Source organism: Cornus florida, unplaced genomic scaffold, assembly GCF_030987335.1.
Source record: "Cornus florida cultivar Cherokee Brave unplaced genomic scaffold, ASM3098733v1 CherokeeBrave_3.0.0_Hap2_Chr06, whole genome shotgun sequence".
Taxonomy (NCBI): domain Eukaryota; kingdom Viridiplantae; phylum Streptophyta; class Magnoliopsida; order Cornales; family Cornaceae; genus Cornus; species Cornus florida.
The window spans coordinates 101,760,404-102,031,665 of NW_026775576.1; the positions used below are offsets into that span (position 1 = coordinate 101,760,404).

General features: G+C 34.3%; 23 protein-coding genes and 1 pseudogene across 39 annotated transcripts; 12 read left to right on the forward strand and 12 right to left on the reverse strand.

Annotated features, from left to right (window-relative positions):
- Positions 1 to 393: 393 nt before the first annotated feature.
- Positions 394 to 4,760, reverse strand: LOC132313410 (probable LRR receptor-like serine/threonine-protein kinase IRK). The gene is made up of 2 exons (XM_059812160.1): positions 2,607 to 4,760; positions 394 to 2,113 (listed from the first exon to the last, which is right to left on the reverse strand). The coding sequence occupies exons 1-2, from the start codon at positions 4,058 to 4,060 to the stop codon at positions 661 to 663; spliced, it is 2,907 nt and encodes a 968-aa protein (XP_059668143.1). The 5' UTR covers positions 4,061 to 4,760; the 3' UTR covers positions 394 to 660.
- Positions 4,761 to 10,070: 5,310 nt separating this feature from the next.
- LOC132313412 (protein FATTY ACID EXPORT 3, chloroplastic) lies at positions 10,071 to 16,945 on the forward strand. Its single transcript, XM_059812162.1, has 7 exons — positions 10,071 to 10,530; positions 11,780 to 12,170; positions 12,340 to 12,507; positions 15,177 to 15,223; positions 15,361 to 15,398; positions 16,359 to 16,455; positions 16,608 to 16,945. Exons 1-6 carry the CDS (start codon positions 10,273 to 10,275, stop codon positions 16,438 to 16,440), a joined length of 984 nt encoding a protein of 327 aa, XP_059668145.1. The 5' UTR covers positions 10,071 to 10,272; the 3' UTR covers positions 16,441 to 16,455; positions 16,608 to 16,945.
- A 744-nt stretch (positions 16,946 to 17,689) lies between these two features.
- Positions 17,690 to 26,495, reverse strand: LOC132313411 (vacuolar-sorting receptor 1-like). The gene is made up of 12 exons (XM_059812161.1): positions 25,797 to 26,495; positions 24,044 to 24,736; positions 22,740 to 22,828; positions 22,551 to 22,620; positions 22,382 to 22,465; positions 21,452 to 21,528; positions 21,266 to 21,347; positions 20,435 to 20,517; positions 20,228 to 20,294; positions 19,672 to 19,800; positions 19,259 to 19,365; positions 17,690 to 17,974 (listed from the first exon to the last, which is right to left on the reverse strand). The coding sequence occupies exons 1-12, from the start codon at positions 26,092 to 26,094 to the stop codon at positions 17,876 to 17,878; spliced, it is 1,878 nt and encodes a 625-aa protein (XP_059668144.1). The 5' UTR covers positions 26,095 to 26,495; the 3' UTR covers positions 17,690 to 17,875.
- Positions 26,496 to 40,446: 13,951 nt separating this feature from the next.
- Positions 40,447 to 44,865, forward strand: LOC132313413 (transcription elongation factor TFIIS-like). Its single transcript, XM_059812163.1, has 3 exons — positions 40,447 to 40,784; positions 40,975 to 41,153; positions 43,373 to 44,865. Exons 2-3 carry the CDS (start codon positions 40,989 to 40,991, stop codon positions 44,342 to 44,344), a joined length of 1,137 nt encoding a protein of 378 aa, XP_059668146.1. The 5' UTR covers positions 40,447 to 40,784; positions 40,975 to 40,988; the 3' UTR covers positions 44,345 to 44,865.
- A 973-nt stretch (positions 44,866 to 45,838) lies between these two features.
- Positions 45,839 to 51,806, forward strand: LOC132313416 (serine/threonine-protein kinase AtPK2/AtPK19-like). The gene is made up of 7 exons (XM_059812165.1): positions 45,839 to 45,984; positions 48,267 to 49,201; positions 49,449 to 49,531; positions 49,626 to 49,746; positions 49,835 to 50,008; positions 50,655 to 50,765; positions 51,106 to 51,806. Exons 2-7 carry the CDS (start codon positions 48,521 to 48,523, stop codon positions 51,391 to 51,393), a joined length of 1,458 nt encoding a protein of 485 aa, XP_059668148.1. The 5' UTR covers positions 45,839 to 45,984; positions 48,267 to 48,520; the 3' UTR covers positions 51,394 to 51,806.
- Positions 51,807 to 52,094: 288 nt separating this feature from the next.
- On the forward strand, positions 52,095 to 56,001 carry LOC132313415 (serine/threonine-protein kinase STN8, chloroplastic). 2 transcript variants are annotated; one of them, XR_009483425.1, is made up of 6 exons: positions 52,095 to 52,718; positions 53,284 to 53,457; positions 53,982 to 54,386; positions 54,763 to 55,126; positions 55,458 to 55,587; positions 55,774 to 56,001. XR_009483425.1 is itself a non-coding variant. In XM_059812164.1 (5 exons), exons 1-4 carry the CDS (start codon positions 52,167 to 52,169, stop codon positions 55,108 to 55,110), a joined length of 1,479 nt encoding a protein of 492 aa, XP_059668147.1. In that variant the 5' UTR covers positions 52,095 to 52,166; the 3' UTR covers positions 55,111 to 55,126; positions 55,458 to 56,001. The 2 variants fall into 2 exon arrangements, 1 of the variants encoding a protein (XP_059668147.1); XM_059812164.1 differs by having other exon boundaries at positions 55,458 to 56,001.
- Positions 56,002 to 61,114: 5,113 nt separating this feature from the next.
- On the reverse strand, positions 61,115 to 64,809 carry LOC132313417 (mannan endo-1,4-beta-mannosidase 6). Of its 4 annotated transcripts, XM_059812168.1 has the most exons (7): positions 64,698 to 64,809; positions 63,714 to 63,785; positions 63,337 to 63,616; positions 62,705 to 62,899; positions 62,460 to 62,582; positions 62,005 to 62,216; positions 61,115 to 61,732 (listed from the first exon to the last, which is right to left on the reverse strand). In XM_059812168.1, the coding sequence occupies exons 1-7, from the start codon at positions 64,727 to 64,729 to the stop codon at positions 61,300 to 61,302; spliced, it is 1,347 nt and encodes a 448-aa protein (XP_059668151.1). In that variant the 5' UTR covers positions 64,730 to 64,809; the 3' UTR covers positions 61,115 to 61,299. The 4 variants fall into 4 exon arrangements, with proteins under 4 accessions (XP_059668151.1, XP_059668153.1, XP_059668152.1 ...); XM_059812170.1 differs by lacking the exon at positions 63,714 to 63,785 and having other exon boundaries at positions 64,698 to 64,808; XM_059812169.1 differs by lacking the exon at positions 63,714 to 63,785 and having other exon boundaries at positions 64,646 to 64,796.
- Positions 64,810 to 67,491: 2,682 nt separating this feature from the next.
- LOC132313418 (receptor-like protein kinase FERONIA) lies at positions 67,492 to 71,323 on the forward strand. Its single transcript, XM_059812171.1, has 2 exons — positions 67,492 to 67,994; positions 68,371 to 71,323. The coding sequence occupies exon 2, from the start codon at positions 68,418 to 68,420 to the stop codon at positions 71,094 to 71,096; it is 2,679 nt and encodes an 892-aa protein (XP_059668154.1). The 5' UTR covers positions 67,492 to 67,994; positions 68,371 to 68,417; the 3' UTR covers positions 71,097 to 71,323.
- A 4,576-nt stretch (positions 71,324 to 75,899) lies between these two features.
- Positions 75,900 to 76,010, forward strand: LOC132315131 (U2 spliceosomal RNA; annotated as a pseudogene).
- A 6,731-nt stretch (positions 76,011 to 82,741) lies between these two features.
- Positions 82,742 to 98,899, reverse strand: LOC132313419 (thioredoxin H-type-like). The gene is made up of 5 exons (XM_059812172.1): positions 98,710 to 98,899; positions 98,126 to 98,189; positions 84,674 to 84,796; positions 83,893 to 84,015; positions 82,742 to 83,641 (listed from the first exon to the last, which is right to left on the reverse strand). Exons 2-5 carry the CDS (start codon positions 98,144 to 98,146, stop codon positions 83,489 to 83,491), a joined length of 420 nt encoding a protein of 139 aa, XP_059668155.1. The 5' UTR covers positions 98,147 to 98,189; positions 98,710 to 98,899; the 3' UTR covers positions 82,742 to 83,488.
- A 2,106-nt stretch (positions 98,900 to 101,005) lies between these two features.
- Positions 101,006 to 105,530, reverse strand: LOC132313420 (ubiquitin-conjugating enzyme E2-17 kDa-like). Its single transcript, XM_059812173.1, has 5 exons — positions 105,335 to 105,530; positions 104,954 to 105,078; positions 103,934 to 104,061; positions 102,648 to 102,752; positions 101,006 to 101,426 (listed from the first exon to the last, which is right to left on the reverse strand). The coding sequence occupies exons 2-5, from the start codon at positions 105,021 to 105,023 to the stop codon at positions 101,283 to 101,285; spliced, it is 447 nt and encodes a 148-aa protein (XP_059668156.1). The 5' UTR covers positions 105,024 to 105,078; positions 105,335 to 105,530; the 3' UTR covers positions 101,006 to 101,282.
- A 3,001-nt stretch (positions 105,531 to 108,531) lies between these two features.
- On the forward strand, positions 108,532 to 121,531 carry LOC132313421 (uncharacterized). Its single transcript, XM_059812174.1, has 13 exons — positions 108,532 to 108,694; positions 109,187 to 109,482; positions 113,310 to 113,354; positions 113,472 to 113,534; positions 113,685 to 113,747; positions 113,859 to 113,921; positions 114,071 to 114,133; positions 114,546 to 114,608; positions 114,769 to 114,831; positions 115,701 to 115,760; positions 116,788 to 116,928; positions 120,146 to 120,241; positions 120,660 to 121,531. Exons 2-13 carry the CDS (start codon positions 109,249 to 109,251, stop codon positions 121,245 to 121,247), a joined length of 1,542 nt encoding a protein of 513 aa, XP_059668157.1. The 5' UTR covers positions 108,532 to 108,694; positions 109,187 to 109,248; the 3' UTR covers positions 121,248 to 121,531.
- Positions 121,532 to 121,975: 444 nt separating this feature from the next.
- On the reverse strand, positions 121,976 to 128,942 carry LOC132313422 (uncharacterized). Its single transcript, XM_059812175.1, has 5 exons — positions 128,480 to 128,942; positions 127,984 to 128,089; positions 125,316 to 125,439; positions 123,331 to 124,248; positions 121,976 to 122,507 (listed from the first exon to the last, which is right to left on the reverse strand). The coding sequence occupies exons 1-5, from the start codon at positions 128,652 to 128,654 to the stop codon at positions 122,106 to 122,108; spliced, it is 1,725 nt and encodes a 574-aa protein (XP_059668158.1). The 5' UTR covers positions 128,655 to 128,942; the 3' UTR covers positions 121,976 to 122,105.
- A 7,247-nt stretch (positions 128,943 to 136,189) lies between these two features.
- Positions 136,190 to 138,237, forward strand: LOC132313423 (acid phosphatase 1). 3 transcript variants are annotated; one of them, XM_059812179.1, is made up of 4 exons: positions 136,190 to 136,445; positions 136,742 to 137,123; positions 137,533 to 137,745; positions 137,844 to 138,237. In XM_059812179.1, exons 2-4 carry the CDS (start codon positions 136,744 to 136,746, stop codon positions 138,019 to 138,021), a joined length of 771 nt encoding a protein of 256 aa, XP_059668162.1. In that variant the 5' UTR covers positions 136,190 to 136,445; positions 136,742 to 136,743; the 3' UTR covers positions 138,022 to 138,237. The 3 variants fall into 3 exon arrangements, with proteins under 3 accessions (XP_059668162.1, XP_059668160.1, XP_059668161.1); XM_059812177.1 differs by having other exon boundaries at positions 136,723 to 137,123; positions 137,844 to 138,235; XM_059812178.1 differs by lacking the exon at positions 136,190 to 136,445 and adding an exon at positions 136,463 to 136,538 and having other exon boundaries at positions 136,723 to 137,123.
- A 1,213-nt stretch (positions 138,238 to 139,450) lies between these two features.
- On the forward strand, positions 139,451 to 145,708 carry LOC132313425 (V-type proton ATPase subunit E1-like). The gene is made up of 6 exons (XM_059812181.1): positions 139,451 to 139,748; positions 140,540 to 140,640; positions 142,199 to 142,355; positions 143,120 to 143,313; positions 143,906 to 144,005; positions 145,571 to 145,708. The coding sequence occupies exons 1-6, from the start codon at positions 139,647 to 139,649 to the stop codon at positions 145,604 to 145,606; spliced, it is 690 nt and encodes a 229-aa protein (XP_059668164.1). The 5' UTR covers positions 139,451 to 139,646; the 3' UTR covers positions 145,607 to 145,708.
- A 306-nt stretch (positions 145,709 to 146,014) lies between these two features.
- LOC132313424 (BTB/POZ domain-containing protein At3g08570) lies at positions 146,015 to 150,547 on the reverse strand. The gene is made up of 4 exons (XM_059812180.1): positions 150,389 to 150,547; positions 149,224 to 149,290; positions 147,322 to 148,470; positions 146,015 to 146,927 (listed from the first exon to the last, which is right to left on the reverse strand). The coding sequence occupies exons 1-4, from the start codon at positions 150,511 to 150,513 to the stop codon at positions 146,403 to 146,405; spliced, it is 1,866 nt and encodes a 621-aa protein (XP_059668163.1). The 5' UTR covers positions 150,514 to 150,547; the 3' UTR covers positions 146,015 to 146,402.
- A 3,829-nt stretch (positions 150,548 to 154,376) lies between these two features.
- LOC132313426 (putative zinc transporter At3g08650) lies at positions 154,377 to 167,642 on the forward strand. Of its 4 annotated transcripts, none has more exons than XM_059812185.1 (7): positions 154,377 to 154,863; positions 155,270 to 155,371; positions 155,464 to 156,052; positions 158,063 to 158,347; positions 158,760 to 158,888; positions 160,574 to 160,671; positions 166,503 to 167,642. In XM_059812185.1, the coding sequence occupies exons 3-7, from the start codon at positions 155,570 to 155,572 to the stop codon at positions 167,314 to 167,316; spliced, it is 1,809 nt and encodes a 602-aa protein (XP_059668168.1). In that variant the 5' UTR covers positions 154,377 to 154,863; positions 155,270 to 155,371; positions 155,464 to 155,569; the 3' UTR covers positions 167,317 to 167,642. The 4 variants fall into 4 exon arrangements, with proteins under 4 accessions (XP_059668168.1, XP_059668165.1, XP_059668167.1 ...); XM_059812182.1 differs by having other exon boundaries at positions 154,377 to 154,632; positions 154,776 to 154,863; positions 155,270 to 156,052; XM_059812184.1 differs by having other exon boundaries at positions 154,377 to 154,632; positions 154,782 to 154,863; positions 155,270 to 156,052.
- Positions 167,643 to 171,908: 4,266 nt separating this feature from the next.
- Positions 171,909 to 179,180, reverse strand: LOC132313428 (KH domain-containing protein At2g38610-like). Of its 2 annotated transcripts, XM_059812187.1 has the most exons (8): positions 178,707 to 179,180; positions 178,486 to 178,577; positions 176,787 to 176,938; positions 173,753 to 173,869; positions 173,529 to 173,645; positions 173,211 to 173,354; positions 173,028 to 173,075; positions 172,324 to 172,461 (listed from the first exon to the last, which is right to left on the reverse strand). In XM_059812187.1, exons 1-7 carry the CDS (start codon positions 178,784 to 178,786, stop codon positions 173,052 to 173,054), a joined length of 726 nt encoding a protein of 241 aa, XP_059668170.1. In that variant the 5' UTR covers positions 178,787 to 179,180; the 3' UTR covers positions 172,324 to 172,461; positions 173,028 to 173,051. The 2 variants fall into 2 exon arrangements, with proteins under 2 accessions (XP_059668169.1, XP_059668170.1); XM_059812186.1 differs by lacking the exon at positions 173,028 to 173,075 and having other exon boundaries at positions 171,909 to 172,461; positions 178,707 to 179,175.
- Positions 179,181 to 182,560: 3,380 nt separating this feature from the next.
- Positions 182,561 to 188,499, forward strand: LOC132313429 (NADH dehydrogenase [ubiquinone] 1 alpha subcomplex subunit 1-like). 4 transcript variants are annotated; one of them, XM_059812191.1, is made up of 3 exons: positions 182,561 to 182,812; positions 182,994 to 183,098; positions 187,974 to 188,499. In XM_059812191.1, exons 1-2 carry the CDS (start codon positions 182,705 to 182,707, stop codon positions 183,069 to 183,071), a joined length of 186 nt encoding a protein of 61 aa, XP_059668174.1. In that variant the 5' UTR covers positions 182,561 to 182,704; the 3' UTR covers positions 183,072 to 183,098; positions 187,974 to 188,499. The 4 variants fall into 4 exon arrangements, with proteins under 4 accessions (XP_059668174.1, XP_059668173.1, XP_059668175.1 ...); XM_059812190.1 differs by having other exon boundaries at positions 188,001 to 188,499; XM_059812192.1 differs by having other exon boundaries at positions 187,870 to 188,006.
- A 798-nt stretch (positions 188,500 to 189,297) lies between these two features.
- LOC132313430 (uncharacterized) lies at positions 189,298 to 192,016 on the reverse strand. 2 transcript variants are annotated; one of them, XM_059812194.1, is made up of 3 exons: positions 191,520 to 192,016; positions 191,195 to 191,425; positions 189,298 to 190,652 (listed from the first exon to the last, which is right to left on the reverse strand). In XM_059812194.1, the coding sequence occupies exon 3, from the start codon at positions 190,583 to 190,585 to the stop codon at positions 189,620 to 189,622; it is 966 nt and encodes a 321-aa protein (XP_059668177.1). In that variant the 5' UTR covers positions 190,586 to 190,652; positions 191,195 to 191,425; positions 191,520 to 192,016; the 3' UTR covers positions 189,298 to 189,619. The 2 variants fall into 2 exon arrangements, with proteins under 2 accessions (XP_059668177.1, XP_059668176.1); XM_059812193.1 differs by having other exon boundaries at positions 191,195 to 192,016.
- A 6,353-nt stretch (positions 192,017 to 198,369) lies between these two features.
- Positions 198,370 to 207,781, forward strand: LOC132313431 (uncharacterized). 3 transcript variants are annotated; one of them, XM_059812196.1, is made up of 9 exons: positions 198,370 to 198,838; positions 198,974 to 199,679; positions 200,268 to 200,344; positions 200,483 to 200,651; positions 201,293 to 201,381; positions 201,663 to 201,827; positions 201,990 to 202,067; positions 202,978 to 203,081; positions 207,382 to 207,781. In XM_059812196.1, the coding sequence occupies exons 2-9, from the start codon at positions 199,016 to 199,018 to the stop codon at positions 207,485 to 207,487; spliced, it is 1,452 nt and encodes a 483-aa protein (XP_059668179.1). In that variant the 5' UTR covers positions 198,370 to 198,838; positions 198,974 to 199,015; the 3' UTR covers positions 207,488 to 207,781. The 3 variants fall into 3 exon arrangements, with proteins under 3 accessions (XP_059668179.1, XP_059668178.1, XP_059668180.1); XM_059812195.1 differs by having other exon boundaries at positions 198,984 to 199,679; XM_059812197.1 differs by having other exon boundaries at positions 198,987 to 199,679.
- Positions 207,782 to 208,896: 1,115 nt separating this feature from the next.
- LOC132313435 (uncharacterized) lies at positions 208,897 to 215,424 on the reverse strand. The gene is made up of 6 exons (XM_059812199.1): positions 214,297 to 215,424; positions 211,557 to 211,727; positions 211,204 to 211,329; positions 210,233 to 210,433; positions 209,783 to 209,947; positions 208,897 to 209,509 (listed from the first exon to the last, which is right to left on the reverse strand). The coding sequence occupies exons 1-6, from the start codon at positions 214,519 to 214,521 to the stop codon at positions 209,141 to 209,143; spliced, it is 1,257 nt and encodes a 418-aa protein (XP_059668182.1). The 5' UTR covers positions 214,522 to 215,424; the 3' UTR covers positions 208,897 to 209,140.
- Positions 215,425 to 215,529: 105 nt separating this feature from the next.
- LOC132313432 (protein PIN-LIKES 6-like) lies at positions 215,530 to 223,545 on the reverse strand. Its single transcript, XM_059812198.1, has 12 exons — positions 223,480 to 223,545; positions 222,490 to 222,994; positions 221,944 to 222,023; positions 221,736 to 221,860; positions 220,750 to 220,871; positions 220,251 to 220,436; positions 220,094 to 220,135; positions 219,038 to 219,112; positions 218,262 to 218,362; positions 217,063 to 217,115; positions 216,441 to 216,629; positions 215,530 to 216,033 (listed from the first exon to the last, which is right to left on the reverse strand). Exons 2-12 carry the CDS (start codon positions 222,706 to 222,708, stop codon positions 215,912 to 215,914), a joined length of 1,314 nt encoding a protein of 437 aa, XP_059668181.1. The 5' UTR covers positions 222,709 to 222,994; positions 223,480 to 223,545; the 3' UTR covers positions 215,530 to 215,911.
- Positions 223,546 to 254,473: 30,928 nt separating this feature from the next.
- Positions 254,474 to 256,163, reverse strand: LOC132315082 (uncharacterized). Its single transcript, XM_059813838.1, has 3 exons — positions 256,074 to 256,163; positions 255,393 to 255,854; positions 254,474 to 255,159 (listed from the first exon to the last, which is right to left on the reverse strand). The coding sequence occupies exons 2-3, from the start codon at positions 255,803 to 255,805 to the stop codon at positions 255,003 to 255,005; spliced, it is 570 nt and encodes a 189-aa protein (XP_059669821.1). The 5' UTR covers positions 255,806 to 255,854; positions 256,074 to 256,163; the 3' UTR covers positions 254,474 to 255,002.
- Positions 256,164 to 271,262: the final 15,099 nt, after the last annotated feature.

Sequence of the window (271,262 nt, forward strand, 5' to 3'; positions counted from 1 at the left end):
ACCACTCTGTAACAGTATTACTACCAATGATGCCCATGGCACGCGTTTGCCCATGTTTGTCATGCTAAAAAACAGAAAAAGGGTGGTACAAATTGGAATGGATAACAAGAATTAAGCAAGGTATGGAGAGTTTTTCAGATTACCATTTGCAGAAACACGGGTAGGTGGATGAGGACGATATCATTTTAATGTTGCGTAGCTGTGAGAACTGATTATGACAATTACGGACTGATGGAATTTAACAAACAATAGGTACAGTGGGGGATATTCGGGATTTGAATTAAATCACCACATGAGTTTCCCAACAGCATAGAAACAAGCAGAGAACCTAACAAAAGAACTGAACAAGCACAACAAAATAAAGCGAAAGACAAATTTTCAGCCACTGTGATCTGTAGAAAAACATCAGTATAACAATATCCACAAGGGTCCCAGATCAGAACCGGTGAAAAGGAATCCAGTAATATAACTGCCACAAAGATTTCAAAAAATTACAACACAGAAATTCCGAACAACAAACAAGAAAGGTCGGGAAAAAAAAAAAAAGTAAAAAAAAAAAACTTCAATGATATATTCTCTTTTGTATTTAAGCAGAAACTGGATTCATATTCACCGGGAAACCATTATGTATTGCTTGTCTTCAATCTCTACAGGTCGAGTTCACTCTAACTCGTCCTCTTGGACTTCTGGAGGGCACCGAATCAGCTCTAAAATTTTGACCACCTCTGCCATGTCTGGCCGGTTTGATGGCACTTGGGATGCACATATCAAACCAAGCTTTACTATTGGTATTGTCTCCTCTGCTGGAAAATTACCATGGAGCTTCCTGTCAACACATTCCTCCACCTTGCCCTCTTCTAATGCTCCCCTCACCATGTCACACAGTACCACCACGTCATCCTCCATATATTCCACTGGTTTTCTCCCTGTCACCACCTCTAAGGTCAGGACCCCAAATCCATAAACATCACATTTCTCGGTTATCTTCACTGTTTTACATGCAAATTCAGGAGCCATATACCCAAGTGCACTCTGAATCTTGCTGCTTAAAATACAACGGTCTAACATTGGCAACAGCCTCGCCAGGCCAAAGTCCCCCACCTTGGCCTCACCAGAATCATCCATCAGAACATTAGCTGATTTTAGATTGTAGTGAATTATGTCCAGCTGGTGCAAATGGGCCAATCCTTTTGCTGTTCCAAGAATTATGTTGAATCTCCGTTGCCAAGAGAGGCAGTTTTTAGATGTTCCCTCATGAAGATGCTTATATAGACTCTCACTGCAAATGTATTCATTAATGAGAAGCTGTAAGGATGGTGTCCAGTAATACCCTTCTAGTGCCACCAGATTACGGTGCCTGATCTTTCCAAGTCTTTTAACTTCCTTCTCAAATTCTTCTTGGGACTTGATCAAACTCGAGATGCTTAGCTTCTTGATGGCAACCGAACGCCCATCTCGAAGAACTGTTCTGTAAACAGCTCCAAACCCACCACGTCCAAGTTCACAATCTTTATTGAGCAGTGCATGATCCCCGGCAACAAAGTCAGCGTCACCAGAGAACATGACAAGCTTGCCACAGCTGGATTCATTTGTAGGGGAATGGCTGAAATCATCCTTGCCCGAAAATGTGAGGGCGGCAGCAGAACGTGACATAGAAGAGCGGACGTGCAGATTGAGGAGAGTGACAATTAATACACCGATGGCAATGAAAACAGCTGCACCGATAGCAATGAGGGCAGAAATACTAAGTATGATTTTCTTGTGATGGAGACTAGAAGAGAAAGAACTACCACCGGAGTTGGATGAAGAATTAGGGTTAAGGACAATGGGTTTGGGATGGACAGCAGGGCAAGAGAGGTTGACAACAGAGCCGCATAAAGATGGATTACCAGAGACAGATGAGGGAGGGATGGTGTTGAAGAAGCCACCAACAGGTAGTTCACCTTGGAGGTGGTTGTGGGAGATATTAAAGGAGAGGAGGCGGGACAGATTGGTCAGCTCCTTGGGCAAGTTTCCAGAAAGTTGGTTAAAAGATAAATCCACTATCTTGAGGTCAGTTAAGTTTGCAACGGCTGCAGGAACTGGACCTGTGATGTTGTTCTGAGACAGGATCCTATACAGTTCAAACGAAAAGTATGAACAGAGAAACTGTCAGAATGATGTATTGCTATGTCTCCTAGCTTGCAATTTGCAACAACAAAATGATAAATAACAATGACTCCTCCTATAATTTTGGACTGGAACACACATGCACACTAAATTCAAAAGCATAAAAGATTGTGTATTTGATCCAAAAAATGTAGCAGAAACCTGAATTGTGTTATCAAATAGAACAGCGCCTGGAAAAGAACAAAGATGCAGCAAATCAACTCCGACTACAAAACTTCAAGCTTATATAGGTGTATGAATGGAGAAACCAACTATTGTTGATTGATAATGGCTTCTATTAACGGATACGAAATGTGGTTAAACTCAAAAAGATAAAAATTCATTTTTAAAAAAAAGCTTCAAACAAACTGTCTCATTGTCAAAAACAATTCTCAGTACCACACACTTCACACCCACATACACACACAAAAGGCACAATCAAGATGGAGAGAACTTACAGGGAGGTTAAAGATGAGCACTTCTCGATTTGAGTTGGAATTTTCCCAGTTAGGAAGTTCTTCTCCAGCCTTAGTTCCTGCAACGAAACTGCTCCTCCAATTTCAGAAGGAATGGTTCCATTTATCCAATTGTGACTCAAATCAAGAACATGTGTGGTTTTTAATTCACCTACACTTGGGGGGATAGATCCAACTAAAGAGTTCCAGGACATATTCAAGAACTGCAAGCTACTGAAATTCCCAATGACGGAAGGAATTTCACCAGATAATGCATTAGAGGATAAGTCCAAGACCTGTAGGCTTTGGTAAGAGGCTGCCATTGATGTCAGAGAAGGAAATTCTATGATTCCACTAAACTTGTTCCCAGAAAGAGAAACATTCTGCCAACCCATCTTCAAAATCCATGAAGGAAGATTTCCTGTCAACAAATTTTTGCTAACATCCACAGCCAAGAGATTAATGCAACCTATCAACGATTCAGGCAAGTTTCCGGTAAACCTGTTAGTAGATAACTTTAACTCCTTCAATAATAGAAGATCTCCTATTGAGTTTGGAATTCGGCCATAAAATTCGTTTCCAGAGAGATCCAAAACCCTGAGGCTTCTCATATCTCCAATCCAATCCGGAACAACACCTGTGAACAAATTCCCTCCTAAACTTAAAGAAGTGCACAAACTAAGTTTTTGCATTGACCTTGGAAGGACCCCAGAAAGGGAATTATGGCTCAAGTCAAGCGATTTCAATAGTAAACAATCACCAATGTCCTCTGGTAGCTGCCCACTGAAGTTGTTCTTCTGGAAATTAACCACCCTTAGATCATATAAACCTGAAATTCCTTCTGAGATGTTACCCTCCAGCAAATTATCCGAGAAATCAAGCAATCGAAGCCCACTCAAAGACCAAATTCCAGAGGGTAATTGGCCGGAGAGCCAATTAGAGGAGAAGTTGACTCTCTCAAGTGTTGAGCACATGCTCAAGGAATCTGGGATTTGGCCAGTGAGGTAGTTATTGGCAAGTGAAATTTCCCGTAACAACCTGCATTGTCGAAAAAGTTCATCAGGGATTGAGCCAGATAAATTGTTGTTGCTCAAGTCAACAACTCTCAAGCTCTCCATTTGGGCAAGAATGGGGTTAATATTGCCAGTGAAGTTGTTGTTGGAAAGAGAGAGTATCCGAAGGAACTCTAATCGGAGGAGGCTTCGGCCAATATGACCGGAAAGATTGAAGCGATGGAGAATGAGGTGGGAGACCCTATTAGTCCTGGGATCACATTTGATGCCGACCCAGTTGCAGGGATTGTCATCGTCCTCATTCCAGGATACGAGTTTTGCTTCTGGGTCTTTAAGGCCAGCTTTGAAGACAATCAAACCCAAAACGTCATCGTTGAAAGCCGGGTCTGAAGACTCTACAAGAATTGGAACTAAGAAAAGAATAGTTAACAGGTTAAGTATCATTTTATCCAATTGAATCTCGCTCTGGCGGTGAAAAACAACAATGTTAAACCGCCATGAAAGGGTATCAAAGAAGCTTTTTGAAACTTACAAAACTAAGCGACCACATAGGAATGGGTATCCCATAAACATATAGATGGCAACCAAAGCTAAAAGGGTCTGAGTAACACCAGACAGTATTCAAAATTGGAACTTGAAAACATTGAATACGAAAGACGCGAGAACCAGAAATGACATTTTGTGCCGAGTTACAAGAAGAACTGTAATAGCTCAAATTAAGAACCTATAACAAAAAGAGAGGTGTGAAATGAAAGAGAAATCAGTAATATTCAGAGGATAAACAGAGCAACGACATATATAAACAGAGGGAGATAATGTTTGAGGTACTACTCTTAGCTGTTTTGCGCGCCTTTGCTTAGCCGGGAATGCTGCCCGAATCTGACAGCAGCACCGGAATCGAGAGAGGGGTCGGAGAGAGAATCGGCTGGAATGGCAAATGGGCGGAGAGAGAGGTCTAGAAATGGAGAAGGCAACCGAACCCTAGTTTGTGTATCTATATCAGCATTAAAGATGGAGATGCGTGGGTGGTAATGGGGATGAGTGGTAAGTGCGAGTCTTTTTCTCCGAGTCTGAAAGAATTAAAAGCTCTCTGCTATCATACTACTACTAGTACTATATTGTATTATATAGTTGTAATTCTCTCTCCATAGTCTATACATAAATTAATATATATATATATACAATATAGTCTATATAGTATAGTATGTAACGGCGGAGAAATAGAGCAGTTGTCTGTTTACGATACTCGGTAAAGTCAAACAGGAATCCGAGGGGGTCCTATGACGTGGCACTTCTCACTCTTTTCAAATCTGAGTTGGCTTCTAAATTCTAATGTAAGACCAAAAATTCTACAGGGAAAAAAAAATAAAAATAAAAAAATAGTAGGGGAATATGATAATATAATAATAATTGAATGATTCATCACAGTAGTACATGTATTTATAAATAAAAAAATTTAATAACATAAAAGAATTCAAAAAACCTAAAGAAATTTGCAATGTCCAAGAAAATTGCTCAAAAATAAATTAGCTTTCTAAAAATTATGTAAAAATAAAAAAGAACCCTAATTACTAAAAAGCAATTCTAATCCGTATAGTTTTTTAACAAAATCCTGAAATATTAAAAATTGAAAAAACCTAATTCCCAAATTTTAAAGAATTCAGTCAAAAGGCGCCCTACATTGGCAGTTTTGCTACCAATATTTGCGAGTTGGACCATTTTTAATAAAATTAAACTATTTTCGAGTTAAAAACAGATTCGTCGAAAATATTTAAAAAAAACTGATCGTTTAACATGTTGACGATCCAAACGGATTCTCTTCAGCACATGTTCTGCGTCAATATTGTATGGAAATTTTGAGTATTGTTATTTTACTGCTAAGAGAACAATTTCCAACATCCAAAGTCCAAAGACTCCAAACTGCTGCACTCTCTTGCACAATATATATATATATATATATATACTAAACTTTTTTAAAATGCAACTTTGTCCAAAATTAAAGAAAAGAAAAATGGTGCTGAGAGCAGATGGTTGTGGGGAAATTAGGATGAAAGTTGAGACAAATGTAAATATAATAGTATGAATATGTCTATTAGGTGGGATTAGGAATTGGATTGCAGGAAAAATGGAAAAAGTAAAAGAAATGAGTTTTTCAAACCTCTTTTTGGAAACTTTACAGTGGCATGTTGTTGTCATAATTTCTCATAATACTATTCTCTCTGTTTTGTAACAATGTCACTCCACAAGGATATTACTACCTAAAGAAAATAATTCACTTGAACACAGTTAAATAGCATAGTTCATGAACAACTCCATGTTTTAGAAGTTTAGTCCTTATTGGCTACCCTTTTTTGTTTTTTCTAAGCTATGTAGCAATTTATGGAATCAGAAGAGATGAAATTGGTTCTTCGGGACTTGGGCTTGGTCCAATTTCAGGTCACGAGGTGAGCTCTTGATCGATCTAAATTCCATCTCATTAACTCAAAAATAAATGTAAGGTAACATTCTTATTCTCTTTTATTTATTTTTTACTTTTTTGTATAAATTCTCAAATCTTAACCTAGAACTTGAGAGTTGAGATCTAAAAACACAAATCAGTTTTTATTTCATTTTTTTATAAATGGACTCTTCTTTTTTTTTTTTACATATATACATTTCTTTAATTTAAATAACAAAAATTACTCTAATACTGGTCATTCTCTTATCTATAAGTTAATGACACTATTGTCAAAGTGGAATGTATAAAATAATAAAGTAAATTTTTTTTTTTTTTTATAAATTTAAATATGATATATAATATAATATATATATACACACGCTTTACAAGATGGCAAGTGTAGGTAAAATGAACTTTAAACTCTCTAACTTTCAAAACTTTTCAAACGATTGAAATTGCCCATAAAAACCAATAAAAAAACCGAATGAATTGAATCTAAACAATTTCAAACTCAAACTCACTTATATGGATTCATTTACATTCCTCTGGCTCATGATTAATACAAAACTTATAAGTGGACACAACACAGAGTTAGTTGATTTTTAATAATAAAATTCATGTTCTCAATTTTATTTTATGTAAGCCATCAAAACTTTATTGTTTAATCTATCTTAATTTCATACTAGTAGTATGTATTAAGTTTTTTTTTTTTTCTTCCATATATATTAAGTTTATTAATATAGAGTAATTTCATGGCAACAGAGTATTGTACAATATTTTTTTTTTTTTTGGCAAACAAAGTATTGTACGTTTTTTTTTTTTTTTTTTTTTCCTGCAAAGGCAAAGTATTGTACTTGAGTGATATACTGGCGTGGAAGTCACCATACCCGAGAGAATAAAGGCAAAACTGACGGGTCAAACTCAACCATGGAGGCACTATTTCACTTCCCCGAGGTGAAATCTTCAAAAGGTCTCCAGTGCACGGTTTACTGTGTTACGGACAGTAAAACGACAAGGCAAGCTATTGTAACGCTCTTCGAGAGCACAGTAAACCACCCATTAGACCAGTAGGAATTTGGCAGCAACAATATTGATGAGATGAGGCCAATGTCACTCAAATGGTAAAATCTGACTCACTATAGCAATATGGTGGTCTTTAATTAGCTAGAATTCTGTTGGTATGGTTGAAACATCGTTCTCAACCTCTGCTATTTGGGGACATTGTCACGACTTTCACAGATGGGGCGACTGCTGTCTCTATCCATCCATAACTGGGGACTACCAAATGCTATCACATACAAACACACACATACATACCTATACATAGCAAAGGACTCGTTACCCTGCCGTATCACTCCTTCCTCTTCAAAGAGGAGGTTTATAGTTTAAACCTCGGTAAAGAAATGATGCGATACGTGAGTAATTGTTTTAACTTTCAAAAAAAATATATATATATACATAAATATATATATTCTGTACAAGTGATATTCACAACAATTTATATTAAAGTAGAGATAACCTTGATTTAAATCACATCATTCAACATTAAACCTAAAATAGTCAGGCACAAGTAGTGTGACTTCCTTGGTTTAATGTAAATATCACATAAAAAGAAAGTTCAAAAGATGATCCTTACAATTTTTTTTGTAATTTGAATCATTGAAGTTGCTTGTGATACAAAATATCTAGCATTGGATTATATAAATTTTGACATGCTTTTTAATTAGCTCCTGTTCCGTCAATTTCAAATTCTTTCTATTAATTACTTGCATAGTATATGGGTGTTTTGTGACCTCACCAAAAACGTAAGACATCCAATCTATTTATACCTATATTACTTTTTATTCTAATTTGATATAAATGTGGGATAAATCTCAAACTAATAACAACTAACATATACGGTTTGATTGAATGCAAAGCCTATGGCCAACTCCAGATAATTAAGTTTGAGACCATTCAACCTAGGCCCATTCGTCTGTTGCTTAAGTTGGGCTTTGTTCTGAACAGTTACAAGTTGAATTCGATTTGTATATCTTCTGGATTTTACATTCATGTCCAAGTTCTATTCCCACAAACCTTGGCCTAAGGTTATGTTTGGTACGGTGAGTTTGGAGAGAAATGATAACATTAGTTATGAAAGAAAGAGAAGGAAAAGACAATTTTAACCTCCTATTATGTTTGGTTGATTAATGAAAGAAAGGAAAGGGAGGGATAATAATCATGTTTGGAAAAAGAAAGGGAAAGAAAGGAAAGAGAATTATTTTAATAAATTGACTATTATACCTTTTTATATTTTAAAAGATATATATATATATATAGTCTCCTCTCCTGGCCACAAGAAAAGAAAAGAAAAAATTAGGGCAAATCATTTCAGCCTCCCCAATCTCGCCTCCATCTCTATTTTATATATATATATATATATATATATATATATATATATATAGTCTCCTATACCTGATGGACCACAAGAAAAGAAAAATAAAAATTAGGGCAAACCATTTCAGCCTCCCCAATCTCGCCTTCATCTATATTCTCGTTCTCAACTCTGAACTTGCCCTCTCTCTCTCTCTGTGCACTACAAGAATCAGAAGTTCAAAACCCGTATCGGTATATCATTTCAGATTGTTCAGAAAATCAAAAACCATATCTTTCAGTTTCCATAGCCGCTGTTCCAGCTCGGGTTCGCCGTTCGTAAGCTTCAGCCGCTGGCCCTCACTCTCACTCCTCCATCAGCCATTGCCTTCACTTTCTTTCCATTTCCTCCCATTTTTGGAAGGATAAGAAAACTACTGTATAACCCTATACATAACCCTCAAAAGCCTTCCCTCTCCTTTCTTTTCCTTCCACCTATTTTACCCAAACACAATTTTTTAAACACCTTCCATCACCTTCCCTTCCCTTTCCTCCCTTTTTCATTGCACCAAACTGGCCCTAAAGGTCCAAGTGGAAAGTAACCAGAACAGCTATTTACAAGATGACCTTCAATTTGTCACAACTCTATGGATTTCTATGGAATTTTTTATATTGGGCTGAGTCCTATTAATTCCAGCTTGGATTAGATAAAGTACATTTCAGTGCTGGGTTTTTTTGTGAAATTGGGCCGTGTTCCATCAGACCACTGATTATAGAGTACATGTCTAACCATTCATCAATATATTACCACTGTGATTACATGCTTCATGATTGCACACACTGTATAATGTGTAACGCATGTACTGCCACTGGATGCTTTCCTTGGCAATTGTTACAAAATGAAATCAGAAGGAGAATGTTGCTTAGATGGCAGCATCCATCCCTTGCTTGCCTATCACCCAGTTGTTGTTCTCTTGAGTTTGGAATCCAACTCCAAGGGATGATTGGTTCACTACTATACATATTTTTACCTCCGTCTCTTATTAGTTGTCTATTTTTGGTTTTATAATTTTTTAAGGGGACATGCAATTAATGCATTGTTCCATTTTAAAATTACCAAATTGTCTTTTTTAATTTAAATATATATAATTACAAAGTTTGAATTTTTTTAAAAAAATAAAGGACAATGATAGAATTATAAAGAAAAGATATTTTGACTTTTTAAAGAAGACAATTAATTTGGGACATATAAAAAGAGAAAAATAGACTACTAATAAGGGATGGAGGGAATATTAATTTTACGAATTAAGCTTATAAACAGCTCAATATTATTACTTTTTAACATGGCCTAATATAAATATATAATTTAATTGAATCAGATCATTATTTATACTAGGTTAACTATGAATTCTTTGCTTATTAGGAGTACTATTAATCTGTTACCGAATCAGGATTCAAAAAAAAAAAAAAAAAAAAAAAAAACTCAATACAATTTGTAGAATTGATTTTTCACGAAGTAACAGATTAAATGAACAAGGTACAATACAAGTGTGTATTGCTGAAGAAGCAAAGATATGGACAAATGAACAATACACCTCGCCGTCCCAGATCGCAATTCACGTGTCCAACATTTCGCAGGTAGCGGATTATGATATATATATATATCTCATACCACGCGCTCTTTAGGAGGCGTCCATTTAGAAACTTGAGAGTGACCCTGTTTCTGCGTTTCCGGACCCCTCTTCTCTTTGCTTCCTCTTTCATAAAGAAGTCCTTCTCGCGCCATCGTTTATTTCGCCCACTTCTCCGCCTTTTCTCTTTCTAAACTCTCTCTCTCTAGAATCTTAACACCATATACTGCAGCACGATGAGTGTTTCGATCGATTCGTTTACTCTCACAAACCCTAACCCTAGCTCCTCGGCTCTGTTCCTGAGGAGAGCTTCAATGGCTCTATGTCCCTCACCGATGTCTCTCCAATGGAAATGTCTACTTCGACCTCACGGAGTCTCAGTTGTGTCTCGCACCGTTTCTCCGACGAAGCTTGGCCTGGGTTTACTTCCTCTGCCTCCTCGAAGCTTGAGGAATCGATCGGTTTTCTCATTTGCATCTTCTCGTGAAGAATCGGTAAGCTAAAAATATTTTCTCATGCTTACAATCGTTTTTTCAATTTTTATTTGCCGTCCTTGTTTTGTTGTTTTTATTTTTTTTTTTATAATTGTAATGCAGTAAGTTATTGAAATTTTGAACAGTACAGTTCAGTGTGTACCATAGTGTTTAATTAATTGACGCTATTGCTTCTTTGATTCACATGGGAATTGCTTAAATACTTTTGGAGAATCTTAGCATTTGTTGTTGTAAAATTTCAGGTTTATTGAAGAAGTATTCTCCCAAACAGATGATTTTTATTATTGTTATATTTTTTGTTTTCCGATTTTCTACTCGCCTGATTGATTAGAAAATATTAATCCGGTAGGGAATGCTAAAGTTGGATCCATTTTTTATTATGTCAGAGCTGCATTTTTTTTTATTTCTTCATACTTTTCTCCAGGCATTTTGCAACATGAAAGCATTGTAAGCTATTGCGCTCACTAAAATATTGTGGTGACTTCTAGCATAAAGAATAGATAACAGTATGTTGGCCTGTTTTTAGCTCGGATTTGTAATTTAGAAATGATTTCCTTCAGTCAGGATTATGTGTTTTTGGAGTATTCTACAATTAGATTGTATATTGGAAGTGTTGATGGGCTGTGGTGGGGCTTTTAGGCTTATATTTTGCTGGGAAGATTTCAAGGCCGGTCCATCAGTTTGAAGAGGCATTCTTTTGGGTTACCTTTTGTTTGACCTTCACTCTCATGTTCAATGACAATCAAATAGTTTCAACTTGTAGCAGTCCATTAAATGGTTGTGAAACTCAACGTTAATATATTACTCATCAGTTTGACATTTTCTTTTTGATAAATTCAAGAGTTGTTGCAATGCATCATCCTCCTTTAAACAATAGTTGCTCTTTATTGCATAATCAAATGATGAACTGTGATTTTTATGATTTGCTTTCTCGCAATCTTGACTTAGCATCACATCGCAAGATTGTGGTAATTGGACTAATGTAATCAGGAGGGATCCATCATTTCTACTTCGTTAGGAAACAGGTTGGCTTTAACTTTTAGTTGGAGGAAATTGGTAGAAGATGCTTGTTAGCTTGTAATGTAGTGGTAAATGATCAAATGGTGTGATTTATCTTATTGTCTTCACACACACACACACGTAAATAATTCGTGGCGGTAGAATATATACAATTTTCTTCTTATTTTGATTCTGTATATGGATATTATTTAACACATTTTATATATTTGACTCTTTCTTTGTTTTTTAGGCTTTTTCAGATAAAGCGGAGGAGGAGGAGAGTGATCTTAAAGTGGGAGCTGAAGAATCAGAGGAAGCTTGGAAACAGACACTTGCTAGTTTCAAAGAGCAAGCATTAAAGATGCAGAGTGTATCACAAGAGGCATATGAGTTGTACTCTAAGAAAGCAATGGTTATTTTAAAAGAAACTTCAGAGCAGTGGAAAGTTCAAGCAGAAAAGGCAAGAAATGATTTGAGTATTGTTGCGAAGGAAATCAGTGAGGAGAGTAAAAAGAATCTCTCTACGGCCGCAGAGATCTCCCCTGAGCCAGTGAAGGATATTGTGGAAACATTTGCTTCCTCAACTGATGATGTGAATGAATTATCTAAAATGCGTGACTTTTACCTTGGGATACCATATGGTATGCATTAAATACGACACATGGATATTTATAGTACGATGTTTTTATCTTTCACTATTCTGTGACACTGTCTCACTGGTCCTATACTTGCCATGCTTAGTGGTATTACTTGACTAGTATTTAGATTAAGCAGTGAACTGTTTGTCATTTTATTGTTTATTTTTTGCAGGTATCCTTCTCTCTTCTGGTGGCTTTCTTTCCTTCATGCTAACTGGAAGCCTTTCTGCCCTTAGGTTTGGTGTTATCCTTGGTGGCGCTCTCTTGGCATTTAGTATCTCAAGTTTGAGATCATGGAGAAGAGGAGAGTCATTCCCTCTAGCCTTGAAGGGGCAGGCAGGTTAGTTTCGAAGTCTAACATGAAATGGTTCAATTCTATTGTATAAAGATATATGATGGCATTTGGCTGGTCATTCAATGGACTAGATTCTAAAGCAATTGCACCATACATTGTGACTTGCTATCATTATGCTTCAGTTTCCATACTCAAGGGCGTAATTATCTTCGTAGTAGCAGTCCTTCTATGTTGTATTAACAATAGAAAAATGATTGAAAGAAAAAAAAAACTCCAAATCTCCATTTGATAGGCCGTCTTTCTTATGCTTACGAATTATATTGGACCCAGAATGGATACTTTGGAAGAATCCTTTGGGCTCTTTAGTATCAATAGGCTATGTTACATGGACTCGGGTACGGGTGTCGAACACGGGTATGTATCCATGCGTCGGACGTGTCAAATCTCCAAATAGAAGGACACGCGGACACGGCTAAATATTCATTTTATTAATTATTTTATTTTATTTTCTAGAGTAAAGTAACAGTTTTATCTAATATAATGTTCAATATAGGCATTTAACTCATTTTAAAGTAATAATATAATGTAATTGAATGATTGTATATGTTTTTTAAATACATGTTCAACCAAAAGTGTCGGACACATATCCCATACCCATGTCCGAGCGATATGTGTCCGACACGGGTACTTCGCTACTTTTGAAGAGTCCATGTAACAGAGTCAATAGGTTGATTGTGTCCTCATGTATCTTCCAAACGGTGCCCGGGCATGGGGAAAGAGAACCTTTCCTGGATCGGGAGAGTACTTGGGTTCTCCGAATAACTTAAAAGTGTATCGTGTCTGAATCTAATCGGGGTTTGGTTATCCACGTCAAGAGAAAAGAATTTTTTTATTTTTATTTTTATTTTTTTTAAATAGGATTTATCATCTTATTTTGAATGTTATCAATGTGTAGTTATAATTGTGGATGAATTGGTAGACTGTTTTATAACTTATATTTGTTATTATGTTCAATTGTTTATTATACAACCAGGTTTTTGTGATAGGTGTCTGTGAAAATGTGTTAAAATGATGACATGGTGTTATTACTTAATGCCAATTTTCTGACAAGTCATGAGCTTTAGTTCTAGATGGGCTTAAGCCTCTTAATAGAATGTCCAGACTCCAGAGCATACCATGCTAATCTCAGGTGCTACTACTTAATGTGAGGTTCATGAGGAATCATGAGACATATTCTCTATGTTTTTAAACTTGCTCGAATCTTAAGACAGTCCCCAAACTAAGTTCTTTTCTTTCTTAAGCTATTTACTTTTTGTTGATTCAAGCTATTAATATCCTGACCTACAGTTGGTCGCATCAGTGTCTATCTAAATGGAAGACAAGGAAGGGCGATGCTCTTAACTTCTGCATCCACCATGTAAAACATGTTGCTGGCATACATATTGCCAAATCTTGCATCGCCTCATTCTGTTGTGCAGGGGAAATACTATTTTCCTAGTTGTAGATAGCTTTCAATTACCAACAATAAAAACACTTTTTTGGTTGTAGGAAGGGGGGAGTGTTAGAAGAGAGAACCTTCTGTTTTGGGTTCACAATGAAGTTCTGTGAGTTCTAAGCCTCGTAACTGTAATACATTGATATTATATCTATCGATGTTATAACAGTAAGATGCTCGTTTAGGTGCCTGTGATGGTTGGTACCATGGTAGGTGGCATTCTGACTAATGACTATATGCAAGTAGATATTGTGGAGATGGTAAAATTTCAATGCAGTTGGGAGTGAGAAGTGAATGATTTGGTAGGTAACATGACAGTTGATATGAAGCTTGAAATTTTGTCAAATTGTTGGTTTACTATGGTCTCTTTCACTGTGAAAATTTCTAATTGGCATCTCAGATGTGTATGTTTACCATATTTCCTCTCCATAAATCTATTCAAGATTCTACATGATTATGCATTAGTAGTCAAGCATGGAGATACATCTCATTGAACTCCATGAATATGGTGGGTGTTGACGTTGTTCGGCAAGCGTGATCATAATTCTTTTGTTCTTTCCTTTCTTTCTTCTTCTTCTTCTAATTTTCTTACCCCCCTTGCTCCAGAGGGTGAGGGTATGGGAGGTTAACATTGGATAAACTTGTATAATGGAAGACTATAATCTCTCTGGTCTGTTGGCAGCATAGTGACATGATTTGCATGTGTTGATTATTGATCAAATGATGTGTGGAGAACATGGAATCAACCTTAAACACCTTTCATCAAGGATAAGAGAGGACCCAAAAGAGGCTTATAAGTGAAATGGATATAAGGATAATATCTCTAAAATTTATGTTCAAAGTAAAATGATAATGGTGCTTAGTTGCAGTAGAACTGCCTGTTGAACAGTACTACTCAGATTTCACCAGTAAACCAGGAGTAAGTCCATTACATGTCTATAACTGTTGTGAACATCTAAATGTATTTTTAACAAAAGAAAGACGCATTTATAAATGTGTTTAGACCACCATTACTTGTTCATTGAAAACCTATCGATGCTTTTATTAAAATGTTCGGACCAACCATTGTGTTTTGATGCCTGAACTAGCAAACTAGCTGGAAATTCAGCTTGCATATTTCAAGTTATATATATTATTTTTAAATTTTGTATATGATTGATTATTTTGCATTTTCAGCTGGATTTATGATTATTTACTGACTGGACTGGTAATCCTGCAGCCATAGCGAGTATATTATTCCTCAGGGAGACACGCATGCTGTTTCAGGTGAGAGTTTATGTGTCAGGCTATCATTACCCCTACTGTTTCCTGTTTCTTCTGTAGTATTTAAGTTGATATACCTTTTGATCATCTGGAATTCTCTGATATGTTCTTCCTTCCCCTCCCTTGCTTTCCTTTTGCAGGAACCAACAATTGGCAGTCTTTTTACAGCCTTTGTAAGGTAACCAATAATCTTCCAGTTCCATTTTGTTATACTAGATAATGAATATTAAGACCCGATAGAGATCCCGCGTGCATTTGTCTGTCTCAGTTTGCACTCCTCACTTTGTGAATCCTCTCATAGTGTTTGGTTAAGTAGCAGGGCCTCCTGTCAACATTTGGTATTTTATTTATTTATTTTCATTTAGTTCCTGGGGCAGTATATGTACTATTAGTTGCTTTGGTAGACAAGGAAAATGGGGCTACTTTTAACTAATAGTATATAATTTCTGCTGACAAATATTTAAAGAATGAATGAGAGAAGAACAGGAAAGGGATATTGTGGAGTAACTTATTGAATTTTTTTAACATCTAGCATTCCTCTCCCTCCAAACCTCATAAACTGTAACTGCTAGGATGAGTTTTCCCTGGGTAACAGGAGCTGATCTACCCATAAAAGTAACAGCCTAGTCTTTAATCACTTCCCATCCCCCAATGGTCCATGAGAGAGCGGTTTTAGTGCCAATGTACTCCAAATTTTAGCTTTGAACTCAAAAAGGTTTTTGAATTCAAAGCTAAATTTTTCTAGTTGAGGTATCTCGGTGGGTATTGTTGTGTGAAGTAATCCATTGATGCCATCAGGTTTATGTTCTATATCATTAATGCATGCTTGAATCAGTTTTATCTTCTATTTTCTATTAAAAAAAAAAAATCAATAAAAAAAAGAAGTGAGTATTCATTCGCTGGGGGAACTATATAGTCAAGACCCCCGGGGTCTCCAATATTTTTCCAAGAGAGCTATATATTTGCTACACTAAGTCATTTTTGTTATCATACCAAGAGAAGTCAATTTGGAAAAGATTTGAACTTCTGATTTGATGCATCTTTTTATGGAATTGCTGCTTAGTTCTTTTAATATTGGCCACTTGTTATTTAAAAGGACAAGGGTTTGGTTTGTCTGACAATTGGCTTTGCCCTGCAGCGGCGTGATGGTGGCATTCTATCTTTATAGGCTTGCATTAAATGATGGCCAGGGAAAGAGAGCAACTGGGACACAAAATTAATGCTTTTCTTTCAAGGTTAGCGTCATATTTAACATATTTACTTCACAAAATCACTCCTTCCATCTTAACCTGAAACCATGGGTTTATATCCCTATCAAGCAATGGCAATCTGTCTCATGCAAGATCATGCAAGAACAGCCACACTAATGTCTTCTTTCACGTCCCAGGCAAAAGATGCGTTGGCTCTGGGAGAATTTCAGGTATGCACTGAGAAGCAAAAATTACTTGACCTAACCGAAGGGGGCGATTCCAGAATCCGGGCTTCAGAATTTTAGTGCATTTGTATGGGCTTCTAGTTCGATATGTTGATAGAGATGTGATGGAATAAGCTGGTACACTCTCCTTCGGTGTGGGAGATTTTAGAATAGTAGTCTGTAATTTCATTTCCCTTTTTACTTCCAACAGAATTGCATTATCACAATGCTGTATTTCCCTTGTTTGATAAGTATTAAAAATTTAAGTGTGACCTCCTTTAAATTTATTTCATATTTTCCTTTTACCTGCATGGAGTAGACCATTTTTTATTTCCATTTAAATATCCCTTCGAACCATTCGGATGTGAAAATATCAAGATTCTGCTCTCTCTCTCTCTCTCTCTCTCTCTATATATATATATATATTCAAGTCGAAAGTATACTTTAAGATGCTGGCTCATGCAATGTCTCTATTCAAATTAACAGGGGTCAATCGTTCATTGTATTATTATTCTTGTGCATGAACGCAAAGAGTAGCTTCTCGTAACAAGAGTGATAAGAGTCTTGGTGCATAAGTCCTTTGGCCCAATGCTGAATAACTAAAAACTCAAATTTATTTGGATAACTAAAAAAAACTCCCCGATCATAAATGAATGGGAGCTTCAATTCGAGATCTCATGCACTAGTTAGTGGCTTCACTAGCTAGGAGTGAGGAAAGAGATCACTGAAAATGTACGTTGTTACAAAGGATTGGGTCAACTAAAATCCTCTCATGCAAAACAATCTTGTCCCCTCCAGTTAGTGATGCACATTAAAAAAATATTGTGATGTTCTACCTTACATCACAACATTTTCTTGTGATGATTAACTTTAACCTTGCATCACAACATTTTCGTAATGTTACATCACTAGGGGGGGCAGGTCTACTGTTTCGCAAGAGAGGATTTTGATCCCCTAGGCTCCTACTCCATAGGTCCATATTTAGTAAGTTACTCGGTGTTTATTCCTGTTTCGGGAACGTACACAACAAACAATGAAAGATGAACTTCATCGTATAGCCAAGAAATGAAATTAAACCAAGCTACTGAAGAAGGAAAAATTTCAATGTTATGGGGTGTTATATGCACTAGTTGGAATTGTCTCACACACACACAGCCTCAACATATAAATGATGTTGGTGATACTCCATATTTTGGAAACTTTTCTTTCCAAGCTCTATTTCACATACCACCACCCCAAATTCAGGCACTTCCATGAGGAACGTGATTTGGGATCTCTCCTTCGTTATCCAAGGGCATATATTGCGCCATGATCGCCCGAATTTCTGAATCCATATATCTCTGCAAAAATTTGAGGTCAGAGAACATATTAGAGCTGTTATACCATTCTAGACCATAACAAAACACTGTTACATGCACTTGGATCACAATCTGAATATTTCTTCAAGTAACAAAATATTTTTTCAGGGACTTTTACCCACTGTTTGGGGCAAAAGGTTCAACTTCAAAAACCCATTCAAACATCCATCAACATTAAGCTTGTTTAATAACTCCACCGAATCTTCAAATTCCATATGTCAAATTCATTTAAGGTATAAATTATAATGTGGCAAATTGGCATGTGAAATTTTGGAATATCTATATATAAAAGAACTTCTTAATTTATTAATATTGTCTTTTAATTAAACAACAAAAAAAAAAAAAAAAATGATCTGCCAAGTTTTTTAAAATGCAAGTTTTAATTATACGGGAGACCCATATATTAAAATAATAGGAACAATTCATTTGGCATATCAAAAAATTGCATGCCAAATTTGACATATTTGATTCTATGCCAAATGACAACCACACATTTGACTATTTGGTTGGTGGAGGAAAACTTGTATGCCAAAACTATATGTTCGATGCGCCACCTACTAGATTAGGGTGAAGATGCTCAAAAGGATCTACTTTTTTCTTTTTAAAATTATTTATAAATTATTTTATTCACTCTCCGTGGCTCCATTTGGGAGAAGCGGCGGAAAATCAAAATAAAAAATGGGAGGAAAAACATTTCCATAAGAGTTAAAGACTGCCATCTCTCTATACACATCTATATATATATATATCTGGTTGACCACAAAGGGAAGGGAAAGGAAATATTTTACCAATAACCCGACACACTGACATTAATACAATGGTAATATTAGAGAAAAATATGAAAATATGAAGGTTCTTTCCTACATCTTTCCTTCCTACAAAATGATAAGTTTCACTCTACCATCGTGTGTCAATCAAATTCAAAACCTTCCATAGTCTCTCAATTACTGAGTTCATTCAAGATGACCAGAGGATCTCTCTAACATCATCTCTGTATTTTCAGCCCCTTCCATCATCATTCTGTTCATACATATGTCCCACAAGTACTAAGTTCATTGGGACAATTAATAACGGATTTCTTCCATTTATTGTTTATTTATTTTGTAATTGTCAGTCCCTCATTCCCTGTTTCACTCGTGGCCCCATATCACTTCCCTTCTATTAAACTTGAACTTGTTGGAAAGTTAATAGATCAAGATCCATTTAAAATTCTGCTTTGGTAGGAACATTGAAAGCCTAAATTACAGCAAAGAAATGAAGACATACCCGGATTCTGTACTTGTACACTGCATATCCCCCAACTCCAGCAGCAGCCAAACCAAGAATTATAACCCAAACAAAGCTCCAGCTGACCTCTGTATTACCATGTTTACCTGCACCCTCCCAATAGTGAAACTTAGCCACATAAACCAAATATAGATAGAAAGGGTAATAAGAAGATATGGAACTGCAGCTACTACATATGGAGGAGCTCTGGAGTCCTAATACCCCCAAAAAATTACACATTCCAACAACTGTCTCATGGCAGTAAGCCCGCCTTAAATGCAACTAAATTTGCAGTTAGCAAATGAGGAAAATCCCATGGGTTGTAAGTTGTGTTTCTTTGTGATGTATTAATAGAATTTTCATTTCTAACCAGAGTCCTCACACTCAAGAAGGAGAGAAATGCTCATACTCACTTATACAAGTATCATGTTCTTGCATGTACAATTGATTGCCACTGCAGCTGCAATTGTAACTGCCCCAGGTATTCTTGCATTTGCACTCTGGGCATTGGCAGACTAATTTATCTTTGCATTCATCAATATCTGGAGCATAGTGAAGAAGAAAAAAAGGGGTGAGATATTCAGTGAATTAGCCATTAGCAGTTCTAATGGGTCCAGGTAATCACTGGATTATTAGTTTCATTGACAGGTCAGAGCCCCATCAACCCACATATATGTATGGCGAAGGGGAAAACAAAATAAGCACAAGTACTTAAACAAGAGAAACTACTGAAGATCTAAAAACCACTAGATCAGTAATACTTTGGAACATTCATAAAACCCCTAGATATGAAAACACAGGTACTATTCTCACAAACAGCCCAAAAAGGCCGCCCCCAAAAAAATATGTATATATTGAGAAGGGCAGAGTGACACTAATATTAAACATAATGGGCATGGGCTCAATAATCTTGTAAAAACCTTGATATTCACAACATAACTTGGAAAACCAGATCAGCGAATGTAGTACCTTCACAACTATTGACTCCATCACCCTTGAATCCCGGTGGACATTTGCAACCTTTTGAATGGTCGTCCTGAAAAGTACAATAACCCCTTATAATTACTGTTTTTTGGTGAATATCCACTTAAACAGTAAACAAGAAAATGTCACAATATGTATCAATATATATAAAAATATTAATAATACAGAGGGGAGGAAGTTAAAATTACTTACAATACAAGCAGAATACGTCCTGCCATCCTGAGTCTTCCTCCAGCAGCCTCCATTATTTATTTCACACCGTAGAGCTCCAGAGGCTGCTTAAGCAAAATATATACATGAACATAATGTATTGAAAGAATTTCATGAACACGTGATGCAGAAGTCTTATAATCTAGATGTTTTATAGCCAGTTCAAAGCATAGGACAATCCCTTGATATGAAATGATATCTTGCTTCTTAAATCAACAGCAATTTATGTCAAAGACACCTTTTAAAATACACCAAACATTTGTGCCAAGCATAGCATGATCATAGATTAGTAACTCCCAAGAAAGTCCAGAAAAGGAAGAAAACTCCTCATTATATGATATATTAGGACCAAGGTTCGCAGTCGCCGTGTAACCGACTCGGGCGAGTATCAATCTTACATAACGGTATTGGTTATTGCAGTCATGAATATTTTTTTTAAACACGCAAATAGTGACCAAAATGCACTGATACCCGATTTTTTACAACATAATTCGATAAAGATTTTTTTAAAAATAAATTTTGGTGAATTTTGATGAATTTTTCAAAAATAATTTAGCATAAGTAATTAACTATTAAGGAATTTTAAGTTGCTCCAAAAGAGAATCAAGAATCTCTCATAAACGTATTTCAAAAGAGAATTTTGAAAATGAGAAGGTTTTGATTTAATGTAGTGACGTCATGTAAAAAAAATGATTTAATTTTGTGGAAGATTGGAATTAAACCCTTTAATTCATTGGGTTTGCCGATAAAAACATCAATGCAAGTATCATGAGCATTATATAAAAACTTAAAACTTTTGATACAAACATTTACCTTCACAATGAGTATAACCATCACCAAGAAACTTTACACCCTGCACAATAGGGCATTCACACACTCTTCCCCGGAAAGTATCCTGCAGCAACCTTACATATATCAGACCAATGGGGAAAAAACATACAGTATCAAATTGAACCAAGAAGACTACTAAAAGAATTGAACATTAAAATGGTTGCGTACCCTGCATGCAGTAATGTTAGCAACCTTATCCTGCCAGCATCCACCATTGTTTTCCAAACACTCATTTGTTTCTATGCCTGCAAAGAAAGAACATGAAAAATAAATAAATAAATTATACAAAAACTTGTACAAAATACATGTCTGTCCTTAAGAATTTATCATCCACAAAGAACGAAAAGCAATGCTATAAAATATGGCTTGATACATCCAGAAAGAACAAAAACCAATACTACATATGCTGCCTACAATCTCAGCTAACATGAAATTCAAAATGTCAAATTGGAGTTTAGATGGTGGTCTAGAATTTGGTCGATAAATGCATATTAAAGTGTGGACATTCCAAGATTTTTTTTTTCTCCCCTGAAGTCAAAAAAAATTCCCATCCTATGTTTCATCCATTTTCATGGAGAATTTAGACTTATATTTAATACTCATATGTGGATGAAACATGCTACAACAGTACAACTACGAGAAGCCTTGCAAAACTTGAAGTGTTTGCACTAACTTCCACTATCTTCTTACAATAATGAAAATAATATTTGATGAAGCCAAAAAGGCAAGGCTTCAGCTCCTCAAATATTTTTTACGGTTAGATGGTTGCATCAACAGAGAAAGAAAAACCAAAACTCCTCAGAAAGGAAATCTGCTAACAGCAAGCCAAAAAATTATAACAGGTATTTAAGGAAATCTCCAAACATCAGAAACCAAGCAAGAAGATTGTAACAATTATTTAATTAATGAGGTTTTAATTGAAATTGAGATAATAACATCCATGGTGGAGTTACTTCCATAATAACACCAAAAGAGTGACTCATCCTAAATTCAGAATTCACCCATTCATTGTATTGTGAATGGCAGCAATTTAAGAAGAAAAAAGAAATTAAATGAGAGTGAACTTAGTAACTAAAGACAAAGTTTAGAAGTGATGACCATCGCTTAAACAAATGGCAGGCTCAGTGGTCTCTTGGAATCCTGAACAGATGGCTTTCAGAACTGCCCCCCTGTCAAGTTTACCTGAAAAAACCCAGAAATACAGTTGCAGATGCCAATTCTTAAAAAAACAGAGCTACCGAAGATCCTAAAATACAGTTTCTTTAACCTCTATATTGCCTGTTGTTTATAACAAGAGTTGGCAATATAGTCACATCTCCACGGGTGCCTTTGCCGATCTGAAACCATAATTGCAAGAAAACACGCAAGATAGCTATCAAAACAATGCACACAAAGAATTGCTGAGAAGACAAGGACACAAGAATAATAATAGGATTCAGTCTCTCAGAAGGCATACTTGTGCTTCTTGTTCAGCCTTCAGAACTGGATTGTCTACATCTGCATCAGTATCACCTATGCATTCGCCTATCTTCTTGAGATCAATCCCTTCAAAATTTCTCAAAATAAAAGAAGACAAAAATTAGTCATTTTACCTGAGATACTAGAAGATGAATTAGCACCCATCTGCTCATACCCCAATAAATCCAAACAGAAAACTCAATAGCAACAGGGAAATTGTTTTCTCATAGTTCCCATATAAAATGTATCAGTGAATTCACATAAAATCTGAAGGCACTTGATTCAGAATCCATATATGTACAGAACTTCTGATTTCAGAGAATAAAAACAGTGGTTAAGTGACAACTATACACAACTCCCAACATTTAGACCCATACATATATAGTGATAAATTCACAAAAGAACATGTCAGAGTGAATATCACCTTTAATGAAAAATATGTTACTAGTACGAACATCAACAAATCAGGCAAGATTATAAAAAAAGTTGGCAGCTACAATAGAAAACAAATTGGAGATATTAGTAAGTAATTTACTTTTTTCTTTTTCTATTTTTGGTTCTTTTATTTGGTTGGTCTATTTTTTACTTTTTTGCTTACTCATGTTTTTTTGATGCGATAGTGTTTGGGGATTATGTAATAATCGATAACTAAAATTGGAGTCTGGGGATTCTGTGAACTAAATTGATGTCAGATGACAGAAGAATGGCACTGTTGCAAAGACTTGTGGATGTGTTGATCATGCAAGCAATTGCAAGAAAACACACAGACTAGATCAGCAAAAGGTAGTGGAGAATATGACATTCAAACATATATATATATTTCATTGTGTAAGTAAATGTACATTACATGCTGTGAAAAATAAGGATTTATTAAGTAAATGGACATATAATTAAAGATCCAGGAAGTTATTAGTCATAACGTGACCAAATTTGACAAAAATGCCATAAGAAATTATTAAAGAATAATGTTAGTTCAAGACATAAGTCTTTAAACAAAATCAACTACTCAGAAACATATATCGTCTTTCCGAAATTACTCCAGACTAATTAAGAATTTACAATTTGGTAGTGAGGAATGACCAGAATCTTCCAGAATTAGGAATGATTGCAAAATATTAAGTAATATGCAGTAAATTGGAGGCAACTACACTGAAGACTGTATGCATGCTACGGTACTTCCATAAAATTCAGCGTGCTCTTTCACCTCTTTTAAGCCACTTAACACAAAGGGAAATTCTTTACAATCAGTGAATATATAAACGACAAACTGACACATTAAGGCAATTTGAATTGAAAACCTACCAAGTGATTGGATAACTTGATCAGCACACTCTTTGTTATACTTTTTCTCTTTCATTGGGCAACGGATTGCAAAGTCGGTCACATAGTCCCACCAAAGCCACGGTCTTCTGCTTTCATTGGCTACTTTAAAAACACAAGCTTGGCGTAAATTTTGAACCACAACATCCTTCCCATCATACCCTATGCCGAAGTCCTGCTCAGGATCTGGAGCACAGTATCTCCCATGATTGATGCACTGAGATTTGCATTGCTTGCTTAAAATAAAAGCCTCTGGGCAATACCAAGTTATATAGTGAGGAGTGAACTGAGTATATCCTTTCCGCTCAAGTATCTGAGCTGCTCCTTTAAAGTTCTTCACAAACTCAATCTGACTCTCACATTTAGGTCCACACTCATCGTTGCTATTTGTCCAGAACTCATATTCAACCCGCTCATCAGGATGTGGAAGAGCCTCCGTCCAATCAAGATTTAAGTTAACCATCTCACCATTAGATAGTGCTTTCTTTATTTTATCCCCAAAAGCTTTGCTAATAAGTGCTGAGGGAATAGATATGTTCTGCAGATAATCAGCTCGGGCATCCTCTTCTTCTGGGGTATCCATAGTGATCAATGGTTCATCTCTATCATCCGCAACAAGAATAGCTGCTGCTCCAGCATTCTGTGCATTCCAAGCCTTCAGGGTAAAGTAACAATCTGACAGAACAGCAAGCTTAAAAATAAGAAGGTATGTTGGAGAAAATCATAGAACAGCAAGCTTAAAAACAAGGTGTGTTGGAGAAGATCATAGAAATGCACGTGGACACCAAAACATTGTTCCATGCAAGTTTTAGTTCACAATCCTCGCACTTGGCCAAGTCACTATATATATATATATATATAATGACCGAACTATATATATATACACGAACACTTTTTGTGTCAAGACAACACAAATTTAAGGGCCAATAATTGCATTAGCTTCTCTTTCGTAAAACAAACGCACAGAGAGAAACACACACACACACACACATATATATATATATGTATGTATCCAATTTTAGCTAAGTTCATCATGATCATCATCCTTGCCTTATATTCCATATGAATGGTGTCCCAATTAAAAAATAAAATGATATTAACTGAAGGAAATAAAGACATTTAAGGTACAGGGGAGCAAGGGCCTTCTAACTTTAACTTTCACAATATTTCTATGTGATTTTATCAACTTTTCTGATGCAGCTAAAAGTCCAATGCAACCTTCTAAAAAGCACATTAATTCCCATGAACTGATTACACTCCTAAGAACTAAAAGGCGTTTTAAAGAAGTTATTAACTAGGGCTTAGCTATGACTTGCCAATTAAACATTGTAACAAACTTCTGGGTTACTACTTTTATGAATTCTAGTATTCATGTCACTGAAATTGTGAAACACAAAACTTTCTATATAATACATTATAAACCATTATAGCAGTATTTCACAACCAACCCACGTAGAATTAGCTATTTTTCATCATTTACCAAACATGAAATCACATAAACAATAGTATAAGCTAAAAAAATCAAAATTCACACCATGTGCTTAGCCCAAGTGGTATCTCCTCCTTCCAAATAAATGAGTGTGTGTGTGTGATTTATTTACCTAAAAATAAAAATAAAAAATTCAAAATTCATAGAAATACACTACCAGTTTTAATGGCTACATAATAGTAAAAGCAAAGAAGTGATGAAAACATAAATCGAAGACATGAAATTCAAATATATATATATATTAACCTCCTCGATCGGCAAGAAGAAAGACTGGTAAGCCTCCGGGCTTGGATTTGAAGGAGATTTCAACATCATCGAAGCTCTTGCAAGCCTTTTGATTGGCTTTTGGGTACTCCACTGTACCAACCAAAGTTCCTCCGTACTGAGGAACTCCAAAATTCCCAATTGCACATTCATAAACATCTTTCAACCAGTCAGGTGAAGTAACCTTCAAGCTGTTCTTCTCCACCACAAATCTACCCACACACGACCCGTATAAAACAAACCAAACACACACCAAAGCTCCAAGCTTAGTACCCATCATCTTTTTTCTCTCAACCCACTGAAAGAAAATGACCCAGCTCAGAAAATCAAATCCAACGTCTTTTTCTCTGGAAACCCAGTAATTCTAAACTAGGATGATCATAAATATATATATATATATATAAAGATCAAATTTTTGCTCCGTATCTTTTCTGGGTTTTTAGCTGAATTTGAACAGGGTTAAAAGGAAAGAGTTTTGGGTGTTTGGAAGAAAAGAATCTACGAGGAAAAGAAAAGATGGTTGAAGAATTGTAAAAGACTATAGACGCGTTTATTACCAAGCATAGACTTTGAACTGATTTGGGTCGTCTTCGATAGAGTTAGTTATATTGAGTAGAAAGCAAGTAGGAAGTACAAATGGGAGATCTAAACCGCCATTGATGAAGGAAACAAAAAAGGAAAAGCATTTTTTGCTTTATCGTGATATAAGTAATAATAATCAACGGCTCAGATTATGTGTGATGAAGTGAGGCTCACTTTATTACATGGATACAATTACAGTGTAGCAATCATGGTGTTAATCACGGAGGTGGGTCCCACTGAGTTATACGCATGTTAGCAGCTTGCATGCTCGCCACGTGTCCTATTGATTGGCTAACGGACATCAATATAAGGTACAGCAACATATCTACCGTGGAGTTGAAGTAGCTTAACACGTAGGTGCATGAACTCCTTTTGGTAATGATCATATATTTTTGTTATAATTTATTTTTACAGTTTTTTTTTTCTTTTTTATTGATAATTAAGATTTATTAGATAGAAAAAAAAAATAGAGATTAGAGTTCTAAAATGGTAAAATCAAAACGTAATTTCTATATTAAAAGTCTATGAATAGTTGAATTAAAAGTATTAAAGAGATTTAAAATATGACTCCACATACATATATAGCTCAAGTAAATTAGTTCCAATTTAGAATTCTTTAATCTTCACTTTTTGAAACACATTTTTTATCTTTCTTTCTTGCTCAAATTATTTTTAACTTTTTTTTTTAAATAAATTTTTTTTGGTCTATATATTATGCCAAAATTAGATTATGTAAGCATGGATTATGAACTAATTTACTCATAGATAATTTTATGTTATATTCACTTTTATATAAAGAACAATATATTAGAATATATTTTATAATAAACTTCTAACTTCATTGCTAAGTCTTGTGCCATATATTCATGCAACTATTCACCGGTTGGACCATTTAAAAAACAATCACATCAAACTTATATTTTTTTTTTTCTCCTTATTTAATCGATCAAGTTGAGAGGTCACTTTTATAGATTAGTCTCTTGTCTCGTTCTTTTTTAAAGTGAACGGTGATTAGCACTATCTCCATCTCATATTAATTATTACAAAATGTGACTCACAAGTTTTATGGATTAAAATTCTGAAGTTAACATTTAATATGAAATAGAAATGATATATAAATATATGAAAGGATTGTGACTAAAAAAAATTAAAAAATAATAAAAGATAATAGTTAGTTAAAATTTTAGAATTGAATATTTAATATGAAACAAAGAGAATAATCAATATACTAATGATATGTGTGTATTATTTGGTGTTGAAATAAAATTTGGGACAAAATTGTGAGGTTGATTTCAAATAAATTTTAAGACACTCTTGTTTTTTGTACTGTATCATATTCTTTCTGTCCCAAAATAAGTGTCATGTTTTTTTTTATTATTTATTTTTTTTTATTTTTTTTATCTGTTCCAAAATAATTTTCACTTTTTTTTTTTAAATAATATATTTCACATCTTTCCATATATGTTATTTAAGTTTTAAATTTTAAATTTAAATATTCAAAACTTAAAAATATAATTTAACAACTTTTTAGAGAGATAATACATATCTTATATGTTCTCTTAAAAATTACTTCCTCCTTTGTGTTAAAATAATTCCGCACTTTAAAAATTGAGACTCACATTATGAGTTACAGTAAAACATGTGTCACAATTCTCAAAGTATTAAACTGTTTTGAGACTTATAGAGAACTATTATCCAAAAATAACACTTAAATGGAAAGGAAAGGAATATTAATTATTAAATTGGAACATTGTAGGATGTGCCTCTGATAATTTAACAATTATAAAGTCATGACATCAAGCGAAAAAGGCAATTGAGTCAGTTTAAATTGTTTAATAGTGTGTTTAACAGTTGCACTTTACAGTGTGTCGGCAGATGGCATTAAAAAAGCTTTCTTACTCATGAAGCACGTGGACCTTGTCACCATCAAATTATGCTTGAAATGCCATGTGGAGCTAATTAATAGGACCGTCATGAATCTAATGGACTATCAATACAATTATATTTATATATATGAGGCACAGGAACCAAACAAAACAACCACTGAAACAAAACTCAGAACCACGATAGGTACTGCACTTATTTAAAACGTGGTGTCAAAATGTGTACGTCTTTTTCATTTCGTGGAAAATCCATATATCACCTCTCCTTTTATGCCATACATACAGTAATGATTCCAATAGTATTACCATCGAATCAAGTGTGCAAGTGGGACTACTGCACACAAACTAGAAGTAAAATGCAATAACATGACACTTTTACCCTTCTTATCAAGTTCCTTTAACGCATAAATCTGAGAATTATTGAGATCCATAAAAAGACTATATGGGTTTTGCTAGACAAACGTGGCCATTGCAAGAACTTCAAATAAAATGTCCCAATGCGAAGTTAGAAAAATCCATATTTAAATTGGATTTGGTGAAGACCATCTTCCCCTTTTCCCCTATTTTTCCTTCCAAACCAAAATCTTAGATCGCTATAATTTTCCATGATTGGTTATGGGCTTTAATCATCAATGAGCATTAAGCATGCTCTGTACTATTTTTAATGGACTTGGTTAACAGGTTCAATAGTGGGCTTAGAAACAATAACGAGGCCTTTAAGTGTATGATATGTTATGCGGGTTAAATGGGTATGGGCCTCATGAGCTTAATGCTCTCATGAGGCCTCTAAGCCCCTTCACAATCTTAATGGGCCAGCCTTCGACATTATTTAGGCCCCCAATTACTTATTAAGCAAGATTTTTAAAAAGAACTCAAATTTCACTCATTTGCTTAATGAAGGGGAGGTCCAATGCTCCATTCAAAAAGCAAAGGCCCATTTACAAAATGCCTTTATCTTTCTCAAAGTGGGGCCATTTTAACTGCTGTTTATCACGCAATACACATTCCTGATGATTATAAGAAATAACATAAATATCTATCTGTGTTGAAAGTTCTAAAAACAATATGATGGCTTTACTTCTTCTCTTTTCTTTTTTCTTCTTTTATATATATATATATATATATATATATATATATATATATATTTTACTCCCTCCACCCTAAAATATCATCTTGTGAGTTTGTCCCAAAATAAATGTTCATCTTGAGTCTATCACAATTCCCAAGGTGGACGCCTATTGTGAGTTTTATCAAGTATTTTTTTGCTACAAGCGTTATCATACACGTCACATTCCTGGATAAAGAGGGGTGAAATAACCTTTATAAGTATAAAAAATAACATAAATATCCATGTTGAAAGTTCTAAAAACAATATGATGACTTTGCTTTTCTTTTTTTCTCTTATATATATATATATATATATATATATATATATATTCCAAAATTTCTCTTTTATATATATATATTATAGCTTTTATGTAGTATTTGATTAAACATCAGCCAAAAATACTATCACACCCCATCAGGTTTGGTTTAATTTGCTCTGACACCCTTTTTTTAAAATTAATAAAATAAAAAACCTAAATTACGCTTCATTATTAAAAGTACATGTTATCCTTAATTTGTTAGACATTTATGCCCCTCACATGTTATTATACCTCATCCACGTGTCAACAATTTATTGGCGGTTGACCTTATATATATATATATATATATATATATATATATATATATATATATATATATATATATATTATTTTACCTTAAATTCTCACTAATTGTTGTGATGACCTTGGTTTTTTAAGCTAGTGTGTCCTGTGATGAATCGAAGTTTGACCCATTAACGGGTCCCGAATGCAGAAGCGAAAATAGAAACCAAATCTCTAGAGATGTTACACATCTCTGAGACGCCAAAGTGACCATCCATGAGGCCACAAAACTCAACGAGAACGAACGCGGAAAAAAAAGTTCAAAAAAATAGACCAAGTGTGCCCCCAAGGGCAAAATGGTCTTTTCACACATAAACGAAAGTCTCGAGAGATGTACATCAACCCTAAGACACAATCACGACTTCCCATAAAAGCCACAAAAATAAAAGGAAAACAAACGGAAGCGACGTTTAAAGTAAAACGGATAAGTTTAGCCCTAAGGGCAAAATGATAATTTTTAAAAATATGTGGGTACTACCGAGCATATCATTGGATAGACAACAAAAAATTAACGAAGTTAGACTCAAAAATCACTTGATTCGGAGTCCGGATGAAGAAGAAAGAGCGAAAACAAAAATAGGCGTCGTCGCGGCTGAGGGAGGCACGTAAGGGCACCGATGCGCGCGCACCCTTTCGCACGCTGTGCTCGCGGCTAACATAGCAGCTGACAGCAACCCATTTTCAGAACAAAGAGCTGTTTCACCCTTAGATGAATTTTTTTTGAAAAAAACACAAAGAAGAAACCCTCCTTAAAATCAAATTTTCTACCTGACCATGTCAAAAGAAAATTTTAATTTTGATGTGAAATTCCCAAAATACCCTTGTGCTCAGTTTTGACAAAAAACTTAAAATGGAGTTTTGCTTCAAGTGTTCATTTTGACAAATATGAAGTTGTGGGCTAAAACGATTGTACACGCAAACGTAAATAGTGTTTTAAAGCGTGCGGGAATGGTCCGTGACTTCAAGTATGTCCGATACAAAATTCGACCTATCAAACCTCAAATTTTGCCTAAAATGACATTTAAAAGTAAAAAACCAAAACACATAAATGAAAACAAAAAGGCTTTTGGCCCTTGGCCATACCTCAAATATATTAAATGAACTCTAATGAGTGTGCTCGTGCACACTTTATACCATCCGATTTGAAAATGATAACTTAAAACTTTATGTTTTCCTATTTTTCAATAATTATTGCCTTTAAAGGAAATTTACAAAACTAAAGTGTCAAGACGAAAACGAAATGGTGTTTGTCCCCACACCTCATACATATAAAATGAGCTTCAGAAAATATACATACGTTCACATTACATGCCTTAAGGCAAAAACGACATATTTAACTTAACTAAGTATTATAACTTTCTAAGTAAAACTTAAACATGCTAACACTTGCATGCAAACAAAAATACATTTAAAAGAACTTCAAATCAACAAAATAACCTAGGGATGTTATACATCCAGAAACCATGTCTTCTTGTTTGAAACAAATCGCATCCAGCGGGGTGAGTAACTTACATTACTTGTAGGAAATGGATATGCGTATAACCTAAGTTTTGCAAGTTAATATAAATTGATCCATGTAGTTCATGCCACCTAACGTCTATGTCAAAGATGAGACTAAATGAGCATCTTAAGCTACTTTAAGGCAATTCTAGCATAAACTATAATATTTATGCAATTAAATAACATAGGAGCATACGATACAACGCAAAAAGATAAAGATTATCAAAGTTATCAACTTGAAATTTAAAATGCGAAAACAACTAAATGATACGACTTAACATAATTGGAACATCTAATACAACGCGACAAGACATAGATTATCAAAATTATCAACTTAAAATCTAAAATGCGAAAACAACTAAGTGATACAACTTAACATAATTGGAATATCTAATACAACGCGACAAGACATAGATTATCAAGGTTATCAACTTAAAATATAAAATGCGCAAACAACAAATTATAACAATTTAGTTCTATTAACTTGAAATGAAAAGTGAAATCAACAAAGATGGATACTCGGACATCACGTCGGGTTAGACCGACAACGTGGTTACTAACCCATGGATAACCTTCCTTATGTGCACACTAGACTGTAGGGGGAACTTGTATCCCCCGTACGAGAATCATGCCCTAGCCGTAGTCATCTTATGACGTCCCAAGTTTTCAAAATTAAGAAATTGTGTAACAACGTATATATTAACATATATATACAAAATAAAAATCTATCTACCATACACAAACCAATTTTGAAAACACACAATACATGCTCTAAGTTCACAACTATTATGGCATACAAAATATCGAATCTTTAGTGTGCGATTCGTTACACGCTGTAACAATATTATTCAATATTGAAAAATAATCTCATGAATATAATACAAGTCCAAAATTATGATTTAAACATACAATCAACATCTAACATATGAATAAATCATTAATGTAATAAAAATGAAAATTAATTAAATAAACTAATTAATTTTCTTAGATTTTAAATCTCATTCAAATATTCTCAATTTAATATAGGGTTAATTCCACCTACACCTCTGACGTTTGTCTATATTTCACTTACAACCCCTCTATGTTTCAAAATTCCACCTACCTCCATTGAACTTTTGGTCTATGTAACAAATTACCCCTATATTTAAAATGACATTTTTAACCTCACTAATCAATACAAAATTACAAAATTACCCTTAATTTATAAACTCAAAAGGACAACTGTGTCCTCATATCACCGAACCAATGACACTCTGTGCAACCGTGCCCTCATATTGACAAACCTCTGCAAATCTCACTATGACGGTCACCACCACCGTACAATCCATCCCAATCTGAAGAAAATTCTAATGGGTATCTCTCAAACACAATACAATCCTCTTCATTAATCGTCATCTGTTTTGACTCCCACCAACACTTCTGAGAAAAATGACATAATCGGCACTACCATCCCCAACCCCGACAGTCGGCAGTTGAAATAAATGGAGAGAAAAAATAAATCTCAACCACAAGCAACCACCGCTGGAGCACTACCATCTGGTTAATCCCCATCCCGTAATCGGCAACACCATCCAGTCCATCTCCATCCCAGTAATCGGCACCACCATCCCCACCAAACCAACAATGGCGCCAATGGCAGATAACATATTCCGACGAAATTGACTGCTATAGTCAACGCTTTTCGCCTTCTTCACCCTATTTTTGTCAGGAATTGGAATGGGAAGAAGCATGAAAATCCGGTTGTGTCTCTGTTGGTCGGAGCGTTCATGGAGCTTGGAGCTTTAGTTTGTGGAGTTGATTACTGTCAACAGCTGAAATGGAATCAGACCCTGTAAGAATATTCCTGTAAGAATATTCTTCTATAACTTACTTTTTTCACTTGTCATAGAGCACAATTTGCCTTGGGAGTTGCAAGACCTCTCTTGCCTACCATATAATGTGATTTCTTCAATTGGCTCCATAAATAACCTAATGGTATCTTTCTATTTTTATTTTATTTTATCATCTTTAGTATTTATAAAATGTTTTAGAACAGTGTAGGCTGGAATCTACTAATATCGACTATGTTGCCCATAATCCTTCATGGATCTTATCAAAAGGTAAGGCACATGGTATGTTAAATCAAAGTAGCCATGCCAATGAAATAAGTAGATAGCAAAAAAGATAAGATCGCACATCTAAATAATTGGGACGCAAAATTGTTGCCAAAGATTTACACCATCTGTTGTTTCTATTTTTTCGGCATTTTATGTAGAACCAGAAAATTTTGTATCCTTGTTATTTTCTTTTGTCTTAAGGGAGAAAGGTCATTTCATTTGGGAACTATATTTGTAAAACTGTGTTTTGTTTCTTTTGTATTCACACCACACAATCTGATTGTCTCACGTAGCATTAGATCACAACTTTTGATGTTACACAACTTCATATTATTGGATCACGTCATACTGGAAACTTCAATTAGCACTTCATTTCCTAGGTAGCCAAGTTAAGTTGTTCAGTCCAATTTTGTAAATCAGATATACATACCTTCATAGTGAACTATCTTTCATATCCGCGTTGGAGAGAATATGAGAGAGAAAACAGAAAGGGCATTTTGGTCTTTGAATTTTATAAACAATCAATGAATAGATATTCATATATAATTGATGGGCAAAACTATAAAATCACAAAGTTTCGTTAGCAAAGTAAATGGTGGTTACACACAGAGGAGGTAAGTGGAATTTTGAAACGTAAAGGGGGTGTAAGTGGAATATAGGCAAACGTCGGGGGTATAGGTGAAATTAACCCTTTAATATATGTAAAAGATTATATCATGGTCATTACATATATCAAATCAAAAGCCTAATTAGATCATTGAAACAACTAAATAGAATTTAATTAAAATAAAATAATTAAATCTCTAGATTTTAAAACAACTTCAAATATTCTCAGTTAATATATGTCAAATAACATAGCATGGTCATTACATATATCAACTTAAAAACATAATTAAATAAGTGGAACTATCAAATAGATTTTAATTAATTCATTTAATGTAACGGCCCAAGTTTTGTAAACCCGGTGCGTTAGTGATAACCAAAAGATGACCCGATAACGGATCCAAAATGCGAAAGCAAAATGTGAAACAACGGTCTCTAGAGATACAATGCGTCTCTAAGACACCAATGTGACCCTCAATGAGGTCATGGAACCCAAAGGAAAACAAATGCGGAAGTGTCGTATCAAAAACGGACAAAAAAGAACCTAGGGGCAAAATGGTCATTTTACAAAAAAATGGATTCAAGTGCTATCGAGCACACCACTGGGAAGACAATGAAAAACTAATGATGATGGACTCAAGAATTTGATTATCCGAATTCCGGACGAAGGAGAAACGACAAAACAAAGAAAAACGAGCAATGAAGCTAAAAGGGTAAACTAGTAATTATCCAAAAATATCTGGGTGCAACCGAGCACACCGTTGGATAAACAATGAAAAATTAATCAATTTAAAAAAAAAAACTCACTTGATTTGGAGTCCGGATGAGGGAGAAAGGTCAAAAACAAAATCGACGTCGTGGCGGCCCGACAAAGGCCGTGACAGCTACAGTGTCATCAACCCACTACTGCTGCAACTGAGAGAAAAAATGGGCATCTAAACGGACTTTTCTGGAAAAATTCAAAGAAGAAACCCCCCCTAAAATCAAGTTTTCTACCCGACACGCGGATGGAAACCAAAAAAATGCATTGTAAAATGTCCAAAATACCCTCAAGAAAATCAGGTCTAGAGGTCAAAAATCATTCCAAGCTACTGCCCAAAGAAAGGAAATGGGGCTTTGGAAGGTTTTTAAATTGGCTAAATTGAAAATGCAATCTTAAAATACACCCACAAGACCCCCAAAAGTTTTGAATCGGTCGTCACGCTTTTCAAAAAAAAGTCGATGAATAGTACCAAGTATATTTGCATTAAAGTAGGCAAAAACCTGGCAGCAATGATTTTTCAGAAAAAATTAGATTTTTGAGGGCCAAGATGGCAGTTTCTGGAAAAATACAAAGAATAAACCCCCTCAAAATTGGGTTTTCTATGTGACTCGCGAGGAAAAATGAAAAAATGCATTTTGAAATACCCGAAATTCTCCTAGAACAGAATAGGGTAAAACTCCCTAAAAATGCTACTTAGAGTCTTTGTTTCATCAAGGATGGTTTTGTTTGTCAAAGTGAGCATGCAAGCATATGTAATGTGATAAAATAAATGTGTTGCAATGGCCTATGGCCTCATGGTATGTCATATGCAAAATAGAACCCTTCAATGCATTAATCTACATATCTTCAATAGGCAACAATGAAGTTCAAAGTTAGCATACATTTCACATAAGTGTCTTTGGCCCTTGGCCTCATTACAACCACATTCTAAGAGTGTCAAAAGGTGCACTTAAGTGCACATTACATAACTTAGACAATAAGTACAAGTTTTATCAAAGTAAGCAAAAGTATGACAAGATATGCTAACATATGCATATTCTATGTCATCGAAATATACTTCAAGAACTCTAGTGAGTCTAAGAATGTTGTGCATCCCACACTAAGGCTTCTTTACCTGCAAAACACCCATTAACTTAGGGGTGAGTAAACAAGTTTACTCGTAGGGAATGTATGGGTTTATCTTTGTACCAAGTTACAATCTAATACCATTTAATTCATGCTATCAAGTGACAATAGAACTTTCAACTTAACACAATGAGATGTAATTTTACAAAGTTAACAACTTGAAATTTAAATGCAAAATCAAACCAAAGTGGATACTTGGACGTCACGCCGGTCCAAACCGACAATGTGGTTACTTTAGGGTTACTAGCCCATGGGTAACCTCCCTATGTGCGCACTAGACTTGTAGAGGGACTTTCTCCCGTACTAGAACCATGCCCTAGCCATAGTCATAACAACGACATCCCCAAGTTTCCAAAATCAACATTTTGTGCACATTACATATATGTATCAACATAACATATAAATATACAATGTAAAGCCATCAACATGCACAAATCAATTTTGGAAACACAATACATGCCCTAAGTTCTCAACTAAAATGGCATGAAGAATATTGAATGATTATTATGCAATTTGCCACTAATTACAACAATATCATTCAACAACAAGAACATAACCTCAAAAGTATGATATAAGTTTAAAATCATAATTTAAACAATTTAATAAACAACTAAATTCCCTAGATTTCACTTCTCATCCAAACATGCTCAATTTAATATATGTTGTAGTACATGTCATGGTTATTATATAAATCACTTCAAAACTTGATTTAAGTCATGGGAGCATATAAATAAAAATTAATTAAATTAATTCATTAATCCCTCTAGATTTTAAAACAACTTTAAATGACCTCAAATTAACATAAGTTATGAATCAAGCCATGGTCATGCTATTTATCAAGTCTAAAGTGATTACATACAAGTCACAATTAATCATTTATTTCTCATTTTAATACAAGACAAACATATAACTTAGATATCACTATAGGAACAAATAAAATCACTTGGAAGATAAATGATAACATCCTCTACCTCAATAGAGAATTGAATCTCTATAATCCAAGCAACCAATCTCAAAATGGAAAATAAGTTTAGGGTTAATGAAGAGGGGAGTGAGAGGAAGCTTTTGTCTTCCAAGGTTTTATGTCTAAGGTGAGTGGAAGGAGGCCAAAATGAAGAAAAAACTATTAACCAAGCTTTTCTCCAATGGTGGCTAGGTTATGGTTCTTGAAGACAAGTGAAAATGAAAATGATAAAGTGTAAAATGGTAAGTGGAAGGGTTAGAAATCCTCCACTCACTATGTGCTATTACACCACCTCTCTCATACACATAATGTAAGACTAAATGGTGAACTTACACTTGTCATGAATCTATGGTTCATTCCTAAACTTAATCTCAAGCCTACACTTGTCACCATCCTATGTAAACTTCCAAGACTTAATATTGAACCTACATTTGTCAACCATCCATGCCAACAAGTGTACCAATCATAGGCCAACAAGTGGGTGAATCTCCACCCTCCACATGTCATCATCCAAGGCATCAAAGTGTTTCTATACAAATGTCAACAAGTGGACCAATGAGAGTGTGACACTTGTCACACTTTCCGAAAATTGCAAACAAGTCCTTTTTGAAAATATCTTCCAAATTAAATTGCAAAATGGTCCCTAAGACGAAAAATAATTACTTTACTTAATTACCCAAAAACCCCTCAAGTTATGGATAATTACAAAAAATCTTGTTTTCATGGCTTTTACAAAGAAAGTAAGCATTTAATATGCATTTCTACAAAAGTAAAAATGTAAATGTCATGGAATTTAAATACCATGAATGCATGCAAAACCGGAATCAAATTCGAGCACAACAAGTAAGGTTATGTAAGGAAAAACGAAAGAAACAGGAAAAAGACGAAATAGGGAAAAGACAAAATAGGAAAAAGATGAAAAAAGAAAATCGCCAAAAATGGAAAAGGAGGAAAAAAGCCGGGTCATTACATTTAATTAAAATCTTTAGGTTTTAAAACTCATCCAAATATTTTCAATTTAATATATGTCAAAGAACATGTCATGGTCTAATTTAATATCTTGTCGCAAGTTAATTCCTCTCTAAGTACAACTATGTGAATTAAATTTCATACAAAGAAAATAATTAAATGAAGATTTCAAAACTCATCCAAATATTCTCAAATTAATATATATTAAAGAACATGTCAAGGCCCAATTTAATATCATATCACAAGTTAATTTCATACTAGATACAACCATGTGAATTGAATGTCATACAAAGAAAATAATTAAATGAAGATTTCAAAAATCATCCAAATATTCTCATATTAATATATGTTAAAGAACATGTCAAGACCTAATTTAATATCATGTTAAAAACATAATCAAATAAGTGGAACTATTAAATAGATTTTAATTAAAATAAAATAATTAAATCTCTAGATTTTAAAACAACTCAAACTGCTTCCAATTTAATATATGCTAAGGAACATATCATGGCCATTACATATATCAAGTCAAAATTTAATTTAAATCAAAATAACATATAAATAAAAATTAATTAAATTAATTAATTAATTTCTCTAGATTTCAAAACAACCCTAAATGACTTTAATACAAGTTATAGATTAAGTTATGGCCTTTAACAATATCATAATTTAACTTAATTTCATACAACATACTACTACCAAAAATTTTATAATCAAGTTAAAGTCATGCATACAAATTATTCTAAGCTACATAAATATTTTAAATTCATAGATTATAAACATAAATCATCCCCTACCTCACAAGAGGATTGTTCCTCTTAAATCCAAGGGAAGCAAATGAATTTATAGATTTCCTTCAAGGATTTTGTAGAGGGAGGTGAGGCAAAGCTTTTCTATTCCAAGCTTTAAGGTCAAATGAGAATAGAAGGAGATCAAAACTAAGGTTTTAAGCCTAGATTAAGTTTTCCTTCAATGGTGGCTAGGTTAGGGTTTGAGAGAAAAGATATAAATTAAAATCAAATCAAATTACCTAAACTAGTTTTAATGTATTCCTCCACTCACTACGTGTTCTTACACTACCTCACACACACACACACTAATACAAAACTAATTTTGGAGCTTACACTTGTTAGTAATCTAAGCATCCATTCTAGGCTTAATCTTAAGCCTATACTTGTCAACCATCCAAGCCAACAAGTGCACCTATCATAGGTCAACAAGTGGATGAATCCTCACCCTCCACATGTTATCATCCAAGGCCCTTACGTGTGAACCAATGAGATGCTTACAAGTGGACCAATTGAAGTGTGACACTATTCACACTTTTTAGAAATTGCAAAAAGGTCATTCTTAAAAATATCTTCCAAATTAAATTGCAAAATGGTCCCTAAGATAGAAATTAATTACAAAATTTAATTACACAAAAACCTCAAAAATCAAGAATGTTTATAATAAATTATGTATTCATACCCTTTACGAAAAAGTAAGCAACTAGTATGCTTTTGTACAAAAGTAAAAATACAAATATCTTGGAAATTAAATATCATGGATGCATGCAAAACCGGAACTAAATCCGAGTACAAAAAGTGAGGTTACACGAAGGAAAACGAAACTTGAAAAAAGACGAAAAAATAAAAATGTCAAAAAAATAAAATGTGAAAATGACGAGGTCTGCACAAGGACGTTGTCAATCCAAAAGAAAGAATTTTGGAAAATATTCCCAAGCACTCCAAACAAGACGAAAACTCGAACTCGAAAAGGAAAAATCAACGAAAAAAAATTATCCGTAAAATTTAAGAAAAAGGAAAGGAAGAAAAATGACGAGGTCATTACAAATTATACTTTTTAAAATTATTTTAAAAGGATTATATATATATATATATATATATATAGAGAGAGAGAGAGAGAGAGAGAGAGAGAGAGAGAGGTGGTGGAGGTTTTGGGTGGGTTTGGTGGTGGTTACTGACATGGTGGCGGCGAAGAGATAGTGTTGGATTTGGTGAGGGGTAATATTGTCATTTCATATTTTATACTATAGGTCCGCAATGAGTCAATGACATAAGAAAATAAAGCCAAGGGTAATTTAGACATTTAGGGTGTTAGAACAAATAAACCAAACCTGGAGTGTGATAGCAATTTTGGTTGAGATTTAACGTGAGAGTAATAAACTCAAATCTCAGAGGTGTAAGAGCATTTAACCCTTTCTTTTTATACAGTTGTGTTTCATACAAAATAATAATAATAATAATAATATTAAAAAAATTTAATAATAATAATAATAATAATAATAATAATAATAATACAGCTTAACAAGAAAATGAGGTATGGATAAAAAATGTTACAACACCTATTTTTTGGCAACATTTTAAAAAAATTAATCCATAATCCCAAAACAGGTACTAGCTCGAACATGCAGTTGAAGTTTCGAGTCCTAAATTTCGTCCCCAAACTTGCAACAATCAACACCACGCAACCACTCAATTGTCATCATCTGCAATTCAGCCGGATCGAGTTCCAGGTGGCCATTGACACGGGTCAAGTCAAACCGCTAAATTAGCTCCATTTATACAACCCAAGTTCACCTAATCCTTAGCCCATAAGGCCCATCGATTCATTAGTTTTAGGTCTCCAGTCTCCCTCCTGCGCCATCTCCGCCGTTGCTTCTAACAGGCCGGTTCTGACTCAGCCGCTCGATCCCTCACAATCGGAGACAAAATCGAAGCTCTCAGGAGACAGAAACAGAGTAACATCGCGAAACCTGCTCCGAATTGGTCAGGTATTTTCATCATTTCATTCATTTTTTGGTAGACTTCTACAAAAATGTCCCTCAGATCTGTTCATTTTCGTTTCATTTCTGTTTCTTTTTGTTTTCCCCTCCGATTGATTATATGCTACTTAGGGTTTCCATTTCGCTCTCTCTCTCTCTCTATATATATGTGATTTGATATTTTGTGTTTGTGGTATAGGGATCGGGAAATAGATGGAGAAAGAATTGGTGGAGTTGTTTGAAGCTGCGAAAAAGGCCGCCGATGGTGCAGCGGTCGATGGAGCTCCGAAAAGTGGGCCCAAAGTCGATCGATGTGTCGACGCACTGAAGCAGCTCAAGAGTTTTCCTGTGAACTATGATGTTCTTGTCTCCACGCAGGTATGGGGTTCAAATTCATTGCTTATTCAATCAAAGTTCTCTCTTTTTCTTGGTCCCTACAAAGTATCTGATGCTCTTTGAGATTATCTGTTATCGGGAATTAAGATTCGAATAAAAATTATTGTCTTTGTTAGAAATTGCTGAAGATGATATTTTTCATTTTTTTTTTTTTTTTTTTTTTTGGGATAAAATAAAATAAAAACAAATAAAATATCCTTTTTTCCGTTAAAAAAAATTTTATGTCGCAAATTGGTTTTTTCTATTATCAAATATAGAAACAAATATTTTCTATTGCAAATTGGAGTACATTTGTTTCTACATTTGATAATAGAAAAAACCAATTTCCAATTGAAACAAAGAATATATACCTTCCCATTTTGATGTAGGTGTCGTGTTTGGTTTTAAATAGAGATATACAAAAGCTATTCGGGGAATTAAATATATGTTTAGAGTGCTACTTTTAGTGTGTTGACTATTGTAAAGTAATGTTTGAAAGGGAGTCAGGTGACTAATTATCTACTTCAGGTATTTCTTATTGTCCTGTTTATGGCATCTCTATCATTCTAGAGAAGTATAATACTCTGTTGCCCAAGGTTTTAGGTAATGGTAGTGGCCTTCATAACAGTATTGTTCAACGGTGTAACCTAACGGGTGTGAGGTACAGCAGAGTAACCCGGATAATGTAAGTTTTGTGCAGTATATTTATTACTGTAGCATTTATCTTTCGAAAGTTTGGAAGTTCTTGTGAAAAGCAAAGAAATAGGGTTTACATAATGGATGGTAAATTTCATCATAGACCAAAATGGCATTGGCATCTTGTGACACCATATATGACGGTTGTTTCATACTGAAACACTTGTTATCTTAAACCTTGCTTTTGTCAATGAAATTGGGACTTCCCATTTGGTCCCATTTGATTCTACATTCCATTCCATGTAGGGGTGGCATTTCATGTTTGCGGGTCGTAATCGTGTCGTGTCGTGTCGATTTAAGGACATTTTACTAAACAGCTCAACCCGAACACGACCCGTTTAATAATCGTGTCAGAAACCCTCAACACTTACCTGAACTGTTTATTAAACGGGTTATACGTGTAACCCGTTAAATGGCTTGTTTAATAAAATCACATATTTTATTATTTAAATTATTAATAATACTCCATCAAACATTAAATAGTAGAAAAATATAAGTTTCAAACCAACCAAATTACTAAATAATCTCTGATCTACAAAACAATAAATTATAAGATACAAGTTTAGATAGTTATTTTGAAACGTAAATAGAAATTTGCTCATGACACATATAGTTAAACGGGTATAAATGGGTTACACAAGTTGAACCTCTCAACCCAAACATGACACGATTAACTAAACGGGTTAATAGTATCGACCCGTTTATGACCCGAACCCGTTTTAGGTCAACCCAAGCCCATTTAACTCGTGTCGTGTTGGCGGGTCGTGCCAAACGTTGCCACCCCTAATTCCACTTCCACGGTGTGCCCACTGATTATTAATATGCATAAGCTGTGTGATCAATGAAGATGAGTTGATTATTCATTTTTTGGGGGTAAAAAGTTGTGTGTTTGTCGTATCAAATATAATTCCAATGATAGTTTTCCGGGTGGCAGGCATGTGTGCAATTATACACTTGTCCTTGACAAAATATAAATGAAAATAGATACCAGAAGGTTCCTGAGTTAAGTTGACTAGTAGGTGGCGAAAGGACCTAAATGTCCACAAAATTATTTCTTTAGCTGATAAAGATGAAGAGCATAATGGTAATTCATAATGCATGCCCCTAATTTTCTCCCTCTTCAACAATATAATTTGCAACATCGAAATTGGGCATAGAATTGTAAGTACTGTATGTCCTTTCATATTGTGTTGTATTTGTATCCCATATCCGTGATATTTCTTTAATATATATATGTTAATAATCCTATAGAGATATGGCAGTGAAGTATGAGTCATTGTTTCTTACTCTTCTTAATATTGCTTGGTGCTCTCTCTCTCTCTCTGTATAAGAATTAAAATGAGAATGTTGTTAGGCTTTTTACTCATTTCAACAAAGCCTTAATCCTTAATGCTTGCAGTTGGCTCATTAACTTGGTAGAATTTTTTCCCCTAGATTATTCTATTTTATTAATTCATTCTTCTCAGTTTCTGTGTTGAAAGCTTATTTTTCCCAATGGAGTTCAAAATTTGATCTGAAAATTCCAGGTTGCAAAACGACTTCGTCATCTAACAAAGCATCCTGTGGAACAGATTCAGACCATGGCTTCTGATGTGGTCGAAATTTGGAAAAAGATAGTCATTGATGAAACACTTAAAAAGAAAAATGGTGGCCTAGATAAGTCCCCGTCAGTAAAGGTAGAGACTGTCAAAGTTGAGGAGATTCATAAGTCCGGGTCGATAAAGGTTGAAAAGATTTCGAAGTCTGGAAGTTTCAAAATTGAGAAAGTTGATAAAGGTGATTTTACAAATTCTGGGAGTGTTTCTAGGACAGAAACTGTTAAGGTTGCAAAGAAAGTGGGAATTATGGATGATGTGAAGGCTGAGAAGGTTTATGTGAAGGATGAAAAGATACCAAAGGTGGAGAAACAAGCTTCTAGCATGAAGAAATCATCTCAAGAACCTAATGCTCCCCCAAAGCTGACTTCATTGATCAAATGTGGTGATGGTATGCGTGACAAAATTCGAGAGCTTCTTATAGAGGCGTTGTCTAAAGTTTCGAGCGAGGCTGATGAGGACTACAAGGATGATTTAAATGCATCTGACCCATTTCGAGTTGCTGTAGCTGTAGAGTCCGCAATGTTCGAGAAAATGGGTCGGTCAAACGGTCCCCAGAAGGTCAAGTACAGATCTATAATGTTCAACATAAAGGATCCAAACAACCCTGATTTGAGGCGAAAATTGCTCCTTGGACAGGTCAAGCCAGAGAGATTAGTCAATATGAGCCCGGAAGAAATGGCCAGTGATGAAAGGCAACGTGAGAATAGGCAAATCAAAGACAAAGCGTTATTTGAATGCGAGCGCGGTGCTGCACCAGAAGCCACAACTGATCAGTTCAAGTGTGGTCGTTGTCAGAAGCGCATGTGTACTTACTATCAACTGCAGACCAGGAGTGCAGATGAACCAATGACAACCTTTGTAACGTGTGTAAACTGCAACAACCATTGGAAGTTTTGCTAGAGGGGATTTTCTGTTGAATATTCAGTCATATGGATTAGGTGCATGGCTATGCCATGAAGTTCCAGCATTCTCGAGCAAGATTCAACATTGATTCTTGTGACATTTGATGTTCTGAAAATATCCATCTATGCAAATTTATTTTCTGTAGGAGCCTTTTATCTGGCATTTGTTGAGGTGTTTAGACTTTAGATGTAGTGTTTATGCCAAAGACTGGCAAACGTGTTTTTTCAATAAGTTAATAGGTTTTCTCTTGATTGTTTTTCTAATTTTAGGTTGTACCAGTTATGTACTAGTTATGAAGAACTTATTTTAGGGAAGTCTATATAATTTATCTTGGACTAGGAGGATGGCTGTTTTAACCCCTGTGCTGCCAGAATGTTTGGGATATTTTTGTTGTGCTACATTATGTGTAGTTGACTATTATTTTTAGCAGCCAGAATGTTAGGGATATCTTTGTGGTGTTGGATTACGTGTATCAAGTATCAACCAATGTTATGAATGGTGATTGTTCATTTTTATTATATTTTATTGTTGTTTTGGTGAGTAGTCATGCATCGTTGTTGTTGTATTATTATTGACAATACTTGCCGGATCATGTTCTCTTACAAAATGGAGAAAGTAATAATAAATAAGAAAAATTATCTTTTTAGAAATTAATTTAGTTGTTTTTATGTTTTCTTTATTTATTATTATTATTTTTTTATTTTATCATTGTGCATTTGTTTTGTAAATGGATCCAATCAGTATCTCAGATCATAGACAGGTTATTTGCTCTGTTTGTTTTGTTTTGTAATTCATTGGTGAGTAGATACGATTTGTCCTATTATTATTATTATTATTATTATTATTATATTTTTTTTCAGTTACAGTAATATAAAAAGATAATAGTTGATGATATTTTATTTCTTTGTTTTAATGATGGAATTGTTATTTTGAAGTGTTATATATTGTGATTTGATGTAAAATGTAAAGTCCAACCAAATCTATTTTCAGTCCAAACTTTTCAAACTCAAAACACATTTATTTTTGAAAAAAAGACCAAGATATGAGGAGAATGAGATTTCTATCTAAAAATTGGATTGGTAATTTATACTTAAATTCGCGTTGCATATAGATTAAGAGATACTCAATATAAAGTCCGTCCAACTAAAATTAAATTTGAGGTAATTTCTTTTTAAACAAATTAATCCCAAAGTCTTAAAAATTGCTTGCCAAATTGGTAAAAAAATCTAATTCAAGTAAGTGTCTAGTTTGATTTACTAGTAATATTCCAATAAATTGAGAGGCACTTGACTAAGAATGTCAATTAGGTAAAGGTACAATAATAAAGAGGCAGTAAATATTCAATTGGGCGCCTAGCAATCCAAAAGTGGAGTCCAAAAAGCATATTCTAAGTTCTAACGAGTTGTCCACGATTGGGAAACTTTTCCATTAGTTGCAAGCTATCCGATGAGCCATTAGGATGTCGCCACGCGTCAAATTTGAGCATCAATTCAAGAATATTTCTCTTTTGTGCGTTGTGATGTTATAGGCGGCGACGCGAGGCATTCCTTGGATTAGTTAATACAGACAGGCAGACGTCCTCCAAAACTAAAAGAACTCTGCTTCGCCTCCTCCTCCGCCTCTGCAAACTCCCAAAGGTAGATTCACTCTCTCCTCACTTTTCATCTCTATATTGTACGATCTCTGTTCTTTATATATGTGTATATATATATGTATATATATATATATGTTTTTTTAAAGGATTGTTGACTCTGTATTCGTGATCTGTTTGGTTAGCGGGAAATCGAAGGAAAAGAAAAGGATCTGGGTTTTTTGTAATTGAAAAAAAGATACAAAATTCGGAGGCATTAATGTTGTTTAACGTGATTTGGTTCTCCTTATTGTTCCTGATGATCCTATTGTGTCGAGAAATCTAAAGTTGTATTTTCCGGTAAAAAAAGAAGGAGAAATCTAACGTTGTATTGAATGTTCTATGGTTTCTTATTATATTCAGTCTGGATTTTCGAAGATTGAGCTTTAATGTTCTGGGGGGTGTGTTTTTTTATTTAATTTAATTAATTTTTTTTTTTATATTTTAAATCTATTAGATTCAGATGTAAGTTTGTTACAATTGAGCATGATATAATGAATATGTGTGAAAAGAACTGCAAGGTTGTCCTTTTAAGGGTTTTGGACCCCTTGGTTTTTTTCTTTTCTGGGGATATAAATCTAAATCTGTTTGCATGCAATAATAGTTGGCAAAGAATGACATATAGAACGTTAAGTTTAAGTTCATGGGATTTATCTACAAACAAATAATATTGATTTTTATTCATTATTAGGGTTTGGTTGGACATTAACATACCTGATTTCTGAAATCTAAGGCCTACTTATAACATGATTTTGGACTTTTTGTTGAAATTCTCTTTCCCACTTTTTTTCTGTTCATACTATATTCTTTCCTTTTGGGATTTTTAGTAAGTTCAGTTCGCTGGATTTGTGAACCTAGTTTTTATCATCATTGCCATTACTTATCAGGGAAAAAAAAAAAAAAAAAAAAAAAAAATTGAACTCCATCATTGCCATCATCCTTGCCTTTCATTCCATATGGATGGGTTAGCCACATGAATTCTCTTTTTTCAATTCTTTCCTGTCATACACCAGGTCTCCTCTAATATTTGTGAAACTAGTTTTTATGTACACTCTAAACTCCACTTCTTGTTTGTTTTATTTTCCCCTTTTTTGGTTGAATGTTGAGTTCCCCTCCAAGTTGTTTAACAATTTCTTTTTATTGTTTGAGGCATTACGACAAGGTATTCATGCAATAGTTTTAATAAAAATTTGGGGTACATTGCAAGAACCCCTGATATAGCGAAAAACTCCCCAAAATAGTAATAATCTGCAAAAGAGTTAAATGAATCATCCATGTCACCAATAGTTGCCTTTTCTTTTCTTCCTTTCTTGGCAATCAAACTCAGGATCATTGTTGTGTTTATGGATTTTCCCAATATATTTATAATGGCCTTGATTTGTTGAACCAGATTTTTTTTGTGTTTCTTTGTCTTTATTGCTTTAGATACACTGCTCCTAAGTTCTGCTTTATGCAGTTATTTTTCAAACTATTTTCTTTTCACTTTGGTTAATCATATTTTTTGCAATTCTTTGACCCAGAGGGTTGTGTGTGTGTTAGGATTTCAAAATGATGAAAAAGAATGGATAGATTGCAAAACTATATTAGTTTGATTATGCATGTATTGGGATTTGGGTGGAATCATAGAAATTTTAATTCTTTTATTCAACAACAGAAAGGTAAACTAACTTACCGTTGAAAAAAAGAAAGATATACTAGCAATCTCACGTTGTCATGGCTTTAATTGCAGCTTTCTGATAGTTTAAGGTCTTTTCTCAGGTCTACAGTAGGGGTTTTCACAATTTATCCTAAGAAGAGAAAAGTAAAACAGTACATGTCTCTAGCCATCACTGATAAATGCTACTTCAGTGACCAGTTCTACTTACCAGTATCATTCCGTTGCATCTCCCAAATGGGCAAATTTGATTTCTGACATGTCTAAGAATTTCATATCCATCTGCATGTAAATGTCTTACAAAGTGTTGCTAATTTTTTATATTCTTATATGTATATATATATTTGTATGAGAATCTTATATGCATGTTCAGGCCAGTATGGGTATCCATCATGAAATTAAGTGTACATAGTAGACTTATAGCTAGTCCTATTATTGTGGAGATGCTTCCTTATTTTTATATACTGTTGAATCTTGTTTTCACTTCTTGGTCATGGAAAGTCTTATTATTGTGGAGAAGCTTACTAATTATTATTATTATTATTTTTTTTATCTTTTTCTGTAATGTAATCTTGTTTGGTTAGTCATTTATTAACCCACTTGTCAAACTATTTTCTATTGACCTTGAATAACAGATTTGACAGCCGTAACTTCATGAATTCAAGAACTACTGTGGTATCCGTGGTTTCCTGTAAATCGGGAAACAAGGACGATTTCTTCTGCTGGATTTTGGTCTGCCTATTGTCAAAGTTCTTCAAAACTCCCACTGCATACGTGAACTTATTTTTGATTGAGGCTCCTTCAGCAGTATACGAGTCCTTTGTAGAGACTCATCCATAGAAGTGACTGAATTTTGACCATCTGCTTCCCTTTAATCAATATTTGCATCATGGTGTCTTCTCAGCTGCCTGCTATGGCCAAAACTCACATGTGCAAATCCTTTCACAACCAGTTACTTTTCCCTATGAGCCCTCCTGATGTTGTTCCCTCAGATCACATTGAGTTAGATTTCTCTGATGTATTTGGTCCTCTACCAGTTCAAGTTTCAACGGAAGATAATAACGTGAATTCTGGAGATTCAGTGTTTGCAGCAGATATGAGTGATCTCATCTATGATGATCCAGTGGTCATTTACAGTCAATCACATTCGTTGGTTGGCCCCTCTGCTTGTGTTAGTCTTTCGTTGAAACTGAACAAGCTCATCATACATGAGACACAGGATTCAATGGAACTTGTAGAGTGTGTTCAGGAAGAGACAATTGAAGAACTTAGCGAATCCTCCACTGATGTTTCTGTTTTTGAGGAACCTGTTGTATCTATTGATGATGATTCCATGAAGGTGCAGAGCATGGGCCTTGAAGATTTTGAGGTCATGAAGGTTGTTGGACAGGGAGCATTCGGGAAAGTGTTTCAGGTGAGGAAGAGGGGCACATCAGAAATATATGCCATGAAGGTCATGCGCAAGGATAAGATTATGGAGAAGAATCATGCTGAATACATGAAAGCAGAGAGGGATATTTTGACAAAGATTGATCATCCCTTTATTATCCAGCTCAGATATTCTTTCCAAGTAATTTTTACCTCAATATGAGTTCAATTCTTAACTTATACGATTTTTATTTCCTTTCATTGTTCTCTATTTTCTATCTTTCAATTGAAGTGCTCGAATAAAATCTTTAGAATTTTTAGATTCTTTGTATCTGTGTGAAGTACAAGTGCTTACAGGTTACAAGATCTAGTGATCTGAATTAAATATGAATATTTTGGAACTTTAGTCAATGCATGTAAATAAAATGTGAGTTCTTTTTTACCTGCAGACCAAATATAGACTTTACCTTGTGCTGGATTTCGTGAATGGGGGACACCTGTTCTTTCAGCTCTACCACCATGGCCTTTTCAGGTATCTTTTATCTTTCAGCTTCGGATTTTTATTTTTATTTTTTCTCTCTGAGTACTGGAGATGTGAGGCCGAGTAATCCCATTGTATGTTTCAGGGAGGATCTAGCACGTGTATATGCCGCAGAGATTGTTTCAGCAGTGTCTCACCTTCATGCAAATGGCATCATGCATAGGGATCTTAAACCGGAAAATATCCTGCTCGATGCAGATGGCCATGTATATTCTCTCTCTCTCTCTCTCTCTCTCTCAAACTATGCCAACTTGCATATATCTTCAACTTATACTTCATCTGATTCGAATTTAGGCCATGTTGACTGATTTTGGCCTGGCGAAGCAATTTGAAGAGAACAAAAGATCAAACTCCTTTTGTGGAACAGTAGAATATATGTCACCCGAAATTGTTCTTGGGAAGGGCCATGATAAGGCTGCAGACTGGTGGAGTGTTGGAATCCTACTGTTTGAGATGCTTAGTGGGAAGGTCAGCATTCGTAAATAGATTTATTCCCGTGTATTATATGCAAGCAGTTGTCTTTTGTATCTATTTTATTTTATTTGGTCCTCCATGTGGTGTTGGTCCTGGGCAATGGGCCTCGTCATTTACATGGTTATGCCCAAATTATTTATTATTTTGCTGGGTCTCTTACAGTATTGCTTTTGATTAAAGTTTTGATAGGTGGATTCATAATTTGAAATCCGTGTTTTGTGGCCTGACTAATAAGTACCTTGTCGAAGTTTGTAGACAAGTTTCTATAAGTTTACAGCAATTAAAATTGTGGTCCAAAATGAATGCACCAATAGAAGGGCGCACATTTATTTTAAATAAAAATAAAAAGAGCTTCTGCTGGTAATCTGGTTTAACAAATTTCATATTGTAGTGGGACTAGCATCCTTTCTTTCTTTTCTTGAGGTGGACAAACCTTGGAATCACCTTAAGAACCAGAGAGTGCTTAGGCATATTGATATCTCTTGAGCAGTTGAGTAAGGGTCAAACTTAGAACCACATAATATTATCTCATATTGGTCTTGTAGCAACATTTTTTCTAAAGATAACCGCAGTTTATTTCGTTTAGGAAAAAGCCATTTGCTGTTCCTAACGATCACTGTTTTGCTTTTTGCTTGTGCAGCCTCCTTTTATTGCTGGTGGGAATAGGGCAAAAATTCAGCAAAAGATAATAAAGGACAAAATTAAGCTGCCAGCATTTTTGACAAGTGAAGCACATTCTCTGTTGAAAGGGGTAACTCTTCATGTCCTTGACTTATGAATTTTTTCTATCCTTTAATCAGTGTGGGTAAATTCTGTGCTATTGGATGCCTGTTATGATTGCACAAACTTTTGCTCCCAACAGTTGAAATGAATGTTACTGGGAGCATTACTAGTGTCTGTGACACTTCAAAATTGGAGTTGAAGGCATCCAGTTTTAATAGATGTCTTACAGGATTGATTGGTGTCTTAAAATCAAAATAATGAACTTCCCATTGCCCAAGATAGGGTATTATTGTCCCCTGCATTTTTGTTTTCATTTCATTTGTTCATCAACCAACCATAAAACTTGTGAACTGTTTCTTACATTTCAGCTTCTACAAAAGGATCCATGCAAGCGCCTCGGCAGTGGGCCAACTGGGAGTGACGAAATTAAGCGACATAAATGGTTTAAGCCAATCAACTGGAAGAAATTGGAGGGCAGGGAAATCCAGCCAAGTTTTCGCCCCGAAGTTGCTGGACAACACTGTATTGCCAATTTTGATAAGCGATGGACTGATATGCCACTGTCAGATTCTCCAGTTTCCAGTCCAACAAGCAAAGAGAACCCCTTCCAGGGCTTTACTTACGTGAAGCCCGCAGCCTATTTTCTGTGGCAATAATAGTGCTTCTACATGCAAAGTTTTATAGAAGTCAATCGCTTTTCCTTCCTCTCAAGATGAGATGGTTTATTTAGCAACCCCTTTCTGGTTGATTTTAGATTTTTAATTATGGAGCGTCAACCATAGAAGCTGATCAACCTGATGAATTTTTATTGTGCAAATGAAACATGTTTTATTTAATGACTTCCAATATTGAGTTGGCACTTTAATTGTGGGTTTCTTTTAAGCAGCTGTGAGCTTATTGATTGAAATGTGGAATTTCTTGGGGATGTCTTGTCCCTATCTTAGTTGCTTCATTTTTCTTTCTTCAACCTCTACCGCCTAAAGTCACTGAAACTCGAACCGGTAATCACGAATGTCACTCTGTTATTTTACTAATGCACCAAGAAATTGCCATGATTTTAAATTAAAAACCAATCTACTGCTCTGGGCAAGTTGTGTGTGTGTGTGTGGTTTTTTATTTAATAACCTTGGCGAGGAAAATAAATCCGAATTCTTTATATTTTATAATTTTAAAAGGATCATATATCTATAATAGTGACCAAGCTTTTATTTAATTTTTTTTTTTTTTTCAGTTTTTTTTTGGGTACTGTAGAACAACTGCAAGTTTACCTGCTCGCTGGATTGCTGTTTTCTCTGTATCCACACATGCCCAACTCAATGGATAAACCTAGGATTGACACGTGGGAAAAGTCCAGCCTTTGCTGACAATTTTTACTTCATGAACACCACCACCACTCCCGCCATGATCTTCTCCTCCTTGAGGAGTAGTCATGGCGTCCCTGCTATCCCCAACTGCCATTTGCTTCTTTTCTTCAAGACCCACATCCCACAGCCCTCTCTGGTCCTTCACAAGCCGTTGCAAAAGACACCCAGTAAAGTGTAGCTCATTTTTTGATAACATTTCAGATAATCTCTTACAGGTGGACCAATCATTCTCTGTATTCCCCATTTTTCGATCTGGGTATGCCCAGTTTCAGAGAATTACCGAGGATTTACCAGAGACGGAGAAGTGGGGGATTTTGGTTTCTGCTGGAATTACTTGGATTTACTTAACTGCAAGACCAGGGGTACTTGTGGGTGCGATTGATACATATCTCCTTGCTCCTCTACAAATGGGGTTCGACAGTCTCACCGGGAAGAGGAGCTTGAAGATGACTGATTTTTTGATTGGGGATAGATTGGGAGAAGGGTCATTTGGGGTTGTTTATTACGGTGTGATTGTTCCGAAGAATGTGACTGTAGAAGAAAGAGTTCAGAAGAGAGGTAGAGGAAAAGCGCTTGCAATGGATGGGAAGTTTAAGGAGAAGGTTATTCTCAAAATGGTAAGTAGAGTAGTAATTATAACCCTACTGTTCTCTCATTCAGGATGTATCTTACACTTCTTACTTTGCTTGATTTCCTTGCTAAAAAGGTCATTTTCATTAGATGTGAATTCTGTTTGGCTTGTCATCACTCCATTTCCCACTTTAAATTTTTATCTTCATATTTGAAACATTATTGAGATTGATTCTAATGACTTTTCCCTTCTATGAACTTGATTTTACACACACACACACACTTTGCTTTCTTTAAAACACCTTGCTTTCATGAACCTATCAAGTAGAGTATTGGTTAGGAACCATTTCTATTTGTCAGCCGATATTGGTTAGCTTGCTCAATTATATATCTGCTTCAGGTTCTAATTAATGATCTGGAGACCAATTGTGTGGAAACAACACTAGTGACATGTTTTCGAATGGTTTACTTCATCGAGCATTTTGATTGATTTACATGTCATTCTTCATTTTCCTTGAAGCACGAGTTACTTTCTTTTTGATCCTTTAGCCTATGTCCCTCCTTTTTTCTGATATGTTATTGCTTAATTATATTTAATTTCCGATTGCTTAGGTAAAAGTTGGAGTCCAAGGTGCTGAAGAATGTGGTGATTTTGAGGAGTGGTTTAATTACAGGCTATCGAGGGCAGCTCCAGAGACATGTGCTGAGTTCCTTGGAAGTTTTACTGCTGACAAAACAAATTCACAATTTACAAAGGGTGGAAAATGCCTTGTCTGGAAATTTGAGGTGCTCAAACTATTTGCATGTTTTTGTTTTCTATGGTCAAAATGCATCAATTATTTCTATGGGGTGGACATAGTTGAAAAACCTAAGTAATTTGTATAAAATTATGGGCTGGGGCCTGTATCACAGTTGAGACTCATTCCGAACTTATCACTTAGTTGGAGTTTGGTTGAACAAATGAGACCTTAAAACCTTATATGATAGTATCATGTAACAAACTTGAAAATGTTGTTTGAGTGATGAATAAAACGCTAATCAACAAATCCATTGCCCAAACTATTTTGATGTGGCTACAAAATTGTATTTCACCATTTTATCCTGTCTAGAACTGTTGTTATATGTAGTGAATAAATCAGCTGTGAACTAAATACTTCATTGTCGCACACATTCCCATGTATTCAACCTTTTGTTGTAGCCATTGTTTAAATTGATGTGTTCTTACTAAATGCATGTCCAACTCTAGTAAAAGTTAGAAAAGGATCTATCTATTGGCTCTGACATTAATTATAGGAAACCACATGTGACAGGGAGATCGAGACCTTGGCAATTACATGAGAGATCGCAACTTCCCTTTGAACTTAGAATCTGTTATGTTTGGTCGTGTCTTACAAGGACTAGACTCTATTGAACGAAATGCATTAATCATCAAGCAAATAATGCGTCAGATTATTACTTCACTCAAGAAAATCCATGACACGGGAATTGTTCACCGTGATGTAAAGCCATCCAACTTAGTGGTGACAAAGAAGGGAAAGATCAAGCTCATTGATTTTGGGGCTGCCACAGACCTTCGGATTGGCAAAAATTTTGTACCGAACCGTGGCCTACTTGACCCTGACTATTGCCCCCCTGAACTATATGTACTCCCGGAGGAAACACCAAAGCCACCCCCAGAGCCAGTTGCTGCCTTTCTTTCTCCAATTTTATGGCAGGTATGGCACATCTCTACCCTTTTCTCTTTGTAGCTGAATCAATCAACTTTTGTGAATGTAATGTTGTAAATGATACATATATATATATAAAGAATATTAAATCTATCAAGTTGGGACTTGGGTGTACCTCATTTAATTTACAAATGGTTGGTTCTAGCTGAAGTCAGATATATGATTGAAAGAATCAACCAAATTTGCTATTTAGTAAAAACAGACTGGATTCAGATCTTTTCCGATACCTTGAGAAGACTATCCAACCTAGCTACTGCCATGCTGGAAATGCTTCAGCATGGAGCTTCTCAAGCTTCCTTTTCTAGGACATAGTAAATATTGTTCTTCAAAGTGCTAAAGTGATTTTTTGTTATTATTCTTGCAGTTAAATAGTCCTGATCTATTTGATATGTATTCTGCTGGGATAGTACTCATGCAAATGGCAATACCAAGCTTAAGGTCTACTGCAGGCTTAAAGAATTTCAATTTAGAAATAAAGGCAATTGGCTATGATCTAAAACAATGGAGGGATAGAACTCGGTCGAGGCCTGACTTCAGCATCCTTGATCTTGATTCGGGTAGAGGGTGGGATTTAGCCACAAAGCTCATTTCAGAGAGAGGTTTCCTTCGAAGGGGGCGTTTATCAGCTGCAGCTGCTCTGAGGCATCCGTACTTCTTGTTGGGTGGTGACCAAGCAGCCGCAGTTCTCTCAAAATTTAGCTTAACCAAGTAGTCAGATGCCCTGTAATGTGAGTAGGACATTTTTTTCACTCCCGGATTTATTTATTTATTTATTTCTTTTTTAATGCTCCTGTTGTTCCATTATGTATGGCAATGGAACAAATATACAATACCTCAATCAGCTTATTTATTATGATTTTTTTTTTTGATTGACCAAAGCAAGGCAATAGCATGAGAAGTGAATCATTTAATGATGTTGAATCTGGGTTAGAGATTTCATTATCCTGTATTGGATTTTCTGGTGCAATTCCTGCTAGCAACTTACTTTTAAGTCTTAACTCATGCTGCCATCCTGATTTTACTTGAGGGAACTAAATAATGTGCTTATATTATTTGCAGTTTGACATGAATCCGTTGGATCATTTGGATGTGGTAACAAAAGAAAAGAAGGTGGAAGGGGCACACAGATACAAATTTCTTGCTTCCCATATATTATATTTCAATTGACATCCTTGCACCAAGTAACCAGGTACTTTGACTACTAAATGTATGCAAGTAATACTATATACATAGTATATATTTGAGTACGGTTACAAGATCTCTTTTTTTGGGGCGGGGGGAGATTATTTTTTAGAGAATTCTCTGGATATATTTTTTCTTTTCTTTTCTATGGATAAATTCTGGATATCTTTTCTTTCCTTGTTTATTTCCAAAGATGAAAGAAAGTGCTGCTTCTACAACTTAGCAATGGAATTGGCTTTTCCAATTTCATCTCAGGATGTCACTGGAAACTTGGAATCAGTAGCATAATCAAATTATCAGAGTTGTCCACATAATGACAATACTGTGTTCTTGGGGCATAATCTTTGTAATAATCTTTGGGCTCTCCAATATCTATATAAAAAAAATTTCCAGCCAGGAATATTCTTTTGGTTCTGCTGCCTATTATCATGTTAAGTGATAGCTGCATCTTGACATTCTTGCCAGCATATTGGTTCCTATTATTATATCGTAGTGTAAAAACTAAATTACAAATTTTACACACTCGAAGAAAATATCAAGGGACTCTTTTATGAAAATTGCTGGTACAAAGTAATTTGCTTTCTAGTTAATACTAGTGATATCAGAACCATTAAGGTAAGGAAAATATAATCATAAAATGCTGTCAATCTCTGCAACAGAAAAGCTGAGTTGTAGTGAGCACTGAAACATCCAATTTTGCAACTGATCACCAGTCAATAATATTTACGAAAACATTTAGACTCAAGAATGAATTGTACTTGTACTATTCTACACCATGAACAAAATATAGTTTTCACAAGCTTTTCCTCTGGTGATTGAGATTCCATGGCAAGTTAACAGAGTTCTAGATTGGGAAAACACTGTTGAGTGGATGAAGGTTTGTTGTGTTGTAAGCCCCCAAGCTTTACCTCTTGGTGGAACCTAATGATCGATAACTGTTACAAAGATGAGACTATAAACTACCTTGTCATCTGAAATGGAAAAGTTTAAAGCAAACGCAGAGAATCTGTTGCAAGTTGTTGTAATTGTCTTGCCAGTTTTGGAGGCTACACTTTGTACAGATTAAATAACATCTTCGATATTCTCAAAACTACAACTGAAAGCAGGATGCCAATACCATGCACTGTCAAGGTGTAACAAAGGTCATTTCTCCAACATTGGAATCGGATGGAAAAGTGATTGGGTATAAATGGGTGGGTATGCAGCACTACTCAATAATTCGAGCTTTTGGGTAAATGGGCAAGCGTCCACCCGTTACAGTTGGTATCAGAGCCAGACCCAATCCTTGATCCGGTGTCACACCAAGCACCCGGCCTGGAAGGCGTCCGGGCTAGCATCCCGGGTAGGCAGGGTGGTCCGAACCGCAACGAGGGCGTTGCGAGTTTGGGTGGGGGAGAATGTAATAAGGGTCATTTGTCCCACATCGGAATTGGATGGGAAAGTAATTGGGTATAAATAGGTGGGTATGCAGCACTACCTAATAGTTCGAGCTTTTGGGTAAATGGACAAGCGCCCACCCGTTACAGCTGACAAATGACCTTTGTTACATTCTCTCCCACTCAAACTCGCAACGCCCTCATTGCGGTTCGGGCCACCTTGCCTACCCGGGATGCTAGCGCGGACGCCTTCCGGGTCGGGTGCTTGGCGTGACACCGGATTAAGGACTGGGTCTGGCTCTGATACCAACTGTAACGGGTGGGCGCTTGCCCATTTACCCAAAAGCTCGAACTATTGGGTAGTGCTGCATACCCACCCATTTATACCCAATCACTTTCCCATCCGATTCTGATGGAGGACAAATGACCTTTGTTACACAAGGCCACTAAGAAAGTCTGACACCACGCTCCTGGTTGCACGGATAGCGAGAGTCGAAGAAACATGAGCCTATTCATCATGCAATTCCAAGTCTGTCTAAATAATAACAGTATCATGGACCAAGTGACAATAATGAATCCATGAAGGTTTTTTCTCCCCCCGCTTTCTCTGAGCCCCCAAAGGAAAAGTGTAAAACAAGAGCTTGTGATGAAGAGTGATGAGAGGATGTGCATGATAACGTAGGAAGGAAAGGACTGGTTTTTCTTTACCTCTGTTCTCAGGGGATATGAGGGATAGTTTTATAACATTTGTGAGAGGGGTTGGTACCCTTTATGACAAAATTGGAGCTATTTCCTAGATAGCTATAGAGTTAACGATCTGCTTGAAATTTTGGAATTTATAGCATGGAAAGCCAAATATTTCCTTTGTAACTAACGGCTTTACAAATAATTTTTATGGAAATAATTTGAGTTTGACAGCATTGTCTTCTTTCACTTGACAGCTTTCAGAATGCTCGCTAAATTAGAAGAGAAGAAAATTTCAGAAAGGAGATTAAAATATATTTCCATAAGTCACTATTGGATTTCCGTGTGCACTAGGAATGGTTGAAAAGGGGGCATTAAAAACATAAACTTTAGATAAGATTTGGAATAAATTTCGCTAATAATTTTTTACGGATCTCTAGATGAGCGCGTCTCTTTCAGCAAGGAGATGAACGTGGTATATTTACTTTCTTAAATCTATTTCCGGGTGAATGAGAAATTAGCTGCGAAGTGTAGTATTTTGATAAGCCTAAATGGGTATGCAAAATGTGGGAAGTGTTTGTCCCACATGGAAAAAATATTGAAACTAATTGAAATTTAAATAAGCCAAATTTGGGCTTGGGCTTGGGCTTGGGCTTGGGCTTAGGCCTAATTGTAAAGTCCAATTATTCTTTTTACTAAATAAAATCTTAGAATGGGGGCTTATTTAAATGGGTGGTTAGTTTTTGAATTTAAATTAAAAGTTGGTTTTTTTTCCAAAGGGTTGCATCTATTTTTCAAAGAGTTGCATCTTTCTCTAAAGGGTTGCAACTCAAAACCAACAGACATAACTATTCATGTGAACCATTGCAACCTATTGGAGTGAATGTGTCTATTGGTGAACAGACACCATATGAACCATTGTAACCAATTGGAGTGGATGTGTCTTTTAGTGAACAGACACCATGTGAACTATTGCAACCAATTGGAGTGGATGTGTCCAGTGTGAAGAGACACATATAAATGGTTGTGTCCAATGATGAAAAGACACACCCAATCTGTAAAGGCACCTTACTTAAAAACTATTTTTTAGTTTTTTTCAAAGGGTTGCACCCGATCCAAAAAGGTACCTTGGTACTTATAAATACCCTCCTTTGAATCATTTGCAAATCATTCATTTTCATTTTCTTCTATCTCTTCTCTAGACTTGAACCCAACCCAAGTGGGTTCAAACCATAGGTTAAGTGGTCCAAGCCACTTAGACCTTAATCCAATTTTATCGAGCCATATTAAGATTAGTCCGAACTATTTGGTTCGGATTGCACCCAATTCAGTATTTATATAGTATAGATGCATTTTTGAGTCAGAGAGAGTATTACACGGAGGAGGTTCGCCGTATTCACAAGTTTGTAGTGCTGCTACTGGTGGATGTAAACCGTTGTATCCTGGGAGATACACGCCACTGAGTTCGTTAGCACCATAGCGGGACGAATCTGTCTTAAGGACATAGTACCCAATATTAGCCTCGGTCCAGGTTCTTTATTTATTATAATTATTTTATTACTTTATTTTGCATATTTAATTAATGATTTTTTAGCATATTGTTAATTGTCTCATGACATATTAGTATAAGATTTGTTATATCTTAAATGTCACATAAAACATATATTTACCAACAGAAATAAGAACTCAAATCACATAGATAGGCTTCCTCCTGCATTTCAGTGAGATGAGAAGTGTTCATTTACTGGAACAAGGAGAGCAGTGAGAAAATTAGAGGTACTACACATTACCTTCAACTTCAACTTTCGCAAGTAGCAACACCACTTGAATAGACAAATCTAAAGACTAGAATTTCAAAATATAAAGGTCAATCGCAATTACTGTGAAAACTATGCGATGAACAGCACTACCGCATCAAAGTAATTCATTGAATAAGAATTAGTAACTTCGATATCTCATTTCTCAATAGCTCTGCTTTCACAATCCACGTCGATATGCATACTTATGCAGATACAGAAACATATTTAATTATGGTAAAAGATGCAAACTTTTTTTACATTGTAACAAAACTTCTCTCTTTTATATTCATGTACAATTTTATAGTTCATCATGGTAGAGGAAATTTTCCGAAGCATGCTTCCTCTTGCAACTGCAACAGCATTTCCAAAAACACAAGGAGTTGAGAGTTTTAAGCCTTGTGGACTGAAGATATATGATGTTTGTAGATGAGTTTGAGGAACCTGGGATTGAGCTCTCCAATATATATTCAAATAAAAAAAATAAAAATAAAAAAAAAACAAAATAAAAACCAACCAGTAATAGGAACCAATATGCTTGCAAGAATGCCAAAGCCAAACACCTAGGATCTGTGCAAGTTTGATGTTAGTGTGCTGACTGTTTTGGAAGCTACACTTTCTACATATTAAACAACATCTTTGAGATTCTGAAAGCTACAATAACTGAAAGCAGGATGCCAATACCTTGGACTCTCAAGGCCACTAAGAAAAACTGCCACAGTTCTACTGGTTGCTGCACAGGTCTACATGCAGCTGGAAATGAGCCACTTGCAATGCTAAATCCAAATCTGAGATTCATGAGCCACACTTTCAGGCAAAGCCAAGTGTGTGTAACTGACAACCAATACAGTATCATGGACCAAGTGACAATAATGATCCCATGAACGTTATTTCTCCCCACCCTTTCTCTGAGCCCCCAAAGGAAAAGTGAAAAACCAGCGAAGATGTGCATGATATGAGTTGTAGGAAATGATTGGATACTTCTTTACCTCTGTTAACAGGGAATATGAGTGATGGTGCTATAGCATTTGTGTGAGAGGTTGGTACTTTTTATGACAAAATTGGAGCTATTTCCAAGCTAGCTATAGATTTTAATGATCTGCTTGAAGTTTTGGAAGTTATAGCATGCAAGGCCATATATTTCCTTTGTAACTAACGACTAAATTTAAAATTACTTATGAGTTTGACAACATTGTCTTCTTTCACTTGACAGCAATTACTTATGAGTTTGACAACTTGTCTTCTTTCACTTGACAGCTTTCAGAATGTTATTGATTATCACTAAATTAATAGATAAGAAAATTTCAGAAACAAGATTAAAATACATGTAGAATAAGATTCCCTATTGGATTTCCATATGCACTAGCCAATATCACTACTACCTAAACCTTTGAGTCTGAATTCAACCTAATTGCCATAGCAGCAAGAATATGTGGTGGCAAAAATGGTTATAAGCAAAGCTACAACAATTTTAAGCATCTGCCAAGAATTGCTCACGGTTGAAAGATGGATTGCATGGCCAATGAAAAAGACCACATTAGTTCTAATATGGTATCTAATTCCCCTGAACACTTCCGAGTACAAATCTAAAATGCATAGACAAATCTGAAGACTAGCATATCAAAATATAATGGTCAATTGCAATTATTGTGATAACTACGCAATCAACAGCACTACCTCATCAAAATAATCCATTGAATAAGCATTAGTAACTTAGGTATTTCATTTCTCAATAGCTTTGCTTATACAATCCACATCAATATGCTTACTTGCGCAGATACATAAACATATTAATTATGGTAACAGATTCAAACCCTTTTTATATTGTAACAAGACTTCTCTTTTTTATATTTATGTACAATTTTAAAGTTCATCATGGTAGAGTAAATTTCCCCAAGGATGCTTCTTCTTGCAACCCCAACGACATTTCCATGAACACAAGGAGTTGAAAATATTAAGCCTTGAGGAGTGACGAGATACGATGTTTGATGTTGAAGGAGACTTAGAAAGGATAATTGCATACCCATCATCCATGTAGTCTGTTCCGTCAGGAAACAGCTGCCACAGAAGGCTTCCACCCCCACTTCCCCCTTTCTTTGTAGAATTCAAGAGTGCCGTATACACTGTGTTAATGAGGGTGTCCCTGAAAGAGGAATTGTAGCCAGGGTCTTTTGAAGATACCCCAAACTCAGCAAACACGACCGGCATGTTAAGGACAATCTCAGCATCTTCAATGTGTGCTTGCATCCATGACTTGATGAATTGGATATGAGCATCAGATATTGATTGAGAAACCCTTCATCAGAAAGAGTTTCATATGCTAATCAGGAGCCGCCACACCCATTTTTCGAAGAAAGATTAAATAAAGATGGATATATAATGTATATCAATATTTGAACTAAAGTATAGTCATGCCCAGAAAGAGGTGTATTTATGCTCTTAGCCTTCCACCCAAAATTTGAACACATACACAAAGGCATCAGAAGTATTAACTACTGATATTGTTTCTAATTACAAAATTACATTTTCATTTTTGTAAGGTAACTCTTCAATGCAGTAATCACTTACCAAGAGTCTGCATAAATGTGAACGGAAGCAAAATCAACCCCAAGAATCTGATGGTTCCTGATAAAGTCAGTTCCAACTTGTTGAGCATATGTATTTGGATTGAATTGAACCCTATTAAGTGTTGAGGGACCATAAAATCCTTCCAATCCAATCTCCACCAAGTGTTTTGGGTCGATGCTCTTCACATAGACTGCCATTTCTTCTATCCATGCCTATAAACATAAATTACATGTGGCAATGATAGACAGAATACATTTCTCAAATACTACAGCATGACAGTACAAGAGCAAGATATGTAGTTTCCATACTGTGTTGAAGCTAAATTTCTGTTACAAATGTAGCTAAGTTCATCCAACCAATCTACCAAAATAAGTATATTTAACCAAGGTCTGGGCTTCATTTTCTATATATCTGGAACTTCATGCAAAAAAAATCTCACTGTGAAGAAAACAAACCTGCAGTTTATCTCCTGTGGGATCTGAGGTACAGCGGGGCTCATTCATTAGTTCCCAAGCAAAAATTGTAGGATCATCCTTGTAAGTAATGTTGGTGAGTGTATTGACTCTATTAAGCACCGTCTACATAGTAAGAATTTTGAGACAAAAGTGGCATTAGATAACATTGGAAATAGAGGCTTTAATGTTCTAGTAATAAGTTTCAAAAACAAAAGATGATTCTTTTACAGAATTAAGGAACTTACATTAACATGGGCTTTGTAATAGCTTCTGAGACTCGGATGAGAGAAAAAGTCATCGTCAGAAGTCAAATTCAGGCCTGCAGCTTTGCCCCATTTAACATATTGTGGTTTGCCACCATAAGCATCCCAGTTGTTAACTAATGACAATATAAGTCTGATCTTGTACTTCTTTGCTTCACTCACAACAAAATCCAAGGCCTATAACACAGAATGGGAAATTGAGATATATGGTGAATGATGATACACATCATTCAAAAAACTTTAAATATATATAAGCAAAGAAGCAAGATGCTAGGCTAGCAAATTCTAAGAACAATAAACATTTTTTACTAGGCAATTGTGTTTTAACTTATGTAACTCCAAGCAAATTACTGCTAAAGTGAATTCATGAATAAGTTTGTACTGTATTTGTTTAATGAGAAAGTGGAATCGGCAACTTTGAAGGCTAAATAAGAAAGTGTGATGAAATTTCAGCCCAACTACCGGATTTTATCTTCTCACTCAAGAGAAGCATCTAAAATAAAAGCTATATTACTAATAAGTCAATCAATTTTATGGCACATTGTTGAAATGAAAGAATAAAGAGATACATATAATTTACAGGTGTAAAAATTGAGACACATCAAAAAGAGCACCTTGAAAACCTCTTCATCATAAATGGATGGTGATTTCTGAAGAGCTCGCCATTGACCATCATTGAAAGCCCAAGTTCGACATACCGTTAAACCCACAGCAGATGCCTCTTGAAACACCTCACTAACCTTTCCTCTTGTTGATTGGTCTGCTGCAAATACCATCAGCCAGTAAGTGTTAAATCCATTCATATAAAAAGGTTGGCCCTTAACCACAAATTGGTTCCCCTTTTTCTGCACCATTGTCCATGTATCATCTTCCAAGTCATCAAACTCATACATCCTGCACATTGGGGGAAAAAATGATATATAAATATAAAAAATATATTATGAGTATTTAAAGCTAGGATGAAAAATAAAAAATAAAAAATTATGGGTACCCATGATTTGAGCTAGAATATGGTAAATGAGTCCCTTCACCCTCCACCATTAACTCTAAATTCTCATCTCCACTGACCTCAAGAACAGAGGAGCTCGAAATTTTAGCAAAAATCACAATAATGGCCACCAAATAAATGATTTTAAATTCAAATTTTTGCTCATGGGTATCCATATTTTGAGTTAGTAGCCACATTCCAATTTGTTTTCTTTCACAACAAATATATATATATATATTAGAATGTCTGAGGTTTCAGTTATGATAGCAACAATACAGTGATATACAAGAGAAGTGTCGAAGAGGAAACCATGTCTCTACCTTTGAAGCAAAGAAAATTTGATTTCTTATCTCTGCACTGTTTCCTCTTTCAGACACAGATTAACAAATGAAAAAAGGAATGGAAAATTGATTGCCATTAAGTTTTCTATTTCTCTTTCCTTTTTATCCCATATAATTAAGCAGACTGTCTAATTGGAGGTCATAGGAAAAGAAACTCCACTAAGCAATTTCTGCAATTCAATAAATTCCTATATTGGAAGCTCATTTTCAGCTCTAGTTCAAATGTCCTAATCACTCCATTTTGGAGCAGTTTTTACTTATAGCCATGTAATTATTAGCAACAAATAATATTATCTATCCGTCTATGCTGGACCTTGACTTTAAAGCATAACATGATATATATATTATATATAAAGATATATATCTATACAGAGAGAGAAATCATGGCAACCATAATTTCTGGAACTGGGATTTAGAAAGAGCAAAACCATGAATAATGGTTTAATACTATTAAACTTTTTTGAGTTTTTATCCATCCCCATATTCCCAAAACGAAAATTGCAAACCTTTATTTCAAATACAATTTGGGTGTGTGTGTGTATATAAAGAAATTCATCGAATGAACAAAAACTAAATAATTATATGGAAAGTGACCGTGGTGTCTTAAGCCGGGAGGAAGTGAGCAAGCTAATCACCAACAACTCACCCAAGCGAATCGAATGTCCCATCCCCTTCCATTTTCTGCTTAGACCAATATTTTTTTAGAGTTGGAGAGAGATGGAAGCGAAAAGGGAAAAGGGAAAAGGGAAAGGGAAAGGGAAAGGGGAAAAATAAAAATAAAGTTTACAGAGGGTAAAAAACAGAAGAAGTATAAACACATATCAACACAAATAAAAATTTGAAGGAAAAAGAAAGAAATTTGAGAGTTTTGTAGGAATACAAATTAAAGTTACATGCTCTCAGAAATAAGAAGAAATGACAGAAAAAGGAGTGCAAAGTTTAATGAATTTTTTAATATCAAATTTGTCCTATTTTTATTCTTTTTAACTCTTTTCATTCATCATCACATTGGCTTGGATGATCTTTAGCACAATTTTTATATTTTATTACCTCTCCTTATCTATATATTACTCTTTTACGTTTGAAATGATACAGTACTAAATTTAGTCAAATAATTTCTTTTTCTTTTTCTTTCTCTAAATATAATTAACATGCTAAGACTATCATTCCTTTTTTTTTTTTTTTTCTTTTTCACTTTTTTTTCCCCTTTTATCTCTTTCTTTTCTCTAGTGCCATACATAAAGTATTTTGCGAGTCAGATCCAACGACAAGCCCACAACATAATTATCATACTGGAAAAGCGAGGGCTTTTGTTGGGCCAGGCCCCGTGGTAAGGGTCCTTATTGAGTTGCAAAGCGTTCGTGTTCGATTCCCACCCCCATCATCCCCCTCCCAGGCCTCCCTTCTAATTTAACTCCCTAACCCATCTAATCATTGTCAGGACAAAATATATATATATATATATTTTCAGACATATAAATTGATTGTGTTTTGTACCTGATGTGGCAGCTATTGAATCAAATTGATAAGATTTTTAGGCTATGTTTGGTACATAAAAAAGAAATGAAAATATAACAATAATTATAAGAGCAAAGAAAAAAAAATTGAGAGTATAATATTATTCACTCATACAGTGGATGATACATTTATCATCAATAATAATAAAGTTTTGGAAGAAAAGAAATGAAACTATACTAATGAATTTTACTATTGCACAATTTTTTATAAATTTTTTTTGCTTTTTTAAAAATAAGAGTAAATTAGTATTAGTATTAATAAAGTTTTATTAAAAATACTAGCATTTCCTTTCATTCCAATTTTAAAAAGATAATGTTTGGCATACGATATGTTTTAGGCATTATATTTTTTGCCATTACCCAAATAACTGTTTTGTTATAGGAGTGTTTTGAGTAAAAATTCAAACCATATTTGGTAACAAAATTTTTTTTTTTTTTTAGAAAATTCAAAAACTTGTTTTACTTCTTCCATTACAATACCAAAACACACAATATCATCAATTTGGTAATATGATTTATGAGTTTTGGCCAAAAAAATTTATATGTTATGAATTATTCCAAAACTATTCCAAATCAATATCAGGCCTCCCAAATATGATGTTGGTCCAAATTTAAATACAATATCATAAAAATAATATCATAATACTTTCCAAACATACCCTTAATGTAATCAACCAAATCATTCTATTCCCTTTATTTTCCTTTCCAAAATGTTATATTAAATTCAAAAAATTCTAACATTCTTTCAATTGCAACAAAAATCAATTCGTGTTTGTATCATTATTCATATATATCTACCGTGATTATTGTTACAGGATGATAAAGTACTTTGTAAATTGTCACATATAACACTAGTACAGTGGTAAAGAATGAGTTGCGAATCAAATATCTAGAGCCTTACTTTCACCAATGTGTTACTCCTTTCATTTCACAGTTATCAAATTGGACTATTAATTGTAGACGTAAGGAGTACTTACATATGTGTGAGAATTTTAACTGAACTTTTTTTAATTTTAAATTTAAATTATTGATTGAGTACTTCTAAACACATAGACGGAGTCAGATATTAAATTCAAGGGGGCACAATGTGAAATTTATTTATTTTATTAAACATGACAACAAATATAGATTCTTTAAATAAATAGGCATAGAAGAAAAAATTATTGCAAAATATTAAGTCAATCAATCAGAAATAAAAAAAAAAGAAATAGTTAGATAAAAATTAAAAAAAGGAAAGAAAAATGAGAGAATCTTAAAAGGAAAAAATAATAGAGTTTTATTCAAAAAATATATATATATATATATATAAAAACTTTTTGGTAAGGGAATTAAATAAATTTAAAGAGTAAAAGAGAAAATAAGTAGAAATTTAAAGAGATAATTTTAGAAAATAAAAATTTTAAGGGAACATTATATGTATTTATATAAATATATAAATTTAATATGTACTTTTTTGTGCTGAAAAGAATGTTACGGTCCTTTAAATAGAATATTTATTTTAAGACAGAAATAATATATTATAATAGACAGGATCCGGGACATGTGCCCCATACACTGTCACCGCCCATCCCCAGACATAAGATTAGTCGTATTAAAAAATTGACTCATTGCTTTATATTTTCTAAGAGGTTATGTGTATCTAGAGCAAGTGCGGAGTGGCGAGGCTGATCTCACCGTCTGGTTGGATTTAAAGTCCTCTCCACAGACGCGTCCAACGGCAGTTGTGTTTTGTTAAATGCCAGCTCCAATGGCACCAAATACTAATGGGTCCCACCTAACGTGACCAGGCCAAGGTGCACCTAGGTGGGTCCATTCACCTAAATAACCCAAACCAGTGAGGACTCCAACCCCAAAGCAACTCACTCAGCACATAACTTTTCAAAAAAAAACCAAACTCGCTCGGCACATCAATGTGTGCATGTAGTATAAATAGATAGAGAGAGAAAGAGAAGGACGCACGCGTTTGCCAAAATTATCCTCCCACTTGGAACGCGCTTTCGTCGTGCGATGATCAGCTGTCAGCACTCATCTAGGTATGGATCACCCACCGCAGAAAATGGCAAGATTAGCAAATCCATTACCAGAACAAGGATATTTCTGTCATTCAAATCGATACTAATTGACTGTTAGCATTAAGTATTTATTAAAGAAGGTTACTATTTATTAATTAAAGTCTCACTCCTTATTACAAAACCATCAAACGACTTCCTAATCTCACTGCTCTCTCTCTCTCTCCTCTCTCTCCCTTCTTGCGGCATGTCGCCGAATTTCAAACCCTAGTCTCTTTCTCTTCTCTCTCTAGCAATCTGTTCGATCTGATATTTTGTGCTGATTCAAAGGTATCATTTTGATTTCGTAGAGTTATCGTCAGTCCAAAAATGGCTTGAAGTTTCTTCAATTGGATCTATCTCTCTGTTGTTTTGAAGGTAATTTTATCTACTGCATTTTCTACTCATAGTTTCAAGTTGATTTTTTTTACTTTATAGTGTTTGATTTCAGTGCTAGTTCGTCTAGTGGATCTGGAAACTTCATTTCCTTTTTGACTCAAACCCTCATCTTTCTTTTATGAAACTGTTGTTTTTTTATGAGAAAGTGGAGTTTTTAGCTGATATATTTTAGATTATACCCTAATTCATCTCTCGTAGGAGCCTCAGATCTTGTGCTTGATTGTTGCTAGAATAGTTGTGATAGACACCTGTTGTTTCAGTCGATATTCTGATTGAATTTCAGTTAAAGTCTTGACGTTCTCTTTACCCATATGCATTTATAGCGTTTTTCTTAAGCGTTTGATTTTGGTTTTAGGTCGCTGAAATTGTTACATTTTTGCTGACATTATTGGCGTATTTTCCATGAGGAACACCGACTCTAAGTATCATCCAGAGTGGATTTCTCTTTTGCTTTTCTTGGCCTTTGTGATTCATGTAATCTCAGCTGCCGATTATGTACCAACCGATAAAATTCTCCTAAACTGTGGGGCATCCCCGGAAACTACTGATGCTGATGGTAGGAAATGGACCTCAGATATCGGCTCAAAGATTGCACCAGCAGGTGGGAATTCGTTGACATCCCCTGCTGCTACTCAAGACCCTTCTGTTCCTGAGGTCCCTTACATGACCGCTCGGATTTTCCGATCTGAGTTCACCTATAGCTTTCCTGTAGCTTCTGGTCGTAAATTTGTACGGCTGTATTTTTATCCCGCTTCTTATGCGGGGCTAAATGCTGCCAATGCTCTTTTCTCTGTCACTGCTGGCTCATATACCCTTCTGAAGAACTTCAGTGTAGCACAAACAACTGAAGCTCTTAACTATGCTTTTATTCTTAAGGAGTATTCTGTCAATGTCCCATCCGAGACATTGAACATAACCTTCAAACCTTCATCCAATATTAACAATTCCTATGCCTTTGTAAACGGAATTGAGGTTGTGTCAATGCCTGATATATATAATACAGAGGATGGATCATCCTTGGTTGTTGGTCAAGGTTCTCCATTCCCCATTGGCAACAGTACTGCTCTTGAAAATGTGTATCGTTTAAATGTGGGTGGAAATAGCATTTCGCCCACTGGTGATACTGGTTTGTTTAGGTCTTGGTATGATGATTCTCCATATATATTTGGGGCAGCATTAGGGGTTACAGTGGCTACCGACGCAAATGTGACTATCAAGTACCCCTCAGGCATGCCTACTTATGTTGCACCAGTTGATGTCTATGCCACTGCTAGAACGATGGGCCCTGATCCGAACATCAATAAAAACTACAATTTGACTTGGATCTTCGCAGTCGACTCAGGTTTCTCTTACCTGGTTAGGCTCCATTTCTGTGAGGTTTTCCAAAATGTATCCCAGCTTAATTTAAGAGTGTTTGACATATTCCTTAATAATCAAACTGCAATTGAGGGGGCAGATGTGGTTGCTTGGGGGGGCAGCAGTGAAGTTCCAGTTTATAAGGATTATATTGTGCTGGTTCCTGGTGGGCCTCCTCAACAGGATCTTTGGCTCGCTCTGCATCCAGACGATGCCTCAAGGCCCTTTTATTATGATGCGATACTGAATGGAGTGGAGATATTCAAAATTAGCGATGCTTCTGGAAATCTCGCGGGTCCAAATCCAATCCCAGCTCCAAAACAGGATGTTATTGACCCATCATTAGCTAAACCGTCCTCCTCTTCAGGTCAATCAAAGAATCAAAAAGCTATTATTGGCGGAGGTGTTGGTGGTGGTGTTGCTGCAATCCTTCTTGTTGGTTTGTGTGTTTGTGCTGTTTTCCGTCACCGTAGGCGGGGGAAAGACTCAAGTGCTAGCGATGGGTGGCTACCTCTTTCTCTATATGGAAATTCACACTCTGCAGGCTCTGCAAAGACAAATACCACAGGAAGCTATGCTTCCTCTCTCCCTTCAAATCTTTGCCGCCATTTTTCATTTGCTGAGATCAAGGCTGCCACCAATAACTTCGATGAGGCTCTCCTACTTGGTGTAGGAGGTTTTGGCAAAGTTTACAAGGGAGAAATTGATGGTGCAACAACTAAGGTGGCAATTAAGCGAGGGAACCCCCTTTCTGAGCAAGGTGTGCATGAATTTCAAACTGAGATCGAGATGCTTTCAAAACTTAGACACCGTCACCTTGTTTCACTGATTGGTTATTGTGAAGAGAACTGTGAGATGATCCTTGTCTACGATTATATGGCCCATGGAACCCTTCGTGAGCATCTATACAAGACCCAAAAGCCACCTCTTCCATGGAAGCAGAGGCTCGAGATATGCATTGGTGCTGCTCGTGGTTTACACTATCTCCACACTGGTGCAAAGCACACTATTATCCATCGTGATGTTAAGACAACCAACATCCTCTTGGATGAAAAATGGGTGGCAAAGGTTTCTGATTTTGGGTTGTCGAAAACAGGTCCTACATTGGATCACACTCATGTTAGCACTGTTGTGAAGGGTAGTTTCGGTTACTTGGATCCAGAGTACTTCAGGCGGCAGCAACTGACAGAAAAATCTGATGTTTACTCATTTGGAGTTGTACTTTTTGAGATCCTATGTGCTCGGCCAGCTTTGAACCCAACACTTCCAAAGGAACAAGTAAGCTTGGCTGAGTGGGCGTTGCATTGCCAGAAGAAGGGCATTCTTGATCAGATTATTGACCCGTATCTGAAGGGGAAGATTGCGCCAGAGTGCCTCAAAAAGGTTGCTGAAACAGCAATGAAATGTGTGTCGGATCAGGGGATTGAGAGGCCGTCAATGGGTGATGTGCTGTGGAACCTTGAGTTTGCTCTGCAGCTTCAAGAGAGTGCAGAGGAGAATGGGAAGGGTCTCGGAGGTGTGGACATCGAAGAGGGCTCATTTGATGTAGCCTGTAAAGGAAAGAAGGATCCAAACACATCCCCAGGTTTTGATGGCATCGTCACGGATTCAAGGAGCAGTGGGATGTCGATGAGCATAGGTGGGCGGAGCTTAGCTAGTGAAGATTCAGATGGGTTGACGCCAAGCGCAGTGTTCTCACAGATCATGAACCCGAAAGGACGTTGAGATCAGTTGATAGCAAAAGCCTGTGGTTGCTGATTTTCATCGCGGTAATGTACCTTCCATTGTTGGTTAAACACAGAAGTTAAAATTTTATGTCCCTGTTGTTATCTTATTCATTTACTTAATATTTAATGTTTTGGGCAAATTCACCTGTAAGTTGTATCTGCAATTAGTCTGAGTGTGAAAATAATTTGTTTTAATTCCTAATCTTAATTTGTTGAAATTCCTAATGTTACCGGGTGATAGATTGGTATGGCTTTCATTATTACAAGCTTTTCTTTATCAGTATAGGAAAAACCAACCGTCCATAGACTAAAATGATTGAGAAGAACAAATAATTATATAGGGACAATAATGCTAGTGTATGGTTTACCACGAAATCCGTCTGACATGTGGCTTGGGCTGACAATGTGGCTTACCTACATCCAATTCTTATTAATTTATTCATTCACATTTAATTTTTTTATTGATTGAGACAGCCGTCTTACTTTAAAGAAAATGTTTTGTTTAATTAACAATAATTGGCAGGAATAATATCTAAATCAGCTGGCAATGGGTGTGGAAAGAGTTTAGTTGCTTTGATTGCGCGGTTGGTTTGGTTTGGTTTGGTTTGACTAGGTTTGAGAGAGAGAGAGAGAGAGAGAGAGAGAAGCTACATTGTAATAACAGTAGGGAAAATATAAAATAGATTTCTAGAGAGAGAGAGAGTTAGACCCATGATACCATCGCAATAGTTGAGAAAAATAGAACAGAGCATTAAGGAGATTCTTTTAGCTTGTTTGGATGATTTTGAGAAGAGAAATGGATAGAGTAGAGAAATCGAGAGATGGCTTTTGAAATAGTCTTTACCAATAATACAAGTTTATATATATATTTATACTATTATTAAATATGCAAAGTGTGCAAAGTGTTTCAATATCTCAGTATTTATTTATTAATTGATATAAATTTCATAAAACTCAAAATTACCTAATAAAATTAAAATTAATTCAAATTAACAAAATATAAAAAAAGTTTAATTCAAATTATAAAGTCTCACATTGGTTTTAAGTAAAAATGATTACATGAAAATCTCTTATAAAATTATAGAACTAAAGAAATAATAATCATACCTTCTTGGCCTTTTGGCTAACCTTTCTTGGTCTTTTGGCTAATATCAAGTGTAGTACTATTTTTTCGGTCTTTGTGCAAAGAGTTTCAGTATTTATTTATTAATTTATATAAATTCTATAAAATTCAAAATTATCTAATAAAATTCAAATTAAGAAAATATAAAAGAGTTTAATTCACAATAAAGAGCCCTCATTAATTATTATATCCCACGATATAAATTCTATATCTATATCTATACTATTATTAAATGTGCAAAGTATTTCAGTATTTATTTATTAATTGATATAAATTCTATAAAACTCAAAATTACCTAATAAAATTAAAACTAATTCAAATTAACAAAATATAAAAAGAGTTTAATTCGAATTATAAAGTCCCACATTAGTTTTAAGTAAAAAGGATCACATGAAAGTCTATTATAAAACTATAGAGTTAAAGAATAATAATCACACATTCTCGGCCTTTTACTTAAGATCATCAAGTGTAGTATTAAATTTTTTTGGATTTGCCTTTTGGCTAACCTTTCTTGGCCTTTTGGCTAAGATCAAGTGTACTACTACTTTCTCGGCCTTTGTGCAAAGAGTTTCGGTATTTATTTATTAATTGATATAAATTCTATAAAACTCAAAATTATTTGATAAAATTCAAATTAACAAAATATAAAAGAGTTTAATTCACAATAAATAGTTCTCATTAATTATTATATCGGGATAATTTCACTTACCTCCCCTGAGGTTAAGCGTAATTACAGGAGGTACCCCTAACGTTTCAAATATTACCGTAACCTCCCTCTGATGTGACTGAGGTCAGTTCCGATAGAAACTCAATGTTAAATGACTAAACTACCCTCTATTATTAAATTAATTTCATTAATTAAAAAAACCTTTAACAAAGTACCCATTCTACCCCTACTTGAAAAAAATGGTGAAAAAAAAAAAAAAAAAAAAAAAAAAAAAACGAACCAGGAACAAAATTTTCATTTTTCCCAAACCTGATCCCATCCATATGAGCCTTCAATCTAAGACCTGAACAACACAATTGTTGAATCCATTAGTCTGCTTACTTATTTATCTGTACTCTGAAACCCCAACACTTCCTCCATTTTCGTCACGACAGACCACCTCTGCACCACCATAGCCACTACCGATACCATCACATCTCACCTCATACATTTCTATCACCATAAAAAGCATATATAGTTTTATACATATATGGTAAGTGTGTGTGTGTGTGTGTGTGTGTGTGTGTGTGTGTGTGTATATATGCAATCTCAACAAAGGGAATCGGATTTAGACGAGCAGAGATTACGGTGGTGCAAGTAACAACATTCCGATGAAGCATTTCATCAAACAACACATGTTCGTCATTCGAGAGTTAGACAAACATAAGATTGAATAACAGAACTAAAAAATCAAGCTTGTCGCAGTCCTCACCAACAAGTTACCCCCGCCACTGGTTCAACGATAGCGTCCACTGATGGTCGGTATCGCTGTTGAGATCATGCATCGCCGCCGCCGTTTCAGTTCTCTTCATCACCGGATCAGAGGTGTCTTGCGTTACCGGGCTCACTCTCTCTTTCTACATCCATTATGCTCACTGACCGTAGATCAGTCCTCCATTGCCGCCGCCGTTTCGTTCCTCGCTGCTTGCTCGCCGTCGAGACCTCACGCCGGTAAGCATCGGTAAGTCGTTTCGTCCTTTTTGTTTGCCATTAAAACCTCGCCGCCGCCGCGTCACTGACGTCCTTGCTCCCCGTCAACTGAGCACATCGTTGCTCATCGCCGGTGGGTTATTCATAGCTCGCTAACTTGGGTGATTATCCCATCAGCGACGGTCCAGACATGGATTCAAGAGATTAAACGACCGTGATTGCAGCACTCGACGAAGACCGTTGATCTGAAATTGGCGATGGAGAGGGGAGTGAATTCCAAGCAGTCTTTCGGCGAGGTAGTGCGGGTGATCAAGCGCACCATACACTAGAGGGACGATGGACCATGGAACCACCATTCAAGGTCGGTCAGAGTTTAGAGAGAGAAAGAGAGGAATCAGAGAGAGTACAACTTTTTTCCCCTTATTATTAGGTTAATTCGTAATTTTCATTTAAAAATGAGGGTATAAATGTCTTTGCAATCTTTGTAAGGGTAAATGTGATATTTCACCTTTAAAAAGGATGATATCAGCAAAAAACGATCCTTGACCGGCGTTGACTGCCACCAGAAGGGGCAAAGTGTTATGCCGGAGTAAACCTTGAGGGAGGTTATTATAATATTTGAAACGTTAGGGGTACCGCCTGTAATTACGCCTAACATCAGGGGAGGTAAGTGAAATTATCCCTTATTATATCCCACGATATAAATTCTATAAAATTCAAACTTACCTAATAAAATTAAAATTAATAAAATAAGTATTTATTTATTAATTGATATAAATTCTATAAAACTCAAAATTACCTAATAAAATTAAAATTAATTCAAATTAACAAAATATAAAAAGAGTTTAATTCAAATTACAAAGTCCCACATTGGTTTTAAGTAAAAATGATTAAATGAAAGCCTCTTATAAAAGTTTCAGTGTTTCAATATTTCAGTATTTATTTATTAATTGATATAAATTCTATAAAACTCAAAATTACCGAATAAAATTAAAATTAATTCAAATTAACAAAATATAAAAAGAGTTTAATTCAAATTACAAAGTCCCACATTGGTTTTAAGTAAAAATGATTACATGAAAGTCTCTTATAAAACTATAATAAAGAAATAATAATCACAATTTTTCGGCCTTTTAGCTAAGATCAAGTGTAGTACTAAATTTTTTTGGGTCGGCCCTTTGGCTAACATTTCTTGGTTTTTTGGTTAAGATCAAGTGTAGTATTACTTTCTCTGCTTTTGTGTAAAGAGTTACAGTATTTATTTATTAATTGATATAAATTCTATAAAACTCAAAATTAATATAAAAGAGTTTAATTCACAATAAAGAGCTCTCATTAATTATTATATCCCACGATAAAAATTCTATCAAACTCAAAATTACCTAATAAAATTAAAATTAATTCAAATTAACAAAATATAAAAAAAGTTTAATTCAAATTACAAAGTCCTGCATTGGTTTTAAGTAAAAAAGATTATATGAAAGTCTCTTATAAAACTATTGAGCTGAGGAAATAATAATCACACCTTCTCAGCCTTTTGGTTAAGATCAAGTGTAGTACTAAATTTTTTTGGGTCGGCCTTTTGGCTAACATTTCTTGGTCTTTTGGCTAAGATCAAGTGTAGTATTACTTTCTCGGCCTTTGTGCAAATAGTTTCAGTATTTATTTATTAATTGATATAAATTCTATAAAACTCAAAATTACTTAATAAAATTCAAATTAATTCAAATTAACAAAATATAAAAGAGTTTAATTCACAAAAAAGAGCTCTCATTAATTATTATATTCCACGATATAAATTCTATAAAACTCAAAATTATCTAATAAAATTAAAATTAATTCAAATTAACAAAATAAGTATTTATTTATTAATTGATATAAATTCTATAAAACTCAAAATTACCTAATAAAATTAAAATTAATTCAAATTAACAAAATATAAAAAGAGTTTAATTCAAATTACAAAGTCCCACATTGGTTTTAAGCAAAAAGGATTACATGAAAGCCTCTTAGAAAACTATAGAGTTAAAGAAATAATAAACACACTTTCTCGGCCTTTTGGCTAAGATCAAGTGTAGTACTAAATTTTTTTTAGGTCAGTCTTTTGGCTAACCTTTCTTGATTTTTGGCTAAAATCAAGTGTAGTACTACTTTCTCGGCTTTTGTGTAAAGAGTTTCAATATTTATTTATTAATTGAAAAAAAATTTATAAAACTCAAAATTAATATAAAAGAGTTTAATTCACAATAAAGAGGTCTCATTAATTATTATATCCCAAGATAAAAATTCTATAAAACTCAAAATTACCTAATAAAATTAAAATTAATTCAAATTAACAAAATATAAAAAGAGTTTAATTCAAATTACAAAGTCCCACATTAGTTTTAAGTAAAAAGGATTACATGAAAACTTCTTATATAACTAGAGAGCTAAAGAAATAATAATTACACATTCCTGACCTTTTGGCTAAGATCAAGTGTAGTACTGAATTTTGTAGTACACTACTACTCACACAAAATATAACAAATTCAAATTATACTATACTTGCAGTAAGGGATTCAAAACCTAAACCAAACCCAAATGGACCAAATAATTCTTTCCACACTTAAGAATAAACATATTTAAATTAAGTACCATATTTGATCTGAACATTTCGGAATAGTTTTAGAGTTACTGTTGAAAATTTAATCTATGATCAATTGTGCTTGACCAAATGGTTCATATATTAAATTATTTGTCAATTTTCATATTTTTTATTTAATAAAATCCTTGATGTAAATGAGTCATGAGTTTATTGCTTTAAGCCACACTAAAAATGAAATCTTAGAAAGCAAAATTAATACATCAAACGACAGAGACCAACCAATATGCAATAATTAACCAAGCAGGAAAAGCAAAATACAACACAACCTCTCCTAATTTAAGACCCCCCAAAGTTCTGAAACTTACCACATGCTTCCACGGTAATAAATTACTAAATTATAATAGCAGTGATTACTTAATAAAATTATAATTCACAAAATATAAAAAAAGTTTAATTCATAATTCAAATTATACTATACTATTCTCATTAATAAAAAAAAATATTCATAAAAAGAGTTTAATTCACAATAAAGAGTTTATTTAGTATATCTCACCATCAATAAAGAGTTTAATTAAAATTTAAATTAAACTAAAATTCAAAACATATAATAATTAATTTTTCTAATATAATATTTATTAATTGATATGTAAAATAAAATAATTTTTTTAAAACTCTACCACAAATTAATTTTTATTATGAGTTTCTTAATAAAATTAAGGGTAAGTGCAACAAACCCCCCTGAACTACCAAAAAACCCCCTAAACTATAATTTTGTTGCAATTTACCCCACCATGTCATTTTCCGGTGCCAAAAAAATAGAAAGACCAATTTACCCTTATCAAAGACTTCGTTGTTTTAACTTTCTATATATATATATATAGATATATACATATATATATAGATCTTCTTCCCAAAAATCCGTGTGTATATATATAGAATCTGAATCAATCCCCTTATGAACAGATTGTTCTTGCAATTATATATATATATCAACATATATCATTCTATATATATACATAATACACACACACACATATATCTAGATCTTCTTCCCAAAAAATCGTGTATATATACATATATCACATTCTTTGTAAAAAAAAAAAATACAACACATCAGTATATGTGTGTATATGTGTATAAAATATATATAGAGAGAGATAGACATGTTTAATTTGAGAGAGATAGACATGCCAAAATTAAACGATATATATATATAGACAGATACAGTGATATTGAAGGAGGGGGGCCACAGATCGATGAGGAAGAAGGACAACGAATGAATTAGGGCAACTTATATATGACAGATCGATGAAGAAAATAGACGTTAGGGCTTGTTTGGACACTAATTGGGTCCAACTATACTGAACCTGCTCGACGATTGTCGCCAACGTGGGATGGACGATGATTCACAGAAGATTGTGAGTGGTGGGATGACAAGAACAGTAACCAAAATTAAAAACCTTAAAAATAGCAGTTGCCATTGATAAACATATGGCGGCCTAGGAGAGAATCACGGATTGGGTGAAGTGCAATTCAGGGTTTTTTTGCTCATTGAGATATAGTTTGGGGGGGGTGGTTGTACTTTATCCTAAAATTAAATCTAATTATAAATAATATATTTAAAGAAAATAATTTCTATAAAATTCTATCACAAATTATCTATTTTATTTTCAATAAAACTCTATCACATAAGACAAAAATATATTTAAAGAGTTTCTATAAAACTCCAACACAAATTACCTATTTATCTATCTATTGTGAGTTTTTTAATAAAAAGAAATCTAATTAGATAAGTATTATTAAAGTAAAAAATTATTTATTAATTGATATAAAAAGAGGTTCAAAAAAATTACTATAAAACTCTAACACAAATTACCTATTTATCTATTTATTATGAGTTTTTTTTAATAAAAGTAAATCTAATTAGAGAATAATTATTAAAATAAAAAATATTTATTATTTGATATAAAAAAAATTTTAAAAGAGTTTATATTAAACTCTAACACAAATGACTTATTTATTTATTTATTTATTATAAGTTTTTTAATAAAAGAAAATATAATTAGGCAAGAATTATTAATATAAAAATATTTTTGAATTGATATAAAAAATAAAATAATTTTCCTAAAACTCTATCACAAATTACCTTTTATTATTATTTTTTTAATGAAAGCTAATCTATTTTGACAAAATTATTAAAATATAAAAATATTTATTAATTCATATAAAAAGTGTTTTAAAAATATTTTTTATAAAACTCTAAATAAAAATATTTTTTATAAAACTCTAAATAAAAATATTTTCTTATAAAACTCTAAAAATAAAAATATTTTTTATAAAACTCTAACACGCATTACCAATTTATCGATTTATTATGAGTTTTTTTAATAAAAAATATAATTAAACAATAATATATTTAAAGGAAATAAAAATTTTCTATAAAATCTATCACAAATTATCTAACTCTAAAATTTACCTAATAAAATTCAAATTAATCTATTTATCTATTTATTATTATGAATTTTTTAATAAAAATAAAATCTAATTAGACAATAATTATTTATATAAAAAATATTTATTAATTGATATATAAAATAAATTAATTTTTCTAAAATTCTACCACAAATTAGCTTTTATTATGATTTTCTTAATAAAATTAAATTAAATTAAACACGGATATATTTAAAGAATAAAACAATTTCTATAAAACTCTATCACAAATTCTCTATTTTTTTTTAAAACTCTACCACAAATTAGCTTTTATTATGAGTTTTTCATAAAATAAAATCTAATTAGACAAATATTATGAATATAAAAAATTATTTATTAATTAATATAAAAAGAGGTTTTCAAAGAGTTTTTATAAAACTCTAACACAAATTACTAATTTATCTATTTATTATGAGTTTTTTAATAAAAAGAAACCTAATTAGACAGAATTATTAAAATAAAAAATATATATTAATTCATATTAAATGAGTTTTTAAAAGAGTTTATATTAAACTCTAACACAAATTATCTATTTATTTATTTATTATAAAATATTTATTAATTGATATAAAGAGAGAAATTCAGAAGGGCAAAAACCTAGAATTACATAAACTCCGTCAAACAGTTTCAATATTTATTTATTTATATATAAAATAAAGAATATAGAAGATCTGCCAAATAGTTTCAATATTTATTTATTTATTTATATAAACAAATTTTATTAAACATGCAAAGAGTTTAAGTATTTCAGTATTTATTTATTTATATAAAAAATATTTATTAAATGATATAAAAAGAGCTTTTTTTTTTTTTTTTAAAAAAAAAAAACTCTCTAAAACTCTAAAATCTACCAAATAAAATTAAAATTAACCTATTTATCTATTTTTTATTATGAATTTTTTAATAAAAGAAAATCAAAAGTTTCAGTATTTATTTATTTATATAAAAAATATTTATTAAATGTGCAAAGAGTTTCAGTATTTATTTATTTATATAAAAAATTATTTATTAAATGATATGAAAAGAGTTTTCATAAAATAAAAAAATAAAAAATAAAAAATAAAAAAACACTCTACAAAACTCTAAAATCTACCTAAGAAAATTCAAATTAATCTATTTATTATTATGATTTTTTTAATAAAAGAAAATCTAACTTTCGAGTAAAATACAAAAGGTCTGCCAAAGTGTTTATTATTAAAAAATTCATAATAATAAAAGAAAATCTAAAGTGTTTCAGTATTTATTTATTTTTATAAAAAAATATTTATTAACTGATATAAAAAAGAGTTTTTATCAATACTATTATTAAATGTGCAAAGAGTTTCAGTATTTAAGTTTCTATTTATATAAAAAAAAATATTTATTAATAGATATGGAAAGAGTTTTTATAAAATAAAAAAAAAAATTCTATCAAACTTTAAAATTTATCTAATAAAATTTAAATTAACCTATTTATCTATTTATTATTATGAGTTTTTTAATAATAGAAAATCTAATTAAACAATAATTATTAATATAAAAAATATTTATTAATTGATATATAAAATAAAATAATTTTTCTAAAACTCTACCACAAATTAACTTTTATTATGAGTTTCTTAATAAAATTAAATCTAATTAGACAATGATATATTTAATGAAAATAAAATAATTTATAAAAAACTTTATCACAAATTACATATTTTATTTCAATAAAACTCTATCACACTAGACAAAGATATAATATTTAAAGAGTTTCTATAAAATTCTAACACAAATTACCTATTTATATATTTATTAAGAGTTTTTAATAAAAGGAAATCTAATTAGACAAGTATTATTAATATAAAAGATTATTTATTAATTGATCTAAAAAGAGGTTTTAAAAGAGTTTCTATTAAACTCTAACACAAATTGCACATTTACCTATTTATTATGAGTTTTTTAATAAAAAGAAATCTAATTAGACAAGAATTATTAATATAAAAATATTTATTAATTGACATAAAAACAGTTTTTAAAAGAGTTTCTATTAAACTTTAACACAAATTACCTATTTATTTATTTATTATAAGTTTTTTAATAAAAGAAAATCTAATTAGACTAGAAAAATTCTACCAAAAATTACATATTTATCTATTTATGTTGAGTTTTTTTAATAAAAGGAAATCTAATTAGGCAACTATTGTTAATATAAAAAATTATTTGTTAATTGATATAAAAAGAAGTTTTAAAAGAATTTTTATAAAACTTTAACACAAATTACCTATTTATTTATTTATTGAAATATAATTAGACAAGAATTATTAATATAAAAAATATTTATTAATTGACATAAAAAGAGTTTTTAAAAGAGTTTCTATAAAATTCAGAGTTTTTAAAAGAGTTTCTATAAAATTATAACACATATTACCTATTTATCTATTTATTATGAGTTTTTTTTAATAAAAGAAAATATAATTAAAAAAAATAAAATAATTTTTATCAAATCTACCACAAATTCACTGTTTTATTTTTTATATATTTCTATCACATTATCTACAAAAATATTCAACACGTGCATTCCTTTTCCAAGTATATATATATTGTGTTGGATGTTAAACGTCGTTGGGTGTCGCGTTAGTAAAGATGGAGTAAGATTAAGTTAGGTTTTGATAGGGGAAAGTGACAGCTTTGGCATTTAGGACCCAGAAGTGCCACTTGGTGGAGGGGATACGTATCATACATCCCAATAAAAATAAGATGGTTTCTCTACCGACTAGCAGTGCATTTGCCGCTGAAGCAATGTAAAGTATATGTTTAATTGGGCGTAATTAAATACTAATAATATAGTGTAGTAATTAACAACTCAAAATTGCACATAATTATTTTCCTAAAACAAACCTGAGGAATGCCGTCTCTCACCTTGATTGGATTGAGATAGTCTCCTCACGACCTCTGGATCCAATAGTTCGTCTACACGAAAACACAATACTAATAAAAAAGCAATCATTGTCCTGTTTTGTGCAATGAAAGTTTTGGTTACGAAGAAAAAAATGAATTACTGAAAAATTGAATGGATTTGATATTTTCATTTTCCTAGGGCTCGTCAATGTCAAAAGGTAGAATGATTTTTTCAAAGTTCAAAGGAGAAGAACACACACACACACGGTAAAACTATTTCAATCGCACGGCTTTCCGTTTTCTGTCGAATCATCTATACTAATGACAAAAAAAGTAAACATCACGTAAATTCACACCAAATTTCGTTTTGGTTGCCATCTATTTTGGATGGTCAAATTCAATTTCATTCACTAATAAAACCGTATCATTGAGTTTGAAAAGGAAATGACCTGGCAACCCACCTCACCTCACCTCATTCACCCTGGACCACTAGCGTGGCCTCCAGTTGGTTGCTATGTGGGTTTGTCCACTCACTCAATGGCACAGCACATCATGTGCTTGTGTTCCTCATGTGCTATGTCGACGTATGAGAAACAAAATCATTATTACTAGTATTTTACATTTTCCCCATATTTTGTGATGTCTTGTCCCATTCACATTTGCAAAAACAAGATCCTTCACAATAATTTCAGTTTTGCAAATTTCTATATTACAAATATTTCAATCAAATTTGTCTTTTTAGTTATGCATGTATAGCGCTAATTTTCTTTAGTGCGTTACCAAATAAAAAGATCAAATGGAAACCTAAATACACTTTTCAGTGTCGGGTCAAAACTGGGGTGAAGACCAAACTTGTAAAAAATTTGATAAACCAAAGCTTATAAAACCCAGTACTAGCTCAGTTCTGTTCACTTGTAGTCCAAGTATTTGTAGACTGCGAACACAGAAAAATCAAAACAAACCAAATACTATTCAATAAAACTATGTCGATTAATCAATCAACTACTGGTTCACCTGATTTGAGCATTACATAGCATTTTTGTTCTCAGACACAAATGCTAGTCAATGAAGATTATGTCAATTAATGGTTCAACTACTGGTTCACGTGCTTTGTGCATTACATAAACAAATTAGAAGTACTCCAAATTTGCAGGAGACTTGGTTTTTCCAAAGAATGCAACCAGAAACAAAGGTAGGAATTTTTCTTGGCAAAGTCACTGAGGCTACACACTGCATAAGATCAGATTTTTGCTACAGCCATGTGATAGCTGAGGACCCTACGAAACAGTGTCATCAAACTCGGTACGTCATCATCTTCCATTCATTTTGCAAGTCATGGAAGGTCCCCAAATTGGATTTATGTTCTTCGATATCCTTTCTTGAATATATAAATCATTAATAAAGATATTTCCAACTGAATATATATATATATATATATAGAGAGAGAGAGAGAGAGAGAGAGAGAGAGTTTTCTGACAGTCCTTAGTCTCCATTTTCTGGAAAATGGAGTGTTCATTAGTACCCAGGTTTTATCTCTTAAAATATTCCAAATCTTCAAGACAATCATGTAATTAAAATTAGTATTCTTTACAAATTTAAGGCAAAGTATATAGACGGAGACTCACAGCACTCGCAACAAAAACAGACAGAATAGTTCCTTGGCCACTCATGGTGACAAAATAAAAAACCAAACTGTTATTTCTGACCTGGGGCAACAGAACCTAGAATGTTGGTTATCTTCTTCTGTAGCTCCAGCTTGTTGGCCCCCACGAGTTTGTCAATTTCCTGACCATCTCTAAGGAAGAAGAAGGTCGGAGTGGCTTTGATATCCCATGATGTACTAAATTCCTGCACCAGAATAACACTAATTGTCAACAAATTCAGCAGATTCTAGAATAAATTTGCCGAAACAGTAAAGAATAAATCAGACAATCACTTTACACTGTCTGTGGGTTTGAATATCAAATTTTGTTATTCTTTTTAGTCTTTTCATTTACAAGCAGCCACATAACAAAAGATGAGGCATTTGGCGGGCTTCAAATGTCAGAAATGCCACTTTGTGTCACTTTACAAGTTCCCGATGTAATTGCATTACTTACAGTTAGTTCATCAACATCGACTGTTAGAAACATTAACGAAGGGTGTTTCTGAGATAGCTCGCAATAGAATGGTGCAACCATTCGACAAGGACCACACCATGATGCGCTGAAATTTGCAATCACCTGTTGAAAAATCAGCTCTAGTTGGACCATAAAAAGGAAACTTCCCAAATAAATCAAATTGAAATTCAATGCAAAATCACCAATATTAAGGAAATTTGTATATCATATAGTATTAGATGTCAAGGCCAATGTTTGTCCACTAATGCTTGTACGTGAGAGAGAAGAAGTGGGCAATGCTTGTAGACATTCATTAATGCTTGCTGTGAGCTGAAAGCAAATATTGTAGTTTCAAAAGGTATTTGGCATAATCTGCTACATTGCAGGTCACTCACCTCATCATATTGGTTATAACATGAAATCATCCAGAATATATATTCTTGGCAGTCCATTAAGAAAATTTTTTATTTTTCTTTTTGCTTGGTAAATGCTAGCAGGTAACTTCTCAAAACTAAGTAACCTGGTCATCGGATGTCAATATTCTTCATTCAATATAGTCCTAAAACACACATCATCGGTTATTACTGAAGGTAAGCAATCCAGTTCAAAGCAACATTGACGGGGATGATTTTTAATGCGGAGTTGTCTGATGTAATCTCTTTTATGGTAACTCTATCAAAAAGGAATAAATCAACTCACATAACAAAAATTGGATTAGGAAACCATAATAGGGCTTCCAATGGCAGTTAATATGGTTCGTTAACCCTCCTACAATACTTACAATCTTGCCATCCCTCCTTGCTTCTGACAGCTTTTCATCCCAACTTTCTTTGGTTGTGATGAGGTGAATATTTCCACCAGCAAACTTGAGATTATGATCAGAATCATCCCCATCATTCAGAGGCTGCAAGTAGGATGCAGATTGTCACGTCTTTGTCATTGATATAGTTGACTAAACTGACATTTTTGTGGAGGAAGATTTTTCAAATTTATTGTATTGCTAGCCAATTAACAAGGAAAATCAAAGAAGCTATAACATAAACATAACTAACACTTCTATTTGGACCTTTATGGAAAATGAGTCCTTTTTCCCGAAACATTTGGAGGCAAAAAACACATTCTTAAACATAGTCATCGCAGAAAGCAAACACGACAAGTGAAAGTAAAATATAGTCATTCCATGAAATCCTATGGTGTTCATATTCTGATAATGTGACACAATGAACTTACCTTTCAAATTCCAAGTAAAAACATAGGCCAATTCTATTTCCTTATGACAATCAAATACCTTGCTATATATTTTTAATTATTAAAGAAAAATAATGAAAGAAAAATTAAGATCTGTACTCTCACATGCAAAAGTTTATTTCATTGCTTAAAACTGAGTATCGACCAAATTACAAATCAACAGGGGTGAATACTGCATGGGAACAAAGATATATGCTATGCTCCAGCTCAATATCAAACAATTATTACAGACAAGTCGAAAATTGTTTTTTCTAAAAAATGGATTATGTTTACCTTTTCATTAAAAAATTGGGATATTTTTATTGTTACAGCTATTTCTTTTTTTTTTCCTGAATGGAATATTTTTATAAAAATATTCAAAATAGTACACTTACATTAGGAGACAAATCTCCAAGGCCTAAAAAAGGAATTAACATTCCAATTTCAGCAAACAACATATCTCAAAAACACTAATAGGATCCATGTATCCGACTCCAAGACGTGGGACAAGGCTATATTGATATGATTCGAGTATTATGCTCAATATAAAAGAGCAGTCCTACTGGTTTTGTATGATCATTTTCCATTAGGCTTGATCACTGTTTTAGTTCTGCATGTAACCATTGGGAAGATAATGATGTGTACAAGAATTTATCTTTTAGAAGATAATATTATGTTACGAAGAATTTAATAATAATAAAATAAGTTCGAAATTTTACAACCACAAATGCTAACTTTGCTAAGAATGGCAATGATAGGTGATTAATAGAACATAGAATAAAAAAGAAGAGAAAATAAAATTAAAAAGAGCACTTATATATAGATATGGCAGAAGGAGCAAATGTTGGGAAAAGGGAAAGCATCTAGTACTTGAGATGTTGAGAAATTCTGAGAATTGCCTCTACTTGATGTTGTAAATCACGAGAGACAGAGACAGAGAGAGAGAGAACTTGTATATATATTTTTCACACACTCAACCTAATAAGCCTATGTAGGCTTCTATAAAGGATACAAGTCAACTTAATAACACAAGGGCCCTACCAACTATATGTAATTACATAATGGACCAATATATATATATATATATATATATATATATATATAACATTCTAACACTCCCCCTCAAGTTGGAGAATATATATCAAATAATCCCACCAATGCTTTGGTAAACATATCAGCTAATTGATCTTCAGACTTCACAAATGGAGTAGAGATGCTCCCACGTAATATTTTTTTTCGAATGAAGTGACAATCAACTTCAATATGTTTGGTCCTCTCATGAAACACAGGATTTGAGGCAATGTGAACTGCTGCTTGATTATCACAGAATAATGGAGTAGGAGCTTCAACTGTCAACCCAAGTTCTTTTAGAAAATGTTGTATTCAGGTCAACTCACTAGTAGTATAGGCCATTGCCCTATACTTAGCTTCAGCACTAGATCGAGCTACCACCGTTTGCTTTTTTACTTCGCCATGTAACAAGATTTCCTCCTACAAATGTGCAGTGGCTTGTAGTAGATCTCCTATCTGAAGGAGAACCAGCCTAGTTGGCATCTGTAAAACCTTCCACCCTGAGATGACCATTTAATTTATATAGTAACCCAAAACCTGGAGCTTGCTTGAGATATCGAATAATCCGAAGAACAGCAATCTAATGTGGCATTCTAGGGGCTCCCATGAACTGACTTACAACACTAACTGCATTTGAAAAATCAGGTCGAGTGATAGTGAGATAAATTAATTTCCCAACAAGGCGACGAAATCTGCCCGAGTCATTAAATAGATCACCCTCATCAGACACAAATTTTGTATTTGAATCCATAGGAGCATTAACCGAGCGACCACTCAACATACTTGTTTCTTCTAATAAGTCTAACATATATTTTCGTTGGGATAAACTTATACCCTTATTGGATCTAGCAATTTCAACACCCAAGAAATACCTAAGTTTACCCAAGTCTTTAGTGTGGAATCGATATTACAGAAACAACTTCAACTTAGCAATGCCTTCAGAATCATCACATGTGATCACAATATCATCTACATACACCACAAGAAATATGAAGCCAGCTTTAGTGCGCTGGTGAAATACCAAATGGTCGGTCTGACATCTGTTAAAACCAAATTTTAATGCCACCTCAGAGAATTTTCCAAACCAAGCCCGTGGAGATTGTTTCAATCCATACAGAGCCTTTTTAAGGCGACAAACAGTGTGAAAATACTCCCCCTAAGCAACAAACCCAGGTGGTTGCTCCATATAAACCTCTTCTGTTAAGTCACCATGCAAAAAGGCATTTTAACGTCTAACTGAAACAGAGGCCAATGTCTATTAGTAGCAAGAGAAATCAAAACACGAATAGAAGAAATCTTAGCAACAGGGGCAAACGTCTCATCATAGTCAATACTATAAGTCTGGGTATAACCTTTGGCAACAAGACGGGCTTTTAAACGCTCAACGGACCCATCTGGAAGATACTTCACAGTGTATACCCAGCGACAACCAACCAGTTTGACACCTGGACGTAATGGAACAAGATTCCACGTGCCATTCTGATGCAAAGCATCCATTTCATCTTGCATTGCTTTCCTCCAGCCCGAATCAGACAAAGCATCCTGCACAGTCTTAGGAACAAATGTAATAGACAACTGAGAGGAAAGACATGAGAAGGATGGCGATAAGGAATTATAAGACATAATGAGCAATGGGATGATTAGTGACACACGAGCGAGTACCTTTACGAAGTGCAATAGGCAAGGAATCAAACACAGTGGACTGTGTTGGATCCAAAGACTCTGAAGACGATGGAGGAAGCACGACAGCAGATGGCTTTAGTCTTCGAGTGTACACTTGTAACGGGGCAGGCAAAGAAGATCTAGGTTGAAGAGAAAGTGAGGAAAGAGGAACCGCAGGAAGAGGCGACTCAGGAGTAATATCAAGAATTGAATCACTATATGAAAAATATGGGATGGACTCACAAAAGGTCACATCCGCGCTAATAAAGTACCGTTGAGAAACAGGACTATAGCAGCGATAACCTTTATGAGAACGCAAGTATCCAAGAAATACACACTTTGTGGCACGTGGGTTAAGTCTATCAAAACCAGGACTAAGATTGTGGACATAACATACACATCCAAAAACTCTAGGAGTAAAAGAAAACAAAGGAGAATCAGGAAATAAAATAGAATGTGGAGATTTGCCATCTAATACAGATGACAGCATATGGTTAATAAGATGACAGGCAGTAAGAATAGCATCACCCCAAAACCATTTAGGCATGCACATATGAAACAAAAGAGCACGGGTTACTTCTAAGAGGTGTCGATTCTTACGTTCTGCAACTCCATTTTGTTGAGGAGTATAAACACATGAATTTTGATGAATACTTCCTTTATCACTATGATATGTATCAAAGGGGGTTGAAGAATATTCCTTAGCATTATCAGAATGTAGAATACGAATTGGGCATCCAAACTGAGTTTTGATTTCTTTTCGAAATTTTTGAAAAATTAAAAATAACTCAGAACGATCTTTCTTCAGAAACAACCAAGTCATGCGAGAATAATCATCCACAAATTTCACAAAATAATGAAATTTATTGATTGAAGAATGCTTTATTGGACCCCATACATCTGAATGAACCAAATAAAAGGACTAGAGACATGATTATTAACCTTAGACTTAAAAGACACACGATGGTGCTTACTAAGTTGACAAACTTCACATGACAAGAATTTCAAATGACTAAGACTAGGAACTTGACGCTGCAAAACTTGAAGTGACGGGTGACCAAGACGACAGTGCCACTGGAATAGAGACAGAGAAGACTGAAGAGCCACAGGATAAGGTGCCAAATCAAACTAATATAAGCCACCAGCTTCATACCCCGTACCAATCTTCTTCTTCATCTTGAGATCCTGAAACTAACAAAAAGTAGGATAAAATGTAACAGAGCACTGAAGAGATTTAGTAAGCTTACTGATAGACATTAAATTAAAGGGAAACTGAGGAACATATAAAACAGACGAGAGAGACAAGGAATCACTAAATTGAGTTATCCCCAAACCTGAAACCTTAGCGGATGAACCATTAGCAAGGGTAACTCTTTGAGAAGGAGGTATAGAATTAAAATCAGATAGAAGAGAAGAACATCCAGTCATATGATCGGATGCTCCAGTGTCTATGATATAATGACTACGAGTGGAAGACAATAGACGTGTGTGCAGTACCTGACTGGGCAAAGGTAGCCATGGAAGATGAATTAGATGCTTGCTTATAAGACAAAAACTGAGTATACTTGTCACTTGGAATAGGGACCGTATCTGATTCAGCTACGTTGTGAGATCCAGAAGAAAAATCATTCGGAGAGGAGGAAACTTGATTTGCATAACTAGATGATTTGCCATGAAGGTCCCAACAAAAATTCACAGTATGATTAGGAAGGCCACAATGAGTACATTTTCGTGATTCCCTGCCACGGCCACGTCCTCCCCGTGAATCACGACCGCCACGTGTGGAGCGTCCCCCATGACCTCCACGGTAAGCAATATTTTCACCCTTTGAAACTATCAATGTTGAATGCTCACCACTCTGCCCAGTATTCAAAGTTGAGGTATCACTTGCAAGTGTAGCGCGTTGAAGTCGAGAAAACACATCAACAAGAGATGGAAGTGTGGGACTGCCCATAATCTGTGAACGAAAAGACTCATATGCTGATGACAAACCAATAAGAAAATGGACAACATTAAAGTCCTCACGTTGTTGTTGCATACTTCGAACATCAGCAGTAATGGGCTGATACATATTCAGCTCCTCACAGACTCCCATAACTTTGGAATAATACTCTTCTATAATGTGATTACCTTGTTCAAGATTGAAGTACTACTTACAGAGCTCATAAACACGAGTGATATTACCTGTCCCAGAATACAGTTGCTGCAATCTGTCCCATATCTCCTTGGCAGTATCCAAATAAAGTAAAGTTGAACTGATTTGGGGTTCAATACTGTTTATCATCACAGATAATCTGAGCATTTTCCTTTTCCCATGCATCAAAAGAAGCATCAGTTTCGTTAAGTTTCTCTTTAGTGAGATGAGTACCAAGGCCTTTACCTTTGAGAAAAATTTTAACAGATTTAGCCCACAGTATGTAATTCTTCCCATTGAGTTTAACTGAAGTCATGGGAGAATGAAGACCGGATGTGGGAGGAAACAAATCTGAACTGGACGCCATGTTGAACCCAGCAAAACAGAGAAGAAAAAGAAGCAGAATTTGTATTCTGGCAGAATTTGTATTCTGGCAGAACCTGGCAAACGGGCCGGATATGGGTGAACGGGCCGAATCTGGGCAAACGGGCCGGATCTAGGTAAACGGGGGCTATCCCAGGTTTAGTAAACCCGGGTTGGAATAGCTATCCCAGGTTTAGTAAACCAAGATTGGAATAACATAACCGTGTAACCAAATACGGGTCTTTTTCTTCACACCTTCACAAACACCGGTGAACAAAGCAGTGGAGACAATGGCGACCCAGTTACAAGCAACGGCCGAATCAATAGGCAGCTATCTCTACAACTTCCGGCCAAAAAAAAAAACACGAATCGACGAGCCTCGCCTCTGTAAATCAAGACGGCAGATCTCGGCGAGCTCGCTGACAACCAAAAAGAAGCTGCCGACAACGACGATGACGAACGATGCAGATCTGACGACGACGAATGACGATGCAAATCTGATTACGGTGAACGAAGAGCTGTCGGCGACGAACGAAGAAAGCAGGGACACCAACACCACAATCGTGATTCCGATCTTAAACAACACAATTACAAACCCTCACACCCATGAATTCATGTAGCTCTGATACCATGTTCTAAATCATGAGAGACAGAGAGACAGAAAGAGAACTTGTATATATATTTTTCACACACTCAACCTAATAAGCCTATGTAAGCTTATATAAAGGATACAAGTCAACTTAATAACACAAGGGCCCTATATATATATATATATATATATATATATATATAACATTCTAACACTTGACAGAGAAGAACATCATGGTGCAACTCTTACTAAAGAGAAAAATTAAAGGTGATGAAGTTGGGTATTATATCGATTCATAACAACAAATAGTCTTTCTAAATCATCAGGAGAAACCGCCTGAAGCAAATTTATCATTGATCCCAAAATTGACAGTGCAACTTGTCTCTAGAAGAGTTTCTCAGTTCAATTGGTCACTGTTTCCTGCAAACTGAGGCATTCACCTTACCTAAGGTCATATTGACGTAGCAGAAGCTGTGAAATTATTCACAAGGAACAAGGGTTACTTTGAATCCACAAAGTAGGGCAACTTTGAATTCACAAAGTTGAATAAAAATTGCAAAACAATTGAAATATTATTAATCAAAGGTTAAATTATGCTCTTGCAGAATTTGTATATTTATAATAGAGAAAACCTACACTCAAAGGAAACTAAAAACATAAGGAAACTAATCCTAGAAATAAGCCTAAAAATAAATTCTCTCCTAATCAATAAAAACTACTAAATATAAAATGTCAAAGCATTCCGACTTCGTTACCTAGAACAAAAATCCCGAAATAATCACTAGGCCTCCTAAGAGAAGAAAACGGATTTTGGAGCCCTAAACGAAGGTTTTCAACCGAAAACCAACATGGCCCACAAGCTAAAGCTAGTGGGTTTTTATCAATGTGTCGTTTCCACCAAAAAAAAACACTCCATTTTGGTCAAAAAGGGACTTGTCAAACTATTCAAAATTTTGTCCTGCATCACATATACATACACATACTAAAAGACAATCAAACTATACTCACACGGATACACATACACAAGAAACGCGCGCGCACTAACTCTAAGACGCACCTCAACTAAACCCACCCACTCGCCCACCTAAACACCTAGAATAAACACTAAGAAACACTTGACTAAACCCATTTCCACCCTTATACTTAATCTTGCACCGTATCTTCTAATAATCATATCCCCTCAAATACTTCATATAGGATATCCACTTCGTTTTTGGAATACCTCTTCTCCCCAATTCATATAACCTATCAGTGTCAGCTAAAACTATATCATATTTATAGTGTTCTGGTATTCAAGCATACAAATTCTCTTTTCTAGAACCTTTTTTCAAATTTGATGTTTTCACAAATTCAGAACATAAGGTAAAAAGGAAACAATAACTAAACAGAAACGATTATTCCACAATACAAAAAAAAAAAAAAAAATAGGAGTTACAATAGACAACCATAACCAGTGTTAGGATTTCACACACACAATTGACAAATAGAATAGATAAAAGCACACACAAGCAAAATGAGATTTATGTGGTTCAGCAAATTGCCTACGTCCAAAGGCAAAGAACGACTATCTTTACTTCAAAACTTGATTACACGAACTCAATTCACTTTTTCTCTCTATGCAATAATACATTTCTCTCTTTACCTCTCTCCCCAAACCCATCTCTATTTATAGAGTTTTCAAAACCCAATTCCTTAGTGGATAAGAATTCCGCAACTTGACTACAAGGAGTTACCATATCAGTCACAACTCTAAAATAGAAGCATCCCAAACGGAAAAGGAAACTAATTTAAATTTCAAACCACAAACCCAACAATCTCCACCTTGGCTCGAAATTCGTCTTCACATGTTCTTTATAGCTCCACCTCGACTGAAGATCTCTCCACCTTGAACCTAACATCTTCTTTCTCCTTGTCGTTCTTCGCTATTCCGCCATACTTATCCATTCCTACCAAATTCCAAGTTCAAATAATTGAACCTGAAATCTACTTTCTCATCACCAAATCGAACTCTTCTTGCTTCTGTAATAAAGGATGGTGCTCTTGTAATTGCCAAGACTTCTTCATTCTCTTACCGCTCTTGATCCTCCAATCTAGTAGATCTCAAAATAGGCTTCCCTTCTGTCTTTGCAATTGCTCCACCTAGCATAGTATTTCCCAACAAAATATATAGATCATTGACCTTCCTTCCCAAAAGCATAACACATGATATTGTGTATGATATGATAGAAGAAGATTCAGCAGCGGACATGTGGAAGAAGTTGGAGAATCTGTATATGGGAAAGAATCTCGCCAACCGGTTATTCTTGAAGCAAGAGTTATATTCATTTAGGAGAAAAGAAGGGGGTAAGCCCACAAGAACATCTTGGTGAATTCAACAAAATTATTTGTGATTTATCTAACGTTGATGTCAAGTTAAGTGATGAGGATAAAACAATTATTTTGTAAATATTGTTACGCTCTGCCCATAAGCATTTATTCAATACTTTGCTTTATGGGAGAGATACCATCTCTATAGAACAAGTTAAAAGTGCTTTGTTCTCTAATGAAAAGTTGAATAATGAAGAGAGTTGTGATGAATCGTACTCATATCCTTTGAGTTGATCTTCCCCCAATCTGTATCTTCCATCTTTTCCAGTTTCTTACCTAAAGCCTCTCATAGCCCTGGCTAAATCAGTAAAACCCGCATCCGAACTTGTTAAAGACTAAAGTTCCTTCTTCCATCAAACTTCTCAACCACGTACTTTCCATCTGTAATACTTGCCGCCATGGCTCTAATACCACTTGTTAGGATTTCACACACACAATTGGCAAATAAAATAGATAAAAACACACACAAGCTGATGGAGAACCGGGCCTGGCCTGAGAGCTTGAAAACCACATGGCCCACACCTACTATTGGAGATGTGGGAAAGAAAGATAAAATTAAGGATTTTTGTTTATTTATTATTATTATGGGATATTTAAGCAATTTAGGGTTTTATTTATGGTAATAGGTTGATTAGGGTTTTTCTTCGATGCCTATTTATATGTTGGTTTAGACATTGGGAAAGTCAGCTTTTTATGATTATTATTGATATTGAATTTGAGATTATCTGTGATTTTTTCTCCCTCTGAATTCTTCTTCTCTTCTGATTTCTTTCCCTCTATTCTTATTCCCTTTCTCTCTCAACCTCTTTATTATTCTACTTGAATTTTGATTTCGAATCACCCCTACCCGCTGCTACATCAATTGGTACCAGAGCAAAGATTCATGGATTTCTCTACTGTTCACAGCAATCAAACCCTAGCACCAATCCCAACATCAACCCTAAACCCAACCAAGTCAAAAAAAATAAAAATAAAAAAAAACAAATTCGGAAATCCTTGTGTGATTGTCGTCATCAACAATAGCTGTCACCGGAAATCAGTCGCAGTAGTATTCTCTCGTCGTCACTGCCGCCATCCTCACGTCATCAAAGCCATGCATAGCTCATAAGTCTAACTTCAGCCAAGAACTTTGTGCACTCTATTGCAACTGTCACCGAGATTTCAGCATTATTCTGGAAAGTCAACTTTGGAATATTTATTCACCAAAATTTCAGCGTGACTGATTTTGGAAAGTCAAATTTGGATTATTGCAATCTGCGCGACTAATTTTGGAAAGTCAACTTTTGGTTATTGCAATCTTTGCAATCCTTATTGTCACCAAAATTTTAGCGCTAATGATTTAGGAAAGTCAACTTTTGGTTATTGAAATCTTTGCAATCCTTATTGTCACCAAAATTTTAGCGCCACTGATTTTGGAAAGTCAACTTTGGATTATCCCATCTGATTTGGAAAGTTCAGATTTGGGTATGGAAAGGATATATTTTGTTTCCTTAAAAACTTGATTTGACCAAACTCAAATTTAAAATAGTCAGATCCAGCCCATTTCAGGAAGTAGCAGATTGACCCAAGCTTAGCCCAGTTTAGAAGATCAGACCAAATTTCAGAAATAGTTCAGCCTGTTCACTAGTAGACTGACAAAAAAAGAAAAAGAGAGCACAGTTCAAGCAGCTATTTTGGAGTAATCTTCAACACTCAGGAGCATTCAATTGGGATCTACATTCTACTTTGGAAAAGGTGCATGTACTTTAACAACAACAAAAAAAATTGTTATTAGTACTTTTATCCATTCGATTAGTTTATAAATTGCAAAAGGTCCTAATTGAACCCATTTGATTGTTGAACCAAATTATTTATTTCTTTTACTATTATTTTCCTTTGAGTGCCTTTCTTGCCAAAGGTTAAAAATAAAAAATAAATAAATCACGTTTCCACCTTATTTTTGCACCTAAACACTTGCAATCAGTGCATGAATTTTGGCATAATCGATTTCATTGCATTCTGATTTTCTTAGTTGTGCATTGTTCTAGTTTATAATTTAGTTTACTTAATTCAATTTGAGTTCTATGTTGGCATTATCCTCAACCATTCTTATATCATACCTTTCCACCACGACCATCAACAACCTTCTTTAAACCATGTCCATTGACCAAGCTGATACATCTTCTTAACGATGTCAGAGGCGAACATCGTTTTGTGTCCCCAACGGCTTTGTTCTAAGCCAAGCAAGGTTAAGATTGTTGAGTCCAAACCAAGCTTCCCATCACACGGAAATAGAATTAACTGGTGTGAAAATGAAAGGGAAACAAAAACAACACTGAAAATAAATTTGGAACAACAACTTTTGAAAATTGGAAATAGGCTTTTTCAACCTCCATCCTCAATCAGTGAGCTCCTTTGGTTGCTTAACAAAACTGATCACTTGTTTTGCAAAGTACAGCAGGACCCATGTGCTTCAATGCAAGCTGCACTCTCTCCAATAATGAAGGCTTTAATTGCTAAAGAATTTTTAAAGCATTCAGATTGTGACGTTAGAGTTGCAGTAGCCTCATGCCTTAGTGAGTTAACAAGTATTACAACACCAGATTTTCCCTATAAAGATGATCAAATGGTAGAAGTATTTCAGGTGATTGTATCATCTTTTGAAAATCTAGCTGATACATCTTGTCCATCTTATGGTAAAAGGGTCAAAATCCTCAACACATTTGCAAGTGTCAAGTCATGTTTGATAATGCTAGATTTCGAATGTGAAGAATTAATTGTCCAGATGCTTCAGTACTTTTTAACAGAAATAAGAGATTATCATCCGGACAATATCCTTAAACATATGGAGCAAATTACGACTCTTGTACTTGAGGAATGTGACTATATCTCTATAGAGCTACTTCGTCCTCTTCTAACTAGTGTTAGGAAAGGAAATCAGACTATTTCACCTCAATCTTATACATTAGGAGAAAAAGTCTTGAAAAACTGCGCTACAATTCTTGAGCCCCGCCTTCCAAAGGCTCTACAATTTTTGGGCCTTTTGTCCACTGATTTGGTGGAAGTAGTCACTTCTATTGGTCAAGATGTGTCTGAAAAAGAGTTTATTGTGTCAAACAAGGATGTCAAGTACAATAGTAATTTCTGGAAGACACTTCGGACATTCTTAGAAACAAATTTGAAGTTTCCTTTTGCATCTTGTCCTTTGAATGATAGAAAAATTGAGGTTGTGAAACAAGGTCTAGGAAAGTAGGTTAGTTTACTTACTAACGTGCACCTAGACTCTTGGAATTTGTTATTGCCGATAATGGAATATGCCTATACAAGTTTAACAAATCAATTTACTGGCAATTATTTTTTCGAAATTGTCTATAATTCATTTCCATGCCAGTCCATTGATCATGTTCCTTCACCTCCATGTATGTATTCACTTGAGTTTGTTGATTCCTTCGTTCAGTTTGTTCATGATTTTTATGCCGATGTGCAACAGGAAATTGTCTTAAGTAAAAAGAATTATGAACTCATTGCATATGCTCATCATAGGAATCATGAATTTAATGAAGGAGATTATGCTATAATTTGTTCACTACCTCAACCTAGTCATAAAAACTCCTTCCAGATGAAACATGCCAAATTGATAGACTTTGCCACATCATTCAAAAATCAGGACCTAATGCGTATTTCTTTGACTGGTCTTTGGATATGAGTATTAGTTCAATTTTTGATGTGGAGTATCCGTTACCTAACCGAGGCACCTTTGAGCCTCCTATTTTGTTGGCATGTGTTTCTACAGGTAGCGTTCCATCTTTCTTAGCATCAGCACCAGCACTTCCGTCTTCTCAGCTGCAGTATATGGATTGGATTGATCGTATTTGGGATGTCCACAATTACCTTTAGCTTCAGATTTTACATGGATTGTAGCAAAACAACTTTATTATATTGACTCTTACTTTTTGAATATATACATTTGCATTTACTCTCCGGACGAGAGTTCTTCTCAACCGGGAGAGAATGATGGAGAACCGGACCTGGCCCGAGAGCTTGAAAACCACATGGCCCACGCCTACTACTGGAGACGTGGGAAAGAAAGATAAAATTAGGGATTTTGTTATTATTATGGGATATTTCAGCAATTTAGGGTATTATTTATGGTAATAGGTTGATTAGGGTTTTTCTTCGATGCCTATTTATATGTTGGTCTAGACATTGTGAAAGTCAGCTTTTTATGATTATTATTGATATTGAATTTGAGATTATCTGTGATTTCTTCTCCCTCTGAACTCTTCTTCTCTTCTAAATTCTTCTTCTCTTCTGATTTCTTTCCCTCTATTCTTATTCCCTTTCTCTCTCAATCTCTTTCTTATTCTACTTGAATTCTGATTTCGAATCGCCCTACCCGCTGCTGTATCACAAGCAAAAAGAGATTTACTTGGTTCAGAAAATTGCCTACATCCACGGGCAAAGAACAATTATCTTTACTTCAAAACTTGATAACACAAACTCAATTCACTTTTTCTGTCTCTACAATATCACTCTCTCTACCTCTCTACCCAAATCCATCTCTATTTATAGTCTTCAAAACCCAATTTTTTGTGGGACAAGAATTCCACAACTTGAGTACAAGGAGTTACCATATCAGTCACAACTCTAAAATACTCCCATATGGAAAAGGAAACTAATTTTAATTTCGAACCACAAACCCAACAACCAGAATATCAGGTAACTGAAGAGAAACACTAATCTGATAAAGGAAATCACTAAATCTATAGTCTAGATGCATAAATTTTGTTTTGAGTTTTTTGAACCTGTTAATTAGGCAGGTATCAATTAAAAAAGATTACCTTAGTTAAGCAAAGTCCCATTTTGATCTTCAGAAACTAGATATGCTGAACTACCCAGAGTATCCTGAAAGTGAAATTAAATTAAAGAAAATGGCAGAGCATTAAAGTCAAAATTTTAACACAGATTAACTAGGGGAACTATTCTAAATTAAAATGAACATTTTAAGCCTCTATCAATAGAAAATGGTTCATTAGTTCACTTCAACTTTATTGTCAATATGTTTTTGAAAGCAAATACATGTAGACATTCTCCTCTATAAAACCTTCCCAGAGCAAGTTAAAATAAAATAGTGTCTTTTTTTATTTAACATACATGAATCCAATGTGCTAATATCAGCTGTTTATTATATATCCTCATTAAATAGATTTCATTGGCAAAACCCATTATTTTTTCAACCAAATTTGCTAATTTTTTTGTTCCAAATAATTTGAGTGATACAACAATAAGAAGTATGAACACGCATCATTCAGATTTTTTTTAGAGAAGGTATTAGAAAAGAGGAAATTGCAAAACTAAAATATCAAACTACATTATAACTGAACCAATTGAATGTGAGAAACAATGAAGATGAAGGAAAATTAACCTTGATTTGAGCTTCTTGTGTTGATCTTAATTAGTTTTTCGGGCTTTACAGGCCGGAAATTCGAATCAAATCCCTAAAAAAGTGAACTTTAGACTGTTCGTCGAGTTTTCGTAAAGTTTGACATTCGGAGAACACTTGCACATGCATATACACAACAGAGGATTGCCGGCGAAAATAGACGATTAATCTGTTTTGGTTGGCGCAAAATGTCATTTTGGTTGAAATTACTTTTATACCCTCGTGGAACTTCTCTTCGTTCAATTTTTTTGTACTTATACACGTGCTTTCCCTAAACTCAAATATCTGACCTCCTCCTTAAAAATTAAGAGCTAATTTGGTACGTGGGATGGAATAAAAAAAAGTAGGATGGAATGATATTTTTTTTTTCTATTTTTGTATTCGGCGTCAATTTTAAAGTTAAGATAATCATTCCTCGCTATTCTTGAAGAATGATAATTTCATTAAAATCATTCTACCTTCAAACAAAAAGAATGATCATTTTATTTTACCAAACTAACCTGAGGGTCTAATACCGTAAAGCCTAGCATGTTGGGTTTTTTTTTTAATTCCTAACCTTCCTTTGCAAAATAAAGATTTAATACCACTCAAAAAAATTGAATCCACTAAAATGTAGAATGTATTAATATATTATAATTTTAAGAGTTAATTTTACTGAAATTTGGTCAAATATAACTCTCAAATATCTTTTAAAAATAATTATTACTCACGTCACAAACTTTCACCCTTGGAATTTGTTAAACAGTTCTGACATGATGTAAAATGACTTAATCACCCTTGAAATTTGTCAACCAACCATTAATCTCAGAGAATAAGATTAAAAAGACTAAAATAGCACTAAAATGTTGTAAATTTACAAATTATATATATATATATATATATACACACTCACACACATACACAGAGACATATATGAATGGTTTCATCAAGAACCCATATTTGATTGGGTCTAATCGTGTGGTCAGGCAAGCCAAAAACCTCTAGAACTCTGTGAATAAGAATCAAAGTAGAACCAAATTAGAACAAATTGAAGATGACATACAGATCCAAAAACTCAGCTTTCCAGATAAAGAAAAGGAATGAAAAATCAAAAGCAAAATGGTCATCTTAGAACCTTGTAATTGGTCGATGAACTGGATTGGGAGGGTTCTTCTCACGGATTACATTTTTTCTGGAAACCAAAAATAATAATGTTAGTTATTATCAAATATATCCATATTCTATAAATAACTCTTGAGCTTATAGTTAGGGACAGCTCGAGCCTTAGGCGAGTTAGGCGGTCGCCTAAGGCCCCAACCACCCAAAATATTATAGTTACCTTGTATATAATATATTATAATTATTTCCTAGTTGAACATTAATTCTAAAAAATTTGCGTCCTAAAATAACTCCTCTTTTTTTGTTTTATCTCTCCTTATCCATTCATGCCTTTTCATTTGAAATTATTTCTCTCCCAAAATATCTCATTTTTTTTTATTTATCTTCCAAATATCTCATTTTTTTCACAATTTCTCTCCTCCTCATTCTCGGTTGGTGGTTGAGTAAACCAAACCCTAATCATTACACACATTTAATATGGGCCAAATATTTATATTCTTAAATAATATATTTTTTCTTTGTCCATCTTATACACTTTTTTTATATACTTTATTTTTTACACCAACACTACATATATATATATATATATTTATACGGAGATGTACACACGGGTTTACATATCAAGAATTGTCATAAAACAAGAGTAGGACCAATTGCCCAATGAGCCTTTGGCCTGGATGGTTCAACGGGAAGATTGAAAGAGCTTATTCAGACCGATCAAGTTAAAGCAACTCCCTTTAATTAGCAAGTGTTGTGTTGCTTGTGTGGTTGATCCCCTATCTGAACCTTTCACCCTCCATGAAAAAATAAATAAAATTCATTTTCATATTAAAAAATAATAATAATAAAAAAAAATACACACACACACAATAACAACAACAACAAAATCACATTCATTTTTTTCACCTACGATGCCAAATAATGACTTCAGAACAATTCATTCAACCAAGAAAAAAAGGAGCAGAGAATTCATTTTTTAATAGTTAGAACAGAACAACGCATTCTACAACATAAGCAGCCAAAAAAACACACGAGCAGCTTGCCCATCAATAAACAAAAACATCGCCGTGTAAGACTAATAGTGTTGCAGATGTTTATTCATACAAACATACATATGTATGCATGTATGAAAGACGACAGTTTAAAAAGCAATATCACACATTTACGCTAACAAAATAAGTAAATCACAAACTGCAACATTTTACTCATTCTGATTATGGCATTCAAGCAAGATACGAGCTCCAGCAAGGAAAACGTTACTACATATTACCAAAGGTCCAAAACAAACATTACAGCTTTTCCTTTCTTCCCCCCAATACAAGTCCTCAAAATCAGAATTCCCGGCACAAAAATAAATGATCCATCTAACTGAACATGCTTTTTCCCGCTGTGAGAAAAGCCAAAAACCAAGTTTTATACATGCTTTCAGAAGTGCAATCTAGGTGAAAAGGAGCACATCATCCCATGGCATACTTCTGTGTCCAGCTGCGGGCAGTGGTCTCATACTTAGCTCGGTCAGTCTTGTACATGTGGGCAATCTCCGGCACGAGGGGATCATCAGGATTTGGGTCAGTGAGCAACGAGCAAATAGAAAGCAGTACCTGATTTACAGGCAACTACGATCAGTAATCCCCCAAAAGAAATGGAGGGGAAAATGATTAACACATGCATCTATAAAACAAAGCACAGAATGAAGTTATGCCAGAAGTTCAGGAAAAATACAAACCATGTGTTCATATCAGCGTTAATTTCATTCTTGACACGCATTACTAGAAATGTTACACCAGTACTAGTAGAACTAATGTGTGTGTGTGTGTGTGTGTGTGTATTTTTTTTTTTTAAGTTGGAGAAAAAAAAAAACCATTTACTCGTGCCAAAAATTCCAAGTTGAGATTGTTAACATATTGGAAAGTTCAGATAACCTATTTTCGTAAGATCATGCATCAACATGGTGCACTGCTAAGGAACTTCAAAATATTGTTCATATTCCTTACATTTTGTCATTCTGTTTAATAAAATTGGTGTTAATAGGCTTAGGTTAAGAGTCCAAATAGGATTCTAAAAGGTTATGATTAATTGAAACACCTTAATGATGTCTCAAAGTTAGGAGCCTAGAAAACCTGAACCCATTCAAAACTGGACAGATTTAGATAGGTTGGGAAATGTCAAACCAAAGCTTTCAACCTATTTAAAACACACATTGGGATCAAAGTGTAGCAGACGATGCAAAAGAATCAAATCCATTGCCAAACCTACTAAACCGTAACTCAAAACAATCCATGATAGTAGTTAACCAAAAATATTAAGTAATCCTACCTAGCTAAAGTTCATATGATATAACTCACAAAGCTTTAACACAATGCCGTAAGTTTTTTGGAAAGGGCCTGCCCCTTCCATCTTCTTGCATGTACAAGACATAATAATCTCTCGATCAAACGTTCATTCCTCATTTACCTAACACCCCTTTCTAATATCAATGCCTCTATTTTTCATCCATAAGTTGGTAGGCATATGGTGCACAATTAACATTACTGATTATTTACAAATTCCATGTTCCAATTGAATTTATCACAACGCATTATCATATTCACACTTGTCTTTGTAATTCTATGTTTCAGATATCATATGTCAGTATACATCACCATATCATTTGTAAATAGTAAATACTAAGTGCAAGGACTTGCAGCCAGTAATCTATTAAGCATGCTGACTGGTTATAAATAAATAATACCATAATTCTTATGTCATTTGTCATATAAATTCAGCGACTCAAAAATATGTTCCAAATATAAACAGTAAATTGGTGGGAGCAAAACTCAAACCTTTGAGATAGTAAGAGCCGGGCTCCACTGTTCTTTAAGGATATCAAGACAAATGCTGCCGTTGCTATTGATGTTCGGATGGAAGACCTTAGTCTTGAACGCGACCTGAATGCAAATAATCATTAGCCTTAAACATCTAAGTACTACATACATGAGGTCTGAATTCAGGAACAATAGGACACATTTTATTCATTAAATGGGTTGGATTGGTATTAATCTGGATACAGCAAAATCATTCTATTAGATCAAAAAGTAAAAAACGACCACTTCCAGAACTATCACAAAATAAGAAAGAAGACACCCTGCTGCTATACTAACAAAAATCATCAAAAGACAAATATTATAAAACTTCATAAGAAACCTTACACCTCATGCCACATCTTACTCCAGTAACTTAGGGCCCGTTTGGCATGCGAAATGTTTTAGGCATTATGTTTTTGGTCAATATCAAAACAACCATTTTGTTGTAGGAGTGTTTTGGGTAGAAATCGGAACCATGTTTGGTAACGAAAATTTGTTTTGGGAAATTCAAAATTTTGTTTTAGTTCATCCGCTACAATACCAAAACACAAAATATTCATCCGCTACAATACCAAAAAACAAAATATCACCAATTTGGTGATATGGGTTTGAGCAAAAAAATATGATATGTTATAAACTATTCCAAACCAATATCAGCCATCCCAAACATGATATGAGCCCAAATTTGGATACCAATATCAAAAAAACAATATCATAACGCATGTCAAACGGGCCTTAAATTTCGTGCAGTATTATTTTCTCAATCTTAGTAAAAAATTTGGTGATTCCCTTCATAAAAGTGGATTAAAAATTTGGTAATTCTTGTATGCTAACAAGTACATATATTCCATGCTGCAATTACTATAGTACATTTTCACTTAGTAACTTGCATTTAAGACTATAAAACAAAATCCCAATCGAGCTACAATCCATTCATGAGGTTTTTATGCCGTTAACATCAGCACCTAAATAAAGGAATTAATGTCCAATAATATTAATAAATTTCCAACAGTTAGGAAATGCATAAAACTCCACAGTTGTTCTCGCTTGTTCAGTAATTCCTGATAAACTTCCAAAACTATTTAACATCCAAAGTGCATGCCAGTGCTAGCCTTACAACAAAAGGAAGAAAAAAATAACAACATATCAAACAATAACTTATAGCAAAATTAGACTTCCTCAATCTAATTGGATCTACATAAAGACCAAACATTGCTTGCCATGCACTAATGCTGAGGAACACTAGCAAACATTCAAAAAGTTACCTTAGGGGGCTTGAAAGGATAATCTGGAGGAAAGTGAATGGTAACCAGAAAAACGCCTCCTGCATATGGGCTATCAGCGGGTCCCATAATAGTCGCTTGCCAGTGGAACATGTCTTCAGCTACAGGACCTATTAAAAATAAAAGAAGCATTAGAAGGCTATCACGAAATATTTGGCCAAAGCATGGGATTTTTTAACAAAAATTGCATCACCTGAAAGAGTGTGGGATACTTCTGTAATAAAGCAGGAGGGAAATGGGGGCATTACACTAAAACTTATCAACCATACTTAAATTAAATCAACATGTCTATACATAAATATATATATACAAATTCAATGATACCACATGATCCCATGTACGACTTCAAAGGATGTAAAATAAGAGATATAGAAGATTTAAAAAATAATAGGAAGAAACGGCATAACTTTTACAACTTATTGCTGAGAGATTTTGTTGTTGTTTGTTGTTCTAAAACTTTGGATTAGCCCAATATTTTGAGTACATTGATATGCAACAAACTGCCTACAATGATGGCTCTTTTTTGTCTTTTCTTCTTTTTTTTGGGTACCATCTATCATCAAATAATTTACTATATACAGTCCCACCCCACCTGTGTAGATAATGTCCACCTTTCACACACTCCTCTCGGGTGCTCTGTGCTCACGGTTTTCTCAAAACATGTCTATACAATAGTTAGGAATGTCCACACATATATGTGTCGTCGAACCTCTCCCATGTAGATATTGTCAGTTTTGCACACTCGGTTCTGGGTGCTCACTGTTTTCCTCAAGTCTACACAGTCGGGGGATGTCCACACATACACACTAGACAATATAGGATGTCACATTACAAACACATGTAGTCTATTTATTTATTGACTAAATACCTTCTAATTACAAGTACAAGCACACAGGAAAAACTCTGTGCCCAAATCATCATTTCAAACAAACATGAAATTGGGGTGACTGAGAAAAGGGTCCATAACAAGTTACAAAAGCAATAAAGCGGAAAAACCATTACCGGCACTGCAAGAAGTAGGAGGATCCTTCTGCAAATCCTTCAGTTCCTTCAAGATACGCTTAGAAGCCATGTTGCTTCAACAACGATGATAAATAGAACTTTTTCGGAACCTTGGATCTGCAGAACTGCACACGCCGAAAATTAACAAGCCTTAACACAAATGGAATCAACGTTTCAATTATCAGAAGAGTTCGGAATTGTAAAAACCCATATACAAAGTACATGGACAGCTACTTACTGAATCCCAAGAAAAAAATCACAGAAATGTGGAGTGAATCAACAGACAGATGGAAAATTGAAAGCAAAAGAAGAAGATGAAAAGGGTTGACGTTTAATTGGGCAACCCTAAATGGATGAAATGGAAGAGAATGGATGAAATACCTGAGTGAGAAAGTGTAAAGGCTTTGGAAATGGCGATTGGACGGAAAAAGCGGGAAAGGAGAGACGGCTTTCAAGCAGATCCACCCCAACCCCAACACACAGAGGCCTCTGAGGAGAAGGTCGGTTGAGCCACCCCTACCTAAAACGTACCGCTTTTTCCTCTCGCCCAGACTTTTGCACGAGAGAGAAAGAGAACGGTACCTACAGCCTGTGTTAATAAAGACGCCCAACAACTATAATACCGTTACCACCCTTAACATTTATCCATAATGTCGTCTGTGTCATGTAATTGTTGATTATCTCTATAATTTTCTCTTAATTGTTTTTTTTTCAAAGAAAAATTTAAAATGAGATTTTAGTTAGATGTGGCCATCATTGAGATTAAAATTTAAAAATTAGCGATACTGTATAAAAATATTTTCTTGGACACTAGTTATTAAAATTTGTATTTTTTTCAACAATGATGGTATCATTAGGGTATCTTATAAATTATAACCACAATTTTTGGTTCATATTTTTTTTTTTGAAGAAAATAATTTGGTAACCGAAATTATGCATTCGAAGGCATATCATTTCGTAGACCATGTTATAGTTCTATTTTAAAAACTGTTGTTTAAACTCTCAACGTATAAGATTTAAACAATTACTTAATTTATATAAACACACATTCTATTTTTAAGTTATTTTTTAAGGTACTGAATTGGTGTCTTAGAATTGGATAGAAGGGAAAAAAAAAATAGTTCACTCTTTAAATTAATTTTTTCTAATTCAAAGTGATGTTTTCATATTTTCAAGCACAACATATATGTAATTGCTGATAGGGGGTAGAGCCAGAGTGCAATATAAAAAATAAATAGTTAAATAAATCAATGAACATGAAAATTATAGATTGTTCAAATCAATAGGCAAAGAATGAAAAAAATTACTGTAAAATATTAAGTCAATCAATGAATAATATAAGATAGATAAATAAGAAAGAAAGATGAGAGAACTTTTGAAATGAAAAATTTTAAAGTTTGATTCAAAAATAATTTTTTTTTACAAAATAAATTAAATAAATTTAAAGAGTAAAAAAGAAAATAAAAAATATAAGAGGGGCATCATATACATATTTCATATAAATATGTAAAAATAATAAATTTATTATATATTAGTGTAGCGGGCAGGGCCATTACTTTAAGATTTCTCTTTATTTCGGTATTCACTTTTCGTCTTTAATTTAATTTAATTTACTTTATAATCAAATGGAACCGTGGTGGCATTTCCAACACCCCCTAGCGTGCCCCCAGGCACCTCAGTGTGCACCCCACTTAAAAGCTATCAAACAATATCACACTTAAAATTAAAACATATCAATGAAAATTTCAATTTACAAATTTGGCACTTAAATTTAAGCTTTCTAATGCTCAATTTATATTTTTATCTAACACAACCTTAAAAATTACTTATTTCATATTTAGGAAAAAAAAATTACTTATTTCATATATTTTTAAACTAATGATTTTTTTTTTTTGGCACTTGCCACCTACGGCTAAAAATTTAATTTTAAAAATTGCGATTACAGACAATATGAAATATTTAAAACAGGGTTAGACTGAGTCTGATGTATGGTAAGACTCAATTCTCAATAAAAATTGAGAATTTTTTTTGGTGCAATATAAAGAGGCCAATACATTAAAATATAGAATCAATATGGTATCTAAACCCTATATTAAATGGGTACAACAATAATATAAAATCGTACTTTAGTCTACGATCAAAGCATTCTGTTTGTTGGGTTTAAGTACCGAATTGATAAAATTGAATTTAATTTTGAAAATTGAATTAAAATTATTTAGATTTTAATTTTAAGGTGTGGATTTAGTGATAGCAAACACAACTTTAATATTTTACATAAAAATAAAAAATAACTTTAATAACATATTATTTTGTTTAATAAAAAATAAAAAAAATAAAAAACATTGCACCATTCACAAATATATATATTTTTATTTTATTTTATTTTAAAAAGACCCTCTTTAGTCGCTATAAATTCGTTCAGTGAAAGGTAAAAAAGTTTACTTATCAGTTGAGTTGAATTCATATTTACCAAGTTTCTAATATATACATATAACTTCTATATACAACATATCTATTATTTAATGAATTTGACTTTAACTTCAGGGATGAACAACATATCTATTATTTAATGAATTTGACTTTAACTTCAGGGATGAGTTGATTGAAGTTTTAACATCCTAAAAGAAAGAATGAAAATTCTAAAAAAAAAAAAGAAAAAAAACCACATACAGATCAGAAAAAAAAAAAAAACCACAGGTAAACAATGCAAATATAATAAGGAAAACAGTGCAAATAGAATAATTAAAAAATAAATTCTTATTTCGATCAAAAGGTAAACGTGTGAATTTTTTCTTTGATATGAATAATCCTTCAACTTTTGATAAGATTTGGAGCAAAAAAATAACAAATGACATATCAGTTAGAGGTACAAGAAAACATCCAAACAAAATAATAAAAAGGACTTACCAGAGTTGGAACAATTTATTTCCTAAAGCAAAAAAGAAGAAAAGTAAAAAAAGTATTTTAATTTCATTTAAAGGTAAAGTTGAATGGTTTCATTGAAAAAAAAAGTTTACATAAAATACCCTTAACTATTAAATTTGTTGCAAAGTGATGTTATAATTACTAAAGTGACCCATAATGTAAATTTAATAAAATGGTGCTCCTTAATATTAAATTAAAATTAATAAAAATTCATTTTGCATATGTTAATAAAAATTGACTGAATTTTTTATAACAGAACTATGCCAAATGAGTTTGTATTCATTTAATTTAATATTAAAGAACACCATTTTGTTAAATTTATATTAAGGCACACTTTAATTATTGTAACATCACTTTGTAACAAATTAGATAGTTAAGAGGTTTTATGTACAAACTTTTTTTTTTTTTTTTTTTTTTTCTCACGTAAGTTTATTACAAAAAATTCAAAGTATAGGAGGATTTAATGTAATTGTTCTATATAATAAGAATAATAGTATTTTTGTCCCAAAAACATTTTCTATCCACTATCCCTTGAATGGGAGGATTGAATATTGGAGGAGTCTTTTTGATTAAAAAAAAATAGTAGAGTAGAGTTTATTGCTAAAAAACACGAATAGTCCGGTTATTGCACTTTGCCCTAATTTTAATAATAATATTACCGAACGTAATGAATGCCGTTACACTCTCTCCCCCTTTCTCCATCTATTTCCATAGTTTTTACACCTCCTGAAAAGCTTCAATTTCAAGCATCAGTTCTGTTCTCCAACGCCTCGCAAAGTCATACCCGTTTTCTCACAAACACGTCGGATCCGCGTGGTATGTCTCTAAATCGTATTACCCTTTTTTATGTTTAACATTCAAATCGAAGATTCTGAACTGTATGCGGACGATTTCGCTTATATATGCGCGCACACAGATACACGCACATATATATGGTTTAGGTGTTATTATACATTTCAAGTTTAGATTTCTATCATTACCCAGATTTTAATTTTGATTTCAGAATATGAATGTGTTCGAATCGGTCAGATTAATTGGCTATTTATCAATTAAAATACTCCCTGATTTGATGCTGAACTAACTCTTTAAACATTGTGTGATTAAATAATGTGATGTTGAGTTAGATAAGATCTTATGCTGAATCAGTTTTCTTATATATTGAAGACCCAATTGTTTTCCCGATTGAGTGACATGCAATTGATTTAGATTACAACTTTGGTTATTGGTGCCTAGTGTTTTATGTTGTTGCCGGTAGAGAAATTAGGACATTAATTTCATTCAAAGTGAAACCTGTGGTGGATTTGACAGATTGTGGCGTATTCAATCAAGTGGCTTTCAAGTCTTGCGATTTGAGCTAAAGTTGTCAATAGATGGAGGAGGAAAAAAAGAAGAAGAGGAACAAGAAAAAGAAGAACAAGCAGACTAAAATAACAGATGATGCGACTAATTCTGTTGGACAATCGGCCTCTGTGGAGCAGAATCACGTCATTCTGCAGAATCATCACAATCAGGTTTCTGAGACTGCAGACGTTAAAAAAGAAAGCAATCTAGAGCAAAAAGCAGATGTGGATCAGGATGGACATCAGGCCAATGGCACAGGGGGTGTAAGTACAACTTTATCGAAAAGAGTTATTTATGTGGAGGTTTATTATGCTGACATTGATTATATTGTTAATTGTAATATATAATGCTTGCGTTTAGTTGCAGTATCTAAATGTGAATGGTTTCTTTGTGATGTATAAATTCAAATAATCCAACCATCAACTTCTCATTTTGTCCCTGGTAAATAAATTTTTTTATGTGTTTTACTAAGCATTGAATCCCAGTAGGATCCACAATCAGAGACTAGTGAATTTGTTGTCCTTTTGAAATCCAACAAATGCATTGAATGCAGGATTATGCTGTAATGTTTTGCACTCACTGTAAAAAGAGATGTGAATGTGAACTTATGTGCACTCAGAATCAAATGGTTGTTGATTGAATCTGTTTTTGTAGTTTTATTGCTGATGCTAATTGAGGATTGAAAGCAAAGACCCCAGATATTGTCACGATTTTCTCTAATTTTGATTTCAAAACTGCCTGCTATAGCTGAATATTGGTCAACTCCATGGAATGCAGATTGTACTCTGTACAACTGTTTTCTCTCATGGGTGGAAATCTGATGATTAGTCGTGTTTTTTTTTCTTGGTTAATATAGTGTTACATTCAGAAGGTAACCATGGCTGAGGGCTGGGGTATCCCACCAGAAGGAAAAAAAAAACCCATAGGTGGAGCTACATGGTCATGAATGGGGTCAAGTGACACCAATAAGATATTAACCAATGGTAGTTTGTTTCAAATTTTAAAAATTTGGGATCTTTTTGAATAATTATTCCCCTCACTTTAAAGAATCAAAGGTCAGATCAAAGGCTGATGAAAGAGTTTCACAACTAATAAAATTAGTATAAACATCATTTCAAAGATGGCAAATTGTTTGTTGGAAGCGAGGCAACCTCGTATGACTTTTGTTGCAAGTTAAATAAAGAACAATTGCAAAAAGAAAAGGAGAAGAGTAATTGTTATGCACTGGAACTTTTATTTTCACAGTGAATTTATTTATTTGACTAATACTAAAATAAAAATTCTAAATTCTAAATTCTAAATTCTTATCTTAAATCTAGTTTAATTTAGTTGGGAGAATGTTATACCTTTCATGAATTCAGTTGTTTAGTTTTTGTATTTATGTTTCATTACTAATATAGATCGGAATAAACTTTGTTTCTTTAGTTTTTGTATTTATGTTTCATTTGTTGTGTTGAATCAAACAGACTTCTTATTTCTCTAAAGACGATATTTGAATCTTTAAAGTCTGTTCCATAGCAGCCTATACCATTAGGTTGAGACACCATGTACACAATAATTAGGGTTTGGTTCAACCACCTCTATTAACTTCTAAAATTATACTTATTTTTTCTCATTTATTTACAATATTGAGAAATTTTGGTTATTTGGTCAATTTTGAAGGAAGTAACTGTTTTGTAATGTATTACGATGAGGTTGATAAATTTTGTGAAGTTTAAAATATGCTTTATAAATTACTTCTTGTTGCCTGCCCCGAATGAAGGAAAACCCTAGTTTCACCGAGTACAGCCTTTTGTTTGTACTTGGAGAGTAGGGGCCGGACCCAGCAAGTTTTGTTTGGGGGGCCAAAACTAATGATACGATATGAAGATTAAAAAATTCATAAATCACAACTAAGAATTACAGTCTGAATTTTTCAATATAATCAAGAAAAGCACTACTTGAACGAAAGTGTACTTGTCATAATTTTATTGAAAAACTGGGCAGTATATGACATTGCTGTTAGTTTGACAGTTGAATTTGCCTTTGTCAATCTCGATGAAAATCTGAAGCCAGTAGGATGATCAAGTGCAAATATAACCACATAGCTCTCAGTTGAGCAAAATTTGTGAGGACTTAACATTGTGTTGGATCCTGAGTATCAAAAGTCCAAATCCCATTCTCTGTAATTTAGTGAATGGCATGCAATGTCTTTAGATTGTATATAATATCTGAATCTAGGAGAAATCATTAGTGGACTTTCAGTGACTATTGATACTAGAAAAAAACATATAGCTGGTTACTATATATATATATATATATATTATTTGTAGATTAAATGTTTCTTTCTTTTCTAATTATTTTTCCTACTTAAACACATATAGTACAATACATTCTGCAAATGGAGTTTCATTTAACCAAAAGATATATTTGATTAATTGTTGGAATCACATTAACAATATATATATATATATAATATGTATTGTCAAAAAAGAAAAGAAAAGAAAATTTCATACCAGAAATATGGAACAAAAATCGCATTGACAATCTGAAACCAAACATCTTGTGATGACTTTGAAAGACAATGAAGAGAATCAGGCTAGCCCAGTTAAAGAAAACAAGAAGAATACAAGAAAAGATCTTACCTATGTTCCACCCCTGGCTACTGATGTTAGAGATGAATTTGTGTTTTTGGAAGAACAAGTTGTTACTTGTTTGGTTAGTAAGGTAGTACTTAAAGTGGCCATTTCTAATAGTGAGTAAAGTGTTTAATGGGTGAGTAAAGTGTTTTATGATTTAGTGACCGGTGGTTGTATGAACTTGTATGAGATTTGACTTTTGATATTATACATACACACTTTTGATACTATACATACAAACTATTGTCAACATTTCATGCATATACTTAGAATGGTTCTCTCAAACTATGATCTGATGCAGAGGACTGAAAATGAAAGTTCCCTGCACTCTGTGTAATGGGAACATAATAGCATGCTTGCAAAATTTACTTTCTTGAAGAACAAACTAATTGAATTGAACTAAAGATTAACAATTGGAAGGTAAACAGAAAATTCATTGCATACTTCTCATAGATCTAACATTAAGAATGACAAGTATGACTAAGATTACTTGATATTTCAATAAAAGGTAGCATGAAGAATAAGGCTCTTGAGAAAGACCGCCTTATTTTTGGATCCCAATGATGACTTCGATTTTTGCAACTGTGCATGAGATTATTTTTTGATTGCCACTTTATTTTCTTCTTGTACTTCAGATTAGTAATGTTACAACTTACTTTTTTTCTCAGGTTATGACTACAATTTGTAGTAATATTATCGTAACATTGTTCTTCCAAAACAGATATTTAAATTCGGTTGAATTGGATAATTTTTCTATTAATGTTAACAACTGAGAAAACTTACCATGGAAGCCACAACTATAATGGGGTTTTCTCAAGTGGGGGCCTTAGGCCATTGCCTCAATGGCATATATAGTTGAGCCATGCCTTCCTGAAGTTTGAGGATTCAAGGTTCTGTACCAAGTTTCTGAAAAAACCAAAAAGAAAAAAAAAAAAAAAAAAAAAAAAAAAATTAGGAGCTACCATAATAATGATTCCCAGAGAAGTCTCTAAAAAATGTGTGATCATCACCCAAATGTACCATGTAGTTCTCTTAAGAGCCTCATTGTGTTTTAGTGATGAAATTGTTCTCTAATTTATTTATTTTTTATTTTTATAAAATTTCATTTTGGGTAAAAAGTATTTAGTTGACATATAGTTTGCCTGGTTACATGGAACTATAAAACACAATTCTGCTTGGAATTCATTTGAGATGTATTGAGAACAGATTTTGTTGATTTTGTTTGAGAGAAGAGACTTTCTTGAAACCTTTAATTGGTTTTTATGAGTCTTGTTGCATTTCTACTTGTTCTTTCTTTAAGTGCTGAAAGTGAGCTTTTTCTATTGAAATAATAAGCAGCAGCGAGATGTTTTGTTGCCATTCATTTTGATTTCTCCCAGAGTACATAATTTCTTTGTGGTTTCTCTCTCCTTTTATGGGTTTTCTGTATTCCCTTATTTTAATTTTTGGCATTTCTTGATTTTGTTGCATAGTCAATTTTAGCTGAAGCTGAGAAATCATACTGGTTGGAGAAAGAGGTGAGGATGATAATCGATTCTGTGTGATCATTTTTTGTTTTCCAATCATAGTTTTATATTTCATTCTTTGTTCTTGACACATTCTGAGGTGATTGGTGCCTTACTGGGTTTTTGCAGGCCAGCTTAGAAGAGACAATCAAACAATTTAAAAAACAAAAGGATTTACACACAGAAAAAGAGGTAAATAATTTTTTTTATTTATTTTTTTAATTTGGGAATAAATTTGTAATGCATGCACTTAATTTACTTTTTACAGGCAGTGTTAATCTTATCTGCTCGTGTTTACATGTTGGTCTGTCTAACAAATCCATTTTACTGCATCACTTGCAGGCTGGCTTGGAGATTAAAATTTTGCAATTACAGAGTGAGAAAGGTTCCTGGCTTCAAAAAGAGGTGATTTTTGATTCGGTGTGATAATTTTTTGTTTTCCAATCAAAGTTTTACATTCCATTCTTTGTTCTTGACATATTCTGAGGTGATTGGTACCTTACTGGGTTTTTGCAGGCCAGCTTAGAAGAGACAATCAAACAATTACAAAAAGAAAAGGATATACACATAGAAAAAGAGGTAGTAAATAATTATTTTAAATTGGGATGTAATGCAATAAAGACCTTAATTGTTGCACTTAATTTACTTTTTACATGCATGTGTAATTTTATATACTTGTGTTTGCATGTTGGTCTGTCTAACAATCCATTTTACTGCATAACTTGCAGGCTGGCTTGGAAATGAAAATTTTGCAAATACAGGGTGAGAAAGGTTCCTGGCTTCAAAAAGAGGTGATTTGAATTTTATGATGGAGGAATAGATTTTGTAGATTCTGGAACCCATGGAGCAATATACGCTTAACAGTAGATTGTCCACCAATTTTTTTTTTTCATAATTATGTTTGCATTTATATTTTAATAAATTTTCATTTTGATATAAAAACTATACATATTCTGATTGCTTGTTAAAATATGATTTTAATTTTATGATGGAGATATATATTTTGTAGATTCTGGAACCCAGGAGCAATATACACTTAACAACAGATTTTCCACCACTGTTTTTCATAATTATGTTTGCAGTTATCTTTTAATAAACTTTCATTTTGATATAAAAACTATACATATTCTGATAGCTGTTAAATTGTGATTTTTGGAGACTTTTCTTTAGGATGATGGTAATCTAATGTTTTGTTGCATGCAGGCTGGTTTTAAGGAGAAAATCGATCAGTTGATAGATGAAACAGCCACTTTGAGTTTGAAAGGGGTAATTGATAATTTTACAACTTAATTAGTATTTCCCTTGTTTGGAAGTTATTGTATGTTCTTTACTTTTGGCGTTTATCCGCATTCCATATATTTTTGCAAGTTCTTTTGTCAGAAAATGTGGCTTACAAGATTTAATTAACTTTTGCAATGTTGTACAGGTTAGCCTGGAGGAAAAGATCAAACAGTTGGAGAGAGAGAGAGAATCGTGGGTCCAACAGGAGGTACCAGCTTTTTTGTTTGCATAGGCTATTCCTAAAAGGTCATTTCCCACTGTTGATCATACCAATGCGGGATGATGGGAGAGGGATGGATGGGATACAAATCTAATCTTTTGACAATATCATACTGACTGTGATTGCTTCAAAATTGTACTTGGATTCTCATGCTTGGCAGCCTTATCTCTTACCACTATTCCAAACAGTGGTTCCTAATGATATGACTTTGAAGAGTAGTTGACTATTTAATGTGCTTAAAAATTGTAGGTGAACCACCAGCCCAGTAGGCTTGGAGGTTTTGACAACCAAAATATCAGGGGCTTGAGTAAGAAGGTTCTAGATGAAATTAGTTGGGTCTTGTCCTTTTTTCACCCTAAATAAAATTTATTTTTTTATCAAAAAAGAAAAAGAAGTTCGTATAAGACATTGTTTCCAGGCAGACTATTCAGTCATGACTCCTCGTATCATCATATACGACATGTAAATTATTAGGTTATACCGGGGTTACATTTCCAAAGATATATCAAACTGTGTGCTTCTTGGATGTCTCAAAATGTCTACATTTATCTGGCATAATGCTTCAGCCGAGTGGCTAACTCTGTAATGGAGTCCTGCTTCCTCTCACCTCCCCTTCGTTTAAACATTTTATTCTGATCGCGAGAACAGGGATTAAGATTATGTTTTTGCCTTTTCTTTTAATGGTCGTCAAAATTTAAGATATATTTGTTCTTGTTGTGTGACTTCTGTCATATGCATCCATCATTTTCTCAAGTAATTAACATTACATTCTTTGCGTTCTAAATTATTTATGGATAAATAAACTATAAAGGTGTAGGCATATTTGTTTCTGATTTTTGATCCCTCTTTTTTAACAGAACTCAAACAAAGAAACAATTGCAAGCCTGAACGATGGCAACACACGGTTACGAGCACAGGTACATAGCTTCAGTAAAATAAATGCATTACATTTTATGAAACTTTTATATACTATGTTACAAAGACTTGAATACACGTATCAAGTGCGAGTATTTTTCCAGGTTTTGGATACCCTTGAATCTCAAATCTTAGGGTACGGGGATTTGAACTCAAATGTATCAAAAAGTTGAATATAATTATGTAGACATGATATGCACATTTAAATATATTATATGTTTTTCTAATGTTGTACTATATGATGCTTTTGTTATTTATCAATGTAATTATTAGAATTTAAATGATCTGGATGTGGCTAAAAAAAAAGGGATTTTCATTTCTCTCTCCATGTGAGAAGTGAGTCACACTTCATTCTACTAAATATGAGTTTTTTCTTTTTCTTCTACCATCTTATGTGGCTAATTGGCCTGTTATTTGGTTTGTGTATAGACACAGTTCCCATACCTATACCCGCAAAGTGTCTTATTGGCAAGGATACCTTGGAAAGAACATGGGAGTCCATGTATCATAATTATGTAAATGCTTCCCTACCTTAAGCCCAGAAGGGTTGTCCAAGGCATACTTCAGAGCCTATTACAATCAGACAAAGCTAAACCATTGTACTATTCTGGGCACAAGAGCATGTTGGTGCTTTCGGTGCACAGGAAGGTCTAAAATCACCAATTACTGTGTTTTGATTGGGAGCTTTTTGTGCTGAGGGCAGATGATGCTGCATCCAATTTTAAGACCTTCATTTTACATTAGCCAGGCATTTTATGAATACAGAAGACACTTAATAAGGTTAGTTAAGTCATGATCATGGGTATTCACGGGATCCTTTTGGTTTATTTGTTTTGTCTTTTGCTTTTGATTATTTTTTCCTCCTGATATTCGGATGACTATTTTATTTTGATTTATAAATATCTATTATAGTTGTTGAACTCGAATGGATGTCAGTAATTCATGCACATCTTCTCACTTGTTCATGGCCCATTAACAGCTAGTGTCTGTATTTATTCTGATATGGACATTAAAATCAAAGCTTGGCAGGTGATGGAGTTGGAAGAATCCAGGAACAATATTTTACAAGAAAACCAGCAGCTGATGGAAAATATATCTGTCCTGCAGTCACAGATCCAGGACCATGAGAGGAGTGCAGTTTCTGCTCGTTCGTCATCTGTGACCCCAACGGTTTGTTTTTGGATCTTCCTTTTGGCTGTTAAATTTTGTATTTGTGTCATTATTACATTATGTTATTCTTGTGTATGGCTGATGGTTTGAGGTATCCTGTGGATCCACCATCGTATTGGCTTATGGTGTTTTGACATGTACTCTGTGGTTCCCGTTCTTTATCTCACCTTCTATCATTAAAAACTTTGCCGTTAAAATACTCCAGGATCCATTTATGGAGCTATACCACAACCTTGGCATTATCATTGTAATCTTTTAAGGGTTAGGATAAGCATGCATTTCCCCTGTAGCTGATATTGGTGATAACATGACTTGGAATTTTTTTTTTTGGTAAGACATGTTAGAGAATTAAGTTAGATCAAAGGAATATACATGAGTATGAGGCATACCTCATTTGGATTTGCATGGTATATAATTTAGGGGTGGCAATTATTACCCAAACCCACCTGCTAATTAATGATCATTGGGTGAGTGACTTAACTCAGAGGGTCATAAACGGGTCAGTTGACTAAAAAAAAATTTGATTTAATTAGTGGGTTGAGATTGGGTACCCACTTCAACCTGCCCAAACATAATTTTATTTTTCTCAAGGGTCTTCCAAACACAATTCAACACAACCATAACCGTTACCCAAATAAAGTTACACACTCTCTCTCTTCCTTGCTTTCTCTCTCTTCTTTGCTCTTTCTCTCTCTAGACTGATTCGTCTCTCTTGCTTGCTTTCTCTTTCTTCCTTGTTCTCTCTCTCTCTCTATTCCTTGTTTTCTCTTTCTTCTTTGCTCTTTCTCTCTCTATACTGATTCATGCTACACACAAAATCCTAACATGTGATTGGGGTCAAATCTGTGTCAGCCATTGAAAAGATGAGTTCAAAAATGGCTCGCAAGTTTGGGTATGTATAAGCATACGTTGAGCTTCTGAGGTGGTTGTTAGTGTAGTTTGGGTTTGAGTGTGTCATTGTGTAGTCACGGCTGGGAAGACTTTTGTGAAATTTCTGGTTCTTTTTGTGCATTTGACCAGGAAAAGTCGTTGCCGGTTTTTGGGTGTTGCCATAATTACAGAACAAAACGGCGATCAGGTTGTTAAGTAATGAAATTTTGTGGCGTGATATGTGTTATTGTCAATGTGTATGTGAAGTGTTTGTTGAATTGTGTTAGCTGAGGTGACGTTTGAGGGGGAGATAGATAGAGGGAAGAGCTGAAGATGAAAATATTGGCAAAACAGAGTCTAAATGTGAGAAAAAATATATTAAATAAAAATTTTGAATTTTTTCATTCTATCGATTTGGAGAATTGTTATTTTTAATTTATCATTATTATTTTTTCGATGGTTCAAGTTATAAAATCGGTTCACAGGCAAAAAAAAAAAAAAAAGGGTCGTCGTGTTGGATGTGAATTGACAAACCCGTTTAATGCCCGACCGACTATGACCCACTACAAGCGGGTCACAAACGGGTTTGTGACCCAGCCCACCCATTTATGACCCGCCCAATTGCCACCCTTATAATAAAAAAATTACTTTGCGATCATTAAATTTTTTCCTGACTTCATATTCTGGAGATGTTTAGCATGGACTATTGAAAAACGTGGCTTCTCAATATAATAGGTCCATAGTCTATTACCTTAAATTGGTAAGCAATTCAGAGGACTCTCGGACATAATTTCAGATCTTAATTTGATCTGTGATCATCATTCATGAAAGTTCTTGTCTGAAAAATTCGTAATAGAAAGCTTACAGAAAGTTTTCAAGTGCTGTACAAGGTGAAAATGAAAGGTTAGGTGTTAGCCTGACAATAGGTGTGATATTATTTTATTTTGTCATTCTAAATACTCAATATTTTTCACAGAAAAAAAAAGAATTGAAAGAAGATGAATTCCTCAACCTAGTCTCTCTCTCTCTCTCTCCCCTCAAAAGGAGAAGGAAGAATTGGCTCCTGCATCAATTTATTATCTAGTTGATTCTATGCATATGTAAAAAATAAGATGGAGAAAGCAACCATTTCATTGCATGCATTCATAAGAAGGGGAAGAAAATTCCACTGCACGTTCTATACGAAGAGGATTTAACGATGAGTTGTTGTCGTCTTACATCTGCTTTCTTCACTGTGGTCAGAATTGGTTAATCATGGTCACTATATGCATGTTATTTTATTATTTATTTAAAAAATTACATTTGAAGTGCTATTTGTTTGTTAAACAAGATGCATGCCTCCTATGATTTTTTGCAGATAGGCTTAAGCTTTTTGTGGTGCATGATTTGCCTCATCATATAAGGGCACTACTTTGGGGATTTATTACAATATATGTCTACATTTATGGGTATATTTGTGTGTGTTGCTCTGTTGAACATGTTGATATATATATATTTATGAACCTTGTTTTGCCTTACATTCTCCTCGATCTATGTTGAATGGACTTGGGTACGTGTGTTGGGGGCGGGTATGTATTTATGTGTTGGGTGTGTCAAATATCAAAACAGGACACATGGACATTGCTAAATATTTATGTTATGTGATATTTTTATTTTATTTTTTAGAGCAAAATAATGTTTATGTAACGGTGTTCAATATAGGCATTTCACTTCAAAAAAAGCAATAATATACTGGATGAGTTTGTTAGGTCCATACCCAAACTAAAGTATCAGACACATCCTATACCCATGTTTCGAACATGGATACTTCACCTAATCTTGAAGAATCCGTGTAACATACTCCTCGATTTCTTGTTAACCTTCTGGAGAAAATTGGAAAATGTTAAGAATGTAAGCACTTGCTCTTTCTTTCATACAATCTCAGTTCAGTGACGTGTTCTACAAGCTCCATTTTTTCTTTTTGGGTAATCAAAATCAGGAAAATGGGTAGGTGAGTTTTATTGTGGTAGAGCTACTATGGATTGGATACCAGAATTGAAACCCCATGATCTACATACAGGAAAACAAAAAGAAGAAACTTGAATAAAATGTACTATGTTGTTGGATGGAGCGTAAATACTGATGATATTCCGTCATTATTGAGTTAATGTATGCTGTGACATGAAGTATATCTTTGAAAATCGTAGTATAGTTTTTTTATAATAGAAACACTCTGCTTAAGGTAAATATTTATCAATTTCTGGATTTCTAATTTGTGTTTTCTTTAGTTCCAAATTCTTTTGCATTTAGATGTCTCTTATCATGTGATGAAGTTTTCCGACATTTTCCTCCTTTTATTCCTTTGTAGCATGCTTCTGGAAATGAGGACTTGAACTCTCAGATTGAAGCTGCAGGTGCACTAGTTGAAAAATTGGTCACTGAAAATGCAGAGCTTGTTGAGAAGGTAATGAACCATCCCTTTTTAGTTTGCAATGCCGTCAATTTAGACAAGCTTTTAAATTGATCCACTGATGCAACTGTTTTCTAAAATCATGAAATGGTGCTCTGTTTGATTGGTATGAATCAGTGTCGTTCATTAGAGTCTTGTGCAATACACAGTTGTAATGAGTTAAATTTGGGAGGAATTATCAGACTGGTAAGATACGAAAAATAGACTTCGAAGAGATTTAAGTTTTCCAAGGGTTATTGTTTCTTCTATCTCAACTAAATGAATTATAAAATCATTGATCATTACCTAATATCTAATTTTATTTCTTGTTAATTGAGGGTGTCGTATAGGGTGGGCTGGGTACAAGTCTGAACTTTTGGAATTATTCTGTGGCCTTCAGGCTTGAACACGCATTCTCACGTTTGTGTTTCAGGTCAATGAGTTATATGCTGAGCTTGATCGACGGAAAGTAACTGCCCCATCTTCTTCAATCGTTGGATCTGATCTGATGGTTGGAACTGCTGAAACTGCACGCGTTGCTCATCCTGTTTCTGAAACTAGTGAGCAGAAATCTGCATTAGTCAAGGGGATGGAGTCCCAAGAAGATATTGTACTCAAAGATGGGAGGAACGGTGTTGATCACATGATTGCCAGGGATTCTGCCCATGCCTCTGATCCCATTTTTGAATCTAGTGAGAGGGCATTTGTATCAAACAAGAAGACAGAGTCCCTGGAAGATGTTTCTTTTAAAGATGAGGGAAAAGCTGGTGAATATGTTTATACCGAGGATACTGCTTTAATCCAAAACACTCCGGAGACCATAGACAGTGAAGAAATTGTGCAAATTCCACTCGATGAGAATGAAGTTCGGGATCTGGATTTGCAGGTCATTCAGAGTGAAGAAAAGGCTGATGTGCCAATGACAGATGCTCCGCTTATTGGTGCTCCCTTCCGGTTAATATCTTTTGTTGCTAGATACGTTAGCGGGGCTGATTTGGTCAATAAGAACTCTGTTAACTAAGGGCGGTTTTTCGCCACCATTGAACTGGGTCTAACTTATTGTAATTGGATTTAAAGTGGAATTCTCATCGAGATTAAAGATAAGTCAAATTCAGCAATACACATTGTTTTGTAATAGAAATATGTGAGTTACTCTCGGAGGATATAAAGTCCGCTGAGCTTTTTACCAAAATTTTCAGGTACTTTTAACATGGTCTTACTCTTACAATGTAACACAGGCTTATCAAACTGGGCCGTCTTTTTGGTAGTTAATGGTGGCTTGATTGGGCTGCCTGACAGATATTATCATATTACTATATACAATTTCGATCAGATGGTTGAATTTTTTCAATTGGTCAGATTTGGATGGTACGCAAGGTAGAGGAGCTAAAAGATTGTGTTTAAAATGAATTTCCTAGGATCTCTTCCAATCAATTATTATTAATCATATAATTCAATAGTTAATTTATTTATTTTAAAAACAAATTATTTCTGCTTTCCACTCTTTTGGGTTGACCATGAAAATTTGCTCTCTAACACACACATTCAGCCTAATTTCACTAGTCAGCTATATGTTCGGAATTATTATATAGTTTACTTCCCAACAAGGGGCAAATTTTCGGTGCAGTGATAAAATGCTTGAATTCTTAGTTGCATTAGAATTACCAAAGAATAAATCATTTTCTGTGCAGAAAACACAGATTTGTCATCTTCCTCTCATTGTTCAGGTACCCGAAGCAAAAGCAAACGAGAAAAAATGACACAATTTTATGATTTTGCAAAATTGACAGATTCTGTTCTTTAAAAATCAGCCAAGTAATTCAAAAAATATAAATATTGAAATAAAGAAATAACATGAACCACCACCACTTCACAGATGTTACGAGGGCCCAATTCCAAAAGGTTCAGGTAGAGGCTCAAATCCGTTGTCAAATATGGATTCTTGATCAGTCTTATCATCAACACTATGCAACCAATTTGTGTTCTTCAAGTCCTCTTTCAGCAGAATTGCATCATAACGGGAGCTTTCATATATGTCTGCTTCTGTAAGTTTTGCTGAAATTTGATAGTCTTCTTTGGTTCCATTTTCAGGAGACCTATTAACGTAATTTCCGTAATCTGAGATGACACCATTATTGCTGACAGGAGGGTTCCCATTGACAGATGGTGGAGCACTTAAAGCACGACCAGGTTGGCTTTTGTGATTGGTGGATCGAATGCTCTGAGGGAAGAGGGTTGTGCCTGAAAGTGGACGGCTGCTACTGGTACCATTTCTTATGTCCTATGAGATGAAACAGATATTTTTATGATTGAACTGATATCATAAAACTTATGTCTTGAAGAACAGGGAAAAGAAAAATGCTATGCATACTTTGCATCGACATTCAGGAAACTACCAAATATTACACTGCCATTATCACTCCAAATCATTTTGAATGCCACAAAAGAACCGACCTGATGACATGACGATTTAATGATTTATCTACTCAGAACAAATGTCACATTTGGTATAATGGAGCTCACAGGAAAATTTTCTTCCCTTAGACATCACACTGATAGATTTGCAGTAATTGATATGGTAAAGCAACACGGTGATATGACAAACTGACTATGATCATAATGTTATCAAAAAGATAATGATTATGGTGAGAAGCAGATTGTGGCAAATTAAGATGCCAATGTAATGAATCTAATGGCAGTAATCAACAGTCATGATTATAAAAAAATATATGGTGATCATCATGATAATGATACGATGAATGTGATAGAGCTGGTAATACTACTGATGCCAAACAATTGACGAAAAATGATCACGTTGCTGTTAATGGGGATAACTTCATTATGTCATGTTGCATATCTGATAAAGATGAGGGGCACTATGACAGTGGTGATGATGGTGTGATCAAGTGATATATGATAGAACAACTTTCTAACCAACCTTGACAGTCATAAGATGAGCAGACAATGAAACCAGGACAAATTATAATTTATGGAATTAAGTCAACAGAAAAAAAGTGGTAAGTTTATAAACTGAAAATGTAGACATCTCGGAAAATGGGCCCAAAAAATTAGATATAATGACAGGATGGACAGAGTAAGCATACCATATGTCTAATAGCCATATCAAGCGATTTCTTTGAGATAGTCCTCCCAAATCCTGTGCTCTCTGTGGAGGTTGTTGAATTCTTTACGGGTTTCCGCATTGATGACTCTGAGTTATGGGGGGCCTTACGGGACTCCAATGGATCAACAACCTGCCCATTGGCATGCAAACGGCCCCTTCCAGTGGGTTCCGTAAGTCTTCCCCTAGTGACAATAGGTGATGATTGTCTTTTTGGCAAATTTGCAGGGGTTGGGGGGTCTATTCTCCCTTTACCTGTAACAGCCACACCTGGCCTGGACCTACCAGCAGAAATTGGCCTATCTGGCAAAGTTGTTCTCAGGTTAGGTGGTGTCTCAAGGGAGAAATCAGGTAGAACAATTGGCTGTGGTGGGGCACGAAGTCGTGGACCTGGGGAGCTTGGCCGAGATGTGGGCAACACATTTCGCCCATTTGACAAATTTCGCTCAAATGAGGATGAAGTTCCTGCTGCCGGAGACAGAGATGGTGCTGAACTCCTACGAGTGGGTGTTGATGGCCGAGAGGCTGAGCGAGTGGCCGTGGTATTCAAGTTGGCAGGAATTTGAGGCCTAGAACTTGGAGTTGAAGGTCTTGAGTTTTGGAATGATCTGGTTTTGTCAATGGAAGAGTTGGCGGGGGCTGGACGGGCTTTAGAAGGAGTTGAGGTTCGCGATAGTGCTGGACGAGCAGATGGAGTCGAAGGTCTTGCTGCAGATGAAGAACGGGCAGCAGGGGAGGATGGTCTAATATAAGATGAGACTGACGCTGAGCTTGTGTTGAGTATTGAGGTGGATTTGTTCGAGTAGGTACTATGTGGTGTTGTAGAGATGGAAGGGCGAGTCACTGAACTGCTTCTAGTTGGTCTTGAGGGATGGTTGCTCTCCGATTGTGACACTGAAAACTGAAATTGAAAAAACTAGTAATTCATAATTTCAAGCTTCCAAACTAATTTTACTACCTGGAAAAATACTATATTAAATAGCATTTCACCAGTAATAAATCATTGTTGAATATGCTCATTAGATAATAAAAAAGATATATTAAATATGGATCTTAATAGTATGAGGAGAAACGTAAGTGGCATTATGTCTGCTTTACAATATACTAATAATACTATAAAGGGGTATCACTGGATAAGTCACAACTTGGTTTGACCAGGTAAACCATAGTGGCGCACCAACCCATGTCAGAATGGTTAAGCCGGGTTGGTTCAACTGTAGTGAAACTCATCCAATACGGCCAAAAAAACATTGTAAGATTTAGCTGAATCAGGCTGGGTCTTGGTCAACCAGACCAATGACCAGTGCTAATTCATTGCGTTAGTACACCCAGTTTGACATAAAGGTTACCATAAAGGACCATGATTGTATTCACTTTCAAAATTTTCTTCTAAGCCTTGGCCTTAGCATTTGTTCTAGATTGCCCAAAAATTAAACTATGAAATGATTAAGATTAATTCTGGGGTTAGGCTTTGTCGAGTTAAATTCTTTATTCAGGCTAGCATGGACCATCAGAGTGGGTTGACACTTTCCAAGGGAACTGCCATATCAAAAACAGGATATTTCGAATGATTCAGTATAAATGGTTCCTTCAAAAATATCCCCTAAGAGGAACCAATCAGTCGTAGTTTTTTAGCAGACATTATCTAGAATCCACTCTCACAATGAGTCACGGAAAGTTGAACAGACGATATGATAAGAACATAGTCAATGAGTCTCGTGTGATCAATGTAACCAGGCCAAACTTCATGAATGACCAAACACTGATATGGATTGGATGAATTTACTTCAATATATTGGTTTCAGAATCAGCAAGCACGATTTCATACATATTTTCAGTTTCCTGAGCCCTCTAGCAGCAAGAAGAATAAATTCTCCTATTTGTCTGGAGGTAGGTCCATGAAGCAAACACACTGGCACAGATCTAATTTTGGACCAAAACTCAACAAAACAAAATATAAAAACATACCCTTGAAGACTTAGTTGTAGAGACTGATCTAACCAAGGAACTTCCTCTTGGAGCTGCCGAGGCTGGTTGCGACTCACTTCCATCCGATGAAGGAAAAAGAGGAGTTCCTGGTGGAGTGAGAAGCCTAGTAACAGAGAAGGACAATAACTATAAATCAGAAGTGCATAAGAATCTCTAGATACTAATTTTAGTTCAATATTCACCAACGTAAACATCAAGGTGCCATAAATCCTGTATAGAAATTTTAAGTTTCCAAATTACCTAAAATCTTAAGTTTTAGATTACACTTCAAATATCTAAAAAAAAATTCTCCCTATCACTCTTTTTCTTCTCTGGCTGATCAACTTCCACATTTAAAACCTAGGTTACCCAAAGTCGAACAAAACACTTGAAAACAAAATATGATAAATAATCATAAAGTTAGACTTCGATTCCAACATCATCAATCAGAAACAAATTTAATACTTAACTATCTCAAGCTCAACACTATTTGGTGAATATTCACATTATAATGAGTTTCACTTTGTTTGAACAATTTCTGGAGATAGGTATGGGAATGTGTTTCAAGATGAAAATAAAAGCAATGCTTTGTGAAACAGCAAAAGCATTAGGATAAAACAGAACTGTCCATGCTGTATACATCGTAAACAACCATCCTATGCTCCAGTTCATCCAGGCTGCTCAACAACTTCATCCCATGCTCCATCAAGTTGCATCCTAAGATTATTACTTCAAAATAAATCCTATACAGTTGCCTATTTCTACTTGATAACAGGTGTCTTTTAACTGCATCGAACTTTCTCTATTCAACTATTTGGGGTCGGATACAAGAATGTTCTTTTGTTATTTCCCTCTAGGGCAATAACCTCAGTTAAACTATGAAATGTCATATTTTTTTAATATCTCAACCATGTTGTCCTGGTCTTCCCTTCTCCCAGCATTACTCTCAATGTGATTACATCACTCTTTCTGACAGTTGCAATTGTTGAACTTCACTCTACATGGACAGATCATTTTAAATTGATTCTCTCTTTAATTAGTGGTAACTTCAACCGTCTCATGAATGTATTCACTTCTAATTTTATTATTTCTTTTCTTGGCACAGTTTATCTCAAAAATTCATTTTGGCCACGCCCAATTTATGAATCTAACAGCAGTTTCACAAATTTTTATTTTTTTAACACAAGTTATAAAGAGAAATAAAATCAGTATATACAACAAAAAGGAGAAAAGAGATAGATGGGGTAAAGGTAGAAATTGAGCTATTTATTGTCTTCAATGATCATGTTTAGCAGAAAAAAGAATTACTTTCTTATTAAATAGCACTTGCTAGGATTTGACAAACTCATAATCGTAGCTCATGAAAACAGAGTTCTCGTTGAAACTTCAACATTAGCTCTGCTAATATGGTATCCAGCCCACAACTGATACAAAGTGCCAGAATTATAATGAGGTCATATATATATATATATATATATATATATATATATATATATATATATATATTTTGTGCATCTTTTAGATAAATCATACCATTCAGAGAAAGTACTGTTATTAACAATTAAATTTGGAGATTGGATTGGGTAAAGGTAACATTCTCAATGCAATTACAGGTTTGCTGAGTCAGATGTGCTGGAAAGAGTGAAAACGCTTGGCTTCTCTTTGTATCGTATATAGTATCACAAGCTGTTCAATTAGCTTCAGATTCCAGATAAAATTGACAAAAGTCATATTAATTAAAGAATCAGAAGAGCTTTTAAAAACTACTATATATCCAGTGGATTATATCCACGAAAGCCATGCTTTCAACTAGGCAAACAAACTATGAACAAGGTTAAATCTTGAAAATAAGCATTCAAGAGTAAATATGGCTAACCAGACAAAATGACAAACCGATGCACGCGCATAAGAAGAGTTTACTCTGAAATCCCTTTTATTAAGTTAGCTATTATACTGGCATTGGCATAATTAATTTAAGCAAACTATTGTCTTTGTGGAGTTTCACCTAATCATCAATAAATCATGGTTTCAAATCACAATATTAGTCAACTTACGTATGCCTAATCCTAATTCCTAAGTTAGAGGCTATTAAAGAGCAGACTCCAGGGTACAATCTTTATTACCCATGTCACATCTCATTGTTCAATATATGTTGACAAGTCTTAGAGTCTCTGATAAGTATCGGATGCATATAAAGATAATTTTCAAATTAGGATACGTTTAGGAAGTATGGGACACAAATTCACAACTATTACTGTTTATCAGGTTTTTAGCCTGTTTGTCAATTCACATTCTGCAATGACAACCATAATGGTCCACAAGTTATGACTTAGATTCCTACCAATTTATTGATACATAAAGGTAAAATAACCTACATATTTACTTATCAGAAAAAAAAAAGGAAGGTAAAATAACCTAACAAATCATTACATGAAGATGTTAATTGACACTATCAGCTGATATTTAAAACTGTGCGAGGAACGATATAATTGAAACAATCAGAATAAGAAGGCATTCTTGATTGGCATTCATTTAAGTCAACATGACACAGCTAAGTAAGATTTGAAACTACACTATGTAACATATGTGATCAGCAGGAAGAAGCTAGATCTGAAGTTGAATGACTTTACACCGGAATTAAATAATCAAGGAAATGTCGAAGATTTACCAATCGTAGTCATGTTTTCCCCCATCGGTTGATGACAACAGATCATCTATCCCACTCCTTGCCAATTTTGCTGATCCAACAGAAAGTTTGCCCAATTTTGCTGAAACTGCAATCATGTAGTGAAAAACAATAAATAAAATAAAACTATTTTGATTATAAAGAAGAATAGAAAAAACAAACAGTAACACTCCGAATTCAAAAATGATCAGATGGAATCAACAAGTATAAATTAGATTCTGAACAAGTAAATAGTCCAGGCAATAGTTTGCTGATCAAATGGCATCCAGTTATAAACGACTCCGTCTTGAATGTTCTGCGGCGAGAGACAATGCCAGTATATACAAAATTACAAATCTCAAAACATATCAAGTAGCATCTCTAAGTGACTAAATTGTAGTCTATAGTTATAATATAGATTACATTTTCGAATGAGATTAGTAACAGTAATAATAAAAAAAGGAAAATCAAATACGGTGAAACGATCAAAGAATCGTACTGTCTGATTCATCGGGCGAAACAACAGAGAGACTCCGGCGATTCCTAGAGAAGAGATCCAAGTTCTCGTCCGCATCCTTGGGGACTCCGTTGAGACTGAGACCTCGGCGGTGATGAGATCCGGCCGTAATATTCCTCCCGCCGATCACAGATCCCTTGAAACTACTACGATTCATTTCTAAGAATGCAACACCATAACCATCTCCAAACCAAAATGCGCCACCATGTGAATGTCACAGAGAGAGATGCAATGAGAGAGACGAAGCTTTTAGGTGATTTTTACGTCATGAAGTTATGAGAGAGAGAGAGTATTCAACTATTCCATCTTTGCTTGAGTGGAGAGAGAGAGTATTCATGTGTACTCGAGTGTTGAAGTTGAGACAACCTATTAGTACTACTATTAGCAGTAGAAAATGAGGTCCTCTTCCATAATTTACACCAAATAAGTGGTTTTCTTTCTACTTTGCCATAAATGGCACAGATTTTTTTGGTAATCATATTCATATGGCTCATAGCCTCCCCTAAAGTGGGCTCGTGTCATTAATTCCGTCTTGGATCCTGAATTCTAATCTCACTTGATTCATGCTTTTATTAAACCGCTAGGATCAAGAAAGCTTTGTACAGGATAAGTAATACTCCGAAGTAGCACTAGCAGTAGTAATAATAATAATAATAAATTAAGTTGTCCCCCAAATAATTGACCAGTTGTCCTCTTAATTTTTTGAGGTCCTAAGCTTCACAATTACAAAGTTGGAATCATTTTAAAAATATTCATAAGTTTTGGAAAAAATTTCAATTGATAATAATATAGATTTTTACAACATAAATATTATTCTGGAATTTCAAGAGAGGATAAGAAGGTAGGGCTTTTTCGATTAAGTTTTTATAAAACAATTTTTTGGTTTATGAATTTAGTTAACGGTTTCTGAAAATTAATTTCATTTTTTAAAACTATTTTTCAAAAACTCAATTTAAAAAAGGTACGTTTTCAAAAATTGGTAATCATGATCAGGATCTGTCATGTAGATCAGTGTCAAAGCCTCATGCCACTTATCACAGGGGCCTCATGGCAACCGGTCCACTGTGTTTATAGATTTTTTGCTAGTGGTAATGTACAATATCCTTAAATACATTTTGCTCGATAAGGCTACCAAGTTTGCATGTGATTTGTGCACTTCATTGCAGTTGGAAAATGACCATGCATGATGATTGATGGCCCACGAATAGAAGTTGGGGCTTTGCTTGACTTGGTATAAATAGGACTGTTAATTTATTCAATTCCGCGGGACCATTCTATCCCTATTAGGACGGATTTGAAATTACCCTAATAGGATTAGGAGTAGGTTTGAAAAAAAACATTTAACCCGCAAAGTCCTGAATCATCTCAATTAATGGATTTAATTGCTTCGTCTCGGTTTCACTCTAAATTCGATGCGATTCAGGATAGGACGAGTTAAAAAAAAAAAAAAATTTATTTATATGATGGGTTTTAAAGATTCGGGGCGGAATGAATTTAAAAAAGAAAATTTATTTGTATGAAGGGTTTTAAAGAAAGAAATGCCCGGTGACATCAAGAAGTATAAATACAATTGGTAATAAGGTAGGGAGGGGAAGAAAGGTGGAACAAAAGCCTTGGTTTTCTAATTTATTTAACATCTTGTTTTATGGTGTATTTGAGTGACACGGCAACCACCTGTTAGTCTTCCAATCTTTATCACTGGTATAATAATAAGAATATTGCTACCCACGTATCCAAATCCTATGCACATTTCCTTCTTTATTTATTTATTTATTTGAATTTTTTGTTCATTTCCTTCTTCAATGTTAACCACTCCTTCAAACTGTAGCACATTTAGCCACTGCTGCCATTTACAGATGGTTGGAATTTTGTGTACCTAAATCTTGCGCATATGAGATCCACACAGGGAGAGTTCTTATAATAAATGTTAAAGGAAAATTGTAGATTCAAATATATTAAAAATGGTATATTTTATAATTTTCAATGCAACTGATAGTTCAACAAACATGGGGCTTAATTGGGAGTTGTTATTATTGAAATATATATTATAATAATTTAAGGAATAAATATATATTTCAATAGTTATTATAACTCCTTATGGTGTATAATGTGTTAAATGTACGACACTTCATCTGTGGTGTGTAATTTATAAGTCATGGATGTGTGAAAAAAAACAAAGGATAAAATTAAAAACGCCTACATTTATGAAACAATTGAAGTATCATTTAATTACAATAAAATAAAATAAATTGAGAAACTCTGCAATTCAATAACTGTAATGAGAAAGAGCCGTATAAAAATAATAATTATTAAATGGACAATTACAAAAACAGATACGAAGTTCTCCTTTCAAAAGGAGAGATCGGGGTGAATGAAAGAATAATTAAAAAAACCTTATCAAGTTATGCTGAATTCAATTACATATTATGAAATATGGTTGATGAATTAATTGTGAGATTGAATATTGAATATGTGTAGCACCAAAAATCAATCCAATAAATGTAGTCCTTGACTATGATCAACTTTAAGATGGTGGATGGACCATAGGAGAAAAGGATGCGTGCGATGTGTATGGGTCGGTATACTGAACTCAGCAGCATAACCATGTGTTGCTTTTGATTCCTCAAGAAACAAACATTCAACAAAGAATGCGACACTAGCTATGAACCATGCATATTAAAATGATGTATCATGTCTGGACTGATATTCTTGACTTTGACGTTTCCATCCCATTATTTTTTTCCTCTCCCAATTAATTAATATATATACACACACATACACATTTGGGTGTTTATACTTCAAATACAATGATACACATCTGTTTCATTCAATTCCTTCAATTAAAATCAAACAGAAATATTATGGTGATTATTTGTACTGTATACTAATCGAATCTCATATAGTTAAAACTCCCAGTGAACTCGTGATATAGTAGAAGTTCTAATTATGTGCGACACCGAACCAGATCGTCAATTTTAAAATTTTATATGTTGAATACAATGGGCATTTGTTAATTAAATTTAGGAAGATTATTCTTTAGCTTAAGCCAGTAAGCCTCTATAAAGTTGACAGTTAGAGAAAAGCATGAGCAATTATCATCTCATTCTATATATATGGTTGGGGTCTTTTATCATATCTTGACTGTAGGACTACCCACCTCCCTCTGGTTTCCTTTCTAAAAGATTACATATATATGTGTGTCAGTGTTTGTGTGTGGCCTTGAATGAAAGGCAAGCGGATGAAGAGAGCTCTGGACTGGTTGCTCTCTCTCTCTCTCTCTCTCTCTCTCTCTCACAATAGTGTTCAATTGTTCCGGTGAATAGAGAGTAATATACTAATTTTTACTCATAACCTTGGGATCTAATCCAACGGCTACGGGAGAGAATAATTATTTTAGAAAATTAATATTATTCTATTCAACCATTAATTATGAAATGACTATATTAAATACATTCTTAAAGAAGAAAAAAAAAAAAAAAAATCAACAATGAACTACCATCACCCCACCGCTACTATCACCTTTACTCCGCCACCACTTCTCCCACCACACCACCACCACCTACACCACAACACTTTTGACTAACAATTACCAAATCTACAAATTAATTAACGTCCTTATAATTATTGGTGTATGTGGTGGTGGTGGGTGGCAGTATGGTGATGATGGAGGTGGTGGTGGGTGGCAGTATGGTTGGGGGAGGTGGTCGTGGCAGTGGGGGAGGAGGTGGGTGGTGGTGATGGACTGACAGTGGTGGAAAGAGGTATAGTTAAAGTTTAATCAGATTAAAAAAATTATTGTTGATTTTTTAAAAAAATATCCAATATAGTCATTTCATAATTAATGGCTAATTAAAAAAAAAAGGACAATTACCTAAAATAACTATTATTTCAATTAGTCATAGGATTAGATTCTAAGACTATGATTAAAAGTGAGTATATTGCTCCTGCTCATTAAGGAGCAATTGAACACTATTGTATATAAATATAATTATCTTATATATATACTTATATATATATATATATTTATTTTATCCTATGGGGTGTTATTTTCAATGATTTACAAAGACTAAAGACTAAATCATGAAGTAGATAATGTTAAAAATGTGAAAAAAAATATATATTGTGGCTAAATGTGTAAAAGAGAAAAATAGTATTGTGGGTAAAATATTGGATGGGGAAGGTACCCAAATGGAAAATTAATGTGAACCACCAGGAATTCCTTTGAAGCAAAGCTAAGCTTTTTAAAAAGGGTGAGGCAATGCCATGTGGGAAGTATGAGATGCAGTGCTTTGTGTGCCCCAAGAAAAAGAAATAACAACAAAATAAGGTGTAAGTGTCATCCTTATCATCACATAGTATCCTTTTAGCTGATCAGGAGAGGAGATATGAGAATCAAAACACTCAAAACAGCGTATTTTTTACAGGACCACAAAAAACTCTCTTCCAAAAACCGATTGATTTGGAGTAAATAAAAGATAAGTGCATCATTTCAGCTAACATAGGAATGTATTAAATTGGGATTCAATTTTGATTAATAAATAAATAAATAAATTAAAGTAATGATACTTCTTTTTAAAGTCGGATCATGTGATGTGATCATGTCATGCGTGTGGTGAGACTCATCACATTACTTTTTTAACAAAAAATTATTACATAATAATTTCGGACCAATCATTATTTGACACATAATATGTGTGTCATTGCTTATTCTTAAAGTTATATTTTCGACCTCTTTTCACCTTTTTCTGGTTTGTATTTACAATTTACTATTGTAGATTAAAAACCAGTGTGTGTGTAATTTTGCCTTCCATGCTTATGCGTGTGTGAGAGAGAGAGAATAGAGTTCTTCAATTAAAATGTGAGTGGTCAAAGGAATGAGCGAAACTGAAAGCAAAGAAATTGACGAGACAGTATATGATGATATTCTATATATGGTGTGAATGACATGCAGATCTCATTAAAGGCGACTAATATGGCAGTTTATGACATTCAAACGGACAATACATGTGTGTTAGGCATTATTGTAATTTACAAAATATAAATTGGATTGTTAACAAATGGGTCCTGTAAAGCCCATTACACTGAAGCAGTTGATCATGATTTAACAAGTGCCTCAGCCCATGAAAGTTTCATTGATGGATTGGGTTGCAGGCTTGCAGCCCATTCCTTACAAACTCAGATACATTGTAACAATGTCGATCAGTCAGAAACAATCTCAGGTACGGAGCCACTTCATAGTTTGTCCCCATTGATTTTTTTTAACTACTATATACCACTAATTTTTCTTATTTTTAATTATATATCTATAAAATTTTCACTTTACCCTTCTAAAATTACAAAAAAAAAATCCCACACACAACTTCCAGAATTTGTCCTGATCGTACTCAATAATGATTTATCATTCTTTACATAACGTAACTTAGATCCAAATTATTAGGTCTTGCATTTTATTTATTTTCTTTTTAAATCTCATTGTTGCTAACTGCTATAATTAGTTCAAATGTGGATCTTGTTTAAAAGAATTGTTTTGGATACATGTCATATTCCAAAACAAACTATATATATATATTTTTTGGGGTAAATTAGGGAGAAGGAGGACTTGATCATTTTTGAGTGGGTAGTCCAAATGAGTTAATCAACTTATTTGAAACGTGAAGCAGACATCACTTGACCAACGAATTAAATTTGAACATATTTATCCAATCAACTTATAGTAGTTTCAGTCTCTCTAGCAAGACTTTGGAACACCATCAACCCTAAAAAGTGGGTCGGTGGATGTTTCATTGGACAAAACAACTCTAATCCACCATGCTCACATGTAGTGGGAGTGGAGGGAGGTGGTTGGATGGTAATGGATGATATAAAATATATACATGTCATTCGTGGGACGGCTAAATGACTTCAGACAGTATCATTTAAGGTAATAAAATAAAATAAAAATCATAAAACATATCCTACCGGTATATGGATCAACCAATTAATTAATTGGTTGACTTGTGAGGTTGATAAACTTTTGCGTGTGCTCCACATGTACTTTTCTAATTATTATTCCTTTGACAATTGACATCCTCATTTAGATTTAGGTGAGCTCGATCATCCAAGTGGTTTGATCTTGCTTGTTAGTGCCAAAAGTCAGAATTCCTATCATGTCATGAGTTGTGCTTATTAGGATGTTAAATCTTTATAAATGCTGTTTCTTGGGAAAACATTACATTAAAAAAAAATAAAAAAAAAAAAAAAAAAAAAAAAAAAACAATTTGAGTGCATGTACAACGTAAAAAGCATTATGATCTAGTCCAATTACACAAGACAATTGCGTTGTTTTTCCATTTTGAAAAATGGTGACCTACATCCTACTTATTTAATTATGTTATGGACCATAATGTGGGCAGTGCCCTATGCTAATCCAATGTTTGCTAAGAGTCATGCATGTATTCCATTCCCATCTACAGAAGACTGAGTCTTGCTTGCGAATCTCATTCTTGATCGAAATGAGGAATCAACTTTTTACTTTCGTGTGTGGCACCAATATCATTCCATTTTTGCACTACACACAGTGAGTGAGCGTGTAACAGAATATTGGTGATGGATTTGATTATAATCTTATTGATTTGATGGTTGGTGCTAAGTGCTAACGGCCTATCGCTGGTGATCAGCTGATTGACATGTCAAAATTATTGTTAATTTTTTTTTTTTTTTTTAACTTACCCACTCACTTAAATCCTGACAATATATATATATATATATTATGCACCCCATCATCTGAAGTAATATTATCCTTCCCGTAAGAGTAGTACCCCAACACATGTAATTGGTAAGAATCTAAAGGCGCGCAGTTGGTCTAGTCCACCTTTTTTGTTTTAAGTTGATGCCCTCTGACTCCATTCCCACTTTTGCAAGTAGTACTACTTCCTCCGCCGGTCATCTTCTCCTCCTCTTGCCCATTCACCCATCCACGACTATATTTTTGCTCTCTGATGCCAACCGCACTTTCAAATTTCTGGTAACAATTAAAAACAAACTCTTTTTTTTTTTTTTTTTTTTTTTTTCGAAAATTCATTAAAAACAAACCTCCTATATATATATATATTTATATAGGAGGATAGCCTAGCTTTGTACAATGCAAATATATTTAGAGGGCACTGGTGCTTTAATTTTTTCTAAAAATAACCAAGTAAACTTCATAAATAATGCCTTACTAAATTTCAAGGATATTAGTTTGGTGTGACGAGTAATCGTGTTAATTTCTATCAATTTATTTTTCTCTCTTAATTTGTTTATAATAGTAATATTGAATGGCTAGACTAGAATCAAGTCCATTGATGAAGGAAGCCTACCTTATAAATAAATAAAAAGTTAATGGAACCCTATTGTATGATATATATATATATATATATATATATATATATATATATATATATATATATTGTGGAATAAATTAAAATGGTATCATTAATTAGATTCATTACTCCTTATAGAAACCTAAAGCTCAGCCATCTAATGTTTTCAATGAAAGTAACATAAAAAAAAAATAAAACAAAATAAAAAATTATTACGATGGTCCAAGCAATAACTATTTGACATCTAATTAGCATAAATGACTGCATGTGTGGACCTTCTTTGTCACGCATGCACATTTGTTTACACGTGTCCAATATTATTCCCTTAAAGAGTGGACCTTCTTTTTCACTTATAAAATAGCATTTTCAATTGAAAGAATCCACCCGGAAACGACTCCCAAGTCCTAGCTAACATAGATCAAACTCCCTCTGTCTTACGTTATCCCTTGCCATCACCTGCCACAAAAGCTCCCTCTTCTCTTTATATATATACAGTAATTGTGATCACTTTACGTGTTACTTTTGCTTACATCCGTTGCCTATCTTTCCTATCAATGCCAAATCATCTCCTCCATAAGTGCCCTTCCCATCTCCTCTCATACTGAATAGTACTCTCTCTTTCCCTATATATATATATATATATGTATGTATGTATATATGTATATCTAGATAACTAGTGCTATCTTTCTTTGTGCTTGTGGGTGGGTGTTTCTTTGTGCCTTCGGGGGACACATTCTTTTCACAAAAAATTGGCTTAAGATCTCTCAAATTTTTGTGCCCATATATAGGCATAAAAAAATTTCATGCTTTAACATTAGCTTTTAATTTCTAATATTAATTTTATACGTTTCAAGAACTAATGTTTTGTGTTTGAATGTTTTACAGAGCATATATATGATTTCAGGAATGATGCAACGTATTCGGGAGATACTGGTGTTTTTGTTCTTGGCCGTATTTTCTAAGGCAGTGTACAGTACAAAGCCGCCTCACTGGGGATATGAGGGCGAGGCGGTGGCCAACCGAGCTAGCTACTGTCTGAGCTGGCGGATGGCGGTGGAGGCCAACAACATACGTGCATGGCGCACCATCCCAACTCAGTGCTTGCGCCACATTGAGACTTACATGATTGGGGGCCAATATGACCGTGACCTCAACTTGATAGTCGACCATATTATTACTTATATTGATGCTATACTTCTCTCTCACGATGGTTTGGATGCTTGGATACTAGATGTTGACGACACCTGCATCTCCAATATCTTTTACTACAAAGGAAAGAGATATGGGTACGTGTGTGTGTATATATATCACCTAATACCTAACTATTAAACCTTATTCTATTACTCTTAATTATATATATATATATATATATATATATATATATATATATATATTCAAACAGTCTGTATTCAACTGTAGTTAAATCTCGTGCTACAAAAATCATGTCACTATTGCATATATATGTGCAGGCAAGTTTTACACACACACACACACACACGCCTACATACACACATATAAACTTCCCATTATATCCCTTGCTCGGATGCGTATTTGTATCATATGCACTCACAATACTGTTTCTAGCAGGACCTCGATCTTGAACACTTAATCTCTGGAAATTAAGATCATACTCAATGGCCGAACAATATTAACTTGAGTTGGTTCGATAACGGTGTATTTCTTTTGAATGTGTAGGTGTGACCCTTATGATCCGAACGGGTTTAAGGCTTGGGCATTGAGAGGAGGGTGTACAGCAATTCCTGCAGTTCTAGAATTGTTCAACAAGCTGGTTGAAAGTGGATTCAAGGTATTCCTTGTTACGGGCAGAGATGATGAAACATTAGGCCAAGCCACTCTTGATAATCTGCACAATCAAGGGTTTGTTGGTTATGAGCGACTTATTTTAAGGTAAGATATATAATATTTGGGACTGGTGTTTCTTAATTATAAGACTAATTCTCTATTCATTTCCAATTATGTGTTTGCAATATTATTTCTACCCTCAGAACAGCAGCTTACAAGGGACTAGGCGCGGTGGTGTACAAATCCGAAATTCGGAAGCAGCTGGAAGGGGAAGGTTACAGAATATGGGGCAATGTGGGAGATCAGTGGAGTGATCTTCAAGGAGATTGCATCGGCAATCGGACTTTTAAACTTCCTAATCCCATGTACTTTGTTCCTTGAAATTAATAGTACGTGCCAATGAATTAAGCTAGCTCACAAGAGATAGATTCATCCTTAAGTGGCATGATTATAAGATTTATGTTGTGTTGCCTAGCTGCTAGCTTGTAATTACTTTATTTCTGATCAATGAATCAAAGAAAGAAATTATTAAAAAACAATAACATTCCAAGGAGATTGTTATTTTTTTTGACCCTTTGAAAGCTTGAGGTTTTTTGTGACTTTTTGTTTCTTTGGGATTCGCTCTCCTTTTGAGGATTTTTTTATAAATTACTTTATTTCTGATCAATGAATCAAAGAAAGAAATTATTAAAAAACAATAACATTCCAAGGAGATTGTTATTTTTTTTGACCCTTTGAAAGCTTGAGGTTTTTTGTGACTTTTTGTTTCTTTGGGATTCGCTCTCCTTTTGAGGATTTTTTTATAAAATCTTACTTATCCAAAAAAAAAAAGTAACAGACATTTCTCCTGCATTTTGTTAACAACATTTTTCTCTAGTAAAACATAATGAGACTGATCATTTAAATTTTTTGATGTCTGGTTGATGTAATTAACTCCCATATTTCCAATATATATATATATATATATATATATATATATATATATATATATATATATTATGATGGAGAAATAGACATGATGAAGAAGAATATGTATATAACTATACAGTCAGCCAAAAAAATATACTACGCATATAACCATACAATAATAATGTACTTGCGTCTTAACTATGCAGTAAAAGATGATACGTAGGGGCAAAGCTCTCCTTAATTATGAAACTTGCATCTATGAGTATGGACAATTGGACACTTTGTTTGAAATACATGGGTTTGTTGAGAGAGCAAGGGCAAATTCAAAAATTGCCAATGAAACTATCTAATACTTTTAGTAAATTTTTGATGTTTTTTTTAGGGATGTGCCCAAGCCCACTAAAACCAATTAGCAGGTGTGACAGGATTAGTAGGAATTTTTCTAAAATATATATATAGGTGTGACTGAGGATTAGTAGGAATTTTTCTAATATATATTTATAGCACATGTTTTGATTCCATAATATACTTATCATTTAAATCATTAGACTTACCTCTCGCATTCTTACTTAACGCAACTATCATCTTAAAGCATACTACATTTTTTTATTTTTATTTTATTATTATATTTTTTTTTGGGTAAGTGTCGGTCATCGTTCCAGCAACAACTACTCTCTCCACGTTCAGCAGTACGGAGTAATAATCTGACTTATTGCTACATCACTGCAGCGGGGGGAGGCAACACCTTATTGGTGACAAAACATAATCTTAGTAGGATTGGTAGGAATTTGGACTTATTCAAAGTTGAAACCGGACTTGGAGCTCGGCTCGGCAGAAGCTTCGCAGCAATGGCCCAAAACATAGGTGGGCCCAGCCTACAAGACGTTGTCTATCTCTCTTCTCCTTATTCGGTGACGAGAAATAGAATCCTACTTTCGTCCCCCCAATCTCACTATTTTTCTCTTCTACGGGGTAGTGATTAATTAATATCTCTCTTTATATATTTCCCTTTGATTTTCTGTTTATCTCGCGCGCAAACACACACATATACACATTTATCATACATCAAGAAAAACCCTAGAAATCGGGGAGGAAAGATGAACGATACAGATGTCTCGAAGCAGATACAGCAGATGGTCAGATTCATTCGGCAGGAGGCCGAAGAGAAAGCTAACGAGATCTCTGTTTCTGCTGAGGAGGTTATTTTCTTGTTTAATTTCATTCATATAATGTTTAACTGAACGGTGTTTTTTTTTTTTCCGGATAATTTCGTTTATATGATCCCGTGTTTAATTGGTTAGAGTCGTTCATTGTTAATTATATGCTCTGAATTCAAAGAGGAAAAATAAAAGTTCAAGAAAGCAAGTGATGATACTGAAATCAAACCCGTTTCAGGGTTCAGTCAGCTATGTTTGATTCCAGAATTGATACTAATGGTTGCATTGGATGGCGCATAGATGATTTTACTTAGGATTTTAAGTTAGTAATTTTGCTTGCGTTTATATGAGTCATTTGGTTATCCTTGAAACTTGTTTAAATTAAATTGTTTTTCCAGGATTTCAGGATATTTTCTGGTGATTTTTTTAGCTTTGGTTACTATGCTGATGTTTATTTTGGTGATTCTAGTGATGGCTCTCTCTCTTTATATATATATATATATATATATATATTAGTAAGTGGTGATGGCTCTATATTATATGACCAACCTAGTAACAGCATCATTATTTAATAGACTATATAGGGAAAATTATATTAAAGTACCATTCGATAGTATAACCATGAAAGTCGAAGATTTAAAGATGGTGCTTGCTCTGAATTTGTTTCCCCTTTGATAGATGTTTAAAGTTTTCTAGCATAATGTGTAATAATCTGTCAAAGCCTGTCGTGGAAAAGTTGTTAGGTTTACATTTGTACAAATATGGTAATTCTAAATTAATTATCAGTAATTTCACGAAGATTTATTGGTCATCTCTTTGGCTCTTGCCTGCAGGAATTCAACATTGAGAAATTGCAAATAGTTGAAGCTGAAAAGAAAAAGATCAGGCAGGAGTATGAGCGGAAAACAAAGCAGGTGGAAGTTCGTAAGAAAATGTGAGTTTTATACATCTCCCACCATTTATCACGTGCTGTATTTATCGGTGACCAATTTTCCTTCTAGAGCTATATCATGCCCCTCAAACCCTGTTTGTGAATTACTTAGAGCACGAGTTCAATGGTGCTGTGGAAGAGTAGTTCTTCTGAAACCAAGGATGTTGTTAATTGGTTCCCACTTCATAGTTTCCATGTTGATTTTCCATAATTGAATTGCTGAATTCATACTAAAGGCATTAGGTACAGTAAGGCACCAAGATGTTCTGGATTTTAGGCACAAGACACGAGGAAGGTGCAAATCAAATAAAATTGTGGATTCGCAACAGTAGAATAGTAGGGTCATCTAATTTTAAATGCATGTTATAGAATCACAGGATTCACTACTATTTAGAGTCTAAATCATGTTATAGTTGATGTTATAAATACAAATTGGACGCCTGATTTGTATTTTGGTCTTTTACTGGAATTTTTATTCTTAATGAATTAGAGTGATATCTTAGATTAATGCAGCTGCAAAGACTTAGCATGCATTTTTTCCTGCAGGAATCTATTTCATGGTGGTACTCAACATGATAAAATAATTTTGTTTTTCAACTAACATGACAAATATATAGAATTAAATTACAATGCAAAGAATTTTTAAGATAACCTATTTCATTCCAAAATGAAATTAGAATAATATGATACTCAGTAGGCCACAATGATGAGATCTAACGGTCTTTTTAGGTTCTTTAGTAACCATGCACCGTAAGTAGTAGTCCGCCCCCCAAAAGTAAGATAAATTCTTCAATAGATAATGTTGTCTTGCCCACAAAACAAAATAATCATATATATATATATATAACAGATTCGTTTGTCATGATAAAATGTAATCTAGCAAACATTAACAAATTAAATGGATTTTTAACTTACATTTGAATTGAACATAAGCATATTTAAATCTACACAAACCAAAACAATTGATCAAAGTATTAATTACTAAATTGAGCTATGAATAAAAATCCCAAATGTATGTATTTAGTAAAACACACAATGCTCAACAATTCACTGGTGAGAGTTTTATATTTACATAACAAACAAATAAAGCATGTTAGCATAATCTACAAAAATAGGAAACAACATACAAAATAAAAAAAATAGCGAAGAGTTAGATAAAATCCCTAAATGACCAAAAAAAATGTAATGTTGTGCTAATAATATATATATGATATCTAAGAACAGAGGTATAAATATATATATAGAAATAATGTTATATATTTAAATCGGTATTTATGGAGAGGGAGGGAGAGAGAGAGAGAGAGAGGGGTGGGTATATCTAGAGAGAGATTTGTGTTTAGACTAATTTTGCAAAATTTGGGTTGGGGGGGGGGGGGGGGGGGGGGGGGGGGGGGGTTGAAATGTCCCCCGGGCTAAGGGTAGCTCCGTCCCTGATTATCTGTAAATGAGAGATTAAACTTATCTACTCTGAAGATGTGACATGGTAATTTGTTATTGCTTATGTTATTTATTAAAAAATTGTCAGTTTGAAATTTTAGTGGCTAAAAGTGTTTCCATGCAGTGAGTACTCTATGCAGCTGAATGCATCCCGTATCAAAGTTCTTCAGGCACAAGATGATGTGGTAAATGCCATGAAGGATTCTGCCAGCGAGGAGCTTCTGAAGGTTGCTGATGAAAAAAATGCCTATAAGAAGCTTCTCAAAGGATTGATTGTGCAGGTGCCCTCTCTGTTTCCATATTTAATGTGGACAAGTTTGAACAACTTTTGTTCATTATGAAACTGCGCAAAGAGTTAAGCGAACTTTGCACACAGCGAAATCTATCATTGACCTTCAACATTAACAACTAACCCATTATTGTAAAAAAGTTAACTTTTGCAGCCTTTTTTTTTTTCTTCAAAGACAAATAAATAAATAGTTTTGAGTTTTTTTCTTTTTTCTTTTTTCTTTTTCCTTCAGCCCCTTGCTACTTTGTTGACGGTCAATGTAGCCAAATTCTTCACTTATATGAGATAATCTGCTGGTTAAAATGTCGACTGTCCATTTATTGAGTTGTATTATGAACATAATACTGACGAATTACTGAAAGAAATTTGTTAGAAAAGGATTATTATTACTGAGACAGAACTAGCTTTAACCGGCATTAAATTGGTTTGTTTTCCTCCATGTCTGCAATTCAACTTGCATGCTTATTAAAAAAAAAAAAAAAAAATTCTCCTCAATACATCAGCTTCATTCAACTTCTGTGAAATGTATTTGTATACTTTCTTCCATATTGGGCAGCCTGACAAATCCTTTTTTGACACTCATGACATGATCCTATTAGTTAGGTCATAATGAATATTCATTTTTCTTGCTTGCTTACCCCCCCCCCCCCCCCCCCCCCCCCCTCCTTCCAAATAAATAAAAAAATAATCAATTTCTTTTCTTTTTTGTTGTTTCACTTAGTTTGTGTCTGATAATCTGTTAATTGCAACTCGTAGTGTTTGCTACGGCTGAAGGAGCCTTTAGTGCTGCTGCGTTGCAGAGAGATAGATGCTAAGCTCGTTGGGTCTGTTTTGGAGGATGCCAAAAAAGAATATGCTGAGAAAGCGAAAGTGCTTGCCCCTAAAGTTACCATTGACACTGTATATCTCCCACCACCTCCAAGCAGCGCTGAGGCTCACGGTCTCTCTTGGTAATTGTTGCTCCTTCTACTTGCAAAACTTTCTGCAGTCAAATTCCATTACAATCACTGAATTTATTTTATTATCCAAGGGTTAATTTAGTCATCCTTTTGGGATTGAAATCTTTCCATTGTTTTCTTAATGACATATAAAGTCAAGTCTTCTATTTGTTATAGAATTTGAAATGAAAATTTGTTATTAAATGTTTAAAATCACAGTTAGGATATTACAAAATAATTCGTGATTGATGAGTTTGCTACTTTTGGTGCTGATGGCCCCATTTCACCAAGTCCATTAATATCAGAGACAGGCTAGTGCTTTCAAATTCCATGGGAATGGATGCCATATTATGAATGCACCAAATGAATGCCATTTGCACGGGAGAACACCATACATTATTTTTATTATTATTATTTTGAAAAAATGCACCATACATTATTTGCTGAATGTTGTACGGTCCAATTTGTATGCATGATACATCATATGTGCTCCTATCTGTTCTCCTTCTTCCTTTTTGTACTATTTCATTTCCTAATTTTTATTCCATGTGCTTAATAGTGTTTATGGTTTTCTTGTTACTCTTTCTTTGTTAATGGTGAAAAGCTCGGGAGGGGTAGTTTTGGCTTCACAAGATGGGAAGATTGTTTGTGAGAACACTCTGGATGCTCGATTGGATGTTGTTTTCCGGCAAAAATTACCCGAGGTATGCATTCTCGTCATGTAAAAATAACTTGACTGGTTCTCAATTCTTAAAGTACTTTAACTTTGCTCTTTTTTATATCAATGTAAAACGAATTACGCCCTCTCAGGCACACCTAACTTCTTTTTGGCCTTTCCTTAATCTTGTAGCAACTCTAAGTTTGTAAGGCATGTCACTATAACTAAATAAATATATGAAAGAAAGAATATCCGATATTTTAAATTTCCGAACGTAGGAATTTTTTTTTTCTAAATAAAATATATGAAAGAAAGAATATCCAATATTTTAAATTTTCTATCGGAGGATTTTTTTTTTCCTTTTTCTTTTTGCCCCTCAAGCTTGCGGGAATTCTGCTTAAAATTTGAGAAAATACACTATAGTAGCCAGCTTGTGTCGTGTAAAACGCCTGCCCTTTACCCTAGAATTGGTGGAGAAGACAAAGGGCTTTGATGATCAAGGTTTTCACCAGAAGTTGCATTATGGTTTGTTATGAGAAACTGCAACTTAAGTCCTAGGTATCATTTGCATTTCTAGGAGGAGTACAACTTTAGTCCTGGACGGTTAGATATGAAACTTAACTCTTGGTCACTTTACTCAAGACCATGATGCCAGAAAGACGGAGAAATAGGAGGTAAGCTCAAAGGTAGGTAAGCTTGCCACCCAAAGGAATCCACCCAACGAATAAGAGCGAGGATACTCCCCAACCCAAGGATTCTGCTGTTTTGATAACAAGAAGAACTAACAAGCCAAAAGCTCAAATGATGTTAAAATTCATCTAGGTTACTTTCCAGTACATTAGCAGGTGCTAAAATAGAGTTAGCATGGAACAATCTCCCTGCCATAGGTAGAATTCCAAAGATACAAATATTTTTCAAAACAAACAAGTACCAAGTTAAGAAAATGAAAAGACACGAGACTTCTTTAACTCAAATATAAACTACGGAGTCTGTTTAAATAATGGGCAAGAGGACTTTAAAGGTTTTGAAGTGATGCCTTGAAACATAGAAATCAGCTGCGAAAGTGATACAAAGATATGCTGACGCCCAGTTGGATGGAAACAGGATAGGAGTAACGAATTTCTTGGGTGCAGATTTCTCAGTAAGCCCTGACACTCTTTATGACACTCTTTATGGGAACACAGCCATAACTCCCGCTAGAGAACTCCGAATTGCGCATCATTTGTTGGAAAGTAGATTTGTAGAGCTTTCCAACCATGTACGGCTTATCACCTAATTCTTTCCCAATCGAGCTCGGATGGAGAACATAGCTAATTAATAACGGGTTGGTTGGGCTATAGCAAGGGACGCTCCGGCTTCAGACCAGTGGCTATCCATCATTGTAAAGTTCCTTTCACTTGATGATTAACTTATGTTTCATCTAGATTAATCTGTCTACTGGAATTGTGGCCTACATATTGTTCCATAATAATAATAAAAGAAAATCTGCAAAAGATCTAGGACCAAAAAAACGAAGAAGAAATGAAATGCATTATATTGTTTTCTTAATTATTGAACTTAATTATGGTTTTATTCCTTAATATTCTCACTTTTTCTTTTACCTCCATGCAGATACGCAAGCGTCTTTATAATAAAATGAGTGCATGATCAATGTGGAATCTTCCATTGCGCTTGGGGGCCTGCATAAGTTTTTTTCTTGGGGATGTTTTAGGCATCCTGGACCCAGTTTTTTTTTTTTTTTTTTTTTTTTGCCTGTTCAGATCCTAATATTATATATGTTTTGTAATAAATTGGATCTCTTGTTCGTTAAATATATGAATAATGGCCTTCGTCCTCCTCCATTCACAAATATTCATTGTCTCTCTGTATCCAGTGATAGTAATGTGTATATATTATCGTTATCCACATCAAGAACAGCTAAAATTTCAAGCTTCTATTTTCCTATTTTAAGTCGAAACCATTGGTGCAAGGTGATTTAAGTATTGACATAGCATCTGAGAAGAATGGTTCAACTTTTACCATAGATAAAAGTAGATTCCCAGTCAAACTGGAGACTTGTATTTGAACAATCGTTAATTGAAATAAGAATTCTGAAAATACCTGAAGCCTTTGCATGTTAAAAGTACGCTTAAACCTAAGAATGCTTCCGTTCACAACGGCTGATGCCTAAAATGGAGACCTTTATATTGCTAGATCCATTTCAGTTAGTGGCTTTACAATTGAATCTTACTTCTGGCCAAGCTCGTAAGTTTGATCTGAGACCAAACACTGTTGGGTATCATAGTGAAGGTGCTATTGCTTCTTCATTAGCATTACATGATTGAAAATGAGCCCCAGAACTGCCCTATCTTAACATCTACAAAAATTCATGAATCATTCACTCATTTGCACTAGAATACTACTTGTTTGTGTAAAAATCGAACATCATAGATAAAACAATACTCTATGAAACAGAGAACCTCCTGCTCCTACCGGGTTTCCCTTCCTTAACTCTGGACTTCCTCCCAGATTTATGGTGTTTCCCACCTGTTGGACCGCTAAATATTCCAATCCTTCCTATTCCCCTGGAAATTGAAGTTAAGAACGTCCTACCGTTGCCTGATTTCTCAATCATCCCTTGTTTCATGAATGCCTGTTCCTTTTCCAAGTCGCTGAGTCTTACTCTCATTCTTGAAATCTCAAGCTTCAGTTCTCGATTCTCCCTCCTTAGAGAAGCATAATTATCTCTAGGTGACATAGCTGCACTAGGGACGCCACTGCTGATTTTTTGCGACAGAAAGCCATCTCCGGAACTTCCAGAAAGGGCATTCCTCAGCCGGAGCTGCTCAAAATAGAGAACTCGCACTGTCATCTGGACTGGAAGTCGGTCATTCTGTGCAGCATGATTGCAGGCTTCTTGAGAGAGCTTTTGACAGTCTATGAAGTTGCAGAGCTTCTTAATTTCGTGCTCTGTTAGAGTTGGGTGGGCCTAATCAGGAAAAACAAGATAATAAATCCCAAGTCAAAAATATAATCAAAGAGCAATCAGATTATCATCTAAACAGAGAAGAATTATAGCTTTCTCTGCAAATTGATAATGTAATATTCCAAAATAAAAATAGGCGCATACACCAACCCCCCGCCCCCAACACTAGCCACATATAGATGTTGACATTCCCTCAAGGGATTCAACTTCTACATAATTGGAATACTATTTGAATTTATATGTGGTTCCAAAATAGTACGAGGAAAATATGAAAATCAGGTGGACGACAAAGATGTGTGGAGTTGCTGTAAATGAGTATAGATTCTTCTTAGAGAAAGGATTAAATGGTCAAGTAGAACTTAACAAAAAAATTCCATCACTGAAGTTGAGAAATTACCTTCAGATATATATCAACTGCTCTGTAGAGCCCATCATCAATGACACGAGCATAATCAGGCAGTAAGTCAATCATAGCAATGAATTTTTGGAGACTCAGATATGGATCAGGAGCGATTTCTGCTAGATATGCATCAATAAGCCGTCCAACTTTCAACAAAGAGCCATGGCTTGGAGAACCAAGGCCTTCCGATTCATACCCACAGTCTTCATTTTCTTCCTCATCAATCCGTTGCAGGAAATGCACCAATATCCTTTGGATAGTGTCAACATCAAATAAAGAATCACCAGTCTGGACAGATGGTATAAGCAGATCATCAAGCGAAACCATTTCGAATCTGAAAGCAATCCTCCTTTCAAGCTCAAGCCTGCAGGCCATGGTAGCATCCAACATAATGGCTATTTTCAGCATTCCAAATAGAAAACTCAGTGGAATAGACGAGCTCTTCTCTGTTGGCAGAAGGCTTACAAGAGTTTCCACAATAGCCCTCTGGCCACTGTCCAGTGTGCCGGGATTTGTTTTCGCTGGATTCCAAAATTGATGTTTTCCAATGCCTTTTAGTGACACCTGGGCATAATGCATTAAAGATGCAATAATGCTATCTGGTCGGACACCTGTTCTTCCAATTGCAGAGACAACTCTTTCATAAAAATCAATCCTTAAGACCGACAGCTCTTCAACCCACCAGTCAATACAGCCACCCTTTAGTTCTGCAGATCCACTGTTACAATCCAAACGAGACAAACCAGATACTAATTGCTCCTTACAAGCATTAATGGCAATAGCGTCTACACATCTATTTGGTATTCCCACCACCTCTGCTATTGGAAGTAGCGTCTCACAGGCCGATAGAACTTCCAGCGATTTGTCAAGACTTCTAACCACAACCTCTTTCAGAAAGGCTTCAGTGCGCGCAATGAGGTTTTCTTCCCGGTAGTCACCAGTCATTTCCAAGTATGCTGCAGCACAGCGCAGATGTGCAACATTTGCAGTAGTGATATCAAAGTCCATGCCATAACAGAATTTCACTGCAACTTCAAATGTCTGAGGTCCACCTGGAAAGTTGAGCAGCTCCAATTTTGAGATATTAGAGTCCTTGGCATCTGCCACCATTCTCCGAACCTTCCCACTTCGAGATACTAGGGGAAACTTCAGTAAAACAAAAACAAAAAATATTACAGTTTTCTCAATGTTGAAGTAGTCGAGTGGTAGAAATTAAAATAAAACTCATGGAGAAATAATATATTTTCTGAGAATGTACAGAAGAAAGACACTAGAAAACCATTGCATATATATTTGTTCACTATTATATGTAACTATATTTATGGAAACAAATTTGTTAATACAAAATTGTGCATTTCTGATTACGTTTTTGGATCACTGATACACAAGCAATTGGGCACATTGAAGCTCCGGAACATGCAAATCTATTGTTCCATAAGTATTTCAATTTAGGATCCTCCATACAAATAATAGATGTTTTCTTTTCCTTGGCAAGAAACACACACCCGTTTGTCCCCTTGCCTTCCACTTTGAGAGGTAGCGAAGATAGCACTAGATTACAGCCCTTGGGGTACTAATAGATGTTGTTTCTCATTCACTGCATTCCATATTTGCACAATCTATACACTATTATTATTATTATTTTTTATAGTTACTCTGATATTCACAAAAATTAAAATTAGCATGTTATTGGACTTCAAAGCAAGCATGAATTACCACCAAAGCCTTGAATGAGTGGTATGTCCTTCACCCCTCCAAAAGGGGAGGTTGAGGGTTCAAGCCCCAATGGGACGTGTGCATATCTATATGCTTCCAAATGTTATCACATCAAGGGGTAACATAGTGCAGAGACCTTTAAACTGAAACAAAATTGTAGAACATTCAGACAAAAAAATTTACCTTGTGCAGTAGAAACGGCTCTCCATCAACAACAATAGTAATGTCCCCAGCAATATCCGAAAAGATGCTGCGTAAATAGAACATGTCATCCATGTTGCGATTTGAACAATTAATATTGAACTACACAATGTACAAAGAGGCTATCACATATAATTCAAGATTTAATCATAGATTTTGTAGATGCATTTGCAATGCCTAAATGGATCAGAAATCACACCAGATCACTTGAAAACTATGGTAAGAAATTTAGTGTCACAACTCTAACAGTTGTAGTAAAACCAAGATTTAACGAATTATATGAACCGAAACTTGTTAAGACTTTGCCATTAGGACTCAATACAAATTTTGAACAAGTTTTGAGCTGCCAAGGTAGAAAAGAAACCACAACAACAAATGGTATCATCAGAATCAAGCTTGAATCCATAACCTGAAAAAACAAAATGTGCATTGAAGATCATAATCCACCCTCCCTTCAGAAGGTGACTCGTAGATTTCATTCACAAAACGAATGATGTGTACATAAATTAGGAGATGGATTCTAAAATAACCTCAAACACACAGTTTAAAATAACAACATAGTTTTTTAATCCACTGATTAATTAAATATTAATTAGATTGAGGTAAATTAAGTAACCGGTCAAAATGGTGGACTAATTTTCTGGAATGGATTGCACCTCTTATAATTAAGTAAAAGTATCATTACAAAAGGAAATGATATATATATATATATATATATATATATATATATATAAATGCAGCAAATTAAAATAATCAAAAATAAATAATCAAAAACTTAAGTTCTAAACAGAATGTGAAGATTAATAACACTGATGGAAACCCAATTATATAAAAATCATAGAAAACTAAATAAAAAAATAAAAAATAAAAAAAGGGGGTGTGGGGGGAATACTTAGTTCAGAATTAGAAGACAAAATAACATATCCAGTTTAGTTCAGCAATCACAATAACATATGCAACTAAGAAGGATCAGACAATTAAAAGATACAGAACAAGCATTATAAGGCATAAAAAAAAGCTAACTAAATCTCTCAACATAAACTCACAAAACAACATTTGAAGTTCAAAAACTAAACCAATATGAGTACATACTACATGTTTGTGTATATAGATATAGAGAGAGAAAGAGATGATTAGTGAAGAGTACCGGTTAGCGAAGGAGTTGGAGAAGTTGGGAGTAGAAGGAGAACGATTGGAAGAAGAGAGAGAATTATCGGAAAGCATATTATTCGATCTCAGTCTCTCACTTTCACATTGACGCTTCAACAGCATCTGAGACTAGAAATGGGAATAGTAGAATGAAATGATATAATATGAATCTTGGTCTTACGTTAATAGCCTTGTGCTTTTTATCGATTTACAACAAAACAAATAAAAACAAACTCCCACCTTTTACTTTTTCTGAAGCAGACCTTCCTTTTGCTTTTCATTCCTTTGTATTGTATTATTGTGTCTGTATTGTATTATAGTATAGTATTATACTGTTCTGTTCTGTTCTCGAAGGAATACAAAGATAATGTTTTTAAATCATATTATATGTCACTCTCGGAATGATTATGAATACTCACGCCATTCTGATTATATATATTATTCCAAATTTTAAATTTCTGGTCCAGACATTACAAGTGTACGTTATTATGGAGAGAGAGACTACTTTATGCATCTTATTACGTATGTATGTAGTATAATGTGGAGGCAGGGGGCAATTTCGTAAATGCGTTGAAAGACATGGGCTATTAAAGCAGTGGCAAAGCGAGTGTATATAAGAGTGTGGATTGGAATTATATAGAAGTACTTTCCGAAAAAAAAAAAAAGAATTATATAGAAGTGACAGTGACACGGAACTCAATAAAGAAGCAATTATTGGAGGGGTTGGTCGCCATTTTTTTCATGCACAATGCAATAATGTCTGTATGTGTGAGTCCGTGAACAAACATAAAATAAAAAATAAAAAAATCGTAGGGAATTAATATTCTTGCCTCCAATAAAATCTTTGACGTTTTAATATGTTGGCTAAATAATTAAATAGCAAAAATAACCTTAATAATTATTTTAATTAAAAATTACTCAGTATTCTCACACCTAGTCTCTTCTTCTCTCTGTGTGTTTTGAGAACTACCAGTTTAAAATATAAAATATTTGAATCAAGAAACCTTACTAAATATATATATATAAAATATTTGAATCAAGAAACCTTACTAAATATATATTCCCTTCATCCTTTATTAGTAGTCTATTTTTTTCTTTTTACATGTCTCAAATTAGTTTTCTTCCTTAAAAAATTAAAGCATCTTTTTTTTATATTTTCATCATTGTCCTTTTTTTTTTTTTAAATTTCAAATTTTATAACTATATATATTTAAATTAAAAGGACAATTTGATAATTTTAATATAATACAATGCATTAATTGTATGTCCTCTTAAAAAGTTAAAAAATCAAAGATGAACAATTAATAAGGAAGAAAGATAGTATATACATACATATTTGGATCAAAAAAACACATAATATACTCTTAGAGTTTAACAAATCGGTTGGAAACATCCTCAAAAATCTATAGAACTCATAATAAGCAAAGTTCATAAATGCTCCACTTTTATTTTTATCCTACCATAATGACAAAAGTAATGCTAAACAACATATAAAATAATTGCACAGTATTCTCTATGCGGAATTTGAATTCTTTTAAGATAGAAAAACGCACAAGATGTATAATATAGATATTTGTTTTGAAAAGACGCGTCACAGTATTATTGACCTAAACAGTTCAGCGCTAAAGATTGTCACGCAGCATCAAGATCCTAAGTAAACCTTTTATTATCTTCAAGGACAAGTCAAGGTCTCAAAGAGTATTTTCAGGCTGCCCCATACTTTGATATTCAATTCACATTTTTTCATATCTTTTCCCCATAAAAGGTCAATAGAATTCAAGTTACATTTGATAGTGTGATACTTGGTGGTGTTATTATCTGATTAAAAAATAAAACCATGTATATATGAAATGTGGTTAGAATGACCCATCATTGGAAATTAATGCTTGCTTTGAAGTACAATTTCATGCTCACCATTCACTTAGAGCAACCCAGCGTAAGGCAATAGTGTACAATAGTTGATACTGCGTTGAATGAAAGTTTTTGCTATGCATATTACACGCAAGTGTGTCCCATGTCATGTTACACAATTCACACTGCTATTACGTGTAATAGTTATTTGTTTTCTACACGTTTTTGATACCCAAATAGTTTCCGATGTCTCTTTGAAATCCAATTTCTTCTTTTCTTGATCCGGCCTCTTCTTTCTTGACCCTTCTTCTTCTCTCTTTGCCTCTCTTATTTCTCTAACGTAAAAACCCGTTAACCCTAAAACATTTAGTGTATATTAAAATCCAAATTCTCTTCCTAGTTTATGAACTTTTTTCTGAAATATTAGTTCAGGCGGGGGGAGATCCCTCAACATTTTGAGAGAAACCTTTAGCCTGTGGAGAAGTTTCATTCAAGGGTTCAGAGGTTTGTTTCTACACACACACACACACATATATATATATATTTCTTCGTACATAATTTTGAAACCCTAGTAGGCGGTGACAAGGTATGACAATTATCGTAAGACAGTTACATGTAATAGTTTCAGCAAAATTGAAAAACAGCCTATACTACAAGACTCTTACATGGAATAGTTACTTGTTTTCTGCACATGTTTGATACCCTAATAAGGAATGGTTTAGCGTCCAATGAAGTCTTTACAATGCACATTACACACAAGTGTGCCCCATGTCATATCACACACTTCACACTCCACAGATAAGCAATGGTTTAGCGTCCAATGGAAGAGTGATATTGTGTAAAATAATTATTGTATGTGTATCGTATTAATTAATTAATGTAAAAATAGTCATAATTTAGTTAATTAAAAAAGAATCATTTTTCCTAAATAAATAAAAAGAGTCATTTAATTTGCATAAGAATTTAATTAAATTTTTTTTTAAAAAAAGTTTGTACACTTATCAATTTAATTTATTTATTTATTACATAATAATTTAATTAATTTGCATAATAATATAAAAAATAACATTTTATTCGAGTAATAAATTAAAATATCTTCATCACGTAATGATTTAATTAATTCGTATAATAATATAAAAATTACATTTTATTCGATTATACCAAATTTAAATATTTTCATCACCAAATTGATTCCACAAATGTTTCATCATATGTCTCATGAGATCAGCATTATTCGCTTTATTGCCAAGTAGTTCATCGACTCAGTCAACTCCTGTAATATCAACACCGGGTTTGGTAAACCTTGGCGATGACGACTCACCGGCCATTGACGAAGGTTCACGTGACATTTCACAACCTATTAGGCAAAAAGCTGTCAAGAAGGGTCGTAAAAATAAGGATAAGATACAAAATGACTTATTTCTTACATCGTTTCAAGAATTTGCCGAACAAAATAAGTTGAAGCTGCCGCAAGTGGTCTACTGAATGTTGGTACTATTAGAAAGTAAAGGGCGCGCCTCTTTTTCCACTGTTCAGTACTGGAATTGGTGTTGAAATGGTGATTGGAAACAGAAGGTTTAGCAATTCAAATTTATAATTTACGATGCTACGTTGGATTGTATAAAATTATTATCTTGAAATTGAAACTTTGTCGGGTTTTAAAAATGCCCGGATTTTTACCATTGATTGCAAGAAAAGTTTTGAGTAGAAAGTTGTTTCCAATTCTTTGAAAAAACATAACATTTTGAAAAATTTAGGAAACATTCAAGGCAATTGCCTTTTCACGTTGGGTACTTCAATTGACCAAATTTATGTATTGATGAAAAGAGAACAAGCCCAAGAGAGGGGCCCATAGCAATGGGTGTTACAAAATGAATCCTATCCCACTTCCAAGGGCCTCCTCCTTAATTGTTATTGGTCCTGCGTGGGCTTCATTGATTTGTAACACATCAGGTTTAATTTTTTACTACTCGGAGGAGTGGTAAAAACATATTAGGTCGGTCCGTTTCGACTGCGTTTATAAAAAAAATTCTCTTGGCCAAATTAAAGGTAAGTTTTGACATTTTTCTAATTATATTTTAATTGATAATTTTTTTTTTTTAATAGAACCAACAAATAACAAAAATGCTATATCTGCGACTATCAATTGTTGATGGTCACGCGCAAGCTCCGTTATCGTTGGACGCTCGTACGAGGACACTGTCGTATTATGAGCTGTAAACCAAAGTCAATAGACTCAATACTTCTTTGTTAGGCGTCTTTCTCAAATCCAAAGTCACCCAATTGTTTTACTTCAATTCAAATCTCTCTCTGTCGGAAAACCGGTCTATACCTGTTGAAAACCGGTTTTCCGGCCAGATTAGTGCAATAACTCGTTGCCCTCTGTTTCAGGTAAAGCGGTTTTCTTTATTCTGAAAACAACGGTGTCCATTAATATATTATTAAATGCTTCCCTTCTCTTTTAACCCTTTTCGTTGAACGAGCGATTATTTTACTATTACTGCACGTCTTTCTGTCATATAATCCAATCCCAGTTTTAGGGTTTATTCTCTCGAATCTAGGGTGGTTGTCCGTTAAAAACTTCGCTTCTTTTTTCGTTGAGGAGGGCTTGGCGAAGCATCGGTGAGTTGGGTTTATCTGATTTCAATTTGGCTTTAACTCATCAAGATCAATTCAATTCATGCTTAATGTCTCCAATTATGCGTATACAAATACGTTGTGGTTTTATTGTTGATTTTTTTTTCTTCTCTACGCAATGATGGAATTTTTTAGGTCTTTGTGAAATCAATTTTTGTTTGGGGTGGGTGTGTGGTTTTGTTGGTCACATTGATCGTTGTTGATGGAATTATGGCATTTCTAGAATTCGGCTTTTATTTGATGGGGAGTTGACCATTGAAAATTGAATAAGTTTTGATTAGCATCAATGAATTATTGATGTTTTCATCTGCGCGTGATTTGATATCAATATTAGTTTAAACTTTTTTGTGGTGAGATTGTTTGCTTATGGGAATTCATATTTGGCTTGCAGCGGAAGTTGATCCAAGCACGTTTTTGACAGTAGCTGGTAGTTCCTGGTGTTTAGCTGCTATTAACTGGAATTCAAGTGGATTTGAAATTCAACAAGTTACTAGTATGATGGTTATCTGAATAGTTTTGAAATTCAAAAACTATTAGTTTTCCTTAATAGTTTTGTTTGATAAAGTTTGTGCTCCTGGTGATCAGGGTGAAGTGGGTTTGGATGAGATTGAGTTGGTGTGCTTTTGAGCGATCTATGGTTTTGGCTATTTCGACCTGATATTGCATATATTGAAATAATGGTTATTTTGTGATGTACATAAAAACGAGAATGGGATCGAAAGTCAAACAGGTCCTGCTATTTTTGCTATTTCTTGTACTATTGAATGGATATGTTATAGCAGAATTGGAGAAGGAAAGCTCAGAAAGATTAAGAGCTCCAACATTGAGGAATACAGGAAATAGTGTTATAGATGGCACGGGTTCGGAGAAGTCCTTTAGTTCTGATAGTACTACGGATGGACAGGGTGAAAGGAAAGGAATGAATAGCAGAGTTTCAGTATCCACAGTTGCATTGTGCACACTGGCAATGGCTGCTGCTACTGGTTTAGGTGCGGTCCCATTCTTCTTTCTGGAGCTTGATCCCCAGTGGGCCGGAATATGCAACGGTATGGCTGCTGGTGTGATGTTGGCTGCAAGCTTTGACCTCATACAGGAAGGACAAGACCATGGTAGTGGCAACTGGGTTGTGATTGGAATTTTGACAGGTGGCATTTTCATTTGGCTTTGTAAGAAGGTAATGACTCTGGTCTTGTATGCTCAATGTGTCCTTTTTTGCTTTAATATAATGCAGCTGCTTTTTTTATTGTGGAGACATGTATGTTTTTGCTTCTATTGGTAATACTTTGTTCCTGTATTGCCATGTAATTGTCTTCATTATTTTTCCACTAATCATCTTTCTTATTGTTACAATTTTCTTTGTTGTCGCTGTCCTTTTGTTTCCTCGTCATCAGTGTATACTTTTCGCATCTTTAATTTAAGTAGTTTCAGATTAACATTCCTTTGAATTATAACTATTGTTCCTATTATATGACTGTTCCTAATATGTGATGCAATTTTAAATAACAATTGTGTAAGCATAGTTAGTTGGTGTCTGCCACGGTCTTATTCAAAAACCTGAATTGCTCTATATCAATGGTTTTATTGACATATATGTAATAAACCTGCATTTGAGAGGTCTAACATGGCAAGGAAGGCTAGAAAATGAGTGTTTCCATTTAGATTTAAATATTCATTTCTATAGTCAGGCTAGAAAATGAGTGTTTCTGTTTAGATTTAGATATTCAATTCTATAGTTTACCTCTTTAGTATAAAGAATGAATATCGTGTGTTAATTGTATGTCAAATACATTGGAAGTTCCTAACTTTTTCTATTTATTAATTTTGTCAAACACATTTTATTCTCCACTTATTGACTGTCAAATATATTGGTTACCAATTTTTGACTTTCCTATGAGAGAGAGCCTTGTGATGTGTAAGTCATATGAAGGTTGCTTTGTGCTAATTTTCCATTGAATCATAAGCATATTCAGGCACTTCATGATTATTACTTTATGCAGATTATATCACATTAAGTTCATGGTTGTGCACTTGTGCTTTCTAGCCCTTGATTGTTACTCAAAGTTGCTGATCAAACATCGATGAGTATTGTTTTGCTTTTCTATATCAATGCTGTTTTATTGTAGCAGACGGATTCGTGTCAAGCCAATAACATGTCACCCCTTTGTCCAATATAGATATGTTTTATGTAAATTGAATTATATACAGAATATTAAAAACTTAATAATGTGTGAATCTGTCTTAAAAAAAATGAGTATTCAAAATAAAGCTTTTGGTGATGATACATCTTTACTTTGAAAACTTTATTATTGTGAACGAATCGGGAATAAAGAGTTCTTACATTGTTCAGAATTTCATGTACTAGTTGGCCCTCTACGTGGTTCAATGTTCAAGAACAGCATGTAGCGAAATCCCAGTTGTAATCTGGGAGAAATTAAATAGCGTAGTAAGCAAATGAAATCATACAGTAGCGTCAAAGGTTTTTGAATTACATCAAGTTACATGTTCAACCTCCATGCTACAATGAGGAATTATTGTGTGGTGTACGTATCGAGAAGTAATAGTAGAATATGGGTATGTACACCTTCTTATATGTTGGACTAAGGTAGACTATATTAGCAGGTAAGTTGTGGTTTAAAATAACTACACCTATGCCTCTGGTTGGCACAAAGAAACAAACTCGTGCATAAAGAGTGACAACTGGGAATGTCATCATGTATGTGTTTTCATCTCTAGCTGAGAGGGTCACAAGCTTGAACTTGTGCATGGGGGAATATTGTGGGACTGCTATTGGAATGATATCTGTTTATACTGGTTTATGTGGTTTCTTATAAAGTGGGAATGCCCTCATGTAAACAAACTCATCTCTAGGTGAGAGAGTCAAAAATTTTAACTCGTGCGTAGAGATATTGTGGGACTGTTATTGGAGAGGTATCTGTTTAAGCAACTGGAAGTGGTTTAAGAAAGTGAAGAGATTCTTACAACTTGTCAATCTATTTTACCTCTTTAGGCATCTTGTACATACGGTCAATTCCTGTCGGTAAAATTTTGGTGCTGGTCTTTTGCACAAAGTGATCCAGCTTATAGGCCAACTGTGATTTGGTTTATCTTGTTGATTTTAGTTCAGTGTGCATGGTGGCATACTACTGTCTTACATTCCTCCTTTTACTTTTTTTATTATTTTCAGGTTCTGGAGCAATTTGGCGAAGTAAGTATGTTGGACATTAAAGGAGCAGATGCAACAAAAGTTATTCTTGTTGTTGGCATCATGACTCTTCATTCCTTTGGAGAGGGCTCTGGTGTTGGAGTATCTTTTGCTGGTTCAAAAGGTTTATCTCAGGGCCTTTTGGTAACTTTGGCTATTGCTGTGCACAACATTCCAGAGGGCTTAGCTGTGAGTATGGTTCTTGCATCAAGGGGGGTTTCTCCACAGAATGCAATGTTATGGAGTGTAATTACGTCATTGCCCCAGGTAATATGTTATGCTTTTTGGTTAGAGTAGGGTTGTGGTATTTTTGATCAAAGGATGGACAAATGATTGTAGAGATCAAATTGATGTCATAGAACCCAGTAGTTGGCAATAGATATTTGATACCTCAAATTCCGGTGAGCATGTATTAGAACCAGACCTCGTTAACATTCTGAAAGCTTTCTGGATCTGTACAAAGTTTTTAACTTCAATGTCACATTATTCAAAACCATATATTGTTTTGCAGTCCAAACTTCTATATTTTGTTGATGCATAATGAGAAAAAACTTAAGAAGAAAACAAACCCTTCAATTTTATATGGAGTGGCTATTTTTTCACTTATTTTCTTTTCTTTCTTCTTCTTCTTCTTATTTGATTCCTCTGCTTATTTCTCCCTCATCTTTTTTTGCTGCAGCCTATTGTAGCAGTTCCTTCATTCATATGTGCAGATGCATTTAACAAGTTCCTGCCATTTTGTACGGGCTTTGCAGCTGGGTGTATGATCTGGATGGTCATTGCAGAGGTCCTCCCAGACGGATTCAAGGTAACATGACTCAATGAGTTTTGTGGTTGATCCCACCCTTCAACCAACCCCCCCCCCCCCCCCCCCCCCCCCCCCCCCCCCCCAACACACACACACACACAAAAATATTACCAATTTAGTAATATTTTAGTAAACTTCCTTTAAACCTAGCAAAAGGTGAAAAAATATAAAAAAAAAACTTAGTTCTTAAATCAAAAGTTGGCAGTATATTCCTTTTAAAAAAAAGAAAAAGTTGGCCGTATAGTCGTATACTATTCCTTCATTTTTGCCCATTGTTCAGTGTATGATATGTTTACATTCTTTAACAATCTTCCGCTCTAATGCTCTCCCGTTGTGTTATACACTTCTTTTTTCCCATGTAGTAAACATTAGTTAACAAAGCTTGAACTTTTATTGTTAATATTTGTTAATGGTAACATATCTTTCAGGAAATGCATATGTATCCCCCAGTTTACATGGGGATGTACATTTCAAGAAAGGAATGAGGCATGAGATATGATGTTTTGAATTTTCAGTGATGGATGATCTTGTAGCACATGCTTTAAATAGAGAGAAACATATTATAACCTCTAAAATGTGCCAGACAATGTCTAGATTTTTTTTTTTCCTTCAGAGCTAACAAACCACAGTTTAGTATTATACAAAGTAAACCAAGAGAAATCCTGGTTGCACAACAAAGCATCGAATTGTAGTGTCAATAGATGTGTACATTAAGAACTGAAAGATTTTGTCTGAAAAACTGAAGGAAACAAAGGAAAAGAAAATGGAATATATATATATATATATATATATATATATATATATATATATATATATATTGAAGGAATTCATGTGGAACATTGAGAGAAAAACCAAAAAAAAATGTACTGTTTTAGGATAGCTTAAGATGGGGAACTTAGGATAGAATAAGCCAATAGGGGAATATCTTCAGGATTGCTAATTTAACTTTGTCCCATTTTATCTTTTTAAAATGAATTTTTTTTCTTCATTTGATATACCTTACCTATCAGATTCATTACTAGTGCAAAACCCTTATCCTTCAATTTCTGTCATGCATAATTTACAGTATGCAAAGAACTTTGAGTTCAGAGTTCTTTTGCGCACTACATTGTTTATGGCAAGGAAGTTTGACTTTCGAGTCATGTGCATGCACAACTTATTCTACTGCTACGTATTCCATTTTCGTTCTCCAGTTGAAATGGATAAACTGACTGGCTTATAAGTCGCAATGCTCATTCTATATGCCTACTGTTTTGCTCCTTTAGCGGTTAGTCATGGTGATTTTTCTTTTATTATATCCTCTTTTTGTTTTTTGTTTTTTTGTTTTTTTAATTTTTTGTTGTGGTACTAGTTTCCTAGTTTGTTGCAGTCTTTCTTTATATCCTGACAACAATTTAATTTATTCTATAGAAATATGGACTGTTTATGTTCATATTTTATCAGACTTCTACGAAATGTTTCACTTCTTGAGAGATGCAAGTTTCCCTGAACTGAAATTCCTCTCCCTCCCCATTGCACCAACAAAAATAAAACATAGATTTTGTAGTTAAAAAAAAAAAAAAAAAAAAAAAAATCCGCATACCCCGTATGGTTTTTCTAGTTTGTCATACTATTTGTGATCATTTCAACTTCATCCTGTCCAAACCTTTTACTAGTTTCTTCTGGATTATTTTTCTGGTTTGTAGGAAGCCTCTCCATCTCATGTTGCATCTGCAGCTACACTTTCTGTTGCATTTATGGAAGCTCTGAGTGTTGTGTTCCAAAATTTCAGCCATAACTACAAGTAAGTTTTTAATGCCAAATTGTTGACCTTCTAAGTGCGACAAAGAACTCGTCTCTTAATGTGTATTTTTGCCATCTTATTTTTGCCTCAAGGTGTCCATATGGCTAATGACGTTATGTGATACATTCTCAAGTGTGTATTCCTTATTGTTCTACAAAATTATCACTGGCACATTTCCACCATTCATTTGGCATGCATAACTTACCTTTTGTTACATGATTACCTTTCCTGTGATACGTGATACATGTGTTGAGGATGGGGTGTCATATATGTACAAGTTAAAAGACCATCGTTTTGTAAGGCGTACGAGGCTTGCCTCAAACTTTAGGTCAAGGACCTCTAGGGGTAATCCAAGAAATTCCATATCCGGCGTACTTTATTCCTCAAAAGTGTGACTTTAAGGTGTGTGCCTAAGGCCTTGAAACACAATTATTGAGTTCAGCTTTTTTAATTATATTAGAATAAAGTGCAAGTGAGAACTGAAATTATTATTCTTGGGAATGAATAAAATACATCACGGAGAGTTGGCCATATATAGCCAAATACAATCTGTACAATCAGAAAAAGAATAAAGTTTGAATCCCATAAAATATGGGATTTTCCTAACTAAATCAGGATACTAGCTAAATGAGGATTAGTTTCCAACTAATTACAAAGTCAAAGATTTTCCCACTAATTTACTGCTGTCCCGGTTTTCCTATAAATAGAAAAACTGTGACTTTCCAACACTCCCCTTCAAGCTGGTGAATAATTGTTCTCCATTCCAAGCTTGCTAATGAGTTTCTGAAATGCATGTCCGGGCAGTCCTTTCGTTAGAACATCTGCGAGTTGACCTGCTGTTGAGATATATGGAGTACAAATTAGACCACTATCAAGTTTTTCATTTATAAAGTGCCGATCCACTTCCACATGTTTTGTTCGATCGTGTTGTACTGGATTGTGAGCAATGTTGATAGCTGACTTATTGTCACAATATAGCTTCATTGGTCCTTCCCACGTGATTCTGAGATCCTCCAGAATTATCTTGAGCCATAAAAGTTCACAAATTCCTAGTGCTATTGCTCGAAACTCCACTTCTGCACTCGACATGGCCACCACTGGTTGTTTTTTACTCGTCCATGTCACTATATTTCCTCCCAGAAACGTGCAATAACCTGATGTCGATCTTCTATCAACAACTGATCTAGCAAAATCCGCATCTGTATATACCTCTAAGTTCAAGCTCGTCCCTTTCTTGATTAAAATTCCCTTGCCTGGACTAGCTTTTAAGTATTGTAGTATCCGGTATACAGCTTGAAGATGTATTTCCTTAGGATTGTGCATAAACTGGCTTACCACGCTAACTGCATATGATACGTCAGGCCTAGTATGGGACAAATAAATCAGTCTCCCCACCAGGCATTGATACATTCCTTTATCCACTGATTCTTCCTTTGTACCCTCACCTAACTTATGATTGGCTTCTATTGGCGTTTCGGCTAGTTTGCACCCTGTTTTTCCAGTTTCCTTGAGAAGGTCTAGCACGTACTTTTGTTGTGAGATGAATAGTCCTCCCCTTGACCGAGCAACCTCTATGCCCAAGAAATATTTTAGGCCTCCCAAATCCTTTATTTCAAATTCCTCTGCAAGGCGTCTCTTAAGTGCTTCCTTTTCTCTTATGTCGTTTCCAGTGAAGATGATATCATCCACATATACCAACAAGGCGGTTACTCCCCCTGAGTCCGAGTGCTTTACGAATAGCGTGTGATCACCTTGACTTTGTTTGTAGCCCATTCCTCGCATTGCTTTTGCAAATCTCCCAAACCATGCTCTTGGTGACTGCTTTAATCCATACAATGCTTTCTTGAGCTTACATACTTTCTCCCCTCTAGTATCAACACCAAACCCTGGGGGCCTCTCCATATAAATTTCTTCTTCAAGATCCCCATGTAACTATGTAAGAAAGCATTTTTTACGTCGAATTGATGTAAGCTCCAATCCAGGTTGGCTGCTAAAGACAACAATATCCTCACTGTATTAATCTTAGCCACTGGTGCGAATGTTTCCTGATAATCAACTCCATAGGTCTGTGTATAACCTTTCGCAACTAATCTGGCCTTATACCGTTCCAGCGATCCATCTGCCTTATACTTCACTGAGAACACCCACTTGCATCCAACTGGCATCTTTCCGCTGGGTAATTCTACTAACTCTCAAGTCTTGTTCTTCTTAAGTGCATCCATTTCCACTTTCATAGCCTGTTTCCATTCTTCCTTCTCTAGAGCCTCAGACAGTGTTTGTGGTATGGTTATAGAGTTTAGGTGGGTGAGAAAACTTCTATGTGAAGATGACAATTTTTCAAATGATACAAAATGAGACAAAGGGTGTTGTGTGCAATTTCGAGTGCCTTTCCTTACTGCAATGGGTAGGTGCAGGTCATTTTTTTTCAATTACTTTAGAGGATAAATCAAGAGCAAGAAGAACTGGGACATTTGTTATACAAACCTCTGTATTTACCTCATTCCCGAGAATTGGCTTGGACACTTGGGCTTGCTTTAGTTTAGCAGCGGGACCTCTTTTCCTTGAATATTGCCGCAATGGTGTAGTGACAACAGGTTCCATCAAATTTTCAGGTTGTCTTGGAGTCTCGGGATCATGTGGTTGTTTTGGTGTTTCAGGTTGAGGCTGTTCGAGCAGCAGATCAAGTGACTCAGTAGGTAACAAATTGGGTGAGGTTATGGGGTGGCTGTTTTGAGCAGGAAGGTCCATGAGAAAACCAAGATCACTAAAATCCTTATCTTCCCTAATAAAAGTCCCCCCCGGAAGGTAAGGGTGAAAGAAATTCTCATTTTCAATAAAGGTAACATCAGTAGAAATGAAGGTTTTACGTGACGGTGGATGATAACATTTGTATCCTTTTTGCGTCGAGGAGTACCCTATGAAGACATACTTGAGTGCTCGAGGATCAAGTTTGCTACGACTCTTGGAATGAATATGAACAAATGCAACACACCCAAATACCCGAGGAGCCAATTGGTTGTGAGAGGTAAAATCTGGAAAAAAAAATTGATAACACTTTCCAGGGACTTTTAAAGTCAAGAATTCGGGATGGAGTACGGTTTATCAAGTGAGTGGATGTAAGGACAGTGTCCCCCCATAAATATTTTGGAACTTTTGTTTGGAATAGCAGTGCTCGGGTTGTTGATAAGAGATAACTATTTTTCCTTTCTGCCACTTCATTTTGTTGGGGTGTATCAATACAAGAGGATTCATGTATAATCCCTTCCTTTTGAAAGTAAGGAGCTAAAACTTGATTAAAATATTCTTTTGCATTGTCAGATCTTTTTTTTTTTTTTTTTTAACCCCAAATTGATTTTTTATCATGTCGTGAAAGATTGGAAAAAGCGAACACACATCAGATTTTTGTTTCATAAAAAAAAAACCTACATGACACGAGTACAATCGTCAATAAAAGTGACAAACCATCTAGCCCTTGAAATATTTGCGATTCTTGAGGGACCCCAATATCACTATGAATCGAATAAAAGGGTAATGAAGATCTTTTATTACTCACAGGAAATGGAACACATTTATGTTTAGCAAACTCACAGATGTCACAATGAAATTGACTAATATCAACAACCCTAAACAAGGAGGGAAACATGACACTCAAAAATCTAAAGGAAGGATGCCCATACTGTATATGGTAGAGCCAAATTTGGTTTTTTATTGATGACTTGGTATCGGATAGCAAAGATTGTGATGAATTGACCTTATTGTTCATAGTTTTATTCGGCAAATCCAGGTAGTAGAGGCCACTGCTTTCCTTAGCACACCCAATCGTCCTCCCCGAAACTTGATCCTGAAAAACACATGTAGTAGGTAAAAAGATTAGATTGCAGTTTAGGTCTTCTGTGAGATGTTGAACAAAGATAAGGTTTGTGGTAAGTTTTGGAACATGTAAGACATTTTTTAAAATCAATGAAAAACTTAGGTGAATATTTCCTTAACCTGCTACAGTAGCATAAGAACCATCAGCCACTATGATTTTTCTATTACTAGAACATGGGCTGTATGTGGAAAACATGTGGGACATATGTGTCATGTGGTCGGTTGCTCCCTAATCAATGATCCAGGAGCCAAAATGATTGTGATCTGAGGCACTAAGGGCATGAGAAGAAGAAAACATACTTGAATGTGCAAATGAACACATACCCAATGGTTTTTCCAGAGAGTTCAGCAAGGATCTAAGCCGTTCTATATCGTCTTTGTTGAATTCATTGCCACTGGAATTTTCTCGATTACTGGAACCATCATCATTAGCTTGTGTCAGATTGGCCTGCCCTTTTCGTTGCCAGTTCGTTGATCCTCCACCATTTCGGCCAGAGCCTTGTGGTCTCCCGTGAAGCTTCCAACACTGCTTCTTAGTGTGTCCTGGCTTCCTGCAATAGTTGCATACAAGATTTGTCCTATTCCCATTTCTTGGATCTGGACGTCTGCTTTCGGTGTTGGCAGCGAATGGTTTTTCTGGAGGTGGTTCCTTCGGGTCTGTTGTAGTTAAAGCCGAGCCTTCCAATGGTTTGAGTAATAACCATTACTCCTCTTCAACTTTCCTCAGCACGAACGATTGCAATAGTCTCGTTCAGAGACGTTAATTCCTCTTTTCCAAAAATCTGCACTCTTACTTGATCAGATTCGATATTGAGTCCCGCCAGAAAGTCATATGTTCTATCCTTCTCAATAAAATTCTTAAGAATAGCAGCATCCTCACCATCTTTCATTTTGATACATCTATAGTAATCCATCTCTTGCCAAAAATTCTTTAACAAGTTGGCATATTCAGTGACCGAGAGATTACCTTGTTTAGTGGCTGTGAGTTTAGTCTTGATCTCGTAGATTTGCGCCGAATCATTCACCTTGGAGTACGTCTGTCGGATTGCCTCCCATATATCTTTGGCTGTGGTCAGAAACATGCAAGTGTCATTTATTTCTGGCACCATTGCACTCCAAAGCCAAGACATAACCATGGAGTCTGTCTCGTCCAAGCGGGCAAATTTGGGGTCTTTGGTGTCAGGTCCAGTTACAAGGAGATGGCTAAGTTTCCCTTTTCCTTTGAGAAAAGTTCGAACAAATCGGGACCATTTTAGATAGTTCTTACCATTTAATCGATATGCGGCTTGAATGTTCTGCAACTCACCCGTGGCCTGATGGGTAGTCGTCTCCTCGGATTGACCAGTTGTTCCAGAAGAATCTGACATCATTGGTTCGCCCTTTTACAAAAAGATTGATTCCCAGGAAGACTGGAAGAGAGCCTAAAGCTCTAATACCATGTAAGCGAGAATTGAAATTATTATTCTTGGGAATGAATTAAATACATCACGGAGAGTTGGCCATATATAGCCAAATACAATCTGTACAATCAGAAAAAGAATAAAGTTTGAATCCCATAAAATATGGGATTTTCCTAACTAAATCAGAATACTAGCTAAATGAGGATTAGTTTCCAACTAATTAAAAAGTCGAAGATTTTCCCACTAATTTACAGCTGTCCTGGTTTTCCTATAAATAGAAAAACTGTGACTTTCCAACATAAAGTTTTCCCACGAAGATGAATTGCGCCTCAGACCAGAGGATTAGCTTTCTGTGTTATGGAATGTGTCAAGCCTTGTAATAGTGATTATTCTCAAGATGCTCTACTCAGCTTTGGACTGGATTTATTATTTTAATACCAATATACTTGCACCTAAAGAACATCTAACCACTCAGAATTTGGGGTTGAATATCCACAGATTGTGGCACAATTGTAATTGCCCTCCATCCCCATTACTTATTACAATTGCTTTTTATTGCAGTTCAGAGGACGCTTCTGGCTTATTTGTTTCATTACTGTTTGGCCTTGGACCATTATTTGGTGGCATTGTTCTCGTTGCATTTGCTCTTGCTTTCCATCTTCAGCATGCTCTTCTTGCTGGTGTAGCTTCTGGCATTGCTTTTGTCCTTGGTGCCTGGCGACCACTACAGCTACTTGTGTCCTCAAAGATTGGATTTTTCCCCCTCATGTTGCTGCTTGCCATGGGATCTGCATTCGTTCATATTTCAACTTCCAATGCTTTGAGGCTTGCAGGTCGCAGGAAGAATTCCGCAAGTACCATATCTGCAGTAACAGGCTTCTCCATGAGTACCCCCACTCTGCAGTCATTCTTGTCATGTATGGCGGTTGCTCTTCATGCTCTGGCTGAGGGGCTTGCATTAGGGGTGGCCGCACCTAAAGCTTATGGTTTTGGTCAACACATGGTCGTTCCAGTCGCTCTGCATGGAATCCCAAGGGGAGCTGCCGTGGCTAGCTGCATCTTTGGTGCAACTAACAGCTGGCATGGGTCCCTTGCAGCCTCTGTGCTGATTGGATTTGTGGGCCCATCATCTGCAATTGCAGCTATACTCGGTGGAATTGATTATAGTGGTCTTGACCACCTGATGGTGTTTGCATGTGGCGGGCTATTGCCATGTTTTTGGGCCATAGTTAGGAGAGCTGTAAGTTTGGATACGCGGAAGAGCAGCTTTGGGCTCATGATGGGCATGGGGTTTGCTAGTGTTTGCCTAATGAGCACTAAGTTGGTTTGCTTGCACACACCATATTGCAACTCTGCACCAGAGGCTGTCAGATGATAATGTCAGATACCATGCATGGTGCAGTTAGATATGTGAATACAGTTGGGAGAGCCATGCCAAAAGCACCCAAGATCATATACGAATTGATGGAAAGAGGACTCCTAAGAAAGCGCTTAATTTTTTTTTTTTTTGTGAAATCGGGATGAAGGAAAGAATTATGCTGGAAATTTATTGTACTCTTGCCATAGAGGTTTATTTTTGTTTGCATATAACATTTGTTTTCCCCCAACGGCAGTACATTTGTGTTTCTTTACCATCCCTCTACAGGGTGCAAAGAGCTTTAATTCAGACAGCACGTGCTGAAAGATTATTATCAAGTTGAATCGATCTTCTTTCATTTTCTTGTGGGTTGGTATGTGTTGCCGCAGCTTGCATCTTAGTCCGTACCCCACGTGGTTCTTCATAATCTGTTCGATCAAAATCGATGCAAAAATATTTTTTCTCAGGTAAAATATTTTCTTCTACTTTTATTTTTGGGCGTTTGCAAAAGTCTATGTCAAGATTGATGTCGTGGAGTGTCGTGGAGTGTAAAATAACTTATCGAAAATTGATGAATAAATCATTTTTGTTAAGTTCTAATTTTTTTTCCTTCGTAAATGTATTACGACAACTAAACAAGAGAAAATACAATGACCTTTCCTGAGGTTTGGACTAATTACAATTGAACCTGAGATTTGTCATTTTTTTGCAATGTATCCCCTTGAAGTTTGCTATTTTTTGCAAGGACCTCCCCTGTGTACAAAATTCAATCATTTTTGTCATAAAATTTGGTTGAAATGACTAAAGCACCCATCAACTAAGTTTAAAAGATCATATTACCCTTATAATGTTATGAAATAACCAAAAAAACCATGTGTGGACCAAACTACCCCTTAATTAGGGATTTTCATAATACTAAATTAATACATTTAAAAAAGAGGCCACCACCACTCCATCGGCAGCCACCATCACTGCCAAACAAACCCACAATGGCTGGTCTTATATAAAATAATATATATATATCACCACCACCACCACTTCTACCACCATTATCACCAACCAATCGGACTCACAACAAACCCAATTGCACCCATGACAAACCCAATTGAACCTAGAGGAACCCCAAGTCAAACTTGAAAGCTTCGTGATTGCCATCCATGGCTATCTTCGGTATCAACCACAACAACCAATCAAAGACCGATCGAAGGAAATTCATACATCGGCCTACACTGAATGGAAAAGCGATCGAAGGATGTAATCATCAGTGGCGGCCAGAATTTGAGCAGCGTGGAGGTGGAATCGGTTCTGTATAAGGACCCGGCGGTGAGTGAACGACGACTGCTTTTCTGGCGAAGTCAAAAGTATGGTGTCTTAGCTGGTGTTTGGGTTTCTGATTGAACCAAACACACACCCCTTGCCCAAACCCTAGAAAAAATTTCACAAATCAACGAGAAAAACAAGTTTGGATTTTATTTTGTGAAGGGAAAATGGGTGCCGGCAGAGAATCGCACCAAACCCAGTCCTCAATTGGCTGCCACGGACGACGGCCACTGATTCGAACACGTCTGGAGCTCCATTTTCGAGGGTTGAGAGAGTCACAACACCCATACTATGGACAAATTGAGATGGGTCGAGACCTTAGTTACAGCAACAGAGAAATGGAGAGAGAAGTAGTTGAGGTAGCCATTAGAGTCGCCGGAGTAGTGGAGGAGAGAGAGAGAGCAGCGTTGGAGAGGTGGTGTTTGGATTCTATTAAAACAGTGTTTGAATTTTGTTAGGTTAATTCAAATGATTTTTGGATTCTATTAAAACAGTGATTGTTTAGTTTGTACGATGTTGTGTTTTCAGTGAAATTCTTTAGTTTGATTTGGTGTCGACGGTGGTTGTGGGGGTGATGATGGTGGCGGTGGGTAGTGGCTGGTGGTGGTAGCGGGAAGGGGCTGGTTGACGAAGTGCAAGAATTGGGTTGCAAGTTTAAGGGACAAAATAGTCCTTTGACATTTTTAGATATTTTGATTATTTTTAACAATTATAGTAATGAGGGTAGATAAGTAAATTCATCACAAAATCTGACCGGGGGTCGTTGCAAAAAAATAGAGCAAACCTCAGATTTAGTTGCATATAGTCCAAACTTCAGAGGAGGTCATTGTAATTTGCCCAAAAGTATTTTACCCGAGCCTTATAGTTGCATCACAAAGTCTTAAAGTCCTCTCACTTTCAGCATGAACGGGAGCTCTCGTTACAGCTGTTAATTTACACCAATGTATGAACAGCAGCATCGATACAAAACGCTACAGCGGCAAACGGAGTTCCTTGATACACAAAAATCTCATTTACACAAAAATCCCAAACCGATTCAGTAGCACTCTTGTGAAATAGATTCTAGAGAACAAACAATTAAGTTTACTAAAATAAAATTGAATATATATATATATTTAATTATGACTACTATTTATAAATAATTATTAACTATTCCATCTTCTTCTATCTGGTTTCTTAATTTATTTCCTACCTGTATGAGAGACTTTGTTAGTGATTAACAAGGTGCGAACTTCGTAAAGATTCAATTGTTCACAAACAATGTAAAATGATTGCGTGAATAAAAAAGGTATAAATAAGTTCCCGAATCTATAATTAAAAAAAGAAAAGAAAAAATGTCAGTTGAGTTGATCTAAAAAGTTGAGAAAACCATGAAGATTATTGATGGTTTAAGTACATAGCTGGTATGCATTTATTTTTCCTGTACACTCCTTTCAGTTCTCTCTTTGAATTATTGAAGCAACTTTTCACGTCATCTATTTGCTTAGAGGTTATGCTACATAGGCGCTCAATATTATTAGAGCAACTTGTCACGCCTGCCTATTTACGGAGAGGTTATGCTTCATATATCTATGTTATTGGAGTAACTTTTCACACCCGTCTATTTGCAGAGAGGTTATGCTACATAGGCACTGAGTGTTATTGGAGCAACTTGTTACGCCCGCCTATTTGCGGAGAGGTTATGTTTCATACCTCTGTGTTATTTGGAGCAACTTTTCACACCCGCCTATTTGTGAAGAGGTTATGCTATATAGGCGCTCAGTGTTATTGGAGTAACTTGTCACGCCCGCCTATTTGCAGAGAGATTATGCTACATAAGCGATACACAAGCCTGAGGACTTTACATTGCGTTTGCATGACGTGAGAAAAGTGGAGTTCCAATGCCTTCGAGAAGATAATTTTTTTATTGAATAGCTTGTAGATATTTGTGAAGTATAAAAGATTCTATGATAGTAGAGAGAGTACAAATATCGGATAGCATTTGTGGAGTAGAAGATTCTATGATAGTAGAGAGTTTTGTATAGCTGTAAATATTTGAGCTGAAATAATAGATGAGGGTGTAAGTTATGGAAGTAAAAAGCTCCAAATATTGAGGGTAAGTCATCAAGAGATTGTCAAAGTGTGCAACCGTTTTGGCGACATGCAGAAACAAAATCATATAACAAATTTTCAAATTAATCGAGCACTCAGTATGGGTGAAAGAAACCAAAGTATAGTGTAATTAGATTAATGGATTTGGATTATCTTGTAATCAGCCTAATCATTACTGTATTATTATTTTTAAATATTTAACTAAAATTGACCACGTATACTAATTAAAATTGAGCAAGCATACTTCCACCAGTTTAATCGGTATTTTTTAAAAAATTGATCAATAGAAGGTAAGATTGATAGTTTAGCCATCGAGGTGGGAGGGAGAAATTATGAATAATGAAAATTGACAAAACAAGCTTCAGTATTTTAGACACTGACCATACAAACACGCCAATCCAAATATATATATATATATATATATATATACACTAAGTTGCTATGTGTTGGATTCAATTTGATTGGAATAAAAACAGATGACGACGAAGACAACAAAGATGGAAGAACAGTGTGCGCGCGGCAATTCAATTCAAAATGGAGCCTAGAACCAGAGTGGAGAAAACAAAAGGCCACGTCTCCAATAATAGGAGAACCATTGTCTATGACCAACAGATTAAGATGCCTTGCTATGATTTTAACTGAGTAATCAACGTCCATGTCAAAACAATCTTACCAAAAATTGTCTGGTTATTGTTAGGAGGACGGCTCTATATTATTCTTTATTCAATCATTTTAATTTAAAATAGTTTACTAGTCTTTTTGTGCTCCAACACGACAATCAAAAGAGAAGAAATAACAATATAAAATAGTTTATTATATAGTATAAAAAATAAAAAATAAAAAAAAGAACTATTACAGTTATTTAATACTCCTGAATAAGTATAGGCAGAACAAAAAAGTTCCAATGGTCCTCGTTGCGAGGAATACAGGCAGAAGAGTAAGATCAAAGAAGCAGCCCCAAAAATGCCTACATTTGACATTATGAACCGTACCAATGCTTATTCCTGAAAAAGCCTTGGACTCTCCGCTTCTTATAATATACAATGAAGAAGTAAAGTGCCTCGAGCTTTTCCTGGAGCTCCAGTATCACCTTCTTCTCTCAAAACATTCAATGGAATATTTTTAATATAATGTGAAAGATGTCACAGATTATAGAACACCAAACCTAGAAATCTAATAAATTTGCTCAATCCTTCAGCTGCACCAATAACAATATATTCCACACTACTCAAGGTTTACTAACACAAGAATAAATCCAATGAATGAAGTTTACAGGTTATGACACCACCAAACCTAAACCCAAAATCCAACTATATATATAAATTAAAGAAAAAAACATGTGCTTCTTCATTTTTTTCTTTTTCTTTTTCTTTTTTTTCCTTTTTTTGGGAGTTCCCTTCAATTTTGTTCCCTGTTGTTTAAAATAAAACAAAAAGAAAAGATAACCATAAAGCTCACCCGCAAGAACTGTTAGACATTTTTCCTACTTCCTTTTGAGGTAGCTGTGCGCAATTGAGGTGTATTGGGAGGTATACTCAAGCATGATTCTCCGAACCAGAGCAGGTAAGGTACCAGCAGTTTGGACACTGAGTAAGGATTCATGTCTTAACGTCCGGTTTTTGCACGTTTCATTCCACTGGTATTGAAAGGCGATACGCTACCACTTGGACCAGGGCTCTCTTCTCTGAAATTTGAATTAAGCATAGCTAGTTCTCGCAATTGCTGCCTCTTGATGAAATCCTGGGACTCATCCTGCACACGGAAAGATTAAGATAAAATAAGAAATCAAAAATCAAGACAATCATTGCAAACTGGAAAATATAAGTCTGGTGTTTTTGCTATGCATCAACCACCTCTAAATGCCACAAAAAAAAAATCTATTGGCATATGGAAGAATAAGTCTCTCACACGCGCACAAAATTCTAGTCTCTAAAGCATAGAATGTTTAACTGAATGTTCAAACCTCCAAAGTCAACAAGTCTCTCTCACAGTCTCACACACACAAATAAGTCAATGTGACCCTTCGTAACCTCTCCCAAGAAAATAATGGTAGCTACTTCCTTTTTGAGTTGCTACCCTTTTTTCAAGGCAAGAAGAGTTGAGTTGCTGCCCCGAATACCAGAATTTTTAGGAGTATAAACCCTCCTATGATCCTAAGGCTCATAACAAGGTGAAATCTGTTAAGGTATAACCAAATCCACTCTCTTTAAAATACTTCAAAGAGAACCTATGGTAAAGACTTGTCATGCAGAGGGATCAACTTATTAAAGCTTAATCATATATAACACAATGTTACCACCACCTAAATAGTTTACGACCTGATGGTCTACTAAATGGATGCTTCAGCTTTCTGCGACATCTTCCTTCTGCTTAAAAAAATTTAGTTCAATTAAAAATTTAAAATAGTAGTTGTGTGGCATTCTTTGCAAATTGAGAAATCAAATTGATGTTTAAATAAATAAATAAATAACAAGATAAACCATTAGGTTTGAGATAAATACCACTGGTTTGAGCAATTCTTCTATAATTTCCTGTGCCTGTCTGAGTCTTATATCAACAACATTGGCAGGTAAATCAGCCTCGATTAAGATGTGGAGCGGCTCATTCAGGTGCTCATAGCCTGGTCTTCCTCGAAGCTTTTCTTCCTTCAGATTGGAATCATAAATATATAATTAAGCTCAAATACTATAACCAATATCACTGGAAATAATTTTAATGGATTTGCCACAATATCATGCTCTCTTCTCGGTTTTGGCTGAACCATGATAAAGAAATAATACTATTTAATAGAATCAGAAGAGAAAAATAATATGTCATACCTTGTCTGGGTCCTTTATCGATCCTTTTCCTCTAATGTATACACGGCATCCTGTAGTAGCCTCAACCCGCTTCAATGAATTGCCTCTAGGTCCCAGAAGTCTTCCAACAAAATTGAACTAATAACCAAAGAAGTTAATAGCTCAGTTAAGCCTTTGCTTTTACTAGAATGAAGCATGAGTGACATTAACCAATCAAACTTTGAGTAACAGACTAGAAATCTTACATTTGGATAAGTATCTACTGGAATTTCTAAGCGCAATATCCTCTTCACAGTGTATGAAGTAGGACTTGCCGGTGCCCCTTGCCAGTCCATCGTCATTCCAGTGGGTCCACTTAATCTCTGTCATGTAATTGATTCTTATTGTTACAAATCTTTATTTTTTGAAAAAGAAGAAGCTAAGGATAAAAAATAAAATACAAAGGTTCTTTTAGATACACAAGAAACTGTGCAATTCTGTAGCAAGCAGAATAATCACCCAAAGGAACAAACAAAGGGTACAGTATTAACCATAAAGCAGAATCAACTAATTCGGAACCCCAAAAACTACTTGAAACCTTCCATGCAACCAAAAGAACAGCAAGTGCAGATGCGCAGCAAGCATGCAAAATGGCTACTATAAAAGCCCTTGTCAAAGGTCAGAATTCTTACCTTTCATGATTTTCTATCCAACAAGATTATATTTATATTATCTACTAGGCATCTAGAGTGTCTAATTCACACTTAAAATATAAGATCATAATGAATAACACCCAGATTTCTAATTCTTGCACCACGAGAAAGAACTCAAGGTTTCTCATTAATGTTACATCCAACAGTTGCAACTACCCCACCTTCAGGTCACTTGGCCAGCCAAACACTCTTTCAATCTTCTTTAGCATTATATATAGACTTCAATGGATGGCAATCAGGTACAAGAACATCAAATAATATTTGGAGCTCATGAAAATCCCAGAAAAATGTAGTTTGCTAGTTTGGCAGATAAAGTACAGGATTAGGAGTTAGGACACAACTCAAGAAAAAATATTCACCCTACAACTTATCCTTGTACTTTCAATGAAGCCATGGACCTTTCTGTGCATGATGGAGTTATGGGGTCATATATACCAAGACCATAGGCATGTGTTCAACTTCTCACCCATTCCCAACAGGCCTGCTGATTTACTACATATAAAACTTAGAAAGAGATGTCACCAACTCGCAGCCTCATTGGAGACAACAGGGGAAAAGGATATTTCATCAGCAAAGAATGATGAAAAATGACAAAAAAAATTTATTTGTTAATACTCCTCTAGGAATCTTCGATTCTTTTTTATCATTATTTTTAAAAATTGATGAGTGGAAAAGTAATTTCAGTCCCCTTATTTTCCATACAATTCTTTTATCTCAATGCCAAGAGCTCTTGGCTTCCTCACAAATTAGATGACGTCTGGCTCCTTGAAGAAATTTACATACAGACTACCACTAGCATCTAACCATTATGGCATAAAATATGAAAAGAGATCTACCAAGAAAAGTCCTGTACGGTAGATGAAGTACACAAAAAACCAGCAAAGAGTAGATGAGTTTTAACCAATTGGTTTGCATAATTTTTATGAGGCTTTTGAGAATGTATTAACAGTGTCCAATCACTAGACATAGTTCAAATGGCTGAAATCATCAAATTGTGATTGGTTACAGAACTTACTCCCTATGTACTTGGATTATTGATCATTCTATGTTCAGTATATCTTTTCAAGATCAAATTCCTTGAAATGTTAACTAAAGAATAACCAAAGAACAAACCTTTATCAAATTTTTAGCGCCGTCAATTACTTTACACCAAATTCAAATGATTAGATACAACTCTACCAAAATATATATAACATTTTAAATTTAATTACTCCAACCAGACATTTGCTGTACCACCCCATGCTATTTCCTTCTACCAACAATATACATCAAGAAAATAGACTTGAGTTCTGAGTTAGCATTACTTCAAAACATAATTTCAAATAGATAGATAAATAAATAAAGAACCTGGGAACAAAATGAAAAGAAAAAGATAATCCAGCAACAAATATCATTTCCAGTGTGTTGAATATGGATGCCAGATTTTGTTGAAAATTGAAACAAAATTGCTCAGCATTCAGATGCATATTAATTATTCTGTGACCTATGGACACAATTTTGTAACATGCTGCATAGGAGGGATGGATATGCAGGTGTTTTTGGGTGTTCACAATTCCCTATCAAAAGTTCTCCACCTATTGCTGCAAGCCTGCAACATCTTGCTGGGCTCCTTGGCAGACGGCAGCTACTACTGAAGCCTAATGGCGTAGTGTTCTGATATTGAGCATCAACTAGCAGTTTTTTTTTTTTCCTGATATATACTTTTTATTTTGGTAAAGCATCAACTAGCAGTTGAAAAGAACTTGCAACTACCTACTAATGGATTCGATGGTTCAGTGAACTGTCAAGTGATTAGTGATATCAGCTATAGGCTCCACCTACCTACCCAACATTAAGAAGGCTAAAATGTGTCTCCAACTTTCTGCTCTTTTTTTTTTTTTTTTTTTTTTTCAAGACTCAAGATATTTAGAATGTATAATGTTGCAGCCCATAATTTACTAGGTCCTATTTAAAGGTGAAATCCTGCTGTCCTCTGCACTTGGATCATGTCCCCCTTTTATGTATATTAATACATGATCAGCCCTAAAATAAAGTCTTCACACAGACATTCCACAATTTTTAATATCAAGTAAGACATCTTCAACACCACGTATTTCAGAAAGAAAATATATATCACATGTATCTCAAAGTTGCCTCTGTGGAATATGTATGAAAACAAGAAGAAGAATTTCAGTACTCTGTCCTATTTTAAAATCTGAATTGCCTAAAATGTGTTTCAAATTGAAGAAGATCAGCACTCTGATTCTCAAAACAATCACATATTAGGCCGATGAGCGAGGAAGTCATGGGTATGAAGTTGCTGTAGGTTATGAAAAAATGAAAAACTCAAACCTTTTAACATGAATACCATCTTTTCACCTCATTAAAGGGCCATCGATTGGTATACTAGTAAAATAGAAGAATGTTTTTTCATCTCATGAACTAATATCTGGTCCTGAGCAGACAAAAATCAAACTTTGCAGGACTAAAAGCAAGTAAATATCATTGACATGAAAAATACAATTAGGTATCCAATTACATATTACCAATTACATAATAAAAGGATGGACATTTAATGTGATTGTAAACTAAAAGTGGGAACCATTACCTCCTGAGGAAGGCCATTCCAGCCACCAAACCCTGTTCCAGCAACATTTGGCATAAGATTTGAAGAAGCCATCGGACTGGGGCTTCTATGTCTTAGTCGGTCAAGTTCACCAAGACCTTGGTTGGGCAACATCCCTGAGACCCGTAATATCTCTGCAAAAATAAAAGAATTAAATTTAAGCCTCAGCAAAATAAAAGAAAAAGAAAAAGAAAAAGAAAAGAAGAGGAGGAAAATGAGGCTGAAACTATTTTCATTACAAGATTCAGTCATTGATACAAAAATGTGGAGACATGAAGAGCAACGCAAGACGAACAAGAAGATAAGAATAGAAAGAGAGGCTACAATCAAGAAAAACGGATGTTATTTAAAAGCTCATGTCAACTGAGAACCACAAAGATAAGATAGCAATGCATTTACCTGCAATCTATTAACCCGATGTAACACTGTTGCTCAAATTTATGATTAAGAATCAAGGGAAGCTTAACTAATTCACAAATTTTAACACCCCAAACTCAGGTCACTGGTCAGGAAAAGCAAGCTAGTAGTTCAAAGTGTCAGCCACACCTTTCTGTTTCAAGTTTGCCACAGCTCTACTTGGAGCCCCTTTTAGTTAGATGAAAGGATGCTGTCTATAACACCAGTCAAAACTCCAAAGTATCCAAGCCTATTAATTATTTGTCATCTACATTAGCTCAATTTCTACTTATCTTTTCTGGATTTCGCACCAGCTGTTTTGTTGACAAATGAATCTATTCAAAATTTCTGAAACCCACAGGCCAAAAGTTTTAAAGCACGGGTGGGGGGAGGAAATTATCATTAAGCACCATAGCTTACCAAATACACAATTTAGAACAAACATATATTTTCAATTTAAACAAACACAATTAAAAGATCAGTTCTTTAAAATTGTTCCACTATCTCATATTTATTCCTAGCAAAATATCAAAATTTAGTATTGCTACTGGGCCAACTCTAAGTATAAAAACGATAAAATATGGCCGTTAAGTGGTTGGAAATCCCTCCCGAGTCAAAAATTATATTGAATGAAGTAGTTGCCTCCTAATCCACCAAAACTAACCAAACAACTAATTATACAATAAAACTCAAATATATTTATCACCAAGAGAAAGAATTACTTTGCCTTCTCACGGAAATTAAATCAAAATAATTTTGCTACACATGGAACACATTGCGCATACATTTTCTGTTTCAAAAGCAAATTATCCAGTCGTCAACTATTTTTCAGATTGAAAATAGTTCAATCCAGTCGTTCACTCATCATCACTTCATCATAAATTCACACAGAACCAAGAAAAGTACTTCAGGTGCTATGAGAAACGCAATAAATGACTCCATTTCCACGAACAAACGAAATGCCCCCTCAAAAAACTAAAATCAGATATGTGATTGAGTTAAGCTCTAGACACAATCCTAATGGGATTGATTGGGGATAGGGGTAGATAAAGTAAATAAATGCAGGTTAATTACAAAATGAAAATGAAGAACAGCAGAAACCATATCAGCCAAGGTACATAAAAGTTAACGCCAATACAGGCGGATCTAAATTGTACTTGTGATAAAAAATATTAAAAAAAAAAACAGACACAGTCGTAGGGCCAGAAATGCAGTTAAAACCCGCAAAAAACCCAGAAAACCTAGATCCAAAAATGAGAAAGAGAATACACAGTTGGAGACTTACCTTGATTCAAGAGTTTACTACATATCGGAAGGACTTGTATGAAAGGTCCAAGCTTCTGATGCTCCGCCAACAGCTCTGACAAGTAGTGATTACTAGCGAAAAACAAATAATAAATAACAAAACCACATCGATCAAAACCAAATAACAATTCAAAAAGACTAAAAAAAAAATTACCCAGATTGAAAATTGACTAGCCATATAGTTAGTTAGATATACAGTACCTGTCAACATCTGGGGTACCTCTAATTTGTGGAGAAACAGCTCTTGCAGGCGAAAAGTTGGAATTATACAGACCTGACATGGCTTTTTGGATGACAAGTGATCAACGGAATGGTAAAGGGTTTTTATATACGAGACGGAGCGAGAAGGGACAGAAGCAAGAGGGTTTTTGTGATAAAAGGAAGGTCGATACTTGAGACCAGAAAGGTCTGCAAAATTTGCAGAAAGGAAGGCAAATCTATGTTTTTGGCTTATAAATATATCTATAATAATAATAATAATTATTATTATTATAATATATATATATATATATGTGTGTATATATATATATAATATTTCACCCAGACGGCCCGTTGTTTTGCATACAGAAACGAAATTGAAGATTAAAAATGAGTTTTGAACTGGGGGTGGTGATTTTTCCTTTTTTCCTGTCAAATACCAAAAATATATACAGAGTGTGTAGCAGTAGCAGCAGCAGCAGCTAGAAAGTGATAATATCCTTTTCACGGGAGAGAAAATTCACGTAAATAGTGGTGGTGGTGGCTTGAGATATATACTCCAGTATAGATGAAAAGTGAAAGGGCTTTACTGCAGCAGTAATGGAAAGAGCAATTTACGGCGGAGAGAGAGGTGGGATGAGGTAAAATTCCAGTAGTAGTTGGTGTAGGGGGTGTTTGTGTGCGCACTCAGATTAGGAGTCCTGAGAGTGAGCTGTGCACGTGTGATGCATGCAGCGATCTGGTAAGCAGCAGTCCAAAATGGGTCCCACTGGAGCATGCGGCCAATGGCAATTGATGTCGCCAACGGAGTCTTAGCTGGACTGACAGAGTGGCCGACATTACTAATGGCACGGCGCCGTTTACCCTGTTCCAGATGTTTCTCCAGCGACGTCGTTTCAGTGGATTCGTGTAAATGCCATGTTTGGCAAAAAAACCAATTGGAGTACAACTACTAAAATGCTATATTTAACGCTTCATAATGCGGCTATGAAAGAGCCAGGGAAGCTCCCACGGTGGGTGTACCAGCTCATATGCAGCAATCTGTTGTTGTTACTCCTATATAATATCCATTTCATGACACATACCTAATGTGTATTATGTGTTTATTGATTACCTAATACATACATTGCATTAGATGGCTCAGGAATTTAGGAACCTTTCCATTCCTTATTTTCTTCCTCTACATACCCAGGATACCCTTCAGGAACAATTATTGATGTCCCTTGAATTTTCATTTGGCAAGTAAAGTTTATTTGGTTACCTTTCAAAACCATTATTTTTTTTATTTTTTATTTTTTTGATTTAGTAAAAGAATGTAGGAATACAATAAATCAAAAGTTTATTTGATGAAGTACTTTTTAAAAATAACTTACCTTAATGACAAAACTCTTACACCACATTAGAAGTTTCAGGTTTGGAAGTTTAAATTTTGGAGTAATAATGTAGATTGCCAAAATAATAAGGACCTCTCATCTAGTTTTAAATATAATTATCGTTTGGTTTAGATCCGTGTACCTTCCTAATCATAAAATCACACACTTTTATCTGCTAATGTTATATACTTAATATTTGCTTAGAATACAATAATATCCTTAGCAAGTTTGAAAATGTTATTTTGTCACTAAAGAAACTAATATTTTATAATAACGGTATAATAATCTTTTAACAACTTCAAGTCAAAAATCAACTGTGATTGTTAGTGTTATATTTGAAATCATAATAAGAGTTCCTATTATTTAGAGAGTTTGTTGGGGTGGTAAATGTAATTATTCTCAATAATTGTCTTCTCAATGGGGATGGGAGGTCAGCATGTCTATGATAATATGAGGTGTTTTAACCAACTCAACACCACCTTCATAAAAAAATCAATGGAAAAAAAAAAACTTAAAGAGTTACATGAGTGAATTTAGATCTTTCGTTGTAGCACCTAGACATGCGGTCATGTAGGAAACTTCAATACATTCAAATAGTGTCTGGACTCATTTGTTTTAAATTTTTTAACATAGAACAAATGTATTGAAATACAATTTAAAATGTTTTATAATTTTTAAAAAAAAAAAACTGATATTAGCGCTTCAAAATTATTGTCTGTGTTTCATCCTTTTTCTTTCTGAAAATAAAATTAAAAAAATAAGTCCCTACATCACATCATGTCTGGTTATTATATTTTCAATACCATAATTGCCCTCCTTTTGGCTCTTTTAATTCTTTTTAACTTTTCCTATAATTAATTCAAATTTGTTCTATAATTTTATCTTATCACTCTCTATGGGACTCTTTTAAAATTCCAACCCTTTTTTTGACCTTTATTAAGAATTCTATTAAGTAATGTTTTATCTCACGTTATCTCTTATATTAAAATTTGACGAAAAAGTTAATGTAAATTTTCATTTTGATAATTTACCGTCCCTCTTAAGTTTTCATTTTGATATTTTAGCATTCACATGCTGATACGGTAAAAGAACTACAGAGTAGTTTCCAAATTACTACTCAAGAGAACTCGTTCACTCAGATAAGGATTTGAATGTATATATAATCCTTTCACTTACTTATTTTGGTGGTCGAGTGTTATTGTGAGTGAATAAAAGTTAGTTGTTGTAATGTCAAAAGAATATTGAGTTATCATTCAAATAATTTGTTATATAATATGATCGATTTTTTGTGCTTATTTAGTCGTAAACAAAGCAATTGTATATTGCTGAGAGATTTTTTCCATGTAATTCATGTTTTAGTTTAAATCAATATTTTCTTCTATATTTGCTTTATAACTCGAATTTATTAGTTAGATTTTTTTTTTTTTAGCAGTCTACTTATTCTTGGTTGTCATTTTTTTTGGGATGTTGGTGATATTGTCTTCCTTCTATTGTTGAGTATATAGGTGTTTTGCTTCAATTGTTCGTGTTGGATATATATATATTACATTTTTCTCGTCAACTTGATTATCTTATTACTTGGGAAAAATAATAATAGTAACTAATCATAAAATTATTCCTAACTAATCATAAAATTATGTATTCTAAACTTTTTTTAGGCCAATGCCTTTGTAGTTCAATGCTTGAGTTGCTCTTTGTTGTCCTTGGGAGCCCGATTTCGAACCTTGGCACCTCTAACTTCGTCGTCCAGTAGTTGAGTTGCTCTCCGTTGTTTTTGAGAGCCTAATTTCAAACCTTGGCACCTCTAATTTTTAATTTGCAAAGTTAGATACTTCTAACTTATAGTATTGCATTCTTGCCATGAAAAAAATAATAATAATCCTCTTTTTTTTTTTTTTTTTGTTGGGGGGGGGGGGAATTGAGAATCCTAAACTTATTAGGGAAGGATATTTTTGGTATTAAAATTATAATAATCAGGTTATAAAAATTATAATCTCTTTAAAAAAAAATGATATTGAAAAAAATAATCAACACAATTAAAAAGTTGTTGCAATATACTTTTTCTGTCCATTTTAATTGTTCTCTTTGGGAGTCTAACTTTATAAGATTAAGATTTTATTGTATTAGTAGACTAGTAGTAAATGAATTACTAAATTTTTTCCTAATGAGTTGATATCACCATTAATGACGTGATATTTTACTTTTCAAAAGGCTTAAATTGCTAATATTATAAAAGAAATTTAAAAAAGGAATATTAACTTTTTAAAATAAGACAATTATCATTTTAGAATGGATAAATCTACGAGAATTGATCTTATTTTAGGAGAGAGGGAGTGTTTGTTTCTAAATTGAATGTGTTCCCCAAACATTTCTGGAAACGTCATATGTTTCACTTAACCATATATAATAGTAATAAATGACCGAAAACACATCTGGTCGTCTGGTAAAAATGTACTCAATTGGAAAACAAATAGATGCATTATGACATTTATGGGTAATGGGGTCAATCTGTCATGTCACGGGTTTGGAGATTAGTCGATCAAGGTCTACGACTCTACCGTTAAACATTTTAGGAGTATTAGGGAGGAACTCAGAAACACCAGTTTGTTTGTGATTACAGAGAGAGAGATGGCGTTGGTGTGGTTGGAAGCAGTACTGCCATTGGGGATCATAGCAGGGATGCTGTGTGTGATGGGCAATGCTCAGTACCACATTCACAAAGCCGCTCATGACCGTGTAATTAGTCTTTTACTAATTCTTATCAATTTCATTACTTCTCACTCTTTTTTTCATCGAACCCATTTTTCCAAAGTGCCTTTTTTTTTCTTTTTTTTTTTTTTGTAAATTTTGTGGCCAAAAAATTGGTTCTTTATTCTTATTTAGTCGCTGTTGTTGTACACGGAATGAGACATTACAGCCTAAACACATAGGCAACGACATGTGGGATGTGGCCATGGAAAGACGGGACAAGAAGCTCGCTTATTCCTCAAATTAGACCCTCCCAGTTACCCATTCTTTTCTGGTATACTTTTTCTACTAATTTCTCTTTAATTACTAGTAGTATTTCTTGTGATTCATCGCTAGATTTATTAGGGTTTTGATTGATATGGTCCATTTTTCTATGCTCATGTTGTAGGCCTTTTACATCTTGTATTAGCTTGTTGGTTAATTCATTCTTATGATTCCCCACCCTCCTCAAAAATAAATAAAGAACTATGACAACAGAAGACCTCTATTAGATTTTTATACTATTGGTCCATTGTTGATACACTATTCAATTGGTAGACCTCTCGATTAGGCCTTTTCCCAGGGAATTGTATGTTATCCATTGTGATTTTCAGTAGCTAAGGTTATAGATACTACATGGCCTTGAATAAATGGCATCATACTTGTCTTTCTGCATGCCACTAAGATTTTGTTCTGTGTGTTGATTCGATGCCAACACTAAAATGTTAATCGATGATATGAGAATTTGAAATATAGGTGCAGATCCTTCACAACCACACAATGTATTAGTTGTGCCCGTCTGTCTCAAGAAATACGGGCAAAGCACGTGTGGTATTGGTTAAGTGTCATTTAAAAAAATTATCCAGCAATTTATGAGGTACAAGGATTATAGGTCGTAGTTTCATCATGCACAATACCTATGGTGATATCCTAGAAAGAGACAATATTATAAAATAAAAAAATAAAAAGAGGTAAGCCTTGGGAATAAATAAATAAAGAGGTAAGGAATGTAATAAGTGTGGCCAAATAAAGGTCACCTATCGACCAAATTTATTTTTTTCTAAAGAGGGTGAGAACAATACATTAAGATTTAGAGAAGAGAATTAGAATTTGTGGATCATGTTAACAAAGATGGTTAATTGTTGACAATTAGGAGTGAGTAGATGTAAAGAGGGTGGTTCCAATGCTGATTATTTGGGATTGTCATCCTAGGAGGGGCTGTCACTTGTTTGTTCTAGGTGGCATATCTCTTGGTGTATTGTCTTTGTTTTGATGGTTGAGTGGAATTGTTTTGCCTCCTACATGTGAAGAGCATCACTCAAGTCGATGAAGTGAGATCGATATAATTATTTCTGACCATTCTCATATCTTTTTTTTATGGTAAACCACACACACACCCCAATTATTGTCCCAGTGGGGACTCAAAACCTTCAATCTTTCTTTGGAAGGAGGAGATACCACTTGGGCTAAAGCCCTTATTGGTCAATCTCATATCAATATTGTGATTAGGTTGGTTTTGGTTTGGTGGAATTGACTATATTTTTCTCTCTGGATATTTTTTTGGATAAGGTGACGATATGGCAGAGTGTGAATGTCAACAGTTGTCTTAGTTTTGTCTGAGTAAAGAACGTTTCAAGGTGTGGAATAGGGAGCAGCGTGGGAACTTGAGGTTAAGAAGGTAGTTTTTTCAGAAGAAATGTAAAGACTTTGGTCTTTGCTAGGAATAAAAATGAGTGGCATTTGTATTTCAAAGAAGAAAGAATGTTATTATAAAATTTTCAAAGAAGAATGTTACTAGAAATTTTGCCATTCATATGGAAGAATAATACCTAACATATGACTAGCTTTAAAAAGAATGAACAGATAGAAGGGAGAATGTTTGTAAGCGTACCCAATCATTAGTTTGTTTATAGACATGGAATTTTTGCTTATATTTTCTTGAATATGGATTGAAGAAAGATGTAAGATATGTCTAACTTAATTCTCAGGACACAACAATTGGGGTTGTTTGGCTGGTGTATCCAATTTTCATTTTATTTCTAAGCAACTCAGCCCAACTCACTTAAGTCTCCTTCCAGCTATTTACCATCAGTTATGTGAATCATGTTTTGCCATTCTACTTTGTCTACTGCCATATCTTCAGTTGGAGTACGTCCCACCATATATTTTCTTACTATCTTGAAATGATTAATTTTAGTCATTATCCTCTATCTGGTCCATGTCATTCTTCCCTATTGGTCTAGTTATCGGATTTCACTGCACATAAGCAAGTAATCTTACATTCTATTTTCTCTCATTTTATAACAAATAAGTGTAACTTCCTTATTGGAATAGAGGCCCATGTGTAGATGATATAACAGCCGCCAACACGGTAATTATTGAGTGGGACAAATTTACTGAGGTTCATCCAGAAGATACGAGAGTAAATTTAGAGGTAATTAAACCAGGGAAGGTAAGGTTTTTTTTCCCGGAAGGGGCTACTCAAGATCATGAAGGCTGGTCAAACAGGAAAGGAAAACAGAGTACTTCAGATTTCTATTTGGATAAGGGGATTTGAAGAGTGTTGATGATTTAGCTGTTAAAAAGTGGAAGAGTATAAACACAAAGGATATGATTCATATGAAAGGAGTTAAAATGGAAGAGGAATCCATTGCTAAGCTTGGTAGTAGCAAGAAAAGGACTTTGAGGATGGAAGAGTCTAGACAAGGGGAGGTTTCAATAGCAAAGAAAAGAGCAATTGAGAAAGCAGTGTCTAATAGTTTGGCTGCTGGAGGAGTTGATGAACTTACTTTACAAGATATGATGCAGAGGAAGCTAGCCATAAATGGCCCAGCCCCATATATGAAGATATTGGGCTGGAATTGTCAGGGGGTGGGAATCCTGATAGTTTTTTGGCTTAAGAAGTTTTTGAAACGTCATTCCCCAGATGTAATAATATTACTCGAGACAGTATAGGGCAGAGATGGATCTGGAAATAGTAGAGAGCCATGAATTCCAGATTACTTAAGTTGAAAGATGTAAGTGGGAAACCACTAAGGGCGGTAGCCTAGTGGTATCTCTTCAACCTTTCATATTGGAAGGTGAAGGTTCGAGTCCCCATAGGGGCAAAAGGGTGTGTGAGTTTTTTTTTTTTTTTTTAATTGGTAGTCACACACACGTGCCTTACTAAGGCTCGAACCCCTGACCTCCTTTTGGGAAGTAGGAGCCTAATACCGTTAGGCCACTGGTCTGTTGGTCAGGGTGTGTGAGTTTCTTGTCAAAAAAAAAAAACGTACATGGGAAAAAAAACATAGTAGCATGAATCTTTAAAGGTTTGTAAAGCCTGGTGTTGAAAAGTAGACGTAGGCCCCTTTGCCTTTGTGGAGGCAAAATTCCGAGTTAGAGAAACGTCAGAATATGAATCGTTTTAGGATCATGGTTTTAAGTGTTATTGTTGCATCTAAGAGGCTGATCTCAATCTAAGGATTTGGATGTTGATTAAACCTTGACTGACATATCAATCCTAAGGCAAGGGCTAAATGGAGGACATTTATTTCTTATTTTTTTGATAAGTAACTAAATGGAGGAAATATTACCTAAATGTTGCCTAAGTGGGACACATTAGTTCAGATATGATCTAGGGGGGACATATTAGTAATGTGCCAATTGTGACTTAGGAGGAACTTGTTAGCTCGAAAGTGTCCTAAGTGAAATGTGACTTAGGTGGGACATATTTGCCCATAAGCGTATGTCTCAGTGAGACCTATTAGCCAAAAAGGTGACCCAAGTGAAAGAGTAGGGAAGAGAAGAGAAACTTATTATTTGGTTTTGTTTGGTTGAGAAGAAAAAGTGAACGTATCTCAAAGATTTTATCCTCTTATCCACAACCAAACACGCTAAGTTCCTTCCCATAATTGATGGTTTTATTAAAAGTACAAAAAAAAAATTAATAAAATAAAATAACCCTCCCCCCTTTTTGTTTATTTTGAGTTCTCCATTTTCTGAATATTTATAGTCATGTCCATTAATTTTCTTTATTTAGTTTCTAGATGGTTGTGTGTGTAAATAATAACCGCTAATCATAGGCTTGAGAACTAAATTTGAACTGCTCAATGCTTTTACTTTTAAAAAGAGACTTTTGCTCCAATATCATTGAATCGTAGGCCTTCTTTTAGAAGCTTCTCTTTGAGGAATCCTTGAAATACAAGGTTCGTTGGAAAGGACCTTTTGGATCCTCTCTTCTTCCGCACAAAGATGGTTTTATGTGTATATTATTGTGATGTTATTATGCAGTATGCAGGAAGCTTTGCCAACGGACTCAGTTAGGAATAAAGTGTACACCTGATGCTTCAGGCCTGCTGAAGATATGCTTTGGAGCACCTCTAATCTTCATTTTCTTTTCCGTTTTTTCTTCTTTGTCGTGTGAAATTGTTTGAGCCTGTGAACCTTGCAATAAATAATGTTGTAATAATGTTTATTACATTGTTTGTTGTGCCTGGGTCATCAAGAATTTTCAGTTATAGGATACTCGAAACCTCAGTTCTCGAGGATCTCTTTCTATTGGATGTATATGAGTTTTAATTGGTGCAAGTTTTCAATAACGGCATTGTGGTTTGAATTTTGATAGAAGATGTCCCATTGTGAACTCTTACCTTGCTAGATTGTCCTATGATATTGACTACTAATATATATATATATATATATATTTCTCCTTGGCAAGAAACTCACACAACCACATTGCCACATGTGGGCTTGAACACTCGACCTTCTATTTTGGAAGTCGAAGAAGTACCACTGGGCTACAACCCTTGGTACTAATACATGTTTATTAGCCTAAGTAGCCTTGCATGTGGAAACAATGGAATCATGGAGTTCTAGGCAAACCATTTAGCTAATTTTTGATGGAAAAATATATCATTTAGCTGAACATGTTTTCACCACATCTTTGTCCAGTTCTATCTATAGCTGCTTTATTTTGTAACTTGGTGGTATTCTCCAACTATTCTCATAATATTCCAAGACATATGATTGTGATCTGAAGACAGTCTCTGTAGTTTCTGCTCTTATTGCCAATCTTTGCCCGACAGATCGATGATGATTGTATAACTGGGATGTACGACTAAAATACTTGATCTAACATAGATGGCATTTTTTGTTGTTATCGTTGCTCTCATCATCATCATCATGAAAGTGTTGTGATTCCTGTCTGCGCGCACAGTGGTCATGCCTGTAGAGTTGAGGAAAACAAGGTCCATGCAAAGTAATGGGGCGTGGATTTCATTGTCAAGCTTATAATTCCGGATTACCAGTGCTGGACTTCTTGCCAGCGTACTCATGCAAGATGGAAACAAGTTCTCTTCATCGTTGTCATCTGCATTCTGAAGATAACCTCGTGAAGGAACAAAGGTGGTTATGGAGACAAGCTCTCTTCATTGTTTTCATCTGCATTCTGAAGATGACATCGTGAAGGAACAAAGGAGCGTTTGTGATTGTAGGGGTGGGAGGCATTGAGAAATAAATGACAGAAATGTTTAGCTCATGTGCACATATGGTGCATGGCAGCATACTACCATGCCTCCTCATTGGGGTGTATTGGAAATCAATGGCGTACTGTGTTTGTTTAGTGACATTATTTGTCTTTAACTAGAAGGCTTATTATGAGATGCAAATGATGATCTTTGAAGTGCTATTTGAAATATTATTAAGTGGTCTGTGGGGATATTTTGGCATTGAGTTTGAAGAATATTAGATATTATTTCTTATATTCGAGTGGGGCTGATCGTTGTCTTTGGAAATAATTAATAGTAGTAAGAGTTTTGGTTTTGAAATACATGACTTTCCCGACATAATAAACTCAATGCAAATGAAAAATATATCTCATGTGCAAAAACTGGTGCTTCAATTTAATTGCTGGTGGAGCAATTGTCTTCTTCACCCAATTATTGTACTAATACATATATGGATTTTTTAAAGCGGAATATTTATATGGTTATTTAAAACAATAAATGGTTGGTAGGTTCCTTTCATTCATTTATTTAGTCGTATCATTGTTTTTCTGTTCAAATGTAATCATTTGTTTAATTATTATTAGCATCCTGCATCCAGGTCGCAGATATCTTTTTTCGAATGTGGGGGGCATGACAAGCATCACACTCCAACAGTACCGAACAAAGGGAAAACAAATGAATTTTTTTTCGGTCATTTTCATGTCTTTAGAAGAAAAGGATTCCTTTGCCCTAAAATCGAGATAATTCACACACACACAGAGTAAAAAGAGGATTGACTTTGGCAATAAACACCGCATTTGAAGAGAGACACGGTCAAAAACCTTAGGTAGTGCGTAATGGAGTGCAGTAGGCTGATATTATGTATAATCATATCATCATACTAGGCTAGATGTGAACAACTTTAAGTGCATAGACCCAAACACTATACCAACACATGACCAAACTATTTTAATAATCTCATGTCCACAGTAACAAGCTTTATCAAAAGAACTTCATATAAAGTCGTGATTGAGAACACAAAAAAGAAGATGCCATTAAAAATTTTATTCCTTGTCAATGGGCAGTAGAATTCATCACAAATCACTCTGGGCTACGGACTACATGCACACCACAATGAATCAAGAAACTGTGAGTGGGTGTTTGTGAGTGGTAAGAGATTATTATTTACACAATAACCCTATATTACTCACCACTAAAACCAGCAGCCTATTGAGACCAATAAAGCAAGAAAGAAGACACCAGCAAAAGCAGGTGTGATCAGAAGAATATCTAAACGCAAGAATTGAACATGAATATGAAGGAGCTAAAGATCAGCTTGTACAAACAGAAGTTATGGCACGTATTCGTTCTCAAGAGTTGGTTGTGTCCGCATCACCATTGCAGCTGGTGCTTTTGTGTTTCCTACTGGGGTCATGTACAGTGATTCCCCGACCTCTGTAGCCTTTTCCATCTGCTGCATTTTCTTTCTGTGCTTATACCTCAGCACCCACAATGCCAGAAATCCCAACAAAACCAACAATGCTAAACCACCGAGCACAGACCCGACAATTATCCAGACCTTAGTATTGCTCTTCTTTTCTCCACCACTAATTGTTGGAACCTCCTCATCTGGAGCTTGCTCAGGTGGTTCAGAAGGAACTGGTGCCGGAGAAGGGGCAGCAGTGGACTCTACAACGATAGAGAAATGCCCCTGTTGGAATGTTGAACATACATTGTCAGATACTAAGTTGCTGAAATTGACCAAACCATGTAAGTCGAACCAAACACACTTCACAACAGACCCAGGCGGCACAAATTTCACATCCGGAAACTCAATTGATATGGGTTGACGAGATGCCATGATATCCAATTCGGTTAAATTTTTGGCTGATAAGTTTGAAGCATCGTAAGCAAGGAGTCCCAATACAGGAGCTAAATACATGTAACCAGGTAAGGGGTAATACACCTTAGACCAATTGCCCAAGTTATGGTAGACCATAACAAGCCTTTCCACATATGGCTGCACAATAAGACCTACAGGTATCATAAATTCTTTGTACATCGGAACACCTCTGGTCCTTAAGCTACCACTCCTGAGCCTCAATGCTGAAACCTTAATCCCGGCTAAATTTGATGGTACAACCCCATCATACACAGTGCCAGTCCTCGGATTAACAAATGTACGATAAGCATAATCTTGGAGTAGTGCATCTAAGGCCCTTGATGAAGAGCCAGGGGATTGAGCTTTGAGTTTTGGCAACCAGAAGAACCATACCAAAAGGAGAAGCATCGGGAGACTTCTTTGGAGAAGCCCCATCGATGCTATTGAGTGTTGAAAATCAGCACAATGCCACCCAATTGAACTCCAAAGATGCCAACATATACTGCAAAATCAACCCCCAAATATAGTGGTGACACTCAGATCCAGAATAGAACAGTAACTGCAACTTAAACCAGATTTGTAGTGGAAGATTTAAAGAAGCTTCACAATCACTTCTTGCGAACTTCCAAATTCATGTTTGATGAATCTAACGGATGGTAGCAAAAGGAAAGATATATCTAACAGAGTAATAAAGCAACACCAAAGCTTCAACGGTTGCAAAATTGCCGCTAAAATCACTTTATATTCTTTTTTTCCCTTTGGAATCCTTTCTAAAAAAGACTTGCAGTGAGAATCTTTCCAGCATTTCATTTCTTACAGAAATTGAAAGTGAAATTGTAATCATTCTACTACTATCTCCATAGAGAACAAAAAAAAAAAAAAATGATTGAATATATAAATTCAGAAATGATCTTCAAGAAGTGAACAAACGCTTTCAGATTTGTGGAAAAGTAAAGCAATGTAGATTGAGTACGAACATGAGAAGCAAAAAACCAGGAAAAAAAACTAGCAGAGAGACCTTTGGATTCGGAAAAAGAATATTACCTGATCTATTTGTAACCCTAAAAGAGAGCCTCGATGTTCAACAATGCCGAAATGAGTTTTGAGTGCATCGCCGAAATCATCACAGCGGCGAGCATACTTCAGATAAGCGAAACCAAATCACGCAACGAGAACACCACAACTTGCTAGAACAACTAAAATCTTCGAATGTTATATATCATCATCATCAACATCACACAGCTTGGAACACAGAAGATACCAGAGTCCAAAACCCTAACAGATTCAATTGGATTAGCCTGCATTTTCAAAAATATGACTAAATTGAATCTAACGGAATCAACGGAGAGGAAGACCTTCAAATGCAAACCTCATAAGCCAAAAATATAGCAATAAGGAACCAATAACGGTGAGATTAAAGATATATAAGTAGAGAGAGAAGTTCTCTCTCTAAAAGTAACAAATCTAGAGAGATAAGCTTCAACTCAACTGGTTGAGAAAGAGATAGAGTTTGAGAGATATCAAAAATCGAAATGCTTGCTACTCCTACAATATAGAGAGAGGAAAGATATACCAGGTGTGTATACTGTAATGTAAAATAAGAACACTGATAAACCCCACACATTCCAGTTCTTTCATGTCGACAATATTGCCCTTCTGTTTTTACATAAAGACGAACGTATCCTCAGTCAAAGCTTTCTGTTTTTAACAGTAAAAGTACAGCTGTACTCGATATAATACTAGTATATATATCTACATACAAACGATACAAAAGGATGTAGAGTAAACTTTTTCACCATTGATCTCCCTAACCATGTGATTAGTGCTTAAATGGTTTTATTTAGGGCAAATTATAATGACCTCCCCTAAGGTTTGGCCTAATTGCAACTAAACTTACGGTTTGTCAATTTTTTGCAAAGACCTCCCTCTGTCAGATTTTATGTTAAATTTACTTATTTACCCTTCTTATTATAAAGCTGAAATGATTAAAATATCTTTAAAATAACAAATGACTCTTTTACCCAAAAGAATATTCCTTTGTTTTTTATTTGTTATTTCTCCAATATTCCCTTTATCTTCTCTGCTACTGCACTATCACCGTTGACACCAAGCGCCACCAAGCACACCATTGAAGCAGATGGAGCATCGCGAGTTCACGTCGGAGACAATCACCATCCTCCGACCACACCACCACCTCTCACCACCAACCAAGAACACCACCGCCTCTGATCAATTCCGAACTAATACCAGCATCACCGACCCATCTTAACCCAACACCACCGCCATCACCGATCCATCGACCATGACGCTCAAGGAAATAGAACTTAACTCATAAAGCTCTCCTGAAATTCACTTTACGATGTTGTTCTCATACTCGATTCCTCCGCCAAAAAATAGCAGTGACTGGAAATTCCAATTCACCAAATTTTGAGACCCAAAACCAGCTTGTGATTTACTCAAATTGGTGCCTAATAAGTCACTGCCTCTGCAATTTGTCACTTCAAACACACTTGGATTCAATCCAAGACCCTAATTGGTTCAACACAATCGAACCCTAAACTCGTATGCAACATAGACGACGACAACGATGCCGAATAAATCAACTTTGAAGCCTCCTTCCAATCCAGCTTCCTATCACTAAACGCAATTCGGGCATCTCTAAATGCCGGCAAACACTTCTCCTTCACAAATTCAAGACATGAAGACATTTCTCTTTCGAAGCCTGGACACAGATCGCTATTTCACGCTCTTCGCATTTTGCTCTATCCGTAAAGTCCATTTTCGATCTACCCAATATAGTTTTCCACCGGGCTTACACTTGCTCGATGCGCTGATGGTGCAGCCGATTCAGGCACCGAACTCGCACTGTGTGGTGATCTGGGACACGCAAGCTTTATATGCGGAGAACCAAGATTGGCGTTCTTGAATGCCAGGACGAAAGGTCAGGTAGACGGGTCATCCGGTAAACCGGCGGCGAGGGGTCCTCGAAGAAGAGGGACTGGAGAGTCGAAGTTAACGATGGTCGATGAAGGTGAATAGTTGTTGAGATCGGTTGGTTGAGTATCCATATTTTAGGGTTTTGGAGAGCTTGGATTCTCTCGTCATTGTATGGTTCATATTGTCGTTCAGTTATTAAAGGTGTTACATATCGATTTAGCAGAGAAGTGACTTGCAGTGAAGTGGTGAAGGTGGGCGAGAGAGAGAGAGAGAGACAATGGTACGTGGGTAAGGGTAGTTTGGTCCATCAATTGTTTACATTACAAGGGTAATAACGTTTTTTTACATTGTTGATGGGCATTTTAGTCACTTCAAAGTAATTTTTTAATAAAAAATATTATTTTTTGTATGGAGGGGAGGTCATTGCAAAATGGGAAAAATCTCAGGGGTCATGTTGCAATAAAATGGCAAATCTCAGGTTTAGTTGCAATTAGTTCAAACCTCAGGGGAGGTCATAGTAGTTTGCCCTTTTATTTATGCCCCAGAAATTATTAGGTGGTTCAAATCCATAATTACTTATTCAATCAATTTAATTTAGACTCTTCTATAAAAATGTGTTAATATATTATAAATAAATCTCAATAATGGTATGAATTTAACTGATTAGTCACATGTTAAATGTACTTGGACCATATAATAATTTTTTGTACGATGGTGGGTGCCATAGACACGATTATAATGCGATAATATAATAATTTTTTTAAAAATAAGATACGAATGCATTATAGATATGTTAAAAACTAATAATATAATACATTACATATAACATAATATATATTTTTTTGTAAGTAAGTGAGATAAAATATTAATTTTTACTCATTTTACGCATATAAATCATCAATAAAATTATTAATTTGGAGTTTGGTGCAAGATGTTTGTTAATTTTAATTTTAAAATTTATATATATTTTTTAATTAACTAATAATATATTTTGAATTGCATTTGAATTATATTCTTTTACTTATGAAGTGCTATTAGGGTACTAAGCCTTTATTATAATTTAATTTAAAGATCGTTGTTTATAATCAAGTAAATTTGATTTCTCAAAATAATTTTATTTTATTAATTGAACATTACTCTGCCATGAAGTTTGAACGGTAATTTTAAATTTTTCACCATTAATTTTTCTGCCCCATGTGCTTGCTACTTATGGTGTAGTACTAAATGGTTTGAACTTTGAAGAGATGTTAATGTCGTTTGTCATCTCATCATTTTTTCGAGATATAACAATTTCAAAGTTGGTAGTCCATTAGTGTGTCATTTGTACAAATTGAGAGTCTCACAGTCATTTTCAAAACTGTATCTTTCCACTCATTCCTCTTAAAAGACTTGTTGGGGACCAAAATTGCATGACATTAATTATTTTAAGAGTTGTGAGATATAGGTAGAAGAGTTACAATAAATTGTCTATTCGAGTAATTTTTATCGATTATTTATGTACCTTTTCTTCTTCTTCTTCTTTTTTTTTTTTTTTTTTGGCATAGATGATCAATTAACAATTCACTGCATAACTGGATATTTTATATTTTAAAGGTCGTACTCAATTGGTTAGATATGACCGGATTATATCACAATTGTGTTAGTCTTATTACCTTTTAATTTGTGTATTTTTTTTTTTTTTAATGTAGTGATTTAAGAATTAAATTAGGCAGTTACAAAATACAATTTATGTGAAAGGAATAATGAATTTCATCACATAACGTCATAATGACATTATATAGTGGGTCATCACCCCACTCACATAAATAAATTAATCCCATAAATACCAAATTCAATCCTTAAATCATTATTATTACTATTATTTTTTAATCAATCTGAATATGGTTTCACCAAATAAATTTATGTTATTAATTGAACAATCTGCCGTGAAGGATATAGTGAACTCAATGTGCCAGGTAAACAGTCTCTGTGAGTCTGTTTACCAATATGAAATTTGAAAAATAATTTTATTTCGTAATCATCACCTTCCATGATTAATGCAATTAGCTCAGGATTTGCAATCACCTTCTTCTGGACATTTTACTGACTTGTATTTTTTGGCCACAGGAACCAAAAATAGACATAGTTCAGCTGACGGGTGCCCTTAAAGGTGTGGAAGGCCCTAATTTCTTTTTGTTTTTTCAAAAACCAAAAAAATTCTCAAATTACATAAATTTCAATTACAAGGCTTCCTAATTGTTTCCATTAAATATCACAACTCATGCAACTTTAATTCTAAAAGTCTATTTATACATTCGGCTCGTACAAATTTCCTCTCAACTCGCAACGGATCGGGCCATCTTGAGTTTGAATCTGATTCAAAATTTTAAATTGTTACGTAAGGTTAACACCTAACTCATTACATTTTCTATCTAGATTCGATGTGGGACAAACTTCTAACAACGAATTAGTGATATTTACTTGCATTCTAAATAGAAAATCGAGAATTTAAGTTCGTAAATTATTTGTCAAAATTAACTATAAAAAAAAACTCACAAAGATCATTAATGACAATTATTATTGAAAAAAAAAAAATAGAAAAGAAGTAATTTACTGAAGACTATAAGGGGCATATTTCAAGTAAGGTACAAAATCCATATACTCCCAAATCCACCATTCAGAAAACAAAAACAGAATGAGCAAAACTATCCGAAGATTGAATGTCCAAAAAGTGATACATCTATAAAGCTGCATCATTAAAACATCATAGCAGGTGAACAAAAAAAAAAAAAAAAAAAAAAAAAAAAGGTCATAGCCTGTAAGGCTAGCAAATCCCATCCACCAACCTAAAGAAAACATCAAGAAGGAATCCACTTTTTTTTCTGGCTAAAAGAACAATAGAACAACTTTATCTCCGGCAAGAGATCACAAAGCAACAACCACATAAGGACAGACCTAACAGAAGAAATCTGGTTGAGGCTGAGACCACAACAAATTCAAACCTACTTTGAGCAAAAGGAAACCCTGCTTTCAGAGAAAACTGCACTTAAATCCCATCACCATTGAAAAATGAATACTGATTGTGAGGGAAGTTCATTTCTCTCTGCACCCCACATACTGTCAAGGGATTCAGGAAACCCCTTCAAGGCCCAGTTGTGTCTCAGTTTCGATCACCACATTAACAATTTCATTTTAAATTGTAACATCTGTATGAGAGTTCACATTATATGATCCTTACCTACAAAATTTGTTGGAATGACAGTTCATATAATTCTATCCGTGGAATGAATTGAATCTAAGAGTGTGTTTGGCTATATAGAATTGAAGCTTTAAAATTAGTATCGGTGAAATTTGAGAAAATTTTGATTCAATTTTCTTATTTATTTTTTAAAAATTACATAAATTTCAATTCCAATGTTTCAATTCAATACAACCGAACACACCTAAGTGTAAAGAAAGAAAATTGAAGGATTTGAATGACTGTATCAACTTTATATTTCATTTTAGTAACGAAATTACGCAGTCTTGCTCAGTACACTTTTTATGAGTTTTCCTTTGAATTAGCATATTTTGGAAAAAAGAAAAATAATGCACAAATTATATCATGTCAATATTAGAATGATCTCATTGTAAAATAATTAGTCAAAATATCATAAAATGAAATTTTAAAAGACGGTCAAAGTTAATAGTATAATTTGGTCAAAAGAAAAAATGTGTAAAATTTTGACTGATTCATGTGATCAATTGTAATTTGTAAATGAATTTTAGTACGAAATTTTGACTATATAATTCTTATCTAATTCTCTTTCAAAAGCTTAGATTTTGTCTAATTTCGTCTCAATTTTTGTACATAGTCATAACAAAAAGACACAAAGCTCATGAGAAGTGTGATGAGGGACACCTCACAGTAACATTATTCTTTGAGATCTCCGCGTGACACTTTTAGAGGTCTACTTTAAATTAGCATAGTTTGTTTGGATTAAAAAAAAATAATAGTGTGCAAATTATATTATCATGGTGTCAGTATTAGAGTGATCTTATTGTGAAATAAACAGTTCAAAATACTATAAAATGAAATTATATGAAACGGTCAAAGTTGAGATTATTATTTGGTCAAAAGTAAAAATGGGTAAAACTTTTACTGATTTGTATGATATATTGTAAATGAATTTTAGTCCAAAATTTTGACTATATAATCTTCATATAATTGTCTTTTAAATGGTTAGACTCGAATATTAAAATTTGTACATGATCATGATAAGAAGACATAGAGCTCACAAGAAGTGTGATGAAAGAAACTTTATGTCATTACGTACTCTACGAGGTCTCTCTCGTGATATTTTTCATGAGGTCTCATTTACGTTAACATATTTTGGACAAGTAATAATAATAATAATAATAATAATGCACAAATTATATCAGACATTGTCAATATTAAAGTGATCTAATTGTAAAACAATCATTTAAAAATGTCATAAAATGAAATTTTAGAAAACGGTCAAAGTTAATAGTATTATTTGGAATATGTAAAACTTTGATTGATTCATGTGATCTGTAAAAAAATTAAATGAATTTTTTACAAATTTTAATTATATAATTCTCACAAATTATTCTTTCAAATAGTTGGATGTAGCACTATTGAATAAAAATACAAGTTGATGCATGCATAATAGTATATTAAGATTAATACATGAGATGCTATCAAAGTCCTCTCCATGACATTGAATTAGCATTTTCGGATTCCGCTTCATATGTAACACTTGTTGTGATTTGGTTCAAAGTAAAACATTATTTTGGGGAATTAAAATCCTCTTTGATGTACATTTGGGTTCAGCATTATTTTAGTCCATTTAAATCAATAATTTAACCGTTACTCAACCATATCAAATTGAAATTAAAATCATTAATATAAAAAATGTAAAAATATAAAAGTATTTTATTTTCTATTAATTATTGCAGGAATATTATTACATTCTAGTTGTAGAAATTTCCATTGGGGATGTAGTGGGTAAAATGTATTAGATGATCCTGGGCCAAAATGTACAGAAGATGATCCAAATCTTATTTTGTAATGTGGTGTACAGAAGATGATCCAAATCTTATTTTGTAATGTGGTTCAGTCTGTCAGAATCCATCATGTGTACCAAAAATAACTAAATACCGTCAATAGAGTCTCTCTATACGGATGTATGCCGCATATATATATATATATATAGACACACACATGTACACTGTAATAATATATAAATGCAGCTTGAAATTTCGAAAAAAACAAAAATATAAAAGCACAACTGGAAAAGAATTACTAGTATTTTTAGAATTTGGGGGTTGTTGTCCTTTAGCTCTCCCTTCTCGCGCTCTTTGGTTCCAAACAGAAACCCAAAGAGCGATCAAGCGAGAAAGAGAGAGAAAGGTCCCAACTCCAATACATATAATATCATATAATAATAATAATAAGAGGCAGTATCGTTAATCTCAACAACACACAGTATAGTTTCCATATAATTTTAATTTTGATCACAATCCAGAAGAAGAAGAAGACGACCACGAGCAGCATTTATGTTAATTTATATAATCAACGCCCTCGCAGATTCCCTTGAAATTATGCGTTTTGTTATGGTCCAATTAAGACCAAGAAGTTCCTACAGGGTTTGACTTTTCAATCTTCTTGCATTTCTAAACGGTTCCTTAATAGATTTTGAGGCTAGGGTTTGTTCAATGCTTCATCTTCATCATCTCTGACGCAAAATAGGCCTTCGATCCATCACCAAGGTAAGATCTCCATCTATTTTTCATGTCCTTAGAATCAATCGTTGTCATCGATGCCATGTTCTTGCTAGCATAAATTATATATATATAATTTGCCCTGTTCATTATTTTTTGAACTGAATTCTTAAATTTGGTGAGGGTTAATAAGAAGATCGGTGTTGGTATTGGAGATCAACGCAAATGGAAGCGTCCGGTGGTAACAATTCGGACGCGTACCGAGGTGCTTCGGGGATTAGTAATTCCAGAAGATACGGAGGGATGCAGCAGTTGTCTGCATCCAATTTTTTCCGTTCACCGTTATCCACGTTATTGGAATACTCGGGCATTCTTCGAACCAGGTCGAGTCACCACCCAGAATCAGATAGTTTGATAAACAGTGGTGTCTCTGTTGGTTTCCGAGATCATAATCAGAATGATTCTGCGGCTGTTGCTGGGAACAGCGGGGAGGTTTCCATTAGGATAATTGGTGCTGGCGAACAAGAGCACAATAGGGTTGAGTCTGGGCCTGCGTTGTCGTCTTCAACGGCTGGGCAGTTGAGGGAAGTTGCTGCTGCTGCACAGAATGAAGTATTTTTCCAGCCAATGGCTAGAGCATCATCAGCCACGTCAGTGTCACAGGCATTAGATGGTCAGGGGGATTCCAGGAGTGATCGTGGGGCGGGAGAGGGCGTTTCACAATCACTAAATGGAGGTGGTGATGGGGAAGCCGCCGAGGGTGTTGGGGTTAGTAACAGGGATTCTTCTTATCAGAGATATGATATACAGCAGGCGGCAAGGTCCATTGAGCAGGTCCTTCCCTTCTCTTTGCTTTTGTTGGTTGTCTTCATCCGGCAGCATTTGCAAGGTACTTTCTGCAACTTCATTGTTAAATTTTCAGCTGCTGTACCCTTGTTCAAGGGAATGATAAATGCATGTTTACTTTCTGTTTTTTTTTTTTTTTCCTTGATATACATTATTTGAAATGTTAGGGTCTTATGGAGTAATCAAACTAATATATTTTAAAAAAAAAACTTATAATCCATTTGTTATTAGTCCTGGAAAAAGTTTACTAGTTTAGCAAGCTGCACATTATATCCTTTGACATTCGATTTTTGCATTCCGTAGCTATCTGGGCATGGTCTCTCACCAGGGTGACTAAATCATGGGTGTTTGCTTATTCTGTTGTTTCCACCTCTTACATTGATATATGTCAGGGAAAATTATCTGACCTCTGTACCTCAACTATTTTAATTTATCTCTATAGGAATTTAGGAGTGACATGAACTTGTATTTAGAAAAAAAAAGGAGTGACATGAACTTGTGCTTTTCACAATTTTAAGTTTTGAGTATGTTTTGTGTAGTGTGCCTTAAGTTTTCCATTTTTCAGTTGGATCTCATCTTCGCTAACCATTTCTTTATGCTACTGCCTTCTGACTTCTGCAAGAACTTGCAGGTTTTTTTGTTACCATGTGGATTGCTATTGTCCTGTTCAAGTCTAACGATATTCTACGGAAGCAGACAGCTCTGAAGGTGGTTTAAATTGCTCTTCATACTCTTAAATTTTGTTTTTTTAAGGGTTTTGCTAAGCTAGAAGTCAGAAAAACCACTGTCATCTTTTAGTATCATGAAAGAATTGATTTTGAGTACAGAAAGTATTGGTATCTGCAGGGAGAGAGGAAAATATCTGTTCTTATGGGCATCTCGTTAGTATTCATGCTTCATGTGGTTGGCGTTTATTGGTGGTATCGGAATGATGATCTTCTATATCCATTGGTCATGTTCCCTCCAAAAGCTGTACCACCTTTCTGGCATGCCATATTCATTATCATGGCGAACGGTGTGTGTTCTTGTCATTGAGTAAATATTAACACTACTTTTCTCAATTGATGTAAACTTATTGAGATTTCCGTAGTTTCAATATTTGGTTTTATAATACTTGAATTTTTTCGGTCTGGCTTAGTACTTGCATTCAGTTACAGCATTCTCGGGCAATATGAGAAACTGTTTTCCTTTCTTTTCTTTATTTTTTATGTTTTTGGGGAGAGGGGTTAGGTTTATGTCACAAGTGTGTTGGAGCCTTACCATTTGTGAATTGGTGAATCCTATACTTTTAAAAACATGTTGACTTATGTGGAACGGTTGTGTTCTTAAATGTGTGTTGGAGCCTTACTTTGTTCTGTGGGTGTTGCAGTTCCCTATTGGGCGTCCGCTTCTCCTGAACATCAATGGGCCAATTTATTTTGTAAAAAATAAAAAAAATATTTCACAGTATATATATATTTATATATATGTATATTACCTCGCATAGAAACTGAGTTAAACGTGCTTGATCTTATTCTTCTTCTTTGTATGATTTTTTTTTTCCTCTTCATATTTTTCATTTTTTTGGGGTTTTGGATATGATTGACTCCTTTCAGCAGTTTTGTCAGTCATCTTTCAGTGGTTAGGGAGATCTCATTAGAGTCAGTTTTGTTGCAGATACTTTGGTTCGTCAGGCGGTAATGGTTTTCAAGTGTATTCTACTGATGTATTACAAAAACAGCAGAGGACGAAAATATCGTAAGCAGGTGAGGTAATGTCATATACACAATTCATTTAGGGACCATTGCTTGGTGCAGTGATAAAATCACGGTATGTCAAGTTTGAAAACTTGAGTTCATGTATAGGGGCAGCCATTGTGTGCAAATGATTATGAAGGTTAGGAATGTATTATGTCTATCCCTATTAGCAGCTTGATTATCAGGAAATGTATTGGGTAATGGGCCAGTGGCCTTTTATTTAGGTTCATATAACGCAATATTCTTCAAAATGCAACTACCATTTGACTATAAAAGTAATTGTTTTATAGGGTCAAATGCTAACTTTGCTCGAATATCTGCTGCTGCTGTACCGTGCGTTGCTGCCAGCACCTGTCTGGTACCGTTTCTTCTTGAACAAAGAATATGGGAGCCTTTTTTCTTCATTAATGACTGGGTTGTATTTGACTTTCAAGCTCACATCTATTGTTGAGAAGGTTTGATTTTTCGTGGATGTATTCTTTTTTTCGGCGCCTCTTTTGCCCTTTGAAAAATTGCAGTTTCATCATTTTTACTGATATATTTTGAAGTACATTGATTTTGTGCATGGATCTTATAATTTTTCCTTGGGATTCCCACCTTGTGTGGGTGGTGTGCAGGTCCAATCGTTTTTTACTGCTTTAAAGACATTGTCTCGCAAAGAGATCCATTATGGGGCTTATGCAACTTCGGAACAGGTAGCATAGTTTTCCTTGGCTATACACCCTGCTACAACTTTCCTAAGTTCAGCTATCTGTGAATTTGATGTTAAAATCATGGTTATAAAAAATTGAAAAGACTGTTACATAATGTCTTCCCTATTGGTATCTGAGAGTATGGACCCATAGGAATAGTGGAAGTAATATGAAGCTGCTTCACATGTGTAGCGGCTGTTATGGTGTGCTACCCATATGTACCAGCTGTTATGGCCAGCAACGGCTTGTTAATGCACATGGAATAAAAAGCTCATATGTCGATCCCTACCTTATGTGTGTGTGAGTGAGTGAGTTTGTATGTATTCTTCTTCATAAACCTCATTTTTTACTTGGATCCTAGTAGCATGGACGTATTTATGTGTATTAAGTGCAGATATTGTCTTAACTCAGTTTTATTAAATCTTTAATTCCAGGAGACATTGATAAGACTGAATATATCTTTGTTTCAATCTTCTTTGTTTCATCTACCATAGAGTTTGAACATGGACATTTCTGACTTGCTTGTTTTGAAGGATTGATAAGAGTGTTCTATGTACAATTATGTAGGAAACTCGAATTATCATATATCTTTGCTAGCTGCATGTCCAAATGTCCAATTAGACATGTATGACGGATATCCTAGAGACGTTTCAAGTATTTAGAAGAGTCCATGTAAAGGACCAAGTGTTTAACCCAATTTTTTTATAAAAATTGTCATGAACAAACTGGAATTTGATAGATTCAAAGGTAGGTGACACATCATTTGCTTGATTGGAATTAGATCTTATATCTTTACCTAAATTGACTGACTTAAGCATCAGCAATCATTCTTCTAATTCTCTTTTTTTTTTCTTCATTAACATTTTAAAGGGAAATTATTCGTGCATTCTAAGTTGAATGTGATTTGATGCAGGTCAATGCAGCTGGAGATCTTTGTGCTATTTGCCAAGAAAAAATGCATGCTCCAATCTTACTACGTTGTAAACACATATTTTGTGAAGACTGTGTATCAGAGTGGTCAGTTTTTGCGTTCTAGATCAATATTTCTCTTCAATTCTGCATTTTATATATAATGAGTAAACTATAATTCACTGAGAGCACCAAAACGGGAGTGCAATTCATGTACACGTGGGTATACAACTTTACCAGGAAAAGCCACTACTGAGAAGTGAGAACTCATTTCCCTTTTAAACGTTTCAAAAGATTGTAAAAGACTACATAGTATAAGATAAGATTTGTAGGTTATGCACAGCAAGTAAAGGGAAGATGCATAATGTACCTTTGTAGGTTTCCTTCTCTTGAAACTCCCTCTCAACTGTTAAAAGTATCTACTACTGTTTCTGGCATAATATGGTGCTCTAGCAAGTGAGGAAAGAATGCTTGATTACTCTGATGGCACTCCATAATGAAGAAGAAGATGGCTCACTGTTTTCTCAGCACCTTTGTGGATAAGACACCAATTGGCCAACAGGATCCTCTGCTCTTTAAATTCTCTGCAGTCAGAATTGTATTATGCTGCTGATCAAGTCATAGACACCACCTTGATGGCGGGCTTTGTTATGCCATTTAACCTTCTGAGGGAAGCTTGTGGTCTCAAAAAGCACGTGGCCTCTCATTTATGCCATGTTTGGTTGGAGGGAAGGATTGAGGGGGATGGATGAGAGTAGGGATGGATAAACATTTTTGTGTTTGGTTGGAGGGAAGGAAAGAGAGGGAGGAAACAAGGAGGGATGCTTCATCCCTCCTTCCTTTATGTTTTTCTATCCACCCACTTTTGGGAGGAAGAGAGGAGAGAATGAAGGCATAACTACCTATAAATTTATAATTTACAATTTTAACCTTTTCAAAAATTTTGGAATGAATATCTACCTTTTATAATTTTATATAATGAGGGTGTATTGGTAAAAAGAATATAAAAAATCTCCTTCCATTCCTTCCAACCAAACAAGAAAAAAGTATCACTCCATTCATCCTTTCTACTATCCATTCCATTCAACCAAACAAAAAATAGGGAAGACACCTCCCATTCCCTAGGGATACCTCATCCATCCCCACTCCTATCTCTTTCCTCCATTTTTCCAGCCCTCCAACCAAACAAAGCATTGGAGAATACTTTACAAAAGAACTGGACACGAGAGACTCCATTTTTACCTGCCTTCTATCTCATTTCATCCTTCATCTCACCACACCATATGGACCCCTTGCAGCATTTCCAACAAGGTCATAAATAAGTCCATCTCTCATTCCTTAAAGGCTCTCCCAGATCTAGGGCTCAAAACCAAACTCAACTCTACTCAATAAAGTCTTGTTCTAACTATTTGAAGTTGGCTACACGGATCTTCTTTTCCCACTGTGTTCAATCTAATGTCACAACCTCAGTTAAATCACAAGTTATCACATCTTTTCTTACTATCTCAAACCATGTTAATTTTGATCTTTTGCGTTTCGGCGCACATGGACAAACAATCTTAATCGGTTTTCTTTCTTTTTTATCTAATATATGGTGCTTCATTAGTTTGATGAGTGTATTTGTTTCTAAATTTATTATTTTTTGTTTTACCACACATCCATCTTAACATCTAAATTTTTGCTACACCCAATTTATGGATATCCTATTTCTTAGTTGCCAATCATTCTGTCCCTTAACTATAGCTGGTGTAATAATATTTTTTTAAAAAAAATTACCTATCAATTTTAGAGACATATATTTATCACATGACATGCTAGAAGCCTCTCTATTTAATTTATCTTGGTTTAATTCTATGTGCAAGATGATCCCTAATATATCCGCTATGTGAATAATCAAGTTTAGGTTTTGGAACTTCTCATTTTTTGTCATCTCATCGCTTAATTTTCACTAGATCTCCATTTATCCCTGCTTTAGTTTCATCGATTAAAGAAATATAATCAACAAATAGCATGAACTGTGAAACCTTTTTTTTAAAATCATGTCAATAATCAATATATGTATATTTTGTTAATTTCTTTTTTAAAATCCACCATATTATATTTCTAGTTATGGTCTCTTACGCTTTTTCATTTGAGGATTTGTCTTTAATGGCCTCTGCCACAGTATATGTTATGCCAAAATGAAATTCTATTTCCTTTCCACTTCACAATAAACACAAGGGTGGAATTTCCTGTCATTCCATAATACCCTTCCAAAGACACTCTTAGGAAGAATTCCCCATCTTTGGTGCCCAACCATCCCAAGATTAATTCCCCGACAATTCTCCATGTTACTCCACTAATCTTTGCCACAAGGAATTCTCCTCAGCATTCCTAGATTATGAAGAGAGATAATATGCTGGAAGGCTACTCAGTCTACTCTTTGTTGATGTAATCCTTCCTTTTTCAAGAGATACGATTACTTTCACTCCCACAAGCCTCATCTAAAACAGCTACATAAGAACATCCCAGACAGCCTTCTCCTTGTAGGATGAACCTTAGGGAAGGGCAAATAAAAGGTAGGAAGGGAACTCACCCTTCCCCTATAAATTGATTGCTAGATCTTCCATGTTCCTTATCTTCCCAATTGGAGTAGGTTACTATTTCTAGATTCAGTTGAAGCATTTAGATTCTCAAAGCAAAGGAGAATGCATTGTTAACTTTCAATTACCCCACATTCACCTGCAAAAAAGTGATGGCATTATCTGCAAGAAGGCAGTGAAAGACCTCTGTTGAGTGACCTTCCTTCTCCAGTCCTATAGCCCCTCAACAGACCCCTCCTCCCTTGCCATCCTCATCAACCTGTGCTAGGCCTTCACCAATATAAACAACAGGGGACACGGGATCACCCTGCCTCGAAAGAACCTTTTCAAAGAGTTGTTCATCAAAGAATGAAAACTGAACAATAGAAATAGAAGCTCATAATAATTTGAGCAATTCTTATGATTCTATCAAATTTCTTGTATTAATAGCGTATAATAGTAGAGTTCACTTGAAAAAGCTAGAATTATGTTGCATGGTGATGAACTTGGGACTAAATTAAACATGGTCTATTCTAATTATATCTCAATTCTTTTTCTCAAAGAAAGTCAAAGTACTCAGAACACTTGTTTTGCTTTCTGGAACAATTATGCAATGACATGGTATGTTTGAATGTTAAATGTGTCAGGCATGTGTTCCGTGGTATTTACGAAGTACCAGATATGTGTTCAAAACAAATGAAAGAAAAAAAAATGGATTGGTTTAATAAGTATTATGACACATATCCATGACCATTCAAGAAGTATCTATATCTGATATAGATACAATACTGCTCCCTTGTATAAAAGTATTCATAGTTAGCCCATTTCTGGACAATTGAAGTCTCCCAATCATCATATGACTCCATTATGATCCTTGATTTTTTCTATTGGTGCTGGCCAAATGTGGTTGATGTTTAATTCTGTTTACCTTGGAGTATGTGTTTTCATTGTGTGTCAAACGCCTTTCAACCTCATCTCGTAGTTGTTGTGACTTGGCTGTGGCACAATTGCTACTTACATTGTTCAGAATGGCCTTTGAAGTTTTGAGGCCATGCTTGCAGGTAAGGTGGGGTACGGTTTTGTCTTGTACCTTTTTGTTGTTTTTGAATGAATTTATCCATTAAAAGAAGTGCGAGGATTATACCTTGACATGGTAGTCAGACTTCATGTTGTGGTGGAGTTGATAGTTTGGACTCACCTTTGTCCTTCTTTGATGGATTTTGTCAATCAGAGTGAGAGAGGGAGGGAGAGTGAGACAAAAAAAAAAAAAAAGTGTGGAGTTGAAGCACTCGGAGTGGTTGATGGTTGGGAATAGTGTGACATGTATGGATTATTTAAGTATTTAGAAGTGATAGGTCTGTTGGAGTGGAAAATATCAGGATGCAGGGCAGTCTCCCTATCATTTGATTGGTCTGTCAGAGGATTGTTAATACGCTGCTATTCATGTGCACTTCTGTTTGAGAATGATCTGGAAACTTTAAGTATTAGCGCACTTCCATTTTCTTTATATTGAGAAATAGTCTGAATGACATTCTGCAATTTCTGATCTTTTAGAGCAAGAGTTTCATTGAATGGACAAATTTGATGGGGTTTTAAACCAAACTATAGATGGAATTTCGAACACCAGGGGGCTGCTATTCTCATATTTTGAAACATAAAGTTCTCTGTTTTATTCTTGTGGGCTGAGAGAATATGGAAAGGAAGAATTTCATCCTATTAAGCAATCATATCATATGCATATATGTAAATAATTTATGTATGTTACTCCATTTCTGTTTGGTATATTGCTTCTTGTATATGCTTCTGTATGTCAACTCTCTGGGATAATTGAGTCCTTTGTATTCCAGGTTTGAGAGGGAAAGAACATGCCCATTGTGCAGGGCCTTGGTGAAACCAGCAGAACTCAAATCATTTGCGGACGGATCAACAAGTCTGTTTTTTCAGTTCTTCTAACAACCAGGGAGTTTTTCTGCTTTGAAAGCCTCTTATTCAAAGCACCGTCTCCTGATCATATATCCACACTGGTAATTTTGAATGGATCCTGCACAGCCTCCTTGTGTTCTGTTGCTGCAAGAAATTAAACCAAAGTAGCTGGATGGAATTGCATTGGACATCTGTTCATGTGTTGTATTGAAAAGCTTAATTGTATGTAATGTATCCTTAAGCTGCTCATATATATTTGCCATGCTACTGTTTAATCTGCCATAAACGAAAGTTTTGAATAAGTAAATATATTTTTCTAGTGTATTTGATGTTTTTATTTCTCCTATAAAGAGTTCCACTGTTTTAAGAGTGATTTGGATTTTCCACACTTGCCTATTAATCAAGCAAAGGGAAAAATGTTACTGGTGAATTACTCTACTAGATATTTTTATTCTGCAAAAGTAGTGGATGCTAGATAGTGATGAAACAAGGTTATGAAATCAATCCATGACAGCGTGAAATATAAAAATATGCACTGGAAATGCAGCCACTAAAAAAGAATTGAACCTGGTCTTCCAATCCAATCGTACTAGAGCAATGCAAGCCACAAGAGCCAGGGAACTCGTTAAGGTTAGACATGGTTTGAACAATGGCCTGAAGCTGTATCTAACTACAGCAGCTAGATACCGGATGGATGGTGGGAATTGTGTACCAGGTAGAAATAAAATGGTGTACGAAGAATGACAATACTCGGATAGAGAGAGAAACATTATGAATCGGCTGAAAGAGAATGGGGCCTTGGATGTGTTGTGTTGAGTTCTTCATTAAGAGAGTCATGGTGGTGTTAGACCCTCCAAAAACCTACAGTTGAGTACTGGATTATTCTACTGGTTTTCTTCTTTCCTAAACTAGTATCTGATGGGGGAAAACCATAAAGAATGTGTTGAAAACCATGGTTCAGCTGTGTTCTACTGGAGCTATCATAAATTTCTCTTTCTTCAGATGAAACAGAAGATAACAGCCAAAAACAGTTTCCAGTTCCTATTAGGGAAAGATAACGCAGAATCTAGAGGTTCATTTGTGTGATGAGAATTCCATAGTTTGCCATGAAAATTGTGAAGTCAGCAAGTGCAAATCATACAAACCACTAATAATGATAATCAATTTGTTATGTTTGGTATGATATTTGGGAAATAATCCATCAGGGTGTCGATTCCCTTATCTACGAAACTGCATGGATATATATGGTCATATTTATCAGTCAATACCAGATGTGTGAAAACTGCTGTTGCTTATGAACATTGATGTGGAATGCATATCGTTCTGAACTTGCTCTTCTTTTTAGACATAAATCTTGTGCCGAATTTAATATTAACAAAGAAATCTTCCTAAAACCATCCCCTTCTTTACAATACCGAGTTTGAGCTAGAAAGCTGCAGTTAAGTTTGAAGAGGAGAAGTGTATTGTCATTATTTAACAACAATTCCAGAATGCTAACGAACACTGTTACATACACAAAATACAGATAGCCTGGACAAAGAATTCCCAACACCCAGCTTTCCCCTCTCTTCACCCTCCCCATCAAAAAAAAAGAAAAAGAAAAGGTAGAAGCAAGAAAAAAATAATAATAATAAAAAAGATTAATGTTACAAAAAGCATTGACAAAATGTGAGAAATAAGGATTCAACAGGCAGAATTGTGGGAGTGTGTTGTAGAATCTTCTGTTGTGGAAATTGGACCACTGGGACTTGGTGAGGCCTCAGTCTGAGTAACACCGGTTGGTGCTTGTGGTGGAATGGGGACTGATAAGGTTTCGTTTGTCAATGGAGGTGAGTGCAAGGATGGGGAAACAGAGAGAAACCTGGAGACTGCAGGGATGGGGTAAACCTCTGTAACCTCTTCTATGCCCTCGTCCAAGTAGACAACATCCTGCATGGTGAGTTGGTGGTATTCAACAATCTCCCTTAAGACGCGATTCTCACGTGCATATACAGAATTCTCATTGCCCAGCCGAGCCTTCTCAGCTAAAAGTGTTTCAAGTTGAAGGCGTATCTGAAATTTGTAAAGATTTACACACAAAAAATAAGCCAATGATGTATGACAACACTTCTTCCACAACTAAAAATACAAATAATATAATTGTAAACAGCTCATGTTTATATGTATGTATAACACAGCAACAAAATAAGTGTCTTGTGTGATTAAACTTATCAGCATTACATTTCTTATTAGTAAATGCAACAACCATACCATAGAATTTCTAACATATTAAAATAATGAAATGGTCTCAAAATTCTTGCCGCACAAAAGGAAATGTATGAATACCATATCATCATCTGCAGGATTGACTCCCTTTTCACGAGCCTCTCTAAGAATTTTGTGTTCATCTTCTAGCTGAGTAGATCTTTCCTTGGCAAAAGCCAAATCTGCTTTCACAGTTTTCAGCTCCCGTAGAAGTTGTTTTGCTTTGGCAGCTGTTGCCATTGCCACCTGTTACCCAAAATAACGGTCAACAATGCAGTTTACCGGCAATGAAACTGTATGAAAGCTCCACGGAGAAGGAATATGAAAATACAACTAAAGCTCGAGAAACTTTGTATTATATAGTAACTGGAAATAGTCTACTATTATTTGCTATTTGCAGTTTCAATGCTACAAATCTCCATGCATGTCCTATCTTCTAATTTTGAGTGGTTCTCTAACTTTAAAGAACATTAGCATTGAATCAAAGGTCACATGAACCAGTGATGCACAATTACACATTTGCCACCTTACGTCGCGGGATGCCTTGAGTTGAGTTTCTTGGTTGGTTTGCATCTGTAGTTGATTGGATTGCACTAATGGTTGTAGCCATGGATTATGTACACCAGGGACTCGATTTTGTTCATCAGAGCTGCTTCCTTTTCTCCTGATTTGCAGTTTGCGAGTTTCTTGGATGATGTCTGCAGTTGTATTCTCCATAATTGTACGTCCTTCCTGAAAGAAGGATAAATATATGAAATGCAGCAGGATTATTTCTATTGCTAGACATGGAAAAAAAAAAAAACTATTAGATATTCACTGAGAAATTCATAGGATTTCATGATAGCATATGTAAGACTAGAGCAAGAGTTCCACTTCTTGTATTCGTATTTCAATTTTCAACTCATTTTATAACCATTCACATCATGACTAAGCGAAAGCCATAGATTGTGAATGAGAGTACCTTGAATCCACATGGAAGAAAAAAAGAATTCGCAGAGGAATCTGATAATATATTAATCATTGAATGATTAAAACCCTAAAACTGTAAAGGAAACTAATTCTTAAGGAAATTAAAAATATAAAGAAACTAATTGTACAAAGAAATTAAAAACCTAAAATTAAACTTCCTAAAAAATAAAAATAAAAATAATATAAACCTACTAAAACTGTCCTACATCAATTCATCTCCCACTTCCCTCGGCAAGTAGACGCGAAAACTTCTAGAGCCCAACTAATGCTCAATAAATTTACAAAAATACCATATAAATCAACTAAAAGAGGATCACTCACTACAAAAAATTATTATCTCAATATAATTATCTTGTAAACGCCGAATTATTTCCCACTCTCTCATTTGGGTAATTTCTACTCACCAAAAGTTCTCTCACAATACCAAACTACAGTATTTTGGATGAAGACTTACAAAAGCCCACCAATTAGACCGAAAGGTTGGTTCATAATATAATAGAACATACTAAAATATATTATCTGATACATTTTACCTCCAAAGCATTTCCAATGGTGTCACCTATGTGATTAAGGGAAGAGGTGAGCGCATCCAAGCCCTTGCGTAGTGTAGGATTGTCCATTTTTCTAGAGCTCCCATGAAATTGATATGGCTGATGAAACTGGAATTCAGAGAAGCAAGAAGGGAAGAATATCAAGAATCAAATAAAGAAGCTTAGTCAATTAAGCATAGTATATGACCACCACTGTATGACACCTGCAGGCTACGTGAACAGAAAAATGGTTGCAAACAACAAATCAAAGTATTGCAAAGCTTATTTTATGCTCTAATTTTCTTAATTTATGCTTCTGCCCGTATTATGTCAGAAGCATTGTTGAAGAAGTTCACCTGGCCCGAAGAGGTATTGTGCATCTCTGGCTGCATTTCACTAGGTGTTTCAAATTGTTGGGACATGTTATCATCCTCAAGAATCGCTTTAGCTTTCCTAGCTAGAACACCCCAAAACCCCTTGGGTTCATTTGAGCTTTCCATCGATGTATAATCGTAGAGTGAAGAGCTCTATGTTTTCAGCAATCACAGCATGTCAGCAGAAAAGAAAACACTAAAACAACTTCTTAATATTAAATGAAAAAACAAAAACTTAGCAAAAGTTCGTGGTAAATAGAATTTGTGCAGCAATCCCAAGTAGTTGAGATAAGACTAGGTTGAATTAAGTATGAGTTAAACACATTAAAGAATTAAAAGATTTAATGAACAATCAGTTGATGACAAAGTAAACATAAGCACCACAATAAATAATTAAATAAAATGAAAAGGTGCTTGCCTGAAATCCACAAACCATGTTGACAAAGTTCACATGTCCAACACTAATAGATATGAGGTGCTACTAAATTTAATCCAATTTTTACTTCAAAAAAGTATGGTCTCCAAAAGAATGGTCTGCAACTCATCGAAGTTAAAACTTTCAGAGCTAAACTAGCGTTGGTGTCAATGGGCATGCCTGGTCTAGAGATGCAATAATCCCTTTAAAGAATTAGTACACTTGCCTAGAGGTTATATCTCCCTAATTGTGTCAAAGGCCTCACGGCGTATCTATTTGGTCTCTGCCAGTTTCCAGAAGAAGTAAAATAAGGTCCCAAATGATCCAGAAAGGGAAGTTGCGAACGAGTTCCTACCACAATCAGGAAACAATTACAGGAAAAAGCTAAAGCTACCCTAGACCATAGATCAAAAGAATTGAGTAAAAAGAATGAGAAAAACTCACGGCTTGGTTTAGTGGGAAAGAATGAACTGGCAGGAGGATAAGGACTGTGGTAATTTGAGGAACTCATAAGAAGTACCATGCCTCATTTTTGACAAGGATGTTGGGCTTTCCTGGTGGGATTGGCTTGTTAAACACAGCTAGCTTGGGTATCATGGGCATGCCTGGGCACCTTACACCAAGGCATGGCATGGTATGAGACAACCTGTGGACGCAAGCTGGTGTGGCAGCGAAAGCATGTCTTAGCATGCTTGGTGGTGACTACATGCCTTGGGGCATGGCAGCAAGCCAAGACCAACTGTGGCATTAATATCAGAATATGGTATGCCCTTTAAGCCTGCCATGGCCTGTACAAGGCAGCCTCCACCTTTTGGGCTGACCAGACTTATTAGCATTTAAGGCGGCATTGGTGTGGCAGTGGTCATTTTCATTTTAGTAAATTGACAATGTGCTGGTAAATTCATAATTGAGCCATTATGATCCTTGAGATACAAGTGATGTTTCCTTCTGTCAGTCACGGTAAGAATTTCTAAAGCGATGACCTCCCCTCGACCCTAAGACATGGTAGCATACTCATATCCCAGCAGAGGCTTGGATGGCCTAAAAGGCCCCAAGGGTCTTTCTTGAGTTGCTAACTGATTGATGGCTAGTGTGGGAGGGTTGCTATGGTGGTATTCGACACCTTACATGTTGAGGCACATGAAGCTTATCAAATGCTTGAGAGTTGAGACCCTTCACAGATTCATGGAATTGTCTAATTGGTGGCAATAAGACGGAATGCAGAAGATATGCTCAATTGAGACACTAATTAAGTGTGCGTAGTGCATGAGAAATCAGTAAGGCAGTTGAGCAGACAACTGCCATGGCCTATGCAGTGTTGTCCAGAGGCAAACTCATAGACATAACCGCTCAAGGTTAGATGCATGGCTTGACTGAAGACACACAAATTTTTGCAATTGTCTTGGAATGGTTGCAGTAATGCTATATATGGCCATTGCCAAGGTACTGCCGACGTAGAGAACATTTGGCCGGATTTTGTTTTCATTCTATACTTAAAAAGTTGAAGATTTTTTTCCCCTGCAAATTATGTGCTGTGCATATCCATGAACTTGTGTGTGTGGTTGGTTGTAGTGCAATGCATTCACAGGTTAATCTCTGTGAGATAAAATGAATAAACATAAATGCATTGGATGAAATCCAGAAGCTGACTGAAAAGTTGCATATTTATAACTACATAAAGTATAGCAGAAATGCACAACATTGTCAATTTCAAGTTTGAATCATAACATGGCCTCTTGACTACACAATGTATCAATTTGTATAGAATGGGATCATTGATTCCTTATCAAATTGACTAATTCATAAGTCTTGAATCCAAAGTTGAAATTTGAGAAACCACCCAAAAAAAACAAAAACATATAGATTCTTGAAAGTTATGCGACAAAACAAAAGTAAGCAAATCCACAACATTGCAGACAAAAGAAAAAGGAAAGAAAAGGAAAAGAAAGGAAAGGAAAGAAAAGGAAAGAAGTTGAGTATGGAATAAGATTTCCTTCCAAAGCAAATAGCATAAGAAAAAGATCCCAAACCAGATCCAATGTAAAAACAAAAAAAGCATCCATCCTTAAAAGGGAAAAGAGGATTACTCCGTTCAATAATAAAACATTGATTAACTAATTAATTAATTGCCAAAACGTGGAGATACGTATAGTATATCCATGTTATATACATCATACATAGTTGCATACACAAGTGCATATATATATATATATATAACGTACATTATATACCGATAGATATAGATATTTTGGTTTGGAAAAGCAGAAATGAAATGAAAAAGAGAAGCGTAGAGAGAGAAAAAGAAACCTTTGATCGATTATTGAAGGAGGAGTGAAAGGCAGAGTCGCCATAAGCGGAGGAGAGGGACGAATCACGATGAGCGGCGGAAGCTCGGATAGCCTGAGTGGCCATAGAAGAAGAGGAAGAAGAAGAGGAGGTGGTACTGTCATCATCGTGTGGCTGATGAAGATGATATATCTCTTCCTTGAACGTCGAAGCCCTCGTGATTCCCTGTCTTCTCCTATACGCCATTAATTAATACCTATTAATAATCCACCGCCGCCGCCGCCGCCTCCACCACCGACGATGCCCGCCAGTAAACGAGGGAGGTGGAAATTAATTAATTCACATCTAACGAACTCTGCTTTTCTTGAAAGGGAGAGAAAATGATGATGATACTAATTAAACATAGAGAGAGAGAGAGAGACAACCACATCAATTGCTCCTCCACGTTTTTGCAAAATTCAGGTAGTTCGGTTAATTGGCCCGGCCTTTATGTCCATTTCACTGCAAATCCAAAATGACCCACATTTATTCGAACTGGGTCACAATTGCCTCACCCAGCCCAGCCCACCAAAGTGAGGGGTCACTTCTCAAGAAGAAACATTTTGGGTAAGCACAGTGGAGAAACTAGTATTGTATACTTCACCTTTTCTTGACAGTTTGCTGTCACATCAACTTTGCATCAATTATTGCAATTATATGTGTAGTTTTTCTAACCACACACCTAATTTTGCCTCACTTGGTGCTACACGCAACTAGTTGCTTTTTTTCTTTTTCTTTTTTCATTTTTTGCTTCTAAACTTTCCATCTAATCTTCAACTTCAGGCATCTACTCAGCACTTTTTATGCACATTTATATACAAACATATACGTATAGTGCAGCCTAATTTGTTTTTCATTGATTACATCACCCAGTTAGACAATGTTTTATTGTTAAGAACTTTAAACCACTCCATAGTTCACTATGTAAACCTCTGTATCGAATTGTCCATTGATGGATAGGAGATTAGTACAATTATTGATACTTAACATGCATTAGGCAATTATTAAAAAATTTCCTGAGATTCATCCAAGAGGTTTCCACACCACTTTCAAGATGAGATATGAAAATCTTATTATGAGAATCTTACTATTAGACATTTTTTTTTTTTTTTTTTCAAGCAAAAAACAGTTTGTTATATGAGATAGCAACATGAAAGAAGAAAGAAGAAAAAGAAGGGGGGAGATTAAAATTCAGCTGCGAAATAGAAATAGAAATAGAAATAGAAATAAAAATAAACATTGAATGAAAAAAATAACCATTACAGCTCTTGTGAGCACCAACTTGCCAGTAAAACCTTGGGCAGGCGATATGAAATGATTTCATGCTCATTGCCTAGATATTTGATAAAATGGGAAAACATTACTAAAGAGACGAGGCAGGGCTGCCACCACCACATCATGATGTATATATATTAGAAGAAAACTAAGTAGTCGACATTCTATGGGCGATTTGTTGAGTCTACCAAGCTTTACTTCTTGTAGTCGGCCTGTAATGCCTCCCTTCATTTGCTTGCTCCTTCCAGCCCAGACAAGTCGAGAACCAGATGTCAATACATTAACAGCAGCAGCCTATCCCTGCTTCTGGCCCACCAGTGTCTTAGAAGAGTATGTTGAGATACAGAGTAATCCATACAGCCATAGAGAATACTGCAAAGATATGAACCCAGAACAAGACAGCAGCTGCCTCCCTCCCACAACCTCTTAAATTGGCAACAGCACCTATAAAGAAGGAACAAGTAAATAACTGAACTATGCTTTTAACTTTCATTCTACCACCCTAAAGACCCGAGTATATTCATAGGGATCAGTTGCTATTTGCCTATTTAGAATCTCAAATATATATAATTTAACTAGATATGGACTCAAACCAATCATTCAGTAAGTGCAAAAGATGAAAACAGAACCAAAGTTATAATGATATGACTAGTTCAGATATGGTACTCTTCTATCTACCAAAGATAGTTTAGAGGAAAAAATGTATGAATTTTGTGCAGATGCTGCAAATTTTATATAAGAGCCTAAGCGATATAAAAATGCAACAAGTGCTTTTCCTATTGCCTTGGGTTTGTCTTCTCAGTTCAAATTATATACAATGGAGTATCTTTTCAAAAGAGAAAGGGTGTTACCAGCAAGCACAGATGTAGGCATTGAATGCTGGAGGAGGAGGACAAATCTGAACATCTTATCGCCAGGTGGAAGGAAGCCAAGCTTGTCAGCCAACATGACAATGCCAAGTCCAGTTGGAGGAACCAAAACCAACCGCCCAAAAATAATAGCAGCAGTTGTCCGCAGACCAAGCTTTGAACTCCCTGGTCCTGCAACCAACCAACAAATTATTATGCCATTTCACTTCTTGGTTAATATACACTGTTCAAAAAGCTAGAAGGCCAGTTGAAAATACAAGATGGTTTCACCAGGGAACAGGCATAATAAGATCCCTGTGTTCCTCCTGAGATGATTTATGAGTGTATGGTACCAAGGGGTAGATGAGACTAACAGGACACGCTTCAAGTTGAGGAGGTCCTGAGTTTGAGTCCATCCCCTTATAGCCACCCCACAGGGATTTATCCATTAATTGCAAGATGCATGTAGGAAGGGGATTGCATGTATCTTGGAGGATTTGTTGAATGCAAATAGCCCCGATATCTCCCAGTTAGCCCACAAAAGAGTATCATATGGATTCTACAAAGATTCCCCAAAAAACAACTATAAATGATGCAAACATGACTAATCGGATAGTTAACTTACCGTCTACAAGGTTGCCTCCTAATGCCAACAAAATGCATGGAATCATTGCCTCCCTGAGAATAACGCATTATGTTAGTCATCATAAGCCTTGAGATCATATACACCATATATATATATATATATACAAGTACCGAAACATATTCAGCCTAAATATATGGCACTAGCAAGTACTAACATAAACGCCATGCAATAAAGGCACAAATCCAGAATCACCCCCTCATTTTTTATATGAATAAATGGTATATAGGCCTAATCGTCTAGCAAAAAGTATATTAGTGGAATGGGATGACGGTTGTGAGCAATCAATATTAGAATACTCGTTCTCATATGCTGCAAAATCACACACGTCAAAGTCACATATGATGATAAGCAGATAGCAGAAAATGACAAATTTCAGTTCAAGTGATACTGTATTTCCTAAAGCGGTAATTTGAAACTTAGCACATTCATGAGAACCAGAATCCTGACCAGATAATTAGTTCATATAAGATCAACTCACTAACACAACTCGACGACTTGACATTGAGAATGCTTTAAAGAAAAACTAATCAGATAATTCTATAAACTTTCCACACCACAGGGTCATACTGCAATCAGTCGTTTAGAAAACCTGGTAACCTGACTAAGAAATGGATTTAAGTCCAATCAATGAGTAATCCAAGCTTAAAAGCACAGTCCTGAGGGGCCAATTTGTGTTGTTTCAATCAGTATCCTAATTAACGATTCAAGACACTCCCAACAAAGCTCACATTCATTCTAGGTGTTAAAAATTCAACATACTAGTAAGCAAACAATTACTTCAATGTTTTAAGCAGATGAAATGTGATGTGATTTTTAAAATAACTCGGACAATACAGAAGCACTAAAGAATTTTACAATTTACATCCTTTCCTGTTGTATGCATGTAAGCTCTATTAGAATTTCCCATGTGCAATGAAATGTATTTGTACGTGCATTGAAGAACTGAAAATAATATGATAAACCAAAAATATTCAAAGTTGGAACATGTTTATATATTCTGGATGTATAATTGTATAGTATTTCCATTTATTAATTTTTTCTTCATCTAGCAGCCCTAGACAAAGCCAATAACACAAACGGGCACGTACATGCACATACATACAGATTAGCAGCCAAAATTTCAAGACAAAAAGGAGCAAACAAATACTATTAATATATATATATATGATTAGGCATACCCAAGAATCATGCAGCTGTCAGTGAAGAAAAAAAGTGGGGAATCGGTGGTAAAGATCTGTCGCTTCAAAAATGGCACAGCTCCAATTACCATGGCAAGGATCTGCAGTAAAGACATACATACAAACTTAGTTGGGGGTTGGATAAACAATTTTTCTTGAAGGAACATTTTAGTGGAGATGGTGAATTCAGACACACTAATGCAAGATTCATCCCCTCCAACAAACAAGCATATTATTCAAAGAATTTTCAGAAGTCAGGCAAGCACTGAATGTATGTTTAATTCTTAACTCGTAGATGATTCAGCTCATGACTAAATTCTATTAGTCCTTATTGGGAACCTTCTGATCATAGCACTTGGGTAAGTATGCACTGCAGGAAACACTGACAAGTGCAGCAGAGATAATTAAACCGGGATGGGGTTCCGAAAGACCATATTCATGGTACAGTGCCTTCTCAGGCATTTTGACCATCTTGTGCGACACTGTTCCATTCATAAGTTGGTTTGACAGACATTCACAGTTTAACATACTGTGAAACACAAATTGTGTCGTCTTTAAATCCATCTGGGAGTGAGTATATTACCTTGGAACCAAATGCAAACTATAGTTTTCACAAGCATGGAACTGACGGTTATCAATTTATATTCAGGGGGAAGACAAAATAAAATCTTTCATACGAAAGGTGTGTACCAGGAAAATGTGAAAGGAGTTCCATTTACAAATAAAAAGAAAAGGAAAAATCAATTAAATAACGATTTCTAGGAAACTAAACTTACAGAAGCAATGATAGGGGGCTGAAGGATTTGCTTGAGCTTCAACTTCTCATATAAAAATTTTAAGAAGTGTTTAATCTGCACGAAAGCACATGAATAGTAAGGAATAAAATCTGTGTACTGATTAAATAAGCAGCAAAAGTAAAACAAGTACTAGCACAAATCCAAGAGCAGATCATGGAAACACCCATGTCAAGCTGATTAGTATTGGAAATGTAAACTAAAACATGGATTTTCGAAGTTGTCTTGTGATTTCAATGTAAACTCTCACAGAAATACAGATAGAAAGCTGTAATAGTGAGAGGACCAATGGTAATGCTTGTGCCAAAGACACTTTATTATATTATAACAATGAGAATGGTCAACTATTCATCATAGCAATATCACATTAAGTGCATTTTCAGTTGTGATAATCGGGCTAAAGATGGAACTGAATGGTTTCTCATCAGCACAGGATAACACAAGTTAAATTATTGCAGTATCCTGAAGTTGATTTGTTAGTGTCTATATGTGAATGACTGAATGCTACACTGAAAGTAAAAAAACTCATCCTCAGTCAGTTGTATGAACTATGAAGTCATTAAATTAAAAATGAAATTGTATAATTCAGGTTGGTCAAATAATTTCTTTTGTCCTGACAGTCGAAGGAAGTTCATGTAACAGAACCTTTATTTTTATGCATTGTTTTAAAGGATACATAATAATGGTAGCTTGCCAATATCTCCTTCTTCTTCTTCTTCTCTGTTTTTTGTTCCTTTTTTTTTATAAGAGAGGGTCTTGCCACACCTCTTGCGAGTGGATTATACCATTTGGATACATGCAACCACCTCAAAGCTACATGTATCAGGTAAGTCAGGGAGGAGTTGAACTAGAGAACTCTTGGTTGTCACCAATAGACTCTATAGCCAATCCAGTTGTCCTGTAGCTGTTGCATTGTCACTTTCCTAGCATTTTTCTCTCTAAAAAAAACGAAGATCTAGATCCACTTCCACAATGTAGAAAAAGCTTGACAAAATATAATTGACATGACATATAGAATACAAAAAAGTTGGTTCTCACCTGTTTTTTAGCTGGGGCTTTTGAATCTGTTGGTACAACCTCCTGCGTAAGCAAGGAAAAAACAAAAGATGATCTAGATCCACTTCCACAATGTAGGAAGAGCTTAATAAAATATACTGTGCCATGACATATAGAATACAAGAAAGTTGGTTCTCACCTTTCCTTTAATTGGAGCATTTGAATCTGTCGGCACAACCTCCTCCGTAAGCAAGGGAACTTGGTCAGGGGAGCAGTCTTTTGGTGGGCTCTTTATGGGAAGATTTTCATCCTCAATGTCAAAGGTGCCTTCCGGAGGAGGTCCAAGCATATGAAATACATAGGTGTATAAGACAATTGCACCAACCTGGATAGATAAACTAATTATACTTGTATAATTTAAAAAGAATAATACATGAGTCAAGTTACTTGAAACATAAAGATAGACATGCACTTAATACTTCTCTCTGCAACTGCTATGCATGGGAACAAAAAAGTGACCTTTCCCCAGAAATGAACTAATTAAAATGTTATAAGCATTTTAAAGCACAATGATTCAAGAATCAAGATTGTTTGGGCTTAAAAGTAAAAGTGAAGTGATACAAAAGAACAACTGATAGAATATAGATAACTACTTTGGCTCTGGATGAGTAACTGAATAAGATTTGCGCATAACCTACCCATTGGCCAAATGAAATATATGCATTTCCATCTTGAGAACATTTATCAAAATCACCAAAAGGATTTGATTTATCTCGACATAAAGCCGCAATCAGGACAAGTGGCACGTTCCCGATATTTCCTGCATATAATGTAAATCCCAGATTAATGCAAGGGACCTAAAATGCATAAACCTAATACATAGAAGCAAAAGAAAACAGGGGAGCAGTCTTCTGGACAAATTTAATGTACCAAAACATTAAACTTCATCAAGTGTAGATGGAATACACAGAAATGACAACAATCTACCATAACTATAAGATATGTGTACATACATCCAGTGTAGAAATGATACAACTGATTTCTTGGGTTCATGATTATGTTAATCAGAACCATATGTGGAGGTGAACTGCAATATGTCACCATGTTCACATTCAACCGAATAACCTAATTCATCCAACTACGAGTAGAAAGTATGAATTCAGTAGTAGTACATAGCTTGTAAATTGCATGTAAATGACATGTCTCAAGAGAAGAAACTTCTTGCTTTTTCAAGTATAATTGGAATATTGGAAACCAGTCGTTTCAGTAACTGTGCGGGGTTCCCAGTTAGGGCAAGAGCTATTAACTATAAATAAAATAAACGATGATTTCATAATAGAAGGAGAAACACTAGCAAGTTGAAAGTACAATAACAGCAATGCTTAAGCACATTTTATTATCCTGTCAACTTTAATACATCCATGCATCATCTTGATAGTGGAACTGGAAATCAGCAACTCATATAAAAATAATTCAAACCGCTAGGGTTACATATTTAAGGTGGATATAGACTACAGAAAATCTTTATGATATAAATTAGAAAAAATAAAAACCAAACCACTAGGGGTGCTTACTCAACACAGATATAAACAACAGAAAATGTTTCTGAGACAAATTAAAAATAAAATTTTCCTAGAATGCAAATAATGTTAATTGAAATTTTTTTCCAGAATTATGAGCTTACCAATTCCAATTTGAACTACAGTAAACTTGAAGAATGGGTATGGTGGATGGACGATGGAAGCAACAACTAAACCTATAATTGAGCCTGATATGGTAGCCAGAATAACATTAAAAGGAATAAACCACCTGCGAAAATAAATAAATAAATAACCTACTTAAAACCAAATATTAGTTTCAAATATATAAGGGGAAAAAAATTTAATCCTTACCATTCAAGCATTTTCTGTACAGTGATGGCTTGTCCAAGTTGAGAGAATATCATACATGGAAGCAAAAGTGAAAAGACCAACTGCACATCATAGTTTAACCACCAGTTAGTATCATCAAAAGGGGAAGAAAAATTCATAAACATAAAATGCAGACATTAAATTCATAAAATGCAGTACTAAATTTAACGGGGAATTTTTTAAAAAATTTACTGCACATAAGAAGGGAGGAAAAATAAATAAATAAATAAAAATGAAATAACATTGAAGGGCAAAAAATTAGGGTTTGATTGGGCAAAAAATTAGGGTTTGATTGAAAAAGGGAATGCAATTTTTTTTTTTTTTTTTTGAAGAGAATTAAAAAAAAAAAAAGAAAAGAAGAGGAAGAGTATAAAAGAAAAGATGCATCAGATTTGAAAGAAGGAATTTTAGGAATGGGAATTTGTAAAAATTTAACAAATCACATTCAGATTGAGGGATCAGGTAGTCCCCCTCACTGAAGATGGGCCGACAAGATGAGTATTGATCGAGGAGAAAATGATAGCTTACCCCATTTAAAAGCTTCCTCCCACTTGCAGGTAAGATGCTAACATACTTGGACGCCATAAGAAATCCCAAGAAGCAAATAGTAAAAACCTTTGCTATGGGTAATACTGCTATCTTGATTGTCCCAATTAACGACTCTCCTCCTCCTCCTCCTCCTCCTCCTCCTCCACCTCCAGCTCCACCCTGATTTTCCATTAGAACCGTCGACACTAACCTCTCCATCTTTTCTTTCTAAACCTCCTCACTTCAAGAAACCAAAAAAAGAGTCCTATATACACCCACAAATCCTCCTACTCCAACCCCAGAACTCGTTTCCTTTCCTTGTACTACTGGACATTGATTGATTCTCTCTCACAAATGAAAACAAATAAATTGATAAAGAGATTTCCAATTCCAAAAAACCACCTGCAAACCAGTAATAAGCCAAAGACTCTGTGTCGATACTCTGACAAAAATCTTGTTTCTTAGTAGCAAGTTTGAAGATCAGCCTCTTCCTCTGCAAAATTCTCTGAAGGTAAAGGCAAAAACAAAATCAATTAAACAAGCGTAATAATTATTATTGGTAAAAAAGACCAAATATATATATACATATAATATTCAGGAGATAACAGATTCGATTCTATCAAGTAATGAAGAGCATTGAATAAATAGTTCAGAACTATCTCATTAGATTTCGGGAATATATTTTAGTTAAAAATATGTATACTTAAACGGCCAAATAAATTAGCAGAACTGTCCATAAAATTAACCGCAAAACTTCTTTGAGAGAAATTCAACTTAAAAAGGGAACAATTTAATAAATAAATAAATAAAAACTTCGAAGAGTATTACTTCAAGAACCAGAGAATGTATACCTTAAGCTCAAAAAAACCAAACTAATAAACAAGGAAAAATCATGTAAATAAGCGAAACCTATTGAAAGCGTGCATATGTATATGTATAGGAAATTAAAAACCTAGAGAGAAGGCAAAGGAATCGGAGAGAGTTGCCTACCGGCCAATCAGAGCGTCTCCGCTCCCAGTTCGGTGTAAGTTTCCAATGTACGCTTAAACGCATATATATATATATATACTCCATAAAAGAAGTATGGAAGTCTTATACACGTAAGTGCAAGCATCTTAAGATCCCGGATTTACCCCTTATTTACTGTAATTATCAATTATGCCCTCCCTCTTTGTTTTCTACCAACGGAAATTTCCACGCCGTATCTGCCACTTCTTGATCCGTTAGTCCTGCATCCAAAAATCAAAATAGATGTATTATTATTATTACTAGTAATTTCTTTTACAAGACAAAAACACTATTATATCTCCCCATAATTAACCATTGACAATATATACAGTCTACTCCTGCATGTGTCAAATAATAATAATTTTTTTTTTTTTTTTTCATAGACACGGCTAAAATAATTCAAACTTACATTAAACAACTATATGAGATGCCATTTTTTAATTTTCCTAGTATTTTAAATAAATTAATATTGTTTGTAGTGAAATAAAGATAAGGACAATTGTGGAGTTCAAGTGCTGTACTTTTATTTTCAAACTTAAAAATGGATATTTTTAGATAATTAAAAGAAATAATCTCTAAATTTGACTTAATTTTTCTTTATATTTTGTGAAGATCTAATTTGGATCTCTCTTTTATTAATATAAATTTGGATATCTCTTATATGCCATAAGATCTAATGTACAGGAGAGAATCCAAGCAAATTTGATATTTAAATTAAATTTGAAGTCTTTTTATAGATAGGTGGATTAATAAATTGCTGGGAGCAACAGTACAAAAATAGTCCTCAATAGTTTAAAAAGATTTTAAAAAAATTAAAATATTGGGTTGATTCGAGTATTCCGTATATATATATACATATATATTTTTGTCCTTATTCATTTCTAATTTTCTTGAGACTTCTGGTGCCCTTCTTTATATAAGTGCAATTTAGACGAGGCACCTATGAACCGTGTGAATAGGATGCGACGTAAACAATTGTTGGTCAAATTAGACAACGACAGAATTGAAGAGTAGGTAGGCCGTGTGGCTTTGTCCAACGAACCCAATTGTCGACAGAGTTAGCAAACTTGAAAATAATTAATTAGAAATTATTTAATTTGTCTCTCAAAAAATATTTTTTATTTTACAATAATTAAAAATTAAAAAATAATACTACTTTATATTTTCTAAAAACACAATTATATAAAGAAGAAAAAAAATATTTGTCTGAAAATGATTTTCTATATTTTGAGTTACTCCAAAAACAATCGTTAAAAACTCATAAAACATAAATCTGTTTTGAGATAATTATAAAAAATTATTCTTTAAAAATAATTTTTAAAAGACTGAATCAAGTTAAATTTTTATACAATTTTTTTAATTTTCAATTATCTAAAAATAGTTATAAACCGAATATGCCCTTTGTTTTTGTGAAGGTGTGCTCCAAATTTTATTTCAAAAAGGTGTAATTTTGCAGTGAAAAGTCTTTTGACTCATTTCCTTTTTTTTTTCTTTTTTTTTTTTTCGTTTTTCATGGACCTGAATTTTAGGACTCTTAACATAAATCTGTTTTGAGATAATTATAAAAAATTATTCTTTAAAAATAATTTTTAAAAGATTGAATCAAGTTAAATTTTTATACAATTTTTTTAATTTTCAATTATCTAAAAATAGTTATAAACCGAATATGCCCTTTGTTTTTGTGAAGGTGTGCTCCAAATTTTATTTCAAAAAGGTGTAATTTTGCTGTGAAAAGTCTTTTGACTCATTTCCTTTTTTTTTTCTTTTTTTTTTTTTCGTTTTTCATGGACCTGAATTTTAGGACTCTTTTGTAGCTCCACGTATGAGAGCGTGTGGGGTTTGAAGTGTGGGATGAGATCAAAGTTGATTAATTTGTAATTAGGAAACAATTTTATATTTTCAAAAAATTAAAAATAAAAAATTGTACAAAAAAAATACTTTTCTTTAGTTCAATTTTTTGAAAATCCAATTATAAAAAGGCCTGTTTTAGTTCAATTTTTTAAAAACTCAATTATAAAAAGGTCTGTTTTCACTTTTCAACTAACAGTCTTTAATAATTATTAATTCTTTACTTTATGAGTTTCTAACAACTGTTTTCACAATTACAAATTTACTATTTTTCACATAAAGTGTAATTTTTGGCCGAATATTTACATGGGGTAAGTGTAGAAAACACCTGGAGTACACATCTCGTAACACTTTTAATCCATATCTGAAAAAGTATGTAATAAACCCCCTTAATCTTTTAATATTGTACAAAATTACCCCTCTGTCAAAAATTTTACATAAATGAGAGATGTTTTACCCATTTTACCCTTTTATTTTTCCCAAAATGCCCATGCAATCACCTCTGTCCTTCGTGCCACCGGAAATTTCAGTGTTCTCACCGCTAATCCATACACCTCAAACCTGATCACGAGAACCACGGACCAAGGCGAAAGCCCAGAGCAACAGTGTTACTTTCTCTACCATCAAGTCTCAACTCTCACCATCACCACTCTCTTCTCACTCGTCTAACCCTGCTCCTTCTTTACAAAATCCATTAGATTTAAGCTTAATCAAAGCACTCACCCCTGCTCTCTCTTCCAAATTACATGTTCATTGGTTTAAGGTTAATCAAACCACACATATAGCAAGAACGAAATCACAATCAGTGGGTGGTTAAGGGTACTCGTAGCACTCACCGCTTCCCTTCCTTCGAGGACCACCGAGATGCCGTCACACCACACACTCACCACATTTTCTCAGCCAAGGACCGGCGAGATGCCGTCACACCACACACTCACCACAATTTCTCAGCCAAGGACCGACGAGATGCCGTCACACCACACACTCACCACAATTTCTCAGCTAAGGACCGGCGAGATGCCGCCACACCACACACTCACCGCAATTTCTCAGCCTCAGAAACCAACGCGGTCTCTGGCCGAAATCCGATTACGGATCCAATGTTTCTCCGATCTAAATCTCGGCTGGAGCGACGGTGTGTATGATAGCGGCGTCTCTGAAATCCCCAAGGACCATGTTGCCGCCACCAATCGCCACCATTAACGCCTGCAGAACCTTCGCCGGTTGGTCTTCGCTGCTGCCAGTACCTTCGGCGGCGCCAGAACTCGCTGCCGTCATTCGGCCATCATGCTAGCAACCGTCGATCTCTTCCCCACCCTCTGCACCTTCGATTAAGGCTCTGCCCTGCAACCGCCGATCTCTTGCAACCACCTCAGTATTGGAAATTTTTTTATAATTTTTTTTTTTGTGGTTAACTAATAAATGTGATTTAACCCTCTACAAAAGTTGTTTGGTTCGTGAAATGGAGTGTAGTTTTTTTAATCATTATTTACACAAAAAGTGAAAAAAAAAAAAAAAGAGGCATAATGAGATCAACAACCTGTTTGACTTTTTAAACTACCAAGATTATTATCCACCAAAACCATTAAATCTTAATCATTTATCTAACAATTATATAGCTTTAACAATCAAATTTCAATTTTAATAATACCAAAAAAAAAAAAAAAAATCCATTTCAATAACAAACGAAACACAACCTCACAATTTACTCAGTTATATTTTTATCCATTTGAGATTTAAAACATAAATCAAACACAATTTTAGCATGCGTTTACAATATTCTACCCGTGATTTGAACAGATTATTTATTCATCATTTCCAAATATCCAACTTCTAATTTACTAACTTCATCATTTCCCAATGTTCTTTTTGGTCTTTTTACAAAAAAAAAAATTATTTTTATATATTTTATAAAATTATTCAATAAGGGCAATTTTGTCAATTTAAATTTTAAATACGTCAGGGGACCTAATTGCACCAAATTGAAACTGCATACTTGAGGGATGTTTTTTGCACTTAGATCCTATTTACATTGACATAGTTTTTGCGCCATTTGGTTAGATAGAATCAACTGGAAAAGAAGAAAATAAAAAAATTTTAAACTTTTTTTATTGTGTGGTTAGATAGAAAATAAAAAGTTTTAGAAAATTAGAATTCTCGTAATCCTTTATTTTCTTCAAAATGTTTGCAGCACCAAAAATGGGAAAATAAATTTTCCCGTTAAAATATCGTCTTTTTATTTAGTGTTCCTATTTTATCTGACAATTTCTTCGATATTATTTTAACCAACAACTTCATCTACATTTAGAGAAAATAATAATTTCTTATTGGGTTTTAAAGAATTGTGGAGTCCACAACAACTTTATCATTGATAAAGTTTTAATTAACTTAGACTTCCATTCTTAGTTGTTTTCATCATATATGAATAATAGTAATTTGGAAGGTCTAAATTAATTGAAAATTTTATTATTTTCTTAATATATTTTATTACTAATTCTTTATTATTTTATTATTTTTATAAATTAAATAAGGGTAATTTATGTATCCAAACTATAATATGATACTTTCCTATAATTTTTTTGAATAAATTTTCATCCTAACTAAATATATACTAGAAAATCACTTTTATTTTTATTTTCTTCACTTTTATTTTCATTTTCCATTTATTTTCTTTTCTTCCTATTTCTATCTAACCAAACAAGCTAGGGTTCAAATTATAATGGAAAGTGAAAGTGAAAAAAAAGGAAAATCAACACGTTTCTATCATACATTATATTTTTAAAAAAAAAAATTGTGGAAAAATATTATTTTGTTAGTTTGGATAGAATGAAAAGAAAAAGAAAATAATTATACTTACTAAAATACCCTTATAATTTCAAATACTAAAAATAAAATGTGTAATATGAATATTCTTTATATTCAATTGTTTATTTTAGCAAAAAATTAATAAAATATGAATTATTAAAAAATATTATTATTTATTTGTCAAGAAATGGTTAAGTGTTTGATTTTTAGTGGGTGACATTGATTTAAAATATAATTTTGATGCAAAAATTAACATGTAAATTTTGAAAAGCGATGATCAAATGAGTTTTCGTTTTTTGTTCTTTCTTTTTCGTTACTTCACACTAACCAAACGTATCCCTAGTGAAATCTTTAACCAAAATCTTACATCAACATAGTTTTTACACCCCTTTAATTTTTTTTTTTTTATCTGTTCTTCCTGTGTTACATGTTTATTTATTTATTTTTTTTATAAATCTTTGGCAACATTTTTGGTAAGGAATTTCCCGACTGTTTTAAAATCTGATAGCCCATACGCCATCTTAAGTAAATGATGATTATGTAGTTTGGCCAGTTTTAGTGATCGTTTAACATTTCTTGCACGAGACTTGATTAGTTAATTACTCCATAATACAATTTAGCTCACTGATTTGATGATTGGACACTCCTGTTGAATCGTGGGAATATTAGAAAAGTAGGCTTCAGAAAGCAATGTTTAAATAAAATAATCAAAATTCATCAATATATACATGCAGCTAGCTTTTGAAAATTTGGCATACGAAAATGTAAACTAACAAATGACAGGCCCAATCAGCTGTGGCAGGCATGTTTTAAGTGCTGCCTGGAGTCTTTGAGAAAATTTGGCTTTCTGAAAAAATAGGATACTCATATTAGTTTTTTAAAATGGTATGTGTTTGTTCCTGGTATATGTGAGTTCGAGCATTGCACTTTACTCATCTCCTCTGATCACTAATTTTTAACATTTTTGTCATGAAAAAAAAAAAAAATAAATAAAAAAATATACGTGAAACCATGGTTCACAGTATCAGTATCGCGATGTAACGGTTTTGGTATCGCGGTGTAACGAATTTAGACAAAGTCATTGTAAATTGACCGATGCAAATTGCGTGACTAAATACATTTAAATTTCTAAATAATTAAATGTGTGAGAATATATATATATATATTGATAATTTGTCAAATACTTAAACAAAAGTTGTTGTGTTGTGACTTGTCCTTTTTTTCCATTAAAAATAAAAGAAACGTCATGGAAAGTTGTATCAACAGTCAACTGGTTCTAAAGTTAAATTTTAATGTTAGGGAAAATGTTAATGTTACTCTTTATAATAGAGAGACAAATTTTTATGTTGTCAAACTTAGGTAGGGGTTTAAACCTAACAAAAACGATGATGCAAGCAATAGTTGAAGATGCTACAAATATCAGTTTTAAAGAGAGTATGAGGAGCGTCAGCTTCTAACTAACCAATGCATGTCACAATATATTGTCCTTTTGTCGTAAAAAGAAGTCATTGTTGATTAATAATCCATATTAACAACAATATATAACCTTTTAAATTTTGATCACACATAAGGGGCGTATTAACGTGCATAAATATTAAATTTATACGCTATCTACCCAACAGAACACGTGGGAAGGAGTTTGAAAATTTGTTCAAATTTAAAAAATAAAAATAAAAAAATACGATAAACAAATACATGAAAAGGAATTTGGATAAATTAAAACTCCTATGAATTTGAACTTTCTTTAGACTGCGTTTGGATGGGATGATTTGGAGGAAATAGAGAAAAAAATAAATGATAGGGCTTAAGTGTGTTTGGGTGGTTTAAAATAAGAGAAAAAAATGATAGGGAATGATAGGTAAGGATAGTTATTCCTCTTTATCCCTCATTTTTTATCTCTCTAAAAATGAGAAGATAGAAAGAGAAATGATAATATTTAAGTAGTATTTTCATAATCATAAAAGCTCCCTCAACAATTAAAATATATATATATTATTCCACTCATATCCCTTCTATTTAAAAAAATATGATAGTAATTTGGTTATTATCATTTCTTTTTTCCCTTCTATTATATTCAAATAATAATCCTGTCGTTTATTTTCTCTTCTACCTATTTAAACATAAATAAATATTATTGATATTTTGTCTTTTTTCTCGTAACTAGTAGTAATTTTTTTTTCTCTCACCTTAGATACTTTTCCAAATTCCAATACAACTTAATTACTTCAATAATACTAATAGCATAAGGGATGAGGAGGAGACTCGGGAATGTTCCGAGAAGGATCATATGTGAACCCTCACCCTGTGCATGTGGACAGATGGTACGGTGTGGTTCAGCTGAGTCCAAGTTCCCGTGATCGGCAATATCCTATGGTCTGTTCACCATCTTTTGTATCATACTTCAATCATACTGTAGTATATATATATTTGTATGTATGAACAAGCGGTAGATTATTGATGAAATGAGCGGTAGTGGGTCCCCGCCGAACTATGCCAAATAAAGAGGAAGTGTGTATATTTTTGGTAGGGAGATAGGTAAGCAAATTGAAGTGCAGAATCTGTACTTTGTTTGTAACTTTTGGATGTGATAAACACATAGGAAGCTTCCCGATTTCTCTATCGTATATGTGAAATGTGCAACCAAAGCTTGCGTGTCATTTTTGGAGTTTTGAACAACGCTCACACTCCCTCCCTTCCACGATGGTGTGCTTCAATCTTTTATATCATGTCGTGGCTAGCTAATTAACCACAATATATAATTTTAATTAAAAACAAAATAAAATGACATAAAATAGAGGGAATGGCGGTGGGAGCTCCATTTCACATTTGGATGCCAATCATATCTATCATCACAGCTCTTATACTCCATATGTGTTGATAACCATTGTATCTTTTCTAATCTTCTTATCACAAAAAGAATAACAGATTCTCTCTCTTTTGGATTATCCACCAACCATATTAATTTATTGTTAATTTGCATATATTTCTTGAACCGTCACTTTTTATATTTTGTGTTAGGCACCTCTACTGAATATACCTCCTCCTGCACTTGCAATTGAATTGAATCAGGCGAAACTTTCATTACTTATGCTGTGTTCTTTCGTTTGAATCCGGACAATGCTGTAGTCCTGTTTTATTATGATAATTTTAGTATTGTAAGTTGAGTTGGCCTAACGATAGGCCGACACTTTTTTTCAACTTAAAAAAAAAATACAAAGTATGGATTATACTCATTTATTTAGGACTAGACCCCATAGATCATTTCTTTTTTGTTTCTCTCCCCTCCCATGTGGTTATGCCTTTATTTCTTATTACCGTCTCCATTCACAAACCCAAACTGTAGGAAACATCGCTCAACCCCTTGATTTTGGTCACTGTTCTGGTTTTAACAAGTATGTTCAAACATTATATTTTCCAATGCAAATTGTTTTTTCTTCTTTCAAAGAGTTTAAATCAAGTGTGGGTTTTGCTGAATTTTTGTTCAAAACAAGCCTAATTCAAGCTTAATTGTGTTCAAATTTTGGATTTTTTCCTTTCAAAAACAAAGGTTTATGCTTGTTTCCTTTTCCTCTCATACTTATTTAGGTTTCTTTTCTAATAAAAAGGATATTCTTCTTATTTTTTTCCTAAATGGTATTCTTCATTTTGATTAGATAAAAAATGTATTAATAGTTTTAGGGGGAAATTTCATTCAATTTTATTATTTATTTTTATATATATAGTTATGCTCTTCGGTAGAAGGGAAGAAATGTTTTATAGCTTTTATCTGATCATCACTTCTTTAAGAAGTAGAAAAAAGAAAAAGAAAAAAACAATCAATAAAAAAGAAAAGAAAGGTAAAGTGAAAAGGAGGCTTTTTCATCAAATTCTAACCTTCAAGGAAAGAACAGGAATTCATTGTAATGCATTAAAAAAAAAAAAAAAGAAATCTTGCATTTTTAGCACCTCCATTGCCATTCTACAAATTCTGCAGTATGTGGTGAGGGCGATCTAGGGACATGGGAACATGACGTGAGAGAAACAAAAAAGAGATGGAAACATAGCAGCCAGAAACAAAGAAGAAATGGATGATTTGTCACGTTCTTTGTATTGTTTTAGAATTGAGCAGGAGTGTCAACTTTTTATTGGGCTAACTCAACTTGCAGGATTAAAATTATCCCACGGGAGTCAAGCATTGTCCTTTGAATTCCAAAGGCATATGCTTCCAAAGATACCTTTTGCTAAATTAAGCTACATTAATTATTACTCTCTTTCTTATATTAATTACTCTCATCATGGTATGTTTTTTCATTTTTAGCTGTCCTAAATAAATGTTTCATTTGTAAAGTTTATATATATATATATATATATATATATATATTTTGAAATATTACTATTTTAACCTCATTGCATTGAATTTATAAAAGTAAACCAACCCACTATGAGTAAAATTGATAATCCATTCACAATCAATACAATAAAAAAAACACTAAAAGTCATCATTTTAAAAAGTTAGATTTACATAAGAAAAAAAAAAAAGAAAAAAAGAAGAAGAAACCCTTACTTATTAAGGTAGTTAACATATTTATGTCATATTAATAATTTGCCCCTCTATGCTATGATGGTAAAGAACATATGTTTTACATGGAGTAGATGTTGACTGAATTGGATATGTTATGTCTATCCAATCAAAATACAGTATTTAATGAATTATATCCCTTTCAAATAAAAATTTCCCTCAACTAACTTTTCTTTACCTAAAAAGTTTGCCAAATCAATCGAATCAATACAACTTCTCACCGTTTTACTTTTTTTTTCTTTTTTCTTTTTTTTTATTAACAAGAAATTGACATATATTTATTATTTATACATTTACTTTGCTTATTTAGAGGCTAAAACTCTCATAATTTATTTTGAGAGATTAGATATATCACTACTAAATCACAAAGCCCTTAGTATTCTCACCCAATTACTAAGAGAGTCTATAGTTTACATATGAGCCAACGTTAAAGTTTTTGCAGAGGGCTATTCTTGCCATAATTTGTTCTGCAATCACCTTAAACCTTAGGTTATGATTCCTCAAAGATTGCTCTCAAGACAAATTCTAAGTGATTAGGTGGTCTTTTCGTCTTTTTGCAGTCCACCATCGCGTCCACCAAACTAAGCTCACTTTTTCTTATGGGCTAGGGTTCGTCACCAGAATCGGAACAAATAACTGCTATTAACGGCTACACAAGCCATTAATTGCGGTTAATTTGATTTTGTTAATTGTACTGGGCTTGTCCAGTAATGGGTTGTCTGGTCAAAGGCTCGCACTGTAATTATATTTAATTTATGTTGATTCCTTAAACTTTTGAAAAATAAATAAAAAATAAAAAATAAAAATAAAAATTACAAACTAGCTCCCAAGAACTAGTAAGCATGTTTAAATAAAATTAAAGAGGCAAAGGGGAGTCCAAATTTGTCCCCTCCCTTTGTGCAAGCACTATCCATCCACGAGGCCTGAATTCCATTCTGTTCATAATACTTCAACAAATAAATTTATACTTTTTTAAGAATGATATTTGCTTAAAAATGCAAAAAGTATGAACTTTTCTTTAAGAATGCAATATGCTATTGTTTATTACACTTTAAAATATTTATTTATTCTTTTTTTAAAGTGGTACTTTTGAGTTGTATTATATATTTTTCTTATTTTATTTTATTTTTTCTTCTCACATGTTATATATGGTATGATTTTAATTTATTTAATGCTTAAATATTTTAGTACGAAAAATGATATTTTTGAGGACTTTCTCGACTTAAAACTGACAAACATAAAAATATGATGTTGTTATTTAAAATTTCAATTTAAATATGTATCATTACTACTACCCTTGTTTATTTTCGTAAAATACTCCATTTTTCTTTTCTTATCTTTTCAGTTTTCTATAGTCCATTTCCTTATCTTTTTAGTTTTCCATAGCCATATCATCTTATTTTTCTTTTTCACATAAGTTTCACGTTACTAAAATTTAATAATTTGATTTATACAAAACTTAGAGTAAAAACTGTAATGTTTTATAATTTTTTTCATTTTTTTTAAATTTTTTTTTGGAAGTTAGATAGATCATTAGTTTTGATCATTATAACAATTAACAAATGCCTATCAAAATAAAAAATGGATATTAATGATCAAAAATACAATCCGAAGTATTTCAATGGTCCTTACAGAGATACAATTTGAAATATAAAACAAATATACATATACATAGTGATTGAAACTTTAATTGCCAATAAAGATACTAAATTAAGATAAGCTTAGAAAAAAAAATTACAACTTTCTACATGGTCAATTACCTTATATTTTAGGGGAAAAAAAAATACCTTATATTTTAAAATGGGTCCTATTATATTTGACACATGGGTAGCCACATAGACTTGGTGAAGTAATAAATTTTTATTTATCGGGTCAAATAGCAGGACTCTTTTATTATATATTAATTTAGTAGAAAATATTACTACCATGCCTTCTAATTAGTTAGAATAACTACTTAGAATTTATAAATGTAAATCACTAATCGTGTTAAATGGTCTTAAAATATTTAATAAGAACTACTAAAATTACGAAAAAATTCATTTTTATTAAATTGTGTTATAAAAAAGTAGCAAATCTATAATTTTTTAAGATTATATGCAAGAAAAAATAAAAAAATTCAATTGCAACGACCACGTCAATATCAACTCAGGTCTGTTATATTGCCACAGGATCTGGAACGGCGCGTAAAAGGAGAAAGCCGAAGAAAAAGACATCTTAGCCAGAAGGGAAAAAAAAAAGGTGCAGTTGACAAAGGTTAATAGTAGGAGCATAATCAAGTGGTTAAAAATATCTACCCTATTAAGCTTGATTTCCCTAATCTTATTTAAAGTATAATCACTTTTTAATTAGCATAATCAAGGCATTCCTTCCACTTTGCATAATCAATCATAATACTATATTTTTTTTCCTTTTCCCAATCATAATGGCTTCGTTCCACGAATCAAAGCCTGCCCCCACAAAAGAAGAACAACAATCACCACCTTTTTGTGCACGTTAGCCCTCCACGTGTACTAAACTACAAACGTATAATAATTGTTACATATACATTGTGACCTTTTTATTTAGGAATTTTTACCTATACATGGACTTAAAAATCCAAATATTATAATATAATGAAGTCAAATTTGCTACAACTAAAAAATAAGAGCATCACACAAACTACTTTATAAAAATGGAGTGGCCACATGAACTATTTCTAAAAAATGAACTTAAATTTTACTTTGGACCACATAATAATCTATATTATTATAATGACCCAAACTATAAATTATTATAATATAAAAACTTTAAAACATGAAATAAACTTATAGAAAGATCCTTGAACAGACTATTTAATATTTTTTAACTTTTTGACAATAAATTAAAATTTCACAGTTAATTAATATGGACTTATAGATTTTTTTAGACAAAAGATCTTATATATAAATTAAATTTAACGAAACAGTACTCTAATACCAAAAATTAAATTCAATTGAACTGGATAGAAGCATGCAATATCATAGAGTTAAAATAAACAATTAAATCACAGAAATGACTGTCGAACCTGATTACGCTCTGATAACGCCCTGTAAAAACGCCTGAACACTGGCAAGAACGGGCCAACAAACCAACAGTTCGAATCAACTCACAGAAAAAATTACTAAATTGAAACCAAGGCAGCTTGTATTGGTTGGATTCAAGAAAATTCTAAGATCTACACTGTCTTGCTAAATAAAGTCTATATATTTGATCTTTTTGTCGACCGAAGTCTTTTGCTCGAAAGTATTGAAAATGCTAAATGGAGATAAGAAATTTTTTAATAAGAGTAAACTGGATGATTTATTTCATGAAAAATATATATATGAATACACAATGTTTATACATAGATATATTCTTACACAATATTTTACAAAATGAAACACACTGAAAGAAATCACACTAGGAAACTAAGGCGGAAGGCTGGAATGCTTGATGGCTCTTAACTTGATTGCTCTAAAACTCGATAATCTTCTTTTGAGCTGAAGACTTCCTTTTATAGAGAAATCTGAGATATGGATCAACGCTTGAGATTGCAGATGCGACATAGATGGCTAAGATGTAAGATGCCTTGGAGATAAGGTTCATTGAATTATTACGGGGCACCCTTATCTTTAAACTGTTTGCTTTTGTCTTTGGAATCTACTTTCGGTGAATCTTAGCTGCTCTTGATTTTTGTTGCGAATTTGCTTTTGGACTTGTTTTTTTGTCTTGATACTATTGGAGAGTATCTGTACACTGATGGAGAATCTGTTTTTTCTTTGGATGCTAAAGACTTCTACCATATTAGACAAATTTCTGTATCTAGTGAGATGTCTGGTGAGTTGGTTTCTTCATCTCTGTAGGCCATTTCGTACTGCTCAATTATCATCTTTTCTTCATTTATTATTTCTACAACATCTGGAGATATATCAATCTCTGGGGGAGATCGGATGACATAGAGAATTCTGACTTTAATAAAAATTTCCATATTTACATTATGGTCGAAGAGTCTGAAACTAGGGTTATAGCTTGGGTCAAGCTGTCGATAAGCTTTATAATACATTAAATGGTCAAAGGTAGACCCGTCAACAGATCGGATTTGGACTGAATCATGGTCAATCCGATTCGAATCCGATAAGCAAAAAGGGTGATCCGATCCGGTCCAATAATCCTACGGATTTTTACTGAGTCAATCCGTATCCGATTTGTTTGATTATCAGATGTCCGATCCGATTGTTCAATTGGAAATTTGGAACATGTGACAGCCTTGTGCTATATATGAATTATTTACAGACCTATCTATATTCTCAATGCTTAGGCATTGTATTATTTTATTTTTCCTTACTTTTTAACGGACAAGATGTACAATAAAACATGGAATAACTAATTGTAATACCCCTAAAATTAAAAAGGATAAAATTGGGATTTAAATTTCATTCTATGTGCATTTTTGTCTATTGATTTTGTAATTGTTGTATTTTGTTTGTTTTATCTAATTATTTGTAAATTGTTACTTGTGTATTTGTATTTCCTTATTTGGTTAATTATTTTTTTTATTTGAATTATGGTTTGTTTAGTTATCTAAGTTATTGTATTGTTTATTTTATTTTAAATTGTATTTTAAATGCCTTATTTGGTTAATTATTTAATTGTCTTTAATAAGTGCTTAAGTAGAAGTTGAATTAACAGTTTTCAGTTAGGGTTTCTTGGAGCCGTCATACAAGTATTTAACGTGTATGTGACTTAAGTTTATGGGCCGACTCTAGTTTAATTAGGGTTCTGCCTTAGCTCTAGTTTAATTAGGGTTTTCTAAAGGCCTATATATATATAGTTTAATTAGGGTTTTCTAAACGCCTATATATATACGTGTATGAGTTTCATTAAGGGTTTTGGAAGAACCCTATTCACGGCACAGTAAAAATAGAACGTAATAAAGAGAGAGTTGAGAGAATAGAGGCAATTGTAAGAGCTACCAAGGACAAGAACAGAGAGGGTCAATGGAGGGTTGTGGTGGATTAGATCACACCCATAGGAGGCTTGAAGGAAGTTAGTACTTGCCGGAAACTTAGAGACGACGCTGGGATTTCATAACTGAAATCACAGGCAAGTTCTTCTCTTTCTCCTTCTCTTTGGCTCGTGTTCTGTGCACCTAGATAATCTCTAGGGCTTAATCAATCAATAACTGGAAGTTATATGTTTAATATATGTTATATGAATGATCTGTTTGCCGTAAATTCAAATCTGTTTACAGTTCATGTATGGTTGCTCCCAGTTTTGTTCATAAAAGCATATTAAGTTCTGTTGTAATGTTTGTTACTGTACTTGCTTCCATATTCTATAAACGAACCATGGGGATGTTAATGGGGTGATAGAAGACCTTAGGTTTAGTATTATTGAGGAACAGAGGGGTTGGAATGGAGTTGTGGTTGCAAAATAGTTTCAGTGTTGTCCCTAAAGCATGTCTAGTTCGGTAGCAAATTTGATCTATGTAATTGATTTAAATGGTTAAAATCAAACCTTTGGGATGCTAGTGGATATTAATAAGACCCTTAGGATCAGTTTTTGAAACCAACTGAAGGGCAGAAACATGCCGGAGAAGAAGCAGAAAGTCAGAACGGAGCAGAACGAAGACAGGGGCTCTCAAAGGAGGTAAGAGCCGGCTCCATGGATGTGGGAGCCGGCTCCCATCCTCATTGAGCCGGCTCTAAATTCTATAGAGCCGGCTCCAGGCTCAAAAAAAGCCTGCTCTTGGAATTTAGAGCAGGCTCTTTCAAATAGTAGTTTTTTGAATTTTTTTTTCTACGAACTGTTTGGATACTGTTGGAGCATGGGAACATTTTTGTTGACTCTGGGGTTTTACAGAGGGATTAGAAGGTTGGATTTAAGTGTTATTAAGTCCTTAAATTGAGTAAGGTTGACCTCTAAGTGAATGAAATTAACAGTGCACTAATTTAATAACTGTGCGTACGGTTAACAGCTTGAAGGAAATTTGTTGTCTAGTTTTAATTTGACAACTTAGGGTGCTATATAATGATTCTAAATTAAGATTAAAAGCACAGTGAAGTCTTTTAAATTAATAAATTGGACTTGGGGCATAGGGCATGGTTCTGTGCTAAAAGATAAGACAGAATACAAGTATACAACTTAGTACGCTGTTACCGAATGGAATGAATTAAATTGCTTAAATTAATGTAGCGATTTATTGGACTATAATATGATTATAGAATTTGTTTTAATGCTTGATAGAGTCATTGATATATTAGATTTGATCTATGTATGCTTTGGATGGTAGTTGCCGAATTATTAATTGTTTCCAGCAACTATATGGTTTAATTAATTGGATTTAAATTGTTAAAATACTAAATACTCTTCTGCAATTATTTAGGATGGTTTTGGATTGTAAATTGCTAAACTGTTAATTATATGTTGTAATTTACATGGTTTGGATGTTAATTGTGGACTCTTATATATTATTCTACAATTAATTGGATTATTGGTTTGAACTGTACATATTGTAGTATCGCATATACTATTCTGCAGTTATTTGGATATTTAGTTTTGAACTGTAAATTACTTGCTGATTATTTATATGTTGTAATTTATATGGATATGGAGGATTGTATGCATCGGTATGGGACGGTGACATACTAGGTATAGTTTAGCTCAAAACGCTCATTCCTACCTTATGGATTTTAATTGGTGAACAGTTTTATCTGTTCAATCAATTATATGAATTTTGTGGATTGTATGCACCGGTATGGGACGGTGGCATACTAGGGACAGACTGATTCAAAATAACTCAGTCCTATTTATTTTGGATTAAGGGTTCGAATTATAAAAACATAATTCTCCGTATATTTAAGTCTGTGCAGCTGAATAAGCTGAACGACTTATTGGATTTCCTATAGATGGATATGAATGGATTTTAAATATATGTTTATGATACCACGAGATGAGCTTGAGTCTCAGACTCGTTGGTTAAGGTGCGTATATGCAGTGGATGCGTAGTTGGCTATAGTAGGTTGAGGTGTACCCTGTTAGGTCTAGGTACTCATGCCTACCTTTGGGTGCATTTTCGCATGTTACCTTCTATTCAGGTTGAGACCCCTATCGTAGTCCAGTAAATGTCTCTTAGTGTGGATATATTTATATGTATGGACTAGATAACTATTGTTGAGATATCTAGGGTGTATCCGCGTATCGAGTCATTGTTTGGATTGTAGTTAGAGAAGAATTTGCATGTGAGACTGACCCATTCTTATTTTTACAGGTGTTTGGTAGTTCCAGACTTGGAGTTGGATCGTGCTGAGCAGATACAGTCATTCACTCCACCGATGACCAGGATTTTATTTCATATTTTAGACTTGGGTTTCATTTCCAATCTTTTGAGTTCAGTGAGATATTTTAGGGGTCCACTAGATGGATTCCCGAGTTGTAATAGAAAAGGAGAAGTAGGATGTATCAGAATCATTCTCTATTAATTAAATTTTATTCTGAGGTTTTTGGATTATTATTCTAGTTTCTTTTCAGAAATTTATTTATTCCTATTTTTCTGATTTATATTTTGTGTTCGATTATTGCTAATTGGTTTAATATCCTCGGATAATCGGGTGTGGGCCTGGCCAACCCGCATCCGGAGATCCGGGGGTATCACACTAGTATTGTCATTAACAGTTAATAGTTTACATTTTCAGAAAATATAACAATTACTAAAAAAAAAAAAATGAACACTTCAGCTAAATTCTGGAATACATTAAACTGAAATATGGCAAAAAAATAAAAATAAAAGGTACTTCATACATTAAACTGAAATATAGCAAAAAAACAAAAGGTACTTCAGTTCTTCTACAGAATAGATACTTCATGTTGTTCATATGACCCTACAATAAAATTTAAAATGTTAGTTTATTTAAACATGTTAAATAGAGTGCTAAAAGCCATTAGCTTTATAGATTACCCTTTGTAGGATATTGTCCAAAAACAAAAGGTACTCAAGTTCTTTTACAGAATAAATACTTGATGTTGTCCATATAACCCTACAATAAAATTTAAAATGTTATTTTTTTGCTTAAACATGTTAAAAAAAAGAAGGTAATATAAATTAACTTCTTTTTTATTGATTACCTTTTTAGGGGATATTGTCCACTAGTCTATATATTTTTCTTGATTCATGATAGGACCAAAAAACCTCCAAAATGTTGTTTGAATCATGATTCAGACAAGACCAAAAATCCTCCAAAACATTACAAGCCAATTATGCCTTCATATATATTAATCATGGATACACAACTAAAATAAAATTTAAAATGTTAGCTCATTCTAAACAACTTTAGTATTCTATTATAAATTTAACAGAACAATATTTAAATAAATGCAACTTCCTTCCTTACAATACAGGTTGAAGGCAATATAAAATTCCAATCTTTATTCTACAAAAAGAAAAGAAAAAAAAAGAAGGTAATATACATTAACACACAAACCCACACACACACACACATTATAAAATATATTTTAAATTAACATACTTTTTCCTTTTCGAGATGACAACCAATCTTTTGTAACCACTAAAGCCTCTACAATTTCTAGAAGTAAGGAATCATGTGATTCATCAATCACTCTACCTCCTACACTAAATGATGATTCAGATGCCACTGTAGTTGCTGGAGTAACCAAAACATCACGTGCAATTCTTGCTAAAGTAGGAAGTTTAGCACCATTCACTTTCCACCAATTCAGAATTTTGAAATTTTCATTTCTTGGAAATAATGGCTCTTCCAAATATTGTTCTAATTCTGACTTTTGATAAGTAAGAATATTAAAAGACCGACCACGCAAATACTATGCATCAAACCCATCAAGTTTTTTATCTTTAGAACTCTCACAAGTATTGCCACTAGTAGACCCACTATCTCATTGAACACGATTAATAGATTTAGAATTAGGAGAATCAATTTTATACTCATTGAAAAGATCAAAAAGAACACAACGAACTCTTTTAACATATTTATTAGCATCATCACCATAAAGCTTATCATAATAATATTGCACTAAGTCTAGCTTAAATCTTGGATCAAAGATAATGGCAACTGCTAACACCAAACAACATTCCTCCCAATATGAATTAAACTTTACTTTCATTGGAGCAGCCATTAAATGAAGAAAACTATTTTCCCTCCTTTTCCATTCATTCAAATGCGTTTGAATATAACAAATATCTGGAAAAAAAAAAAAGATTTGAAGTTGGATACTTACTACTATAAAAATGATTTGTTGCATCATAAAAAGTTTTCAAGCAACCACTTAAAACTGATGCCACTTCCCATTCATCATTAGATGGGTTAAATTTATAGCCACGATCTGTTTGTGTTAAACGACAAAACACCTCTTTCACTTCCAATGCACTTTCAAGCATTAAAAAAATTGAATTCCACCTAGTAAGGCAATCCATCTTTACCTTCTTTTTGTCACGCAACTTGAGTTGATTTTTTGCATTATTGAACTTTTGTGTTGCATATCGGGATCTTTTTAAATATTTCACTGTTTCTCTAACCTTATGAATAAAGTCTCCAATCACTTTAAGGCCATGTTGCACAACTAAATTTAGAATATGTGCACTACAACGCACATGAAATAAATCCCCATTCAAAGGTAATAAAGGCATGTCACTAAGCCAACTTCTCAAGCCTCTTACCATCGCATTATTACCAGTTGCATTATCAACCACCATACAAAACAACTTTTTATCAAGATTCCAATCCAGAATTAAATCTGTGGTGGATCTAAAAAGAGTTTCCATATCATGGGGATATTCTATGCACGTGTAAGCAAGGATTTTTTTCTTCAATTTCTATCTTCATCAATAAAATGAGATGTCAAGCATATATATCCAATAACTTGATAATCAGAAGTCCATATATCAGTAGTAAGACTGATCCTACCAAAAAATTGATCAAAAAAATTAGACAAATTTTTTTTTTCCTCTTGTGCTTGAACTTCTATGATATCAGCCCTAACTGTATTCCTTGACACAAGTTTAAACATTGGTTGAAGTTCATTCACAAATATCTCAAAATATTCATGTTTAACCATGCTAAATGAATAGTTATGTTTAATAACCATCCTTGCAAAATCCATCCGACTTCTTTCTTGGTCAAACTTATGATTTTGAACTTTAGTTGTTGAGTTGGATGTGTTTTTGGCAAAAGCTAACATTTGTTGACCAACATTCTTTTGACATTTTCCAATACATCTAGACAAATAATTTTTTAGGTGGCTGGTCCCTTTACTACTTTCTCCTACAAAATCCCTTTTACAATGTTTACACTTTGCAATTTCTGTCTCATTTGGTTTTTTTTTTTTGTTTAGTAAAGTCTAACCATACCTTTGATGTCAACTTCCGCTTTTCGGGAGAATTTGGAGTTGAAATGTTATGTACTTCAATGATGTCCCCATCACCATCATTTTCTTTAGCTTTTTCAGATATTGCTGGAGCAAATATTACAACGGAAACATGAAAGAAATTTTTTTTTTTTAGAGAGAGTTTCTAGAGATAAAATTACGAAAATATTCACACCAGAAAATATAAGAAAAATTAAATTGAGAAAGAAAATAATAATAGAAGGAAAACAAAAAGAAATAACTAAAAGATTTTATGAAAAAAAAACAACAACAACACAAATTAGGGCAAAATGTATATCAATAAAAAAATTTAAAAGAAAAATCTAGATATGTGAATCTATGCATGTGTACGCACTGATCTACATTTCCATATCAATTTCAGTGGTAAATCTCACACCATAAAAAAAAAAAAAAAAAAAAACCTCCCAATTGCGATCATGCTAATATGAAGAGGAGAGAAGTGAGATTGGATGCGAGAGAAGGGAAGAACAAAAAATTTAAAAGAAAAATTTGGATATGTGAATTTATGCATGTGTACGCACTGATCCACACTTCCATATCAATTTCAGTGTTAAATCTCACACCATAAAAAAAAAAAAAAAAAAAAAAAAAAAAAAACCCTCCCAATTACGATCATGCTAATATGAAAAGGAAAGAAGTGAGATTGGATGAGAGAGAAAGGAAAAACACTTACCTGACAGGAGTAATATTTTACGATCGTCGATCGATGGGTCCTTATTTTTCTGATTTTGTGGCTCTGTTACGTGGGAGTCGTGTTTGGGGAATTTGTTTTACGACAAGGGTAGTGCTGTGTGAGTAGGAGAACAAATACTGTGAATTATATAGGGTTAGGGTTTATATAGAGATTAAATGAAGAGTGGGCTTGGGAATAAGAAATAGGTTTGGAGATGGGTTTGGGTTTACTCTTATAATATATATATAAGAAGTGGGCTTGGAGATTTTAGGGCTGCCTCTTATATATATATATATAATTTTAATTCAGATCGGATTATTATTGGATCGGATCGGCAAAATCCATATCCGAGTTATTAAGCAAACGGGTTCTCGAATTCGAATTATAAACGGGTTATTGAATTTTTTGTTCAATCCATATCCGCATAATTAGATTGGATTCGGATCAAAATTCGATCCATTGACAGGTCTAGTCAAAGGCGGTTGGTGCGATATCATTACGAAAGTTGTTGACAAAATCGATATGTCTTGTCAGGGTCAGGACCTTTGTTGGATCATAATGAATGTAAATTTAATGTTGTCTGAGAATTATAGCTTCATTTTTTACCCATTCTGGAGAAGTGCTGTGGATTTGAAAGAGAATTGGACTTTCTGGTATGAAATTGTGGGTTTGTTTTTGTTCGAAAATAATGGCTTGGTTTAATCGGTTAGGAAAGTTAAAAACTTTTAAAACTTCTAAGGGCATGTCTTTGGGTATGGTAATGCTATGAACCATTCCTAATTCTAAGAGTTTACTTACATAACATCTGGTGGGTCTTATTGAGAAACAGATTTTTTCTGATAATGTCAATAAGAGAATAATGTACAAGATCTTTTTCTAACAGGACTATAGTATGTATGTAGTTGTCTATTTGTATAAAACGTAAGAAATAATCGGGTTTCTTTGGGTGGACTGTTGTTTTTGAGGTAGTTTTGGATATCAACCCATTCTTTGAAACCATCAGACTTAGCTTCTTTAATGTTAAGTTCTTTGATGTTTTCAGGGAAGAGCTTGACTTGTTGTCTAAGGATTTCTTTGTAAGTCGGGGAGAAAATGGGTAAAAGGTTGACGTACTTTGTTTGTACCTGCAAAAATTGAACTTTCTGAAGATTTTTATCTTCATTAGTCCTTTGTTCAGAAAAGGTTAGTTCAGCTATGGGGTTTTCTGTTGCATTTTGATATGCTAAATTTAACTTTTTAAAATGAGAGATAAGCGTCTTATGTTCTTGCTGAAGAGTATGATATGCTTTATTAGATGTTACAAAATATTCACTTAAAAAATTTAAATTTCTAACGTCTATCGAGATTATTTCGAGAAAACCAAATATTATCTAAAATAAGTTTTTAGTCAGAAAAAAGATTATGTCTAGCGCGGAACTGTTGAGCTGGGTTTTGGATAATTAAAAAAGTATTAAAAGTGCCTGGTATATGGCTATAGCTGTTGTTGCTACTCTTCTCCATTCTTGCATAAATATTAACAATCAATTAGTAAACCAGATAAAATATCTGCTAAGTAATTTTCTTTTCCTTTGACATGTTCAAATATGGGTTTAAAACCTCTTCCAGTAATACAGTTCATAAAAGAAATCCATCTTTTTGCAGATATCCTCTATTATTTTGCTTTATTTGCAAATTTAACTATGTTATCATAATCTGTTCTTATAAGAAATTCTTTATTAAGGAATATCTGAAATTTTTCAATAGAATTTGTTACTCCTAAAATTTCTAGATCTGTTGATGGTAAAGTAGATTGTGATTTATTAAAGGTTCCACTAGCATGACGACAAATTAGTTCCTCTTCTCGAGAAGATTCTTTTGTAGGTCTTTGAAGAAGTAAACCAGCCCATCCTTGTACTGATGCATCTGTTTGAATTATTTTGTAACTATTTTTAAGTGGGAGTTATAAGGGTTCTAACTGAGTGACTGAAGATTTAATTTTCTTAACTAGTTCTATGTCTTGAGTATTAAAATACTTTTGACCATTTTTTTCTAATTTAGAGTATAATGGTCCTACTAATTGTCCTAATTTTTGGAATAAAATTGCGACCGTAATTTAATAATCCTAAAAATGTTTATAATAACTTGGCTTCCTCTAATTTATCAGGAAAAATTAAAATCTTTTGAACAATAAATGATTGTAATTCTACTTTTCCGCCTTTTATGAATAAGCCTAAGAATTTGATTTCTTGTTTTTCTAATATCATTTTTTTTTACTACTTATAATGAGTCCTTAAGTTATAAATTCGTTTAGTATAATTTCAAAATGTTTTGTATATTTTTCCTTAGTTTGACTGGAGACTATAATATCCTCTATGTAAACACAACAAAATTTTGAATGTTTATTGAATATAGTATCAATTTTTCGTTAGAACTCTTGTGGCACATTTTTTAATCCAAAAGGCATAACAAACCATTCATAATGTCCTTCAGGACATGTGAATATAGTCCATTCGATGGATTCGTTAGCCATACAAATTTGCCAAAATCCTGATTTGTAGTTAAATTTAGAAAATCATTTCCTATCTTGTATTCGATTTATTAAAACATCTTTATTAGGAATTTTATAACTGTCATCATAAGTATTATAGTTTAATCTTTTATAATTTATAACCATACGAACTTTTTCTCTTTTTATCTGGGCATGATATCTAATCATAAAAGTTAGACTCTTATGTTTACTATTACTTTTTCGTATTACCTTTAGTAATAGAAGTTCTTTGATTTGTTTTTAGAATTCTTCTTAATCGTTTAAGGTATGAGGATTATCTTGAGTTTTTATAGTTATGAAATGATTTATTATATTCAATTTTGCTTCAATTTTATTTTTATACCAATATTTTTGGGGATCTTCTCCGTGATACCCCCTATTTTCGAAACACGGGTTGATCAAATCCGCGCACAAATCAGGGAAATATCAAAACAATTAAAGTATTTAAACAAGCACAAAGTACAAAAAGAAATAAAAAAGAATAAATAACTCGCTGAAGGGAATCTACTAAATAAAAGTTTCATTAATAATTCTCCAAAATTTACAACTCGGGAATCTTGTAACTCAAGGACCCCTTAACCAAAATCCACTATCTATTAATTTATTAATACTTACAGAAGTAATAATATCCTATTTTGAAATAAAATAGAAAGAATAGATAAGTCCTCCAGTTGCAGATCCTCAACCTTGAGACTTGAACTTCTAATAATCTGAAAAAATAAATCGTGGGTTAAACCCTACGAGAAAGTTCACTCTACCAGGCTTCTGAAAACCAATAAGCAGATCATCTCTGATCAAAACCAAACCTAATAAAGTTTTAACTTTAATATAGCATGATATACATATATATAAATAATTATATATACTACACTAATCACATCCATTAATAGATTTAATAAATTTCCAAACCTATTAAACAATGATTAAAATAATAATCATACCAAAACTAATCCACCATTTCTTTTAAAAAGAAACTCCTCTAACCTTAATCCCATCCTAGTCAGTAGCTTAATCATTTAAACAATAAGTTATAATATAAGGAATCTTATATTTAATCCCAAAACCCGAAAATAATTTTAATTATTCAAATCAAATATCCAAAATCTAAGCTTTGACAAATCATCAATATCTCCACCAATATTATTCTATTAATATAAAATAATATACTAACTAGTAAGTACTAGATTATTCTAATTTAAGAATATCTAATCATAATCCAATCTATACGTACAACAACCATAAATGATATTTTAATCGTTTAACACATAACAATCTAATTACGCTTTGGCAAATCAACCATACCATTATAAATATTTTCATTTATATATTGGTAACTCAATCATGCATCCTTAAGTATTTTTATTTATACATTGGCAATTCAACCATGCCTCCACAGGTATATTTATTCATACATTTAATTAGCAACTCATCCATACTTTTCATATATGTATTCTATTCATACAAATATTTGGATAATATATTTAATCCTTTGGCAATTCATCCATGCCTACACTTTAACCATGAATTAACTTTAAACTTAACAATACGTTAAATCATACATAGCTATCTCATGCATATTATACGCATATCATTAATTTAATAACCAGTCCATCCAGATATATTAAGTAAGAATAATAACACTAATGATCTTAATTTACATATATATACACATATATTATATAATATATATGTGTATAATCCTTTCTTAATAATCCTTAATTATTTAAAATCACATATACATATATATCAATAATTATATATATATATGTACAACTATCCATATAACTCATAAATTAAATAAACCATATATACACATATATAAATATATATATATATATATATATATATATTATCCATCCATAACCAATTATTAATCTACTATATTACACAAATTAATGCTACTAAATATGTCAGAGATAGTTTCCCCTAAATACTCCATATCGGTTTAAATAGTTTTCCGGCACCGTCTCACTAAAACATAAATATCTTCTAGTAGGATGGGAATCTGATAATAAAATTGGTACCATTGGAAAGAGGACGAAAAATCCTTGAATTTGAGCTCAAGAATGACCCAATTTCGATTTAAGATGACTAAGTTATGACCATTTTAATTTTATGTCACAAAGAGGCAAAATAATTGGCTGAGCTCAAACACTACTGTGAGCGCACCCACACTGGATTAGCTCACTTGAGCTCACACAAATACACCCACACCAGATTAGCTCACTTGAGCTCACATGTATACACCCGTACCAGATTATCTCCCTTTCATCAATCAAATCTAACCGTTGCATTCCGCATGTGCATTAACATATGATGTACCGCAATGCATTGAATCAATCCATTAATATTTAAGTAATCTAATGGTCTAGATCAGTGTGCGCACCATTATTCTATGTATGCGCCACACTGAATTGTTTCCCCATTGAGGAAATTTTAGAAACACTAATTAGCCCCTCTTGGGTCAAAATCCAGCCTATCTGTTGATGTAAACAAAATATATAACACATATATACAACAATAAAAATCTAAAATTCCAAAAAAAAATATAATAATTCATATTTTAAATATTCCGTTCTAACCATCATTTAATCAATAAATTTAACCTTAGATTTTGATACTCAAGGTGAAATCCTTATGAGTTCTAGGAGGAAAGTTAGAGAAGAACTCGCTTGAAGGCTTTGAAATGAAACCGACGCTTCAAGCCTTGATTGTTTCCTCCAATTCCGGCATCATCTTTCTCAGATCCGACATCCTCCTTGTCAACCCTCTCTTCTTCTTTCTCCGCCTCTCTTATTTTTCTATCGTGACAAATTTTTATTGATAAAACTTTAAGTGTATATTTATACATATTAATACCTAATCATATTCCAATAATGACTATTAAATAAAAGGAAACTGATAATTATTAACTAATATATATATCTAGACACATATATTTATGCATATTACATTCCATAATTAATTATTAATTAATAATATATATATCTAGACACATATATTTATGCATATTACATTCCATAATTAATTATTAATTAATTAAATCATATATACCTATATATATCCATAAATATTATATATATATATATATACATATATATATATAGTCTTCCATAATACTTATTAATTAATTATATTTATATATAATTAAATATATATTTATAATTATACAAAAAATGATAATTTAAATAATCAAAAAACTATGGGCTTTATTAATTAACCCAATAAGACTTCATTCAAGCCCAAGGCCATATCCTTTGATCCAACTTTCCTTAAACCCAATCCAATTAATTTAAATAAATAAAATAACTAAATAAACTCTTAAATTATAAAAAACTAAATACACTAAGTATATAAACAAAACAATAAATTACAACCAAGTCATACCATACCAATAAAATCAACACGCCAACAATTCAATCAATAAGTAAGCACACACACAACAATCATCATATCAATAATTCACGAAATATAAATAAAATAAAATAATTAATCTAAGCATTCAATAAAACAAATCAATTAAAAATTAAAATAAACGTAATTAATTCAAATTGAATCAAATAAATTATTTAAAAATACAATAAAAGTAATTAATTCTAATTAATAAATCCTTTAAAATATCGGGGTATTACATTCTCCTAAAATTTCAGTGGTTTCAGCTAGCTTTAAAATATTATCTATATTTAATTTCGGGTTTTTTAATATAGCTTTATTATTAAGAAAAATTTTTGGTTCATCAAAATGACTGAAAAACATTAATGCTTCAAAAACACCTTCTAAAAATGTAGTTACATCAAATAAGTTTTCAATAGTTTCCTCTGTTATAGGTAAAGTATTGACATACGTAATAGCTCATTTTTCTTTTTGAGGAATATAAGGAGGGTTGGATGGAATAAAGGTTCATTTTTTAAAGAACTGTAAACCCGTAGGGGTATACATAAATCTTCTAGTAAGTGAATTGAAAAAAATTAATCCTAAAATAAAATCATAAGTACTAGGAATATTATTAACTACATAGGTCTGTGGTAAAATAAACTTTTCATTGTTAATGAATACAGGAATATTTTGAACACAATGAGTTATTGGGAGTTTTTGATTATTATATTGACTTATATTAACATTATAATTTAACTTTATCAGTGATTCCTCAGGTACTAAATGCTTTCGAATTATACTTTTAAATGCTCCAGTATCAACATAGCTGAGGTTTGGACTAGTTTTTCTTTAAATTCTAATGTTACTGGGAATTAGATTAGATTAGATGGTTTATATTGAATTTATAGATTTAACTAAATTATCTTCTTGCTTATTTTCATATTTAGAGTAATAGTTATGACGTAATAAAGTTCTATAGTGGTCTTTACAGTAATGACCTTCTTTAATAAATGTGTTACATTTTTTACAATTGTAAGATGAAAAATGAAAATCAATAAAAGTGTATTGACATAATGGATTGCTTATAGTGTAAACGAAATCTTCGATTGAATGAAGTCCTTACTCAAAGTCTTCATCTTTATCGAAGTCGCTATCTATGCTTTCGATACTATATATACTTTCATTATCATCTTCGGAATCATAAATACTTTCTAATTCATATAATTCTTCTATCTGTTCTTTAATATTTTCAAGTATATTGATCTTTTCTTGTATCATTTTGATATAATTCTATTTGTATTTATAAGGGCATTTTGGTCTTATATATCCTGGATCTCCACAAATAAAGCATTTGCAATTTCTTTCTTTTGTGGGTAACGTGTTTACTTTATTATCTTTGTTATCTTTACTATCCTTTTTATTATTATCTTTATTTTTATTTTTGTCTTTTATACCAAGGCCGCTTTCTGAATTGTCTAGGGTTATTTTTGAAATAAGGTTTTTTATTACAGTAATTCTTGTAAGTCTTACTTTTGTGTAGATTATATTTTCTAGGTTTATTACGCTTATAATCATAATTTTTATGAGGCACACAACCATACTGTGGTGGAAAATCTATTTGCCTACACATATAATAAAATTGTTTTTTAGTTTGTTTAGATTCTTTACATTGTCTACATTTTGCTTTTAACATATTATAAATATGATTTACTCTGTCTCCTATGGTTAACTTATCTCTTTTAGGATTTTCTAACCATTTTTCCCATATCTTAGTTCTCTATTTATTAGAGTTTTATCTCCTGTTTTGCCAGTGGCTACGAAATACTCGAAAAACTTATTAGTATAATCCCTTTTATATCTAAAATCACAAATCTATAGTAATTCTAAATTACGTAAAGTTTCATTTTGCTTCATTAGAGTTTCATCTAATAATCTATCTTCGCTAACTAACACCTTTTTTATTAGGCTGGTAAAACATTGAATTGTAAAATTATCACGTAAGAGGGCATAATCATTGGGATAAGTCACTTTGTACGATTGCCACCAATAATGGATTGTTCCCCTTAATAAAGTTTCACAATAAGTTAGAGCTTGTATTTTATTATCAAAATTGGTTAAAATAGATTGCAGAATACAGTCTTGTTTCTAATTTTCGATTACTTTTGCCCAATCTTGGGGATCGTGTCGTATATGTCTAATATTGTTTCTGCTTGTTATGTTGGTATATTATCATAACACCTACGATTTTGTGTCCATGTGTACATACCCGGTATATTTCTATTTTTTACATATGTTTTTGTGTGGGATTTAACCGTTGTCCAATAGTAAAGTCATCATTTATGGTATTAGTACTACCTGTGACGTTAGGCATCTCTTGGTCAACTGACTGAGAAGCTGATCCTTCTGGTTCTTTTTCTTCTCTCTGTTCTACTACATTTAATTCTTCTTTTAATGTATTCAACTCATATGTTGTATAAAAGGATTCAAGTCCTACGTTCAGAATATTTCTTTTAATATCATCATTATTTTCTTGTCCTAGGTAAATACTTTCTATAAATTTGTATTTAGGTTCTGGATACTTATTTTGTAAGTCTTCTACTTCTAAATTGTCAAAATCATATATTATTTTATTTAGAATTTCATCTTTCTAATTTATCATATAAGACATTTATTTCTTCGGGAGATTCTATTTCTACTAAAGTAATTAAGAATTCTTCTTCGATATCATCTGTTAAATTATCTTGTCTTTTATAGTTACTAAACCTTATACTAGCTTTTACACTATTTTTTACATATATCATATTATTTTCGGGAATCTTTTTTGTTGTTTTAGTAAGATTTGGTAATTCCCATTTGGTTTCTTCATGGGTTTTACTGCTTACTTTTCTAGCCTTTATCTTCTGGACATATTTGCCACTAAAATGTTTAACTATTTCACTGAATTGAGTTTAAAACTTTAAATTTAATGATTAACTGTTTTTCCCATGAACAAAGTATTAATTAATAAGTTTTCATATTGCCCAGTCATATTATATCCTTTTGTGGATACGGTTGTTTTTATATGTTTACTAAATTCTCTAGTAGTTATCGTGAAATTAGAAATATATCCTACAATGGCTGCGTTAACTGCTAGATCTATTTCAGCGCTAGCTATTTGTGCTTGTTGATGGTTAGTCCATTGATCATCATAAATATATGCGAGTGTTCTGATTCCTACTTTCGATCTATTTAATCTTACTATTCCAATCATTATTATACCTAAATGCATAAGTTCTAATTTACTTTTTTCTAGTTCTTGAAAGGCTTCTGATGTTATGAGATCTAAAATTACCTGGTTGTTTACTACACTTATCCTTCTTTGGCTAAAATTATTATATATCTTGCTCTGAAAATTTAATAAATTATTATAATAAAGATTAACTTTGTTAAAAACTTTCTTCATTCCTTTTTCTATATAATTTTGAGCATCGTGCTCGTTATCGTATAGATTTTCTACCCTCATTATTTCTTTGGTTTTTCTAAGGACAATGACTATTCTCTATATGGTTGTAAAAGATTTACATGCTTGGTTGTTTTAGTCGAGAAGGAATTAGTCGATAACTTTAAATCTTTTATTTTATTTGATAGTTTAGATAATTCTTTAGAAGATTCTTTAGGAATATTTTCTTGTATTACTTCTAATTTTTCTTCAAGTTTGTTAACTTTTTTAGATAGCTGTAGTAATAACTGAATCAAAAAGTTGTTTTGTCTAATATTTATATTAGTTAATTATACGTCTGTCTTAAAACTTGTAAATCCTACAGGGTCTTTGTCAATTTTATAAAGTTTGGTTAAAGCTGTTAGATAATCAGAATTACTAGTGCTCATAAAACTATTGTAATAATTTTTGAATATTTGTTTTCAAGGATTTTAAATAATCTATAATTATTTTTTGATTTTCTAAAATATTTTTTATATCACTGTTTATGTCTTTAATAGCAACTAATATAATTTTGTTGTCTATATTAATTGGACTAGAATTCTGTTCTATTTGAGTATTAATATAATCTAGATTTTCTCCTAGTCATTTTATAGAGTTATCTAAATTATTAAATTCTACCAACGGGCCAGTGGCTTAGCGGTATCAGCCTCTTACTTCCCAAAGGGAGGTCAAGGGTTCAAGTCTCAGAAGAGACATGTGTGTGTGTGAGTACTAACTAGGAAAAAAAAAATTATTAAATTCTATTCTACTCATAAACTTAGCTAAAATATTTGCCGTCTAGCTTCTAGAATATTATGTACAAGAATAATTCTAGATCTAAGTTATATTCTTCATTAAAGGGTATGTGTTGTATTACCGAGTTCTAGTGAAGTGTAACACTTTCTAAGTGCTATTTGAAAATATTCTAGAATTTTTAAAAGTTCTTATTTGGTTAAATTGTGCATAAAATAAACTTTTAAGGGTAAAAATATAATTTTAACTTAATAAGGATTCAAAATGAAGGCATTCACTTTTGGTTCATGATATAGTAAATATGCAAACTACATCAATGATTTACTAATATATTTTTGCTACTACCACTTGTGTATAAAAGTCCCTTTTATTTATTAAACTATTAATCCATATTGTAGTATATCATACGTTTTAACTATCTTGTATTATATTGTAAAATCACACAAGTAGTAGCCGACTCATAGGCCAAATAAATTAAATCCAGCTATTGCAAAACCCAAATGAAAGATAAAACCCAATCTCGGCCCATGTATGCATGCTCTAGTACTACTTTGCCTTTAAATCATCTCAGAGAGCCCAGAGGACTGATGCACACTAAAAAGAAGTTGCATGAGAGCACTGGACCATTCAAAATTGAAGATGTAAAACTAACATAGTTGAAATGACTTTTATGATTCATTACAAATTGCCTAGCTCCCTATCTGTTTAAAAAAAAATAAAAAAAAATAAAAAAACAAAGCCTATGAAGTAACACGTTCAAGAATTGAAATGGGGCGTTTGGTCAAATGACCTCTTACAGTGAGCAATGGCTGCCTGAACTGAATTGTCTCTTGCAAAAACCTTATTCTGATTGGGCGAAGACTCAGTTGAAATTGGGCTGCTTTTTCTTATTTTACCCTTGCTGCGTCCAATATTGTTAATAGCCTCTAAGATGAACCCTCTAACTGCGTCCAAGTTTATTTCAGAACCATTTCTGTAGGGCTGCTTGGTGTTGGTGCTCTGATCTCCCCCTTTCCTTTGCACCGACCATCTCTCAAATGGTTTGATTACCCTCTCAAAATTCCAAACACTCACTGATTCTGTTTTTTTGTTAATATTGTCTTCCCTGTTGCCTCCCGGAGAAATAACTTGCCCTGGTTAATGAAGCAATCATGGACCGAAAATGCTTAATATTGGATTTAAACTTGACCAATAACTTGGCAACTCTATTGTTCATCGCAGTGGTGACCACCCTTGTTGAAGCTTTTCTGAATATATGGTAAAGTGAATATTGTTATAAATTAAGTATTTACATCATTAATCACTAGATAGGACAATAATTTCAATCAAATTAATTAACACTAGATCAACTGGTCTATTTAATGAGCTAAATTCATGCATTCAAATGAAATCAAAGTGATCATTACCCAAACACATTTAATTTATATATCCTGCAAATTAACATGTACATATGACTTTTGAGTCTATATATATGACGTACCTGCTCTGCACCAGTTTCCAACTATCTCTATTAATGTTGGTGCGCAATTGTGGAAGCTCAGACATCGCCGCCTGTTGAGACACCGGAGTATCAATTGGACATAAAAAACTAGTTGCTGCTGAAGAAGTTGAAGTTGTAGTGGTTGAGGAGGAAAATTCTTGGGAGGGAAGGGAAGTTCTCCACGAAAATGAAACTGGGAAGTACTCCAATTCCTTATCATCATCACTGCTCTTTTCTTCCTCTCCTTCTACGTGCGTGTCAGTGGGTAAGGGTTCAAGATCTATTTCGATGTATCCGTCTTCTCCTTCTTCTTCACTGTCGTCATCATCGGAGAATAAGTCATGTCCCGGAGAGGAGTTGAATTCGAAGCTATAAATATTTTGGAGCTCCGGGTGTATGGTGTTTTCTTCCATGAATTAAGAAATGATTAACCAATTGAACACTAGTACGCAGCTACCACACCTACAAGATCATGATCACAATTCACAAACAAGCAGAGATGCATGGATCCATCAAAAACCAAGTTAAAAATATGAATAATTGTCAGTGATAGATATGAGTTGTGTGCATGTGAGCAGTAGTGTTCTACAGATGATACATCTTCTAATTCATGAGTTGTGCAAGTCGAAATGTGTGTGTATGTACATATATATATATATATATATATCCCAACCAATTTACCTGCTAAATTCTTTCTTTCTGATTTAGGCCATCTCTTCTTTCTTTATGCATCAGCGTGGAATACCTCTAAGAATACTAGTCTGACTTAGAACTTCCTCAAGTCATATTATTAGACATCATGGGACAAAAACAATATATATATATATATAGACATCAATTTTGACCGCGCGTCAAAAAAGTCGACGGAACCCTACTTGGTTGAATATTTGACTCAGACGGTTTTTCTTATGCCGGGGTACAATACAAACGTATGGCAAAATTGTTCCATCTGCTTCCCGTGTGAATTTTCGTTTAATTTTTTAATTTATAAATTTTGATAATTATAAAATTGCCTCAACTTAAATTTTAAAATATGCATTAAAGAACTTTTAATAAAAACTTGCAAAAGTCAAAAGATCTCTCATTTTTTAAATCATTTGTCCATAAGATTTTTAAAATTTAGTAAAGACCCTTCTCAAAGAATCAAAATTTAGAAAAAAATCTCTTCCTTTCCTGCTAATTTTTTGTTATTTATATTTTCCAAATATAAATTTTGGTAATTATAAAAATGTCCCGATTGAACTCTTAAAGAATTCACAAAAAACCGTAAAAAACTTCTAATATTCACAATTACCCCTCATTTAAGTCATTTACCCAACAAAATTTTTTAAATTGAAAAATACCATGCCTTTTCTCCTCCAGTGGGTCCCACATAAAATTTAATAATTAAAATTAAAAAAAACCTCTGGAGTTTTTTTATTTTGGTTCAATATGTATATTTTTATCATATTATGATTAATGGTTGCCACTGAGTTAAATTCACCACCTTTTTTTTTAATGTTGTGTCAGATACAAGGGCTGATCGATGACCCCAACGATCTTTTTTTCCTCTCACTGTATAATGATATACCCATCATTAATAGACTTATTTCTCATATCGTTTAAAATTTAAAACATAGTAAATGTGTTTCAGTTAATTTGAGAATTCATTAATTAAATTTTTCAAAGGAAAAAAAATTTCAGAAGCCAATTTATTTAGGCTATGTTTGGGGGAGCTTCTTGATCTTCAAATTCCTTGCGCTTAATGGGCTTTGCAAAATGCATTTTAATGGAAGGAATTTAAAGAAAAAAAGTTGTTTGGTGGATGTTTTTTTTTTTTTTTTTTTAAATTCTTTTGACTTAACACAATTTAACTTGACAATTTTATTCTTAATTATCATGAATAGTACAAACGTGGCAGTATAGTTGAATTATAATTATAGTAATGGAGTGAAAATCAGAGATGATGGCACATCAGTGTTGTTCATATTTTTATTGTAGATACATTGCTGACAAAGTGAAATCACCATTACTGACAAAGTGAAGATCAATGTGTACATATCGATATAAGTTAATTATTTAGACTCAATTTCATTCTTATTTTTAGTTATATTAAAACCATAACTTGATAGGTAAAACAAAAGATTTCTAGTTATATTAAAACCCTAACTTGATACATAAAACAAAAGATAGATCTTAAAAAAAATCTATTATATATATATATTTTTTGAGAGTTAGAGGTTGTTCAAAATTCTATAGAGAGTTGAACTTTTTTAGATGAGAGTTCAAATATCTTTATAACTCTTTTGCTCCTTAGTCTTTAAAATCAAATGAAAATCAATAGGAAATTTTTTATGCAAATCCTCCACGTCTTGTGTTCTTTTCTAAAAATAAGTTCCAAAAGCAAGTTTTTCGAGCTTTACTTAAACGGACTTTTTAGGACTTTGACGTTTATTAGAATTCCTTTTATCTTAGTTAATCAAACACTCATATTTTTTTAAAAAGGGCTTCATAGGTTTGAAGCTATCAGAAAGCTTAGCCAAACAGGCTCTTACTAAAATATTTTTAAACATGTACTTTTAATTATTCAAATAATGCTAAATTAATTTAATATCTCATTTTACATTGCTAAGGTAATAAGCAACCCATGCGTCGCGGCACCTGTAATATTTTCAATTTTATAAAACTGAAACCCATACGTCACGGCACCTGTAATATTTTCAATTTTTGTCATTTTTTATTTTCTGAAATTTTATGATTTTTTGAGGATATTTTCGTCTTATCTCGTTTTGCGTGTCGAACACCGTGGGTTGTGCCGAGTGTGTCAAAGTGTTGATTTGGACATTTCCTTGAGTTCAGGACTCTTGGAAATGTATTGGTTGCCATTTCGGCATTTTTCTGTTTTTCGAGCCGGAGGATCCTAGGCGGGACCCGCTACCGGGGTTGTTTAGCATGGGGTTTGTGTCATGGGACCATTACTTTTCATGCATGTTTATTTCATACATAATAATGTGGTTACAAGCTAAATTATGTGGTTGTGTATTGGCTAGTACGTATATAAATATTAAAGTTAAATGATTTTTTTAATTATTTAAGCCATGGGGCCCGCTAGATATCATAACCATTGTAATGGCCTTTTTACACAGCCACGAAATTCACTCTCTCCCTCTGTTTGACAAATTGTGTGGCTGTATATATAAAACTTATTGTATATATATAACTTATAATTATATTATGATATTTTAAAAAGGGTCAATGGGACCCACCATTGCATTATAACTTTGTAAATGACCATAAGGCCATTATCAGACCTCATTCTTTCTCTTTGCTGATGTGTTCTCTCTCTCCCTCTCTGCTGATTTTCTTTTTTCTTTTTCTTTTTCAATTTCAAACCAATATATCTCTCTAACCTTTAGGAATTTGATGTTGTCACTTAAGGCAAAGTTGACGAGCGCGTCGAGGCTGACGTTTTGATTGAAGCAAAATGGCGTTTGGCCACTCCTTGGGATTTCAAATTTTCGGGTGATTTTGGGCCTTTTTCTTCTTTTTGAGGTAGGGGTACTCTAATCAATTGCTTCTTTGGCTTATTGTGAATTTTCTCTCTAATTTGATCTTAATCATGTTGAATTTTAATTATTTTGCCTATGGTTGTTGTATTTACATATTCTCAAGATGATGAAGGTGTCCTAAGTGTTAATTAAATTCATGTATATGATTATTTTTATTGAGGGGAAGAAGCATGCTTAGTATCGACATGTTGTATGTCTTGTGATTTCCAATTGCTATTAAATTGATGTTGTAGTTGTGAAAATAAATATTTAGAACTCCTTACCAAAATGTGATGATGATGTAGTTGGAATGTGTGGAATTTTATTATTGAATTGATATTTAGAAGCATGAAGCATTCATGTATTCATTGGGAAAAAGAAAAAAGAAAAATGTTTTAAAAAGCAAATGAAATTATTTTGCGAAAATCCGGACGCCTAGAAGTTGCCTAGTGGTCCATGGCGTTAGTGTGGTCTAGAGAAGTTAGGGAGAGACCCTAGCGAGGTTGAGCTACTTAGGCCGAAATGACATCTTAGAGTTGCCATGTGGTCCTGAATAGCTAGCTAATCATCGTCTTATGACGCTATAGAGTTGCCATGGGTCGGATCACTAACAGTTTGAAAAGGTGAAACGGTATTGTTTCGAAAATAGGGAGCGATATTGCTTGGCCTGGCATTTCATTGGCATATAATGCACACTTGGTACTCGGATGACTTGTATACGTACTTGTTGATATTATTATTGTTTTACTTATTTCCTGAAGCATGATTCCATTCACTTGTACTCTATTCTTATGTGGATTCACGGAGTCGTAAGAGGTGTGTCTTAGAAACTTCTTACTGAGCAGTTAACTCACCCCATTTTATTATTAACATTTTTCAGGATACGGAAGGGAAGTGGCGGATGACGCTCCTCCACAGGTTTTGATGGGTTAGTGGACTGTTTTAACATATTTTGTAACTATGATCTCATTTTTTTTTTTTTTTTTTTTTTATAAACTCTGGGATGACACATATATTATGTATTGACATAGGAAAGGACAGTAATGTCCTTAGTTGACCTTGGGTTCGGATAAAAACCCGGTTAGCGATCTGGACCCTCGGGTTCGGGTCGTTACAAATTTGGTATCAGATCAATGGTTCGAAAACCAGTAGGACGACGGGTAGAGACCTACCTAGGGTTGTGTGGAAGGTGGATTGCATTGTTTATGTGCTTATGTGTTAAAGTGCAAGTTGTCTGAGAAACATGCTTACTTGTTTAATTGCTTATGTGTTTACGATTTTAAAAGGCAAGCTTATTTGTTAAATGTTCACATGCTTACGTGTTTAATTGTTAAAATGTGTGTTATATGGCTATAACGATGAAATGTATAAATAATTGAAAACATATTAAATATGATATGATGACGAGTGTGTTTTAGGTGGTAACGACAATTAGTAGGCACGGTGTGTACAGTTTTATTTTAAATGATAATATGGCAAATAATGAGCACGATATGTGCAAGCATGTTTCATATGGCATTGTAACGGTTATTTAGGCATGGTTTATGCAAGTATTTTTTTTAAAGGAAAGACGGGGTGTTTAAACTTTAAATGAAGGGACATGATTGTATCATGGTATGGGGTACGATTGTTTTATATATATATGTATATATATATACACACACACACACATGTGTGTGTGTGTGTGTGTTCAAGTGTGTATATACGGTTAAGTATTGGATGGTTGCTGGTACGGTAGAGTACTTGTTACAGTATGGATGGTTATGTGGGTTTCGACCTAAGTAGGCGAGGAGCTCGATTACTCCAGGGTTGTTTAGGTGCCGATTCTTATCGAATGAATGGCGTAGGTCTTTAGCTCGTGGATTGAGCTATTCGGTGCATGGTTGCTTCAGTTTTCTCATTGTTTTTATGGCGTAGTGTTTGGGGCACGACTTTCGAACGATTGCATATGGCATAGCGCGATGTCCAGGGTGAGACGTATGAGTTTCATGTGTTAGCGCATGGGTTCTTGTGATCGTGGAGGTTAGGTGTACGATGTGAGGTTTTTGTGAGGTTTGTGTGAATTTTAGGGGTTAGTATTTGTGACTTAGTTCACGGTTTGGTACTGAAGTTCTCTTTGAATCGGTTTGTGATGAGTGTGATAGAGGTTGCTTGTAATACCCCTAATTTTTAAAAGGATATAACTGAAATTTCTTTATTGATTTTATGTGCATTTTATTGATTAGTTGAGTTATGTGCATTTAAATATGATTTATCTGGCTATGTGTTTAATGTTTTTTTTATTTGCTTAATTGATAATTGTGTTTGTTTAAATTCATTGTAATTGTTTTTAATTTAATTATTGGTTAATTTAAAGTTTTGATTATTAGTGACTTAATTGACGTGTAATTTTTGGTAGCTTATATAATTTAGGTGTGTTGTATTTATGGTTTAGATTTAGGGTTTTATTTTCATGTAGTCGCTGACATAAATTAGGTTTTACGTAAATCTTATAATTATATGGTTATATAATTTGACTTAAGGTTGTGACATATACATATAAATCTTATACGTCTGCTAGGGTAAGGAAATTAAAACTCAATTCACGTAAGGGTTTATGAGAGGAAAAACAGAGGGGTTTCTTGAGAGGGAAAAACAGAGGGAAATTGAGAGAATCAATTAGGATTGCAGCCATGGATTGAAGGTGGGATCAAGGAAGAAAGAGTCGATGGCTTGTAGAATAAAACTGGAACAGTGGGAGAGTTGCAGGTAGTCTACAGTTCGTTGCAGAATTTAGGAACGGCGATAAAGGTTTCAAACTGGAATCTTAAGGCAAGTTTCAGTCTATTCCTCTCCTGTAAACTTGTGTTCTGTGCATTCTAAATGGTCTCCAGGAAGTTAATTAAACATTAAAATGGATGTGTTATGCATGATTAAATCAAACTGTAATCTGTAGTGTGCCTTCGTTTAAACTGTAACTATTTTGGTCTTAACTGTTTCGATTGTGGCTAAGCTTTTGTCAAACAATTCATAAGGGGTTTTAAAGAGTTTCTAGGACTATTTGGATCTAAATTAGACCCTAAGAATTTTTAAAAAAACAATTCAGACAGAGACTTGGAATTTTGCCGGTTTTAAATAACTGAAATCGGTTCGTGCATAAACTGTTTTGGATTATGTATTAAACTTCTGTAAATTATTTCCTAATGGAAGGTGAGGAGTTTCTAGGATTGTTTAGATTTAAATTAGACCCTAAGAAGTTTAAAAACAATTGGGACAGTGACTGGAACCTTCGTCGGAAGTGAAGGGGATGAACAGACGAAGAAGAGGCAAGCAGAGACGGCCCTCAGGGAGAGAGCCGGCTCCCTAATGATGGGAGCCGGCTCCCATGAAGAGAGGAGCCGGCTCCAAGGGTTTCCAGAGCCGGCTTCCTTGGTTGCTAACACCTACGGGGTGTTTTCAGGCGGTTTTCTGGGTTTCAGGGACTTGGATGTGATTTTGGGAAAGTTGTGGGAGGTTTTAAAGGTTTAAAATTAATCTATTGAAGCTTGAAACCAGTTAGTATAAGCTAGTGTGCTAACCTTAAAAGGTGGATCATGAAAAATAAACATGTGATTATGCATACTGTTAAAGATGGAGGAAGGATGAAGTTGTTAATTTGTTTAGCAACCTAAACAAACTGTGAAATTTTTTATTTGATGTTATATAACGGATGTATATAACTTAATAAAGACCAAAAATATTGGTTTAGGATATGGTTATTGACCACATGAACTTTAGATGTTGAGTTGCATGCTGTCGGGAGTTATAGAAGCTTTTGTTGCCAGTTTTGTTTTAGTGATCTAAATGGACTGGTCTGGAATTTCATATAATGTGCTCAACTCATGTTTTCTGTGTATCATTATGTTATACTCTGGGATTATTGGAGGATGAATTAGACGTAATGAAATTTAAATGTTATGTCGCATGCCGTTAAAGATTGAGGAGGATTTAAATTGTTAGGCAGTTCTAGTAAGTTAAAATAAACTAAAATGGAAGTATTAGTTGAGAATTTTAATGAAATATGTTCAGGTTAAAATTCTGAATATTATTATGTCATGCTATATAGGTTTATTGAGGAACTGTTAAAATTACTATTCATTCAATTATGTGGATATGGATGATTTAAATTGTTGATTATGCTTTAGCAGTTTAAATGGAAGTTTTATGATTATAATCATATACTGGATGCATAATAGGATCTTAATAATACCTGTTTTCTATTATGCTGGTTCATGAATATACTTGATGTTCTAATGAATGTGCATCACTGGTGGATCATTTGCATTATATGTACCGGTATGGGACGGTGACATATCAGGGATGGATTAGATCAAAACGCTAAGTCCTACCCCTTCATACATACGGAATGGATTAATTAAAATAGTTAAATCCTACATGGATGCATGTCCTGTCAACTAAAACAATTGAACGACATAACGGATGTTTGTTTTATCTTTCTGCATTAGGAAAGAATTTATATATATATATTTATGGTACTGTGATACGAACTTGAGTCTCCTGATCACGGTTAGGGTGCGTATATTGCAAAGGTTGGGTAGCTAGATATAGCTAATGTTCCCTGGTAGGTCTAGGTACTTGGCCGCTGAAAAGCGTGTTTTATATGTCACCTTCTACCCAGGCTGAACTATGTTATAGGCTAGTGAGCATCCTATAGTGTGTATATATATATATGGACTATTGTAGATATTGCCGAGCTATCAAGGATGTATCTGCGTATCGGGTTTATGTACGGATTGTAATAGATTGGAACTTGCATGTGGGCCTGACCCACTCCTATTTTTCAGGTATTTGTCAGTACCAGGCATAGAGTTTGTTCGTGTTGATGCAGATACAAACACTCACTCTTCCGGTTACATAGGGTTTCCTTTCTATTTTGGTTTTGGATTTTAATACTGTAAATTTATTCAAGGATTTGGGATCAGGGGTCCACTAGGTGGATTCCCGAGTTGTACAGATTTAAATTATATTAAATTATTATTTAAGGTTTGAGGATTTTCATATTAGTATTCTTTTTGTTTATTATTATTTAAATCTTACTTCAGTTTTGTTCCTACTTGTTTACATATTGATTGTTTGGTATCCTTTGGATCCGTGCTCGAACTTGATCACCCGTGGCTTTAGAAATAAGGGGTATCACATTGCTTGAGTCACGAGTATAGTCTATGGGTTGTAGACATGTATTTCGGGTATTCTGGTACAGTCTAAGAAAGTGTGTTGGTTATGATTATTATATGGACTTGTTGGGCTCTGTGAGTCTAGGGTGGCGTAAACAGTAACTGGAGTCATCATAGTGTTGGGTGATCGATTGTTTGATGTGATTCAATTCGTAGGTTATAAGAGTCTGTTTGGAAATTGGTTTATCAAGGGGTGATCCCCATTTCGGAGAGCTACAGGAGTGTGGCGGGTAATTTACTCTCGGTGAGTTGATTGCATGGCTTGGTGGATGAGCGGGGTTGTAGGTTGTCACGGTTGTCGAGAGTGTCTCGATATGGTGTATTGTGGTCAGTTTTAGCTGTGTAGTGCAGGGCTGCATGATAAGGCAAGTAATATGGGGTCATTGAAGTGCTGGTCGTTTGCGGATAATATGATAGATGGTGGGTAATATGTACCAAATGGACTGTGTTTTAGAATTTGGAAGTTGTGGACTAGGGTTGTATTTCAATTGCGTTTGGAGTATCATGAGTAGTACTCGTTGTTTGAGGATCTAAAGAGATAGACTATCGATTTGAAATGATTGGGACGAGGATGATCCCGTAGGTTTAGTTGGTAGCCCCATTTGACTTTTGTCGGGGCCAAGGGCGTTATGAGGAATGGTGAAAAGGGAAGGTGATGGTGTTGACGCTAAGGCGTAAGGTTTCATTGGTTGAGTATATAGACTTTCTTGGGAAGAATAATCGGAATAGCTGATTAAGGGTTAATGATTGATTGTGTTGTAAGTGGTTTGAGGAGACGGTACGATGTTGAGCATTCTGGATTTTTTTTTTTTTTTTTAGGATTTGTCGACATGGCATTGCCGTATGGAGGTTCTTTTTCTAGTAGTAAGCAGTGGTTGTTGTGATGAGTATTGGGAGTAAAACTTATTCTCTTGTTATGATGGTGTTATCTTAAGGATGTTTAAGGAAGAATTACTTGGTAGTGGCTTGATGGTCTGGTGGGGTGATAGGTTTGAACTGTTGTTTGGAATGAATGGCATTAAAGGTGTTATAGTGTGATGTTTAGTTCTGATGAGCGGGACGGTTTAAGGTATGATTCAAGGATGGTTTAGAGACTATGAGTTGTTTGTTGTGTATTATCAGGTAGGTGATGGGGTTATGCGTCGATCGAGGTGATTGTGGGTTGTTTAGTCTTTTAAAGTCAATGAGGACGATGTTGCCAGATAGATACCTTTTTCTTTTTATGAGTAATGGGTTACTGTGACTGAGGTCACGAATCTTGTGCACGGTGTTCGAGGCAATGTCGCCAAGGAAGGTAAAGATGGAATGGGTGGTAAAATGTTGTTTTATGGCATAGAGGTTGTCGTTTGGGAGTGACTGATTCTAGGTAAAATGGAACACGGTGTCCAATGTACTGTGATTGTTTCTAGTGTTTGTACGCTATGAGCAATTGGTGCTCTTATCTGATTGGTTTAAGTTAGCATGGGTGTTGCGGAGTAACGTATGTAAAGTTCCAGTGTTGATAGTGTATGATGGTTCGTTAGTGGCGAGATCGCCTAGATTTGTGTTCGTAGTTCCGTACGGGTATCCGGTCATTTCACCTCTGTGCGTAAAAAGTTCATTTCATCTAAGGTGAGATTGGGTATCCACGGTTGGACAATTGGTGAGAAGTGTGCGACAGGGTGTCAGGTGCAAGTCGTCAGTCTCTTGTAAGAGCGGGGTTCATTACCCTTTCTGTTTGTTCTAGTCCTAACAAGGACGTCGTTTATCGTAAGTCTTGTTCTCTATTTAAGTGTAGTTTGTTATGCTGTTAGAGTTCACTGGTAAAGGTTTGGTTGTATTGATTGACTCACACCCACAGAGGGATATGGAGTCCTGGGTTTTAATAGTGATTGTTCTGAGAGTGGTTCTGACTGGTGGCGTATGAGGCACGAGTTATCGAATCGGGATTGTGTGTTTCCGGTGCCTGGCACTAACGATGAGGGCTAGGGGTTGTGTTGTGAATAGTACGTTCAAGGATGATTAGGTGATGTGATGTGAGTCGTGTACTTGGGTATTTTTATAAATGATTGATTTGAGTAGTGTGTTGAGGACTAGTGTCGGTATCGCCTCAGGATTTTATGATTTGAAATGTGAAAGTACGATTCCTTCGAGGAGTAATCGTAGTAATTGACTCTGGTTTCGAGATTTTAGGCATATGATAGTCTTATGAAGTATTTTAATGAGACGGGAATTGAATTGAATGATGTTATGATGTTGTCTACCTATGTATGGGTGTTATGAGGTGACTAGATATATGACGGCCCAAGTTTTGTAAACCCTGTGCGTCAGTGATGACGAAAAGATGACCCGATAACGGATTTGAAATGCGGAAGCGAAAGGTGAAATAACGGTCTCTAGAGATACAATGCGTCTCTAAGACACCAATGTGACCCTCAATGAGGTCATGGAACCCAAAGGAAAACAAATGCAGAAGTGTCGTTTCAAAAACGGACAAAAAGGAACCTAGGGGCAAAATGGTTATTTTGTAAAAAACTGGATTCAAGTGCTAACGAGCACACCACTAGGAAGACAATGAAAAACTAGTGATGATGGACACAAGAATTTCATTATCCGGATTCCGGACGAAGGAGAAACGACAAAACAAAGAAAAATGAGCAATAAAGCTAAAAGGGTAAACTGGTAATTATCCAAAAAATATCTGGGTGCAACCGAGCACACCGTTGGATAGACAATGAAAAATTAATCAATTTCACAAAAAAAAAAAACTCACTTGATTTGGAGTCCGGATGAGGGAGAAAGGTCAAAAACAAAATCGACGTTGCGGCGGCCTGAGGAAAGTCGTGACAGCTACAGTGCCGTCAACCTACTACTGCTGCAACTGAGAGTAAAAACGGGCATCTAAACGGACTTTTCTGGAAAAACTCAAAGAAGAAACCCCCCCCCCCCCCAAATCAAGTTTTCTACCCGAATCGCGGTCGGAAACAAAAAAAATACATTTTGAAATACCCGAAATGCCCTTAGAACAGAATAGGGTAAAACTCCCTAAAAATGCTACTTAGAGTCTTTGTTTCATCAAGGATGGTGTTGTTTGCCAAAGTGAGCATGCAAACATATGTAATGTGATAAAATAGATGTGTTGCAATGGCCTATGGTCTCATGGCATGTCATATGCAAAATAGAACCCTTCAATGCATTAATCCACATATCTTCCATAGGCAACAATGAAGTTCAAAGTTAGCATACATTTCACATAAGTGTCTTTGGCCCTTGGCCTCATTACAACCACATTCTAAGAGTGTCAAAAGGTGCACTTAAGTGCACAATACATAACTTAGACAATAAGTACAAGTTTTATCAAAGTAAGCAAAAGTAGGACAAGATATGCTAACATATGCATATTCTATGTCATCAAAAATACTTCAAGAACTCTAGTGAGTCTAAGAATGCTGTGCATCATACACTAAGGCTTCTTTACCTGTAAAACACCCATCAACTTAGGGGTGAGTAAACAAGTTTACTCGTAGGGAATGCATGGGTTTTGTACCAAGTTACAATCCAATACCATTTAATTCATGCTATCAAGTGACAATATAACTTTCAACATAACACAATGAGATGTAATTTTACAAAGTTAACAATTTGGAATTTAAATGCAAAATCAAACCAAAGTGGATACTTGGACATCACGCCGGATCAAACCGACAATGTGGTTACTTTAGGGTTACTAGCCCATGGGTAACCTTCCTATGTGCGCACTAGACTTGTAGAGGGACTTTCTCCCGTACTAGAACCATGCCCTATCCATAGTCATAACAACGACATCCCCAAGTTTCCAAAATCAACATTTTGTACACATTACATATATGTATCAACATAACATATATATATACAATGTAAAGCTATCAACATGCATAAATCAATTTTGGAAACACAATACATGCCCTAAGTTCTCAACTAAAATGGCATGAAGAATATTGAATGATCATTATGCATTTTGCCACTAATTACAACAATATCATTCAACAACAAGAACATAGCCTCACAAGTATGATATAAGTTTAAAATCATAATTTAAACAATTAAATAAAACAACTAAATTCCCTAGATTTCATTTCTCATCCAAACATACTCAATTTAATATATGTTGTAATACATGTCATGGTTATTATATAAATCACTTCAAAACTTGATTTAAGTCATGGGAGCATATAAATAAAAATTAATTAAATTAATTCATTAATCCCTCTAGATTTTAAAACAACTCTGAATGACCTCAAATTAATATAAGTTATGAATCAAGCCATGGTCATGTTATTTATCAAGTCTAAAGTGAATTACATACAAGTCATAATTAATCATTTATTTTTCATTTTAATACAAGACAAACATATAACTTAGATATCACTATGGGAACAAATAAAATCACTTGGAAGATAAATGATAACACCCCCTACCTCAATAGAGAATTGAATCTCTATAATCCAAGCAACCAAGCTCAAAATGGAAAACAAGTTTAGGGTTAATAAAGAGGGGAGTGAGAGGAAGCTTTTGTCTTCCAAGGTTTTATGTCTAAGGTGAGTGGAAGGAGGCCAAAATGAAGAAGAAAACTATTAACCAAGCTTTCTTCAATGGTGGCTAGGTTATGGTTCTTGAAGACAAGTGAAAATGAAAATGATAAAGTGTAAAATGGTTAGTGGAAGGGTTAGAAATCCTCCACTCACTATGTGCTCTTACACTACCTCTCACACACACACAATGCAAGACTAAATGGTGAACCTACACTTGTCATGAATCTAGGGTTCATTCCTAGGCTTAATCTCAAGCCTACACTTGTCACCATCATATGTAAACTTTCAAGACTTAATATTAAATCTACATTTGTCAACCATCCATGCCAACAAGTGTACCAATCCTAGGCCAACAAGTGGGTGAATCTCCACCCTCCACATGTCATCATCTAAGGCATCAAAGTGTTTCCACACAAATGTCAACAAGTGGACCAATGAGAGTGTGACGCTTGTCACACTTTCTGAAAATTACAAATAAGTCCTTTTTGAAAATATCTTCCAAATTAAATTACAAAATGGTCCCTAAGACGAAAAATAATTACTTTACTTAATTACCCAAAAACCCCTCAAGTTATGGATAATTACAAAAAGTCTTGTTTTCACGGCTTTTATAAAGAAAGTAAGCATTTAATATATATTTCTACAAAAGTAAAAATATAGATGTCATGTAATTTAAATATCATGGACGTATGCAAAACTGGAATCAAATCCGAGCACAAAAAATAAGGTTATGCATAGAAAAACGAAAGAAATGGGAAAAAGACGAAAAAAGAAAATCGCCAAAAATGGAAAAGGAAGAAAAAGGCCGGGTCATTACAACATACCCTCCTTGAAAGGATTTCGTCCCCGAAATCGAGTCGTACTTGAAAAGGAGAACAAATAGGGATACCGTGAGCGAACCTCCTGTTCGAGCTCCCAGGTAGCCTCCCCAACACCGTGATGTCTCCACAAGGCCTTAACCAATGGAATAGTCTTGGTCCGCAAGACCTGCTCCCGTGAATCAAGAATTTGGACCAGACCTTCCTCGTAGGTCACGTCCTCATCAACAACCACATCAGTCCACCGCAGAACATGTGATGGGTCCGACTCATACTTCCTCAACATAGAGACATGAAAAACGTCGTGAACCGTATCTAAGTCTGACGGCAATGCCAAACGATAAGCAACTTCACCGATGCGTTCCAAAATCTCAAATGGTCTGATGAACCTAGGCGACAACTTGCCAGTTTGCCGAAATCTCAGGAGCCCCTTACACGGAGAAATCTTAAGAAAGACATGATCCCCTATCTCAAAAGACAATGATCGCCTCCTCTTGTCAGCGTAACTCTTCTATCTACTCTGTGCGGTAGCCAACCGCTGCCGAATCAACTTGATCTTCTTTGTAGCCTCAATAACAATGTCGGGACCCAAGGCAACAGTATCACCGACCTCGGTCCAATAAACTGGAGATCTGTAAGGTCTGCCATACAACGCCTCAAAAGGTGCCATGCCAATACTGGCCTGGTAACTGTTGTTGTAGGCAAACTTAACCAAAGGCAAGTAGTCCTCCCAACTACCCCCAAAATCCAAGATACAAGCCCGCAACATATCCTCCAATACCTGAATGGTGCGTTCTTACTGTCCATCAGTCTGAGGATGGAATGCCGGGCTAAAATAAAGCCCCGTGTCAAAAGCCTCCTGAAAACTCTGCCAAAAGTGAGAGGTGAACCGCGGATCCCTATCCGAAACAATGGATACAGGAACCCTGTGAAGCTTGAAAATCTGTCTCACATACAATCCACTCAGTCTCTCTGCACTATCTGTCATTGCCATTGGTAAGAAGTGAGCCGTCTTAGTCAACCTGTCAACTATGACCCAAACGGCATCATTCCCTGTCAGAAGTCCCGCCACGAAATCTATAGTGATATGCTCCCATTTCCACTCAGCTACTGGTAATGGTTGCAACAATCCTGCCGGTCGCTGATGCTCTGCTTTCACTTGTTGACAAGTAAGGCATCGAGCCACGAATTGTGAAACATCCCGTTTCATGCCTTGCCACCAAAACTGTCATCGCAGATTGTGATACATCTTTGTACCACCAGGATGAACTGCGAGCCTAGAGCGGTGGAAATCCTGAAGAATGTCCTCATGACAAGACAATGGAACAAACATCATCCCCTTGTACCTGAGACCACCGTCTGAATGTAAGGTCCAACCCTCTACATTCTCGCCGCCTGAAATCGGAACATGGATGGCCTTCATCTCCCCGTCCTTCAATTGTGCCTCAATAACTCTGCTAACAAGTGCCGGTTGAGCCACAAGGCTAAACAAAATAGCTGGTGAAACATCCTCATAACACTGTAAACCAAGATCTGTAAGCTCTTCTAGCATCTTCCATCTATGAAGGGAAATACTAGCAAGAGTTCCCCTTGACTTCCTACTCAATGCATCGGCCACCACATTAGCCTTACCCGGGTGATACTGTAATTCAAAATCGTAATCCTCCATAAACTCAACCCATCTGCGCTGTCTCAATTCAAATCATTCTGAGAGAAGAGATACTTGAGATTCTTGTGGTCGGAGAAAACTTCAAACTTCTCC

Excerpts from the sequence above, each read along its gene's own strand:
- LOC132313410 (XM_059812160.1), bottom strand. The coding sequence starts at position 4,060 with ATGATACTTAACCTGTTAACTATTCTTTTCTTAGTTCCAATTCTTGTA. Across the intron at positions 2,114-2,606 it reads TGCTCATCTTTAACCTCCCT|GATCCTGTCTCAGAACAACA; the intron begins GTAAGTTCTCTC and ends TGAACTGTATAG.
- LOC132313412 (XM_059812162.1), top strand. The coding sequence starts at position 10,273 with ATGAGTGTTTCGATCGATTCGTTTACTCTCACAAACCCTAACCCTAGC. Across the intron at positions 10,531-11,779 it reads CATCTTCTCGTGAAGAATCG|GCTTTTTCAGATAAAGCGGA; the intron begins GTAAGCTAAAAA and ends TTTGTTTTTTAG. Across the intron at positions 15,399-16,358 it reads CTTTTTACAGCCTTTGTAAG|CGGCGTGATGGTGGCATTCT; the intron begins GTAACCAATAAT and ends TTTGCCCTGCAG.
- LOC132313411 (XM_059812161.1), bottom strand. The coding sequence starts at position 26,094 with ATGATGGGTACTAAGCTTGGAGCTTTGGTGTGTGTTTGGTTTGTTTTA. Across the intron at positions 21,529-22,381 it reads TGCCATTTGTTTAAGCGATG|GCATAGAAACAAATGAGTGT; the intron begins GTCATCACTTCT and ends CTTTCTTTGCAG. Across the intron at positions 19,801-20,227 it reads TGGAGTCAATAGTTGTGAAG|ATATTGATGAATGCAAAGAT; the intron begins GTACTACATTCG and ends ACTATGCTCCAG.
- LOC132313413 (XM_059812163.1), top strand. The coding sequence starts at position 40,989 with ATGGAGAAAGAATTGGTGGAGTTGTTTGAAGCTGCGAAAAAGGCCGCC. Across the intron at positions 41,154-43,372 it reads ATGTTCTTGTCTCCACGCAG|GTTGCAAAACGACTTCGTCA; the intron begins GTATGGGGTTCA and ends TGAAAATTCCAG.
- LOC132313416 (XM_059812165.1), top strand. The coding sequence starts at position 48,521 with ATGGTGTCTTCTCAGCTGCCTGCTATGGCCAAAACTCACATGTGCAAA. Across the intron at positions 49,202-49,448 it reads AGCTCAGATATTCTTTCCAA|ACCAAATATAGACTTTACCT; the intron begins GTAATTTTTACC and ends TTTTACCTGCAG. Across the intron at positions 49,532-49,625 it reads TACCACCATGGCCTTTTCAG|GGAGGATCTAGCACGTGTAT; the intron begins GTATCTTTTATC and ends TGTATGTTTCAG.
- LOC132313415 (XM_059812164.1), top strand. The coding sequence starts at position 52,167 with ATGGCGTCCCTGCTATCCCCAACTGCCATTTGCTTCTTTTCTTCAAGA. Across the intron at positions 52,719-53,283 it reads AGAAGGTTATTCTCAAAATG|GTAAAAGTTGGAGTCCAAGG; the intron begins GTAAGTAGAGTA and ends CCGATTGCTTAG. Across the intron at positions 53,458-53,981 it reads GCCTTGTCTGGAAATTTGAG|GGAGATCGAGACCTTGGCAA; the intron begins GTGCTCAAACTA and ends CACATGTGACAG.
- LOC132313417 (XM_059812166.1), bottom strand. The coding sequence starts at position 63,907 with ATGTGGCTACTAACTCAAAATATGGATACCCATGAGCAAAAATTTGAA. Across the intron at positions 63,617-63,713 it reads TATTCTAGCTCAAATCATGG|GATGTATGAGTTTGATGACT; the intron begins GTACCCATAATT and ends CCCAATGTGCAG. Across the intron at positions 62,217-62,459 it reads CCACAGGAGATAAACTGCAG|GCATGGATAGAAGAAATGGC; the intron begins GTTTGTTTTCTT and ends TTATGTTTATAG.
- LOC132313418 (XM_059812171.1), top strand. The coding sequence starts at position 68,418 with ATGAGGAACACCGACTCTAAGTATCATCCAGAGTGGATTTCTCTTTTG.
- LOC132313419 (XM_059812172.1), bottom strand. The coding sequence starts at position 98,146 with ATGGGACTTTGCTTAACTAAG. Across the intron at positions 84,797-98,125 it reads TGGGACTTTGCTTAACTAAG|CCTCTGAATGATGGGGATGA; the intron begins GTAATCTTTTTT and ends TCCTACTTGCAG. Across the intron at positions 83,642-83,892 it reads TCGATGTTGATGAACTAACT|GAATTTAGTACATCATGGGA; the intron begins GTAAGTAATGCA and ends ATTCTGGTGCAG.
- LOC132313420 (XM_059812173.1), bottom strand. The coding sequence starts at position 105,023 with ATGGCTTCTAAGCGTATCTTGAAGGAACTGAAGGATTTGCAGAAGGAT. Across the intron at positions 102,753-103,933 it reads ATCCTTTCAAGCCCCCTAAG|GTCGCGTTCAAGACTAAGGT; the intron begins GTAACTTTTTGA and ends ATTTGCATTCAG. Across the intron at positions 101,427-102,647 it reads CGGCTCTTACTATCTCAAAG|GTACTGCTTTCTATTTGCTC; the intron begins GTTTGAGTTTTG and ends CCTGTAAATCAG.
- LOC132313421 (XM_059812174.1), top strand. The coding sequence starts at position 109,249 with ATGGAGGAGGAAAAAAAGAAGAAGAGGAACAAGAAAAAGAAGAACAAG. Across the intron at positions 113,535-113,684 it reads ATTTACACACAGAAAAAGAG|GCTGGCTTGGAGATTAAAAT; the intron begins GTAAATAATTTT and ends CATCACTTGCAG. Across the intron at positions 113,922-114,070 it reads ATATACACATAGAAAAAGAG|GCTGGCTTGGAAATGAAAAT; the intron begins GTAGTAAATAAT and ends CATAACTTGCAG.
- LOC132313422 (XM_059812175.1), bottom strand. The coding sequence starts at position 128,654 with ATGAATCGTAGTAGTTTCAAGGGATCTGTGATCGGCGGGAGGAATATT. Across the intron at positions 128,090-128,479 it reads TTCGCCCGATGAATCAGACA|TTTCAGCAAAATTGGGCAAA; the intron begins GTACGATTCTTT and ends ACATGATTGCAG. Across the intron at positions 122,508-123,330 it reads ATATGGCTATTAGACATATG|GACATAAGAAATGGTACCAG; the intron begins GTATGCTTACTC and ends TTCATCTCATAG.
- LOC132313423 (XM_059812177.1), top strand. The coding sequence starts at position 136,732 with ATGATTTCAGGAATGATGCAACGTATTCGGGAGATACTGGTGTTTTTG. Across the intron at positions 137,124-137,532 it reads TACAAAGGAAAGAGATATGG|GTGTGACCCTTATGATCCGA; the intron begins GTACGTGTGTGT and ends TTGAATGTGTAG. Across the intron at positions 137,746-137,843 it reads TATGAGCGACTTATTTTAAG|AACAGCAGCTTACAAGGGAC; the intron begins GTAAGATATATA and ends TTCTACCCTCAG.
- LOC132313425 (XM_059812181.1), top strand. The coding sequence starts at position 139,647 with ATGAACGATACAGATGTCTCGAAGCAGATACAGCAGATGGTCAGATTC. Across the intron at positions 139,749-140,539 it reads TCTCTGTTTCTGCTGAGGAG|GAATTCAACATTGAGAAATT; the intron begins GTTATTTTCTTG and ends TCTTGCCTGCAG. Across the intron at positions 140,641-142,198 it reads GTGGAAGTTCGTAAGAAAAT|TGAGTACTCTATGCAGCTGA; the intron begins GTGAGTTTTATA and ends GTTTCCATGCAG.
- LOC132313424 (XM_059812180.1), bottom strand. The coding sequence starts at position 150,513 with ATGCTGTTGAAGCGTCAATGTGAAAGTGAGAGACTGAGATCGAATAAT. Across the intron at positions 149,291-150,388 it reads TCCAACTCCTTCGCTAACCG|CATCTTTTCGGATATTGCTG; the intron begins GTACTCTTCACT and ends CTATTTACGCAG. Across the intron at positions 148,471-149,223 it reads AGCCGTTTCTACTGCACAAG|TTTCCCCTAGTATCTCGAAG; the intron begins GTAAATTTTTTT and ends GTTTTACTGAAG.
- LOC132313426 (XM_059812185.1), top strand. The coding sequence starts at position 155,570 with ATGTACATAAAAACGAGAATGGGATCGAAAGTCAAACAGGTCCTGCTA. Across the intron at positions 158,348-158,759 it reads TAATTACGTCATTGCCCCAG|CCTATTGTAGCAGTTCCTTC; the intron begins GTAATATGTTAT and ends TTTTTGCTGCAG. Across the intron at positions 160,672-166,502 it reads AATTTCAGCCATAACTACAA|TTCAGAGGACGCTTCTGGCT; the intron begins GTAAGTTTTTAA and ends TTTTTATTGCAG.
- LOC132313428 (XM_059812186.1), bottom strand. The coding sequence starts at position 178,786 with ATGTCAGGTCTGTATAATTCCAACTTTTCGCCTGCAAGAGCTGTTTCT. Across the intron at positions 178,578-178,706 it reads GGTACCCCAGATGTTGACAG|TAATCACTACTTGTCAGAGC; the intron begins GTACTGTATATC and ends GTTTTTCGCTAG. Across the intron at positions 176,939-178,485 it reads TAGTAAACTCTTGAATCAAG|AGATATTACGGGTCTCAGGG; the intron begins GTAAGTCTCCAA and ends TTATTTTTGCAG.
- LOC132313429 (XM_059812191.1), top strand. The coding sequence starts at position 182,705 with ATGGCGTTGGTGTGGTTGGAAGCAGTACTGCCATTGGGGATCATAGCA. Across the intron at positions 182,813-182,993 it reads ACAAAGCCGCTCATGACCGT|CCTAAACACATAGGCAACGA; the intron begins GTAATTAGTCTT and ends GAGACATTACAG.
- LOC132313430 (XM_059812194.1), bottom strand. The coding sequence starts at position 190,585 with ATGGGGCTTCTCCAAAGAAGTCTCCCGATGCTTCTCCTTTTGGTATGG.
- LOC132313431 (XM_059812196.1), top strand. The coding sequence starts at position 199,016 with ATGGAAGCGTCCGGTGGTAACAATTCGGACGCGTACCGAGGTGCTTCG. Across the intron at positions 200,652-201,292 it reads ATTCATTATCATGGCGAACG|ATACTTTGGTTCGTCAGGCG; the intron begins GTGTGTGTTCTT and ends GTTTTGTTGCAG. Across the intron at positions 202,068-202,977 it reads CTTATGCAACTTCGGAACAG|GTCAATGCAGCTGGAGATCT; the intron begins GTAGCATAGTTT and ends GATTTGATGCAG.
- LOC132313435 (XM_059812199.1), bottom strand. The coding sequence starts at position 214,521 with ATGGCGTATAGGAGAAGACAGGGAATCACGAGGGCTTCGACGTTCAAG. Across the intron at positions 209,948-210,232 it reads AACTCAAGGCATCCCGCGAC|GTGGCAATGGCAACAGCTGC; the intron begins GTAAGGTGGCAA and ends TTTGGGTAACAG. Across the intron at positions 209,510-209,782 it reads ATCCTGCAGATGATGATATG|ATACGCCTTCAACTTGAAAC; the intron begins GTATTCATACAT and ends TACAAATTTCAG.
- LOC132313432 (XM_059812198.1), bottom strand. The coding sequence starts at position 222,708 with ATGGAGAGGTTAGTGTCGACGGTTCTAATGGAAAATCAGGGTGGAGCT. Across the intron at positions 220,437-220,749 it reads ATATTTCATTTGGCCAATGG|GTTGGTGCAATTGTCTTATA; the intron begins GTAGGTTATGCG and ends TTATCTATCCAG. Across the intron at positions 218,363-219,037 it reads AGCCCCCTATCATTGCTTCT|ATCCTTGCCATGGTAATTGG; the intron begins GTAAGTTTAGTT and ends TCTTTACTGCAG.
- LOC132315082 (XM_059813838.1), bottom strand. The coding sequence starts at position 255,805 with ATGGAAGAAAACACCATACACCCGGAGCTCCAAAATATTTATAGCTTC. Across the intron at positions 255,160-255,392 it reads TGGAAACTGGTGCAGAGCAG|AAAAGCTTCAACAAGGGTGG; the intron begins GTACGTCATATA and ends CCATATATTCAG.